This window comes from Athene noctua, chromosome 1, assembly GCF_965140245.1.
Source record: "Athene noctua chromosome 1, bAthNoc1.hap1.1, whole genome shotgun sequence".
Taxonomy (NCBI): domain Eukaryota; kingdom Metazoa; phylum Chordata; class Aves; order Strigiformes; family Strigidae; genus Athene; species Athene noctua.
Window position 1 is genome coordinate 63,130,111 of NC_134037.1, and position 288,358 is coordinate 63,418,468.

At 38.2% G+C, this 288,358-nt stretch overlaps 4 protein-coding genes across 21 annotated transcripts in view; 2 read left to right on the forward strand and 2 right to left on the reverse strand.

The window, feature by feature from the left end:
• The first annotated feature begins 44,672 nt into the window (after positions 1–44,672).
• SMLR1 (small leucine rich protein 1) lies at positions 44,673–48,959 on the forward strand. The gene is made up of 3 exons (XM_074923977.1): positions 44,673–44,805; positions 48,229–48,373; positions 48,870–48,959. Exons 1-2 carry the CDS (start codon positions 44,673–44,675, stop codon positions 48,339–48,341), a joined length of 246 nt encoding a protein of 81 aa, XP_074780078.1. The 3' UTR covers positions 48,342–48,373; positions 48,870–48,959.
• A 5,371-nt stretch (positions 48,960–54,330) lies between these two features.
• EPB41L2 (erythrocyte membrane protein band 4.1 like 2) lies at positions 54,331–183,411 on the reverse strand. Of its 13 annotated transcripts, none has more exons than XM_074896306.1 (25): positions 183,351–183,411; positions 179,367–179,448; positions 135,381–135,865; positions 133,832–134,041; positions 110,035–110,139; positions 103,337–103,379; positions 95,468–95,543; positions 93,772–93,990; positions 92,380–92,467; positions 90,628–90,780; positions 89,339–89,436; positions 83,945–84,117; positions 81,017–81,198; positions 78,843–79,490; positions 76,547–76,609; positions 73,597–73,743; positions 72,128–72,232; positions 69,527–69,676; positions 68,376–68,429; positions 67,606–68,166; positions 65,608–65,730; positions 65,014–65,112; positions 62,799–62,879; positions 59,590–59,728; positions 54,331–55,563 (listed from the first exon to the last, which is right to left on the reverse strand). In XM_074896306.1, exons 3-24 carry the CDS (start codon positions 135,849–135,851, stop codon positions 59,621–59,623), a joined length of 3,957 nt encoding a protein of 1,318 aa, XP_074752407.1. In that variant the 5' UTR covers positions 135,852–135,865; positions 179,367–179,448; positions 183,351–183,411; the 3' UTR covers positions 54,331–55,563; positions 59,590–59,620. The 13 variants fall into 13 exon arrangements, with proteins under 13 accessions (XP_074752407.1, XP_074752411.1, XP_074752406.1 ...); XM_074896310.1 differs by lacking the exon at positions 78,843–79,490 and adding an exon at positions 76,845–76,877 and having other exon boundaries at positions 183,281–183,390; XM_074896305.1 differs by having other exon boundaries at positions 183,281–183,390.
• A 28,194-nt stretch (positions 183,412–211,605) lies between these two features.
• The window catches only part of AKAP7 (A-kinase anchoring protein 7), an 89,326-nt gene continuing 12,573 nt past the window's right edge, over positions 211,606–288,358 (forward strand). For 4 of the 6 annotated variants that reach the window (XR_012632848.1, XM_074896321.1, XM_074896319.1 and 1 more), the window contains exons 1-7: positions 211,606–211,861; positions 214,959–215,108; positions 216,200–216,345; positions 221,090–221,226; positions 226,418–226,578; positions 238,356–238,468; positions 249,711–249,855. Coding sequence is in view for 5 of the 6 variants with exons in the window: in XM_074896321.1 (XP_074752422.1) it covers positions 211,678–211,861; positions 214,959–215,108; positions 216,200–216,345; positions 221,090–221,226; positions 226,418–226,578; positions 238,356–238,468; positions 249,711–249,855 (1,036 nt within the window). In the remaining variant the exon portion in view is untranslated. Of the gene's footprint in view, positions 211,862–214,958; positions 215,109–216,199; positions 216,346–221,089; positions 221,227–226,417; positions 226,579–238,355; positions 238,469–240,949; positions 240,953–249,710; positions 249,856–250,978; positions 251,271–288,358 lie in introns of those variants that run through there. The other 2 variants (XM_074896322.1, XM_074896323.1) reach the window with 2 other exon arrangements.
• MSH5 (mutS homolog 5) lies at positions 242,863–245,298 on the reverse strand. Its single transcript, XM_074923989.1, has one exon. It carries the CDS (start codon positions 245,296–245,298, stop codon positions 242,863–242,865), a length of 2,436 nt encoding a protein of 811 aa, XP_074780090.1.

The following is a 288,358-nucleotide window of genomic DNA, read 5'->3' on the forward strand; positions in this document are numbered from 1 at the left end:
TCTGCCTCTTTTCTTTTCCTAACAATTAATTGGACTGTGTTTGTCCTTTTGGCTACTGCTGTTATGACCTGGTGTTTTCAGAAGCTTCTACAATGACAACAGGATTTCTTTTCTGACTGGTAATAGCTAACAGTCTGTCATCACAAATTCATCATTTCCCTCTACGCATGTAACACTTTATTCTTCATCTGGCATTTTTTACCCAGTCATTCAGTATTGCATGACTTTATTGAGACAATTCACAATCAATTTTAGTTTGGACTACTCTAATTTTTCAATAGTCAAAAATATCACCATGTCTCTCTCTATTCACTCCCTCTTCAAGAGCATTCACAACACAGGTTGCAGCATATACCCACAGTAAACTCTTGAGTTATTTTTCTATGCCCCTGCAAAAATGTATTATTGTTTCATCTAGCGTTTCTAGTATGGAAATCAGACTTAGTGATCTCTACTTCCTTGGATTAGTGACTGTTTTAAAATAGTGCCATAATTGCCACCTTTCATTCCTTTCATACTGAAGCTTCTGGTACCTTGGAACCAGTGGCATTGCAATAGTTTTGGGTATGAGCTGGATCAGGATGCTAAGTTCTTAATTTTTCAACAGTTAATTGGATGTCTGTAGAGCATGATGTGAGGTATAATTAACGTTTGTAAGTTCACAACAATTACCTATAGCATTTGCTGACAGTTGATTTTAGCATTAACCTTTACATGGCTGTCAATTAGATGGAAAAAAATGTATCTTATGTTAATGTGTTTCCTATAGTAATTTTGCCTGGAAACTGCTCTATCATTTCTGGTGGCCCTTATAAAGAAGGGCTGTGCCTGTTCCCACCTCTTGTTTGAAAAACTTCAATGGAGTAAGGGTGACTGTTCTTTGTTTCTGATGATGATACCCTGGTGCTGATACCTGTTGAGGATGATGATGGATTTGGGCTACAGCAGAGTAGATATAATTTTATAGTTTGTCTTGTAATTCTTGAAATTTTTAGGAAGCTGTTTCCATCATCATTAACAAAAAGAAAGAAGGGAGTTTGTACAGCAAGCACCTTTTTTTAGTGGTCTACTTGCTATTTTTGTATGATCACAGAGTGACGTGAACCCCTCCAACATATAGAACTGTCTGTTTTAAACTCTACACAAAGGCAGTTCACACATTTGATTTCCCACGTAAATGAGATGTAAATCAAATGTAAACAAGAAGCAAGTCACTGGAGAGAGTCACAGCCCAAGTATGCAAGATGAAATTTCATGCTCAGTGAACATCAAATGTTAGAAACTTCTAAATTTTTTTTTTTTTTTTTTTTTTTTTCGTGGAAGATACTGCCAAATAACCTTTCCCTTGAATGGCTGTCTGCTTTAAAGACGTATGTGTCGTTTTAATGAGAGCCCTCCTGCTGTTTCACTGTTTTTGACTATTAAAGACAGTTTGTGCTATTAACTTGGTGCTTGGCAAAGTGATTGCCTCAGCTTTTGTTTATGACCAAGTAAACCTGCTACTGCATGAGTGTGGTAGAGGAATACCTGTCAGCAATTTTGCTTTTGCTGAGTGAATAATAATTCTAATGGATATTTTCATGTGGCTTTTGTTTTCAAAGTGTGATTTTTACAATATGTTGGTTACTTTTCATAGTGTCAGCAGTACACAGTAAACTTAAACCCTTAAAGGCTTTTTTTTAAAGGTCATTTTTTCTTAGCTGATGTTTGCTGCTGACAATTATATAGTCTATTGTAGTAAAACTCAAAAAAATTTCTGAGTTGCTGATAATATTTAGGAACCAGACACTGACACACCAGAAATGTACCCAGGAGTCATAACTTCATGTCTGTATTTCAGTTATATGGCTGGCTTTCTGACATGATATTTGTTATCGGGATTGTCAGTTATGGTGGGCTATGTAAAAGTCACAAATGAATAGCATGATTAACTACACTAAATTACCAAAATTGAGGAGCTCTAGCATGAATCCTTTTCACTCAGTTATTGCTTGTTAGAAGAATAACATCGATCTGATTCTTTTTATTTAGCGTCAAATGCCTATACTGTAAAAAATATAATCTGCCATGGGGAAAGTTCCAGTTTGTCAGGTGCTGTGCAAACCAGATGATAATGGCTGTTCCTGCAGAGACTCATTTGGGCCTCTACTCAGAGATTATTTTCATTAGATTTGGATCATCTCTATTTTGAGCTTAAGCAGTTCTGTGCAGATACAGCTTTTCCTAGCCATGCATTTATCCGTCAGGGTGGAAGTTCCCCCAGCTTTCACACTAAGGATGGAAAAAACTGGTTTCTCTGGTTTAATTTCCCATCCATCTTCTCACCCCCTCCTTAACTCTTTTCACTCATCACCATGACATCTGTCTCTGCCCTTCCTTGAGTCTGCCAACTCTAGTCTTATCTCTGGCTCTTCCAATTTCCAAATAGTTTTCCAGGACATCCAAAACACAAAAGTCGGCTTCCTAGCATGGGCTGGGGCACTGCCAGCAGCACTTGCTGTGCATTACGTGGCACCATCCTCCTGGACCAGTTATATTAACTCAGCAAGACACTCACATGATGGTGATAACTTCCAGTCATCACAGATAGGTTTAAATCATTGATGAAGAATAATCTCTGTCAGTAATAAACTCCCAGGCCAGCCTACTTCATTATCCTTACTAACATATTGTGATAGCAGCAATTTACAATTCCACTGCGTCACTCACAGCCCAAGAGGCGCAACAGAGAGATTGGCTCTTGTCACAGAAAACAGAAGCAGTTTTGTTCAGCTCGGGAGGCCACATCTATGGCAAATGTCACAGAGATCTTCACTTGCTGGCCTTCATTGCATGTCAACATGCAGCTGAACAGCACAGAGAGGCAGAGATTGGACTCCTCCCAAAATAAATCTACCTGTGAGGTGTGCTCCAGACACCACGGCTGCTCCTTCTACAGGGCATACCTGAGCCTGAGCTCTCACCCTCTGAAAGGTATGTGGGGTGCACACCGAGTTCTCAGCATCAAGTCCTTTGTTCTATAAATGTGCTCCTATTTGAACATATTACTTAATAGCATAGACATAGCCTTAATTCTAGAAAACAAGGAAATTAAATAAGGACAGTGCTTTTCAGATGCCTGTTCCCTTTTTATTGCAAGAGTCTTTTCCACTCGAAAACATCTCCCTGTTTAAAAGGCTGGGACTAATTATTATAATTGTTGGTTTGTTTGGTTGGTTTTTTTTTTAACGGGAGCTTTAATGGGACTCAAAGACACACTATATGGAGCACAGAGAGAAGAAAAGAAATCAGACAGAAAAATAGCTCCCAATTCATAGAATCATGAAATGGTTTGGGTTAGAAGGGACCTTAAAGATCATCTAGTTCCACCCCCCTGCCACAGGCAGGGACACCTTCCATCTAGACCAGGTTGCTCAAAGCCCCGAACAACCTGGCCTGGAACACTGCCAGGTAGGGGGCAGCCACAGCTTCTCTGGGCAACCTGTCCCAGCGCCTCACCACCCTCATGGTGAAGAAATTTCTTCCTTACATTTAATATAAATCTACCCTCTTTCAGTTTAAAACCATTACTCCTTGTCCTATCACTATGTGCCCTTGTAAAAAGTTCTGAATAAATAACCCCTTGTGCAGGGGAAAAGAGAAAAACAATATTCCAGTTCAGATCTGAAAGAAGAGCTGTACCAGGGAGAGGGAATATAACCACAAATGAAATCAGTTCCTGGGGCACTTGAACTTTACTGGGTATTATCAACCAAGATGTGAAAGAACCTGGGTAAATGCTAGGTCCAGTTCTTTCCTTTTCTGTACTAGCAGTGGTTTGTAAGTTAGTCAAATCATACACACATATACGCACACACCCTGAAGCAAGTTTATTCCCTACATGGCTTTGCCGTGCCTCTTCTAACCAAGCAGGCAATAATATTTACACAGGGGGCTCCCCAGGGAGATTAATGCAAATCTCCTTGTCCGAGAGAAGCTCTCTGGCAGTGCCTGAACTAAGACACTGGAAATGAAGTCTTTGTGACTTCCTCCTCCTCGAGTTCAAGCAAAAACCCTCCTAGGTAGGTACAGCTGTTTCTTAGGTAGCAAATGTAAGAGGAGTACAGCACATCTGCCAGCAGAGCCAAGGGCGAGGGAAGGGTACATACTAACACCTACAACCAGCCAAATGGCTATGGGATTTCTGCTCATTTGGTGTGCTCCTTTCTGAGGGCCACGGGGCTCGGTTATCACCAGCCACGTGGTCATGTTTTACAGCATCGTTTTCAAGGGCAGTTGTGTTATTTCTTAGTGCCACCAAGTGGCAAAATTTAATAGTACCATTTTCATTAGTCACTTCCAACCAGTGAAGAAACCAGAGTAGACATCTCCGGCGCAAGGAGAGCCAAGAAACCCTCAAACAGGCCAATGCACCAAGATGTTGCAAATTAAAATAAGAATGACTGTTTCAAATGCTAAATGATGCACGTAGGGGACAAGTTTACAATAGAGCAAAACTTTAAATGTGTGTAAATCCATAAGTCTCTATTCAGTGTAACAAAGCGCATGCTAAAAACTACTAAAAGGAGAAAGAGGGTTTAAGGATGTTTGATTTTAAGACCATCTGCTTGCAACATTGTGCTCAACAGGTGTGGCTCGGTGAGCTGGAACCAATGATACTGGTAATTAACTCAAGAGAATCAGTGGGTGGAAGCTGAAATTTCCGATGGGTTGATGCTACTTTCAGTTATAATTTAATGGGAGGAAAAATATTCATCTCTTTCTGGTACAATGTAATTATGAAATAGTGCGAGTCTTAAACCATATTAAACCTTGGCTGCAGTTTCATAAGGCACTCAGTTCTCTTCGTAAGCATAGGAACTTTATCAGGCCTCAGAAGGTCACCATGGGAGATACTGAAAAGCAACAGTATGATGCATCCATCTGAAACAAGTGTTTATTTTCCCAGCTTTTTCAGGTTTCTCTTAAATTTGCCTGTAAATAAAGGGAAAGTGGCACAGATCCCAGTGCTATATCAAATATTTTCTGGGCTGATTTTTCTTCTGTTTCTCTCTAGATCTATGAAGAAATAAACAGATATATTTCTGAAACATGAATTTATTTTTGAAGCATTCTCCAGATGGAATTACCTAGAATATAAAACAGTTGCTTGCATTCTTAAAAAAAAATAAAATTGGTAGTGTTTTAGTGCTAATGCACTACATCCATCAAGCCAACTGAAAACGTTGTTAGTATCAGAGAAGGAATCTCCTAGTATAAATATTGCAGTGAGGCCTTTCTCTTTTGCAAGTGCCTAAGCAACCTTTGGGAACAGGATGACTTCTGTACAATCTATTTTGAGAAAGAAAGAGCAATGTGGTTAGGCCATCTGTAGCTGCAGTATGGGTTGGGAATGTGGGTGCCAACAGGTAGCCTGTTCTCAGTGGAAAAAAGGTTTTGCTCATTTCAGAAGGATCTAGACAACAGTTTTATCTCAAAGCCATTCTTTATGTAAAGCATTGGAAAACTGCACACACAGTCCGACTGTTTATTCAAAGAGTTTGGGGGCAGCTCACTCTTTATAAATAGTGATATAAAATGAAACCTAAAAATAGGTTAACTGTCTTCCTGTTTACTAACATGACAATAAAATGTATCACCATATAAAACCGGCACATAAGCACCATTTAAGGATAGGTCACTGCGCTGAGAGCAGGCCGAGCACATGCCTGTAGCTCCTGATGCTAGGCAGCATCTCAGGCTCTGAGTGGGATGCTCATGGCTAACGGGACCAGCAAGAGGGCACAGTCATCGCATCCACTTTGAAAGTCAGCAGCAAATACTTTCCCTGGCTCCCCCTGCCTCTTTAGGTGCTTCTTCTACTCCCATTCCTAGAACACTATGCAAGAGTTGTTTCCAATGGATACCACAGTTGCATCGCCAAGCTAGGGCACTGTGCAAGCATCAGCAATAACAAATTCTTGTGCTAGATATAACCTTTAAACCAGCTGATCATATTGGAGACCAGTGAACAACTGAGACTTCTCAAACTGAAGGTCTGCATAAATGCCACTATTTTTATAAAGCTAGGATTGAAGAGTGTTTAGATACCCACTATTAAAAGACTAAACTATATGGTGGTGTGGTTTAACCCCAGACAGCAACTCAGGACCACACAGTCACTTGTTCACTCACCTGCTGTGGCACAGACATAATCACGGCCACAGACACTTTGGGGTGTCCTGCTCCCACTCGACTTCGGCTGCTTCAACTCGAGTTTGCACTGGAGTTCCTGCCTGTCCAGTACAGCAGCACAGAAGCAGCAGCGGTGCCCTGGCCATCTGCCAGCCCAGGCGCATCACCACTGCTGTTATCAAAATGTTCCCAGGCACAGCAGAGGAAGATGATAAGCAGTACAGCACTACAGCAAGCCGCGAAAGCAAAAAGCCACCACTAATGAGCACTAGACTCCAATATACGGCGAGGCAAGCAAGCCTCATGGCAAGTATAGGAGCCTGTCAATTAATAGCTAAACAGCAATAACAGCTGCAAATTCAGTCCAGCACATTCCAATCAAGCCCTTCAAACCCTATGTTGGGTGACAAAAAGGACTGTTGTGGTTTAACCCCAGCTGACAGCTAAGCACCACACAGCCACTCACACTCCCCCACCATGGGATGAGGGAGACAATCGGAAGGGTAAAAGTGAGAAAACCCATGAGTCAAGATAAAGACCATTTAATAGGGAAAGCAAAAGCCACACACACAAGCAAAGCAAAACTAGGAATTCATTCACCACCTCCCATTAGCCGGCAGCAGCTCAGCCATCCCCAGGAAAGCAGGGCTCCATCATGCATAACAGTTACTTGGAAGACAAATGTCATCACTCCAAATGTGCCCCCCCACTTCCTTCTTTTTCCTCAGCTTTATATGCTGAGCATGCCACCATATGATATGAAATATCCTTTTGGTCAGTTGGGGTCAGCTGTCCCAGCTGTGTCCCCTCCCAACACCTTGGGCACCCCCAGCCTCCTTGCTGGTGGGGTGGGGTGAGGAGCAGAAGAGGCCTTGACTCTGCATAAACACTGCTCAGCAGTAGCAAAAACATCCCTGTGTTATCAACATTGTTTCCAGCAGAAATCCAAAATACAGCCCCATACCAGCTACTGTGAAGAAAATTAACTCTACCCCAGCCAAAACCAGGACAATGGTTATTATGATAACATGTTAAAGACATGTTTGTGGGAAAAAAAAAAAAAAAAAAAAGTTTGAGTTTAATTTAAATAAGGGTATATTAACATTAAGAGCAGTTCATTTTCTTCTTTAGGAATTTAGTCAAGAACTAACACTGTGTTTATATACTCAGTCTAGCATTAGATATTTTTTTAGTAAACTGATGGTAGAAACAAGCCTTCCCAGCTCTGCAGCCATAACAGCAAGACATAACAGATGGAGAATGTATCTTCTTTTGTCTGTTACACCTCTGTTACTTCAGTGATGACACAAGAAACCAACCAACTCCCCTGTCTAGAGTGCAGAAGGCCTAAAGATGAGCTGAAATAAGATGAAAAAGAAACTGTAAAAGCCTCAATAACCTACAGGGAAATCATCTATTTAGTATTTTACCCATTCGAGATTAAAAGATCCATTGTAATTACATAGCAGCCTTACACATTTCCCAAACAGGTATCTTCCTACCCTCTTCCTCATGCATCCATCAAACACCCTCATAAACTGTGCAAACTTATCCTGAGGAAATTTTTCTACTGATGTGCAATCTATCCAGCTAAATCTCTGTTAACCTGACAGCTTCTTCCAATTAGTCCTTCCTACTTAAGCACATGCCCTGTGTGCCACTGCAGGCACATTCAATTAAGAAGAAGAAAAAAGTACAGTAGACAAGCTTGACATTAATATAAATAAATGAGTGTCTTTTCTTCATGCACAAAGATCTCACAGTTCAGTTTTCAATCGAGCTTTCAGTTCAAGGGGATTTAAATATGGATAAACTTGCATCTGTACAATGTCTGTTTGCAGTAAGTAGAAGAAAATTCACATTAATAAAAAAGTAAAAATGTCTTTGAGCATCATGTAGCTTTGGCTGGATTGCTAAGGTGATTTCGGTGTCTTCTAATGACACTGAATTTTTCATACTGACAACACTGTAAAAAGAGACAACCGATTTGATAACAAGAATGGATTGCATTCTTACTTGGAGAAACACAAAGATATAGCGAGCTTGGTCTTCAGCAAGATCAGAGAGATGTAGCCTGCTCTCCTTCCTGCCTGGAGAGCATTGCACACCATCAATCTGGCTCTGTGTAAAACAATAAAATCAGTTTTATACAAAAACTTTATTAGGATAGAATCTTCTGTCATCTACCACGAGCACCTCTACCATTTATTTCTCTCCATGCCAGTCTCTCAGTCTGTTCCATAGTATCCACTAGCTTCTCTTTCAGGTGGTCCAAAAGACAATGTACTCAAGCTGAACCTGCCACAATTTGTCCTCAAATAGTATTTAAACAACCACCAACTCTGTTTCTGATCTGGGAGAGGTCTCTCCCTAGCAGATTTTCTAGTCTTCTATTTTTTGTCTGATGAAATGATACAGCTGGGAAAAAAACCCAAACATTTCTCTCACAAGCTTTACCTGGGATGTCTAAAACATGAGAGACCATACCAATGCACATAGTAATGTTAAAAAACATACTTTGTTACAGAGCAGATTATCTCTAATTTACCTAAACATTGCAATGATTTGTCTGTTTAAAAAGTATGGCTTTTCTCAGCTAAAGTAGTGCTTCCCTGTGTGAAACATTTGCTTCATATCAAAATCCTTAGTTGACTAGCACAGAGTTCAGCTAAGAGGCCAATTCCTGGGGCAACAGTAATTATAACCATTTCCGAGAAGGTTAATTATGGTCCCTGTTAATTAGGATCTAGTAAGTGAAACATGCTCATAGGTGTTCCTCAAGGGTAAGACACATAACATGAAATATTATTCCAATGATAGTAATGGACAACTATTAGACTATTAGGGTGGTTGTTCGGATCTTAGTCAAGAAAACTGTATTTCTACCTTAAGATGGTCAGGAACATTCAGAATATTAGAAGCTGGCCATGAACCATATGTGAACAAGACAGGAAGATACTTGCTGTACACAAGCAAGAAAGAACATCCAACTTTCCTTACATGTTACTGTAACCTAACGTACCAAAACCTAGAAAAAATTGAAGATAAATTTAAGAAGCATTATGAATCTTGTAAACATAGGAGCTAAAAATGGTAAGTTGAAAGTGTCCCAGAAAAGACATTTTAATGGTTTCAGAGCAAATCATGTGTGTTCTGATTTAAATCAAGCATTGACCTGCTTTTTATAAACATACACATCAGTTGTTATGCTTTTTGCCATATGCTTACTTAGCTAATTATATAAAAATCTACTTGCGCATTTATAAGGAAATGGCCTGTGGACTGTTGAGTGTCATGATAACACAAAAAGCAGGAGTTAAATGCTGTTCTGTTTACCTTCACAATAACAAAAACCATCTTGAAAATGGCAAAGCCAGAATAAAATTTAATTGAAGCAAGAAAAATTCCAGATAACCAAGGACACAGAGAGGCTCAAAAGCTATCCATGACTTGAAATACGATAACGTGGGGTTTGGAAGAATTTCTACTACACTGAAAAAGGCAAAAAATATGAGAAACTGCCCTTGGGTGATTGGAGACAGAAAGGGAAGACCTGCATTCATAGCTGCATTTCATGTTTTGAGTAATTTGCCCTGCTCTTAGAAGAAATAGGAATTCAGTCAAGGACATATATTTGATCTCACTGCAAAGCATGCGGATGATCTGATTTTCTCTAGGGTTGTGCCTTAAAAGGTCTCAAACACACGTTGAGCATTGGTAGTGCCTGAAACACCACTCCTTATAAGAACAGTGATGGTCCCTGCAACAACCAGGCCAGGAGATGGATAGCTAGAGCAAAGCATACTTCCCAGCTTTGTAAAGCTTTCATTCTCTGGTACCTTTTTTCATTTTGAGATGCCTCTGAATTTCAAACTTGACCACCTTGAAAGCTGTCTGAAAAAACACACAGTTAAACACCACAACAACCACAACCATCATCCCATCTCCTGACATCTTGGTATAGAATCACAGCATCATAGAATGGTTTGGGTTGGAAGTTAAAGAGTTCTAGTTCCAACCTCCTCAGTTTTCCATCCACTAATGCTCCCAAGTCCTTCCCTCAGGGCTCCTCTCAATCCACTCACTGCCCAGCCTGTATTTGTGCTTGGCATTGCCCTGACCCGTGTGCAGGACCTTGCACTTGGCCTTGTTGAACTTCATGAGGTTTGCATGGGGCCACCTCTCCAGCCTGTCAAGGTCCCTCTGGATGGCACATCCCTTCCCTCCAGCATGCCAACCGCATCACACACTTCGGTGTCCTTGGCAAACTCACTGAGGGTGTGCTCAATCCCACTGTCCATGTCACCAACAAAGATGTTAAACAGCGCTGGTCCCAATCCTGACCCCCGAGGAATGACACTCGTCACAACTCTCCACTTGGACATCAAGCTGTTGACTGCAACTCTTTGAGTGTGACCACCCAGCCAATTCCTTATCCACCGAGTGGTCCATCCATAAAATCCATGTCTCTCCAGTTTAGAGACAAGGATGTTGTGTGGGACAGTGTCAGATGTTTTGCACAAGTCCAGGTAGATGACATCAGTTGCTCTTCCCTTATCTACCAGTGAGTGCTGTAACTCCATTGTAGAAGGCCACCAGATCTGTCAGGCACGATTTGCCCTTAGTGAAGCCATAATGGTTCTCATCAATCAGCTCCTTATTTTCCATGTGCCCTAGCATAGGTTCCAGGAAGATTCACTCCATGATCTTGCTGGGCACAGAGGTGAGACTGACTGGCCTGTAGTTCCCCAGGTCTTCTTTTTTTCCCTTTTTAAAAATGGGGGTTATGTTACCCTTTTGTATCTTTTACTACATACAAGAGTATCTAGTACTCTTGTAGTGTTCAGAAGTTTAATACAGACCAACTATATGTGGACTTCTTCAAATTAGAGGTCATGCTAAAAACCAAGAAAATTTACTACATTTGTCATCTCAAGTTTCTTGCTTTGCTGGCTAGGTAAACATAGACTGGAGTGGGCTAAGGAAGGTGTGATTTAAAGATAGAATTAATACATTAACAATTTAAATGAGGGGGGAGGCGCGGGAGAAAACTGTTGATCATCACTTGGTTTGTGCAATGTTTGTTTTAATTTAAGACATTCAAATCAACACACTGTGAGTGTAATCCACTTCTTCACATTAAAGCCACTGCCTTGGGTGATTTCAGCTAATCCTTTTTACTTCACAGCTGAGGCATACACAGTCTAATATCACAGCTCAGCTGGTATCAGGGAGGAAATTTTAACTCATTTATGACCCTGAGAAAGCACTTTTGCCTCCTGCACTGTCTTAGACACACTGACATCTGGAAAGATGGACTGAAGTTCAATCTGTGCTGCCCAGTCTGTAGAGCTCAGCAAGTCACTTGGGGGCAGAAGGCTGCAGGTCACTGCAGATCTAATTCAAAGCATAATGGAAATATGTGTAAAGCAAAATAGTCAGGCTGTCTTCTTCAACAGCTGCATGAATTCTAGCAGAATTACAGACATTTTAACTACTGTAAATGTCTCCTTGAGGATTTGAGCTTAGGAGGGTTCAGTCCGGGAATATTTACAACCTGGAGTTGGTTTCAAGCATGGATCAGAGCTGAAATTGAGGAGACACATCAGCCTGCCTCACCCCTCATGCAGGATTTTAGCTAGGGTAACAGAGTTAACATTTTTTGCGTGGTTGTGCTTGCTTGAGCTGCCTTCCCACTATGGCCACCATGTTCATTTGTGTATGGACCTGTAACTTGAAGTTGCACTGGGAACATTTTAGGTCGTTTTAAAAGCAGCTTGGAAAATATAAACTCTCTTGTTCGTGTTTTTCCCTGGCTGAGCTCTTGTCCAGACACCTTCTCACACAGAAGTGGCTTAAATTAAATTTTTTCTCATGTCATTTAAATAATTTAGAAATACTGAGAAGAGGGAGGGAATATTAAGTATTTTAGAGGTCTCTCAAGGGTCCCTGAGAGAGAATTACAGGATACTGCTTGCAATCAAAGTGGAGATGACACTTTCCTTTCTCAAAACTCAGAGATGGTAGCTCTAAAGAACAAACATTCCAGTAACAAAATATTTAAAATAACTTCACTCTTACCTGAAAACATTTTTCTTGTTTTCCACAAGTACAGAAAGAAAGACCATGTTTTCTTGGTCTTGTATAATAAAATATTTTTCTGTATTTCTTCATCTATATCATTCACATATAAGACACTCCATGCTGTAGAGGTTTCTATAGCAACAGAATAAAATGTTTTTCAGTAGTAGCTGTTCTTTTCCCAGGTATACTTATCAGCTGGTCATAGTTTAGCCTTTGAAATTAAGATTCTTGTCTTTATGGAGCTGCACATCTAGAATGAGAAACTGTTTTCCACTTAGCTTACATGAGTAAATATTGATGCCTCAACTCCAGTTAACAAATGGAAAAACACATACAGGAACATTAGTGTCAGAGAGAACATTACTGTTCCCGAGCTCTTCAGAACTTTGTAGCATGTATCCGCATCTTCCTTTTCTACACTCAGGAATTTATTACCCTCATGTCACATGAGACAGGGAGAAGGCAGAAGCATGTGGAGAATGAGAGTCTTGCCAGAATTGTGCAAAAGGGCGGTGTCGGCTCTGACTGTGAGATGAAGGTTTACAATTAAGAGGCTTTTGCCCTGTCTGGCATGCCATCTTGTGGAACACCAATGAGATGAAAATGACCATTTCTGTTCAGTTTAATCTCACCTCCAAACTATGCTAAAGTTAAAATGAACTTTGTTTCCTGCTCCTTCATTTGATGGCTCCTTGGTCATTGTTTTGGAGCATCAAGTCTTTCCTTGCATTAATTTTAAAGAATCAGTGTAATCCCATTGTAAACCTCTGCTCTCACCACAGCTCATGTCTGAGTCCCTTCACTCTGTACTTTGTACTTCCTTGGATTCACTTCTTTGCCCAGAACTCTGCAAGAATGACAGTGCTGACCATGCTAAGTGTGCTTAATCTTCATCTTCCAAAGACTTTGTAAGCAGCTAATACGCCTAAGATTTCACTCATCAATAAAGCTTCTTTTTTATTTTTTATCTGAAATGGTTATTTTGTCCCTTTTCACGCAGTATCTCTTCGGGACAAAACATTCATGTGGCATTTGTGAACTGCAGCACACATTTTATGTTACTGGAACAGTAAAAAAACATAAAGGATCCAGGTGTCATCATTCATGTTTGGGGAATGAATGCAAAAAGACAAGTCTCACAATGCCCCCCCCCCCCCCCCAAAAAAAAAAAAAAGTGCCTGTTCTTTGCCCTTCATCAATTTATTCTGAATCCAGGTTATTATTTAAAGTAAAGCTTTTAATCATACAAGAATTTCTGTTGAATCAGTCCTTAGGAGGCAAGAGGCACAACAGGGAAGAAGACCTTCCTCCATAAAGCCATGGCACTACGGTTCTCCCGGTGACTCTCCTAAAGAAGGCACAACTCCGCTAAGACCTATCCAGCCTGGCCCAGAGAATTTAAATCAACATTCTGTTCCAATTTTAACTGGCTTCTCTGTTTAAAAGTACCTTTTCCAAAGATGCTGATGTAGCGCTGAGTGGAGGTGGCTTTAAAGCAACCCACTCTGTGCCATGCAACATATTTGGTCTCTGAGCTGTAAGTCCCCAGGTTAGAGCTTCCCGGCCTCAGTCTGGTAGCTGAGTTGCAGCACTCTTTTGCTTTCCTGAAAACCAGAGCAAAATCAGCCACAGACCCAGGAGAGGCATGATGAATCTGAAAGTATATTGATTTTATTTTATGGGCTATCACAGCAAATACTTTCACATTAACATTTTCACCACAAACATTCACTCTAATTTAACTCAGTTGCTCTTCTGTAATTCAATAGAAGATCAGTCACTTGGCAGAACAAGGCACCGAAGTAGCGAGTAAATAAAGGAGACAGGTTCTGTTGCTGTTGTGTTACTTTTGTTTTGTCATGCTGCATGTGTCACCAGGGAGCAAGGGTTACTTTAATTACCAGCTGCTTTAATGTTGAATAGTTATTATGGAAAATTGTGAATCATGTTCATTTACTTTGGCAGCATGACAATGGGATCACTTTTAGTCCTTGGTGGTGGCTTGGGGAGGCCAGTGGGAAAGGAGGCAGGAATGGAAGGAAAGCACTTCCAGAGATTTCAGTTTCAGAGGGGGTGCTATCATTCAAAAGAAAGTATGTGATAGTTTCAAACTGCTGTTAAGCTGGAAATGAGCTGGATCCCCCAACATAGTCTATCAGAATTTCTACATTGATAATCAGTAGTCCAGTAATGTTCATTATCTTCCATTTGAGTAGTTTATAACTGATGCAGCTGGCAGGAAAGGTTTATTCCTTTGACTTCTGCTTTTCCAAATGCTACTCTGAACTTTAAAAATCTCTGGGTTAAGGTGGAAAGCATACCCTGCCCTAGCCCAGTCACTTGAGAAGACCATGGAGAGGTATAACCAGACACACTTAGAGTCTTTTTGAGATTTCTGAGTTCGATTCCTCTTGGGGACAAGATATTGAGCCTAGATGAGCTGAAAAAGTGTGACTCAGTACTGCAGCACTATGCTGTGTTGCACGTCTCTTTTCCCCTCCACCCCGGTGTCTCTCTTTAAAGGTCAAGGGAAATTCTAAATTCAGGCAGTTTCATGTACCTTCCTGTTGGCTGCAAAACTTCCTGCCTCCTCTCTGCTCCTTGCTGCCCAGAGCTAAACACTAATTGTTCCATCTCCACCATACAGAAAAAAAAAATAAAACTCAGTTTTGACCTTTTTTTTTTTTTTTTTTTTTTTAACTCAGATGATCTCAGCAATCCACTTTCCAGTTCAGTTTCATGAAGAGCTGAATCAGCTCAAGTGAGGAAACTGTGAATAAACGATTGAGGACAAAAACTTCTTAACTGCGTTTCTGTGCCTAAGATAATGTACAGAGCTGCATGATACCCCATAAATTGAAAATTAATATCTCTTGAGATTACAGAGCATTCAGTGCCTTTCTTGATTGGTACAAGTAGCATTTTTCCAGGCTAAAAAAAACCTCAAAGAGGAGAAGTTGCTAATAAGGGCGTTTCTTATCTTTTAGACCTTGAAGAAATAAAGTCCAAATTTCATACCCTATAACTCCTCCAAGTTAATGGTTATTTCCAACTAATTCCAACGTACACTGAAACTGCTGAAGACTGCTCAGCCACCAGAAACACTCTCTAGCTTTCCATTTTATTCCTGACTGGAAATGGGAATACATGAGGGCACATGCTAATAGCTGTTCTGGGACACAGTTGTCATGACTTCCAAGATAAGACCAGGACACTGACCGTCAGGTCACCTTTGCCTGCGGCACCAGAAACACCTTTCTGTTCAACCACGGTTCTGACAAAACCCAAGTGAAGTGCTGGTAGCAGACGGTGTGTATTTCGGTTGTGTGTTCCCAGCTCTTCGTTCAGGAAGAAGAGTGGAATGGTGTGAAATCCCCTGAGGGAAGGGGGTTGATCATCTTCCAAGAGGCAGCTAAGACATGCAGGGGAAGACCTGACAGTGCCAAAAAGAAGGTTTAGGAGGGAGGTTGCTGAGAGGGACAGAGAAAAGATGTCACCTTACCGGTGACAGGAGCAACCTTCCTAGGGCTCACAGAGGACTGCAGCACTTGCTACAATTAGAAATCCACTGAGCTGGCTGAAAAAAAGCAGAAAGCATTAGTTCTGCAGAGAGCAGGGAGAGAGTGACTTATAAATATTGTATTTCTGTTATCCCTTCCCTAGCGACAAGAGTTTTCTCTAAACAAAATATTAACGATCATGACTTGTTTCCTAATAGCATCTGGCTTGTTAAAGCTTGAAACCTTTTTGGTCTTTTGGGGATGCTCACAGCACAGGGAGCCCTCAGCAGTTCCAGTGCAAAGGACTGGCCAGACCCTCCCAGATCTGCTAAAAATCCAACTCCTTCAAATTAATTATACCAACAATATATAGTGAATGCTGTCTTCGCAACACTCAGCAGCTATTTTCACTGAAGTACTTCAGTAAGAAAAAGCTTGTTATTCTCTCAGTCTCCTGTCTCCCTGGGTGGATGCTCCAGGCACTTAACCAGATGGTACCCTGGTAGCAAGTCTGCGTGGCAAAGACTAGGCCGGGGGTACTGCCTTGGGGAGGTCCAGGCCCACTTGTGCTTAGTGTGCTCCTGAAAAGGAGGTGCAGTGCCAGTGTGCAGCTGCTAATCTGGTCCACAGACCCTGTCCCTGTCAGCTGGCCCTGTTTTGGTATGGGAGTTTCCATGGTTTTATGACATGTTTTAAACAAGGTCCATATCTCTTAAAGGCCTCCAAAATTTGCCATTTCTGAAGAGCTACTATGACAATTTCTTCGACTCCACAGTCAGGAAAAGGTTTCCAGGTTGGCTGGTTTGTTTAACAGTTGTAAGGGCAATGATAGTGTTTGTTTTCTGTAGAGTTTTTTGCTTTTCCAAAGGAGAAGTAAAAAATGATCAAAAGTATTTCAGAAATGATAACAAAATGCATTTCAGAAAACATATTTACATTTTAAGGCATCACTTTGCAGAGAAAGTGTTTCCCTGAGATTTTAACACTAGAGGCGATATAAGTTTGATAGTAATAAATGACACAAGTGCAAGCCACAGGTATGCTTAACATTTTCTGTGTTGTTTCTGAGGCAGCTTTGAAGGCTGGCTAGTCTTTTATTTGTATTCCTCAAAATAGCTTCAGGCAGATGTAAATGTAAATTGAACCCTGACTTCCAAAAAAACCTAGTTGGAATCGGTAACTTAAAATATTACTCTTGCTTCAAGCAAAGGTGGAGTGCAAGGAAATGTTGCGCCACATACACTGTCTTCATTCTCTGCATCATTGTCTTCTGAAGATTTTTTGAGATTATATTATCCAGAAATACATCCCTGGAAAGCATTTATCTTTTAATAAGCACTGCAATGTCTGAGCAACGTTTGCTTTCCCTTTCTTTTACTCCCAAGTATCCAGATGCTCTTGTATATAAGAGTCCTAGAAATAATTTAATTTCAAGAATGCCTTTTTATGCTCTGACTGCCAGATACCACAACTGGATTACAAACAGACTAGGCAGCTGTGGATATTTAATCCAAGCACAGCTTTTTTTAGCTATGAGATTTATGCTAATTTAATATATTTTAAAAACTTGTTTAGAAGGCTGACATTTAAGGTTTCTCAAGTAGCTTTTGTTGCACTGTGGTATCTTGAAAATAAGTCTTGAAAAAGAGAAAAGCGGTTTAAGACACAGAGTTGTACCGTGATTATGCCTGACATCATTCCACTCAGAGGAACACGACAGTAAGGGTACGGGGCTGGTCTAATGACAGCAGGCCCCTTAGAATCTTTAATGGCAAAAGGAGCTTCTATACGTCTGCATGTGATTGTGCCTTGATCCAAAGTTAGGGACCATCATTAGTGAATATACATTCAAACTGTGCATTCTGTCCTTCTTGTTAAGTCAACACACAGGACTACAAACACATGCCTGGTCCCAGATGGCTTTGTAACAGAGTCCACTCAGAGAAGCCCTCTGTGGAAATGCTCCCTTCCAGATATCAGTACTATCATCCCCTATCCCCTGATCCAAGAACAGGTTTTGCATTACTTTGGGACTGCATTTGATCACATGTGGTAAATTGCCTGACTCACGCCAGCACTAAGATGTCAATGTACTAATGCTACTCTAAGAATTTATTTAAAGCATAAGAGCAATTATTAAAGATTTCTAAATTGCTCTAGACATTATAACCTGTTTTCCCAGAAGTACTAAAAGAAATTTTGCAATGCAATCATTTCAAGGAAACTATAACAGTAATTAATCCTTTTAGCATTCCCTATACTCCTTAATGTTGAAAAATCACATAACCCCCTGAAGCCACCATATCCAACAGCATGTCTGGAAGACATGTTATGTACATGCATGGCAAAACTTGGCAAGTCAGAGCACAAGCACAGTGGAAATACACCACAGCTTTTTAAAGACAGGGTCCTACATTCTCTGTGGAAAAAGTTATTCTCACCAGTTCAAGTGTCTATTGCTATCTTTGGCACTCACTAGTGACAGAAGCAGAATAAATTCCCCTTCCTCAATTTTCCAAGTACAGTGTGAGACTCATCTCTTCACTAAGACAATATCCTGATGGATTTGCAAGGTCACTCGGACTCCTCTCGGGGTCTGATCCTTCAGAGGACAAGCTTCTGAAAGAGAGCAGAGAGTTATTGCTCACATACTGCTACACACACACACTGGGCCATGCAGAGCCTCTGGTTCATAAAGAGATCACAGAGACTGCAGAGATGAGCTGTCCCATTTTTTGCAGCAGTAAATATGTCAATATATCCTATCCTCACTCATACAGCACAACTATCTGCTGTACAGAAATGTGTCTTAAAAGCTGAGAGCTGCTTCAGGAACTAAAGTGAAACAAATGGGTAAATTAAGAGCAGCTTTTCCTCCAGGCAGTTAAGATGCCAAGAGGAGGAGAGCCAAGGAAGGGGACACGAGGGAATCTCCAGGATCACGGCCGCCACTTAAAGTGGCAGGGGATGCGTTCATATGGCACCATGTTGGATATGTTGACTTTGGTTTCAATTTTCAGCTTGGACCTGGAAACAGCTAAGGAAAACACCATCTCAGAAGTCTCACGGTAAGAGAAACAGGTACGAAATTAAGACAGGGTGAGACAGAAACTGCATTAAGAGCCATGGATTCAGAACAGGGTCAAGTGTGGGTAGTGGAGGACCAAAGCTCGCTTTGCATCTAACTCCCAGGCACTGCTTTCTCAGGCTGAAAATATTTCCCCCAGCATCCCTCAAGGACTAATTTCCCAGACTGTATGCCACACTTCCCCTGTATGCTGTGATATTAAGATGCAGACTGGGTGGGCAGGTGCACAAAGAGGGCACACAAAGCAAGCAAGGCCTTAGGTGCTCCTGGGTAAGGTGGAATTAACACATGGGAAATCATATTTCCTGTGCAACAAAACCTCCTCCCTTCAGTCCTGTAATTCTCAATACATATAGCAGGCTAAGTAAGAACAATCAACATCACTCTGAGTATTGATAGATACCTGAAACACATTCAAAAGATAACATGAACATATTTCATTACTGTGATCTAAATATGAAATTCTGTAGCTTTCATTTCTGAATATGAAATTCATAGCTTATAACTTGTTAAGGAAACTTGTTCCATGACAGTATTTCAGTGGTTCATTAAATTGGAATTGCCTTTCTCATAATTAACCTGCCTTCTTGTCAGCCTTTCTAATACTGATGCAAAACCCCAAAAATTCAAGCTAAAACAACATTTAATAAGAAATTTTTGCTGCAGATATGAATATAATAAACTACTCACTAGCAATAAATATATTTTCAAGGGTTTTATCATACAGTCTTGCCAAGGCATGTGATTTCAAAGACTGGTTTTCCAGGTAGTTCAACTGACAACTCTTTGATCAGAGGACAGAGGAAGGAACTTCCCTCTTGGATAGGGGCAACACATAGCTGTGGGCAGAGCTCCTCTTAGGAAGCTGATACTCTAATTGAAGACTTTTTAGTAGAGCAGATCTCTGCAAGCCTACAATTTATCTAGGGCTGATGAGTTTCAGCTTTCACTAAAGTCATGAAAAAATCAAAGGAATTATTCATCGATCAGGAAGCATCTGTCTAACAGCAATTTATTGAGCAAAATAAATCTCTTTTGCAAGACAAACTCTAGTCCTTCACTACTTAATTGTCTGTGAATAACCTTGCTTGCTCTTCAGGATATATACCAGAAGAATGAGATATGCTAATAGTGTAATGGCTAACACCTGTCTGAGGCAAAGTTAATTAATTAATCACTGAAAATACTATTTTTTTTCTTTACATGTAAAAAAATGGAAAGGTGATAGAGGTGAGAAAGATTTTGTAGCAAGAGGGTTGTATTTCCCCTTGAACAGTCACCTATAAATAATATTTATATAGTGTCAGTGGCATGAATTTTTGATTTTATTAATTTAAATGTACTTGTATTACAGTAACCCATGAGGCCTGGACCACAGATCAAAAGCATTTAATACCCCACAAGTCTGTACTCAGAAATGCAGAAAACTTCTTGCAAGTCTCGATATTGGTCTTAAGGTCAACGCCCGGCATCAATAGTAAAGACAAAGCAACTATTAGAGCACATTTCAGTTGTAGGCTTTGTGGAGCAAAGTTCTTGTTCTGCACATATAGAAACCATACCTGATCAAGGCATTTTCCCTAAGATAGGCCTGCAGACAAAAAAACCCTCAAGATTATCACCCCTATCCAGGAAACCACACAGCTTTCCACTACCTATCACATGACATGATGCAAAACACAAAGAGTGGTTGAAGAGGAATAAATCTATAAAAAGTGTACAAAACCCAGAAGAAGACAGGAAATTTTCAGGACAAATGTCACCCAAAACCCAAAGAGTGATATCCAGATCTTCTTGAAGTTTGGCTGTGAAAGAAGGAATGCAATGCTGTCATGCTCCATGCCTTAGGGAAGTCCTGCCAGGAACAGCTCAGCTGAAAATGTTCAACAGGAATGACAAATGAATGGCTAATATCGGGCAGCAGCCTTTCACAGCAGATGCTGCTCTCAAACATACCAACTCATCTGTACATCTCTCTCATAACTGGCTTTTTCCCTTTATCTTGTCCCTCTGGAAAAGCAGTCTGCCTTGGAATTATGTTCCAGAACTTGCTATGGCACTTCTGATGCCTAAAAAGAGGGGTGAGGGTGTTTGAGATAAGGTAGGAAAGCTGAGCTGAAACCTACCAATGATCTTGGAGCTTTTGCTCTGTCCTGGAACAGTACAAAACAGATTCAGCAAATAATGGTCTCTGCATCTTGCAGCAGGATCTGATTGCTAGCTCACACTGGCCTGAAACTGAGACTTTATCGGGTTGAAATAACCTCTCCTTTCAAATCATCAGGACATCTTGGACAACAGCAGTCAGTACTTCTTGACAAGCAAAGAGGGCAACAGCTCACCAAAAACGTTCTGGATTAGGGGAAGTACTCAAAATTTTTGCTGGGATGTCGTCTCCCTTAGGGTAAAGGATTGGATGAAAGAGTCACACAGCCCACTGTTTAACCATACTTGAGGACTGAAGGGGTTTCAAGAGGCAGAGCAGAGTCTCAATTTCTCTGTGCAGAGTCCTTTTTTTCTGCTTTGCCACTGTTTTGTGGGTACATGCTGGGGAGAACCTGAGCGCACACACTATAAACCACAGAAACTGAGGTTAACTTAAAGGATTTGCCCAGCACTAGGGCAAATTTGCTGGTGCACCAGCCTCTGTAGCACAAAAAATATTTTCCAGATGAACTTGAACTGGTATAAAGTCTTCCTCTAATATATGCATTCCTTTTCTGTGTGTGATGCAAAGATGTAACCTTTGAAGCCCCAAAAGTTCTTGCAGTTATCCAAACTCTTTCATGTCAAAGCTCCAGAAACATTTAAAAGCTTCTAGCTGCTCTGACTTCTGAAGAAGCAAGCCTAATTAAATCTCACTGGGACTCTCGCTCATTCTTCTTATGTCGCCATAACTCCAGCCCTTGGAAGCCAAGGGGGGAGCTGACAGCACAGAAACCCAGAGATGTCTAACACTTCAGTCCTTTCAAAAATATTTAAAAAAATTTTAAAACTATAACATAGAGCAGATTTTCTGCCCCCTTTTCATAAGTCTCTGATACTGCTCTCTGACACTGAATTAATAAATCTAAGTTGTGGACAAATGTCTGTCACCATTTAGTAATCAGCAATCACTAACCACATGGAAGCATCCAAGACCCCAAACAGCTTTTCTTTACAGTATGTAATGATTATGATAAATATTTAGCATCATTTGACAAATAATCTCAACAATATTTTTTATAGAGGCACACTGACCAATTTATTGCCTTAGACAAGTATAATGGTAATTTTCCTTTAGTCGAGTTTATAAGTGCAAGGAAATTTCACTTACAGACTTCCAACAAGAGACTGTTGCAAGTACTAATGAAGCTATAACTATGATCAGACCAACATCTAGTTAAGCTGGACCACACTAGATGTCAGTACCCGACAATAGTCCTATATATACACACACATAATACACACGCACACCTAGAATGTTGTCTAAACTCAAGAGAGAATCTGGATCTGCTGAAATTATGGATTTATGCTCTGCTCAGAATTGCTCCTGAATAAGTCCAGATTTACTCCACCTCAATCCGTGGGACTACTTTGGATTCCCACAAACTTAATTCAAGGACCAAATGGCTGAAATTATTTTACCTGTATTAATTTTCCAGGGGAAGAAAACATTTAAGCTCTATTTTATTACACGAGATAGCAGTTTTGGTTAATGAGAGCAGTATAAGAAACATTTTTTTTTTTTTTTTGAGGGAATGCAGAAAAGAAAGAGAAGCAGACAACTAACTCTAAATTAAAAGCATTGGGAATTAAATTCTTGCCATGGTCTGAATAGTGGATTATTTGCAGCTTTATTAAGAAAATACTGGTAAGAGCCCTTGTGAATCTGATTCCCTAAATCTTGGTCTGACAGTAAAATACTCTGCAAAATTAAAAAAAAAAATGCATTTGAAAAACTTTTTATATCATAAAAATACTGCCTCAAAGTCTGATAGTTTCCCCAGTTAAACTATTAAGGTCCATTTAAATACTGTATGCACTACAAGAAAATAATTTTGTAACATGCTTGAACAGAGTAAAACTATTATTATTAATGTGGAAAGAATGACTGAACTGGTTCACGATAACGGAGAGATGCCAGAAGCTTTGAAAGCACCTCAAAAAGCAGGCTAATTCCCCCCTAAAGTCCATTTGGTTCAGAAATTAGATTGGTCTGCTCAATGGTCTAATTTAGCATTTTATCTCAAATTACATATTTTTTAAAAATTATTTTTCAATTTTTTTTTTCCCCACAAGTTAAACAAATTATATAGGTGTCCTTACCCTCAACTATGATGTAATTTGCATTAATGTGTTACATGCATAGGCTTGGCACATGAACCAACATTGAAGAAATAATGCGTGCATATTGCTTTTGTTTTGAAGTTCTCAAGTACAGCATGTTTGCCCCAAGAGAAATTCTAAGATCAAGAAGTACCTTTACACTGTTTTTACCAAGCTCCGAAAGATTCAGAATTGTAATAATTAAATATTACTATAATTGACACACAGGGATTAATTAAAATTCCATGGACATCTTCATTCTTGCACATTGGATTTTGTAGCTTTTATATTCTATGTATGGGCTGTACTTTCATGTGGGGCAGCTAAATGTTATCCCCAGTTTTAAAAAATTAACTGAATTGTGGAGCTGCAATCTAACTTCCAAGTGGTCATCATGTGGACAGGTTACCATGCACAGAACTCTTTCTGCTACTTGAACTAATGGAGAGTCTAATGAGAATAGACATTTAGCCTCTCAGAGGGATACTAAACCAGGTCATGGCTCAGATAGTTCCATGTGAGACTGACGTCTATGGCCCAAACCATTTCATGTTTATGAAGTTTAAGCAAGTGAGAACAGGGTCCGTGTAATGGGAAGTTCTCAGTGACGTTAGCAATGAATGGTAGCACCAGCCTGTTACAACTCATCATGGAGACAGATTGCAAATACCTGCACTGAATCTCCCTCCAAGCATATCCTGTATAAAATAAATCTTCCCAGAAGCCAGAGTCAAACCAGCCCGAACAAAGCCTCTGTGCTGCTAACCAAAGTGCTGTGTGTTTTCTACTGCAAACCCGATCTCACTACTTATTAAACATTATACGATTTACTATATCTATTATCATAAACATACAATTTTAAATGTTTATATATCACATTCACAAACAAACGCTTTAGTTGCTTCAGAGATTATGGGGACTGGAGCTCTTTGCCAGAAGTTTTTTAAGTACACAGTCCATGCAAAACATCTCCTTTCTGATTGTTTCAATTCTAGTGCACACGGAAATAATTGAATTTGGTTTTTTTCCAATGCAAGAGGAAGTGAAAAAGAGGAACTAGAGTGACTTTCACCAAAACCAGCCAGATCAAATCATATTGGGATTTGAAAGTTAATTTATTCACTTCATGTTATCTTTCATTTTCATCCCTCTTAGTGCTTGCTTCCAGCTGGAATTTAAAATACAGAAACATATTTTTAAAAAGTTCTTGTAAGACATCCATTTTTCAGGCTTAGAGAAGTCAAACAGTTTAAGTTAGGCTGAGATAAGTACTCAGAAGAATGAACGCTTATCTGAACAAAACTTTCCGAGGTTTTTCATGTTACAAACAAGCATATTAGCTGCAATCAGGCATGTAAGAGAGCAGGGCTGGTCTTGGTACTAAGTGCTCCAGCCATCATGCTTCTATTTCTGACTCTAACAAAGTCCATCCATCTGACCTTGAGACAGTCATTTAGCCTCCCTCCACCAGTCCACTGCATGTAAAACGGAGATAGCAATACTTCCTTTTCCTTCAAATATTGGTCTCTGCTGTCTGTCGCTAATGCAGCTGGAATGGGGACAGCAGTTAACTCCTTAATATGGAGAATTCCCTAACTCTGTTGGACTCCAAGATATTGTTGTAACATTAAAAACATAATTAGTGGTGTGGGATATTGCAAATCCATTCCCTTCCTTGGGAATTTCCTTCATTTCCTTCCCAAGTTTGTTTTATGTTTTTTGTTTGTTTAAATGCTTTTTTGTGACAAACTATACTTAATAAAACCGTTCAGCAGAGACTTTAGAAAGTTGGATTTAATTAGAAAGTGTTGGTGGAAAGAAATTGTTGACAATTTCAAGCACTGATGTTTTGCAAAGGAAAACATTGACTATGCTAAATGAAGTGGTACTAGATTCTGAGGTATCTTTTTAATTCTTCTGATCATTTCATATACGCAAGCTCATGTCTCAATCAAAGCGGTGGTTGCCAAACATTTAGAGAAATCCGAAGATTGGCCTTAATGTCTGACCTGTGAGAGCATCAATTAGAAGAGATGTGTGCTGAATTTCCTTCTCTCATTGAATTCCTACCAAGGTTTACTGAATATTTTTTGTTCTAAACATTTTAAGTGCTTTGGAAGACAACACAAAGTAACTAGCAGTTTAGGCTAAATGGAGTTTAACAGCAAGTTTTCACACTGCCTCTTGATTTGACACTTTACAATACTCATTAGGGGAGAGACTGATGTGAAATCCTTTAAGACTGATGTGACAATGACTGGAGTGGTTGCTGTTCCAAAACATGCATTTAAGATTTTGGTGTAGAGATACCATGAAGTAATGAATTTCAGCTCCTATCACCTGTTTTACACTGTATGCAGGTCAACAGTCTGAGACAGGATATGTATCTATTCAAAAATGCATAGCTGGAAAAATTAGTCAATGCAGATCTTCAGAGAGGTGCTTGTTTTAAAGCCAAGACCTTAAAAAAGTAAAATAATCAGGAAAAAAAGAAAAAGGCAGCTCTTGTTACCAATTACATGCATCCATATGAATTTCTGTATTAACTGTGGTGCATTTTCCACCCAGAGGTAGTAAAGTAGGTTGATGCCACTGGGATAAAGGAAAAAATCACGTTGTCAGAGATCTATAATTTACGGCTTCTTTGCATGGTAATGGAAAGTTCTGCTGGCATTTGAAAGCAATATGCACGTCATGGGGAAGCTGACAAAATTACCCAAATAAAAACAAGAAAACAAGAATATAAACAGAAGTTCTTTTTAACATCAGTTTTTGTTTAATTCTCAGTTTTTCATTCCCAAAGCATTTTAAAGAGAGGTTTTCTTTTCACAAACTGGGCAGTTTCAATGTGCAGACAGAGTACTCTGTTGGTACAGCACAGTAGTTGGTGAATTTTTATGGGACAAGTGCAATGATGAATTTACCCCTCTTATTCCAAGGGGGCCCAAAACCCATCTTGTCACTTGACTTCATCCAGAAAACTTTGTACCTTCTGGGGAAAAGCGAGTTTGTAACACAGAAAGCTAGTGCAAACATCGCAGCTTGCTTTGCAGAACAATTTCAATATTGCACATAATTTACATTTTTCAAGATATATTTTCTTTGTGAAACCCTTAGGATTAAGGGTAAAATTTAAAATATCCCAATATGAAATCTCAACTTGTTTATGATTTAACAGTAAAGTGTAAACTTAACATTGGTCTTTCTGGTGATAGTAGTTTAATCCATGAAAGGTTACCGAGACAATTGAAGTCTGCACTTTAAGCCATGAAAATCTAACAAGGCTCTTTGGAGTGTGCATGCGGGACTGGAGTGAGAGGCTTTCATCTCTGTGCATCTGTTTCTGCAACCTCCTCCTCCTTGGCTCACACAGGCACAACTGTGCCCTCTCCCCCATCTCTTCTCATCCATTCGGGGCACACCTGCAAAGAGTCCTTTTCTAGACCATTGATTTGGTACGTCACCTTGCAATCTATCCATTCTGCTTCCTCCATATGCCATAGAACACCCAGTCTTGGCTACTTTTCTCTTTCAAGGTATCCCATATTCTGTCCCACCTCATAGACTTATTCTTCCAAACAATACCAAGAGACTGATAGGCTCATGGTGCCAGTTTGCATCACATGCCCATGGAGTTTCAAGTTACTACACTTTAATGTATGGAAAGTGACCCAGAAGGTAGCACCTTATAAATTTGCCTCCGTAACTGCATTCAGAATATTTCTTAAAAGTTTCCTCGTGACAGCTACCAAAAGTCATGGTTACTGTGCTAAGTCTGTTGCTGATTACACTGACTAATGTGGTCTTTGGTTTCTTTGCCTACACTTACCTGTTGGTTGTTTTGCTGTGTTCTTGGGCTATACAGTCTCTGAGACAAGCTTTTTTATTTAGCTCTATTTAAAGCTTCCAGAATAATGCATGTATACTCCATGATGGGCAGTAGATTAATGCAACACAGCAAAATGTTTTCAACTAACATTGCATGCTGTGTTATAGGTGGTATAAAAAAGCAGCATGACTCATCTATGAAGTTTTTAAAAAGTAAAGTTTTGCTATATTTTTGTAATATTTCTCTTTGTAATACTAGAGAGCAAAACCAAAACACTCCATTTTCCACAGCAGGTTTTTCAAGAAGAGATAAAAATAAGAATTGAGAAGGGAATCATTCCATGCACAGAAAACAACCCAATAAAGAAACTTAAACAATAAAAAATGACTACAATATGGCTGACAATTTTACAAGATGTTGGATACGGTAATGATTCAGCTCACAACTGTCTCACACTTGGTTTTTAGTAGAAGGTGACCATCTATCTATATAGAATTATCTACATGACTTTTATTTACAAGGGAAGGCAGATTTCCACTCCAAGATTCAAATCCACTGAACTTTGCAAGCTACACCATGTAGTTCCATTGTTACACTTTCAGGTTCCATTTTTTATGCCTAGTGTATTAGGAAAAAAGCCTTCCAACTTTCTGATGATGCATTTAAATGACTAAAGGGAGCCATGGGAGATAGCTGGAGGCCTAAAAACTAGAGCACGCTATGCTTTTGTGAATACTTACATTTAATTAAAGAGCACCATATGCCATCAAAAGTATTGTTGGCTGGGTAACGTCCCTTCTAACAGATGTGATTACAGGCAAAGGGTAAATATTATGCAGGAAGACATAATAGTAGCATATCCCATTGGGAAAGGAGAAGCCTAGTTATATGAAAGCTACTCCAAGCAGCAGTGTGCTGTTTGGCAAGAATATTGCCAATATTTCCAGGTTTGCTCTGGAAAATACCTACCTTTCAGCCTTGCATAGAAAAGTTCGTGAGCTATCCAAGCTTTACCCCTTAGACTTATCTTTAAAACACATATTGTTGCCCTCCAAAGCAGAAAAAACACAGTGTGGGCTTTATATTTTACCTCAGAATGAGGTTGGGTAGAACTACAATTGACTTTTAGTGAAAAATGACCAGTACCAGATACTTCCAGTTCACTCACTCGCACTTGCACTCAACCCTGCCCAGCTGGCTCCTGCATCCATCAGCAATGAGAAAGCCCCCGCGAGGAGCCAGAGCCTGCAGCAGGAACAGGCAGAAAAAGTTGCACAAGGCAGTCACCAGCTACTTCAGAGCAGTCCCCACCCCAGCAGTACGTAAAAGAGCATTCGGGCTCTTCCATACTCCGCTGGGTGTAGTATAAAACCTGCTACCTTACTGTCTGGTGAGCCATTCCTCCAGCTCCTGGTACTTCATTCCACTGTGCCAGACTGGGAATGGAAGCCGCCAAACTATTTAACTAAAAAGCAAGAGGATGAGAAAATAGCAGAAGCGAAGTTTAACAAAAAAAAAAAAAAAAAAAAAAAAAAAATTAAAAAGAAAAAGGTGAATGGAAAAATAAATAAGAAAGGAAACATACTGGGAAATTATATAAAAGCTGCCTGAGCTTTAATGTTACATCTTGCCATGCAAACTAGACAGCAAGTGTTGTTGTTGTGTGTATGTGCTAATAGAAAACAGGAAAGGTATGTAAAGATGCTTTAATTCCTTGTTTACTTGTTTTTATTGCTAGAATATCTATAATATATAAAAATATAATTTTGGATGATTTTTATTATTTATGCAGTTTAATATCAAGGCTAAAGTAGCTTCAAAACCACCTTATTTACTGCAAGATAAAATAACTGGTAACGGAATCAATACAGGCCAAACCAGACTTGAGCTACAGCGTTCAGACATTGTCAGCTGTAACTGCCAGGATGCAATATTTGCTAAGTGTAATTATTCTTTCCTGCTGGCATGGAAACATGCTTTCAGCTGCTTTTGGCTGCAGTCAGTCAGGGCCCTGGCCAATTAAGGCAATAGAAAATCCCCCATTAATGTCAATGGGCTAGCTAACATATTCAGGAAATGGTTGTAGTTCAGCTGGTATACATGCTTGACAAGAAATTAAGCTGAAAGAGGACATCAAAACCACATCTGTCCAAAGATATGAGTCAAAAAAACATACTAACTTTTTATCAAGAAAGTTGATGCTCCACCATTTTGACTGATGTCGTTTCAGAGTTTCCAGCCCCAAAAGAAGATTCTTCCTTAACAACACCGGCTGTAAGAAATCTTTTCATCGTTTTCTCTGAAAAAATGACAAGTCTCATGTAGGGGAAGAAACTACACATGCAGTATGTCTTGATGTTAGTAAGCCTTTGATACAGTCCATTTCTGTTCTCAGAAATGAGCTTGAAAGAAAGCTTGTAAGGTAAACGCGCATTAATTTGTTAGCCTACCTGCTTCAAATGAGAAGGTCATTCAAGTCAGGTCACAGTCTATCCCAAGACTAATCTATTTCATATCCTTATCAATGAGTTGGGTGATAGGTTAGCATGCAGGTCATGCCTAGATGTTGACATTCAAAAGGAATTTGAACAACTGGAGGAATAGTCTGAAAATGATAAAGTTCAAAGTACAAAAGACCATGCTAGAAGCAAAACTGAAATGGGGAATAGTCAAGATATGTTTCAGCACTGGGGGGTTTTGTGGCTCAAAAACTGAAAGTGAAGAAATGCTGTAGCAGAAAAGGATCTATGGAAAGTCACCAGCACCACATTTCCTTCTCTCCGTTTTGAGGGTAGTGACAATGTGCTTGACTCTTCTTCCATCCTTTCCCACTTGTTATTTCCTCTCCAACTCATTCTGTAGGGACAACTCTATGAGTTTTCCCCCAGGCAACAATTCTCCAATTGTTTCTCTCCACAGGAACTCTTCTAGAGGAGCTTCTTCTCCAAGGGTTATAAGGAAACACAGACCTACTAATCCCAGCAAGACTTGTTGCAGGATTTTATACAAGTCTGGCTTTCTGTAAGACCCCCACCACTTCCTTATGCTTTCTCCTGCTTGACCTCTTCTTGAAGATACTGTCTTTCCATTTGGTATGGGGTGATCCCAGTTACCCAGACATTCCCCCTTCCTGAGCCTTCAAGATCTCCCTTTCTGAAGACAGAGCCATTCTCTTTTGTTGCTCCATGACTTATTTCCCAGACAGTTTAAGGCCCTCTAGCAGTTCCTTAGTATCCAGGACACTTCCCTCTTCTAGGGTCCCTCTTGATCCCCCTTTGTAGGATCAATCTTCATGTTCTCCTCCTTAGCCAGTTTTCTACTATCAGGCTTGTTCTTTTTGACAGCCAACACTTGCCAGACGTGGCAGGCACACCTAAATGAACAGTTCTGGCCAGGCTAAGGCCTATATGAGCAAAAAACACTGCAAGACAGAGAAAATTACCATACTCTGGAGAGTACTTGAGACCTGCAGTTGGGGAGTTTGAGCAGCTCATTCTCAAAAATGTATAGAAAGGCTGGGCATAATTCAAAGAATACCCACAATTATAAAGTTTCAAAAAATGAGGTATACAAATAGAGCCCCCAGAAACTGGCTTTTTCTAAAACTGAAATGAAAGGATGAATGAAGCAGACTGCAAAGTTATGGAGTGTGTCAAAAGAAGGATAGCAAACAACTGTTGTTGAAAGTTAGAACAATAATTTGCTTAATTTGCAGTAAGGGGCATTCAGGCTAGATAGTAGGGAAGTCTGAGCATACCGCTCATTACATGGTACCCTAGGGAGGCAATACCTCAGGAGATGATTACTGGAACCTTGGTCTCAGAGGGTTTTAAGGATAGGTTATTTTGACATGTTCAAGAAACACAAATGTTCCTGACCCTCTCTCAAAGGAAGAGTATTGGTTAGATAGATTCCTGAAAACTTTTCCAGTGCCTTTTCTGTGATTTCTTAATATAACTCTCAAACACTTGCAACAATTCTTAGGGTGAGAATTATAGCTGTCCAGAGATCATCAAAGCACAAGTGGCAGTGAGTGACAAAAGGCCATAAGGTCTTGGAGTGGAAGAAAGAGGAATTAAAGGAAGAAATGTTTTTAGGCAGAGAAAAGTAATAATTCCCCAAGTAAAAATAGCAGACCTCCAAATGGTTACCAGAGAAACTGAATATCCATCTCAACCTCTCTTTAGGAGTTACCTGCGTAAAATGGTTCATGTAACAGGGGAAGGAGTCCTTCCTCTTCACTTCAGCACAAACGATGAATATATAAACAGAGTATTTCATATTCACTGAGACAACAAGCCAGCAAGAAGGTCATAGTATCACCTTTTAGGAGTGTTTTAAATTAAGCCTAACTTTTCTGAGTAGAATTTTCCTATAAGGCACAGTTCTAGCTTGAGCGCTTCTCAATACAATGTGAACTTTTATAAAGGTACAGCAAATTACTTCAATTAAGTCTTTTTTTAGCCTGACGATGCTAACTTGGTTTCATTAAACACAATCAACAGTGATGGAGGACTTGGTATTTAGGTACATTTCCCTAAACTGTACTTTTCCCTAAATTGTACTGGAATACAACTAATATCTGAGATAGGGTAGTCCACCTGCATTATTTTTAGTATTACTTCTCCCAGTAATGTCAAATATGTCTAGAGCAGTAAACTGAGCACTTAAGATCTGCTTTCACAATTATTTCCTTGTAATTTTGGCTATTAGTGTTTAAACTTAGTTTTCTTACTCCCAGCAAGCAGAGAGTTAGCTTAATAGAAGCAGTATATGTGCTCTTCACCCTCTTTTACCACAGTAAGTTATGGGAGCCATTCTTTTGCACCCTTTCCACTTCAGCTGGTAGTCAACACATCCAACCTACATTACTATTTAGAGTAGTGAAATAGAGAGAAGAGTGTCTATTTTATGTCTGAGAAACAAGACTCTGCTTAGTAAACAAAAAGTAGGAGGACATTTCTTTGCTTTTCCAACTTTTCAGCAGTCAACAGTGCCATTAACAAAATTTCTTTCAGGCCTGAGTCACCAAGACTTCTTCTACTCCATCTCCCTGGATTGTCTTCTCTCTTCCACTTTTGCTTCTTCCTCACTGAGACAGACTTTAATGGTGCATTAAACTACAGCCATTGCCTTCCCTTGTGTTCAGAGTCCAGAGAAAGCCCCTGTTACTTTCTGTCAATGTGCCATCCAAACTTTTCCACACCGATTTGTGACATGGGAGATGTTTCTTAGTTCTTTGGGTATGACCAAATAAAGATACACTAAGTTACTCAGTCACTCTGATTGTGAGTGACATTATCATACCATCTCTGATACAAAGATTCCTCTCTGCCTCCAACCAGCTCCAGGGAAATCTGCCAGCTATAGCTGCCCTGTGAGGTCTCCATCAAGGGAACCTCAATAAATTCTTAGAAGACAAAGAAGCCATTTTCTTACTATAAATTTGCTAAGACAAGGTAAAATACTAGTTTTGTTGCTGTAAAATAGGAATCGCTAATCCCAGCGTTCTCAGGAGGCACTGAAATCCCCAGCACATCTAAGGGAGCGAATCTATCTGTGCTTTGCACAGCTCTTGGGGACCCTCAGATAGAAAGCCCTATTATAACTTTAAATGTTGGTATTACAACTCTCTGCCAAATGCACAAATAAGCACTACAGAGAGATAGGAGAACACATCTCTAATGTCGTTGATTGTAAGCCATTATCTGAGTACTCCTGAGTGCACTGTGCTTCTGCAATCCACTGATTGAAGAAGAGTGCTAGATAATAAATGCTGTTGGAAGCCATTGAAAAATCAGCAGGTTGCTGTCACACAACTAACTATAAGTGAAAACAGACAATGCTACCAAGATAAAAACAGCATGAATGGAAGAAACAGTGTGTGGGATAGAGATCTGTATAGGCAATAGGGGAAGAAAATGAATCAGAAAATTTTAAAATGTGTATTTTTGCTAATTTCTCTCTAGTCTTTAAATCTACCAGAGAAGCAGCATACTGCAACAATAATTATAGATGATTGTAGCTCTGCAGATGCCATGTTGTTTCTGTTTTTGTAAACAATAAAACTGCTCAGACACTCAAGACTGATAAATCATAGTCTTCAGATACATGGATGCATACACACATAAGCAAAAATATGTCACTGGGTAGAGTAGGCTATGAATTCACAGCCACTGTCTGATTACTACCTAGGCATAGGCTCACCAGGAGAGCGATCAGCCACCACATGTTGACAGGGGAGGTAAAAATCTGCCTGAGGGCACATACCCACTAAGAAGTCAGAGTGCTCCTCTGTGTTCATACTCTTCAGTTCATGTAGACCAAACTTTGCTTGATAGCACACTGTGAGTTAAGAGTCCTTGGTGTGTTTAGTACATTAAACATATCCATAGCTCTTCCTCCCATCATTTTTGTTTGATCTTCTTGACATTTGTGACTTCTATTTCTTTGAGGAGCCAAAATACTTAAGGTAATTTTAAAATAAAGATCAGACATCTCTTTGAGGGCAGTCCCCGGACAAGACACTGCAGGGAAGTTAAATGAATTCCTTTTGTAAGTACCCACTCTGGAAGAAACTGGGGGGACTCCCATGCTAGAACTCCTTGGTGGAGAATAAGGGGGCAGCAAATATCTGAAATTTTAAGTGACTGTAGAAGAAGTTGCTGAACAAACTCTGAAAATGAACACTAACACATCCCCATTATTCCTGAGAAGTTCCAAGAAAAATCAAGGATGAAATAGGTGAGGTACCAGCAGTGGTAGTTGGTTAAAACTGCCATGGTATCTCAGGTCTTGATGGTGCAAAAAAACCCACCAAGTTTTAAGAGAGATGGGAACTTCAGGGTAGAAGAACTGGTAAAGCTGGTGTCTGTATTAGGCAAATTAGTAGAATCACTAAGAAAGGAATAAAAGGGTGGGATTACTCAATTCCTGTGTAAACACAACCTGTTCTGGAAGAGCCAGCATGGCTTCTGCAAAGGAACAAACTTCTGAAGTCATGAAACAAACATCATAAAAACAGATTTTGTGATTTCTGCTTGACATGCAAGTCAGGGTCTCTGAGCATTTGTCTTGCCCACAGTAAGAGGTCATGAAGGGAATGAAGAAGGACCAAAATAGGAGTGGACTGAAATTTTTTAGTCAAAATATTATTTTATGGAAAATGTCAATTTACTAAAGCCAATTTCAATTCAATGGAAGGTTTTTACAATAGGTTCTGAAGCCTGTAGATTGACTTTCTGGTTAACCCAAAATGCCTCACCATTTTATCATAAATGGATACTTACATCACCATTAGATTATTGCTTAGCTCTAGTCTAACATTAAAAAGAGAGGGAAAAAAAGCATTTATGAGCTTCAGATTTTACTAGATAAGAAAACTATGTCCTCACCATCCCCTAATCCTGAGTCATTAATCATTTCATTGCAATTTAAAGAAAAGGAGATCTCATTTCCACCACCCTCCCCCCCCCCCCCCCCCCCTTATCCTTCAGGCTATTCAATCAGTATCTTGAGGTACCTGTACAAATCAGCTAAATAGTCTTGCCCCCCATTACAGATATATTTGCTATTATATCGATCAGGTTTTACAGGGCCTAACAGCATTTTCCATATAAATTTAGCCCACAATCTGAAAAATTAGCAGATTGGGGCAATAGATCCTCAAAGCAGCCGTACCTTTTTCAAACAGGAAGCATTTGTCTCAATTATTTCCCCTTTCTATTTTATCATTTTGCAGCTCCTTTTTCCTACTGCCACAGCTCTACCTGGTTTAACATTCATACTAGAGAAACTGCTGCCTATAGGGCAGTTTTCTGGTGAGGACAGAGTATATTTACCTTATCCTTCTAATGAGTAACAGACCTTAGAGTGCATTCCTCATTCAGGAAAAAAAGGCAGATGTTGCTCTCTTACAATACTACATGAAGCATTCACAGTAACTATTTTAAATCATTGAACAATGTAGGTTTAAAAACTTTCCTTGGTCTTACATAGTTGCATGTGTAAATTAGCATTTGTTGATGCCAGAGTCAGGGTTAAGCATAAGGTTTTCTGGATATGTTACAGTAGAAGGAAACACATGAAGGGCTGTCTGCCTTTCTCCTTTCTGGGGAGAAAAAAAAAAAAAAATCATTTCATGCCAGCAGATGGCTACAACTCATTACTGTGTAAATGTACAGCGTGGAAAGTGGAACGACAAATTAATTAGCATTCACCAGGAATATATAACAGAGAATGATATATGCTCATGCCATTTTATTTCATGTCACATTAATTGAGTACTAGATAACTGACAAAATGCATTAAACTAACCATAGCTTTCAATAGCAGTAGCAGATAAGCTGGAAATTTCTCTCACACAGAGATTTTATTTCTTTACGGACATTGTGGCAGAGGAGCATTACTTACTAATTTACCGTACCTTTCATTTCACTGTAGATTATTTTCACCCAAGGTTACACTGGGCTTTAGCCCAATAGGTTTCTGATGAAACCGTAGCTGACCCCTGTTTAACCAGCAGCTTGTCTCCCTGGTGTTTGGCTGCACAGAGGAGCCCTCGTTCTCCGGGGAGGCTGTCCATGCAATGGGGAGAGGGTCATGGTTCGGCTTGCTGTGAGGGAATCTCACAGGGAAAACCTACATTAAATGTCTGCCAGACCTTTAATGAATAACTTTAAAGACTTAGGTTACTGGCAGCAGTGACACAGACACTTTTAATGTGGATCTTGAGTCTTCTACAGCTCTATCAGCTTTATGAAATCCTGGGCTTTTTTTCAAGTATGTCTAATAAGGATCTTGAAACTGAGACACTGAAAAATCCTCAGCCATCTGGAAAAGCAGATGAGGCATCATGGCTCAAGTCACTTTTATGGCACACAAGTAAGCACAAATAAGTTAACATGTCTTAAAAACCACTCTGATTTGGAAGATGCCACTTTTTTTTTACTCCGCAGAGCCGTGACTCAAATCTAATACAGCTACACACCTGTGCACACTTAGTCACTGAATAAAATACAGTTTTGCATTAGTGACACCCAGTGTAGCTTGTTCACAGGGGTTAAGAACAACCTGTGGCACCGAGCGGCCTTCCTCACCATCGGTGCTGTGGCTGCTCCAGCCAGGTGTCACTGCAGCAGCTCAGCTCCATGCTGGACTAGCCAGGGCTGGGGTCAGGCGCAGGAGGTGGCTGGGGCATATCCCATTCAGCCTGTTGAGCTAGCAGGGCACAACTGTAAATCTAGCCCCTGTAGCCTGCTATTAGGTGAAAAATGACCTGTCAGTGAGCAAATGCTAGTACAGCAAACTGCCCTTGTAGCTGGAGACAAGGGTTATGGGTAGGACAGAAAGAACATTGTGCTACCACCTCACTACCATTCCCAGTTCAAACTTGCTCTGCCTTCCTGGGATATCAGAGCATCAGTTTTTCACCACTCACTTATCTGCACCATCTAAATGTGACACTGCTATCCTCTTTGCTAATCAACAAGAAAAAGCACACCGGGAGGCAGCTGTGAGCCATACAAGAGATGGGATGGAAAGAGATTGCGTTTTGCAGTGTTTGTTTAAAAAGATGAAGATACCCTTCCATTTAACACACTGCTGCTTGAAGTCTTATGCACAGAACATTCATCATATGGCTTCTAAAGATCTATGATCTTCTAACAGAAATGGGATTCAGCAGTAGGGAGGGACCTTGTAGGACTGAGTTATGCCAGGCACAGGTGAAATAATCCTGCACTGGGACTCGTGAAGAGCAGCTGTGTACAGAGCAGTCACTGGGAACTGGTCTTATTAGATACAGGTGAACAGTGGGCAATTCTAACAAGAAATTGTGCACACAGACTAAAATGTCTGTTAGAAATTAATTTATCTCCAAAATTTTTAGCAAAATTGCTTGATGGAAAACAATAAATGTTTATTAACCTAATAAAACAGCCAACATAATTAATAAATTTGTATTTAACAGAAATACAAAACCCCCCTCTTTAATAAACATTTGCTCAGGGCCAATGGCTAGGGCCATATTTCCAGTCAAAGACAAGCATGACTGAACAAAATGTCTTATTGGTTAAACAGGAAAGGCAGCAGCTAGAAATAATTTCTCCCCACAAGCAGCAGAAGTAGCAAAGCCTAGTTTTCTATGAGTTTGTACCCTTTGATACTATACCCCTTGCCACTGTAGTAACTCCACTGTCATACCCATGGCCCTTATGATACTGTTATGGACTGAGTGGCTACACGTGATAGTGTGGTGTGGCTGATGGGTACAGGGGCAGCGATTGGTGTCCGGCTCCCAAACTGAACACATGGGAGCTGAGCTCTGCTGTCTTTCCCCTCCATTTGTGCCCTAACCGCAGTTTTTCTTCTGAAACACCAATTTTCACAGTACTCTTAAGTAACTTGCTTTGACTTTTCTGCGCCTTTTAACATTTTTTGAATTTGGCTAAGAGTTATTAGTGAGGACAAACATAGTGATTCCATAACTTATTTTCTTGGGAAAAATGAAAAAAAAATAAAATAAAAGGATTGCCATCAACACATCTGAAGCCATGAATACAGAAAATAGACACTATCACAACCTTTCACCATGGAAAATTCTGTGGTCAAAGGACTAGGAAAAAATGGATTCTTCTTTTCCATTCTTCTAAAATTATCATGGAAGCAAGAGAAATGTTCACAGCATCCCATATCAAGATGCTTTAAATAATAATGTCTCAGAAAAATTACTGCTCAATAAATATTTTGGTTTGTACTCAAAAGAAGGCTCATCCACTGGTACCACTGCCAGATGCTTCTGCACAGGTAAATTAATATTCATCTCTACAGGAGATTAATAAGAAAGCTGAAACTTAAACAACCTGTACTGCCTGTACTGAACAGAAACACTTGGAAAATCAAGAAGACTGAAAGAGGGCTAGAAGTTTGCCAAGCAGGTTTTTGTTTCAGTTATGCTAATTTTTCATAAATCTTAAACATAATATCAGGGAGACTGAACCCCATTATTTTCATGCCAACGCTCAAATGATCTGGCCTAGTTATAGGTGAGAACAATAAATGCATGGCAGGAAGAATGCAAAGATTGTTCAAACAGATAAAGAAATGGAATATAAATAAGCTACTTATGCAAAATAGCTGTTACTTTTTTAATGAGATTACAAGTTTGTTTGATAAAGGCAACCACAGCTTCAATACACTTAGATGTCCTAAGGCACTTGAATTAGTAACACATAATGTGCTCATTAAAAAGTAATCACTTTTCTGTATCAATAAACCACAGAAGTAACGAATTAGGAATTGCTGCAGGGATCTTAAAAGTCATATCCATGGGGGAGTTGCTGCATGTGGTGCTTCTGGTGAGGCACAGTTAGCCATGTGGCAGCAGACCCATTTCCATCTACTGCCTCACTTTGAGGAAGGGGCTCCTTCCTAAATGGCCACTCATCACCACCTCTGTATGAATCACAGAATCACAGAATCGTCTAGGTTAGAAAAGATCTTGAAGATCATCTAGTCCAAACATTAACCTAACACTGACAGTTCCCAACTACACCATATCCCTCAGTGCTATGTCAACTCTACTCTTAAATGCCTCCAGGGATGGGGACTCCACCACCTCCCTGGGCAGCCCATTCCAATGCCTAATAACCCGTTCTGTAAATAAATGCTTCTTAATATCCAGTCTAAACCTTCCCTGGCACAACTTGTGGCCATTCCCTCTTGTCCTATCGCTTGTTACTTGGTTAAAGAGGCTCATCCCCAGCTCTCTGCACCCTCCTTTCAGGTAGCTGTAGAGGGCGATGAGGTCTCCCCTCAGCCTCCTCTTCCCCAGACTAAACACCCCCAGTTCCCTCAGCCGCTCCCCATACGACCTGTGCTCCAGACCCTGCACCAGCTTCGTTGCCCTTCTCTGGACACGCTCGAGTCATTCAATGTCCTTTTTGGAGTGAGGGGCCCAAAAATGTCATCGAGGTGTGGCCTCACCAGTGCCGAGTCCAGGGGTGAGATCCCTTCCCTGTCCCTGCTGGCCACGCTATTGCTGACACAAGCCAGGATGCCATTGGCCTTCTTGGCCCCCTGGGCACACTGCTGGCTCCTGTTCAGCCAGCTGTCAGTCAGCACCCCCAGGTCCCTCTCTGACTGGCAGCTCTCCAACCACTCCTCCCCAAGCCTGTAGCGCTGCTGGGGGTTGTTGTGGCCCAAGGGCAGCCCCCGGCATTTGGCCTTATTGAAACTCCTCCAGTTGGCCTCAGCCCATGGCTCCAGCCTGTCCAGGTCTCTCTGCAGAGCTTCCCTGCCCTCGAGCAGATCAACACTCCCACCCAACTGGGTGTCATCTGCAAACTGACTGAGGGTGCACTTGATCCCCTCGTCTAGATCATCAATAAAGATGTTGAACAGGAGTGGGCCCAAAACCGAGCCCTGGGGGACACCTCTTGTGACCGGCCACAAACCGGATTTAACTCCATTCACCACAACTCTTTGGGCCCGGCCATCCAGCCATTTTTTTACCCAGCAAAGCGTGTGCCCATCCAAGCCATGAGCAGCCAGTTTCACCAGGAGAATGCTGTGGGAAATGGTGTCAAAGGCCTTACTAAAGTCAAGGTAGGCAACATCCACAGACTTTCCCTCATCCACTAAGCAGGTCGTCCTGTCATAGAAGGAGACCAGGTTTGTCAGGCAGGACCTGCCTTTCATAAACTCGTGCTGACTGAGTCTGATTCAATGGTTGTCCATTATATGACTTTTAATGGCACTGGACTTATGACTTCCAGGCTGCTGTATCAGCATCTTCTTGTGGATGCCCACACAATAAACTGAGTCAGAAAACAGATCTAGTTTAAAAATAATCTAGCTAACACCTTCCCCTCAAAGCCCAGAAACAGTTTATGCAGCTTTTCAGTGGGATCAATAGTTGAACCAGGTTACCATGTGAAGACACAAATGCTTGTACAAGAAAAGCAACAGAGCAGAAAATAGTCAAAGTTGGAAAGGAAAAAAAAACAAAACAAAATAGAAACTGATATAAAATCACCACTCCTAAAGAGTGCAGATGATCAAAGGCTTGTTGCTAAGTAATAAGGAGAACACATCACTTAGGCTGTGTGATCTGGATCATTTGTGAGAGACTGGGTTTATTACAAGAAAAAGCATTGCAACATTTCCAAAGCAAAGTTTTACTTCTAGAAACAACATTAACAGGTCATCCCTAAAGACTGTCCTGGGAAACCACAATCCTGAAGAGGACTGAGACCCAGAGCAGGTGTGCAATGCAGCAAGTGCCTCCAAAGGCTCTAGCAGTCATGCTAATAAGCCCTTCTGATGAGTGAACATCAGAGTAGGAAGTGGGAATAAAGACAGAGTTTTACCTTTAGGAGTGTTACAGGTGATCACCTTTGCTATGCTCACGTTTCAAAAGGTATCTTCAAAAATTAGAGGACACACAGAAAACCTTCAAGGACATTTCAAGAATGGACAAAAATTATTCCTACTATAAGGAATTAAAAGACCAGTGTGTGTAGTTTAACAGAAAGATATTGAGAAGTGACATTCCAAGGCATACATACTTTCACAGGGAAAAAATTCCAGATCCCTGAAGCCTCCCCAACCCACCGAGGAAGGGGCAGGCAGAACAAGCAGCTAGAAGCAGAAGCATGGCAAGCTCTAAACCAGACACAAGGCGAGCGTCTTACATCATGAACAGCTAATGGAGAGGGACAGATCATTCTCCATCTCCTCATGTTTTCAAACTAAGGCTAAATGCGTTTTGAGAAAACATGCCTTAAAAAATCAATTTATTGGATTCTACAAAGGACACGGCAGGAAATAAAACTGCCTGTAATAATAAAGATATCAAGCTACCTGATCTAATAGCCTTTATCAAATTTGGGTTGAACAGGAGAAGAAAGGATTTCTTCTAGAAGAACATGCAGAAGAAAGATGAAATCTAAATGCTCACTTGACATTTAAATGTAATAAAATTAATACACTTTTCAGGAAGCCTTTTAACTTGATAGCCCAGGAAACTAAAGCCCTCTTTCCATTCAAAAAATGTCTCCTGAGCAGTGGACCCAGCTTACCAACACCCCTCCTGGGCCAGGGTCCACCTGTGGGAATATCCAGACCTGTGGGGCCAGTTTTGACACTGGCTCAAGGAGAAATGGGAGTCTGCACCCAACCTGCTGGTCTGTACTGGAAGGATCTGTCCTTACTGAGCCTGGACCAAACTACCACCTCCTCTTTCCACCATAATTACAGAAATACTGATTTTTTTAAAAAGTTGCAGTCTCGCGTCAACCTTTTCAGTGTTTTCCCTGAGAGAGAGCAACCTCAGCTTTGCAAGTTTGCTTGTCATGCATGCTGGCAATTTGCATTTACAGAATGTGTGCAACTTGGATACTGCCCAAAAGGTTCTCAAACTCCTGCAATAACTATTTTTTTTTTTTTCTTTATTGTGTTTGAGTCTTCAAGGGCAGATCTTACTCCTTCCCATCAGCTCCAACAGGTATTTCTTTGCCTAGATTCCGTAGTAAAGCCATTTAAAAATTTGAAGTTAAAGTTTTTCTTTGGAAACTGTGTTTGAATCTAAATATTCAACAAGAATGCGTTGCTACCACACACACAAAGCTGACAAGTTAAAGTATTCCTTCCAACAAGGTAGGTGTAATGTTCACCATTTCTAATGTTAGTTGGCAAGCTTTAGAAATAGAAGTAATTTAAAGTTTGAATGAATTAATTTGTGTACATATTTTATGTAAATAATCAAAATGATACAGCTGAAATAAGTGTGTTAAGGGCTCTAAAATTAGTGTTCCTTAAATTGTATTTCACAGGAAATTAAGTTTCTGATTCAAGCCAAAAGTAAAATTTTGAAACGGTTGAATTTCCCATGAGCCAGAAAGGAAGATTTCGGCAGGTCTGCCCTGTACCATAGGGCTGGCAGCACCAGGATGGGGGTGACAGGCAATCATTTGCTTCTTTCCAACTGGTGAGAAGTCAGTGACATTTTTGAAAAGCTCGTGAATCCATCTATTTTCTCAAATAAACCCAAGCTTCACAGATCATCCAAGAAACCATATGTTCCTGTGTTACTAATCCATGCTTGGCCCACATTTCCCAGTTTTCCTTTGGCTTTAGTAGATGTGATCACAGAGCAGAGACATGCAAGGCATTGCCACCGCAGGCCAGGGCTTGCTGGGGCACAGGAGACTCTCTGCCAAATGCCACTGCCCATGCAGCAGCAGAGCCCCCCTCAGCTTTACCCACAACTGCTGCCATCCCAGCCAACCCAGGTAGAAAATTAACTGCTTTCATGATAAAAAACATTTAACCTTGTTTCCACCGGCATTTGTCCTGCTTTGATATGGAAACTTGCTTTACATGTTTGCTGCACTGAACAGCCACCAGCCAAGTTTTGTTTCTCGCGTGACTGCTGGGATCAGAGCTGACACCTGCTGTTTTGCAAGGAGGTTGTACAGTGCAGAAATCTGGGAGTTTTCTTGTTTTTCCTGGTCAGAAACTAACCACTTCCAATCTGTCTGCTCCGTGTCCATCAGCTGTCTGGTCCCACAACAGTCAGGTGTGACAAGAAAGGCAGCTACACACTTCATCATCTCCTCTGACTCGCATTTAACAGAAAGAACTAATATCTCAGGCACACAAGGAAAGCCAATTAAAAAAAATTCAAGTGACTGCTTTGCCCTTGTATGCAGGTATTTAGTTCTCATTAACATCACTGTGAGCCATGGACATGTATCAAAGAGAAATACCCCCCTTGCCTTATCTCGCAATGTCACAGTGCTCGGAATTCAGTCACAGGCTTTGTTCTCATAGACTGAGATCTCTAGTTGCTCAAGATTTATTTTTTTTTTAAGAATACCAGTTAGGAAGGAATTTTTAAAAGGATCCAGAACAGGGTCCATCAAAATATTACCACTGTTTTGCAGACCGGAACACTAACATTCATGATAGCCTAAAAAAATTTTCTGAATTAACTTTTTATGTTAAGGAATTTGTTGATCACAGCTGACAGGTATCTATGCAAGGAAGGAATCATCTGGCAACAGATGGGCCTATAATAATATTAATATCCTCACCACCTGACTTTTAATCCATGCTTTTCATCAGTGGATTATAAAGCACTTTACGAATGAGGTTAAACATCTAGTGGGAAAAGGCAGAGTAAGATACGTAATAGTTAGAAACCGAAGCCAAAGAAATATGAGAAAGAAATAAGCACACTCTATCTGTTCTTTTATCAATCACAACTGCAGGTGATTATCAAAACCAGGAATTTGCCTGCAAACATGATATTCGCCATCACTTGCTGTCACAAAAGGGAGGATCTCAAACATGTTACAGTTCAAAAAAAATTACAATCTGAAAATAATTATTAGGTGAGTTTGCTTGCCTTTTGAATACAGTAGAAGGAGAAAACATGGTGAACACAGAAATACCTCTTTCCCCTGAAAATCTACAAATCTGCTGCATGTCCCATTGGCACCAGTCTACCCAACTAGTCAAGCAAATCTTGTACATTCTTTCTGGATGCCTGGAGAAAACTGGTCTCAACATGGTCGTTTTCACCTTGAGCTCATGGTCTAGTTTCAGATTTGGTAGGTATTAGACAAATAAAATCTTCACCATCTCTCAAATGCACATGAAATGAGCCAGATTTTTTGTCCATGTCATAAACTGCTGGAGCCACAAACCCACAATGCTTAATGTTACCTGATATGTTCATTAGGCACCAGATTTGATAAGCCAAAGATGGAATGTTCAGGTAGACTAACCTGATTTCCAATAACCTGAAGCACATCTCTGCTGGAATTCAAGCACATTGGCAGGTCAAACCGTGAGATTCTGCATTGCCCCCAAGTGTAACCAATGCAACCTGCGTGCAGTAGCACTTCCAAGGTGTCAGGTCTACTGACCAGATGTGTTTAGAAATCTGAAGGTATAGGGAAGGGCTATAAAATGACTAAACTTTTTTAAACCAATCAGTGAATCCTAGACACGGTTCTGCCATAGGCTGGTGACCAGATGGGAAAAACTGAACACACTTAATCCAGTTACTTGAATGTTTAAAAGGTTCTTGAATATTTTTAACTTTGCTAAAAAAGAAACCTTCCTGAATTTCACTGTTCTGCAGCTGCTCTTTGGAAAAAATGCTGTTGGTACAGCATCCACTCAGTCACTTGCTTCTTGCCTCAGTGGTCTGGTCTGAAAACTCTTCAGAGCAGAGACCACATGTATGTCTGTGTGGTATGTACAACAGGGTCTTCACCCTGGGTAAGCTTTTAAGGCCTATTGTAAAATTAATAATATATCTAGAAAGAGGGTGCTTATTATTCAGAATGGCCTGTATTAGCAGATGACAGAACCCATATTGTTCAAAAGGCAGCAGCTTTACATACTGAGCCCTGCCTAGCCCAACATACCAAAAGTTCAAAACCCTACACTACTTCAATACGCACTTTTAAACTTTGTGGTTGAGTAATTTAGCAAGTGAACTCCGGTCCTACGGGGAATCACAGGCCTACACAAACAAACCAAAGTCCAAAAAGAGATAATAGCCTGAGCAAAGAGCAGAATGTGGATACAGGGGGAAAAGGAAGAAGGCAGGATAAATAAGTTTCATACTTGGAGATCTGAAGGATCTTGCTCAGCACGGTGGCCACAGAGGAAAATGAGCGTAAGTTACATACTTTCAGTGTTTGTGAAGGAGCTGCCTGGCTATGTTCTCTTTGCTGGGATCTTCATGCCTGTGACTTTACTCCTGCTGCTGCTAATTGCCTACCTCAGGATCAAACTATTAGAAGGTGAGTCAGGACTTGGGGGCAATGAGTGGGTAGGCAGACAAAACTTCTCATTTAACAGGCTACTGTTAGGCTTGTACTAACTAAACTGAAGAGAATTATGATCATAAACAATTTTATGAAGGTGTACTGCATTTTAGACCATTTTCTATTTGAAAAGTGTTACAGGAATTTGTTTAGAACTTGGACTGAATCCTCAGTTAAAACTCCATAGTTTTACATACCATACGATAGAAGATTTTACTACACCACACTATAGAAGGAGCAACCAAAATGGAGAAAAAGAATAGGGTAGTTAAAGTACAGAACTTTTGTCTTTGTGCAAGTCTTCACTGACAGGTAACAGCAGCTACACTATAAATAGTTGGCTACTGAATATACATCTGTATTCTTTCAAAGATACATATTTGCTTTTATTTTGTACCTAAATGCACATTTGCCATCTTGCCTTTTCTATTTTAAAATCAGGTTATACTCACATCAAAAATCTACCTTCAGAGTAAAACCAAGACAAGAAACACCCCCACCCAAGTAAATGCACAGTGAGTGCAACACACCTGGGTACTGCAAACCAAGGCTGGCCACAGAACCTGACTGGTCCTGCACAGAAAAGACACTAGACTACAGCCATAGCAGTCTGGCAGTTTCTTTTAGAAGGGAAGCCCCTGTACATCAGATGATGCAGTTTTAAGAGGATGATCTTCACACCTTCCAGGTTTGGGTCCCAGCTGCAGCAGCAGATTCACACATGCTGTGCTCTTGTTCTAGGCCTCCAGACGCCAAAACTAGCCCCAGTGCATGTTCAGATCAGAGTCCTCATCCTTTCTTTCCCTCAGCCCTTCCAAAACGTGTTCTTGCAGACACTGAGCTGTCTGTTCCTCGAATTAGTTGCCTCTTGAACCTCTTCTCCATAGAGCTACGTTAATGTCCTAGATTTCCTCTGTAAACTTCAGATGCTTCTTTGTACAGCTTGGTGAGAAACCTGCCTGGGACAATTGTCCACCATGCATGTACTACAGGCTTCAGCTCTAGCAGCTCACCCATGATTGCAAAAGCAGACTTGCCTGGGGCAGGCAGGACAATCCTGACCACAGGTCTCTGCAGATAAGCTGAGGCATTGACACTGAGCTGGCCTGAGGTGCATCAGCCCAACAGGAAAAGGCTAGACTGACCCACCAGTGCAAGGCTCGGGAAGAACTCTTACCCAGATGTCAGATCAAGCACTGTGATTTGTACATTCAAGTTTGCTCTATGCTGCAGTCTTCTGAAATCCAGAAAATTAGGCAATTTAACACAATTATAAAAGGCCACACATACCCAGAAATGTAGAATGAATTCACTTTCTATTTTGTATAAGATCTCCAGGCATTTAGACCTCAGGCTTTAACAGAGAGGAAGGGTGTTTGCATACAAACATACACCACCTTACCTTCAGGCTGCTAAAACTCAAACATTTCCTGTTCAAGACGTGCTTTCAGCTGATGTATTAATGAACTATGGAAGCCTGTTCCACATGCCTAACCCAGCTCTGCTTTTGGTTAGAAATCATCCTTAGAGCAAGGTGCTGACAGTTTTTCACACACTAATAAACAACAACCAGAAAATGGTGTGGTGCCAAAACATCATACAATTCAAGGCTAAGTATTGAGAGCTCTTTCTGGAAAAAGGTTGAAATGGAAGCTAATGAAATGATTGCATTAGGTTTTGGATAAAAGCAGGGATTCTCCCATTCAGCAAATAATCATCTCTGTGTTAGGCATCAGTTGTTATGAAATAATACTGAGATATTCATTCTTACCTGGTGATTCTCTTGCTTTTGTATTCCAGCTAGGATCAAGCGAAACAAGAATAGCATGTGGGTTATAGGTCCCATCAGTTCAGGTTTTTTGTGTAGGCTCAGACAATACTTTCATTAAGCCAAAAGAGCCAGTCTGAAAATACTGACAGCATTCATGCTTGCATGGGCAACTGCTGAAACGAACCAGCCTGCCCTCTTTCACGGTGCCCATAGCCTGCTCAGCTGCACTTTTCTGCAGGTCTGCAAATAATCTGTAGAACCAGATGTTAAATCCTGCCTCTTTTAAAGAACAGAATTTTTAGTTTTGGATTTCTAGTGAGTTTAAGTAGCAATTTCCTAATTTTTCAGAGATTAGCAATCAGGGCTTTAAGAGAGATAGGTGAATGAAGCAGTTGGCAGACTTATTTGCCAGAGGAATATTGCTTCTGTGCTTCTCTCTCTCGTAACTGAGAGGATGAGAGGATGTTTGAAGGGAATCATCCGGCTGTTCAGTGCCTCAGGGAAGGAGAGTCTCAGTTTGCAGATCACAGGTGTTCTGGCTGGGCCTCCAAACCCTTCTTTTGCTTGATCTGAGACTGCCAGAGTCCAGCCTACCACTTAGGCTTCCAGCCAACTCATACAAATCATCCTGAGCAGCTCTCCCTGTACAGGCAAGCCAAGTCAGCTTCAGCTTAAGACCATCAGGTGAGCAAAATGACTAACCACAGATAAGCCTGAGAATGGACTCCTTTAAATGCCAACCCTTCCTCTCTGACAGAACCTCAGAAATTCATCAGACTTTAGGTGCCTATTTCCTTAGATCTCCTTAAAAAACCCCAACAAAATTGCATTACTAAAAGCAAGGCTGCCTTATTTCATTGACAAATAAGCACTTAATTTTTCTCTCTGCAGCAAAAGGCTCCATGTGAATATATCAAAACTCACTTTATTATCATCCCTTCAACATTCCTTAAAAATAAAACCAAAATCAATAAACAAAACAGCACGCATTTCTCCTGAACTAGCAATGACAAGGGAAGCTAATATCCCGTGACAAAGTGTTTTATGATAACTGGGCTTTGTTCTGTGGTTTGTTTGTTTGTTTGTTTGTTTGTTTGTTTTCTTTTCTTTCCTTTCCTCTGCTTCTCCATCCCTTTCCAAATATTCTTCAAGTCTCTGATGACACCATCCTGTTCTGAAGATGCCAGGTTATGGGGACAGAGATTTTTCTGTTCTGTTTGTACCACAGGCAGCATCAGGAGGATCAGGCCAGTTTGAGGTTCTCGTGGCACTGCCGCAGTAAAGCAGAACATGAATCGCTAGCACAAGCTAACTGTGCTCCTTGCTGTTGTTTAAGGATTTTAGTCTGATTGAAAACTGGTGGAGGCAGATGGAAATAGAATATTTTTTTTGATGTCAATAGAGTCTGTGTCAGTGCTTCACTGGGCATAGGCACAGTCCCAATCTCACACTCCCTAGACTTTCTTCTAGGGGCATGAGTAAACTGATACTAAGATGCTACTTAGGCACCTTCAATTTAATAAGATTAGTTCTTACTGACATACGTCAGCTCCTTTTCTTTATAAAAATTCACCATAGGAAATTATCACATTCTTATGGAATTTTGTGTTGTTTCGTTTATTTTTCAGTTAATGAGGAACTGGCCATGGCAGAAGACCCCAGAAATGTCCTCCTGAATTACTACAGCCAGCAGAAAAAACCCAGGAGATCTGGACAAAAAGAGAGAAAGTGCAAGAACTGAAGGACATTTAAGGGAGTCTCACATCTCAGGAAGTAAGGTTAAAACCAGTACTCAGATCTGTGGGTTTAAAAATAACCAGCTGTGGATAAATACCACAGAGGAAAACAAAATGGAGAGAAGAAATTAGGGCTGTGCCATGCAAATGAAACAGCTGCTGCCGTTCAAAAAGGTCTTGTAAGAGTTTTGCTTTCTCACGAGGCCAAGTAAGCAGTACATTATGCAACTCATCAGACACCAGAGACCTCCTGCAACGTACAGTTCCCTTACATGACAGTATTTTGGGTGAGGGAAAGTACTTTGCTCACTAGCCCCTCCCTAGCCTTTATAGAAAGCTATATAACAAGCTCCTGAGAGAGCTGAACTGGCATATACAAGGAAGGCAGTCTTATTAAATTGAAGATACATAAATAGCAAGTTCATATCAAACACTGACATCTATGCAATTGAGAAGGGCGATGAAGGGGAACTGACTTTTTTATTACACTTTGGGAAAGATTGTAGGTTTTGTAATATATATGTTTTCCACAGATTTTGGAAGGAAAATATAAGTGTTGGGGAACAAAAGGACTTCTCTCTGTTGACTGACCATGCCAAATTTTGAAAACATGAAAAGATTCAGCCAGTATTCTGTAAACCAATTATTAATCTAATTTAAGGACAAATGGATGACTTTTCAAATAAAAAAAAAAAAGTGAGTATGGAGTTTTCTTTTTTGCATGTCATTTGTCCCACAAAAAAAATTGTCTTTTTTTCCCCCGTCCTTTAGCTGTAGATCTACAATTTTTAGTGCATCTCAGATTGGCTGTAGCAGAAGGCCCATAAAAACACAACTCAAACTGTTTGAAAGTACTATTGCCTTTTGGCTTCTCTGTTTCTGACCCCAAAATTTAAACCCAAACTTATGAAGAATGAGAAGTGACTGTCATTAATATTCCTGATATTTACTGTCCCTCTCTGCTAGCAATTGCTGTCTGCAATTACCTTTCATTACAGCTGTTTGCCATTACCCACCCTGCAAGAACAGAGCGGATAATGCCCTGTCTGAGATTATATGTGGTTTGCACAATTTTGGTTCTCATAGACTTTTAAGAACTTCTTCGAATCATTTTATAAAACCACTAATGAAACCATGACCACAGATTTAAGAAACACTCTAATTTATCAAAGTCTATGAGAAGAAAACGAGTCAAGCAGCTAGTACCTTTGTTATACATAACAGTCCTCTAGATTTTAATACTATCCTATTTTTAAAAATAATTCATCACACTGGTTTAGATCTATGCAAATAACATAAAATACATGGCATTTGTATAGTAAAATGAAAGGTTAAGATGCTTAAATGCAAGTACCTCTAATTAGATATGGTAGTCTCTATTCAGGTTCCCAAAAGAATTATCTATGTTTGAAAGTGCAGAGTAATTTGTAGTTCCTCTTGAAGTCAGTAGAAGATGCTGGGTGAAAAAAGAGGGCATTTATTCAGAAGTCATGGCATTAAAATGAACAGCAAAAGTTAAATACAAGATAGACATATGGACTTTGACTTCAAAGGAAGCAACCCTGTAAGAGAACCACAGCAAAACCTGGAAGAGCAAAGATCGTAAAACCAAGTTTATCTCAGTCAGCTGGCAGAGGAATCTACAGTTCAGTCGCACTGAATTGCAATTCCCCCCACTTCCAGCTGGGAATTCACTCCAGATGCCCATTAACAGGTTTGCTGTGTGTTTCAAGATGCCCCACCTGCAATAGTGCCATAAGTGCCTTCCCAGAATTTTGCAATCAAAAGGCTGAAGACACATTTCTGATTCTTCTCTTTGTATAAACTTCTTTTCCCCTGTAAGATAAAAGTGTGCAGCCCTTCCCTTCTTAAACTTCACACTAGATATTTCATTTGAATAGCAGCAAACATGATGTGCTTCAGAGAGCAAAAGGAAAGAAGCGCTTCAAAGGCAACTGTCAAATGGGAAATCTCAAGAGCTCCCTATCACCCAGCTCTTGACTGGACCTTACATTCATAGCTATTCGGGACACGGGGAGCACCGGCTCTCTGAGCTCCTCTCATGCCTGGCAGACCTAGTACAACACAGTCCAAAGCAATGAACACTTTCTTTACAAGTAGTACATCCAGACTTGACTGTAAAGGTGGAGTTTTATTCTAATGATGAAAGTTTGATTCTAATGATCCACCTCTGCTTACAGCTGTCTCATCTAGAAAAACCATGGTGCAGAATCAATGAATCTGACCTATTGGGGTATGTTATTTCATTATTTGCTATTTAAGACTCTGACAATTTCCTCAAAAGCAGCTGGTATAGATTCTTGCAACATGCAGGACAGACTGCCAACTGATTCAGTGTCCTGTGCTATGGAACACTTCCTGTTTTCCTACAATAATTCATAGATAACAAATTGTTGCTTGCAAAGTAGACCAGCAGCTTTGAAGTGAAAAAAAGTGCATTCTTCAGCCACCCCAGTGAAACTGTTGTTTACCTGAGTACATGAACGTCTGTGATACTGATATCTTTACAGAAAACCTTTAACTACTCTCTGTAATATATTTTTTCCTCTTCTTTCATTAACTACAATCTACACAATCCTTTGGAAATTGAGACAGCTGCTGCAAATAATTGACTTCTTTTGTTTAAGAAAGATGCTGCTAATAGAAGAGTAGTGATCTTGGATCAGAGGTTAAAAGAAATTGTAACACAGACATCCCCCAATTCCAAACACCCATTCCCCCACCACCCAAGAAAAGATTGGCCTGGACCACATGCAAAGATACAGAACTGAAGCTCAGCAAGCCTTACCACAACATAAAATTGATTTTGTCGATTTCACAACATGATTGAGGATAGAGATATCTAAAATGTTGAAAAGTGATATTACTCTTTAACAGCACTTTACTGTAAAATGGCAGTATGAATACCAAAGAAAACACTATATAGATAAACTGGATGCCTTTGACACAACTACTTATTGAGCTGTAATTGCTAACACGTAGGAAGATCTGACATTCAAGGCTCATTAACATGTCATGAAAATCCTTAGGCCTTGTGTTTTCAGTTCCATTACTGAATAGTGTCAAGAATTACCTGTTTTCATGGTACCAGCATGAAACACATCACGGTATCTTACATAATTCCTTCAAAAAGCAAAAATATATATTTAAATAACACCATAGATCTAAGTCTTTGTCTAGATGAATTATAAAAGCATTCTCCAAATATATACGGAAAAAGTGACTGTGAGAAAATAATGTTTTCAATAATTGTTTCAATATTGTCCTCTGTCTTCCTGTCACTAGCAGTAATGTGAAGCTAGAATTCCACTCCATTTACAACCAGTAAACATGTTTAAAACCTTCTTGCCTATCTGTTACTGCTTCCTCTTCACTTCTCAGAACAGAATGTAAAGTCTCTACTTAAGTAGAAAAGGTACAGAGAAAGGCAGTAAGAATGATAGAGAATTGTGGAATAGCTTTTGGCTGGGGAATGACTGCAGAGAGAATGACTGTTGGCTGTCTCTTCTAGTATCTGCAGTGGTGCTATCAAATGAAGTTAGCAGAGGCAGATTCAAAAGAAATGAAAGGTGTTGTTTTTTTTTCTTAAGACACATGAAATGGTAAAAATTCCTGCCAGAGGAATTTTTTTAAAAGCAATTAGCCAAAAATCCAGAGAGGCAGATAAATATGGAAGACCGATAGACCAGCAAGTCTTTGAAATTTGCTGGAATATTTGGGAAAGTATAACTTTCTAGTACAGTACTTATTCTTACACATACCCCTAGGTAGCTACCAGTAGCCTCAGAGACAGGAATCTGGGCGTGTTAGTTATTTAGCCTGGCCCAGTCAAGTCATTCATATATACTTACCTCCAAAAACTCTTGCAGGATTTGCTTCACGCCAAACAGACTAATGTAACACTGCTGGTATTAGCAGCGTTTACCATGCTTGTGATTTGTGCTAACGTTACTAATCCAAGTATCTTTTTTCAAGTGCAGTATAAAAACCCCAAACAACTGAGCAGACTGAAAATCAAAAGTTTCAAACCTTCCAGAGGTGTAGACAGGTCAACAGTGCAGGATACCAGCTGCTCCAAGAAGCTCACTTCCATAGTTAACATGACTAAAAGGTGAGAAGCTCCCCCTGCATCCTGGCCAAAGGTACAGTTAGTTGTCATTCTGATCGTGATCAAATCTCACAAAATCTGACCTCTCTCATGGTATTTATTTTATTCCATCTATTTGATTTCTTCTGTGGCCAAACTAAAAGTTGCCATTCAGCTTGAGTTGTCAAATAGAAGAATACTTCAAGAAACACTTTGTATTGTAGTTGCTCATCGCTTTGAGCAATAAATCTTTTTTTTTTTTTTTTTAAAACAGTCTATCACCAGAGATGCTTGTTTCCTTTATGAAACCTTAATCTAGGAAACAATCTGTAGAACAATTCCAACATTTATTATGAACCCTTATGCGATCATGATTAAAGACATATTAAGTACTTTTGTGTAGGACCCACATGACTCACTTTTCTAAGTATTTAAGCAGAATTAATTACTGAACTATCTTCTCATTAAATGAGCCTGTAATTGTATTTGAAATTGCTTATGTATTATAAAGACAGCTTGAGAAGTGCCTGGAGAACAATTTATTTTGTTGCATGTTGCAGTTTTTGCTATAGATATATTATATTAAAAAAAGTAACAAGGAAAACTCATCAGAATTGCACAATATTCCAGAACATTTGAATTACATACAAGCAGAATCTGTAAAACTTGACTGTTATTAGGACTGATCACACTTGGGGCTTATGTTTCTCTGCATGACAACGGTTGTTTAATTAGTACATGTTTAATCAATGGAAGTGATAGCTAAGCACAAGCTATGCTGACCTGAAAGCACTATTAATTTTTCCCTGACAAAAGGTTCTGATCAGTATTTGAAAAAATACAGCTCTCGGTGAAAGTAATATTGTTTTCAAGAATATTATATTTGCAGTTTTAAGGATTAAATACAGTTGCAATAAAACCCAATATTGATCTAGTGTCTAACAAATCAGAAGGATCCAAATCAATAAAGAATTAAAGTAATATGCTTTCTTCCCACCAAACGAGTTCTGCAACTAATACTACATTATATCAAAAATACCTGAAAGATTTTATAGAAAGATTTTATAGAGCTTCTTCTTACATACTTTTGTATGAAAAGTCCATTAAGACATCCCCTTAAATGCATGTATCTCCATTTTGATCTCCACTTATACATATCCCAGAATTACCACTTCCTTGACAACCTCCCTACTCATGCAGACTGTTGTGGCAGTGTGTTCTTATGTTATTAGGCTGCATGGGGTTCTCTTCCCCTTTTTGATAGGCAGAATATCTCTGTTTTGAAGAAAAGCAGGTAAGATTGTTATCTGCTATTCTTCCATGTAATGTAGGAGTGAGAATACCTATATGCATATAGAAATCAACTTCTTGGTTACTGTTGTCTTACGTTACCCAAGTTATATGAAGCCAAAACTAACAGGAATTTCTGTTAAGCAAGCATTCTGACAGATGGAAGCAATCTCAACAGAATAGAACCAAAAATACATTGCTCAGAAGTGAAAAAGAATGTAGTGAGAAGTATTATGATTTGGTTTGTTACTTGAAGATCACAGTACATCCTAAATCAATGAACTCAGTAGAACCACCTGGAGACTGAGGAGCATTTTAACTTGCACTGTGCTGTCCAAACCTCATCCATTTTGGCATCTGGAGATTTCTCTGAACCACAGAAACCAGGATGCTTATAGGAAAATGGCTAAAAACCACTGATACTTTCTATCAGTATCAGGAGCCAGTCAGTTGTGCCATCCTTCTGAAAACTCAGGAGACTACTTGTACTAATCCCTACACTTTTCAAGGTTCTGTGGCCTCTAGAATTGCAGTTATCATAACTGACTTGTTCACTTTAAATATCTTCCAAGTTTATGTCTGAGTTCCAAAAGTCATACAGAGAATAAACAACTTTATTTTATAACAGAATTACAGAAAGCAAAATAACACTTAATACAACTTCAAGCTGCTATAAATCTAATTTGGCATTTTAACTATACACAGAGTCAACAGCAAAAAAAACCCCAAACAACCAACCCCCCGCAAGAACAAAATAAAATCCAAATTAACAGGTTTTCTCAACGGCAGTCTCAAATGAAGGTACTGTCTTATTACTTTATGAATGGAGTCCATCGTACACTTTCACTCAGTATCCTAAAAACCTGCATTAACCATTAGGCAAAGCATGTGAAACTTATACCTTCTCAATAACAGAAATGTCAGTTCTAACATGGAGACAGTGAGGTTTAATAGAAAGCGAGCATTCTACACATGTACTCAAATAATGGAAGTGTTGAAGTTTGGACACAGTAAGAAAAAAAGCACTAAGGTTTTAAGCTGCCTAGATCATCTCTTGTTGGAAGAAGAGAAAGATTATTTTGTTCTTCCTTCTTTCCTTATCTGGAATGCTGCAGACAGCAAAACGTCTGCAAGAAGTTGAGCATTGGCACCAAAGTGCAAAAAGAACACAGTGCTCAGTCAGAAGAAATGTGTCTGCAACTCCTTCTCCTCTATAGACTGCCACACCATCTCTGCTCCACAGAGAGGAGAACCTTAGAACAGAAAGAGTTACAGAGATATCAGTATAAAATTTATCCAAAGAAATATATTTTTTCAAATTTTAGGAAATGTTGTATTCTTATAAAAATCTTTGTTATGTGATACCATATATTTACCTGAATAATCTGAAAAAAAAAAATCTGTAAATTACTCCAGTAAGAGATTTCACTTGAAATATCTGGAAAAAACTATATCTAAATTAGTAAAGATCCCTCTTCCTGCACAATTACCACCTGCTCCAGTGAACAATGCCCTCCAGACTTCTTTTTTGTTCACTTTCATACAATTATGAATCAGCATCAAAAATACAAGTACTTGTGCAAAAGAAGATCATACCCTCTAAAACTTCATTTTAAAAAAAATCTAATATTGTTAAGAAGTGGTTATAAAAAATAAACAAGAAAGATTGTAAGGGAATATAGACCAAAGATGTTAAAATGGAGTTTGGTATTGGCATTTAAGTCTTCAACATCTGGTCATCATTGCTAGGCTTGGTGAAATCGGTAGTGATAACTTGGAATGATTACAGTTCTTCATGGTCATGATCACAGTCAGTATCATTTTTACTTCTAGAAGAAAAAAGAGGGGGAAGATTATATAAGCATTCATAACAGATACCATGTGAATGTCACATCATCAGTCTAAAGGTCAGTTTTTCCATATAGGTTATTTTGGGGGAATTTCCATAAAGAGATGTTGCATTAACTAAAGCCCCCTTCAATAATGAGGTGAACAGTAATTCAGTTTCTATCAACGCTTTTCTTGCTTTACAGTATTTTTCCCTCCCTAAAATCTCATGGTATTTTAATAGTCACCTCTTGCACAGTTTACTGAAAATTTTGATCCACAATCTAGCACATAAATAAGAAAGAGAAGGTATTTGTTCAGTTAATAATTCTTCAGAATCAGAGTGTAATATCTCTCACTTTTATTAAGAGAAAACAAGTCTACAAAACTAATACTGCCATAGTAATTGGGGCAGAGCTTTCATCACCTTAAAAACAAACAATCAAATTTTGTGGCATGACTCCCTTGTCTAAACACAATGGTCTAGAGCTGTTTCTGCAGTCCCACCTGCCATTCAGTTGCTGCTACAGGAGGGCATAGGACTTTTGATGGTCCAAGGTGCAGACAGATATTCAAGGCACTTCAGGTGGCCTGTGTTTAGACAACTAAATTTTTTCCTTATTGTTTAACTGAAAGGCATCATCAGTCAAACAAATCACCAGATCTCAAATACAAGAGTAGCATGGCAAATGTCTTCATATTAGTCCTCTTTTACACTCCCACAAGCATTTCAGACTAAGACCTGTAAAGCAATTGGCATCTGACACTCTCCAATACATTGCAAGCACCATTCCACAATGTATATATTTCGCAAAAAAGCAAAAAACCACCCTCAGCAGATGGAAGGAATTCTTTGAATGCTTTTTCCAAATCAAATTTTTACAAAGTAGTTAAATATTTGATGAAGGAGCGGAATAAACTTTGCAGTTGGTCAGTAATGTAGAAATGTGGTGCAAACCTGCCAAGATTGCTTCTTCCTCCCATGACACAGTCGCTTCAAGAAAGATACTGTAATTACTTACATGGGATAGATTATGTTGAACACTTATTTGAAATATACTTCTCTGGATTAAGGTAGCATGAAGAAACTGGCATATTCTGCACAAATATAACAGAAGAGGCAAACCCTGCTCCCAAGACCTTTAAATTCACACTAATTAATGAAAAATGTGATGGTAGCACATATTATAATAGTAAATCCTTGCAAAACAAAAATGATTTGTGCTGCTGTCTCAGTGTAACTTTCCATCTTAGATCCTCCTTTGTAAATGCTGAAAATACGAGGATGGTTTAAGCATGCATGTTTAATGTTGCCGTGTACCAAGGCACCAGTGAAATTACCTAAACCACAGGCACTCTCCTTGCTACAAAATAACAGTGCTCTCAAAAGTGCTGTGGATTTTTCCAAGCCCTTCTGGAGCATGTATGTGATGTGAGGACTCATCCATACACCCTACCTCACAGTTCAGTACAGTTCCACATCCTCTCCTGTGCTTTCAAAACAAAGCTGGAGCATACATGCCATGCCCATTTTCAGTGTCACTAAGCAACAAAGCTACAAAACAAATCCAATTGAACACTGAAATAAAGGTACAGTGAAAACACATACAGAGATTTTTGCAGAGTTCCTAATTGTTGGTGACTTTTCTCCAATCTTCCCTCACAAGCAAGTCCTGCTTTGTTATTTCCACAGTTTATAACATTATGTAATGTTATAATAATTTAAAAAATATTAATGTTATAAGATCAATAGCCAGGTTAGTGTTAACTTAGCACTTCCAAACTTGATCCATGTTGACTTCCTGGTTTGTACAGTTATGAGCAAAAATTATTCATTCCTTTTTCAAACACATAATAATCTGACAAAAACTGAAAACATGTTCAGGGGGCAGCTCAAACTTAGCTCCACTGTGATGGAAAATCACCAGCTTCTCAGCAAGCTCAGAGGAAAACTGACCAAAAGGCAGTTTCTAAACTCACATAATCAAAACCAATATTGTAGTTCTAGCACAATCTGTATGAGGCTAGGAAAGGCAACTGAAACCACTTTGATGGAGAAGGTGTATAAACTTTCTGTCTGCAGGCAGAGGGCAGGCATCCTACTCTTACCCTCGTGGACTTCTCCATGGCATTCAACACCCTTGCTCCATGCAGTGCTGCAGGTAGCAGACATTCAGAATAAACTCCCAGAAGAGCTGATTTATGCAGTGATGGGAACCAACAATTCTGCCAACAGGTGAGAAAAACTCCCCAGTAGCTCACAACATGCAGCCTCTAACTGATCATATACATGCCAACAGTTGGCAACGTATATTAGCTCTCCCTCTCCTCAGCCACATAGGCCCTTCCACTCCTATCCAGATGTTAAAGAAAAGCAAGACACTCGTGGGTAGATGAAATAAACTAAGGCTTCAGCCTATGTCTTTCAGCTGAAAATATACATCTGTGATCACTGACTAGTTCAAGAAGACTCAGATTCCTTGATAATGGTCATCTTTCATAGAGTAGCATTCAGTAAGTGTACTTCAGATCCTCTCCAACATCTTTTCTCCTCTGGATCACTGAAGTGATGCCCAATAGTGAAATCTTCAGCTCTTAGAAAACTTGTGCACAGGAATAAAACTGATCTTCTCAATGTGAGAAATTAACAGGATTATGTGAAATATATCCTCCTCTCTTTATAGTAGCTTACATCAAATTTGGAATCAAGTCAGTCTCATTTTTCATATCTTGTTGGCACTTCATGAATAGTGCTCATGATATCTAGAAGTCTCCTGAAGCTGCAGGATGAAGTTTATGACAGATAGTTTCCTTCAGTAAAAACTTCATTTGATACTAAGGGAATGCATGCCTGTACAGGACCTAGAACTCTCTTTTCCATGGGCCACAACCACCATTGTATAAATTACTGAACTGAGGAGATAAGAATCACAACAACTCTCATTTATTTAAAAAAATATAAAATGTATTTCTTTTACATTGCCTCCCCCTATATTAATATTGATCAAAACACACATTAAAAACTTAAAATTGTACTAAACCAGTTTTCTTCTTAAAATGTTCTAATAACACCTCTGCTCTTCTAGCTAAATACGGACTCATCATTAGAAACTAAGATGTCTCCCAACAAAGGCTTAAAACATTACTTTAAAAACTTTATTTATTTTAAAATCTCTCCCATTATTTAACCATTCCAAATGAAACCTTTTCCTTGATTCTGAATCTACAATTAAAACCATCAAGCCAGAACAATCTGAAGCTTCAGTTTCATGACATCAACCCGTGTGACAAAGGAAATACGAAGCTTTATACACACAAATGGTTACTGAGCTTTAAGACATTAGCCTATAACCAGTGCAACAGCAGATTTATTCATTGTTGATTCTTTCTCATCTTTCTATTGAATACATCAAGTGGAGCAAGTGGAATTTTTTTCTTTTTTTTATTCCTCGAAATGAGGGTCTAATAAACTGACATTACTTCTGATATGTCTTTCAACTAATAAGAGACTTTAAAATTTGACTTTGCAATGTATTTATCTCCCTGCCTGGGAAAATGATAAAGGTTAAATATTTCAGTGTGCTAAGGATTAAGAGTTAGCTGACTAAATTAAAATGTCCAAGTGTGCCTTTTCACTGGGAACTCCACATAGTCTTCCCACTAAAGAAGCAAGATGTAAGGCAAGGACTGTAATTGTACAGGTAAACAGAAAAATGTGACACGTTCTTCAAGTTTTGCAGAAATAGCCCAAACTCACTTCAATAGAAACTACCAGACTTGACCAAACATTGTAGGAAATGCCATGAGTGTACTATGACAAAACTGGGAAACAGGAAAATACGTAATTAAAATTAATAATGTCAGACTGGACTTAAGACAAAAAACTTCTTACACCAGTGCCAGTTTCAACTCACCATTTTGTGAGAGCATATATCAAATATGCCCCATATTTTTCAAACCTTTTATTACAGAGTGCAACAGAAAACTGATGCTACATTTTCCTATGTTAATTATATATATGAGCTTACCTGAAGTATTTGCTTCAGGGCATTTTTGATTTTACTCTTCATCTTCCTCAGCAAGTTCAGTTTCTTTGTGCACCACTACTCTTGTGACAGACATATCAGGGTGCTGTTCTTTGGCTTCTTTGATTGCCTGTGCCAGGGCCTGCAAAGGTATTCACAATATGTACCTCAACAACAAAAGAATATTCATGTGTGGGCAGAGAATGAGGGAGTAGCGCCAGAAAATTTGGTTATAATTGTTCAAACTTCTAAATTCCTGAACTTGAGAGGGCTCGAGGTAACACCACCCCCACCCCCCCACCCCCAAACCTAAATACTAAAACAGAAAACCAACCAACCCCTGAATGTCAGGGAAGGCAGCTGGTCTGCCAACAAACTGATTGAAGAGGAGTTTGACCTTGACAAGATTCTGGTGTACCCTTGAGAAAGGGAAGCTTTGATTCAAGCAAATAACTTTCAAGGAGCTCCAGACTACACAGCAGGATGAAGTAAGCAGGGAAGAAACTGATAATGGTTATCCAATGAGAATGTTAAAAACAACTTTTTGACCAATTATATTGTGACACTCTGACACCTGAAATATATAAAAATGCATGCTTTTAGTAATAAAAAACCCTAGCCACTTATTCACACATGTGAGTGTGTGTGTGTGTGTGTTCGTCTGACACCTGGAACACAAAACCCAACCAAAAAAACCCCGCCGCTATGTTAAAAATTTACCAAAATTTCCAGGAAGTAACAAATAACCATAAAGTTACCCTGTAGCTTTTCTAGCTTGTTCCAGGAGACAAAAAGTATTCTTATACCCCAGAAGTTTTTAAACTTCTGCAACAAATTGAGCAAATAGACTCAAAAGAATGTACACAGTACAGAAAAATAAGAGTGCCCTTCGGCTTTCTGAACAAACTGGAAAGATACTTTGGTATATGTCCTAAGTATGTTACTGAAACACTGAAAGACATCATAACAGAAATTTCTTTCTCAGCTCAAAAATGTCTTTTTTCTCCTTGTATGAGTTTAAAAGAACTTTCTCTAGCTTAACTCAGGGAAGTGTAAATGTAAGTATTACTCAGTTTCTTATAATCCCTTCTCCACATTCTAAGAAATTTTATCTTCTTAAGAGATGTACCAATATACACAGCTGGTACTTGGACAAGATGATTGTTGTAGGTCCCTTCCAACTCTAATATTCTATTCTATTCTATACAAGGCTTTACAGTCAACCACATAAGAGCACCCTCTGAGGCAGAACAGGCGAAAGAGCACCTGGGACCTTCTATCCCTTCCACTGATCTAAATTTTATTTCAGCGAACTGGATTACTGTTGGAATCCAACACAAGAAAGAAAAGAAGAAACTAGAAGGCATTCTGAGGTGACAGTAATCTCACTATTCACCTTAGTATCAACCACAACTAAAAAGCCCCGAAATATACTAGAAGGAACAAGAAAAATATAATGCAACAAACAGGTTTATCTTATTTTAGAAAAGTGACAATTTCCTAAACCATAGGTGGTAAGTGGGAGAAGAAATAACTAACTCTGAAGAGAGATTCGAAACACTATCATTAGCCACCTTAACTATTATATAATAATGAATTTGAAGTCCTATTAGGAAAATATGTACAGAACAAAACAAAGTGTGCACTGGTACAGTACTGATGCTTGCTGATGTATTAATCCTAACCATTTTTTATTAGTTCATGATTTACAGTATGCCAAGTGTAATCTCTGTAGTATAAATAAGGATTTAAGAGTGGGTGTTGAGATGTAAGAATCAGTGTTTACACCAAAACCAATAAAAAACCGTTAGGTCTCTAATTGTTGAATTACAAGAAATACAAGCATTTGTATTCTGAAACTCCAAATTAAAATATTATTTTCCTACTGAAAATGTTTTAGTGATGTAGGGAGCTAAACCACAAAAGAATAAACATCCAGTAGTTTGTGCATTTAAAGAGCTCCATATCCACTGAAGAAAACGTGGTAGAGATTTCTTAATCTCTTAAAAGTTGCTCACTGCTGATTTAAACTTAAGTGATTAAAATAATATTTTGTACTTCCTTTTTTATAATTTCATATTTTACTTCATTATGCACTTATCTCAAAACAAAGAAGGGCTTAGAGAGTTGTCTCATATACTAAAGGTATTGTGTGACCTTTCCAGACATCCAAAGTGCGCTGAACGTGTGTCAAGGTAAACAAGAGCCTTGCCTGATGCTGAACAGACCTGTCATTTCATTACAAATTTCAAGAAGAGATTCAACTTGTCAAGAGCCACTTTCTGGAGGCAAATCAAAATGTGAAATCGAATTCCCCAGGTGCTCTCAGTATATTACAATTAAGAAGTTAAATTAAATCCTGTTATGTTGATTTGTGTAGCTTTCATAAAGTTAGAACTGGATTCAGTGCAACTTTATGCTTTATGTAGAAGGTAGGCTTTTCCATTTGTATTATCCAGTGACTGTTGATTGACCTTGTTACTACAGTTTCTTAGCTGAAAAATAATACAAATTGTGTAATCATCACTACAAAGAATAGATAATTGCACTTTCTCAATTATTTTCCTGTGTAAATTCAGCCTTCTTAATTGGGCAGGTAGAAGCGATTTTTTTAACCTTAATTTCTAAGACATTGTAAAATAATACTCTGGTGCTGAATGAGATGAAAGGTACTTATGTAAGATTCCAGCAGATCAACAATTACTTTTGTTATATAGAACTCTATAAATACAAGCCAAACCCTATTTTTAAAATTCAAGCGGTTTATGCTTTAATGTATTTCAAAGCTTTCAGTCAGAGTGCTGCATTCAGATGTTGCTGACACAACGCAGTAGACACTCCCATCTCTCCAGATTAATATATCAAAATAAGATTATTTTAGTAATGCTTTTCCTCCCAAATGGCAAAAGCTGCACTAACCAAATCTGAGTCTTTTCCAAAAAAGCAATCCCTTTAAAAATAGTAAGAAATCTATTCACATGGTCTATGATGCAGTTACAAATGCTGTTTTTCTTTCAGTTATATTCTAAAGGCTACTTATTCAGAAAACATAATTGCTTAACAACTTTGACACAACTAACAGTCTCAGGGTCTTTCTATGTCCTCTTATTCAACTCCTCTACTGTTCTCTTTTTTCAGGTTTCTGAAATACCATCTAGATCTCACTGGTCTACAAAAATCACATTGTAAGTGTTAACAGCTTACATACTCACCTCATCATGGTCAATATCCGCATCTCCAGTAATGACAATGCGCTTCTCAATTCTTGTTTCTGATACCCCACCTTTTACCATCTATAGATGGCACAGAAAAAGAAAACATCTTTGTAATCATTCCATATTGCCCCAAAGCACTCCTTTATGTTGTACCAAACAAATACATTTCTGTGACTCAGCTGCAATTAGTAGTAAATATTCTCAGTGCTAAATCATGCTTTTCTTTTTCAGTTAAGCAGTTAGTCACATTTTAGCAATTGCTAAACTTGATTAAAACCAAGAAAAAGAGAATTCCTTCTGTTACTGGAGCCCAAGTTTGGACAGATCTAGATATGCATACAAACTGGTATTCCAGCTTCTTCCACTATATAAATCTGGCAACAAGTAAATTCCAGGAGTCTTTTCTTTGATTTCAACCCATCTATCATGGCCTCTTCTCAGTCTCTGAAGAATCCTATGCCATTAAATACAAAGATGACTCGGTTTTTAGTTCTGCTATTCATGGACCTTAGTGAGGTATTTTCAGCATATTTCACACTGCTGATGAAAATAATTTTGTGCTTTGTTTCTTCGTTTCTTACTTTAAAACATTTTAGTTTATAGAAAAAATCTCACAGAAATAACATTATATGCTTTTTTTTTTTTTTTTTTTTTTTTTTAAATCAGCCTGTATAAGAGAAAAGAATAAACTACTAAAGATACACTGATCATATTAGAAAAGATCCAAGATGATTCTGTTGAGGACACCATCGGAATATTAAAACTATTTTGACAGATGCCTTTATCAATAATGAACAGTTTGTGATGTAAAACATAAAGTTAGTTTAGAAAATTCAACAAGCTTTTGAACTGATGATAAGCAGTTGGTAAGAAAAGATAAGGATCTGCTGCACTATGGTAATCCCAGTAATTTTTTAGTAGAAGACAATATTGAAACCATTTTCTTTAATGGTTCCTTTCAAAAAGCATCATCACCTGACATTGAACTTGACAAGTAAATGTATACTGTTTTTCTCCCCCCTCTAGCTGTGGTAGCACAATTTATTGAATTAAGACTTTTGCCTACAATGGTGGTGGCATAATGATTCCATAAGGGAGCATGAAACTGAAAATGACCCGTTGACTAGTCTGTATAACAAAACATACACACTTTAAATTCTAAGCTTTATTTCATGTGACTTTTATCTGGCAGCTTTCCAACAACATCCTTCCCACTGTCATTCTGTGAATACAACTTTCAGTCTTAAGAATATTTCAATCTTTAGAATATATATCCAGTGAGCAGTGAATTACTGTTCCATTCTGCAATGACATGAAACTTCTTTTCTTGGGGAAAAAATCCCAAACTCACACTTTACGTTTCCCTCTTCCCTTTTCTTTACCCTAGAGATAGTTTTCCAAGAAAATTACAGAAAGCAATGTTAAGCATTCAAAGACAAAACTGCAAAACTTTGTTTTGGGGACCAGCCTAAAATTTTATAAATATTTACAGAAATTAGTAACAACAATAATAATCACCATCATCACACTTCGGTAGTTCTAACATACTCTGGCATGAAATATTAGATGAGACTGAAACAGATATGATGTCCTGTTAACACTGAGTTTTCCTTTCCTTTACAAGCATGGAATACAGAGCGTATCATTTAGCACCAAAATATGCTTGCAAAGTAATCAAGTGGTATGATCTGTTTTTAAATACACTCTAAACCTAGAAGTCCAAGGATCATCCACATAAAGGCTGAGAAAACCTCATTTTTTTCAGTTCATCCTTGTAACTGACGCTACTGGCAGGGTTCCTGTGGACCTCAGAAAAATCAGTTACATTAACAAAGGTTCTGTAAGATATCAGTAAGGACCAAAACTGTAAAAATTTAGGTACATACTCATTTAAAAAAACACAGAAATAAGACCTATATGAAGTAAAAAAACCCCTAATCATATTTCTCCCTTTCTCTATCCTGTTCCCAGATATTTCTGCTTATTCATTAGGGCTTCTCTATGCAAAATCTGTGTGCAGAAAGATTAAGTCTCACACATGCCTGGAATGAATCCAATTCATTTCAAGTCAGTTTTCTTCAATAAATTAGCAGATAAATGAGAAATTTCATGTAAGACTTTATTTTGAGGGCTTGTTGGTTTTGGTTTTTCTTTTTTGTCTTTTTTTTTTTTTTTTTTTTTTTTAGTTCAGAGAGATATTATTATATTCTACCTTTGTGATGTGTGTAGTTGTAGTCGTGGAAATTGACTCTGATGTAATTGTTTGTGCACTCAGCAGCACACCAGCATTACCACCAGCACTGCCATCAAACTGTAAGGAAAAAAAAACAAACCCAGAAGATATTTTTGTATTTTGGCATTTAAAAGGTCTGTTTTCACAGGAGAAAAGGCTGGTTTTCTTACTAAACATATTATTTAGTTCAGTTAGAACAGAAATCTAAATAAAAGCCATACAAGTTTACTGAGTCATGTAAGACTGCTGTTATGGTTCATTCTTGTGAAAAATTTATGATCAAGGTTTCATGTTCCTTTCAGGAGCAATGAGATATTTTAATCAAGTTTTCATAACTAAGAATGAGTTATATGTTTGCAGACAGCAACTAAGTCCTTACATAAAAAACTTCAGAAGTAATACCGTTTTGTCTACAAACATTTCACTTAACCAGTTCACAGCCAAAGTATAATCTTAGCTGCTAGAAAAAAGTATAGGTTTTTGAAAAGCATTTTGTTTACATTATCTATTTTGATCTACAAGTAACTGGAATAAAACCAGCTTGCAAACAGTAAAATAACCCAGCTACCATACCTGTGGAGATTCATATGTGATAGTTTTCGTTTCTGTTTGAACAATTGGAACTTCTTTAGTGGAGATTTCAGTTCTCTGTGTGGCATCTGAAATGGTTACCATCTCTGTTTTCACTACTGGAGGCTGTGGTGCAAGAAATAAACAATCAGTTCAAAAGACAGAAGAAGGTTTGTAAAGTGGACCAAGAAAGCACAACTAAAAACTCAAGAAAATTATTACAGTAAGGCATTTGATTGTCTTCCCAATGAAAAGCATGCAATAAATAAGCAAAGTGAAATGAAGACTAATACAACAGCCCTCTAGTATCTATCTACATAACACGGTAGGAAAACATAATCTCCTAATAACTTGCCAAAGTTCTGTGTTTCAGCCAACAGTACACATCAGAGAAGGCAACTGCTAAAACCAAGCTGCAACACAGGTATTGAAAACATGTAAATGAGCACCACTAAGAAAAACAAAATCTGAGTTTGCATAAAGAAGCTGATAGGTAGCTCAGGCAGATAAGCTTCATATTAGACTTAGTCTGGGAAAATACCTATCATTGCTCAAGCAAACTGCAAATATGGACTAGAAATTCCAAGAAAATTACATAAAAGTTTAACTTTTTAATATTTACTACTTCTGGAACACAAAACCAACTTTGACAATTGGATTTTAAGGAGTCAGTGTAAAAATTCTGGAAATCAATGTCTTCTTTTGACAACAATCCTAAAGTCATTTTAACCATTTAGAGTTAAATGTGTTCTTGTGGTGTTCTCTGCAATATCAGAAAGAAAGCAATTAACCAGGAGTCTGTAAACCAGTGAACTTGTGACTTATCTTATTGAAGCAGATTTTCAATATATTTAAGAACTTTAAAAAAAATCTAGTAAAGCCTTTTGATATTTTTCTGGATGCATCAGTGGCTATCTCCCACTGACCTGGGATGCACGTGGGGGGAAATCCCAGGGGGAAAAAAAAAAAATGTATTTCCCTCACACACACTTGCACACAGAGCAGCTCCTCTCCCCTTCCTCCAAACTAGCTATATTTTTAAGTGTGGGTGCCTGCAACTTCCAAAGATCTTATAAACCAATTTTTTCACACCATTAATCAGAACACCTGTGTAGGCAAAAGACAACAAAAGAAAGAAGGTAGGTTGTTTGGATTTAATTGCAAAGAAAAAAAAATTTGCCACCATTACAAGGACAAGCAGATAGGTAACTAGGAAAAAACCTGCCTAATTGTTGAAAAACTCAGCAGATCATGCCAGCTTTACAAAGAGATGCATCCCTGTGCTTAATTTTTCCCCCCTGTGCTTTATAAAGTTTGCCCAGTAATGAACCCTTCAACTTAGTCTCGCTTAAAACAACTGATTGTGACTGGAACCCATGCATGCTTCCCTAAATATCTACTGCAACTACAAGACTTCATAGTAAGATTGTGATATATGCCTCATCCCTTCACAATGCAGTGCTCTCACCTATGCAATTTCTAGCCATACTTACTCTAGTCTATAAATCTGTAATGTTTTTAAAAGGAAAAAAAAAGGCAAGAAAAGCAGTGAGTAATAGGGGGGAAAAAATGGAACAAAAATTTGTGATGGGTGTTTTCTAATTTCAATTGCCAATGGCTTTCCAACCACAATTACGTGTCATGGACGTGTCAAAAACAATTGACAAATAGACAAGACAAGACTTAAAACATTGGAAACATGTAAATAATAAATATACATTATGTATGTGCATATAAAGTAAGGGGGAGATAAAAAGGAGATGTCAGTCTTCGGAAGGTTTGCCTTACTGGTGATTCTCACTCAGTTCTAGCAAAAAGTCAGAAACCATAACTGAAGGAGACAGAATTTCACTGCTCATCAATGGTTTCCCCTTCCAAATGATCTGAATCTTGCTGGATGCCTGAAGAGCTGGAGGAATAGGAGAAGAAGAAAGGCAGGTATATGTTCACCCCAAGAAATACTTCCGCTTAATCTAGTTGTCAAACTGTTCTACCATTTACCTCAGAACAACAAATTATTTGTGGTGCAACATCAATGTCAACATGAGACACATCTCCATTGAGTTTGAGCTGTTCTTCCTCTTCTTCACCTAAATCTTGCTTGATTTCCTCTGACAAATTCTTCTTTTCTGTAGCTATGGTAACTGCATTTTCCTGGACCAAATCTTCAGCTGTAACTTGTGTGTGCTCAACTGGTACATTTAGTTTACTGCATTCTGGTGAGGATTCCACATGCTGTATTTTTTCTTCATGTTCTTTCCTTTTCACATCTTCCTCCTCTTCCTGTTCTTCCCTGATGACTTCCTCAATTGCCCTATGATGAGGCTGGTATTCTCCCACCTCTTCATCCTCACTCTCACTACTACTGCTGCTGCTGCTGCTACTATCTGATGGCAATGATGAAGAGTCCTTTTTTGACAGATGCTCCACCTTACATGTTTCCCCAGCATCAGTGGCAACTTGCATTTTCCCTTTGTTGGTTTCATCTACGACTAGTGTTTCTTCTATCCCAACCTCTGCCTGCTTCTTCTCCTCCACTATGTCCAGAGTCTCATGTGAACTCTGCACAAAAAACATGCATGAGGAAAAACAAAAGTAGAGTATATGAATAAATTAAAATGATGGAAACAAGATTAGCTGATGTCTGGTTCATGTCATGTAGAAAACAAAAGATGGTTGTGATGGTTAACTGAAAAAGGAAGGAAAGAAAGAATGAGGATGAATTGGAAGAGTTAAGAGCCAAATTAAACTATGGAAAAAATCAGTAGAACCTTATCAGCACCGCTGACTCCAGTACAAGGCCCTTCTGCTCTGGAAGCATGTCTCTGTGAAATAAAAAGCAATCAGAGGACAAAAATCAATGCATACCCCTTTTCAACAGTGCAACATCCTCCAAGCAAGCTTTTAACACATGATACTAGACAGACACTGTGTATTCACTACAAGATTCACATAAAACTATGCTCATTTCCTTCCACTTCACTGAAATATTCCATTCAAGACTAGGCAAGAATTATGGACATCATTAACTGGGATAAGAATTTAATTATGAAAGATTGAAAATACAAGTGTGAATGCACTGGCCAGTGATGCTACTGAGGCAGTTATTTCTCTCAGTTAAATCTGGAATTAAGAATAAATAATATTAAGTGAAAGTAAAAAAACCCACACCCTAGTAAGCATTCTACTATCAGTTTATCAACATACAAAATAAAAAAAAAAAGACTTTATTGTAAGATTTTATTAGTTGTTCACCTTTGGTTTGTTACTTTATGAAACTTAACAAGAGAGAGGCTGTTTAGGGTGGTACGTTGCCAGAATAGCAATACATGATTACCAGGATGATCCTGTTAGGATTGAGTTTGGAGTCAAAATGATGAGATTAAAGCAGCTATATTAGTATTTGTTCCGCAGCAAAATGATCTGTGATGGATATCCCAGAAAGCCCACATCATAAACTATGTATTAGGTAGGTTTTTTTGATCTAATATATTTTTAGTGAACAGTTTGCAGCAAAATTTGAGTTCAAAGGATAAGAATACAAAAATCAACACATCATCTGTGACTTAATCCTAGGTTTTATTGCTGTTTACCAAGTAAAGCACCTACAGAGCGTAAGACAGCGTTGCCGGTGAAGCTTAAACAAGCACCAGATAATATTTCTGGAGTGTTGCAAACAGAGTTAAGCTCTCTAGCTGGACCTCTCTCTCTCTCTCATACAAGCAGCCCGCTTCCCGGCTCTGACACACGAGAAGCAAGCTGCAGGCCACCTTTCTGGCATTTTTAAGGCTTTGGGGGTCAGTGACGAATGTTAATCGGGGGACGTGCTGCCCCCCACAAGCAGGCGAGCTGCTGAGCCCACGGGCGGGCGCGGGGCTCTTGGGGGACCGGGGGGAAGGGGTTCGGGGGTTCGGGGAAGCACCTGGGGCGGCGGCGCGGCCGAGGCGGCGGCGGTCTCTTCCCCCGCAGCGCCCTCTGCTGGCCCCACGCTGGCGGCGGCGAAGGGCCCTCGCGTGCCCGCGCCAAAGCCCTCCTTACTAAATAAAATGGACGTTATCTCCTCTTCTAGGCTCTAGACGAGTTAGAAAAGGGAAAGGAAAGAATTAAACAGTGACGGACGGAGCGGCAGCGACCTACAAAGGAAAGGTTTGGCACGAGAGAAACGTGACACAGGAGGACGCGGCTGGGAGAGGGGCTGCAGGAGCACGGGGGCACGGCCCCCCAGGCCTGAGGTGACAGGAGAACAGACGGACACAACACTCCTGTCACAACACGCAGTCGTACTCTAGTACTGCATCTCTCCACCATGCACAGCACACTACAAAAATTATAAAACGTTAACATTTCCATGGGTTTTCCAAACAGAACAGTTTACTTAGGCATTATATCTGTATTTACCTTTGGGATTTTTCCCATTTAAAAATCCATTTTTAACGCCTAACTGGCTCAGAGCTTCAGGGCAGTCAGATACATTTGCTTTGAACGATACACACCCACAACGCTGAAACGAGGTTTTCTTTAGAATATATGTTATACATATGTTTTTCAAATGCTTAAATAACATAAGCAAATTAATTTCTATTAATCTGTTTTCAAAAAGCCTTTCCCATTCTACTGGGAAAACTTGTTTTACTCAAACATATGTAAAAGGGTACATTGCTTTAAAGCATGAATTATGTTCATAGTCAGGTCTATTTTCTGTAATACTGTAATTCTGTATGGAAAAACTTAAAATTCATGTGGGTACAAGCCTCCGAAAACACTAAAATTTTTTATTCCAGTTTTCCTTCCATGAGTGCTTGTATTAAGTTAGACGTAAAACCAGTTAAAATAAAAAACGAATAACGAATACCTAACATGGACGTAACACACATTTTGACAACATTCAATAAGATAGCCTTAGATATACTGCCTTAGGAAATGATACTACAGAGAATCACAGTAGAAGCACATGCCAGAGGAAAGCCAAGGTGCCATGCAGACATCTGCAGTCCGTGGGGATTCACCATGTGAGTAGCAACACAGAATCTGAACTGATGTAAGTCACACCATGCTACTATGCATATACTACAACACATATGGCATGCAGAAGAACAGAGAAAGAAAGGAAAAAGAACGCCTATATTTTTTCCCTACAATAAAATGTAAGGTATATTCCAAAGGTGGCTAGGAAAATTTTATGTGAATACAAGTTATTAAAGCTGCCCTCATACAACATTCAGTATCCATCAGATCCTCACCCCTACTTTTTTCCCCTCATTTACTGCACTCAGTGGATGTCCGTCTATTAATAGATTGCATCAAAAGGCAAAAATGTTCATGATACTCCTTCTACTGTACTGTGGTACTGCATGTTTTCTAACCACTCAAAGCCGTAAAAAAAAGGCAGGAAAAGAAAACCTTTATGCAGTATGTGGTCAGACTGTGTGCATCTCTCCCCACATATGTGTATAATTAAAGACAGGCACATACCACCCATCTTTTTTCATTTAACCACCTTCGAATTTCTAGGTCTTCTAATCTTTTAAAAGGAAACCCCCAATCACACAATTTGTTTAATAATGTAACCTGTGTTCTCTGAGGAGGTGTTTAGTACAAATAATTAAATGTATAGATAAAATTGGCACTTCTCATCAACTTACTGTTGTTACAATAATGTATCAGACTGTGAAGATGTTTAAATTCCTGGCAAATTCCTTCTGGTACATAGTCATATATGCTAACATGAAATTCTGTTTATAAGCAGCAGGGCTGGGGGAGAATGGAATTAACAAAAAATATTGTGGGTATCCATAACATCACAACATTTCACATATTTATTTGTGACATACATATCAATTGCCACAATTTCTATTATAATTAAGTCACAGATGCTGTGCATTTGTGGGAGGATGGTGATACAGAAGCATAGTTGCACAAATGAAATGTACCCAAAATAACATTTCTCGTACACAGAAAATTACTTATTTGCAAGTATTTTCACTGAAGCAAAAGAAGGAAGAAGAGAAAGAATATTAGCAGTGGTATCCCTGCTTTATTCTCATCTATTGTCCAACTATTCTAAAAGACAGGCAAGGAAACATAAAGTCCAGGAATAGGACTGAGTACTAATAGCAAGTTTATAAATTGTGGATAACAAAACACTTGAACACAAACTTTTCTACATCCATCAACAAATAATTCAGGATGGAAATACACTGCTTCCCAAATCTCATATTTATATATGTTACTGAAATAGGACTGACAGCTTTACATTAACCTACTTTTGTCCCAGTTCCTAGGTGGTGGGAAATAGTCCAAAAGTGATGTAAAAAAACAACATCACAGTTGCTACCCATCATCACTATGACACTGCTAGTAGTCCCTGGTTATGTGGTGTTTTTCACTGCATAGATGTTAAGTCTCTCAGTACTGGCTTAAAAAAGTTAACTCCATCAGGGAAAAAAAAAAAGAAAAAGAAAGAAGTGCCCAAGCTAGCCCACAGCAGATACAGCAAAAAGGCAGTAGGTTTCAGGGCAGCCACCTTATCGGTTTCCTCTGGTTTTGCTCCAGCAATCCATGGCATTGCAGTCCATTGCTTCTCCTTCCCAGGCAGTGTTTTCACTTGGAAAATGTGGTCTCCTTTTTTCTATTTGATTTTCATTTTATAAAACCAGTGTAAAACAACAAATAATGAGACAGACACACACTTTTACATAAACATAAACCAAACCACCTGAAAGTGACAGAACGTACTAGATGAGAAAAAAAAAATACAGAGATAAAGAACTTGGAGGGGCCTCAGCTTCAATACAAAGAAATCAACACAGAAAATACACACAACCACATAACAAAAAAAAGTTACACTTCTACATAAATGTCTATTTTAACCCAAAATATATTTATAGCTATTAACCAATGTGTCATTGACATCTGAAAATTTGAGCAGCATTTGTACCTATGCATATACCACTACGCATAGAAATATTCAGGTACTACTCAGAAATTTGATGAATAATTTCTTGGCAGTACCCATAAATTAACGAAACAGTCATTAAAGAAGTGATCCATACAGTCAGTGACTGTATTGTTCATATGCACATACAGTTCAGATAGCTTATCTTATTGAAATAATGTCTTATTAACAAAAGTCATTTGGTAGAATCAAGCAAGCTTACTTGAAAGTTCACTTGCAAGTGGGGACTGAAGAGAATACTTAAGAATTTAACGGGATAGGACAACAATACATTTAGGAGGGAAGGGTAGGAACAATGGTGAAAGAAAAGGGTAACAACAGAAGATAAACTGATTGCTTTCAAAGACTGATTTGCTCCTCTACTCTGTGAAAGAAGCAGCAAATAAGTCCCCATAAAACTAAAAGTTTCACAACAGCAAAAGAAATGTATTTGGGTAGTTTTCTTGCTACAAGCATTCACAATGATATTTCTAGAAAATCATTTTCCAAACTGCTGGTTTAAGGTTCAGTTGGGAAGGAGATACAGAGAAAAAGTAGATAAATACATTTTGGAGATTAAGGTGAGTAGATTTTAACTACATTCAACATGTCCTGAAGAAGTCAACACTGTAAATTAACTGATCATATAAGGTCCTTCTGAAACAACACGCAGGCTGTGTGTGTGTTTATGCACAAGATGTCTATGAAGAGTTAAAGAGAAAGAAAAGGAGGGAAAAGTTCTGCTGCAGCTGTAAAGGCATCTCCATCAATCTGTGTAAATCAAAGTGAAATTTAAGTTGTCCTTAACAAACAGGAAAATACTGCCATCACCTCCATTTTTTTCTAGTGATTCTAATTCGGTTGTTCTTCTAGAAGAATAAAATTCCACACATTTAAAGTCAGGTACAAAGGTAAGTGGTAAAAAGTTAATGTATACTTAGTATAAACAAATATGATATTAAGCCAAAGAGTGTTAATCTAAAGGACAAACTGCATTTACTGTATTATATTCAGGGCTGTATGGAAATGCATGCAGACAAGTGTCTGCCATGACATACCCCTTGTGTCTGTAGGGACAGAGGTGTGATACGCCGCTTTTCCCACTCATTTGGGCGTGGTTCAGGTGTGGATTCCATGAAATTGCGCTTGAGCTCACTAATGCTAGCCTGGTGTTTCAGTAAGTCGTCCTGGGTCTTATCCAGGTCCTAGCAACCCGCAACGTGAAACAAAGTAGGACAAAACACGACAACAAAAGCAAACTTAACTGGAAAACAAAACAAAACAAAGAAAAAAAGAAAAAAAAAGAAACCAACCAAGGAAAGTGCCTTGTGTCTGAAGAGCTATACTTCTTTGGAATGTCTTCAAATAAGGGAAGCAAGATTTTTTTTTTTTTTCTGTAGTAAAGGGCCACTCATACACTGTTTCCTTCATATTTTAAGGCAAAGGAAAAAAAAAACCTGTTCATGGTTATTTGACAAAAGGCTATTTTCATCCAAAACATGAAACCACTAGCCCTTTGAAACAATAATAGTTTCCAGTAGTTGTTGGCTTTCATCTAAAATTTTGTAAGCACAGAAGCAAACATTTTGGGATATTGCACAATTGACATTACTGAAGGTAGCTGTAAGAGAGAACAGTCTAACCCATAAAGCATTATAAAAATGCATCTTTCTTGATATTACAAGCTCCATGAAAAATATTTATGTGAAGACAATACTATGGGGCCAAATATGCAAGCAACTAATACCTGCTTAACTTCAGAGGGACTACTCATTGTGCCTGTCATGTAGGCTTAAATTTACTGGAAGAATCATATTTAAAGACTCAAAGCCTGATATCTGCCAGTTCTACATTTAAGAACCTGACAGCAGACACAGCACTCGTGTTACTACATATACAAATAGTTTTTGTGCACGCCAATACCAAAGAGGTGTACTTTCAAACTGCACCTACACAGGCAAGTGCCAAAGGGGACACCACATCATGAATATCAGATTAGATTTTCTGATAAGGCTAAACCGCACTTTGGATGAAATAACTACAAGCTACAGATACAGAAACAGACATAAGGATCAGGAGCTATGCAGAAACATAACTGTTCTGGTAAGTAGGCAAAACTCTATCTGCTTAGGTCTCTTGGAAATTCATTATCCTTTAAATACAATGCTAGGCTTTGGTGAGGAGAGCAGGTTTCATAATCCATCCTCCTTCCATCATGCCAGGGCTTGAGAAAAGCCTCTGTTGGTTACACACACTCTAACACAAGAATATTTTTTTTCAGTATTTTGTGGTGAAATTCAAGTTTAAGCCTCAGATCCATTTCTAGTACAGAATTAAAAGACTGAAGATTAAAATGGAATAATACCAATGTAGACATAATTTTTACTGATTTATCAAAAGAATGTAATCAGATACAATAATTTAGCTAAAGCATCTTGTTTTTGTACAAAGATTTTATATAGTCTGTAACAGAACATTTTAAAATTTTACTTTTAATATTTTGGTTAGGATTTATATAGTCATTGCTCACAATGCAAATATCCCTTGTCTTAAGTCATGAAGAATCCTAACCCAGTACTAAAGTTTATAATTTCTTTCATTAGTTTCTAATTTCTTTTCACTTGCATGTTCAGCCCCAGTAAGAGTTTGGTGCTGCACCTCTATTTCCTAATTCTGCAAGTACACACACATGCACTTTGAACGCTAAGCCTCTCCCCTTCTGGCAACTCAGTAGGTTCATACTGTTACAGGAGCAGTGCTTCACTTTTAATCTAGGACTAACAAACAAGACATTAAATATGACCCCCTAAGTATGTATTTTCTGAGTGAAATAAAGCCTTATGCCAAAGGCATTCTGTTACACAACTGAAGCTCGTAACAATCATGTCATTATTTTAAAACCTGTCTTGGCTTGACACAAGGCACGTTTCTTGGACTTGATCAAAGCACAGTTATGCAATGCACGCTTTCAGTGCTTTAGTAAGTTATACACAAGTAAAGTTTCAATAATGATCAAAAGCTGCAAAAAGCCAAAAACATATTAGTTGGGTTACTGCGATTCATACATCTTATTATTGAACAAAAGTAATGACTTTCAAAAAGACAGTTTTTGTGACAAAGGGAATTATTTATAGCCCCATCTGGATGAATAAAGACAGAATTAAGATTTTGTAAAATTTCTTCAGTTGCTAGCTTGTTATCAACCACAAGCAAAATGATATCGATTGCAACTACAGGTAGTCTTTGCTAAAATAATCCAGATTAACAGACTATATGGAAATTCTTATAATAAAAATCTCTACTTCAGTGATAAAGCACTATGCATTAACATACTGTTCAAAGCTCTTTGCTGTTTGCTCATCTTCAGTGAAAAACAACCTTTAGGAAGTAAGAATTAATTTCCTTTGAAAAATTAAAAAAATAAAGATTTCAGAAACATATCTAAACATTCCCTTTAAAAATCTGATCCTCATGTATATTTCTCAAAGCTTCTAAAATCAGTGAGCATCAGAACCAGAATTAGTTTTTCCATACTTCTACCACTGCTTGTGCCTTACTTATTCCATTTATTCAGGTACTGTATTTGATAAAGGTTCATTAAGATGGCAAAAATTAGAAACCCTGATCAATAGAAGATGCACGCTTTGAAGAGCAATATATAAAAATCCCATTTAGGATTATGAATTGGACTTATGTGTTTGCTTTATCTAAATAGGGCTATTATTCCCAGTTGCCACCTTGAAAACACCTAGCAAAAATAAACAAAATGTACAATCAACATTCAAGCTGAGGGTTTTTTTGTTTGTTTGGATTTTTTTTTGTTGAGTTTGGCTTTTTAAAAATTATATTTAAACTCAGAAACTAGAATGATAACATGCAACATTTCCAAGCTCTTTTCCCCCCATGCACTTCATGCACTGTGTCCGTAACAGCCTGCAGGTGACCTCCCATCCCATGCAGCCTGGCAGCCCGTGAGAAGGGAAAGTGTTTCTTATATTATATACAAACCTCCAACATTAAATTGCTATGTCTGACATAAATATTTTCCCCGTCTACTCTCAAGGAATTGCTCTGTGAAATCAAGCCACACACACACACAAAAAAAAAAAAATTAAAAAAAATCAAAATGAATATAAGACGTACAAGCAAGTAAATAAAAAAAGATCCATAGAACCAGACAGTTAAATAAAGGAAATAAAATGGTAAGGTGAAAAGGCACTATTCAGTCTAAATCCACAGAAAGTTTAGGGTTCTAACAAGGCAGGCAGCTACAGCCAGATTTAATTGTAAAAAAACAGCCATGCACCTTCTGCTGTGCTTCCTCCTCTTCAGATTCCACCTATGTGAGCACGTGGCAAATTTTCAAGAAAAGAAACGGTTAACATATGCTTACAGTCTAACAAAGAGGCTTCATCTGTTTGTAAATGCTGCAAAGCGTGCTATATTTACAGACCTTTACTGTTTCGGCCCCAGATGTTGAAATTACTAAGCGACTTTGGTCTTCTTTCACCTACATTGTTGTAGAATGGCTGAAATAATATTTGGCAAAAGTAGCATGAAAAATGGAAGTTTCACACTGTGTCCCCTTCTTGTTGTACTGTTCAGTGTTTTCCCAGATGGAAATTTAAGAATGAGTAAAGAAAAGAAAAGATATGCATAACTTCTATGGTAAGTGCCTTAAACTCTGCAACAAGCTGATGGGAACATGGAGTCTAATGCAGGAGTTCCTTTGGTAAGAGAGTTTAGGATTCGAGTCAAACACCTAAATATTTACGAAATGTATTAATTATTTTAGGAATGTTGCTGTCTTGTGATGACTTATTTGCACTCAAGCCCCTTTTTTAGGTGAATATATTCTTCATCAAACTGCAGTGCACTCTGTTGGAAATGATAGCTACTCTTCCTATCTTACCTCTCAGTATTCTGAACGCCTTAAGGAACAGCGTTCTTTAAAAAGCAAACCACCTCCTAGTCTTTCCACAGGTACAAATATGAACTTCTAATCTTAGGAAAAGATGCATTTAGAAGTCAACACTGTGCAAGTACATAAATTTGAAGAGGGGTTTACTTACTGCACATACTGTTGCATTTGGATTGTGTGAATGCACACATAAAGAAAATGATGCATTTTTATTAATTTCTCACTTATCTGGGGTTCTATTTTCTGCAACTTTATGTTACAAATGATGGATTGAATTAGGTTACAGAAAAACTGAGCAAGTTTTTAAAGTAATGATTTTAATGATTTTAAACTTAGATTCAGGTTTTTGTAACATCATGTCGGATTTAGCATGTTTTTTAATGTGTATATTTGTATTGATTTAATCAGTCTAACAAACTTTGTTAAATGTAACACTGAGTAGGCCCTCCCCTTTTTTGATTCTTTAATATTTGATTTCATATTTCCTTTGAAGATCAAAATAAAACACCTTTTTCTAGTGGTATTGCTGTAACATCTGCAGCAAATAAGGAAAGGAGGCATTTTGTCAACCACTCCAGATGATCAGAGCAACATATCAGTGTGACTGAGGCTTCTGTACAGCAATTTTAACTGTGTATTTCAAAGAATGTTCAGACTCCAGTGATTAAAGTCTGACACAACCTACAATCCCAGCTAATGAACAAAATCAGCCTCCACCTTAACTGCTGCTAGAGATTAATCAAAGCACCTTAAAAAAAAAAAAAAAAGTGCCTTGGACAGACTCAACTTTGCACACACCCTTGTAGAGCAGAAACGTCTGAAATCTGGAATAACAAAAAAGCTGATTTTAAAGCATTCACAACTTTCAGGAATTCAACTTTTAGGAATTTCACTTTTCAGATCTAAAAAGAACTTTGGAGATGTGCATTCCAGTCAATGCACACAGGAGACATGCATTTTAACACAAATTGACAGTGCAAGTAGCACAACTTGAAAATAGTATCAAGTAATGATATATCTGTTATTAGACAGCACTTTCAGTATTCAGATTTATGTGCTCATCAACTTTTTGAACTACAAAGCAACTCTACCTGCAGCTCAGTGTCTGTGGAATCTAATGAAATTATGCATGCTGTAAGAATTCAGGCAGAAAAACCACCAGCTATCTATTGACTAAAAATCCTGCAATGGCAATTTTTCACAAATGAGAAAAGTTAGAAAGATACAGATATACATGTGTGTGTGTGTGTGTGTGTGTATTTATATATATGTACAATGGCATATCGCTATCCTAGGAAGTGTGCAAAACTGAGCAGGCCTCTGGGAGAACAAGCATAAAAGCTATGTGCAAGTGCCAACATTTTAAGCAACAAAATTACACACCTCCTCTTCCTCTGCTTTGTCATTCAGGTCATTGTCATTAGAGGCACTAAAGGAAGTCACCTTAGGCTCCAGGTAGCAGAGGGACAGAGCAAGAGGAAGGGAAAATGTGAGTGAAAAAGGAACAGACTGGAAAGCAGACAGAAGCAGAACAAAGATAAGGAGAAAAGAGGGGATGAAGGAAGGAGAGGTAATAGGAATATAGTGCTGAAGGCCAGGTGGGAGGAAAGAGATGCAAACATCAGGAAGGCTAGGAAAAGTAATATAACCATCCTCATCAAGCAGCGAATGGAAACTAAAAGAAAAGCATCTAATAAAGCTGCATGAGACACACAACTTAGTGCTTTTGTAGTCATTTGTGTGGATTTTTCCCTCCATGGTGGGGGATCCTTGACTAGCTAAGGGTCTCATAGATTCAAAGATATTATTTGGTAAAGCTATTTCATTTTTATTATGATCTGGTGTTTCTTTCATAGAATTGCACTCTGAGATGTCTGGGATGGTAAGGAGGGGCTCCTCAAAGGGATCTTCCTCTGAAATATCTGAAAGCATGTCCAACTCAGGGACTGGTGACAGGTTGGTGAGATAGGATGACACAGAATGGATGGGTAGTGGTGATGGGTGTATGTGAGTGAGCTGAAGAAAAAAATTCTGTGCACAGTGGAAAATGGAAGCACAACAAAATGCAAGTTTGAAGGCACAAGAAAAGGGGGAAAAAAAAGAAATTATTAGTGAAAATTTTTACTTAGAAACAGGGATAAGTCTACTAATGCAATAGAAGTGACAACTAAAATAAAAATCCCTTTGTGTTTTACAAGGAGACAACTTGTTTACTTCAGTGGATTATGAAAGCAACCCATTACAAATGTTTTGTTCTCAGACTGTAAAGAACTGTGCACTTTTGAACTGTAGTAGTCACTTACAACAGATGTAAGCAGACAGACATTCAGAGCTTTGGCAGAAAGGTCAGGGGACAGTGCAATACACGAAAGACAAGCTGGCACTTTGATTCTTAGGTTTATAACCATTTCCTCTAAGACTTAAAGAGAGCCAGAAAGGAAAAGAAGTATCTGTGCTAGGGGGGAAAGAAAGCTGGCCACAGAATTGGCATGTGTAACAAAAACTTAATGAACAGCTTCCTGGAACAGCTTCTCAAAATACCGCGCTTTTTTCCCTTCTTTTGGTTAAAATATTGAAAGATACTGCCACTTTGAAAACAAGGGATTATCACCATTTTATCAAACCCAAAGTTGTAGTAATTTATTTTACCATTTTTCTCCCATAAAGAAAGTTTCTGTGTGCCTTTTTCCTAGGCTAGTTCAAAATTATTACAACTTGCCAGTAAACAAAAAAAAAATGCAACTGTGGCTATTTGTTCCCTTTCTACACTTGAATGCAGTGGGAACATGTGAACCACATGGAGAAACTCAGCGGCCCCCCTAGGAATAAAATGGGTAGCTAACTTGCAAAATGTTTCAAAACAAACTTACTCTAATTATGAAAGAAAGTTCTGAAGAGCTGCCCCAAAAAGAAATGATCTCCAAGAGAGAATAGCAGCAGATTTTAGCTGACATTTTTAAAGGAAATTTTTACATCAAATCATACAAGGTCTACATTTAATTTTTTGACCTATTCGCCCAGTAGCTCAAACAAACAAGACAAGTCAATGGTTGTTTGCAACAGGAACAGACCAATGTACTCGACTTTTCACAGAAATTTACACTTCAGTCAACATACAAGTTTCTAAAGGATGGAGTAATTCTGCAATGGCTACTAAAATGATACTGTTACCTATGGTAATCAAACACAAGTCAACTTTGTAGAATGTACACAACTGTGGATATACTAACAATTTTTTTTTTAAGCCTGAATAAACTAAGGAAATTAATAAAACATTATTTACCCTTTGAAACATTTTTCCAAGAACTCATGCAAGTTTACTGAGAATTCAGATTAAATTTATAGAAATAAAAGAAACCCTAGGTGAATGCTATTCAGAAGTCTGTATTCTCTTTTGCTTACATACACTTACATTAAGTTAAACCTACAGAAAGCACTTGACAGTTTTGATTTTAATATGGTGTTCTGTATGATGCTCAGAAGTGATAGGCACTATATTATCACACATGGACACACACCACATGAACAAGTAATTTTGTTGTGAAAGTCAGCCATACCTTTCCATCCTGAGTCAATTCTAATTGTGGAGTTTTGATTGGGCTTCCATCTTCTTCTCTGTCACCTTCTTTTAACTTGGCTTGACCAGCAGCTTCAATGTCAATGATTTTATCTCCAGCAGCCTGCCCTCCAGCAGCAGGGAAGTCTCTTAGCAGACTTTGGTCTGAGATACCCATGGGAGCTATTAGAGAACAAAATCATTTTGGTTAATTGGGATAAATTGGAACATTTTGGTTTTAAGACTTCTTAACAAAATGATTTTATAGTTATGTCAGCAATGAGCAGTATGAGCTAGAGAGTGATAAATTATTTTTCAGTTTCTTGGTTTTGCAAAAAGTCTATGGTTCTCATTGCACTGATATGAACAGCAATGTACCCTTGTCATATAATATGCACTTACTATGCAAGGGAAAAAACTTCCCAGTATCAGGCGGGCATTTAATTATCAACTTTCTCATCAGTCTTGGAAAAGAAAATGAAGGTACTGTGGGATTTGGGATGTTAGGCTTTCAGGGCCTTTCTAAGTAGTAAGTTCTGCAACTTAAGCTTCTGATCCATCCTTGGGTGGCAAACAGAGTATTTCTTGGGCATATGTCCGTCAAGTTCCACAAGTAACTTTTGACAAATCACAGAATAATTTAGGTTGGAAGGAACATCTGAAGGCCAGCTAGTCCAACCCCCTGCTCAGAGAAGGTCCAGTCAGACCAGGTTGCTCAGGGACTTGTCCAGTTGAGTTTTGAGCATATCCAAGGTCTTTTTAAACAAAACAAAAAAATTTTCTTATTTCTAACTGTGTCTCAACTTGCAGGCACTCCCCACTGCCTCATCACTGTTGCATCTCTGAGAAAAGCGTGGCTTTGTCTTTTCTATACCTTTCCGGTAGATAGCTGTGGATAGAAGTATCTCACTACAGCCTTCTCTTCTTAAAGCTGAAGGACCACAGCTCCCTCAGCCTCTCTTCATACAGGTCTGCAGCCATCTGGCCAGCTTGGTGGCCCTTACTGGGCTCACTGCAATATGTCAATGCCCATTTAATACTGGGGATCCCAAAGATGGACACAGTACTCCGGATATGGTCTTCACAAAGTGCTGAATAGAGAGGAGTAATAATTTCTTCTAATGTGCTGTCTATGCTCTTGCTAGTACAGCCCAAGATACAGCTGTCCTTTGCTGTAGGGGCACACTGTTGACTCATGTTCAACTTCTGCAGCAGGAGTTCCCAGATCCTTTTCTGCAAAGCTGCTTTCAGTGCAGCTGGTCCCCCAGCATGTACTGGTGCATGGTGTTACTCCTCCTCAGATGCAGGACTTTGCATTAATTTTTGTTGATTTTCATAAGGTTCCTTTCAGCCCATTCCTCCAGCATGCTGCAGTCCATCTAGTGAGGGCAAGGTGGGAATGGAGCAAGAGTAACCCTTACAAGGGTGAGTATGCAACTCTAGGTGTTTGGGATGAACAACGGCACTGGACATGCTGCTCACAAAGGAGAAGAAGACTGCAAGCACACCCTCTGCAGAATTTCTTGTTTCGAGTGTACACTCATGGTATGAACCTACATCTGGCCTACTGCCTGAAGAAAGAACAATATTTAAGGTTGACTTTGAATGAACACAGTTTAAAATTATTACAGCCTGCAGATGGCAACATCAGCAAGATGCCTTAAATGCTGGCCAGGAATAGCTGGTTTCCTTTGAAGATGATTAAGGGGAAAAAAGGAAAACCAAGAGCAACATTTCATCATGCCCAAATCTTAACTGTGATACTTCTCTAGGAGTGAAAGTTTGGGCCTGAACACACATGAATACACCCTTGTATTCTGCAGAGCATGCACAAAGGATCCCAGAAAGCCTTGATGATACAATCTCCAAGAGTTGGGAAGAATTCTAATTGTTTCTAAAACAAAAGTACAAGAACTACACCAGACTCAGACAGTAACACTGATGTGGTGATGAGTCTTTTGGTTGCCACAAGGACTCATCACATGCTACCAGTGCAAGCACTTTTGCCTCTTATTTTTGTTTTGGTTCTCAGAAGGTTTTCCAAGCAAGCATCACAGTTTGCTCATTTGTCCCAGTATAGAAGAATTAGTTTTTGCATAATTAAGTGTCTTCTAAGTAAAATATTTTTTGGAGAAAATAAGGTAAAGTTAACAGCTGAATTGCAGCTAAACTCACATCATTGTCACAGTTCACTTTTGTTCTAGTGAAGTTGTGTATGCCTGAATCTAAGTCAAGCTTCACATCATTTTTCTGAAGAATTTTTCTACTTTATATTATTTCAGAAGTGATTTAGAGTAAAACACGTGCTTCTAAATCTCTCACATACCGCTGCTATACCTGCCTTTGGAAAGCATGCCTGTTTCCAATATAGGAAATTAGAAGGTGTTTCTGCTCAAAGAGACCAAACACCAGTAATGACAAAAAAATTGTAGCTATTCAAACAACCCCAACATAAAAATTGTTATCTAAACAGAGAAGTAATGAATAACAATATACTGAACAAAATGATACAAAACTAGAAGAAACAACCTGGTTTGCCTTTTATGTTTGGTGAAGGGGCACTCAGGCCAACCCAGAGCCCAAAAGATGACACTGACCAAACAATTCCAATCAACAGTATATAGTACATGCCTATCCCGTAAAACAGATATGAGTAGTGAACACAGATGCTACATGTTGAACATAGAATCCTCTATATATTCACAGCAGTGCCATACAATTTAGGCAGTGACTCAACTTACTTTTTAGGTCACCTAAAATTGAGAAGTAACCAAAATGGCTATTCCTCACATTACCCATCAGAAACCAAAATTAATAACCAGTTGACATACTGGCCATCCAAAATGTCAACATGTTTGAATACTGGTCAGATCAGAGTGACAACACATAATGTAATCGTTACACTGGAGAAATAAGTCAAATTCCATACCTCCATCAAGGCTTCTAGAAACACGTTTGCTTGAAGTGCGTTCAAAGTATGGAGCTGGTCTGTCTATGAGGTTGCTAGCCTGTCGTGTCTGTGCTTGTGTACGTCCACTGTAGCGGAACTTTGAACCCAAGGTTAGAAACTTTGCTTTTGGAGGCTGTTCTGGTGATACAAGTCTAAAAAGTAAATATGAGGAAAGTCAGTTAAAAAGGCTTTATTTTATGCATTTAATGAGGTACTTTAAAGCTACTTACTGTATTTCAACTTCAGTTTTCCATGCATGATTTGTGAACTCTAAGAAAGGATTCTACTATAAGCTCTGAGAAGAACTTCTAAAACAATGTATGTTATTTATTATTTGCAGTTGAAGTGGTGCTGATAACCATCACATTTTCCACAGTGTGACTAAGTATGTGGGATCCTTATATTTTGGTGCTATCTTGGTTAAATTGTATTTTTTGTAGAAAGATGAGGCCATTATAGGTCCATAAAGAATAACTCTCAGATCTCTCTCCTTAGAATGCTACTTATAGTAGAAACTATACATCCCACTTCCACTGTCTTTCCTATATTCTGGGGTACCAATATAGCAGCTGCTATTCCTCGAAGTTGGGGAATGGCATCTCAAAGTTGCATAGAAGGCTGTATCAAGTGAAAAAAAGATTGAGATGGCTGAAGAGTCGTGACCCAACAGTAACAAGTTTAACAAGCTAGATTCAAACTTTATTTTCTTTACAATGTCATTTATAGACTTATGCAAGTTGATGCCTGCTGGGTATAAGGAGGGGAAGAAAAGCATATTGTGAAAAATAGTATTCACTTATGAATACTATTAATGCTGGGTTCTGTGCTGGGTATGGATGTTTGTACCTAAGTGTCAGTGTCAGAAAGTCCAAGTATCAATGTGGCAGAATTTGCTGTGAGGGATTCTGCTTTGTTCCACCAGTATTTGATACCATATGAGTTTGAAGAGACAGGTCCTTTATACCTCCCTGAATATCCTTCAGTATGAGGACTTCAAGATCTCATTCATCTAACCCTCACTGTTTGTACTTTGTTTTTGAAATCTGAGACATCAGCTTCAACACCAAGGGTACTGTTTGTTCCAGTGCCATCCTTGCTGATAAAATAAACAGTCATCACTGCAGGAACTCTTCTCAATCTCTGCTTCTCTAGAAACGTCTTTGATGTTTCTTCCTGAATCAATGTAGTGCTGCAAATACATGCTTACCCAGCATGGCAGTCTTCATGGCCTATTCTTTCTCTGTAAAAAATCATCAGACTATTCCAGATAGAGCTTTTTGATTTGAGGATCTGCAAAGAATTAGCAGCTCACTGAACATCAGCTTCTTTCAAGCAGAATCAGCAACTGCTATGCCCTTTGTACTTAGGATGTCACAGATGGGCAGGCAAGACTTTAAAGTATTCTGACTTTGTTCTCCTCTTTTGAAGCATTTGCACAGGGAATATCTGTGTCAGTGGAATCCAGTCCAACATATGTTAAGACAGTATCCAGTGGTTGGTTCTGAAAACTGACAGTCATTCTAAAGATAGTTCAGCAACACTGAAGAATTTTGAGATACTTAGCAAAAAGAATGGTGAGATAGTGTGGTGGGTTGAAGCTACTCTGTCATTCCCCTTCCTCAGCTGGACAGGGGAAAGAAAAAAATATAATGAAAAGCCTATGGGTCAAGATAAGGACATGGAGAAATTACTCACCAATTACTGTCACAGGCAAATCAGACTCAACTTGGGGAAAAAATGAATTTATTACCAATCAAATCAGAACAGAATAATAAGAAATAAAACCAAATCTTAAAAACACCTTTCCCGACCCTTCCCTTCTTCTGAGGCTTAACTTTACTGCTGACTTTCTCTACCTCCTCCCCCTAAGCAGTGCAGGGGGACAGGGCCTGGGGGTTGTGATCAATTCATCACACATTGTGTTTGATGCTCCTTCCTCCTCAGGGGGAGGACTCTTCACACTCTTCCTCTGCTTCAGTGTGGGTCCCTCCCATGGGGTTCAGTCCCTTCAGGAACAGACTGCTCCAGCGTGGGTCCCCCACGGGGTCACAAGTCCTGACAGCAAACCTGCCCCAGTGTGGGCTCCTCCATCCATGTGCCCACAGGCCCTGCCAGGATCCTGCTCCAGCGTGGGCTTCCCACGGGGTCACAGGCTCCTCCGGGCACATCCACCTGCTCCAGCGTGGGGCCCTCCCCGGGCTGCAGGCGGAGATCTGCCCCACTGCCAACCCCCAGGGGCTGCAGGGCACAGCTGCCTCACCATGGGCTGCACCACGGGCTGCAGGGGAACCTCTGCTCTGCCTGGAGCACCTCCCTCCCCTCCTTCTGCACTGACCTTGGGGTGTGCAGAGTTGTTTCTCTCACATATTCATCTCTCTCTCCACTGCTAATTGTTCCTCCCAATTTGTTGGGGTTTTTTTTGCTTTTTTTTTCCTTCTTCTTAAATACATTATCACAGAGGTGCTCCCACTGTCACTAATGGGCTCAGCCTTGGCGAGCAGCGGGTCTGTCTTCGAGCCAGCTGGCATTGGCTTTATCAGACGTAGGGGAAGCTTCTGGTAGCTTCTCACAGAAGCCACCTCTATAGCCCCCCTGCTACCAAAACCTTGCCACACAAATCCGAAACAGCTAGGTAGAAGGTTACCATTTTCACTAAGAGAGGATGTTTATGGCTTAGTCAGAGTGCTAGCCAGAAGGATCCAGTCCTGCATGCCTTAGATGCATATGCATGTACCTGAATCCTAACATGTTCCAACACATTTTAAAAGAAACCAGAATTCAAGACAGGCCCTTCTGCACTAAGGCCACTTATGTAATAAAATTACAAGTATCTGGAACTTCACTTTCATTGCTACTATAAAACAGCCTTATGCAATCTTTGTGACAATTTATTTCTCCACATTATTTCCAAGAGAGAGTGCATTATGCATTAAGAGGAAGAAGGCTAAGAGGGTTTTTCCAAGGTTCTTTATTTTCCAGTCTTGGCAAGGCTACAGCATTAACTGCTGGTTTTATCTTCCACCCTGCTGAGATAAACTTTTAATCTTTTAATGTGGAAAAAACAAGAGAACTAATTACTTCCTGATTAAGGGTATTTGAATGGATTTTTTGTATTACAAGCTTAATTACATAAAATAACTGAAGACTATGCTTTTGCCATTTTAAGACATTCTGAGGAGACACTGAAACAATAATGAAAATGTCAAACAAAACATCATAAAGCAGAATTATAAGCACGTTTCTGTAGCCATTGGTTAAGATCCAGAGTTGTAGACTAAGCTTACTTCAAAAGATTAATGTAGATATATAGTCTGACTGTATTTCTTAGACTGTTGCTTTCTGAAAATGGTACTGGAATCCTATAAGGTAGAGCTGATACAAGTGAATCCAATGCATTTTGATTGTCATTTTCAATATAATTTATTACAAATTTTTATAAATAACTTCACATGCTGTCTGAATTTCCCATACATTATAAAAAGATGGATCTTAATGTAAGTATTTGAGAAAAAATGAAACATTGCAAAAAACAACACAAGGAATCTTATGATGTTATATAGGGCAAGCTAAGAGATCTGGAAGCTAAAAATGTACATCTAGGTTGAATACAGTTTATTGTGGTATTGTACACAAACTTTACACATGCTGTGAAAGAGCTACAGTCTCTTGGACTGTTGTAGCAATGGTGTTCTGCTTTTTATCTTGGGAGAAAAGTAGAACTGGATTTATTTTACTGTTTTTAAATCAGGATGAGAGGTTCTGAGGATTTTCTGTCAGATGACATCAGTGGAGTATATGGATTTTACAGAATGGTTCAAGTATTTGTTACATAATGCTCGTTATAATGTCATTCACAGTTATGAAAATCCACTTCTGATTGGAATAAAATCCAAATATTTTTATTATGTCAAAATTTCTGTAGTAAGGTTATCCAATATGTATTAACACTCCTGAAAACTTTTATATTTGCAAATGGTACTTCTCAGTTTCAGATTTTTGACTTTCATAAGATTTGCTTTTTTCCTATTCAGGTCTATTTTATTACTATAAAATTAAGAAATACAGTTTCCCAGCAAATCAAATCACTGTATGAGTTATGTGAAGAGTGTTGATACACTTTTCATTGCAGACACAACTGCATACTATTTGTGCTAACGGATCTCACCAGTCAAAGTAGACTTCAAATTTTAAAGAATAGAATGGTGGAATATGTATCATAGTAAGTTTAATTAATTAATTCTATCAACATGAAAAAAAATATCTTTGATCAGGATTTAAAAAAGAAGTTCTAAATGGAGTGTTCTAAGAGGGATTGCCAATCTAATCACCAATTCTAACATTGCACTCAGGAATATTCTATGTTCAGTGAAAATCTGAATACTGAAAACCATCCAATGTGACAATGTCAGTAATGAACTGCTTAGGTCTTATGGTCCCAAGTTCTCTGAAGGTCTCAGTCTAGCAAGTTTATTCAGCTTACACTAGTATTCAATCAACAGGATTGCCTCTACCTTAAAACACAACTGCTTTTTTAAAATAAAAAACAGGCTACTGAAGGAGAAAGCTTACTTTCTACACATTCTAGTTACTGTGCTCATCTGAAGCAAGAAAGTCAGATTCAGTGCCTATTCAATGCATGAGAGATTCAACCTAAATCGGTGACTCCTAGGCTGCATGGGGCACATGCACTCCCTCATGGAGTTCGTGCTATTATAAAAATCAAATGAAGATTTTTCAAATTCTTTTTCAATGAAGGAAATAGAGAAACAACTCTGTGGCATATTGTTAAGTGCTCATTTACAAATAGAACACAGTTTCAATGGCCAATTCAGAATTTTATGTTTATCAGTTACTGAGGAAAAAATGCAGAGAAAGTTATGGATTATTACATAAACAACACTAGTCTGTTTCTAAAGTGATTCTCTGTTCTTTAAAGAATGACTGTGAACTCAGTCCAGTTTATAAATAAGGGACAATTCAGCTTTAAGTATTTACACTGAGCAGAATATTCTGAAAAGTGAAGAGAATGAAGATTGCTGTCAAGTTCTAAGAGCTTCCTGCGAAGGTATAGAGTGACTTTCTAGATGGCCACTCTGAAGAGTCAATCTCTCAGGAAGTCTTACGTATTATCACTAGTTTAGTTCCATCCAGTTAGCAGTCTGAAAATGTAAATAAAGCAGTTAATTGTACTTGAGACTTTCAGAATTGGTAATTTGGGGTCAGTGATTGTTAGGGTGTCTTCTTCTAAGAGGTATTACTGAGCTGAGAGATTATGGGCAAAGAGGGGAAATCTTCTATACTTTCCTCATATCCTTTAAAAGAAAGATATAAGCATACCTGGAAAAGTGGGGGAAACAGAGAATTATCATTTACCTGAAGAAAGTATGGTGCTCCACACAAACCTTCCATAACCTTTTAGCAGCCCGATGGTTTGGCAGTTTGAACCCGATAGTGCTCTCAAACTGTTCCAGCTAGAAAGAATCCACAAATAAATTAACCCATTTTCTTAAGCTGGTTATTAACTATCAGGCAGAGTTCTGATAGTTCCATTACTGTAACAAGCTGTAATTCTCTTGTCATAAGACTTCATAAGATTTAAAAAAAAAAACCCACACCAGAATTTCCAGCCTTTTAATAAAATTATACTTGGGGGGCTAGTCATGATGGGTAGTAATCACATTATCACTTCCCATCTGTACTAATGACTCTTTTGAGAAACCCAACAATACTTTAGTGTTCCTTGCTGATTTTCTGACTAGCTGCCCAATGTATTTATTTTTAAACTGCATGAAGTAATTGTACTGCAGGTTGTGCTGCACACTTTCCTTGGATTTAATAAGTCTGAAATCCATACTGCAGTGTTAAAACTACCTGATTCATTCACTATATAAAAGTTTCTTAGCAAAAATATTACATTTATGCACCATCAGAAAGTGCAAGAACAATATATCTGTTCCAAAACTTACAAAACTACAATGTGAGTATTGTACTGTTGCTATTTTGACTTCTCTTTTGTTTTAATTACACAGTAAAAGCTACCCTAAATATTTTAGAGTATAATCGGAAAAAAAAAAAATAGTGTGTTTGACATTTTGGTTTTTGTTGAATTTCTTTACAGTGTGTTCAAAATGTAACACCCACACCCCCCCACACACCCACCCTCACCCTCCTTCAGCAACTCCCGCAAACTTTTAACAGTATCTGAAAAGAAAGTTGAATCCACTATTTCCACAGCAGCTAATAGAAAGATGTTAATGTCCTACAGGACAACTCAAGCCTTCAGTTACCCATAAACTACATGCATTGACATTTAGTGAACAATTATACCCAAAGAGGAAGAGAAGCTGGCTCTCTCCCAGGACTGAAAGTTTGCATAGACAGAACATGGCCAGTGTAAGGAGCTTTCCCTGTAAAAACCACTAAAATTACAAGATGGCATCTATTAACAAAAGAAAATAGATTTTCTTCTTGGTCTGCATTTACTAATCAAGGCAAATGTTTAACACAATCAGTAAAATCTGAAGGGGAAAACAAAACGCTCTTAAATTCTGCTCAAATCTAACATAAGCCTGTGAGGACATCTGGGAAAAAATGAGGATGTTTTCTTGTTACTGGATAGAAATGATCTCACAAAAGAAACAAAACAGAAAGGTCCTACTTACTTCTGCTGGCCTGACTTTGATGTAGAAATTACTTCGCTTATAGGAAATCTTCAGAATTTTTGGCCAAGCGAAGCGGTTGATCCGGAGTCTATCTTTGTAAATGAGCAGCCCGTTAGCACATACACCCAGCATGATATCCACACCTTCAGAATCCTATCACGTATGAGACAATTTCATAAAAATCAGTTTAATAACATTCCACACAAGTAATCATCACTGGCATACCTTGAGGGAATAATGCAACTGGGACTTGTTTCATATTCAAACCTGAAAGACCCTGACAATGAGATTTATAAAGTAGAAATAGCCAAGTATATGAATATTATAGGAAAGGCCTTGGACTCTAAGTAATAGCTTTGGCGCTCATATGTCATTGCACATGCCACAGTTCTGGGAAATTTGTCAATATTCTGGCAATAGGGACTAAGTCAACAACTTACAAGCAAGGAAAGGTATGGTGGGTGTGCTACCAATAATTTCAACAAATATTAAAATAAGAAAAATTAAAACCAGGTCTTTCCAACTTAAAACAGTCAGTAAAAGTCTGAACAAGTTGGTAATCATGGTCATCTTTTACAGTCACTTACTATTCCAGTAAAGATACAGGCAGTAATGGATAGTTGGCTGAAAACGTCAACATAATGATTTCAAAGTCCTGGTGGGCTGGCTTTCTGAGCGTTCTGTTCCACTGACAGCCAAGTTTTACAGGCTACAAAACTAATAATTTACTGATAAGGCTTCAATACACTGTACCACTACACAATAGAGCAGAATGTCATGTCCTCCCCAACAACAAATCAACTACATCAAATGCCAACACTCTTATAAAAAATTGGTTCACTGGCATAACTAAGAACTTTAACATATCTGGGCAAACAGCAGTTCAAATACTTGCAGTTAGTTCACTATGGGAAAAGAAAGCTCCAATAATACTCTAAAAATTTATGTTCCTTAAAACACTACAGACCAAGTGAACTGCCGTGCTGCACTTGTATTACAAAAAGAATGTTACAGACATAATTAATGTATGTGAATAAAAATTTAAGTATATTTCTTTCAAGTGTTTCTAACAAAACATGGGAAAAAGTCCATGGAAAACTGCAAAAACAAGTGCACATTGTTTCCATGTGAAACAGAATTAAACAATGTTTCTCCAGTATTTAAAAGTCTTGATTGTCTTTTTTAAGTATAGGACTGATAGGCTTACAATGCATTCATTTTCCTAATGATTTGAGACTCTGGATTTGTGTGAGGGAGTGGGAGGGGGTTGCTTAGTTGGTTTACTGGGTTTTTAACTAAAAAAATCCCACTAGAAATGCAAATTTGATTTGACCTACCCAGAGGAGTGGAAAAAGCACCAAAAAACGCCCTCAGCCAAGACCTCCCCACCACCCTCTGTTTTCAACTCTCATGATACTACAAAAACAATTATGTGTTCTTTTAGGCTTCACTTTGTGACCCCACGTCTCCTTGGCATCAAAAATCTGACATTTTAAATGTATTTAGCTGCTATTATGAATATAATATTATTTCCAAGCAGCACATCTACGGATTAAATAAACTTAGATTTAAAGGAAATTCTAAGGATGTTAGTAGAGCTGTAAAATGAGCAATTACTTTGACCAAGAGATACAAGGCTAACAGCTAAGAACCAAGGGTATGAAATTTTTTAAATAATCTATATATACTATGTTCTTTAATACTAAGCATGTCTATCCTAAAGCAAAACAAAACCAAACCAATCCCCAATACCTTGGCATGATGTAAATCCACTCCATACATGGAGAGTCTCTTAGCATTTTCTAGGAACTGGGAATCCGCCTGTGCTGGAGTCAAGCCCCTAAAACCATTGAATAAGCCTTGAGTTTATTGACAAAAGAACTGAGAATCAACACTGAGTGGAATCCTGGAATTCAGACACGTAGAAAAACCTCAGTTTGTAAGGTATCAGTAGTATTTTTGCCCTAAAGGGAAAGTGTTCTTTCAAAGCATATTATATTCCTTTAGCAGAAATTTCCACCATCACTCCTTCAAAATATTCTAGCTGTATGTTGCTTAAAATAATTCATATGCTCAGATAAAAATATTTTCTCTAAAAGTTCTCTTCTGAGACCTTAGTGAAGCTACTATTTTCAAACTAAGATTTTTAAATACATGAAAGGAGGAGGCTCTACAGAGAGACTTGGATAGATTGGATCGGTGGGCCAATGTTAGTGGGACGAGCTTCAACAAGGCCAAGTGCCAGGTCCTGCACTTGGGCCACAACAACCCCCTGCATGGCTACAGGCTTGGGGAGGTGTGGCTGGAGAGCTGCCAGTCAGAGAGGGACCTGGGGGTGCTGATTGACAGCCGGCTGAACAGGAGCCAGCAGTGTGCCCAGGTGGCCAAGAAAGCCAACGGCATCCTGGCTTGTGTTAGAAATAGTGTGACAGCAGAAGTAGGGAGGTGATAGTCCCCCTGTACTCTGCACTGGTGAGGCCTCACCTGGAGTATTGTGTCCAGTTTTGGGCACCTCAATATGAGAGAGATATTGAGGTGCTGGAGCGAGTGCAGAGGAGGGCAACGAAGCTGGTGAAGGGCCTGGAGAACAAATCCTGTGAGGAGAGATTGAAGAAGCTGGGACTGTTCAGTTTGAGGAGGAGAAGGCTGAGGGGAGACCTTATCACTCTACAACTACCTGAAAGGACATTGTAGAGAGGTTGGTGCTGGTCTTTTCTCTCAGGTAATTAGTGATAGAACAAGAGGGAATGGCTTTAAACTCCAATTGGGGAGGTTTAGACAGGACAGTAGGAAAAAAATTTTCACAGACAGAGTGGTCAGACAGTGAAACAGGCTGCCCAGAGAGGTGGTGGAGTCACCATCCCTGGATGTGTTTAAGGGTCATTTGGATGAGATGTTGGGGGATATGGTGTAGGGGAGAACTTTGTAGAGTAGGGCTGATGGTTGGGCTCGATGATCCCAAGGGTCTTTTCCAACCTGAATGATTCTATGATTCCGTGAAAGTAGGAGGCTCTAGTTACATAGCAAAAGATTTTCAAAGTAACAGTAACTTCAGCTTAGCAGTTTTACACATACTCTTAAGAGAATTGACATAAATGTGGCAAAGCATGATGATTTTATTTAAACCCACTGTATCTGACACACCTGTGTGTTTTGTGTAGCTCAGCTACTTTCTCTTCCATTTCTTGAGTTTGATTGGGTGCAAATTGGAATTCACTGATATAGTCACTGCGGTGCTCCTCGGGATCATGATCACCCAGCTCAGCCTGCAGGGTGTATGAACCAAGGAGGGTGTGAGTCACAAAAGAACATGGCAGCCGACCAGAAGCAATATCCTGACGAAGCTGTAGGCACAAGAAATATCTGCAAGACAAAGGAAAGGGGAAAAACCCAAACAAACAAAAACAAGAACAGAGAAAGTGTTACCAATGACAAGTTTATGAGTGATAGGCAGAATTTATCGAGATGAATGTAATCATATAAGCATATTTTAAAATGAATCAAAGTATTAATAATTTGTTACACCTTACATTATTTGAGCATTATTGCCACACAGTAAATTTCACGTCCATTTTTAAGAGTTAATATTACTTTCATAAATAATGTGAAGAGAAGGAAAAATTCTCATTTCCAATATCAATGAATAAAAAACTATCTAGTTTGTAACAAGATTTGACTTAGTAACCCCTTCATTTCAAATTGTAGCCTGCAGGTATGTAAGGTTTACAAATAAAAACCCATGCATTTCCTTTGATATTTCCATTTGGCTTTAAAATTCTAACTTTTATATCCCTTGTAGTTCACAAGCTAATCAAGTCATGTCATACACAAAAGAAATCCAGTTCAGTACTGAACTCATAATTGCCTTCCTTAAACCATGTATGTATTAGAATTTAGTATTTCAGGTACTGCATACAGCCTTCTATCAAATTTAACAAGTCAATAATCAGTAAACATTCTGCCTTAGCACAGATTTTGAACATAAATAGAGATTTACAAGTGAAGCTTAAATTTAAAGAAATTTAGCTCTAAGCTATAACCATAAAAATGTTTTTATCAGCTGAACATGCAACTGAAAAGCCAACCAACTCACTGAAAATTTTCAAACAGACAGCTTCTTTTAAATACACTGAGTAAATGTCTTAGACTATTTGTAGTAATATATCAGCTACATATTTGTGAAGCTATCTTGTTTTGTGCAGAAGATGCATCCTACATGATGTAAAATATATTCTGCCTCAGCAGTCATCTAACTCCAAACCAAAACTGTGTGTTTAGGGTTTTCATAACTCCTGAAAAAATGATTGTTGATTCCCTGCACTCTACTCATTGGTTATGTTAGACTTGCAGTGATAGTTTTTAGGTGTCTAGTATCCACTGCAATCTAAGTATTTTCTATCTAAGCACTTTGGAAGAGAACTATTTTCAGATTTTATTACGTTTTATGCGTTTATTTAATGCATATGTATAAAATTATGTTATCACCAACCTAGCCTAGATTATTACTGAATTAGCTTGGATGCCTTGAGCTTCCTTTTTAATATCAATAGCCCCACACCCTCCTTTGCTGTATAATAAAATAGCAGCCTGACAATAAACCACTGGCTTCTTTCAGATATGATCATTTGCATCTTACCTCCCACCCAAATAACATCCCCACATCATTAAATCTTTCTCAGGTTCCTTCCTGAAGTTTTCACTTTGCCTTTTCAACCTTGTTCCAAAAAGCAATTGATGTAAGAATATCTATAGTGTTCTATAGTAATAGCCAAACCTGTTATGGCATCCAGAAACTGAAGAAGAAATTTTATATGGCCTTAAAATTAGGAACTGTGCATACCTAGTGATGTCTTCAGTCAACTGTGAAGGATCAGGGGGATAAAACTTCACATTAAAGGTGAATATCCAAGGTAAACCTAAACATGGGAAATGTTAGATTGTTAATCACAAACAAGTTGAAGGAAGCAAAGAAAGAACCTTACTGAAAAATGTTAAGCAGTCATTTAAATCTTAGATTACTGAAAACTTGAAGAAAGTTTTTTCCCTCTTTTTACAGTATATTAATAAGAAGTATAGATTATTTTCATTATCAGGTAACTCATACACATACAGTGAAAGATTAGCATGTTAAAAATTATTTTTAAAGAATGTTTTACATTAAGTTATGTAAATATCAGAAGACATTTTTAATTTGAAAACTACCATAATATATTGACACTTTTCAGATATTCTGTGTTTAAAGACACTTGCACTGAATTTGTGTTTATTTCCAACTCCTCCAAGGCTAACAGTCTCCTCCTGTTTAAACTGACTTAATGTGAGAGACTGTACAATAACTATGAACATGAGATGTCAAAATGAGGTCTGCATTGTATACAACAGAAAGATAATAAGTAAATTATTCATATTCATACAGAATGCATGGAAGACAAAAAATATTAGCCATTCCTCCTTTAAAATATTTTTTGAGAAACAATATCTTTAGCAACTATAATAGTGATGTTTTAAGTTTAAATTCTTATGTGCTACAACTGTTAACACCATGTGCATTTCTTAAGCAAAAGCATGCTTAAAACTAGATTAATAATACAATGTTGCCTTTAGTCACAGCTCTAGTTTTAAATATGCTTTTAAGACTTGAAAGCTAAAGTCACTCAACAACAATTAAAATACAGTCTCTACCAGTATTGTAACACTATATAGAAGAGGAATACATTCATTGGAAAGTACTAATAACTTGACAAAATGTAGAACTTTCCTAATTCAAACTGATTTTATTAAGTACAATGCAGACATACATATGTAATAAAAAATCCCAAAATAGGAATCTAGGAAAAGAATGTAATAGTTTGGTTTTGCATGCTGCTTGAAAGCAAATGCAGTTGAGCTTTATTATATCTTGCTAAACATAAAGAATGTAACACTACAATGTAGATCTGCTAAAAAATGATGAAGAATGATAAGAAATCAAAATATTATTGAAACAGTTAAATAACCGTTTCTGTCTTTCTCTTGCCCCTTTTCTCTAATGCAAATAATATTTTGGTGAAAGACCTAGCAAAAATACTTTTTGGTGGAAAGAGGTTATCATTTTATAAAGCTTGTTAATGTTGAATTTTGGACAGCAAACAATTTTAAAAATCTGTCCTACACAGATAGATCATGCTTTGAAAAATGTGTATTTTAACAACAACAAAAAAGAAATGTCATTTGCAACAATGCTACAAAAGAGTGCTGACATTTTTGTTTAAGGTTGTTTACTTTAAAAAATCCTGTTTTAAAGTTTCACAGCTGTTGAAGGTGAAGAGTTGCCTTGTAGCAATATTTCTAATGTCTTTCAACATATTAAAAATTATTTCAGTTTTTCAGACATGACTATTCTTTGGAGAACTTCAACTTCTGCTTAAGTGTGAACCTCATTCTCCACCTGGTTGCTAAGTCACTTATTCTCTTTTGAGAGGTCACAGTTTTAGGATATCTTAATGTTCCCAGCTATCAGTTATTTGTTAGAATGATGATAACCTTACAAAATAAGGCAGGATTCCTTAAATGAGAAAGCCTAATTTATCGGATGTAGATATAGTACTGAATTAGGTAAAATGCCTCATTGTGTCATCTACTACAATCCAGTGCAAGACAGAATTAAGACAAAAATACCTTTAAAAAATACCTAACACTAGTTAATACATATAGCATGACAAACTGGAATAATTAGCCCACTTCCATCATTTATCTTCCAGGGAATTAGCATCATTTAATGAAAAGTTGTTGATACTGAATGAGCCAAACTGATGAAGAGGAGCAAGTGGGCCAAAATATCTATGCAAAAAGTGTTCAGGAAATGTTGTCATATTAGAAGGGCTGTGGGATGGGGAGAGATGGATGAAGGATGTGTCCTTCCACAGAGGTATTAAACCAGTCTTTTCCTGGAATGAAGCAATGTTTCCTGGTATGAAGCAATTTTTCCTGGTCTAAAATTGCAGTTAAACTAGTCACAGATGAATTCCTGCTTAACCTATTCCCTTTCTTGTCAGCATTTCTACAGTTAGCTTTCTGAAAGCACTGTAGCCAGGAGACCTAGACACCATTTTTAAGAAAAAAAAAAAAAAAAAATTAAAAACGTATATTCTCTGTAAAAAGCTGAAAAGAGCATAAATCCTCTGAATGCATAGACTATGTGAAAAATTTCAGATGTCTACTCATACTAACTCCATAGCTAATCCATTGAAAAAATGTAATTGACTTTGTACTAAATATTTTCTGGACAGTTGGTGACCTTATATTTTGCCCAATTACTGAAAGCACATTTATCCCCTGAATATAGAATAGCAAGTATATTACAATGTGCACAGTCTGTATTTATACTTCTCACTACAGCATACTGTTTATAGACACATAACCGAGGCATACAAACGTAACTGTCTCCCTACAATAGTGCACACTATTACTGGCACTTTGAATTGGTGGCCAAGACAAAAACAAACAAAAAAAAAATCTGATATTTAAAATGATATTTAGCATTCTGTCCCTGATAAAGCCCTCTGTTTTGATGTTTAATAATATGGGTTATAGAAATGTCAGAAATTTTTCTAGCCAGCTTGTTACCTCAAAAATGCTTCTGTGGCAATTTTAGGCTCATTCTTAGAGAAAGAATGCAATATAACCAACCAGCTAGCAGCATACAATTAACATGATTCATCCCATTTAAACTAGGAAATCAGTGAGGGTTTTTTTCCAGTAAAGGTTTTTTCTGACTTTTACTCGTGATATCTCTTGTGTCTCAGCTAAGATTTTTAGGTTACTGTGTGACTAGGACAGATACACTACTGACAGGCAGATGTAAAAATACCCCATAAAATTAAGACAATTAATTCTATATTTTTTCTTATAATACCGCCAAGAAAATCAAAGAAATGAGGAAGTTTCTTTCCAGTCTACATTTTCAAAAATGTGTAAAAAGCAGAGTACAACAGACAGTCCTGGTTGGACCGACAAGATTCAGTTCACAAACTCAAGACATCTCCAAACTGCAAAATAATTTTTTATAATTTGTAGATATACAGAAGCACTTCTGCAAGACAGCTCTTCCCTTGGCACAGGTACTTAGTTCTCTTCACCAACTATAAGCTAGAGGCTAAGTGTGATTGGATCAAAATTAGCCACAACTTTTACAGATATATCATTGTTTACATAAAAATAACGGATATAAAATAAAGTGACCCTGCATAAAGTGATCCCCATATTTTGATGCCTGAGCATAACTATACGTTTTGTTAGCATTAAAATCAGTTGGAGCTGTACATTTAAAAGGCAAGTCTTTTCCTTAATTAATTTTAACTTCCCTTGGCACTTTAAATACAAACATTAGATTTCTTTATATTTTAGAATGCTGTGCTGCAAAATTCTAATCTCATGTTACATTACACTCACAGAATTGTATTTATTAATCACCATTTGGTCTACTGCGTTATTTGAAAATATACCTATTTAACCATATAATTATTCTTCTACATCATTCTCTTTCTTGAGCAGTTGTTTAGGTTGTGCTGCAAATATACCAAGAATGTAAAAAAATCCATTTCAACTCCATGTCATTCCCAGAACTACGTTAATTGTTGGCTAAGTATGTCTTAAAGACTAGGCCAGTATTGCATTGGGCTGTTTTTAAGTTTCCCAATCTGAATGACTGGATGCCCATTAACAAAAGGATGTTGAGAACACTCTAACAGTCTTCAGTACAAATAAAGAGAAAGGTTTAAGTTTATAGCCTAAGATTTGTCATCAGCTGCCTTATTGTACTATTGCATCTGTTCTAATCCACTTACATAAAATTACAGAGGAGTTCCCTCACCCCCCTCAATACTTAACTGAATCAAATAACATGCAAATTAAGTTTACTATCTTCAGTCCTTTGGTTAATCACTCCTTCTTAAAAAGAAAACTCTCCTATCACCATAACCATTACCTCTTTTGATGCTAGTGGACATAGCTTCTTTCAGCCCTAGACTGCTGAAATGTAATTATATACATAAGACACCACTGCCTCTCTTCATAGGCAATGGAAAAAAAGGGGCATTTGGTTTGGCTCCCCTCTCAGGCACTTCACAGAATCACAGAATGCATCTACGCACTTCCTGAAAGTGTTTCTTCAAAAAACAAGTGCATTTACCTTAAGTGGACAGAGTTAACCTAAATTAGATCAGATTAGTCATATCCTAGGTACAGTGATGAGTTTCTAGAATCTTTCTGGCTAAATATGTATTCTCTTGGCAAAAGACAGTAAGACAATTTTACAGTTAACTTCAAGAGCAAATCCAGTTAAATGTGTCCATCAGGTGTCAATGCACAAAAACCCACCCCTATACCAGTCTATTTTGCCTTCAGAACATCCAAATCCTTTCCATTTCTTATGGTGCAATATGAAAGTATTCTTTGCAATAAAAATACTAATCGTGCTGCACACTAGAAATAGATTTAATTGACATAACTTTACCTTGGATTTAAACTATTCTGCACAGCATACAAATCTCATTTCTGTTTAGAACAGAATGAACTACATTGACACTAAAAACAGGATATATTCCCAAAATAGCTTCAAAATTTGTGTAAAGAGAATGATAATCAGGTCTATAACTCAGTTTCGTACGCTTCAATTACACAAACAATAAAAACAACTAATTATGCTTCCCAAAACAGTTTACATGTTCACATCTAATTAGTAACTGTGAACATTGCAGACAAAAGATTGATCTTCAATTGCAATAAACACTATGATGAAACAAGGCTTATGGAGTTTACTCATTCACTTCTTTTAGTCTGAGAATGAGAGTTATGAAAAATATCTATAGACAAAACAGCTGAGTATCATGTGTTCTATACTAACTGCATGTACAACAACTCACACTGGTAAGTTCTCAAATTAAATTTTATATAAGGGTGAACCACCACACTCTCTGTGAAGTCTGGGATTTTACTATTTCAAGGTCAGTTGCTACTGCCTGTACCATCACAATATTTGAGCTGAAGTTCTCAATTTTGCAAAAGCCTGAATCCGCTTTAGATGTATCAATTTTGAAGAAGATAGTGACAGAAATGTAATTACTACACCTGTCTCTGATTGAATTAACTAGGGGTTTTAATCCATGCCAGTGGATATCCTATTACATGAGTTAGAAAAAAGTAAAGAATTAATTTTCCTAAAGAGGTCAAACTGGCTGAAAACAAACAAGGTTTTTGCCACCTTCATAGCTCAGAGAACAGAGAAAGTTATCTGTGGATCACATTCATTAGCTGAAGTAACATCAGTAATTGCTGAGATCCAACATAACCGCCCAGCCAAAGGCCAACCTGAACTAATAAGAGATCACACAGAAGGCCTAAGGACCCTGAATTAGCAAGAGACAGCCTGATGCAGAACATGACTTGGGGGAGACTACAGGATTCTTAATTCCTCTTCCCCAGTCACAGGTGGTACATACATGCCCAATGTGCAGAGTATAAGCATGTACACACATAAGAAAGAGACAAAGACTGTTATAAATAGTAAGTTGCAAACTGACATGCTGAACTCCATTTCCAAATTTGTGTGTTCAGATCAATGCAACTCTCCAGATACACTTATCTAGCAAACTAGTGCTTTAGTTTGTGCTCTAAAAGAGAAAAAGAAAAGAGTTTCTTAATTTCAAACATTCAAATGGACTTGTAGGTTTTACAGGTACCTTAAATTTATTATAATCGAGTATTTTTGTATGTAAGATTTCCATTCTTGACCCAAAGACAACTATATTCAGAACTAAGTCTGAAACAAAGAAAAGCCTCATTACTTGGTACTCATGTAGCTAGGGGATAAAAATTGTCTTTGTCATGCATTACAGTATCTGGAAACTTTAGTTATGAGGAACACAGTTGACAGGATGCTGATTACTTGTAAAATGGTGTTCTTACTTGATTGTTTGCCTGATACACTGTGCCTATCAACTCTGAAGTGCTAAAGAGCAGCAAAAAAATTCCAAAAAATCACAATGCCTGATTCAAGAAACTGGACTTGACCTCCATAAAATGCATGTCCTCATGCTGTATGAAAAAATCAAATCTCCTTCAAATATATATTTTTAGTATATATTATAAAGTATTAAAAAAATGTTCTATAGTGCATCCAAAAAATTTTCAGGTCAGTTCTTAGACTTTAGATTCATGATACATACTTGTAGGCTTTATAGAATGCAGATCACTCCAGAAGACAATAACAAAAAGTATCAATGTCATCAATACTTTGTCAAATATTAAACCCAAACAAAACAAGTCTTCAGCCTACATGTATTTGCATAACTAATAGGTTATTAATGAAGACCTGTAGAATAAGAAGTTATAATACTTGAATCTAACTTAATTAAAAGGATTGCCCCTAACTTGCATAAGTGTATATTAGTACATTCACTGCTTTAATAGGTCTAATTTGCTTATACAAGAGCATGTTAGATCAAAACCCATCATTTCTAAGGAAGCTTCTGTAACTTTAATTTCTTTACTTAAAATATAAACTGCAGATTCCTAGTAAGGGATTTCACTGATTGGGAAAGGTCTAAAGAAAGCAGAATTAACACCGCTATGATTTCTGGAAAAATTTGAGTGTTGCCTTGAAATAAGAAGTTAACAATAGTAAAGAAACCATCTTTTTGTCATTGTAAATAACACACTGCTGTCTTAATTACAAGCGCTCACAATGGATCACATTCCCAAAAAAAGTTCAGTTTCTTAAATATCTAACTTAAATTCTTGTGTTGGAAATATAGACATGTAAATCTTACTATCATCACCATCTCCTGCCCACTTACATTTCCTATCAGGCACTACCAAAAGAACATTTTCATCAAAACCACAACAAAAAAACCCTGCATTGGCCACAAATGGGTAAAGCAATAAAAAGAATTTCAGTAAGGGCAAGGGCTGTCTAGCACTTCTTAGCTGGCTATTTTGCAACATGCAGACTCAGAATATCTCCTAAATTTACTCTCCATTCACTTCCCTATCTACTACGAAACCCACCAGGCTAGTGAAGAGTTTTGACAGAGTTTTATGCAAACACAGTAAAATAAATTACCCATTGTGTATTCAGCATAGGAAGTAGAAAAGCTTCTCGCATGGATTCAGTCTGAAAAGCATGGTAGCGAGATTATGCTCCCTATTCCATTTCCATTCTGGAAATGATCGACACATCAAAAAAGCCAATGCTGGACTGATCAGTACTGAAGAATATGCGTTTTCTGTAAGACATACTGAATTTCTTTTTATAGTTTCATATTATTCTGGTGGGTGTTGGAAGTTAGAAAGTCCTATAGCAACGACCATGACCATCTTTACAAGATTACATTCTCCATCCTATATAATCCAAATATGAGCGCAAAGTTGAAAAACATCTACTGTTTCAGGATGCAGAAAGACCAATTATTAGTCATATACAACAGAAAATTTGAGGCAGCAGCCAGTATAATAATTAACTTCTACAGCAGAAGGCTGAATGATTCACTCCTTCTTGGATAGTGGACAGAAATGGAAGCTTTGCTTTCTGTTCTAAGGCTGAATACATCATTATCAGATTACTTTAGTGCTGTAAGTATAAAATTTAGTCAACATTCAGGCTACTAAGTTTATGAAGAATATTTCTGTGAGGAAATAAAAGGAGCATAACACCTGAATACAAAGTACTTACTTCGAATTTGCCTCTTAATTTCCTTCGAAGAATCTAGCCAGTTCTGAAAAACAAACCAAACACAACCAGAATTTAAAATCACTTCAGAAGATGGTGAAGTAATTTCATACAGTGCAGTTAGTTTGTATTGTTCAGACATCTGTTCTATTTTAAAATAACCCATAGAATTCTAAAATTGAACTCGTGATTTGCTAGCAAGTGTCCCCACCCATGTACATAAATTAAACTGTGTAATGCCACTCCCTTCACGGTTGTCTTATTGCTTTAGTCCATTTATGCCATATCATTTTTAAAAGTCTTACAGTGGAGGTGGTCTAGCAAATTACAATTAACAAATGCAATTTTCTCTCACCTCTTTTATTGATATAAGCAGACTTTTCAGGAAAGGCTATGTAATCTCTACATGTCTGTGTTTACACACTCATACAAAGTTACTTAAGACGATATTTCTCTTGAACTCCAGAGAGTTATTATTACTATCATTTGTGTTAAAACATATACATTTCAGTTCTGATAACATTCAAAAGAGCTTGGAAAAACCTAATCAAATTTCATTATTTTTTTTCTGACCCCCCCCAAAGCAAAATTATCTTTGAACATGTATTATGTTAATATTGATATACTGGCAAAGTTTGAATCTAGATACTCATCTCTATTTTAGGCAATCCAAATAAAGTAATTTTTTCCATATTTAGAAGTCTCACTGCTAAATGTGTTCTAGCCTCAATACCAAAAATATTTTAATATATTCTGTGCAACCTATTAAATAGCTCATGGCATTTCTGTTCTCACTGATATGTGCAAAGAGACTTTTTTGTGACTGATCATCCAAAAATACAACTTTGAGAAGGGAGACTAAGAAATCAGTAATGTATATTCATGAGTAACTCAGACAATCCTGTTTACTAATTTTACCCATAGATGTTAGAAAATACATTGAGACACTAGAAACAAGCCTTTTAACAGCAGGTAATGAGAATTTCCTTTATACAGTGTTTGAACCTTTATTTCCCATGCTCAGACACATATACACAAGCATACACAGGCACACAACCAGCCTGTGAGAAGTACTTAGCACATTTCAAAGACAGAGATGTGCAAAGTAGGGAAGAATTGGCAACTGACTTGTAAGGTCAAGGACAACATTTACATTTCCACAAACCACTGCATATATTAGCAGCTTTATGGTCAGAGGGAACCACAGTGCCAGCACAGATGTTGCTAAAGGGATATCCCCACCAATGTTTCCTGCCTAACCTAGCCAAGCCACAGATGCTGGGTATAATGTGATTCACCTTTCAGTCTATGGTGCCAAACTCCAGATGCAACAATTGTTTTCCAATACCATATCTCTTGGTCTTTATTACAGGCTTTCCCACCCAAAGTAAAATTTATTTCAAAGAAACAAAACGCTTGACCCCAGTTTTATGGGTCTGTATGGATTAGGAGAATGTGGAACTATGTATGTTTTTGCACTACTGCAAATCCTTAATGTAGATTACCTCTGCTGATAAAGGATGTGGCTTCTATGAATATGACCTGAAATACGAAGTTCCCTGTTGTAAATGACCTTGGTCCAAGTTGATTGATCACATATGCATCATGTATATATTAGACAAATACTGTTTACAAATTAAATGCAAAAAACCTTTTAATCATTTTAATATATGTAATTAAAAGAAAGAATAATTTCACATTCCTTGCTTTAAGAAGTTTGTGACCTCTATGTTTCGTAACTACTATAATTTTTCTGAGATGCACAGTCCATAACTTCGTTACAAAGGAAGATATATAAAATACTCCTCAAAAAAATCTGGATACCATTTATTCTGCTTAAGTCAGAAAAATTACTGTCTGTTGGAAGAGCCTTGACTTCCAGTGCCTTTCCATGTCAACAGAAGTCTTCAAATTTAGCTGAGACTCACATCAGCTACAGTCATCATCCTAGGTTTTGGCATGAATTCCATTCCAAAATGATACCCAGCCATATTCTTCCAATTACAAAGATAACTAGAAGTAGCTTAAACTCTTCAATTTTAGATAAAGTATAGTATAAAGTAAATAAAGTAAATAAGTATAGAGTATAGCATGGCATAACTACAGTCTAGGATTCCTGACTATGTTCCTTTCAGTGCTTTATCTTTTATCACTACGAAACAGGAAAAAAGAACATACAATACAGAACATACTGCAAGATGATAAGAATAATCCTTCCTTTACAGGAGCTATAAGTTCATTTTCTAATTTTCAAACCTGGACTAAGCTTACTGGAAGCAGACTTTGCCACCATTTTTCATTACTGTTCCATCAAATTAAAGCAGATGCTTATATTCCATTTATATGCATAATTATGGGGCTGTTGTTTTTTTACATTTGTGCCTTTTATTATGGATAAATTAAACACTATTGAAAGAATCTACCCTGAAATAGACCTCTTAATGCAGAATAGACAGGTCTGTCTTTCAAAACAAAAGAAAAACTGTGAACACACTACTTTGCTCCAGTAGGCAAAAACTATTTGTTTAATTTGTGAATGTTAAGGTTATAGATGAGACAAAACAGTGAATTGTCAAACAACAAAATGTTCTCTACCAGTACAAAAGTATTTTGTATAAATCCAGAAAAGCAGCATTTCCAGCTGGTGCCCAGAACATAAGAGCAGAAGCTTTCTAATGCTTCTGCAGACCTATGAGTGTGAATAGAGCATTCATGAACTTTTGAGGGTGTAGAGCAATGAAATCACTCACAAAACTTTAGACCGATAAATTTAACATTTGCAAAACAACAAAAGAAATCATTAATGAGTAATTTGACCTAAATAGTTTTAAAATGTGTATTAAAGCGAACAAAAATCAGTCTGATTTGAAGACATAGCATGTCTCCCAGCTGCACAGAACACCCATAGAGAAGAGTTAATGGGACTCCTCCTCCAATGGTACCCCGATGGCGCATTAGGGAGCAGCTCTAATTCAAAAGAGTGCCTGGCATTCAGTTTCCACACCCCACAGCTGCCATTAAGTTCAACAGCTGAGTCATAAATGGGTGGCTGTGATGAGTGCACAAGAATGAAAAAAATACATCATTCAGCATTTAGTACTGACTGGCCTGGAGGTCAGAGATTTGTGTCATTTTAATCTGAAGAGGCAACAGTCATAAGAGGAGAAAAAAATGCATCAGAAAGAACTGGTACTGAGTTGAAAAAAGAGTGCAAACTTACTACAGAGGTGAACAAAAGAGAAAGCCCTAAAACAAACAGAAGTTCCAGGTCCCCAAGCTTTCTTTTGCAGCTATTGCTGAACACAACTGATCAGCCCTCCACATTTCCATCTATTACTTAAATCAGAACATTAAATGTTGAATGCTTTTTTCTTTTTTAGAAAAGAATGAAAAAAGTTGAGAAACTTAAAAGTCTTAAGATGGAAGCATTAAAAACATACTACAAATATTTAACATACTGAAAAAAATTTAAATGGTCTTCATCCACGTATTAAAGAAATCCCTTCAATAATAAAAATGAGTGCTACAATCTTAGTACATTCTGTGTAGCTATACAATTTCAAACTTACCAGCATGAAAGAAATGGCAGTTGAGGAAGGGGAACTTCCTTAGCACATGACCAGTAATTTTGCCATATTAAGACACTGCAGTAGCTACCCTTCACATTATCAGGGTATGCTTATACCATAACTGGTGTAAGAACTTCCAAACACATTGTTGTACAAAAGTGGTAGCTTTGAATAAGAACTTGAATGACAACAGCAGTAAAAGTAAGCTTGCCTATATAAATGTGCACATTACAATACAGACCATCCAACCCATAAAAGACTGTATGTATTTAGCCACATGACTAGTCCATGCCAAAGCCCACATTTTCAAATTCTTCTTTGAAAACCTGGGTATTCCCACTTAACTGGTAATCACAATTTTGAGCTGCAACAGAGGCATAGTACCATCCTCATAATGGCACGTCAGGTTCAATCTAGAGCATATGGGCTATCCAGACAGGAAATATCTAAAATAAACCCCTCCTTCACTGTTACTCACTGACATTCAAAATCATGTAGTTCTTGCAGCTGATCATAAATTAAGCTTAATCCTGTAGTAGAAAACAGGAGGTGGGAAATGCAAATCTGCTAGAGAAGACTCCTTTTTAAATTTCTCCAGATAACACTAAGAACTTACTTGTGTGAAGAAGACAAAATTCAGCTATGCTTTTTTAGTCTTGATAACAAACTGGACCAGATTTCTCCATTAGTTTTTAAATAAAAGCCTGCTCCTATCCAGCAGGATCCCAGGTCTGTTATTAGACCTCTTCTCTCTTGCCAGAGATCAGACTATTTTGCTGTGTGTGTACAGTATAGATTTTCAGTTTTAAGTAGCAAAAATAAAGGGGCAACATGTGATAACAACAAATAATAATCAAGATTCAGAAGATCTACTGAGATACTCTTCATTGTTACACCAGAGAAGTTCTCACTTCTATAAATGGTTTACAGATCAATAACAAAAATAAAATATCCAAATAAAAATTCATCAAGCCCATGTTATATATGGGGATCATTTATACAGAGGAATTGAGTATTTTGCTCAGTGCTTCACGGAAAGTCTCGCTGCAAAGCAAATAACTCTAGAAAACAACTGTACTTGAATGGAAGTTGTCAGAAATTCAGAAACCACTAGATTAGACTTCATTTCAAACACAATACTGTCATGAGAAAGATGACAGAAAAAACCCCAAAGCTTCTAGACTAAGTATAGTTCTCATCTAATGGTGTTTCCTGCTACAAATACATCTTTATTGATGATCTAGATGAGGGGATCGAGTGCACCCTCAGTCAGTTTGCAGATGACACCCAGTTGGGTGGGAGTGTTGATCTGCTCGAGGGCAGGGAGGCTCTGCAGAGAGACCTGGACAGGCTGGAGCCATGGGCTGAGGCCAACTGGGGGAGTTTCAATAAGGCCAAATGCCGGGGGCTGCCCTTGGGCCACAACAACCCCCAGCAGCGCTACAGGCTTGGGGAGGAGTGGCTGGAGAGCTGCCAGTCAGAGAGGGACCTGGGGGTGTTGACTGACAGCCGGCTGAACAGGAGCCAGCAGTGTGCCCAGGGGGCCAAGAAGGCCAATGGCATCCTGGCTTGTGTCAGCAATAGCGTGGCCAGCAGGGACAGGGAAGGGATCTCACCCCTGGACTCGGCACTGGTGAGGCCACCCCTCGATTCCTGTGTTCAGTTTTGGGCCCCTCACTACAAAAAGGACATTGAATGACTCGAGCGTGTCCAGAGAAGGGCAACGAAGCTGGTGCAGGGTCTGGAGCACAGGTCGTACGAGGAGTGGCTGAGGGAACTGGGAGTGTTTAGTCTGGAGAAGAGGAGGCTGAGGGGAGACCTCATCGCCCTCTACAGCTACCTGAAAGGAGGTTGCAGAGAGCTGGGCATGAGCCTCTTTAACCAAGTAACAAGTGATAAGACAAGAGGTAATGGCCTCAAGTTGTGCCAGGGAAGGTTTAGACTAGATATTAGGAAGTATTTCTTTACAGAACGGGTTGTTAGGCGTTGGAATGGGCTGCCTAGGGAGGTGGTGGAGTTCCCATCCCTGGAGGTGTTTAGAGTCGGGTCAACATAGTGCTTAGGGATATGGTGTAGCTGGGAACTGTCAGTGCTATGTTAAACGGATGGACTAGGTGATCTTCAAGGTCCTTTCCAACCTAGTTGATTCTGTGAAATACAGATATTAAAAAGAAATACAATTTTTCCACTTCAATTTGTAATCATTGGTCTGTTTTCTTTATGAAAGAAAAGATGACTGCAGGTGTATCATGCTCATGGACAAAGCAACATCTGGCCCATAACTAACTGTAAATGTTCAGATACTGGGAAAAACTAAATTGGCTTTTGGTAATTAGTGGAATGCATGCCACAGACTGATTTTAATATTTTTCTCAGATCAGCAATCTAGATGTGCTCGAGCATCCAACATCTAAGCAAGTACAAAGGACGACGAAAATAAGTTATCAAATGCTATTTAAGAGATCCTTTTGAATGTAGTCATATCAAAACACCATTCATTTGTAAAATTAGCATCCAGTACTGGTGATGGGCTAGCTCCAGTCTCATCTTTACAAAGGAATTCAAAGGTCTAATAGTTACAGACTTAGGGGCAAGATTTCCTTTGTGTTCCTCTTCAAAGGAACATACTGAGATTGAACATACATTATTGAACATACTGAGAAAAGGCAGAAAAAATATTGGAAAGTCAGGCAGAAGATTAATTTGTTTTTATTATTTATCATTCAAAGGGTTTTTTGATTGTTTTTAAATAAAATGTAAATAATTATAAAATTTCTGGAAATTTGGGGAGTTTTTAAGGCAAAGACAGTTAAAATTTCTTATCTTCACTTGCAGGGATGGCATACTGTTCTACTACACTATTTCACTATTTTACTATACAGCCTAGCAATTACTCGATTAGTTTTCTCAAAAATGCAGATATTCTAAATATTCTCCTACTCTAAATAATAAATGGGCACTTTGTTAAGCATCAACATACACATCAGTATCTAGCACATATTGCAAGTTTATGGCAGACTAGAATTGATATTTTGCAACAGGTTACTCAAATGTTTGGATATAACTCACTGAACTATTGAAGTCAGGAGCAATGCAGAAAAAGAAACAAACAAAACCTTCATACAGGCTTACCTTCTGTTCTGAATTCTCATAAAACAACAGCCCAAAATAGTCTTTTTCCAGTAAATTAAGATGTTCACACACTTTGTCAAACAGCACTTGGCCTTTTGCTCTTTTCTGAAAAAATAAAGAAAAAAGAAGAAAAAAAGAGAAAAGTATTATCAGTAAACCAGTAAAATCCTTAATTACAGGTATTGTTATTCAATTGTATCAGTCAAGAAAATTTAAAATATCAATAAATTTGATTACAAAGCTGTAGCTTTCTTATGATACACTGTTCACCATATTTTGAAAGCTATACATGTCACTGAGAAAAATAAAGACATTTCATTTTTTTCAGTTCATCAAAAAATTGACTTGAATGCACAAGAAAAATTCAGTACCTAAATTAATTTAAATATTTTGAACCACTGTGTGTCACTAACTAGTTCTTAGTTTTTCTGGATCTTTATTTTTAAAATAATGGAAGACTTCTTCATAAGAGCCAACTTTTTCTATATTATTACCTTCTAAAAATTAATATACGTTCTAGAGTGTTAATTTCTGTTAACTTATCTATTTCTAGCATTTTGGCATACATCTCAATGACTTTTATGAATCATGTGATATGAACTCCCAAGAAAAATCAAATCATCATCTTCAAGAGACCAGAAGAACAGATTACTAGAAGTCAGTGATCAGACCAGTAGAAGTAGCATGCAAGTGTAAGCAGAATATTAGCAACATGTCTAGTTGTCTATACTGCACAAGTTTTGAGGGGCAGAAAATAATGAGAGGGCTGCCTTCTATCTGTAGATTTATGAACTCTCTCAGCACTCAACAAATCCATTAGTTGCTCAAAATTAAAACCAGTCTTAAAGAAGTTTATTTTTCCTAAAACTAGTATTTGAGGAAGTCAGTAACAAAGAAAAAAAAAAAAGATCACATTTTTATTTGAGGTTAATTTCAATATTGTAGTCTGCTACTCTATAATAGTAATTGAAGACAGATCATCATTCTAACACACTCTTAAAAAGGCTGCTTGCTGTAGCTCAGTATTATAATGGCTTAAGCAAATGGCAATTAGTCCTGAAGTTTTATCTGTTCTTCTTGTACCTGGAACTGGGAACGTAAATGTATCTCCCTAGAGCTGGCAATGAAAAGTGGGCCCAGGCCCTGCTTCTGTGTGTCAGGTTTTAAGGAAAAGATTTGTTGTAGTAGAGATGGCAGCTGACAGGAGACAATTTAAAAGCAGAGAGCTCACAACACATACTCAGTGGTGGGGAAGATGAGAACTTCTTTCCACAGTTATAATATGAACATGGACAGCATTCAGTCTCCTTGTTTCAACCAACTCCTTCATGACAGTTTTGCTATTTGTGGCATTTATCAATGAAGCCACACCATGGCATTTTCAGAGGCCTGGCAGCTTAAAGGAATTTTTGCATTTGCTTATCCTACAGATTTCAGTAGATGCCACACAACACTGCAATTCCACAGAAACGCCATCAACTGCCCCTGTGTAGGCCCTGGTGACACTGCAGCCATTGTCCCCTGCAGACAGTGGCAGAGCGCTCACAATATGCCCCAGCTTGGCACTTGCCTGCAGCTCAGCTCTACAGCACAAAACATTAAGGCTGGGAGGAGAGGGAGGGAGGAGAAAAGAAGGTATGCACTGAGCAAATAGTGAAAGCATTGTTTTTTTATTCCCCAAGAATCCAAAGCTTTATTTATTCAAGATCGCACTGTTCAGCAGACACCACAGTCACGAAGATTAGAAAATTTGCAAAGAAACAAACTTATAAAATGAGCACATAGCACAAGCATCACAACCAGGCAGTAGAACTTAGAAGTCAGAGTCACTTTTGAAATCGAAAACTGGAAATCTTGTCTGTTTGGTACTTTAAAAAATTTTACTTTTCAGAAAGACAGATGACTATTTCCCCTAAGAGTCTAAAGTAATCATTTAATTTTCTTGGCAACCTTACATTCAGCCTAATAAAAATATCAGCAATGTAGAGAAGAGATTGAAAGACAGAGAGCTAAATCGAAAGCGGGAAAAGCATAACCAAGAACCTTAGCCTTAATCTGAAGAATCTTAGTCTGCTTAGATGCGTATAAGAGATACCATCTTTCTCCCTAAATCATTGTGCATATCAGTGATCACATCTTGCAAAGGCAAATTTCAGGCGTACATATTTCAGTAAAGGAAATCTACAGATTAGTGAAGAAGTAATATATGCTATCATTCAGTCCATATCTGGAATCAGTTGCTAATTATGTAGCTTTTATAAAGCTCATAAACTAAAACCCACAATTAATATCAAGTCTTTGACATATTGAATCAAATTTACAGGAAATATGTTGCAAGTGTAACAGTAAAACACTGCACAATTTCTTCTTAGGAAGTTATAGTCAATACAAAACTTGGATACACTGACAGCATCCACTGTATCTTTAAAGATCTTCTTGTAAATTTATTGCTCTTCCAAATAAGGAAAACCACCACCATGCCGTGAAGGCCAAGTTATGTTAATCTACATTCTAGACAGCAGCACGATACAAAGAAGTTTTAGCATCAGAAAGTGGTATTTATAGAGCTCTGTTGTGGATTCAAAAGATTAAGCAGCCTCTCAGTATTAGCAACGGTTCGCATTATAAAATCCTACTTGTAAAATTTACTCCTTCCCTTAATAATTTTTTTATATATTGCGATTTAACAATCTGCAAAACTATTTAATTTGCAAAACCAAACTTGTCAAGTGCAATTTCTTTGTAATCCCTTTGGGGACAAGCATTACTACACAATTTAAATTATACGATAACTTGATTTTTCTGGAAAACCCCATGCTCCTAGGAAAATGCTCTAAACACGAACTGAAGTGACAGAGAGAAGACAGCTGTTGTGATCCAGTCATTTCAGAAGTCAGAAACTTTTTAATAGAAGAGCAGGGGACTCCAAGAAGGCAGCATCATGGTTTACTCAGTTTAATGTTACACTTTAAATTGGATTCTATTTCTTTTTCACCAAATCACAGAATCAAGGTTGGAAAAGACCAACCCTTAACCTAGCACTGACAGTTCCCAACTACACCAGATCCCTCAGCGCTATGTTGACCTGACTCTTAAACACCTCCAGGGATGGGGACTCCATCACCTCCCTGGGCAGCCCATTCCAACGCCTAACAACCCCTTCTGTAAAGAAATGCTTCCTAATATCCAGTCTAAAGCTTCCCTGGTGCAACCTGAGGCCATTCCCTCTTGTCCTATCACTTGTTAGTTTGTTGAAGAGGCTCATCCCCAGCTCTCTACAGCGTCCTTTCAGGTAGCTGTAGAGGGCGATGAGGTCTCCCCTCAGCCTCCTCTTCTCCAGACTAAACACCCCCAGTTCCCTCAGCCGCTCCTCGTACAACCTGTGCTCCAGACCCTGCACCAGCTTCGTTGCCCTTCTCTGGACACGCTCGAGTCATTCAATGTCCTTTTTGTAGTGAGGGGCCCAAAACTGAACACAGGAATCGAGGGGCGGCCTCACCAGTGCCGAGTCCAGGGCTCAGATCCCTTCCCTGTCCCTGCTGGCCACGCTATTGCTGACACAAGCCAGGATGCCATTGGCCTTCTTGGCCCCCTGGGCACACTGCTGGCTCCTGTTCAGCCGGCTGTCAGTCAACACCCCCAGGTCCCTCTCTGACTGGCAGCTCTCCAGCCACTCCTCCCCAAGCCTGTAGCGCTGCTGGGGGTTGTTGTGGCCCAAGGGCAGCCCCCGGCATTTGGCCTTATGGAAACTCCTCCAGTTGGCCTCAGCCCATGGCTCCAGCCTGTCCAGGTCTCTCTGCAGAGCCTCCCTGCCCTCAAGCAGATCAACACTCCCACCCAACTGGGTGTCATCTGCAAACTGACTGAGGGTGCACTTGATCCCCTCATCTAGATCATCAATAAAGATGTTAAACAGGAGTGGCCCCAAAACCGAGCCCTGGGGGACACCACTCGTGATCGGCTGCCAGCTGGATTTAACTCCATTCACCACAACTCTCTGGGCCAGGCCATCCAGTTTTTTACCCAGTGAAGTGTGTGACCATCCAAGCCATGAGCAGCCAGTATTGCCAGGAGAATGCTGTGGGAAATGGTGCTAAAGGCCTTACTGAAGTCAAGGTAGACAACTTCTACAGCCTTTCCCTTATCCAATAAGCAGGTCACCCTGTTGTAGAAGGATATTAGGTCTCACAAGCAGGAGGCCTATAATTTCCCGGACCATCCTTCTGACCTTTCTTATATATGGGTGTCACACTGGCCAATTTCCAATCTGTCCAGACCTCCCCAGTCAGCCAGGACTGCTGGTAAATGATGGAAAGCGTCTTGGCGAGAACCCCAGCCAGCTCCTTCACCACCCTCGGGCGTATCGCGTCTGGTCCCATAGACTATGTGATGCAGTAGGTCAATGACTACCTGCTCCTGGATCGTGGGGGGATTGTTGTCCTGGTCTCTGTCTTCTGGTTGAAAAGGCTGGATTCCATCAGTACAACTAGTCTTGTTATTAAAGACTCAGGCAATGAAGGCATTAAACACCTCAGCCTTTTCCTCATCACTCATTGCCATGTTTCCTTCTGCCTAACAGGGGATGGAGGATCTTCTTGGTCTTTCTTTTGCTGTTGATATACTTATAAAAACATTTCTTGTTATCTTGACTGCTAAATCCAGATTAGTTTATAGGTGGGCTTTAGACCTCCTGATTTCTGCTCTGCGCAGCCTCACGGCATCTTTGTAGTCATTGTAAGTGGCTAGCCTCTTCTTCCAAGGGCTCTATACTCTCCTTTTCTCCCTGAGTTGCAGCCAAAGCTCCCTGTTTAGCTAGGGTGGCCTTCTCTGGTGGCGGCTTCTCTTACAGCACCTGAGGACCGCCTGGTCCTGTGCCATTAAGACTTTCTTCCTAAAGAGTGTCCAGCCTTTCTAGACTCCTATACTCTTCAGGATCATCTCCCAAGGGATCCTGTCAAGTAGGTGCCCAAACAAGATAAAATCAGCTCTTTGGAAGTCCAGGATGTCAGTTCTGCTGCCCCCTCTCCTGGCCTCTCTAAGAATAGAGAACTCTATTATTTCATGATCGCTGTGCCCTAGTCGGCCTCCAACCACCACATCATCCACAAGGCCCTTCTCTGTTCACAAAGAGGAGGTCCGGCAGGGCACCTTCTCTTGCTGGTTCACTCACCAGCTGTGTCAGGAAGTTGTCTCCCACACATTCCAGGAATCTCCGGGACTGGTCCCACTCTGCTGTGTTGTATTTCCAGCAGATGTCTGGGAAGTTAAAGTCTCCCACAAGAACAAGGGCAAAAAATCACGAGATTTATCCTAAGTGCCTACAGAATATTTCATCCACCTCTCTGTCCTGGTTGGGTGGCCTATAGTAGACTCCTACTACAACATCTGCCCTGTTGGCCTTTCCCCCGATTCTAACGCAAAGACACTCCACCCTGTCTTCACTACACTTGTGCTCAAAGCAATCATAACAGTCCCTAACATACAGCGCCACTCCACCGCCTCTCCTTCCTTGTCTGTCCCTCCTAAAGAGCTTGTAGCCATCAATTGGCACACTCCAGTCATGGGAGCCATCCCACCATGTTTCTGTAATAGCCACTACATCATAATTTTCCTGTTTCATCATGGCTTCTATCAGTTGGTTGAGGTGTCAAGTCAGAGTCACAACCAATGTGTAAAATAATAATTGATAACCTTATATATGTACATATAGATACGCATCTATGTATAGGTATATACACACACATAGGTATGTGTATATAGCATAGCAAACAGCACTGAAAACAAGGAAATCTCCTTATATCACATTCTAATGCTGAAATGGCAGTAAAAGCATAAGTCCATACTCAGCTCCCACAAGAAGGGGAGCATATTCAGCCTAGCTATACAAAGAGGCTGAGAAATGAGGACAGGCTCACAGAGCCAGTAGTTTAAAACACAACAGTACTCAGAACAGCAATATTCTGTATTGCCCCGAAGTTATGCATTTTTTAAAGTGAGAATATAGGAAGAATGTATGTAACCAAGGTTATTCCAGTAACAATTTCAAGTCTGCATTTAAACATCACAGATGCCACCTTGCAATACAACCGCTTCATAAAACCAGGGGTAATAAGGTTTCTGTCTGTTACCTCCTTCTCACAAGACCACCAAACCAGAGCAAAGCAATTGCAGCAGACATACGGAATAGAAATTTCTGTGCAGTTGGGAATTATAATAGGACATTATGGATCTGTCTGACTTTTTTCGAGTTGCCAGCTACAGATGCAATATAAACACTACTAATATTCCTCATCGCTACCATTTCTGTTCAATATTTTGATCAATTATCTGGATTCAGGAGTTGAATGCACCATTAGCAAGTTTGCAGATGACACCAAACTGGGAAGTGCTGTTGACTCTCCGAAAGGGACAAGAGGCCTTGCAGAGACCTAGATAGATTGGAGCATCAGGCAATCATCAATGGCATGAAATTTAACAAGTCCAAGTGCCAGACCCTGCACTTGGGCTGGAGTAATGCTAGGCACAAGTATAAATTGAGAGAGGAGCAGCTGGAGAGCAGCCCTGCACAAAGGGATCTGGCAGTGCTGGTTGACAGCCAGCTCAAAGTGAGTCAGCAGTGAGTCCTGGCAGCCAAGAGGGCAAACCTCTGCATCCTGGGATGCATTCAACACAGCATAAGCAGCTGGTCAAAAGAGGTGATTATCCCACTGTATTCAGTGTTGGTACGGCCTCACCTTGTGTGCAGTTCTGGGCCCCACAGTTTAAGAAGGATGTGGAGGTCCTTGAATGCATCCAGAGGAGGGCAACAAAGCTGGTGAAAGGGCTGGAAGGAATGTCCTGTGAGGAGAGGCTGAGGACTCTGGGCTTGTCTAGTTGCAGAGAAGGATGCTGAGGGGTTACCTCATTGCTCGCTACAGCTTCCTGAGGAGGGGATGTGGAGAGGAAGATGCTGAATCTCTTCTCCCTGCTATGCAGTGATAGGATGTGCAGGAATAGTCCAAAGCCGTGCATGGGGACATTTAGAGTGGACACTGGGAAGCATTTTTTTACTGAGAGGGTGGTCAAACACTGGAACAGAATTCCTAGAGAGATGGTTGATGCCCTGAGCCTGTCAGTGTTTAAGAGGCATGTAGACAATACCGTTAACAACAGGCTTTAATTTGGTCAGCCCTGAATTGGTCAGGCAGTTGGACTAGATGATCATTGTAGGTCTCTTTCAACTGAAATATATTCTATTCTTCTTCCTACCTCCTCCTTTCCCTACCAGTACATGCTGAGGAAATCTCTGATATTTCTTCCCATTTCTAGACCTGCACTAGCAGAAGGGATTGAATGGGTAATTATGTTCCAACCTAGGTACTGTCTCTGTCTCTCTGGGGGGAGGAGGCATGTGCCTTCTAATGTGGGTGAGAGCTGTGGATCATCTTGAGACAATTGAAACATCTGAACAAATTTGAAAAAAAATACATGCGAAGCACAGTTTTTGAAAGTCTTCTGTGTTCATTCAGTTTAACTGGGTTTTCACAGGATGGCAAAACCTTACATCTCTCACACTAGTGAGGCTCAAAGATCAAGCCCTTGGTCTGAAGCAGGATGTGCTCCTGAACTAAATGGTTACAAGCCTTTTTGAGGTGAGCAATACCTGTTGTTTCCCTGTGGATTTTTTTCCTCCTTGTATTCATTTTTAGAAATGCCTGAGCTGTTTCCCTTGGAAAAACATAATAAAACAAAAGAGCCAAAGAACAAAAGTACTCCATTAGAACAAAGGTCCATCTAGCCCCGTACTCAGTATCCAACTGCAAATATCTAAAGGAGAGCACAGGAGCAGCACAAGTCTGCTTCTGCCAGATTCCTTGAGGTGCTCATAGGCCTCAATGGCTGAGAGCCATCTCCTCTGTGACGCACACCCACATCGTCTCCTGCTAAGGGCCCAGGGGACATGTCTCAGCTCAGCCTGGGACATACAGTCCATGCCCAAACAATGTTGTAGGTGTACCTGTCTCTGACACTGCCTCCTGGGACCTGCATTGCAGAGAGCTGCTTTGCTGGGTGGACCCCCCAGATGTAGGTCAGAGCTTGTCATGCATAAACCTATATGCATAACATAGCATAATTCATGGTGAGCATAGGGAACAGAATAGTTGAATAATGATGAGAGACAGAGGTTTTTCAGCTCCAAAACCACTGTCAAGAACACATATCACAAAGGTTGCAAGTAGAAACTAGATTTGATTTTATTTATTTTATTTTATTTTTCTGAATCTGTTTAAGAGCCTATGCTCACCAGCATCCACAAAACGCACATGTGTAGCCAGGAGCAGGGTGATGTATTCTTCAGTTTAGCTTGGAAAAAAACATCTCTTGCAATCTGGCAAAGGCAAGCCACAAAAAGTAGAAGCAGGAATACAGGCCAAGCAGTCCCTGCTTCCTGAAGAATAAGAACTTGAAGAATGAGAATCAGTACTGATCATACACAAAAGAAGAGGAGCTGTATGGTACCCTGGGGTATTTTCAAACCTATGACACATGGCTCCAGGTTGAGAGATAACTCACGTGCTTCCAAGAGTAGCAAAATGTCCCTGGCCTGATTGACCTTGGGAGCAAGAATCTTTCCCACACATGGAAGGACACCAGTGTGTGGTCCAAAGCACTGGGATCCCTTACAACATTTATGTATCCCATTTCTTAGAGCTGCTGCTCCTGGCTCTGCAGGGGATGAGGACAGCAAAGCTCTGCAATGTTCCTCAAGAAACATTCTCTTAGTCTTGCCACTGCTATCCAGCTGAAAAGGCCTGATAGTACCTCTATGTGTTGGTGGTTCTCATCTCCTGAGGAGCTGACGTCTGTTCCCCAAAGGCTGAGGCAGGATTTCAGTCCATCAAATGAGCTCTGAACATGGCCATGCCAGGAGCTAGCCTTGCAGAGGAGAACCTCCAGCAGCCTTGTCCCACCTCCAAGTCTTCCTCCCCCAGCTGCATCCTCCAAGTAGTTCCACCAGGTCCTCAGGCAGCAGGACATGGGAGGATGCCCCCTTTATACTGCCCGGGGGCACTGCAACTGCTGCACTGCTGGATGGTGGCACTGTGATGTGGGGGTGATGGGGCCCCCACCTAGCATCCTTTGGAGGGAGGCCTTTGGGGTGTTGGCCCCAAGGCACTCCCTGTGCCCAGGAGGTGCAGGGGGCTATCCCTTGCCACGGTGGCCATGAACTGGGCAGAACTGCTGGGCATCCCCAATGCAGCCTCTGCCACTCAGGTCCCAAGGACAAACCTAGTATTGTTACTCTTCTGTCAGGCCATCACAGAAATCAACCATGCAGCCCAGAGACGACCCGTATTAGCCATCCCTTTTTCTGCACTAGAGTTTACATCCATCACTGCCACGCAGCAAGGAGTACCAGACACTAGATCTTGCTGGACATAAACCCTTTTCTGCAGGTGTAAGGGGCGTGAGTTTTGCAACCACAGCCTGGAGGAAAGCCAACATGTAACCAGAGCCACAGGTTGGGATGGACAGTGCCAATAGAGCACCATATTAACAGAGGCTTTAAAAAACAAGTGAGCAGAAGTTATTGTGGTGGAAAGGTTGGCCATTTTCAGACTTAGAACTTTTGGATCTGTACCCAAAGCACAGTGAGGCAAACAATGACTCTTCCAAACTGTAAAAACAGCCCATTGCTGTTATCACCAAGGCATCCCCTTTTCCCACTGAAACCAAGCTGTGCAGCTGGCAGTGTTTATACAGGATATAAAACTCACTTCAGCCATGGGGTAAAACTTTCAGAGCTCATTCATGACTTTAACCTTTCTGAGGGTTATTTGCCTATTTTGATTTGTGGGAAGATGTTCAGATCTTATCTAAAACCCTGGCAAATCTCCTTTTCTTTCAGGATTCAGTATTTTGAGTACTGAGAGAGTAAGAACGGTACTATTCTTGTCATTTTGTATCTTGTGCCAAGATTGGTATGAACATTCAGACTATGTAAATAAAGGCATTTATACCATATACATTCATTTGGTTGTGGTGATGCCAGAGATGAAAGGGGTTTGGGTTTCCTCTGCATGAACTTTGCAGAGATGTAGAGAGCACCTTTTGGCTTTGAGATGACTTCATGCATAAACATCACCTTCAGTACCGTCTGTTGAATCTGAACCAATATTTTAAAAATGTGTCAAACTTAACGTCATCCCTATTTTTCTTTTTCTAGATAAAAGATGTTATACTTTAAACAGACCACTTAGATTTATTCAAACACTAGTCTACACGTCTGAGCAGTCAGGGTATAAAGATTTGCATATCAAAACTCAACTGCAATTAAACATCTGTTCTGTATCAAGTTCATTCAAACTTTTCTTAACTCAGGGTTAAAAACTGATTTTAATTGTACATTAAGCAAACTTATTTTTACTTTGTGTTAGCAAATTGTAAGTAACCATACAACCTATGTCAACTCTAATATATTTCACTTGTTCATACGTGCATAAAATATGGTCAATGCTGGCATCCTTTAAATGCCTTTTGTATAAATATTTAATTAGACCACTGACTGAATGCAGTAAACAAACCCAACAGGGTCTTCATTTGTTTCTAACCAGTAATCATTATGCAGTTAGCACTTCTTTTTACTTGTTTAAACTGTGTTATCCTCTACTAAAACCCACATTATATTTAAATCATAAAATCTGAACAAGTCTTTATTGCAAATCCCAAATTTAATGATGAAATTTCCTCTCAATTATCTAAGAAACCACAGAACAAGAGGAAAAAGGAATTAAGTTGATTTTTCCCTCTTCATGAAAGCAAGAGGCACATGTAGATCACTCCAAAAGATTAATAACTTACATCTGCTCCCACATGTCAATTATCAGAAAAGGAGTAGGTCAAAATTAAGTTATTTGCACTGTGCTAAAAAAAAAAGTTAAAATTACTTCTAGAAATTAAATCTCAAATATTCCAACAGTCTGCTCACTCAAGCTATTAAAACTGCCATTACATCTCAAAAATACTACACTGTTGAGTCATGAACCTAAGTTATTTTATTATTTTAATATGGTTCTGTCATTTCAAGTAATCAATTTTACAAGTAATCAAGTTTACAATTTTGGGGAAATACCCTCAATATCTTTCATCCTCACATACTTTGACAAGTCTCTCTGATACACTTATATGTTATTATCCCTGTAAGTGAACTGAACTCTCTTTAAAGAAAGTAATACAAGGTAACTGAAAGTTCCTAACAGTTCACAGCCTGTGAAAGTTGTTTTAAGTCATGCTCCTCCAGAACTATTCAAACAATGGTTTCTTACTCTTTCCTCCTCTCCAGGCATTCACGCTTACTCTGAAGAGTCTGAGGCTACATGAATGTTATCTCTAACGTTAAAACTATTCTAACTCTTAAATAAATTAATTGCTCATGATTGATGTATGCACATATTGTGTACTCATAACTCATCTTCTTTAGTATAATACTTTCTTACAATATTATTTCATGACATATTTCAGAAGTTTCCTAAAGAATTTTGAACATTTTTACTTTAAACATACAGAACATCAATCTTTTTTGTTAATACAGAACCTGTGGACTTAAGAAACTTTAAGTCTAAAATGTATAAAGGGCTTAAATATAATGTTTCAATTGAGGTTATTTTGCTTCCTTATGAAACTTTCCAGGTTCCCAGAAAACAAAATAAAGCAAGTTTTAAGACTGGTTGGTATCAAAGTTCATAACACTACTGCCACTTCAAGTTTTTAATTCCTCAGAGCAAGTAGCCAAAATACAGAGTAATTGTTTACAGATACAGAGACATACTTTATCAGCTGTCCAAGATACCAGTGCAGATAAGCTGATGATAGAATTGGCTGCAGTTCATTTCTGGGAAAAATCAAAGACCGTGAAACACCACAGTAAGAATTTCAAATTACAATGAACTGAGGAATAGGTTTCACCTAGTAGAAGGCTTAGCTTCATTATGCTGATGAGTCATGGACTTTTCTGGGCAATAATGAGGTGCCTTAAATATTGTATCTACACCAACATTCAGACAAGCGTATTTGGAGAAGCTATACTCAAGAAGACTATAAACCAGATCCTTCAAATTTGCATCGACGAAAGCAAAATAATAAAAGTACAAAGATACATGTGAAAAAATCTGACAGAAATAATCACAAAAGCAGTTGAAGTATCTGTTTAAACAGTTCTGTAGAAAAAGAATTATTGACTTAAGTTCAAACTGGCAAGTTGACACCAGTCAGAAGACCTATTAAGGCAAAATAAAGAGTTCTAAGGGAAAAAGAACAAACAGATTACTCTCACAGGTGATAAATTAATTTACAAAGTAATCCCCAGAAAAGAAAAATATCTGAGATGTGCTTTATATGTGGGAAGCCAAACATCAACAATGTCAGGCATGCCCTGGGCAATGGGAAAGACATGCAAAAAGAATCAGAAGAAATAATTCCATTGTCAAACAACATTAGGTGGCTGCAAAAAAGAACTTAAAGTAATTATCAATATACAAAACATACAAGTGGCAAACAAACAAGGGTACAAATGTACCTGTAATCCTACAGCAATATTTGATGACAAATCCTGAACTATGAAAGAACAGCATCAAATTATAGTCATTTGCAAAGACATCTCTATATCACAGTAAAAACATGCTGATTCACCATGAGTGAACTGATTTTTCTTTCCCCCACAAACTATTTCATACATAAACTTGCTATCTCAATATGTTAAAGCTATTTTTTCAAACTGAGCATCTATCAATTTTTATTCTGTGGAATTTGCCAACAAATGACACAACATATCAGAGAGAAGACACACAGAGGAATTAGCTTTCAGAAACATTTTTGTCACAGAAACTGTTTTCTGTTTACTCTGAAATATCTCAGTGCATTCTGCATGTCACATATAGATATACCTTTTTTCCCCAAAATGTGCTTTGACTCAAAGATTCTGAGAAAATGTCTTGTTATGCAGTTACATCAATTTAATGTTAACTAGACTTTAAATTGTAATAAATCCCATTTTTATGAATATAATACAAGCTAAGTTTTCATATGTACCAAATCCATTTTTTAAAAAAAAGTCCAATTAGAACAGAGTGCACATTCATTCAAATTTTGTACTGATAACTACAGGGGTTTTTTTTTGTTTTTTTTTAGGGGGTGGGGGGTTTTTTGATAGTACATAGATTCAGACTTCCTTGTAAATATTTGCTCCCAAAATTCAACTGCTTCTGAAGATTTCAGAAGGTGTAGCAGAGGGGGAAGTAGAATGACATGATATACGATTCCTTTACGTAAAACCTACTTCTACCCCTGTCCTTTTCAGCTGATGACAATGTAGCATTAACCCTTGCTCACAGGGGATAGGGATAAGAGGTCCTAGAACACTCCCATTTCCCCTGTATAAACAGGGAAAAATTTTACATTGGTATTTCACAGTGCCACCTGTGAAATTCCATGATCAAACCAAATCCCATCTCTTCACAACTGTTGCTGCACTACAAAAGCAAAACAAACAAACAAATAAATCAAAGACCAGAAGAGCTAGAAAGACATCACAATCTCTTACTGTCCCTGTCTACTGGTTACTGTTAAAGACATACTGCATTTTCACCTCAGCAAATTGTATGCCTCTTATTCCAGTCCTTGAAAGTCAACCTGACTAATTGTGCTGGGGTGGGGGAGGAAGATGCTTGGGGAAAAAAAATTCATGCGAATCATCTGCAGATAAACCTGTATTTTCTTGTCAAGTTTAATGCTACTGTGTGTTAAAAGATGGTTTTGTCTTTTATTATTTAAGTGCAGAACTCTTACCCTAAAGCAGCTAAATCATGCCATTCAAAAAAGAGCCATTCTTAATCTGTGGATAGACTAGCAGCCAGCTTTTTCTTTAGTAACAAATGTCAGCTTCTGAGAAACAATTACCTATGATGCCATGTGCAAGCAGTGGCAACTGCATGGAAATACCATTTCTGCGCATAAACCAAATTAAGTAGTCCTCAGAGAAAAATAACTTAGATGCGTGTCGTTCTCAGCCACTCAGAATGTCTAATACTTCAACATCAAACATCATCTCTAAAGGAAAACTTTTGCAATTCACCATTATTTATAGGTAATAATCAAGAAAGCTGGAATAAGCAACAGCAGCCACTTGAAGTGTGTGTTACCAGAAGCATAAGGAAGGCTCACATAGCACGCAACACAGTTGATCATAACAGACAACAGTCTGAAGACCGAACTTCCAAAGAGTTCCTGGACTTCTTCATTACTCTCTCCAAGTAATGATATCAATAAACTGTGTAACAGAAATCTTCAAAAAGGATGCGGAATGTATTCAGACAACTTCTGAGTCTCTAGTGCCACACAAAAAAAAAAAAAAAAAGGCTTGGAATAGTTTTGTGTAAACTGGACCTGAAGTTGGCAGGAAATTTATTTTCCATCCTTCCCCATTTGTCACATTATGTGCACACTCTTCAGAGTCCTATTACCTCCTCTTCCACACTCACCAGGTGCATAGAGAAGGAATGAACTCAGGCACACGTATGAAATAACAGAAGTAAGAAGGCTGTGTAGCAATCAGATAGAGCCACAGACCTTGTGAAATGCATAAACTTTGATCTAGGAAGTATATTTCCTCAAACAAGATGAGTGATTACTACTGTTTGTCTCAGAGGAAAAGGAAGAAAAAAAAGGTAAGGTTCAGACTTTTATTTCCTTCAAAGAAAACAAAATCTAAAATACAACTTCCCCCCCGTCCCCACCAGAGGATGATAGGACAAGCAATGCCCATCCTTAAGCTGAGAACATACCTTTTCCACAATCTCTGGGAAAAACTCCTCTCTCACTCTTCTCATGGTTCAAAAATATATAGCACTTGTAAAGAGAAACTATAATGTTCTCCATTCAAATATAGCAGAAAAATGCATGAACATACAAGCTATTCAGTGGGATGATAGGGCTTTAAAAAATGTACTTAATTCCCAGTGCAAAACAAACTTAAAATGTTACTGATTCTTTTTTCCCCAAGGACTCTCATGTTGACATCTTTTGTAAAAAAGAAAAATCAAGAAAGGAGAGCAAAACTTTTTCAGCTGGATTAAATAGTCACTGGCTGCACTAAAAAAAATTACAAAGAAACAGACAGTTTAAGAGATCAAAATATTTATTTAGCATTTGAAGTACCAAATTTGAAAGGCCAATCTTAATTAAACAGATCAAGAACATGAAGCGAGTGGGACCTTGCAGCAACTTGTGTCTGCTTAAAAGCCTCACATTTAGCTACACTGCAACTTCTGGAAAACAATAAAAAAAAAGTGTTGAGAAGGCTATTCTTGAAGAAACTTAACTCTTTGAGCTGAACTGTGTTGATAATACACATTTAAATATAATTTTTGATGTTTTTGAACACAGATGCTACAGAACACTTAGACTGAGAGGCACTGAAGGATAAAATGGTAACATTTGAGTTTGGTCATGCAAATATATCAAGGATCATGTATTAGTACCTTTCACTCAAAACAGTAAGCTTGTTTCATGTAACCAACAAACATTTGCTAAACATTATCATTTTCTCAGTCTTGCCTTGAAATTTTTTTTCCCTTCACTCCCTCAGTTAAAAACAAAGTTACTGCCACACATGTCATCACACCACTCTTAATTGCCAAGATAAGAAGATTCTTGAGCAATATCAAGATTATTATTACAAAAACAAATCTGTGGTATCTAGGACAAAAAATCAGATACCTCAATATACACAATCAGCTTCAGTCATATAATTACAGGACTTAATCTATTCACCTAAATTATTCCCTCTACCTATCTCATCTTTGTAATATGGAATTGAAGCATTTAGGAATACAGCTGAAGTCAATTTTCAGCAAGTTAGGATATCCAATTGCCACTCGAGAAGTATTAAATTTCTAAAAATGTTTACGGAGGCATGGAGAGCCTGGTCCAGACTAACCTCTATAAAGCTTTTGCTGCTTAGACCAAATCTCAGAGGTAATACACTTTAAAAACTAATTCTAGATTAACTTCTTTTGTTAAACACCAACATTAACCAAAAACTGTAACTTCTTTTCCAAAGATTTTGTGTATTCTATGAAAGCTCACTAGCATCTTATTGAAATATCAATTTTTTTAATGTTTGAAAAAATTCTTCCTATATCCATCCAGTTAACTGTTTGATAAATTAATCTAATTTCATTTGTACCAAACATGTAACTTTGCAAAATAAAGTAAAAAAAAACAGCTTCAATGGTTGGGGTGGAAAAAAGGGCACTTTTTTGTATAGGGTATGAAACAAGGTTTAATTCTTTCAATAGCCAAAATTCAAAATCCATGTATAAAAAAATAAGTATATTCAAGTGTTTTAAAGCACCAGAGCTCAAGAGATATAACCAAAAATATGTCTAGAACTAAATTAAGCTCACAAAGCAAAAGAGAATATAAGTGGGATAGAAATCTAACTATCACGTGGATAGCAGCTTAGAGAGCAGTTTCTGGTCTACTGATACTGCATTTCTTCCTAAACACACAGACTATTGTGAGTGGATATTCTGTTCTTTCAGGAAAAAAGAAAAACAAGATGGACAGAAAAAAGAATGGTATTTAAAGTAAAAAAACCCAAACTGTCAGAACTGAGACATAGGAAGACAGCTAGCATCTGAATCTATAGTAAGATTACTTTTTAAAACAAAGGAAAATAGAAGGAAATAAAAAGATAGGTGTTAGACTGAACAACTGGCATGGAATTCAGTGAGCAGTAACAAAAGAGAGGTGCTATTTTAGAAGCTGCTTTTATAGGGACTGCTAGAGATACTATGCATGAACTCATCTGTATTCCCAGACAGCATAAAGTCTCAAAGTGCGGTCTTCCAACTGTAGAAGTGTGGAACAAGCCTAAGAAAGTTGTTCACTATTTAGAGGTTTATTGTCTTACTTCAGAAGGCTAGAGAAAAACAGGCACTTGGAAAACAGTGATAAACAGATCAGATTTTATGGAATTGCTTTTTCCTAAAAGTGAAAAAAGTGAGAAGTGAACATCTTGCTAAAAGGACCACATACAAAACTGTTAATTTTGAGAACCAAAGAAGACCTAAAAAAAGAGAGAAAAAATAGTTTCCCTTCATACTCTAACTTAAAAATATGAAAAATCTTTTATACTGAATTCTGTTGTTTCTCCATTTGCACTTTTCCAGCAATAGCACCTTTTCAGTAAACTCCAAATTATTTCAAAGGTGTCTTTTTAAAGATAAAATTGTAGAGCACAGCTATGTATTTCTGGCATGAGGATTAATATTTCAAAGTCAGAATCATCATTTCACCCCTATGCTACCCCACAACAGGTAGTAGGTGCTAACCCTCCAACATAACAGAACTTCAATTCACCAAGATGAGGTATGGGAAGAAGGGTTACTATGCTAGCACATTAGATAGCTCCTTGCAAAATGTCAAGATGGTAGTGTCAACCAGGGATCAGTGCAATGTTCTGGGGGACAGTTTGCATACAGGCACTGCGATTGTTACATTATTAGTCAACTTCATGAATTTGCAGCTATGCCATTGGTTTTATTTCTTTAATAATAATTGTATGTTAATACCATTCATGCTATCATCAGTTTTTAATTGACAGAGTATGTGTAATGTGCATTACATAGTCTAAATTAAATTACTAAGACAGCTAAAATGTTTAGAGTAATTCCTGAATTATACCCCTACAATGATGAAATATAGCTGCAATTAAGGTTTGAAGGGACATCAGAAGGTCACCTTTCCTACCACATACCTTTGCTCACAACAGGTTGGTCAAGGCCTTGTCTAGTCAGATTCTGAGTATTTCAAAGGGTGGTGACTCCACAACCTATCTAGGCAATTTGTTCTGGTGTTGAATCACTATCAATTGATATACCCTACATTCATGTTTCAGTGAAATTCCCTGTATTTCATTTTTTCTCATTCTCATTGGACACCCCTGAGAAGAGCCTGTCTCCATCTTCTCTGTTCATCCCCCATCCAGGTGTTTGTACACAGTGCTAAGGCCTCCTTGAGCCTCCTCCTTTCCAGGCTGAACAGTTCTACCTCTGTCAGTCCCTCCTTGTATGATGCTTAAACACTCTAATCAGTTTTGCAGTCCTTTGCTGGACTCTCTCCAGTATGCCAAAGTCTCTCTTGTACTGGGTAGCCGAGAACAGGACTCTGCACTCCAGGTACTAAGCAGAAGAACCATCTCCCCTGACCTGCTGCCAACATTCTTCCTATTGCGGGTCAGGAAGCTGTTGGCCTTCTTTGCTGCAAGTGCCCATTGCTGGCCCATGGTCACCTTGTCCATTAGGACACACACACCCCACCCTACTCCAGTTCCTTCTCTGCAAAGCTGCTTTCCAGCCAGTCAACCCAGCCTGTACATGGGGTTGTTCCTCCCCAGGTGCAGGACTTTGTATTTCTCTTTGTGGAACTTCTCAAGATTCCCGTCTGCCCATTTCTCCAGCTTGTCCAGGTCCCTCTGATATATCAGCCACTCTTCCCAGTTTTATCATTATCTACAAACTTGCTAACAATGCACCTTTTGCTATTATCCAGGTCATTAATTGTCTTGGTATCAATGCCTTCAGTACAACATTAGTGACCAGTCTCCAGGTGGACTTTGGGCTGCTAATCACAACCTTTTGAACCCAGCTGTTGAGCCAGTTTCAGGTCCAACTCACTGTCCACTTATCTAGCCCACATGTCATTTATTTGTCTAGTACAATCATGGGAAAGCGTCAAAAGCCTTGCTAAAGCTGAGATTATATACACAGTGCCGTTCACCACATTGCAGAAGTTACGATTTCCTCTTTGTAAATCCATGATGACCACTCCCCAACACCTTGTCCTCAAAAAGTCTGGAAAGGATTATTTGCACAATAACCTTCCCAAGGATTGAGGTGAGGCTCATCAGCCTGACATTTCCCACATCTTCCTTCTTGAAAATAGGAATGACATTTTTTTCCCCCAAAACCCGAGGAACCTCCCCCTGACTGCTGGAACCTTTCAAAGATGATCAAGAATTGCTTTGCAATAACACCAGCCAGCTCACTCAGCACTCATGGGTGCACCCCATAAGGTCCCACAAGACTCTATCTAGTTTAAATGATCCCTAACCTGATGCTCCCTTTTCCCATTAATTTCCTAATTGCATCTTCAGACTTTTGTCATTAACTATTTACTAGTAAGATGATGATCAAGCTGGAAAAGTAGTTTTTCTGACTAAAAGAACATATGGACTAAGAATAGTGCATGAGTCTTTAAGAAACAAAACAAAACAAGGCATTACTATCCCCTTCAAGATTATCTATTAAGATTCTAGTGAATCTAAAGTATTTAATATCTGAACTCAAATATCAAGTCCTTCTACATTATGATTACACTGAAAGTTTCAGTAATTAGTTACTGCTGAGAATCGTATCAGTATTGATCTACATGTTGATACTGCATCATGGCTTTATCTCCTTTTATGCCCTTTCCCAGATATTGTCTTAAAGACATGGAATAAGAATGAACAATGACAAAATTGAACAAAGATTAAGTTGCTGGGTTATATTTTGTTTTCTTTCACAGTTCTTTTAAGTTATGTGAATACAAATTGGTGCAGTTCTACAAGAAAAAAGGTATCTGATTAACTCAAACAGAAAAGACTCCAATAAATAGTATATTAGCTCAAATTTTATTACTGAGTTTAAGATGGCACTTAGAAAAAGACAGGGTTCTACCAAAAGCTATCTAAAATAACGGTAGCAAAACCAAGGTATTTCTCAGTTTTTTTTCCTTATTATCAAATATATATATTTAAAGAAGTGCCTCTAATGTAAATAAAATATAATGAAGTTGATGTACAGTGTATAGTAAAAACTGGAAGAGTCATCAGGAATGTCTCAACCATGGAATTTGCTCCAAACTAAAACCTGATTTACTAGAAAGTCAAACAAGGCAAACTGGGCTTTGCACTTCGTACTTAGACTGGAATTTTTGTTTATTTGGTTTCAAAATCTTATATAATTTCTGTTACTTTGTAAAGCAGAAATAAACCAATGTTTACCCAAACACTAAATATTAAAGGAAGACTAAAGAAAAGATCAGTACCAGACGTTCATCTACTAGGATCCACTGCAGAAAACACAAACTAAAAATTTCAGCTATCAGTTGAAGCAGCTTTCTGCGACTTTTAATATTTTGGTACAGTAGTAGATCATAAAAAGCTCAACATGTATTTGAAACATAAATTATAAAACTACGGTCAGCACTGCTCATGTCCTCTAAATTATTCAAATGAACATGTCAGACGGATTGTTTCCATTCCACTTTGTCCCCTTCCTTAATTTTTCCTTCTTTTCTTACAGCAAACGCATTTATTACAAATAATCAGAAAACATATTTCTTGTCAACAAACTTAATTCAATCATGATAGACTTAAAATACTGCAGAATAGAATTTTTCCATTGGAAATGCAAAACGGTATCTTTTGTAATCTGTGGTAAGCCACAACTTCATTTAACTCCTTTTTACATAGGGAAAAGGCTCAGGAAGATACAATTTGTAGAGCCTTCAATTAATAAAGAGATATCACTCAAATTTAAACATCCTGATTAACATGAAAAATAAACTCCAGGGTTACTACAACACCTATGTCAAGTTTTGTTCAATATATAATATTTTTCCCCATATATATTTATAAGAATATATAAATAAAAATACTTTTCAAGAACTTTTAGATGACAAAATTCCTGCAACTTTAGACCAAAATTATGCTCAGCCCTATGCAATGTGTTCTGGAGACCAGTTATTCTGTAGTATATTTTTCATGTTCATGCTTTGTTCTGATAAAAAATTCTTCCGTAAACACAGCATAAAAAATAAGTAGACAACTATCATTAATGAAGGCTTCACTATTGCTTTTTACAGATGACTTAATTTACAGTGAAGTGGTCTGACATTTGACACTGTCAGGGAAAGATCCCTGTAGGTCTAAAATAGTGTACTTTAAGACACATACGCTGAAATGGTTCAGTTTTAACATTAAGAGTAGAAATTATTTAACAAATGGAGGCTTCAGAAAGTTTGAATTACTGACAATTACAAAACACAAACTTTAAAAATTCCAACAAACTGCAGCAAAACATTTCCAAGGAGTATTTTATACTGATAAATAACAAATAAGAATTTCTTAGCTGATAGGAAGAGTTTTATTAGAGAACAGGTTTGAAGCAAGCTGTACTAATGCATGAAATAAGACTTAAGTTGTGATGAAACTTCTGAAAGTTTTAAAAACTGGTAGCTTTTTTTAGTTTTCTCTAACTATTAGTTTCACAAGATCCTGAAGGACAGGTAAGCAGTATCTATCCAGTATTATATTACAGTACACAAGAGGGTTTGTACACAATAAGTAATCAAACTACTAGGAAGCCTAATGAAACCCACTAACAGTGTAGGGACTGACTGATGGACACTGGAAAGTGAAACAGCACAAGAGAAGACAAAACAGCTTCAAGCAGAAGCCTGCTCTACTGCCAGACTTGTAACTCATGTACTACGTCAAAACTCAAACAATTTACATTAGACAAAAGTGGGAATATTTTCAAGGAATCAGCTGGGTCTAGGAAACGCCATAACATCACCACTGTTTTGTCCTTAGATCAATCTAAAAGATGTATCTGCACGTCTTGTTTTAGAAACCTTAGCCAGTCTTCATAACTCAGGTACTCAGTCTTGGCACCACAGCTAATGTGTTAGTTACAATGTCATGCAAAATGTACCAACTACGTTCACAAGTGTAGTCCCGAACAACTGTTCTTCCTCATTCCAAAGAGATGGATCCTCTAGTGCAAAGCATGCAAAATGTAAAGGAGGAGTTGACTTTAGTGAGGAAACTATCACTTTCTATAACAAATACTAATTCTCCACATAACTACCAATGCATTGTGGTTCTAATACACAATTAAAAGTCTACTTGCTGTGGGTTTTTTATTAGGCATCCCTTTGCAGAACATGACAAATCGTATCATGTTACTTGTTCACATCTTTAGCTTACTTAACCCATAAATGAAAATTACTGTGTTCTCAATTAGCAGCTCATATGGCCATAGAAATGTCTCATCACCTTACAGCCATCTGCATAACTAGAACAAACAGCAATGAGACATATTTCACAAAGAGAAATTATTACAATTGGAAGCAATAAATAGAAGAGAAGCATCAGAAAGCTAAACAGACTTCACCGGCTGTTTAGTTCACTCGATTCCTCTTCTTCCTAGAAGTTTGCAAATAATTAAACCCAAGAAGAGATTAGAGCTCCTGTCCTGTGAAAGCCACTGCTGAAGAGCAGAGGGCTTTTTAGGATTGGGATACAGCTGTGCAAGGGAACCAAGCATCCTTATTAGAATCTGCTTTCACTGCTACTAGCTAGAAGAGCTTTCAAAAATACTGCCTACACAACCTTTGAGATAGAAAACTAAAGTCTTCAGGTACTATGAACACGGTTTTCAAGTGTTTGCAAAGTTTATTGGAACTACAAATATAACTAAGCAAATTTTAATGTGTCTTACAACTGACTGACTGAAAGTATGGTTTCCAAATATAAACTGTCCTATGAGGAACACCATCTTCCTTCCAAGGGGGCACCATATCCCAGTAATAAATAAATGAGCTTATTTCTGGGGTATCCATCAATCCAGCATGAAATAGGGAGTTTCTAGTTAAAGCAACACCCAAACCTTTAGAAAGTGTGCCTGAAGTAGTCGTGCAGTGTATAATAGCGTTGCATCTTCTACTGGTAAAAGTGATTATGACTGAATTTTCTAATAGAGAACAGCCTCTCACACCTTTGTACTGAAGCGACTGGCACCTTTCGAGAGACAGAACTAGCCTGACGTAATCTGCTGGTAAGATCTACTTACTACCTTACTCATCTAAAAATTCTCATAATAAATCAAACCAAAGGTTATTTCACTAAAATAAGATAAGGAATGCAACTTTTTTCCTCCTTTCATGTAATTACATATTTTGTAATTTAATCTTGATCTGAAATATTAAACAACTACTGTCTGAACACTATGGTCAGACTGAAAGAGAGAGTGTGGGGGGGGGTGTATATATATATATTATATATCTTTAAAACTTTAAAGCTATAAAACACAAGAAGCTATCTTCCATTTAGCTCACATTCCCTATTTCTGTTAGTGATCTTAAGCCAGATTTAACAGACAAAAATATATACAGTATCTAACGCAGAGATTTACAGTTGTAAACAAGCAATCTATGCAGCCATGAAAATCTGAAACTAGAACATAACTCTAAATACAAATATGTATTATATACCTGTAACAGAATTTTTCTTTGAAGCAAAACTTTTTTTAAACTTTAGATCTCCAGCTGAGATAACTTTAAAAAAAATAATAAACTCAAGACAACTGTATTAGTACATGTGACACTACATTCAGGAAAACCTTAATCTTTTGTAAAAAAGGAAAAAAAAATCAGGTTTGAGTTGTCAAATGATCACCATTGAAAATATTTGTAAATTGCATTTTATCTTATTTGCTAGTGTACCTCAGAGCGCATTTTTAAGGATAAACTGATAAGATCTTAAAGAAGGAGTTTCAAAATGAAATGTTAACTGGCTCCTAATAATAACAATGTGAATGTAAAACTAATGAGCTCATATATAAAAAAATGTATTTGTTAAGCTCTCAGTGCTGTGAAAGCAAATTTTCTCTATAGAAAAAGAGCTCTCTATATAGACTTGATGCCTTACCTCTAGGTCACAGCTGTATTCTGTGCCATCCAGAAGCATCACTTTACACTGCACAGTCTTAATTTTCTTGGGAGACTTCTGAGGAATGTTTTCAGTTTTAATTTCAGCTGTCTGAACTTCTTTTGTCTCCCTTTTTTCTTTGTCTTGTTTTTCTTCCTTTTCCTCTGCAACTTTCTCTACTTCCACTTCTTTACCATCTTCTTTAGCAGGCTATATAAAATACAGTTAAACAATGACTGAAACTCAGAACACTTGATATTTTTAACATGTTCATTTGTTTTATAAGCTACTAATAAATAAGACATCAAGCTTTCATTAAAATTGTGCACATACTGGAATCACCAGTATAAGCATTAAGGTCCTTCTTTGGGGACCAGATATTCTTGCTCTCACACTGCAGAAGGTGCTTTTTTTTTTCCATTTCCTTGAAATGAGAAATTTTTTTTTAGTGTTTTATTGACTTCTTTTTTTTTTTTTTTTTTCCCACTAGCAGTGACAAATTGACCAAGAAGCTCTGGGAATTATACAAAACTGAAAAACAGTGTTTATGAAAGTCAAGTTATACACAATCACAAAATGGTTGAGGTTGGAAGGGACCTTCTTGAGATCATCTAGTCCAATGCACATAGGGCCCCTCTAGGGCCATATAAAGCAGCTTGCCCAGGATCATATCATGTTGAATTTTTAATACTTTCACAGATTAAGACTCGACCACCTCCCTGGGCAACCTGTTCCAGTGCTTGACCTAGCATCACAGTAAAAAATAAAGATTTTTGGGGAGGATTTGAGATGGTATTTCATGTTTTTAATTTGTGCCCATTGCCTTTTGTCATTTAACTGCATACCACTGAGAAGAGTCTGGCTCCTTTTCATTCCCTCCCTTCAGGTATTTTATACACATTGATAAGATTCTCCCCTGACCCTTCCCTCAGCCTTTCGTCATATGGAAGATTCTCTATGCACTTAATCATTTTCACCAGGTTTGGGTGTTAAAAACTTGACATGCAACTTTTCAATATTCTGGAGCATTGCAAAGGTGACACTTGGCTTGGAACTCAGCACCAACCTCCCAGAATGAATAAGGACAGTGACCACAATCATGGTTTCTAGGTAAAGGATAGCAAATATTGAGATTATAAGGGCTCAGACATATGTTTGTTATTTGTTGTGGTTAAGTCACTAAGGAGGTATTCATGCGATTCAATGGCTTCAGAGTCAAAGCTGGTTTGAGAAGCTTCTCCTCTTATCCCTGCTCATTTCTACCACAATGATACAGTTCAATGTTCCTGTGAACTATGCCAAAGTGTGAGGTTACACCAAAATTAAACATCTAGAACAACAGGAGTAAAAAATAGTCTGGCACAGAGCATGAACCTTTAAAACCAGCTGTGCTACTCATAACTGTATCAACCCTACTGCACGAAAGGCCAGAAAGTAGCTATCATTTTGTCCCCAAAATGATCCTAACAAAGCTTTAGGGTGTACTACATGAATCAAACAGATCTCATTAAAATTACTACAAAGCATTTATTAGTCTTCCCACACATACCTGTGTTTCAGCACTACTAACAGAGTGTTTTTCTTCCTTGTCATCTGCTTTAGCATTACGCCGATTTTCAGCTGCTGCTTCTTCTAGGCTCTTTTTTGGCTGAGCCACCCCCTCTGGTGTCTGGCATTCACTTTCTTCAACTACTTGTTCTTCCCCTGTGATCCTTTTCTTGATCTCATCTTTGGGTTCTGCCAAGGTGTATGATTTTTGTTTCTTAAGCCATGGGGGAAAGAAACGAGAAATACCCTTGCTTTCAGGTGCAGCTTTTTCCTTCTTCTGGCTACTTGGACTACTTTGGCTAGTTGGTGCTGGGACAGAGGAAGAATCTTGAGCTTCTTCAGAGGATGTTTCCCTGGACTTTGGATTTTCTGGAGTCTCTGATGCTTCTTCAGGCTTGTCCTTGGCTTTGTCTGGTCCCAGCTGCCCAGAATCTTTCTTTACTTCAGTTTCTGAACCAACTTCAGTTGTCATTGTCACAACTTACACTAAAAGAAGAAACAATAAATAGTTTTGTTATGTAGCATAACTTTTTACTGACTTTTACATTATTTGCAATAATTTGTAGTAATATCTAATAGAGTTTCTAAATTAAGCCTGTTAGGGTTAATGAAGTACTTTTCAAATTCTCAGCCACAAGCAAAACCAGTAAGCTAAAACTTAATGCTCGGAAGATAAAGATTTTTAAAAATACTACTCTAGAGAGATAGATCTACCAATAGTTTCCTTCTCCTTGATAAAAATTCAAGTGTGCTCACTGAAATGCATCTTTTTTTATTGTAAGATACTCCTGATGTTATTGTCCAAGATTATTTAATGATTAACTTCAGTTCTCTTTCTATAAGGCTCCTTGGTTGACCCAGATGCTCAAATTTCAGAAGAGTATCTGCCTTCTCTAGTTAGACTGATAGATACAAGCTCCTTACTATCCAGTGATACCTATCAATATAACACAAATTTTTACACAGAAAATATTTTTAAATCAAGAAAGAGTGCATGCTTCTAGTTGCTCCTTTTTACATTAAGAAAAGCCATTCTTGCCTTAAAAGAGACTTGGCTAATAACCATACCTTTTCAGCAAAGAAGCAATCAGTAGATTTACAGTTGGCAGTACCAGAAGAATATATTGACTTTAGATGGAAGGTCACAACTTCAGTTTATAGTTTACTTTTAGTTTATAGACAAATCTGTTGCATTTAAAAAAAAAAAAAAAAAGAGAAAAAAGGAAGACGCTAATAGATGCCTAAATATATGAGATAAGCCCTTCTGGCAAAAGATATGGACAGTATTGAGCCAGAGGAAACAAACTTGACAGTTATCTCAGTATGAAGCTTAGACACAGGAGCCTTGAACTATCTACAGGCAAATTCATATTAAGCAAGCATTTCAAGACCAAAAGTAGCTACACATTGTGGGTGTTTCTCTGTTACTTTAAATGTCACTATCTAAAACAAAACATTCACCAATGGGGAAATTAAAGGAAAAGCTGGTATCTTTACTGCTATACTAGAGACTTCTGAATACATTTCAAGCTTAAATATCACAGTTATGTAGCAATTTTTTTTGTTTTTTATAAAGGCCTTCAAGTTTTAATACTATTAATAAAGCTTGTTGTGATAGAGTATTAATATTAATGTATCTCAGAGGCAATAGGCCTCTGAAAGGCAAGTTTCCATTTGACTAACTGTTGAGATTAAAGAATTTGCTATTTAAAGCCACATATAGCATATGTGTGCTACATATAGTATGCTAGTTTTAAAGCTGCTACTAGTCAAATTACATTTTGCTATAACCTTCGTATCTTACACAGAATCGCTGCTGTTCTTTCCTAATGGTAGGTATCAGTCTTAATAATTATTATTTTAAAGTTTGTTATCAAAAATAAACAATATATAGAAAACCAAAGTCAGCTTTCCCTGAGAGAAAAATCCAAACTTCTGCCTATCAGAGAAGGGTGATCCACTCTGTTTAAAGTCAAAATGGAGATTTCATTATTAAGAGATGATGGTGATTTTTTTCTCATGCATCTCTAAGAATGAACCAATTTTTTCTCAAAAAGTAGCTAAAAAAAAATTTAGAGAACATGATAAACAAATGTTCAGAGAAGCTACAGGGAAAAGAAAATAGTTGTTTCCTGTATGGTTTTTTTTACTTCTCAAAATATGCAGAAATGCATTAAATAAATGCACACAGTAATAAAAATTCATTATACACCACTCCAAAAAATTAAGCTCGTATTTTTCCTATACAGTCAAATAGAAGACATCTCCAGAAAATTCCTTAGAACTAAGCAAAATAAATCACCGTGTAAACATGTTCTTATGACACTGTTCTAACAATAAACGGAACTGAGGATACCTAGTTACACATCTTAACTGATGAAATTTAGACAGGATAGCAGTGGGTGGTACAAACTTGCTCAGTGTGAAGCAGGAAACGTTCTGCATCTCCAAGTGTCCAGGTTTTCATAACTGACGTTAACAGTTAAAAGGAGAACTTGACTTTATACTGCAGAAGCAAGGGAAAACTTGTTTACAGCCCCTGCCTGAATAGGTCTGTCCACATTCATTTAATGTCTTCATTTGATGCCCACAGCAGGAGGTGATTTCTTTCATGAGTTCAATTTCCTATAAGCTTGTAACTTCAGTAGTTTCTAGGGAAGATGAGGAATAGAGAGGAAAAACCTACAAAACAAAACATACCTCTTTGCTAAGCCTGTAGATGTCTTTATACTCCAGGTAGTCTCTGAATGAGCTGTTAAGAGATTGATGAATTTCCTGAACAATGGCAAGTGTAAGGAGGGATAGTCCTCCCAAAGTATCTACCTTCTTTACCACATGAGCTTGAATTTAATTTTGGCACAAGAATTAGGTATTGCTTAAAAAAACCCAAAAATCAGGTCTACCTGCCTTTCCTTGCACTCCTTTCCTTTGTCCTCAATGCCCTGGCAGATCCTCCAATTTTGTAGTGCACAGGAAAACCAGAGGTGGGGGGGACAAAACATTGGAGTTCTACAATCAACCTGCAGGTTGTAAAGTCTCTGATGTTACATTCACTACAGTCAAGCAGATCAAGTAACCAGGTTATCTGGAAATGGCTTTTTCCTGATCCCTTCCTGCACTGACAGGGAAGGCCTTGAAAGTTCCCACACAGCCCTATGTCTTAACAACAGCGCGTCAGAAAGAAAATGGAAATAAGAAGCAGACAACATTTGTCTCATAAATGACATTCGGAAGAAATAAACCAAATTAGGTTGAAAATTTACTGTTCTAAACTTTAACAGCAACTTCTCTTCCTGTCTCCAAGTAAACTCTCATTTGCTCTTACTATGTAGCATACGCATGCTATGTACTTTTTCCTGTCTAATTTTTTTAAGCTCTGTAACAGCTACAGTAGGATAGGGTTCTCCTTATCTCACTTCCTCTGTATTGCAAGGTATGATTAAAGCCATATTTTCTTTTGAAATGAGAAAGGAGAATGAGTGTAAGAATCTTGCAGCAAGAGTGGACAACAGAAAGAGCCTTAAGGAGATGCTCAAATGGAGGGATTACAAAGGTCTGAGCAACAACAACAAAATCTTGCCACTGGCATTAAACCCATGCACATTAAACTATTAGTGATAATATCTATATCCTTTGCAATCCTCCTGAAGACTTGCCTCATGCAGACTGAATTTCTAACCCCAACTACAAGGACTAAGGTGGGGATGGGAGGGGAAAAAAGTTTTGGAAACAACCACACAATTTCTGAAGAGGAACTCTGTTAAAACAGGTCCCACTTCTATGGGGAACAGGTATCCTACCCTAATCATAACTCTACCAATTTCCCCAAGCAAGGGTGCTGGCCAGGAAGCAACTGAGGACAAGAGGTATTCTCTCCCCTCTCCATATCCCTTTTTATTCCACTGAGAAGGAACTAATGCTGGCCAGAATTCACACCTGAAAGCAGAGCAGAATACTATATTCTTTCCTTATCACTCTCTTTCCTCTCAAATATACAAACTTGTCAGTTGGTTGATACCTTTCAGTTCCTAGCAGAAATTCTTGAAATGTAGTTGCCTGACCAGAAGAATTCCTGCCAACATAGTTAAACTAGAAACAGAAGACATATTGAGTATAACACAAAGTTTATTAAAAAAAAAAAAAAAAAAAGTGGCTCAAAGATCACAAACATTAAACTAAAACCACAGAAAGCTTCTTTCTGCTGCAGTTGATAATCTGTATCTTAATTCACTGTTTCCATTATGGCATTTCTTATTCATCAGCACAGACAAACAAGTCCAAATTATTTTTCCATATATTTCTGGATCTTGTTTTACTCATTTTCTGAGTATATTAAAGAAGGAAAAGACAATCCTAAACTTGCTTTTTCTTTCTCAGTTTGTCACTTAGATTCATAACAAACTGAAGAAATCAAAAGCGCTGTGATAGTTATATCTCCATCAATCTGCTAGGATTCACAGAGAAACCATCATGTCACAGAAGAAGAAATAAATTATAACTCAGTGCCAACATGGGTGCCTGCACAAGTCGTGCAGGTTTTCTGGATCGCCTTATTATTAATAACTCCTTTAAAAAATCATTGTCTTCATAGACGTTAACTAATTGCACACTTGAAATTCCAAATATTAAACCTCACATGGGGTACACATAAAAGAATAAAAATAAGAGAATAAAGAAAATTTCTAACATCTGAAAAATATACATGAAAACCTAAAACAAGGTCATGTGTACTTCAACTACTTATTTGGGAGTTTTTTTCTTTTGTTTTAAAGCAGTTTATTTCTTGCTGTATTATTGAAGCACAGCATAAAGCCTGCTTGGCATATCACACCTGGTTAGGATAGGTCATTTATGAACAACATGCCTGCTGGTTTCAACACAAAATTTGTTGACATAAAAGCCATAAAGAAGTAAAATCCTAGCTGGAACAGTCATTCAAATTTTACAGAGTGTAAAAGGTTTGGTTTAACCAGTAAGTAATACCTGAGGAACTTGCTACTACACCCAAAAGATTTTTTCAAAAGCTTAAATCAGTTTTCTGTAGAATATAATAATTTATACTCCAAATTGGGATGAATGTACAAACTAAGAAAACCTTTCTTCTCCATTTTAAAGCTTGCATTTTATGATCAGTATGTAAATAAGAAAACTCATGGCATCACACGGTTCTATCAGCATACCACTACGCAGCATCATGTTGCTGAAGACACCAAATATAACCTGCACACATTTTATTAGCAGACAAAGCAAAAAGTAAATCCAATTTCACCTTTTAGTAATTATTTAGGTGGATTACTACAATTGTGAACACATGGAGCTCTCTGAATGCAAAGGAATAAATTAACAACAAAAGAATACAGGTTTCAACTTTGAGATCCTTAAGAAAACCAAAACTTCCCTAAAATTGGCTTAGTTATATCAATCTGCAACATTTACATTGTGTGTCTTCTCATAAAAAACTGATCTGCAGTCAAACATCAACTCAAAAGCACCCCAGTTGTTCCATAGAAGCTTGCATCCTTCTCTGTATTTATACATACACAGGACTGTATATACATACAGACATACTTTGACTACTGAAACTAATAATTAGGATTAAGTTCATTTTTAAGCACATTTATGAAAAAAATAGATGAGACTAAAGTAAAAGATCAACAGTTTAGCAAACTACTGAACATGTTTAAAAAAGTTACAACAGAGAACTGACTGGAAAACAAGTTTTGCATGTACAAAATCTAATCACGTATTTTCAAACAATTAAGATGATCTGTAGCAACTGAACCTAAGTTATTTACATACAATGTGACAAGGACTGTTTCAGTTTGCTCCTTCCCTGATGAACACCATGCACAAAAATCAAGGTTAACTGCAGAAGCTGAAGAGACAGACTGCAGACTCTGCTTTTTTACAAGTCTCAGCAGTAGCCACAGGGCAGAAGCCTGTCAGAGTCCATCGGTTTCCCATGCTGTGATGAGACCACCAGAGCTGCGGCCTTAACTGATCTCATGCTGTCACAGCTCTTTGTAGGCTTAGAAGGTAATGCATTGATAAACAGACCACCAAGAACAATCCTATGCCACATATAGCCAAAAAACCCTCAAAACTATTTCTTTTAAAGCTTCACAGTTCATGAAGGAGCCTTATGCAATAATCCAGGTGACAAGACAACTAAAGTCATGATTCAGACTTTTGCAATTTTAACAATATCTCCTGCTAAAAATATTTACCCTAAACATAAGCCAACTAAAAATCACCCTTTCTCCTTATGGCTCTGCTCCAATTGCATCCTAAACTGGAAGCTTATTTGCAAGGAGGTAGCCAGGTGAGCAAACTGTCATTGCCAGTCTGTACATTGGTCAGCAGATGGTGCCATAATAGTTCTAAAAAATCAGGAGCACATTTCAAAGGTCAAACTTTAAATAGCAACCAATTTCAAGTGTAATTCCCCCAAATATGATGAGGAATTGAATACTTTCATAGAAGTATTAACAGAACATTTTAATAAATATAACTTCAGAGCCAGACAGTGGATTACTACTCCATGACAATAAAAATTAGTTACATGTGTACACAAAGATGTGTGTCTAAGTATATACACATATTCACATAGCATCTAAGTTTATGTCCAGGAGTAGACATGGCACAAAATGGTGTCTTCCCAAAGGATCATATGTCTATCAAATCCAGTTTTCAAAGAATTCCGGGCACATCATGGTGGCAAGCAGTCCCCGAGTTAATGGCAACTATATTCATAAGCATCCTTTTATCTAGGTAGCAAGGCCACTATTCAAAAGAAGAGGTTTTTCGTTAGCCTTCGTGTTTACATCTCTGCTATCATACAGCTTAATATTTGCAAGCATACAATGTTTCCCTCCCAAATACAGTAGCCTACCCACATTCATAGGAAAACATTTTTTGTCCTTATACAAGTATTGTAATATCAAGTCTCTAGAATTATTTTTTTGTAGTGTTAGAAAATTATTGTAGATGTATTATCATTCCTTGCAATACACAGAATACACAGGACTCACCAGGAAAACACTGACATGTCCCTACATAGGATGGCATAAAATTAAAAAATACTTCCGAAACAACAATATAAGACAAGTACTATAGATTCTGAAGATCACTGTGAAGACAAAAATTTTAAAAATTCAAGGGTATAGACAGCAGATTGAGACAGAGAAAGCTTTTTCTGTCTAAAATTGCAAAGCGACCATCTGCAGTCTAGATAGCCCTATTAGAATAGAAAATTTTCTATTATGCCGACAAATTTCTGTAAAGCAACCTTAAGGAAGTTACCTCAACTCTTTGTAAAGTCAAAATAGAATCCAGGAACATTACTATTTATCAAAATCTTTTTCCCATTAAAGCAGCACAACACATATCTATTCACTCTCTCAGTCAAGTGCTCCCAACTTTTCATAAAACACCTGCTGCAGGCCATCTGGTGAATAACTTAATTACTGCGATCCATATACAACTTAAAAGGATTAGTTTTAAAGGATAATTCAGTTGAAGGGATACAACTCTTCATGAAAACAAGTGAGAACTCTTTAAACAGTATTTTGCTAAAATGTCTCCTGCTAGGTAGCAGCCTAAATATGTATAATAAAACATAGAAAATAATATTAGAAAGTGCTGTTTCCCAAACTAAATGAAATGCATTAAGAACTTAATCACCTGTGTAACAGCACCCATATAACATGTAAAACTCAAAATAAAAATCCACCCCAAAACTTTCAACAAAATCAGAACATAAATACCTTTCAAGTGCTACATGTAGCCAAGTTGTGATGCCTACATTGAAATTTCTTTGAGATTACATATAAGCAAATATACATCCTGCAGTTCTCTCAGTGCTCTCTATACTATATCCAGAGATAACATGAATCTGTTCCTTCTGTGTTTTCAATCTACAAATACTCTGATATATCGAGGAAAAAAAAATAATCTCAAAGAGCGACTTAATTCAAATCAAGAAATCTCTCTCTGACAGAATACATATGAACATATATAATCTGTTTATCAAACTAGTTTTGTGCTGTTCCCCAGCACTGAAAAAATGTTGTAAGCTGATGAGAATCAGTCTTTTGAAAAGCTGTATTGAACAAGCGTGACCCCACCCAAGCCCTGACACTGCTAGAGAAGGGCATGCTCAGTGGAAAACTGGGATTTAGTTCCAAATTCATTCCAGCAGCCAGAAAATGGACATGGGTCAAGAGACAGCTCTGTTTTCCTGTTATCTGTCCAACAAACTAACAATAGTTTGAGAAAAATCTCTGCCCTATCTTTAAAATCAACAATGCAAGTTTACAGTGGGTTTTGACTGTCCACATTAAACCCTCATGATAACCACAATTTGAGAGATTAAAACCAGCAGTAAGCATTCATTTGTTCTGAGCAATGTTGCCCCTGCAATCTCTATTCCCTTCCTTCCACTCCATCTCACCTCACCAAATGGTTGTTTCTATAACACTGCCACAATTCCACTGAAGCACGGGCAAACATTTAATTTTTTTCCAATTCTTATTAAAGAAATTGGAGGGAATCTATTTGGGTTCTGTAAATTATTTAGCTTGTTCCGATTTGGAGGTGATGGGTTTCTAGATGCTACGACAAATTTTTCATTTTCAACTTTCATTTTTTGTATTAATTAGCAGGATTAAAAACAGTTTATACTTACAACATTAAGATTACTGTTGCATAAAGTATGCTTCCAAGGCATTTTACAATAACATGGTTAATCAAAGCACTTTCCAACTCAGATTGAAAAAATAACATATTAGTATCTGAGATTTTTTTTTACTACAAACTGAGAGGCCCCAGTGTAGTAAAGCTCTGGGATGCTGGAATCCCAGACACGCATCATTGTTTTGACAAGTATCCATTTCCTCTTCAGTGGAAGTCATATAGAGAATTATTAACATCTCGCATGTTTAGGAAATGTACAACAGCATGCACAAGAGGGAAATAACTGAAACACCAGGATTTAAGGTCAGGAAAAAGAAATCAGTGACTAAGCTGTGCTTTTGGTAGAACACTACTGACAGACCCCTACAAGCAGGACACATTTGCAAGTAATTTTCATCAGTAAATATAACCATTAACTTTATTTCACCAGTATATCAAGGCTGAGTGTCATACAGATGCAGACAAGACACTATTGAGATCACATTCAGAATGCCTGTTAGCTTTTTATTTCAGATAATCCAGCTTCAGAACAATGGCCAGAAACCAACTGACAAATGCATTAAGACAGTTTGCTCTGTCATGTACAAGAATAGAGTTCAATAGATAAATGTTGTTTACAAAGCTTCGGGGTGTAAACACAGCCACAGAAGTGCCTTTTTTGTCAGCAACATCAGTTCTGTATTTCAACTTTAAAGCACACTTCATCATTTTTGCTATTGTCAAATATAAGCACTACAGAGAGAACAGTTCTCTTTGGCAAGCCAGTTTAACAATACTGATTGATGTTTGCATATTATTGAGGGAAACAAAAACTTGGAAAAAGTGACATTAAAATTATAAATTATTTCATACAGGTGATAGATGTAGAATCTTCTGCTACTTTTTTAAATGTCAATTTTCCTGAATCGGGATGAAAATTTAAATACAAAAAATGATACTGCCCCCACTTCCTACCGATAATGAAGTCAGTTTAAAGTATTTGGTTAAATGTCATCTGTGGCAATCTTCAACAAGCTTAATCCAAATTCCAAATAAGTGCAGTTTCCACATATATAGTTAAGCATTTCTGGAGGTAAGTTGCAGTTGTCTCTTTGTTGCTTACCAGTATGTAATCCACTGTTGAAGGACCTGCAGACATCTTGACACACATGCAACTAAACAAACCCAGGCTATTAATTATTTAGCATATTTTATTAAAAAAAACCCACATGAAAAATAGAGTAATTAAAACCATAGTTATTCACAACTACTGCTACAATGAATAAATGCTATTCTATATTTCCTGTCAGCTGTCCCACATTCCCCAAACCTCAGGGGTTAGCCACCCGAGATGTCTTGTGTTGGCATTTTAATTTTTATGTTTGCAGCTAGCACCAGCTAGCTGAGTCTTTCATGTGCTACTGGAACAGAAGTATTGTCTTGAAAGAGCAGAACTAATTTGTTCAGTGTCATACCCCTGTCCCATATCCCGCCCCCCCCCCCCCTTGAATAATTATAATGCACCTAAAATGATATATGTAAACATTTTCCTGCATACTTATGTTTACCAGAATATATAATGAAGTATTGAAACTATAGATAATACCAGTCTTCAAGAAAGTATGCATCTACAGCTCCTGTGGGAGCCTAACATTGCCAACCCCAAGCAACAAAAAGCAGTGAAGGAGAGATGCCTCTTTGCTGAGCAAATAAAATTGGCAGCCAAGACTTCATCACTCCCATAGGCTCTTCTAAATGCTGGTATTGGATCCGAAGAGTGAAAATACCAGCAGTTTTCTACAAGCTTCCTGCTTTTCACGGCAATGGCTTGACCACTAACAACATTTCAACCACTGCAAATATCTCTAAGCTAGACAAAGTGAAATGATGCCCTAGAGGTCAGAAACAGGTCCAATACTACTAACAGGGGGAAAAAAAAAAAAAAAAGCAAAAGTGAATTTTATGCTAATAATGCTGGTTTTGTGCCTGGACTTCAGCACTTAACATGTTTGTTAGTCATCTAAGTACTTAAGCTGTTCCGTGCTTTTTGGAAGGACATTCCCAGCATGAAAGATTGTAATATAAAACAGATAACAGGATATGCATACAAGTCCCAAGGGAGTAACTATTTAAACAAAGTTTTCTTTGGACAGTTAGGGAAAGATGACAGATAAGAAAGATTTAAAAGAATAATTCATTTGTGAACACCAAGGACAAGGTAGGGAGGAGTATTTAGAACTATCCTGTAGACAAGAAAAAGACAGATGGTGACTTGCCAAACCATGACTGCAATGACATTCCCGTATAAATATACATCACAAACTGCAGTTTACCAAAGTAGCCTCACCCATTGCAGAAAAGCCTTTTAATGACCACATCCAAATGGGAATGGTATGTTATTACAGTAAGCTTTCAGGCCAAATTAAGTAGAGGCTTTTTTCTGCCTTCTTGGGACACATTTTCAGTTCTCGTTCTATATATGCAGAAAAGTTTCAAAGCTTTGAAACAGTCCTAGGCAAACACAAATCCAAGTTGACAATTTATCATCTAACAGTTTTATTATACAAACAAATACAGCACCTTATAAACTCCATCCCCAAAAGACTTATTTGTTTGAATTAAACCCCCAATCTGCATTGATTTAGGGGTTTCTTTGCCTCCTTTTGGCCTCACCAGTTTACGTGCTGACTGAACAAATGCTTGAAAGCATATTTGCCCTGCTGTTCTCTATGGTTACACATCTCTTGTATTTAATCTTAGATCCAAGGCTGTGTTTGAGTTCCCTGTCATGGATTTCCCCCAATCCATCTAAATTTTCCTTAACTCTGAAGTACTTTGAAATATAAAGCAATGAGAAAGGGAAAATTCATATAAGCATATAAACAGACCAAACTAATTTCAAGTTTTTCTTGACCATAATATAGCGATTAACTATTCTTTTTTTGCAAGAGCATATTCCTGTATGGAAGAAATAGGAAGCATATACTAACAAAAAGAACAAGGGACTCAGACTCTTGTTTAAAATTACATCATGTTCTCTCAGAAATAAGATCACTTGAACAATAGTTCTCAAAGTGAGATGTCAGAGACCAAGAACTGGAGCTTTCGTCTGGATGAAGTCTGCCTCAACATATGAGTCTCGACAAAGAGAAGACTGAAAATTTCTACCACTGAGAAAATGTGCATGTCTATGTTAAGATGGGAGAAATACATCCATATGATAGACTTCAGTTTTGGGAAACAGTATGAACAACATGTAAATTAATGTTCAATAAATTCAGTAACAAGTGTGGATACAGAAACACAGTAAAAGGGAAGGACTGATGTTACAGCTCTCAGTTGTCTCTTCCTTTTATTATGAACTGAAAACTTGGGAAAAACAACCTAACAGTGAAAGAAAGTAAAGATACCACTGGAGAGAAAGTCAGGAATAAAAAATGGGGTGGGGGAGGGAAGGAGAAAACAGGAAACAGACGCTAAAGACAAAACAGGAAAAAAAGGTCATGATTTGTGTAATAGCCAAAAAACTGCAGTGAGGCCACGAAGGGGGGCAGGGTGGGAAGACACCAGAATCCTGGCATGGGCTGAGTTACATTGTAGAGGCTACTGGACAGACCACAAGCTCTTCAAGGGTTGGTCTTTCAAGTGCTCGGCCACAGGAGATCCAACAACTGTCATTTCACCCTCACACATAAAATCCTGCTTAGTAAAGTTGTTTAACCACAAATGAATTTGTGCAGGAAAGGGCAAACACACACCTCTAGGACTGAGAAAAGCAAACCACTTAAATCTGCTGCCCTTATGCTGTATTGTTTCCACAGAAGAATTTCTTTTCAACAAGCTAAAAACACTTTTATGCAATCAAATGTCTCACAAGAGGCAATACTTTTAAGACTTTTCCACTAGCTTCTTCATTTATGTATGTGGATTTCATGACAAGTTTCAAGACCTGTTCCTCTATTGTAAGATTTAAACAGAAAGCTCGTTCCTTTGCACTTGTAATTATTTACGTTTAAGCAGCAAATGCTTGCTTTGGATTGTCTAATGGATTATGTGAAAAGTTGTAATGACTGGAAAAGCTGTGTTACTATATCCCCAAATTACTGAAATTACAGATTCCGATTAGTTCACTTTTATTTTTCAGGCATACAAACATGTCCGTAAGTGTTTCGGTTTCGTGCAATACCAAGATTTGAGGCACAATATTTCAACAATTTATATCTTTGGCTCATCAGTTCCTACATAGTAAGCTTCTTTTTGGTTTTAAAACACATCATTAAAACGCATATTCCATGTACTTTTTGTTGAAAAGCTCAAAGATCAAACACCTGTCTAAAATCTCTATCTGAAGACATAAGCTAAGCATTTTGTGGTAGTTATAAAATTGGCTAATATATAAAAATATTTCTGATTTTAGCAAAAAATAATTTTACAGATAGAGAAACTTGGGCACTATGGGGAGAAAGTGACTTGCAAGACACACTCACTAGGAGAGTAGTAGAACCAAAACAAAAAATAGCTCTCAAGGCCTCCTCTCTTACATACCAACATCAAATACTTCTAGATGTCTCATATAATATCACAGTCTTTCATTTATTTTCAATTGAAAACCAGAGGTCACTTCTCTCCAAAAATATAAGGGTGACAGTCCACAGGACAAGTTTAGTTTTTCCTAGACAATAACAATACTTCCAGATTTTGTACAGAAAAGATAAAGTGGAGACAAGTCTTTTTAATCTGTTTACATTATTAGATCCTCTAGAGGGGCACAAAAATTGTATTACATGTACGGAGTGTCAGTATTAGGTTATGTGGGAGTTATGAAACCTAAAAAAAGTTACAAAATGAGCTTTTTTGATTTTGAAATTATAACCCAGAATAAAAGTATTTCCAGCTCAATTTCCACTGAAAAAACTATTATACAAGCTAAGTTTGCTCTTGCCAAGTGATACACCATTTTCCTGTTGAAAAATCCAAGCTAATTCATGCTTGTATGACATCACTAGAAATCTGAGGTCATATTCAAGTCTGGAGGAGACATAGACCACTAACTATACATTCCAATTCAAAAGACTTATTATTCACCAGTTATACACAAATGAACCAAATTTTCATCCACATCAGGTAAAGAATTTTGTGTTAGCAGATTCCTTTTATGAGGTACTGCTGTCACCAAGTGATTCCCTGAAACTTCATTAATCATCATGACCATATTTACACAATCAATTTGAAACTTGAAACAAAATGAATATGCAGTCTTTTTTATGCAAAGAAAAATTGCAGTCTTCCTCATGCATTTCTTATGCCATTTAAAACAATGTTTCATTGTCTTCTTTAACAAAGGAGAATGGATTTTAGAGTGCACATATCGACAAAATATACTGCAACACTAGAGATAAAAATTTTAAAGATTAAAGTAAGCTTCCTGGAAAAGGGAAACAGAGAAATAAAACTGACAACATTCCGTTTAAGATATACAGACAAGTAATAAAGCATGCTTGGAATGACTTCCAAATAAGAGTTTCAAACTGTTGAAAAGACAAAATAATTTTTCATCCCACAAAGGTTATATGAGCCAAAATATCATACCATACTTCACATAAAATCTAAGTGTGCTAAGCTATCCAAAAAGATTTCAAAAACCTTAAGAAGTTATTTACATAATTATTCTGAAAATGTATTACCAGTTTGTGTCACCCCATGCTAAGATGCACAGATAAGCCTTTTAAATATATATATATATCTCCATAGAATAAAGAGACATTTAGATGGAAATGGTGAAAAAATAATTATGTTGGAGCACAATGTTTCATAATACTACAATGGAAAACAGATTCCCTAAAATTTCTAAGACATAGCAACAAGGCTGTTTTAAACTGTGGTGTGTGCGTGCCACCATTAGCAACAGAGATACCCTTCTCACTTCATATTAGTTTCATGTATAAACATCTCTTTCATCCTCTTTTCCTCTCCCTCACCTCTTGTACCTTCACTTAATCTTATTTACTTTTTTTAGAATCTTCCTGATCATCAGTTAAATCCTATGCCTTCCACTCTTAATTCCATTACCATTGCTAGAAAGCCAGGGTGCCAAACCGTGTCAAAAGCCTGACTTACATCCAATTTATCATCTCATCTGAACAAAAAGAACATAAGCTATTCAATATGCAAGCTGGACTTCTCGTTCAAATCATATCCACATGAGAACAAGAAAAATAAGCTGTTCAAAAAATTATGTGAATGCCTTTATTTGCCAACTGATCTAAAACAAACAAAAAAAAATCAAATGTAGTACTTAAAAGCTGTTTAACTAATCACAATTTATGCTACAGGCAAATATATGATAAGAATGAAACAGCTTCAGAAATAGATAATTAATTTCTGCAGCTACTTTTTAAATGAGAATTATACTACTCTCTAGGATTCGGGATTTGTTACTGTCCAAAGCAACTAGAAACTAGTATAACAAATATATCACAAAGATGTCCTGGGAGGCTGAAACAAAGGGAATTAAGTTCTTCCTTTTCTGTGTATCACAACATATGTCCCAGTTTGTGTTCCCAACATCCCCAATAATTGGAGAAAAGACAGAAATCCTTTTAAAACTAAGAGATAATCAAATCTGAGAATAGTAGAAATCACCAGACTTTTCTGCTCTAATCTCATTAAGTATCTTGTTCTGAAAAACTTGGATTATGTTCTTGATCCATAGTCTACGAAGACCTCTGCATTCCCTAACTGAAGGGATTACAGGCATCAAAAACCAACACTGGAGCTCCTTTCATAAGGATATCTTCCAGAACAGCCTCTGATTAATGGAGATGAAAGTGGTAGGCCTAAATACTTCTGAAAGAATCTGCCTGACAAAAAAACCAAGGTAAAGCCTATCTAGAAGAAAAGGATCATACGCTCTGTTGACGTTGTGAGTGACCTCCTTTAAACTGTCATGGCTGGGATGAATAACCTAAATCACCAATTCATTTTCTGACTGCTCAATTTAAACAGCATGCTGAGTTGCACAGGCTATGTTAATCTGTCTACAAGTTAAAATACATGGAGAGCTGCAATCTGCTCATGCCCAGCAGATAAAGAATATCCCTCATCTTCACTCTAATCAAGGACTGCATTTCTTTAAGGAATAAATTTTCCAGTTCAAAGAATGAATAAAAAAGTTACAGGAAAAATATATATCCTGCATTACTCAGAGCAGGTTTTACTGTTTGCAAACCTCATGCAGAGGTGGTAGAAATATCACATTCTTTTCCTTCGCAATTTTGACCATGACACTATCTTAAGAATTGGCTCTAACTAATCCTTAGTATATCCTTTAGTAAATGAAAATAAACCCAGCAGGAACAAAAATCAATTATCAAAAGAAAAACTGTAAGAGGGAGAGATGCCATTTGTCTTCTCACTAATTCCTAGCGTTACAGGTCTGCAGAAAAAGAAAGAATACTGAAGTCTCTTGGAAGCTGTGCAATATTTCTTCTACTTAGTATTTAATCCCTTCAGGAAACACAGCAAGAATAAGAGGAATGCAAACAAATTTTAAGAAGCTGTGTTGGAGCAAGTTTTTCTTCTTCTAGTTCTGAGCACTTTTGTTGATAGTCATCCAAGAAAAGCCCTTAGCATTTAAAGTTGATGGATAAAAGTTAATATTTATAAATTCTGTTTAGGAAAAAAAGAGGGGTTTTTTTTTAAGAAATAGTTCTGTTTGTATTGCTGTGTTTTTAAAATTCTTTTAGCTTGCTTTAGTCACAGGTGGTCAAACAGATCTGACAGCTAGTTTTAAAACATTAAAATCTCCAAGTTCATTAATGAAGTGACCATAAGACTGTAAAGCCACTTTCTAAAAATGTTCAAAGTTGTCATTTGAGACATCTGTGAAACCCTTCTAAAGTATTCAGTCTAATCTTTAAGGAATAAAATGTTTTTTTTTCTGAAAAGAATAACCAGGAAACATAAAGTTTTGTGCATGTCAAAGTAACAAAAAACCTCAAGGTTAGAAGCCAACTTTGAGATATGTTCTAAACAGAGCTGGAACTGACTATTTGATGGACTGAAACAGAATTTATTGTCATATTTCTTAACTTAAACTACTAGAATAAGTATCCCAGTGTATTATACATCCTACTTTTAAATCAATTGTCATGTAACCAGTATTCATTGATCAAGTTAATCAATAAGGGGATGAAAAACTTATCTCTAAGGTCAGCACAGCCTGTGGAAGGACATTACTTCTCATGATTGACTAAACACACAGGTTGTACTAATTTGAAAAGAAAACCATCTTAAAATAACATGTCCCCTGATTTCAACTGGTCAGTAGTAATGCTCTGTCAAACTGTGCATATGCTTGCACATAGATTTTTTCATTATTTTTCTCAAGAAACAACCTTTTATTTTTGTTCAGTAGTTGTTAAAATGAATTTATTCAGCAGAATGCAGTACTATTACGTTTGATATTGCTCTTGTGATAATCGGTTACTCACACGTTCAAGTTATTTACCTTAATATATACTTAATTTTTATTTTTAACTTCACTTTATGATGTTGAATGATTTTTTAAATTTGTGATTAATACATCATACTGTTTAGAATGTAGTTGAAATTTATTTTCAAAACATAGCATAGAACACTAAAACTACATCAGTGAGATAAAATTTTTGCAAATATACCAGGTTTGATCTGAGAATTTGTGTGTAGAGAATGCACTGCTATCCTCAAATCTGATTTCAAAACTAATCATGCCTGCTAAGAAATAGTGACCAGCTTTTTAATTTGTTTCAGGCCCAGCTTCTAGCCAGACTCTGAAGACAACATTCCTTTTCAGGAATTAGGCAGCCCATAAGGTTCTCACTGTCCTTCCCCTGTTAATATACTTCTATACTAAATTATCTCACCTCAATCTCTTACTGGTAAACTAGTTCTGATAAACTCAACAGGTCAAAATCCTTAAAAACTATTACGTAATAGATTTAAAGTTAGTTTTCATCTCTCTGCTTTTCAGCATGCTTTTAAAAATTGTCAACACTGAAAGTGCTAATAGTGGTTTAATATACAGTCATCTACACTATACAAGGCAGCAAGGTCTTTTCCCCACTCCTCTTTCCTAGTCTCTTGCACACCTATCAGATAATTGGCCCTTTACAGCTCTGGCACTGCACTAACAGTCTGTCACTCTATTTTGAAGGGTAAGCAGAGGCATTATAGATTTTACCAGGCTTGGTAGAAACTTGACATAGGTTAGTTTATTAGTACAGATGTATCAACAGATGCTTGAACTATCCCTCTTCTGAATTTAAGTTTTGTGCCCAAATACGTATATTCATGCCAATACTTTACAGGCAGCATTTAGTTCCCAAAAAACCCTACACACAGCTCAAGAGTGAATATTAATTCACAGTGCTATTCTGAACACATACATCAGCAGATGAACTTGGTCTTGGATTGGTACCTAGTGAACAGCATCATATTTGACATACTTTGTTGATCTAACCATATCTCAAAAAATGGTACTGCTGAAAAAAAGTTAAACACATTGATTTCTTATCCAAAATTTCCATTTTTAAAAATCACGTTTCTCTAGAAAATGTATGTTCTCATAGCTGCCTTTCTCCAGTATCTCAAAGCACCAAGTATGGGCCTGTATACACCCAAACTACTTCAGAAACTGACAATGTTTATGAAGGATGAACTGTAAAACTCAGACACAACTGTTAGAGCTTGGGGCAGGTAGCCTGAGTTGCAGCATTTTTGGTATTTCAGTTAATTCACTAAGCTACATCGATAGCAACTGCAGTCACATTTTTGACTCTACAATAAACACATTCTAAAAACATCCAAAAATAGTGTAGACTTGGACAATGGAAAGAAGCTCTGTCAAACTTCTTTCCCCTTACACAACTATATTCCTTAACCTTGCGAATCAACAACCTAGCTGTTCTAGGGCTCTGCACAGTGCAGAAGACCACACAGATTAGTCCCTATTTACTAGCAATACAATTTAAATCTTTCCCAATGGTTTTATCAAAATATTTCAAAACCACCAGATCTATCAATAATATTAAACATTTTAGACAAAAGAGTTACTTAAGGTGAGTGTTTCTTTCTCCTTACTGTACTCTCCTCCTCCATTCACATCACCTCAGTACTTTGAAATACTGACTCCAGCACAACCCTCCACAAGGCTGGCAGCCTCCCTCCACACAGCAGAGTTCTGCTCCAGCACTCACTGGTGTGCCACCGCCCCCTCTGACCTAGCAGGCTCACCCCAAGCAGCAACCATCACTCTTGTTTAGTATTGTGTACTTTCATGACCCACATCATTTGGTTAAGTCTGACCTGAACACACACCCATAAATTGGAACAGTCACTTTAAGAGGGACATCTTATGTCAGTCTGTGCAAGAATCCAGTACATGAAAAAAGCAATATACAAAGTTCACTAAACACATTAAGCCTGACACTTAAACAGCATCTACAAAATAGCAGATGAAGACCTGTTAGAAAGCAAGTTGTATTCCCCATGAAAAGTCCTTTTCTTGCTTTAGTCAATACCTGCATCATTTTTGCACGGAAATGTATGCAAGCACTGTTGTTTCTCCCCATCTTCTAGCTTAAAAATATGGACATGGTAGTAGAAGAAAAGGATTTACAAATGCTTACTGAGAAGACAAACTAAGTCACATCTGTGTCAGTCATATTATTCTAGAAACACTGTATCAACCAACTTAGATGTCTACTCCCTAGCTCATGTACTACTCTGTACTAACAGACTACGGTGTTTGCTCACTTTGTGCAAAACTCCATTTGCCCTGTTCCCGTAAATTTCATGCGAAAAGAGAATAAAAACCTATACATAAAGGATGAATGATAACTGTCATGCCATTTTTCCTCTAGTCACCACAACAGCCATCAGTATTAGCAGATAATATATTGTAGTACCCAAAATAAAACACAAATTCTATTTGTGCAAAGAGAAAAAATATCAATAGTTCAAGTAGTTTAAGGTGATTAATGTTAATTCTTAATTAAGTCTCTAAATATGTTTGACGTGATGTGATACAGATATTCTGTATCACATTAGTTCTGATTGAGTGATACTACCATTTAAAAAAGCATAAAAGCATGTTATGAACACATACCTTATGTTCATTTGTTTGTTGTAATGCAAAAGCTACAACAGCTTTCAGAGTTCCCCTGCCACTGGAGGAGGAAACAAACTATACAGTAACACTACAGTGGAAAGAAACTGTAAGCAATTTAATTGAGAAATTCTGATATAAAAATGAATGGGTATACATTTCTGGACTAATATATTTGATATGTTAAGTTTTTTTCATACAACAAATAAATGAGATTTTGGGGCCACTTAAAGGTAGTAAAATGAACAAACCAAACCAACCTTTCAATGGCACTTGCAAAGGTCTTGAAACAGGTAATATGTTTACTTTCAATTCTTGATGACCTAGGGGACCTATTTCAAGCCTTTAATAGCTAATAATTTAAACATCCTAACACTCACCAAAACTGAAACTAGGACTTTGTCAACTTACATTGCTGTCATAGTGCTCATCATCTCCTTTATGCAGCATTTTACTCTTTCATGCACCACTTTAATCTTTCAGAATAGGAACACAGAAACGCAATGTACTTTCTCTCCTGCTTTGAACAGACAACTCTCTTTGTAGCTACTCAAAGAATGTGCTCTGCAATCTCTCATAATTTAATCACTGTCAGTCAAAACAGCCCATTGTAAAAAATAATCCACTCATTTATTTTATCATCAGTGCACTCAAGCATGGTCAATTTACAAGCAACAGAGTCACATGTATCAGCCACGAGAGATCTATTACAGAGCTGCTGGAAAGTTTGTGAACAAACAAGTTGCTTTCCTCTGATTATCCATAGGCTAAATCTAGAAGCCCCACTGTCTTTCATTCTGTTTTCACAGGAGAAACAAAGAAAAGCCTTCAAGCAGTACTTCTAGTGTTTACTTCAACACATGCTCACACAGACAGTAGGCTAATTACAACTTCAAATTTTAATATTAAATTACAGTAATAAGATCTCATTCCAATCAGGTGCTCACAGAAGAAAATGTCATCTTAATATCATAGTATCTCACAGGATATCTGATATAAGCAGCATAGCTGTTCGTGCTGAGATACCAAAAGTATAGGTGTCACTGGAAGCGTAGGAGTAGTTTGGAGCTGCAGAAGGGACACTAAGGCTTGGACACTAGCAGGCTGTGAAACAATCAGGAGTTGAAAAATAGCAGTCAGATCAATACACCTGCACGCATTTAACAAGCCCTACTCATGCAGTCAGGTTAATGAAGTCATGAAAATAGTATCACTAATAGCTATGAGATAATGCTAAGAGATCCAGACATTGCTAATCCAAGAATTGTCCTTATGTAGTAGACTCAGGAGTCCCACAGAAGCTACAAACACAAGAAACATATGCACACACACTTTTTTTTTCCATGCTTGTGCACACATGTATGTATACCCTAGTCTTACCTCTCTCAACCAGCCAAGGATTCCTCAGTAAATATCCTCCTACATGAGATGTCATACAAATTTTCTATTATAATAAAGATTGGTCAGAAAAATCAGATTATTATAAATCCTAAAGCTTTATAAGACTTTTCAACTGGTAACAGTTGAAATTGAATGTTGAAAAAAATACAGTTTCACACAGAGTAACTCACTGAATCCTGCCTTTTTTAGTGCCATATAGAGAACACCAACACAATACCCTGCTCCTTAAAGTTATCTCATTTCTTCCATTTTAAAAAGAGGATAGAATTAAAAACATAACAGTTAAAAAAAAAAAATGCCCAAATTTCCAGTGTTAACATTAGAATATTCAGATAAATCTACAAGTGGTCTACCACGCAGTTTAAAACGAATCCCACCTAAAGCAGCATCACTGTGAGCACTGTCATTGACAGTCCTTGGCAAACTACAGAAGCCTCACCCACCCATCCTTTTGGCAGCAGTATGATGCTACAGGTTAACCTCTGTGAGAGACATGGCAGACATCACTGTACATTCTGCCAAAGCCCCACATATTTCTTTGGAGAAAAACTGCAGAACTGCAGATGCTCACAATTTGTAACACCCTCTGGTTTGTCTTACACTGTGTTCCTCAACGCACCTGACCAAAACAGCAATGCAGTTCTCACAATGTACTGAGATGAGGTATTTCTCTAACTCTGACAGAAAAGATTCCAAGACAAATCAGAGAAATTTTCTTGTTTATTGCAATAAGATTTGACTATGAGTCAGAATATAATTAATCCTCCACACAGACATTCAATCACTTAATACAAAGCACTCCAGTTAATTGGAGCTGATGTATTAGGCAGCTGCTTAGGTATTTCTTCTCTTGAAGAGAATTTTTGGCTGCCAGAAGAAAACCTGCTTTGAACACAACTGCTTTCACAATGAAAGTTAATAAGTGAGTTCCATAAGAAATCCATGGTCTATCAGAGATGTCTAAGACTGTATATAGACACCAAAATTAGTATCAAGAGATCATGCCTATTCCCCCATTTAAAAAGATTTAATTGAACCTCTAGAAGTGGTTTGTATCCTGAAATACTACTTTTTCCAGTTAACTGGAAACTATATACTTTGAGTTACTTCTTTGTAATAATAATAATAATAATTTTAAAAAAGACTAATACAGCAAAAAATCCTGCTTACTTTCTCACTAAGCTACAAATCACCACACCACTCAACTTTTAGGTGTCAAAACTGTAAAGCAACAGAGCAGCACCACAACTACCTGAAGGAATTGAAGTAACTTTAATACAAACCAATACTTCACAGGAAACCTTTTCAGGCTCAAAAGGTTATTGTTGCTGAATTTTCCAAAGGAGTCAATGAGAAGCAATTTTTCATGTAGCGTTCAGTTTTAAAGTCTGCCTAGCACTCAGAAAAAGGCTGAGAACAAAAGCTGGAATTTACTACCCAATTAGGTCAGACACAGTAGTTCCTCAATAAGCCACACACTAGCAAATACATCAAGTCTTTGCCATGGTTAGAATCTCTAATTCAGAAGCACTCATGTTTGAGACTCATGCATTGAAAATGTAATTCTGCCACTTATCAATTAATAGATACAAATTCTGAACAAGACATAGCAACACAAAAATCCACCCCAGCAATCTCATCCACAAAATTAGGCTATCAGGTTTCTCTTCAAAATAAGGTGAGTTTTAGCTGGTTGGTTGCTAACTTTTTAACTTTGTGGCTGTGCTACCTCCCTGATCTACAAGTTACCTCCTATCAGAAAGCACTGAATCAGACAGACTGTGTAACTCCTATATACACTTTATAGAGATACTTAATATAGATTATCTATGAACTCCCAGTTGTCACTTCTACAGAAGTCCTGAATTTCAGAATTAGATCTGAAACATAATGTTTTCCAGAAATGTCTCTGTGGACTTAAGCATAAGGCAAACATATTTATATAAGACATATAAAAGCCTAACTAATTAACTCCACTTTACCACTTGAGCAACAGCATGGTCCCAGCCAGTCCACAACTACAACAGATGTAGCTTTTGGTAGCCTAGAAGTGGCATCTCCTCTGAGTCAATTATCAGTATCAGGCTATCAGAGACAAACACGTCATGTGAATTCCCCCCCTAGTCATAAGGACATCACAGCATCAACCTGAGACTCAGCAGTTGCACAATGGGTCCATGTGGATACATTGCACTCAACACTCCCACCCATTAACTACCGCTGATGCTTTCATCTCCTCCTGGGAAAGGATGTGTGTCTCTTGGATTCTCAGCCAGACAAAAATTTTGGTGTGAACTCACAGGGCACAGGCTGCTTCAACACTGGTTCTACTTTAGAATGGCCCCAGACAACTATGAACAACTCCATAAACTAGATCTGTTTCAATGTCTGTTTAAAATTATGGGTATTTCTGAAATTTTCAAAATAATTAAAAGGAGTATTTACTATAAGGGAAAAAAGAAAGTGACTGGACTCACATTGAAAAGAAAATAGATTCTCCTAATTTCAAAATTCTAAGACTAACACAATGCAACTGTTTGCAGACTCCACAGTACAATGACAAAATTACTCCACAGAAGTAAAATTTTCAAGGAAAATTTATTTTATCCTGGAACACAAAGCACCTTAATTTGCAATTACTGACTTTTCATTATCTCTAACCTGAGGCTACTTTTGGAATTGTAAGTACATAATCAGTTCCAGTTTGAGGTATGCTGTATTGCTGAAATACAGAAATATCTTTCTATGGCACTACATGCATTAAAAGTTATAGTGGATCCATTTGATCATTTCAGAACTCATTGTCAGGGCAACCCCAAGACTGACATCCAAGCAGTATATCACACACAACAGATATTAATGATAAATTCTCCTAAAATGGTTGTACTATAGAACAAGTAGAAAGCTGTTTTAAAGGCGAACACTTAGTACCTCCAGAAATACTAGGAAGAAGCAAATTTGACAGGTGAAATTTTTAGTAGTAAAAAGTTTTCTATAGCTATGACACAACAATCTTTATTTCCAGTATTAAACTAGTAATGTTGCATTTAGTTTTTTCAAGAAACGAAAGACTTTCATTCTAATTAACATATTTGATTTATAAAAGTGTTTACTGAAGGAGGTCTTTCTCCAGAATACTGTTTGGTACACAGTGGATTTACTGGTTTGGCTAGTTCAGCTGATTCCAACAGTATCATAGGTCAAGTACCACATTTCTCAAATTACCTTAGCTTTAAGTTTTATACATGTTATTGAAATACTAAAGCTTTGCAAGATTCCTTCAATCATTTATCCTTTTTCTAACATCTTGCTAAGCCAAAGAATAAAAAGGAAACATTTTAAAGAAAAGCAAAGCTATCAGAGGTGCATGATATCACTTATGAATGCATTTTTAAAAGCAAATCACAAGGACATGTTTAAACATAACTGATACTTAGTTTTTCAAGATTTGTCTGTTCTGTTAAAAGGCATCAGTCACATGATTAAGATCATTAACCATTTAATTAATTTTAAAGTTTAGGGACAGAGCAGCACAAATTCAAGGCTTCTCAGCAGTGCTGACTAGACTTTCTCCAGTCCAATTCATTTTTGCTGCAGCAGCAGCACTAGCTCCTACTTCCATCCTTCCTCTCATAGTTTAGGACCCCAGTGACCTCCCCAGCCTCACTGCACAGTGACTCTACACCCATTACCCTCTTACTGTGCTCTGGTTCCTCTGTCTGAATTGGTAACCTTTGACAGCTTCCAAGAAATCTGCTCAGTTTCAACTAAGAGAACAGAAACAGAGCTAAGGATACTGCAAGAACCAAAATTTATTCTAGATTGTCTGCTTCTCACAAAAGAGAGCTACTGCAAAGACATACTGTTATCTTTCTTACCTTTGTTACCATAACAAATGCCAGTACAGGATGGAGCAAGATGCACAGGCAGAGGAGTGGGTTGCAGACCTTACTCAGTGTCAGCACCCGGAGCCATTCAAGCAGCCCTTGTACCAAAGCAAGAAAAGCACAGAGCCTCCACCCAGAGAATCTCATCCTTTGGTTTTAGGCTGAGGTTTTGCTGCCCTTACCAGCCCCTCACCCTACATATCAATTCTCTGACAAAAGACAGTTAAGCAAAGCATATAACAAAGGCAATCTTGGTCTATACCTTCTCCTCCCCAAAACATTAAAACTATTACTTTGCCCCCAACATTAACTTTTGGTTAAAAAAAATAAAAATTAACTGTTTGGCAAACTTTTGTATAATCATTCCTGTCAGCTCTCACAGGGGTTTACTTAAAGTATTTTAGCTGATTTTAATTTTTCAGGGGGTGAGGGTGGGTAAAGGAGGAAATCGGGCTAATACTACTACTGAAAAAAAAAAACCAAACCCCAAACAAAAAAATTTGTTTCCAGCTACAGCTAAATTCACTGTGAATTATTTCACTTGAACCTCCTGAAGCGCCTTAGGACACATTCTTCTGTATTAAGCTTGCAATTACTCTACAAAGCTATACTATAAATTCTTCATCCCTTTACAGCTGTCCCTCTGTTTACAGCTACACTCAACTGAACTGCTGCCATCAGCTACCTGCATTTTACACAGACTCAGGCTATATTTTAAAAACTGTTGTACAACATCTGCATTTTCCCTTCAATACCACTCTTGATACCTGCAGCTTGCCAGCACTTCTCAGCCAGAAGCTCATTCTTAAGTGTTCAAAAACCATTCTCCACAATCTGTCAGTCATTAAGAGCTTTGCAGTTAAGTCAGAATTATGCCATAGGCATAAAGTATTTTAAATAGTAGTTTCAGAAAGTTATTTTTGTGTCTTAAAGAAGCATTATTACTTTCATTCAGGAATACCCAACAGGTGGATGATTGCACTGGTAGGTAAGACAGCATCTTTTTTTAAACTATGATAATAGTTAAATATTGCACCATCTGATACTCTGAAGAAAAAACAAAGAAAGATCTACAATGATCTTTCATTTAACTTTTCATTGCAGTGTTTATCAAGTGTGCTGGTTCCCAAACTAACTAAATTTTAAAAAACTGAACAGCAATTTCATACCTGAAAGAAGGATGTGGGGTACCATTTAGTATGACTACAAGTACTCATTACAATTTTGTTTTAAGATGCATCTCCCCAGCTGATGTCCAAAATTAACAATTTCACACACCTTGTTTAGGGAGAAGCCACCTAAATAGTTAACTAAAATAAACAAGGGACAGTGTCTCTTTCTTCCTAGGACGTGAGGAGGAAGCTGGAGCAGCAGTGTCTTATGTGGCAAAGGAAAGAGGGGATACAGGGAAAGCATGTACAGTGTCAGAGGTTTCATAAATGAGAACTGATGACAAAGGAATTATAACAAGTGATCAAACCTTTCTGTTTGTTTTTAAGTCTCTATTGTCTTATATAGCATAATCTGCAAAAATCAACAACAGACCTTTTCTATTAATTAATACAAACTTAATGAATAAACTATATGCTAGAGTTAAGGCAAGTAGTAATAGTAACATATTCTTTGTGTTGCCTATGGCTGCAATCTCTTGTGAAATACCAAGCCCTCAGAAATGAAATTCAGGATCCTTGACTCAAGAGAGATATCTAGAGGTAAAGATCAAGCTTTACAAGCTGTGCTACTGGCTTTAGGAATCCACTTTCTGAATCTCTGTACAGAGGAATCTATTCTTGTGGATATCTTCAGGAAGCAGCATAGACATGTTAGTGGTGCTATGAATTCAATGTTCAGATTTCACACTAGAAAAAAACCAACCCTCTATCTTCATGACTAAGTTGCATTCAATACCTTGATTCTAATAAGATACAAACACTTTGTATGTGGCAGATATAATCGAAACTATAGAAGACTGCAGTTACTTCAACAGTGCCTATATATTGCCAGCACTTCAGTGCTCCCTTAAAAAAAAACCAAACACACACGTTGCTGTGTTAATCCAGTTCCTCTGAAATATGAAAAGTAGCTTCTATATGCACAGTAACCAAAGTTTTCACTCTTTGTAGCTTCAGCTTTCCTTGTTGCAGACTTAAAAAGTTACATTTGAGATCAAACCACAGACTAACATATATGTGTATGAGCAACAACAATTATCAGACATTTCACAAAACCAAATATGTAGATAGGAAATTTACATGCCACAAAAAATATACCACAATACATAGTTTATATGAAGTTAAAAAAAAAATGTCAGTAGATAAGTTTCCATTTTATGCTAAGATGCTACTCAAAACCTAAATACCTTCTTAGTATTTGAGAAAACTGACCAACTTTAAAAATCTTTCTCAAAAAACACAAACCAAAAAAACTCACCATATTTTAACCAAACCCAGAATGATCCATAAAAGCAGTCTGCAGTCAAACAAGATATTAAAAAATATTCCTTATACATTTGTCTCCAGCCCCCTAAATAATTAATTTTAACAGTAAAAGGAATATCCTAGATTTTAAAATGTAAACTTTACACACCTCAAAGTAAGTTTTAAATACAATAAAATTTGCTTGAAGACATAAGTTGGAAGGACATATGCGATTCCATGATTTGGTACTCTTCATATTCATTCCACAGAATGATGATAAAATTTATTTGTAGATGGAATGTTCCCATAAAATTTCGGAACTGTATTCTACTCAAATGATTTAGAAGAACAACAACTTTCCATAAAATACTCTAAATGTGTTAACATAACACTTTAGCTACCCTATTAAGCCTTATTAGCATATTTATATTAACAATTTGGAGTTTCTAAAAAAACCCCATGCATTAATAAAGGTACTAAACTCTCTTGAGAACCAAAGGATACTGGACATCCAGTCTTTCCCGTACAAGTGCATCTACTCTCTTCATTTGTCCCTCTTCACACTTCAGAAGTTTTACTTCACTTAAAGTACCTAAGCTACTTTAATAGCATGGTCATCACTATCGCACAAAGTCTTAACAGAAAACATAACTATGCTCAGCTATTTTTGCCCTTGTTCCTGTGCAAATGGGGAAGCCACTGTCACATCAAATGGCACAGTTATTGATACAGATCTCATCACTGACTGAGGACTAAGCTCACGACACTGTTTGGTCCCAGAGGAACTTTCCAAAAGATTTATCCATACAGTTAAACTGGAAATAATGATCAACTTTGCACTTGATAAGCAAGAAAAGACTGTGTACAAGATTTCTGAAATGCCTGCGTGGGCAATGCCATTTGTAATTCTGGGGGCTGGTGCACTCAAACAATGGTTTACAGAAGATCTTTCAGAAACAATTAGATTGCAGACCATTGGTTCCATCACAACAAGACTGGAACGTCCTCAAATTTAGGCAATATTCACAAGGTATTTAACCAAGATGCAAAGAGGGTTACCACCAACATGACCAACTTCTTGCATTCTCCAGCTATCCCTTACCCTCTTTCCCCAGCACACTAGGGAAAGAAAAGGAACCAAGGACACCCGTCCCCATGGGGCTTTCTCCCCTGCTCCAGGCAATGGGATTTATAATCAAAACTGTCTGGGACACAGACTGCTGCTAGTGTTGCCTGCAATGCTGGCAAGCTGTTAAAGTTACAAAGAAAGAAGTATGTGCCAAAATATGTATTCTTGCTTGCCAAGTATATAATCCTGATGCATACTTCCTGATAGGAAAAGGATTTCATAAATATGAGACAATTTCCTTTTCTCTTTGCTTAGAAACTATCTTCTTTCCCACGTGCTTAAGGTCAGAAAAAGAAATGGCACAGCTTCCATATTTAAAAGAAGCTCAGTTAATTCTCTGCCTGGAATACTCAGCTTCATTTAATCAAGCATATTCTGTATTTTCTTAACAACTCAGATGACAACTACCAGGACAAGTTTTGGAATCCAACACGGAGTCTCTGTCTCCCATTACTCATTAAACGCTTCAGAACATGTTGGAGGGTTAGATTTATTTGGTGAGTATGGCCCCAGTTGTTGATGGGCACACTCTAATGTGTGGTCTACTACTAGGTTCTGTCCTGGTCTGAAACAGTAATGGAATACCCATGAAGGACCGTGAGTTTTGCACTTGAGTCATGGCGTGACCTTGGTTAAAATCAGAAGGAAAGTTTGCTACAAAGTTTCTATTGCCAGAGATTTTAATTTAAAAAACAGATACATATAGGTTGATGTATAGCTTCTGATGCTTAAAAAAGGCAACAGAAAGATATTAAATAGAAAGCAAAACACACAGGTGTGGGCATCAAATAACAGACACAACAAATAACATTATAACTAATGCTAGTGTTCCGTTTGCCTGATTACTATAGGATGGCAATGTTCTAGTAACTAATTTTGTATAATGCTATATGAGTGGTACTAGTAAAATACTAGACAAACCAAGGCTAGGATTTCAAAAAAGTCCTAGTTAAGGATATCTAAGGGTATCTAACAATAAATTCAAAAGATCTTGCTGAAGAACAAATGTGAATGAGGTATTAATAACTATGTTAAAACCCTGCATCAAAAATAATGTTAATGCGTTTAAGAAAATTCTTACTTTCATAATAAGGCTTCCAAAGAGGAAGAATCAGTTGTCATTTAGGTCCAACAGAGAAGACTTTTCCATGTACTGAAAGATGCCCAGCAAGTGACTAGTGTTACTAAGGTAACAATCATGACTATTTTCCCTAACTTGCAACATCCTTCTGCTAGTTAACATCTTTTCCTATTTGCAAAAAAGGAGGAAATAAGACCTTTTACTCACAGCAAGCTGTCAAGAGATTTCAGTTGCTAAGTAAGATATATTCAGCTGAGTGAACTTAGAGAGGATATGGCAAAACAGTTGACAAGGTTTTTCGAGCAAAAGTCAACACACAGAGTGAGTTTGTCCAGCAGCAAGATTTGCCTGACAGCAAAAGGCAGTCTACAAATACTCAGTTTTACCAGAATTATTAACCATTCCTGAATCAAAAAGTAAGCAAAAGGGTAAAATATTTCAGAGCAGAAAAAGCCTGCTTAAGTAAATCAGAATTCTCAACTGAAATTGGAAACATTAACATCTGTCTTCCATTCATAAGTTTTCCATAACTGCCATAAGTCTAACCATTGTGTTTCACATACAGAGTTTAAGCCCCATCTGACATCTCCTCAAGACATATCTGTACAAATAAATAATGATCAAAATGAAACAAATCAGAATAAATATCTTGCCTTTGCTTTATAAGATAAAGTAATTTAATTTTTTCAACCATTAGTTACAAATCACAAGCTAGGCAAACTTTTTATGTACATAATGCAACTTCTCTAGGCAACCCATACCTGGACATGTGCAAAGCATTTCACACTGTCCTGCACAACAGCTTTGTCTCTAAATTGGAGACTCATGGATTTACAGATGGACCTCTCAGCAGATAAGGAATTGGCTGGATGGTCACAGTCAAAGACTTTGGTCAACAGCCCTATGTCCATGTGGAAATCAGTGACGAGTGCCTTTCTTCAGGGGTCAGTATTGGGACCGGAGTTGTTAAACAACTTTGTTGGTGACATGGACAGTGGACTGAGTGCACCCTCAGCAGGGTTGCCAATGACACCAAGCTGTGTGGTGCAGTCAACACACTTGAGGGGAGGGATGTGCCATCCAGAGGGACCTTGACAGGCTTGAGAGGTGGGCCTGTGCAAACCTCAAGAAATTCAATAAGGCCAAGTGCATTGCTGGGCAATCAGTGGATTGAGAGTAGCCCTGTGAAGAAGGACCTGGGAGTAGTACTGGATGGAAAACTTACTACGAGCCAGCAATGTGCACTCACCGACCAAAAAGCCAACTGTATCCTGGGCAGTTTCAAGAGTACTGTAGCCAGCAGGTCGAGGAAGGTGATTCTTCTCCCACTTCTCCACTCTCGTGGGGTGCTACCTGGAATCCTGTGCCCAGCTCTGGGATCCCCAACTTAAGAAGGACATGGAGCTGCTCAAGTGGGCCCAGAGGAGAACTGTGAAGATGATCAGTGGGCTGGAGCATCTCCCTTATGAGGACAGGCTAAGAGTTGGGGTTGTTCAGCCTGGAGAAGAAAAAGCTCTAGGGAGACTTTATAGCAGCCTCCCAGTACTTAAAGTGAGCCAGCAAGAAAGATGGGGAGGGACTCTATCAGGGAGTGTAGTGATAGGACAAGGGGTAACAATTTTGAACTGAAAGAGGGTAGATTTAGATTACATATTAGGAAGAAATTATTTCCTGTGAGGATGGTGAGACACTGGGATGGATTTCCCAGAAATGCTGTGCCTACCCCCTCCCTGGCAGTGTTGAAGGCCAGGTTGGACGGGGCTTTGAGCAACCTGGTCTAGTGGAAGGTGTCCCTGCCCATGGCAGGGGGGTTGGTTGGAACTAGATGATTTTTAAGGTTCCTTCCAACCCAACCATTCTGTAATTCTACACATACATAATTAAAAGTAAAACCCATTCTCTGTATTGATGCTCTTTTGACTAATCCTACCCTATTACTACCTGCTGAAATACATTATACAGCCTGGGAACTGGTCTTAAGAACCAAACATGAACTCTGTGTTCTTATGAGGTGTGCCAAGGTAACCACTGACAAAAAGTACACAGACCATACATGACAGAGCATTACAAGACAAACTAGTAGGACCCTCTCCCATATCTAAGAGATGCCCATGGATTCATGGTAGAGTGTCGTCTGGCACCATTATGGTTTGCAGGTTCTCATCCAGTTTTAGGCTCCCAAGTACAAGACAGCTGAGGACATGCTGGAGCAAGTCCAGCAAAGCTTGCAGCATCTGCTGTACGAGGAGAGACTGAGAAAGCTGGGATTGTTTAGGCTGGGAAAGAAAGGGCCTGGGGTCAGGGTATGACAGTGTATAAATACCTGTTGGAATAACAAAGAAAACAGAGCCAGGCTCTACACAGCAAAATCAATACACAGGAAATTCTACTTAAACATAAGGGTGAGGGAATAATATCTTTTTTTATTCTGAGGGTCATCAAACACGGGAACAGGTTGCCCAAAGAAGTTGTGGAATCTCCATCCTCAGAAATATTCAAACCTGATTGGACAAGGTTCTGTGACCCTGCATTGAGTACGAGGGGAACTGGGGGATCTCCAGAGGTCCCTTCCAACCCGAATAATTTTATAACTCCTGGCACAAATAAAATGACTAATCATGCTCTCCAAGGGAAGCTGGTGGGGAGGGTGTGGGAAGTCAAGTTAAGAGAAGAATGCTTTTATGTTCTCCTACAACAGATTCCAAGTCCTTCACAAAAATAAAACTAGAATCCCCACCTCAAACCAGCTAATAATCTGAGACCAAGAGATACCAAGCATCATCAGATGTGTTAGGAATAGGATGACAAAGACTATTTTGAACTGCAACAAGAATATTTTGAAACATTACAGTTGTTGGCCTGGTTTCCTACAGAAATAAGACCTATGAAATCATACTGCCTGTTCATCTGTTATTCTTCTCTAGTCATGTTTAAGTTCAGTGGTCAATTTTAACCAATTTTAGCAATGGTCCAGAGGTCTCAATAATACTTAATTTCTACAGGGACTCACAGAACTAGTTTGGCAGGAAATAAATCCAAATTAGTAAAGCGTGTCTACTATGAACCTATTCTATTTGGCTTACTAGCTTTACAGTCGGCCAGACAAAATACTTACCCGGTGATATGTGGATGGTTCTGCATCAAGTATATTTAGGGGATAATAGAAGAAAACAAAGGAAAGAGGTACCGACAGCACAGAAACATTTACTAGTGACAGGAAGAAATCTGACATTTTGTTATCAAGGAGAGCAAGACAAAGTCATAGAAAACCATGCTTTATGAGTTCTTCCATTAGAACTTAGTTTTAAATATTCAAAGCCTTGATGCTTTCAGGTAAACTTGAAATGTATTCTGAGAAGAATTACAAGAAGGTCAACAACGTATTTGTCACCACTAGCGATGACAGGCTAGTATTTAAGTATTCCCATATTACTACTTCCGACTATTACTGAATATTTTATAGGGGAGCAGAGCATGAAGGGAGGAAAAAGGAGAAAGAACATGAGTGGAGCAGTATTTCAAATATATGAAAACTGATTATTACCAAAAAATTCTACTGCTCATGTGCTGCTTTTACCACAGAGCTACTACAATCATTAGACAGTTTTTGAAAGAAGTTAGCAGAAACAAATCTAGCAATATAAGCCAATTTCAGCTGATACTAGATAAACGGGATCTCTAAATCAAATTTATTCAGCTTGAAGGACTCCCATCATGAGTTTTGCATTATGAGTTTCTTCTCTCTCCTCTCCATCCACCACCATTACACTCAGAATGCAGACTAATTTGTGCCTTTAATGCAAAGAATCTGCACTCAGACCTGCAAAGCTTTGCCTGCTGCAGGTATTTCAACTGATAACGCAGAGAGGATGATTTAAGTAAAAAAATAAATCTGTCCCCTGAATTGCTAGTTTTAAAATTTTGGTCAAATATTCATGAAGGTTTTGCAAGTATTCAAACTGAGTTAGTTCACACTGATTACGAACATAGCTCAATGGTTGCAGTTGACAAATCTAAGAAAACAAAAAACTTTATAGACAGTCATCCTGAAATTTTGGCAGCAGCAATTCCTCAGACTACAAATAACTCATGGCACCATTTCTGTACCTCTGTCACAAGGGCACAGAATTTGTTGCTGATAACTGAGCATAGTGACCTCTTAGACTGGAAGTAGAGAGCACAACCACTGTGTATGGAAACAGAAGTGTCATGTCCCAAATCAATGGGTTACTTTTACTCACAGCTAGGTATTCCATCTACTTCCAACCTGAGCACTAATGGACAGTTTCAAAACTGCAATGATAGTTTAGAGACAGACACATCTTCACCTATAGACAATACATAAAGCACTTTGGTCTCACCCAGGGAACTGACTATATCAACTTCTATGTCTTTTTCTTTCTAAGAACATAGCAAATTCAGTAGGCTATGTTAGAGGTATCCATCATAAAATACATCAGAGAAGTTAATCTGCAGCCTGTATAGAGCTTAAGCTGCTTAGTTAAGTTTCTTGACTTGGAAGAAGAGAAAACAAAAATAAAATCAAGTTACAATACTCTCGAGACTCTATGAAGAGGAGAAAAGAAGTGAAGGGTCTTTGGCATCTTATTACAAGAACTCAGCAGATCTGATTTAGAGCTGTCATAACGGCATCTCAACCTTTTCTGAAAGGTCAGGAGATACCTCATATTTAATAGCACTTAAGTTTCCTAATGCTTATATAAGCTACAAAACAACATAGATACAATAGTCATAAGACCACCAAAAATAAAATCATTGAAAACATTCAGAAATCTCTTGATGCATCTCTCTTTAAATTTTTGGGGTAAAAGAATCATAAGTTTCACTACAGTAAATCCCTCCTAAAGAGGTATTTTCTGCCTGCCTATCAGGGGCTATATTTCAACACCCTCTCTCGTGCAAACTGCTGGTAGTGATTTTAGAAAGTCACTATGACTAACCATTTTGATGCAAGAACTTTTTTCACTGAAAAGTCACACAGCTTAAAAATATGACATTACTGTAGGCAGTGATGGTCTCTCATAATCAGGAGACATTAGTTTTGCTAATTAATACTCTGGTATTTCTAATACATTGTCAACAGCAACAAAAGTCAGTGAAGTTGTTTTAGAAATATTTTAGCTTTATAGATTCAGTTTAAGCCAAAATTCCCTACATAAGAGGAAATAAAACCATCCACAGGAAACAAAGCAGCATCTTACTGATCATACATTGCTATGCTGACTCAAATGTCTTGTGAGCATAAAACCACAATAATGCAGAGGCATTGCATTACATCAGACTGCAAGTCTCTCTACTCAGTTTTTCTACTTCATGCTATTCAAGAATTAGCTGCTAGTCAGACCTTTGAATATCACCATTCACACTGTGATGCTAGGCAAACAGACACAAAGTCCACTACCTGTAAGAAAAAGTCAAGCAGCATTTACCTATGAGATTAAATAAATACAGCTTATCCTAACAAGGTAAAAAAGGCTGCAGCACAAAAACCATAGGTGACTTTTGAACAAAAACACCCCAACAAAACAAAACAGAAAAAAATACAAAAATCACACAAATTCAAAATCCTAATTTTTTCTTACTTTCCACCCCAAAAGTTATGCCCTTTTTAAAAAGCACAGCAATCAAAAATGGAAAGCTAGTGGAAGTCAAAGCCCAGGAGTTTGTACCTATGCATACCACATGCATTACTGACTTTTTTCTTGCTATTACTTCTCCATGGGCATCAGCAAGCTAAGAATTTAAAGAAGAGTTTGATCTTTCTGCTTTGTTCCTCAAAACTTCTACACTAAAATTTGCAAGTGCATTTTGAAGAAGATCATCAAAACAAGAGAGCATACAAATGATTCAATGGACCAAACTGGAAAACTGAATATAACACACACGCTCTCTTGGCTGAAAAGCACTGAATTGCTGGCAAAACTCTTGCAGAATATTTTAGTCCTTTGCAGAATTACCAGCCCTTCAGGGTATCAGCATCAAAGACAGTTTTGTCATGTGAATGACTGCATACTCTTGAAAAGTAAGTGTCGCCTATGGCAGTGCTTTTCAAGCACAGAGACAGGTCAGTAAATTAAAAGGGTTTTCATGCAAAGGAAGATATACCTCAGAAATTAATGAGGCATCTCCCTTAGTCTAGCAGGGTGAAAGCAGCAACAACTGTTTTCAAAACAAAAGGTAAGAAGCACTGCATGGGAGCATATTCAGCTTAGTTTGATTTTGCAGAAGCCTTTATATTCCAATCATGTTGATGTAAGGTCATCTTACATCACAGCTTATCTCATTTGCAGTAATAGTTATGTTGCCTATTTTAAAACAAATAATTCTGAGGCAGCTGCTTCAATTACAGCTAAAGCTCTGAATGTTATTACCTTCATATAAAGGCAACAAGAAGCCTTCCATATTAAAGTAATTTAAAGTAGTAAGTTAAAAATCCCAGCTGTGGATCAGGTAACATTCTACTGCTCACAGCAGAGACAAAGTTTTGCATACCTTTGCAGCGTATCACCATCAGACTCTCAACTCATTACAAATGTTTCTTTAGAGATGACTAGCAGAGCAAAAGCTGTCTTCAATTCTTCTATAGTACAGGACTTTGTAAACAACAGTAGTGTTTACTTTAGAGTTAATTCAATAGGAGACCAAAAAAGACAAGAGAACAGAAGAAAATGAAGTGGGGAGGAGAGGTTACAAAGGGCTTGCTTGGAGCTGAAAGGATGAAAGGGAAAGAAAATATGGGAACCATGCCTTTAGAGAATAAACTGAAAGGGAATGGAGGGAAATAAATCACACACAAAATAGTACATCTACTGCTGAAAATGCAAGCCCAACTTCGGTTGCTTAATATTACCTCCATACAGACTACAGATACTCAGCCTCCTATTTTAAAGGCATCTCTGTAAGTACATTGTTCTAAAGGTCCCATGACAGTAGCTATAGTGCAAAAGTACTGTCCTTGAATGATCCACAGAGTTGCCCACTGACATCACTGCTTTAATAAGCTCAAATTTAGTATTAAAGAAAAAAATTACAGTATAGTTAGCGGCCAAATTTGCTGTTCAAATGTTTGCACATACAGGATGCAATAGGCACAAAAGTCATACTCTACTCTCTAAGCTCACCAAACCAAAGAAATAATGAATCATAGTCAGATATGTCTCAAGTATCTCCAGTTCCAATTCACTCCTACACAGTGGTACATTTTCTCTTCATGCCATCATGGTTTATATACCATTTCAGACTAATAATGCTCTGCAAAAATATGTTTAAAGAAAACAAATTTCTGTAATTTTACTTTATGCTACTGAAAAGTAAAAATAATTACAATTTTAAGTTTGCAAAACTAATGGTAGAATACAGTTTGTCCTCTCTAAAAAGGATAACCACTAATACCCTAACAATAGCAAACAAACAACTAGAATAATGGTCCAGGTGGAATTCCCATTATGGCAGAATATTGCTGTTCTAATAAGAACATCTAATACTTATGAAGCTTTGTTTTGACAGATGTCAAAATGCTATTGACAGCTAAATGATCAGTTTACCAAGATGTTATTTTATCCCTTTGTTTCTCTTTCTTTTTATAAAAGTATACACTGCAAAACTTTCCAATTTTTTTCAGTATAGAAATCAAAATAACATTGTTCTGTCATGTAAGAAAGCTATGCAAGCCTCTACACCCAGAAAGTTCAGTAAGAGAATTTCCACACAACTGTTCAAGTATTGAATTATTCAGGTATGTTCTTGAATTATGAGAGAATAATAGGACACCTGAATGCATCTGGGAAAAAAGACTTAACTGCACAAAATCAGACTTTTCTGCATCTGTATAATAAAAGTAGACCAATCCAAGTCATATTTGTCATGAAACACCATTGCTTTGTGTAATTATATAGGAACCCTATTATTTAGGAACCCTTTTCCTCAAATCAGGAGATACTTTGAAGAATTAAAGTGCCATCTGGCAGCAGACCAATGCCATCACGACACAGCACTGCCTGCAGACTCCCCCACACCCATACAGCAGCAAAGGACTTGGAGGCAAGTGACTGGCTCCAACACATTGGTGGGAGGCAGAACCTGAAACCAGTCAGCAGAAACTGCTCTCCTCAAAGAAATTAACAACTCCATACCCAGGAAAAAAAACCCCAACTTTGTTTCCCCAGAAAAGAGGGATCGTCTTTATTCCATTTTATACTAAGAAAATGAGGGTGATGGAATAACAAGCAAAATTTGACAAGCTACAGAAACCATGAGCAATACATAAGTACTACCTAACACAGTGTAATCCAAAAAAGATGGTAAAGCAGGATATTCTTCTTCTAGAAGCTCGTGCCTGCTACACTACTAAGTTTCAGTTCAACTAATTACATATTAAAAATCATCTAACTTCACTAAAATTAAAAAAACAACTACCTTTTCCACTAAAAAGTTACCTCAAAGAGGAAAACTGCAATTGAATCCAAAAATGGATTCAAATTCAAGAACATCATTCAATAAAAAATTGAAGGTAGACCAAAAGAAAATAGCACTCAAGGAAAATACAATTAATTACTAATAAAAAAAAGACGTATGTCTTTACTAAGGTTAGAAGCAACTAAAAAAAACCCGATAACGTCAATGTATTTCATAATACTGTCTTGCACTAGTTCCTGATGCTTAAAACTTTAAGCACTTTCCCCTTTACGCAAACTAGGATAACTTCTTTATATACTATGTAGTACAAATTCTGACATGCAAATCCAAGTACTTGAGTCCTGCTTTGATTTTTATCATTGCTGAAAATACAGAAATTTCAACTCTGATCAAAAGCATAGTCCAATATCAGAGGAGTATGGTCAAAGCAAAGAATTTGACTCCAACGTGAACATGTGAAGTAAAAAAAGTCCAAAACTTTGTATTTCATGTATCTCCTGTAAGAAGTTTTTATCAACACCATTTTCATGTCAACCAGCTTACCTTAAAGTTCTTAAAAGTATTAGTTAACCATCTCTCCTAATGATGACCTATGAAATAGACCATACAAAAGATTTACAATACCTTAACCAGCTTATTTTTGTTAGGTTCCTGTTCACTCTGAGCTGCAGAAAAGTTGTTTGTGTCACACCTAATCGACAATTTTTTCCTCTACAATTTTTCTGAACCACCAACAACTTCCTGACACCTCAAAATTTAAAAGCATTCCTCAAGAACAATATCTCCTAGAAACCTATAGCCAGGAAAGCACTAACCATCACTTAACTCTACTGTGCTAACTTATCCATAGCCCTGGATGAAAGTAGTTTGGGTTTGGTTTTGTTTAGCAACAAATAAAGTTACACTGAATAGGATCTCTGAGAACATTAACTTTATTTTCCCTTTAATCTGAGTTGCTACCTACATGATCAGTTTACCAAGACCCACCTATGGACACACAGTCGAGTTATCTGAAACAAAGCTTCAGTCATCAAGGAAGAAAAAAAAAAAAAATCACCACCAAAAAGCCAAAAATCATCAGCCAGAAGAAAACTAACACTTGCAGAAAAATCTCTTCAATGCAGTTACTTAACTGGAGTCTTAAAACATTTAACGAAGAGTCAAAGAAAAACTGACTTGTTTTTAAAATGAGTAAAACAAAACCCTTGTGAGCTTTTGACCCACAACTATTAGTGGGCATCCTTTGCAAGCAAGCACAGATCAACAAGTAGGAATAGAAGCAGGTTGCCTTTAACTTCAATAAGCTTAACATCTAAACTGCAACACACTAGCTTTTTTGCCCCTGTTTTAGAAAAAAAAACCAAACCACAAACAACAAACACTTCACCAGGCCATTTAATTTTCCCACATCATTCAACAGCTTATGGAAGGAATACAACATGTTTCAAGCCAGAAAATTAGGGCTCATGACAATGACTAAACAGTTCATCCAATAAACTGCTTTCAGGTCTGAAAAATACAAAGAAGCTGTATTTTTATAAAAGAAAAAATGGCTGAAGCAAATCTGCTCCTAACATATTGGGAGCATGTTTTGCATTTTTCACATTAGCTTTTAAAAATTCATTTGCAGGCAGTAAATAAAACACTTTTCATTCTCAGCTCAGTACTTGAAGTCTCATGATTTCTCACGATATAGAATTAAATTATTTAGACTTTTGAACAAATCAGCAAAATATATTTCAGCTAATGTATTGGTATTTTTATAAAGCTCCATTGTGTTTTCTGAAATACAAGAAACAGAAGTCCATAATATATAACAAAGATAAGAAACAATGCAGCTTCTAGCATCATCCTTTCATATCAGAGCTAAAACTGCACAACCTTTTCCTCCAGAAAGAACTGTCTCACATTTAATACCTGCTCTCTAGTTAAGACTGAGAATATTCTGTCAGGATTATTGATCTTGTAACAGTCTAAGGATGAAAGTAAAATGTAAAGTTATGTATCTTCTGCTGAATTTCCTAAAACAAGTGTGTATGGGAGGCAGTGGTAAAAAAGATTTTCAGTCTCTTCAGATCTTCACAAAGCAGGAATATCTAGTTAGATTTCTTATATACAGTTTCTTAAAACTTGATTATTTGAATATATTACATGCTGTCACTCTCCCCAAATCAGAACACTGCTGTTCACTACTGTGTTCTGTAGTAAGATCTCATTTTGGTTCTGGATGAGGTTTTTAAACATAGACCTCTCTTGCAGTTTAAGGCATTTTACAGAGCATTTTTATGGAGAAGGCACCTTTTCTCCAACCATTTTCTCACCTATAATACAAGACTGAAGTATTCCCAAATCCACTTACATATAGCTTCATTTCTGGTACAGTACAAGAACAATATGCTGGAAATGTGTAAACTCCACCCCCCCCCCCCAATACCTCAAGTATTCGGTCACTACTCTTAAGTCGTTATTTTATTCTGCAGTTATTCCATGAAAGTTAAATAACAGTTATTCCATGAAAGTTAAATAACATCTTTACTTTTTGAAATGACACTGGGACTAAATTCAACTGTGACAAAAAAATTGTAATGTTTTAATACTCTATGTGTTTCACCTTTTTACTGAATGGAATTAAGAGGTAAAGACTGAATATGGTTTTCAGTCTTAGCCCTCCGAACGAAAATATTTTGACGTATTCAGAAAAAAAGTTGCAATGGTCTCATGTTGTAAGCAATTATCATACTCCCTTAAGGGCCCACAGGGGAATAAATAAATCTGTAAGCGCACAGATCTCACTACCACTAACTGCTTTCTGTAAGACACATCCTCAAGCCCAGAGAGTAGGGAAAGCACACTGTGAAAGTGAGCCCAAATATCCAACAGCTTAAGTTAATTAACATGAGATTATTAGAGGTCCAAAACAGGTTTAACACTAAAATCACTTGCATTGGGATTTGTAAAGAAGTAGGGGCACTGATATGTAGCAATCCCAGCTGATCCAATCAGCTGCCTCTGACCACTGTTGTAGATAACCTCTTGTGTTGACGGCAGAGGGGACAAAGCAGCCTTAAGACCAAACATGGACTTAAGCATGAAGCTTATGCTACAACATTCTTTGCGTATCAGTTGTGAGTTTCCCACCGCCTCCTCTTTTCCTCTAGACACTGGATTTGCTTCAGAATCATGGCACAATAATGCAACATCCTACCAGGAAAGGTACCCAAAAAGACATACAAGAAAAAGAATCCAGTCCTCTAAGAGAAGATCAATGATATACAGACTTGCTATTTTGCATCATTTCTTTAATTGATTGATGATGGAACAAGAGCAGTTACAGTATTATTTAAATACAGCATTTAAGTAAACTTCAAAAGGACTAAGCCAAACGGGACAAAACGACTTCTTCCAGCTGAGGAAACAGCAAATAGTTCATTTACAAATAGTATCTACAAAGTACAAAACACCATATTTTGAGATTGAAGAAGAACTTTCAGATCCAAAACTGAAATGTTCAAATTCAGATGAGTTCACAGGACATACTCAGTATATTCTAAAATATTTTATTAATGAATCCTTATTTCTGTGAGTAACTGGAAGCAATAAAATTTTTCAAACACAAAACCCAAATGTGTATTCGTATCATCAGATATTCATTTTGGCTGGATTTTCAGAAGAAGTAGGATATATGCTGAGTCAATCAGAATTTAAAGGTCTGCCTAGTAAGAATTCAAAAGCTTGCAATAAGAATATATATTTTTAATCCCATATACAGGATAACTGAGTATTTCAGATTAGAAAAAGCTGTTCTAATTTTCCATTGTGGTAAGAGAGCACACCATGTATTTTAAATACATACTGAAGAATGTTATTAAAGATACAAAAACTTTGTTCTTAAAAAGTTGTAGTCAAATTCTTATCCAGGCCACTAAAAAGAATACCACAGTTACAGTCTATACTTCTCAAGCCACAGTAATGGGATAGCAGTAATTTACAGTAAAATCTGGTGTTACATTTAGCTGTACAACACTAGTAATTACAGAGTAATTTCAACAATAAATATTTGGTTAAACTCTGCTTTGTCATCAGTGCAAGCAATTTAAGATGAAACTGAACTTTCAGAGAGTCCACACTTCTTTTTTAGAGTCTATTTTTACTTTCTGGTAACTGAACATCTTTTCCTACAGAACATTTCTCCAGAACTACTGCTTTGCAAACAGAAAACCACATAGACAATGTTAGAAGCAAAGGAAAGATTCAAACCTAGAGCAGCAAGGCAACCCATAGTTCCCTTTAAACTGACCTTAGCTAACCCTATTTTACTACTCAATGTCAGAGTCTTCAAACAATGACCTTATAGAGCACACAGGCTGCATCACTTCATAACAGCAAGGTAAGTTAAAAGACAGGCCATATCACACCCTTCAGAAAGAATGCAGGGAGGAGAACCAAGACACAGACAATATGAGCACCATAGTAGATATAATATCAAGTAAAACACCCAGTTAACCCCCTAGACATTGAGAAAGAAGTCTCCAGACAAGATCCTCCTGCAATGCAAGGTCTCTGAAGAGCCAAGCTACTATTAATAAAAGCACTACATAGATGAACAGCAGTAGTATCTTATCTCCATTAGAAAAAAAACCAAAACAACAAAACCCTCGAAAACCACTACTACCTGCTTCTGAGAATATTCAGAGTCAGCCAATCTGTTTTTATACAAGAAGAGAACTTAACTGAAGTCAGGCTTTCAAGCATCTCATACTTGAGTCCAGTCATGAGACATCATGCCATCATCAAAGGAAGTTACGATGTGCAGACCAAAGGGTAGGCATCTGAAATTGTCCTTATGAGACCCCATAAACATTTCCTATAATTGAGTCCTCTACTCTAGTAAGAATGAAAAAAGATCCAGCCCCAGCTTTACTCCAGAACTAGGAAAAAACCCAGGATACAGGAGTGTAGAAGGCAAGGATGTGAAGAGAATTATTTGAGAAGGGAAACAGGATTTGAGTTTTGGTTTATTGTGGTTTGAAGTTTTACATATCCAGTCCATAGATTTCTTCTGACTGTTTCTATTTTCAAGGTACTATGTCAGATGTAAGGAACTACATAAAGAATATAAAATGGAGAAACCAAGCCATGAGATGTAAACTGAAATTAGAGAGTGTTATTCAGCATTATTGTCAGAAATGCCTATACAGCTTTGAATAATGCCTTACACAAACAGCACATGCATGGTTGCTGTAACACAGTGTTTGCAGAGTGCCACTAAAACATCAGACACTACTGCCATGAAAACAAACTTTTTTTTCCCCCAAGTCTGTTCAAATGAACAAGCCTGTATTCTTGCTGAGCTGTCCCACTTGCATTACATGCAAGTCTATAATCTCATACCATACACAGAACATATTTTCTTATTTCATTAGCCAAATAGAACAGCTATTTTTGGATTACCCAATAGCAATTAATTAATAATCTGTTGATATGGCCTTCACTTAGTCTGTAAATCTTTACAAAGCACTCAAAGACAAGGTGAAGTCTATGGAGGAAATAAATTACTAGTAAAATTACCCCCACGGAAGAGTTTATACCACAAACTTTTAAATTAAGAATTTAAGACTCGCTAAAAGTCAAAATATTTTCTGTATCATTAATATGTTCGTTCCTGTATAATATTACAAAACTGACAACTTAAACTATGTAAATTTATCACATCAACAGCAAAAATATTTAAGAAGTTTAAACAGAACACAGAACTTCGTATCTTTAGTAAACTCCTATAGTGAATTTTCTGATATTAAAAAAAAAATCACAAATTACCTTTCACTCCAATAGAAGTCTTTAAGATTAGTAGAGTGCAATCAACTATGACAACTGGATAACAGCACAGTATCTTCTTTACCTGTAAGGGACAGTTAAATTTAGAGTTAGATTACATCAAAAATTAGCCCACCAATCAAGTGAATTAGAAAACCAGGTAAGCGAAAGTCAACTGTACTTAAATAGAAAATATCTTTTTAAAATGTGAGTACCCGTCCAAATAGGAAGAGAAAAAACACACCATCATTTAACCCGTACTTTGATTTTTTTCTCTTGTAAAAAAAAAAATTGAAGTGTGGCAGATTATAATAAAGTCTAACACTCTTAAAACCAAGCGGAGTCTTTTCTTTCAATTTAGAAGTCCAGAAATAACCCCTTACAATGCAGTTTGACTTCTCATATAACCCAGGCTATAACACAATCACATGCTCCTACATCCCCTTTTCTTGCTCCCATCCCCTTTCTTGTATCCAACTACCGTGTGAGTATACAATGAGCAGTTCTTGGGTTAATTTTGCCTGCAATGAGGAAGAAAGCCCACCTTCCCTCTTCTCACTCCCCCCCAACTTAAGATCAGTTCCAGAATGAAACTGCCATTTGAATTAGAACATCCTTCTCAAACAAGCACTCAATCTGGCTTTAAAAATACCTAATGGCAAATACGCTGTACGCTACAAACCTTGGTAAAATAATTTTTACCCTACTGAAATTTACACGTGGTAAATTAAATGTAGAAAACTTGTCCTTTTTCAATAATTAGAGTACTGCTGTATACTACAGGCATAGCTATTAAAAATGTAAATCGTTTAGATCCTTTTCCTGCCACTGAATCCTTTCATAGCCACTATTGTCTGCTCTCGTCCACGTTACAGGTACATCTGTCACCATTTATTTTGTTCCCTCCCTTTTTAATCTTTAAATAGATCAATCTTTTGTACTGAAACATGCTTCACAGTTCTTGTAACTTGAAATTCTTTCAGGTTATTACTAGCAACTTTCTAAAGTTTACTGCTAAAAATGAACACAGAATTCAAAAAGGAATTCAAAAAGGAATCCCATAAGCACAAGCTAAATGAAGATTTTATTACCTTGTCATGTACTTTATATGTTGTTTATACACCTAGTTTGATTTTTTGAACAATGACTTAAAAAGAACTTATGTTCCAATTGTTATTAATCACAACCCACAAAACCTCCTGTAACAGTCCCTACTTCCCAGAACACTTTCCCATTCTCCACCTATGACCCACATTCGTGTCACATTGCTATCCAAATGTATGACTCGGGAGTTGGCTACATGAAAACCACATATTTTGCCTACATCCATGCTCACTAAGAGATTCAGATCATACTGAATACAATAAGTAATAGAATGATTCTTCAGGTTACCCTCTCTAATGAGAGCTGTTCAGCCTACAGCTTTGTCACTGAAACCCCATTAATAGACATCAAGAAGTCTGACTGGCTTCAGAGACCTGCCTTTATTTGCTCCTACTTCTAAAGTTATATCAAGAAGTGTAATAAAATTAGAAATTTCTTATGAATTGACTGCAATTGCTGGAGATTTATCAAACTAGAAGTGGAACAAAAGGTGTATTTCTAAAGGAATGAAGCTGGGAAGCATATTCCACATGGCCCTGGCTGTTAGTAAATTTGAACTCTCCCTCTTCTACACTTTCAGCATATGTGCATGCAGAATATACATATTTTTGAAAGTCTTGGCTCGACCCCTCTAAATGGCGTTGTTACAACACAAGCCCATCTACCACAGGTACAGACTGTTGATAAAAACGTTGAGATCCATAACCTCTGAAAACATGGAAGGAACGCTGCCATTTAAACATGAGAAAGCAGCTCAACTCCCCACCATAGAGGTTAACACCTGATAGAAAACAGCATGGAAAGCAGGAATGGAAACTGGTTGGAAGGGAGGACTGTAGCAGCTGAAGCAGAAGGCTTCAGCTGAATACCCTTTCAGGGACACTCCTGTGTAACCCAGGATACCACAAAACTGGTTCTGAACTGGGTCTGTTCTATAACCTGTTGGCTTTGTAGCTTAGGGACTGAATTTATCTGCTGTTTGAAACTTAAAAAAAATATCACACCAAAGGATGCAGCTTTATTTTTTATATAGTTTTATTAAAGAAGCACCTTTTCATTTCAAACTCTCCAGGTTTGGAAAAATGCAAGTTTATAAGAATTTGCTGAAGACTAAGTTTTGCAGAACTATGTGCTTGTTGCATCTCACCAGCACTCTGGAAGCACCCATACTAGCAGACAGGAAAATGAGGCAGTAAAGCTAAGCAAAGCACTATATATCAGTGAAAAAGCTATAAATTACATGGTTTTAATTAAAAATGGGTCTTGGGCAGCTTTACAAGAAGAAAAAACATCCTAATTTAACTACTTGCTAGTCATTACTGGTATCAAAGTACTTGAACTTAAGTTTATTCCCTAGCTGGCTATTACTTGTTCGCTGGCAGTGATTTCTTTCAGAAGTTGTTTTGGGAAATCATAATCATTAGGCTGACAAACCCTCAAACCAACTCCCTTTATGTCAATCAGTGATCATTCGTACAGTAACCTCCTTTAACTCTGTTGTAGCCATACACATGCCTGCACAATACTATTAACATCAAAAGGGATTAAGTTCAACTCAGCGGGATCTTCACCTGTGGAAAAATGCCACGCTAAAAATGTTACCACGGTGTTAACAGCTCTTTTGAGAGCATTCAGACTTCACAGCACTGTAATCAAAGCCTTACAAAAGAACTTTAGACTTAATTTTATAAATAACAATTTTTTTTTAAAGACTTGAAAGTTCACTCAGAGGCCAGGTCATCACATCTTGAAAGGAAGACTTTTTTTAAAAATAGCAGGTAAAGAACCTACACTGATTCTACACTGACTTTTATTTTAATCATAAAGAGAAATTAGGAATGTACAGTCTTCCTCAATTTCATCCCCTAATTACTGATAAGCAGCTTCAGTGCAGGGTCCTGTTTAGCTCATTTTGCTGCAGTTGCTCACTTCCAGCTGAAAGACAGAAACAGACCAAGCTGCAAACAGACGAAGTTATCAGACTGCGGAGTGGTTCTTCAGGAGGAAAAAAATTTTTAAATCCCCTCTCCTCGCCCAGTGTTCGCGCGAAGGGTGCGGCAGAGTAACCGACAGAAATCGGGACAGATTTTGGGGGGAAAACACCCCTCTCCTTCTTGCCTCAGGCCAGGAATCGGGGACCCAGAAGAGCAGCAGACGAGAATCCAGCCCCGGCCCCAGCTCCGGCCGGGGAGCCCCGCCGTGCCGCCCCGCGGCGGGCCGGGCTGGAGGGGCGGCGGCGGGCGGGCGGCCGGAGGCTGCGGGCGCTGCCAGCGGCGGCGGCCCCGCGAGGGAGATTTGAAACCGAGCGGCTCGGAGTGGCTCGCCACGGCTCGCCCCGCCGAAACCAGCGCCCAAACCCCCGGGGAAAGGCGGGAGGAAAGGAGCGAGAGAGAAGCCAGCCCTCCTCGGAGGCTCCTGCCCGCCCGAGGAGAGGGGAAGAGGCCCCACGGCGCTGAGGGGCTGCGGCAGGGAGGGGATCTCCCCCGCCGCCGCTCCGGACACGCTTCCTCGGGGCCGCTGCCGCCCCCTGCCGTCCTCGCTCCCCGCCGCCGGCCAGCCCCGGCTCTGACAGCCCCCCACCGCCCGCCCAGCCGCCGCTCGGGGCCGGCAGGGAGGGGGCAGCTCTGACCGTCGGGCGAGCGCACGGCCCGGCCCCGCCCGAGGCGAAAACGCCAGCGGATCCGGGGCAAAGCGGCTACTCGGCGCACGGCCGCCCCCACCTCGTCGTCCCCCCCGCCCCCGCAGCGCTGCGGCTGCCCGGCGGCGTTCTCCTCCTCACCGCCACCCCCTCCCCTGCCAGCGGGAGACCTCACCCCAGGACCGGTGCTAGCGCTCCCGCCGCTCCCCGCCGCCCAAACGGCCGCTGCCGCCGCCCGCACTCACACGCCAAATTGAAGTTCCCCGACCGCAGCCGTCAGCCCAGCCCGGGAGAAACCCCCCGCCGGCCCCGCCCGCCGGCCAATCCGCGCCCTGCCCGCCCCCGCGTCCCGCCCTCGGCCCGGCCTCCCCCCGGCGCCGGCCCGCCGGCTGCCCGCACCGCCCCCGCCCGCGCCGCCCACCCATTGGCTGGGGCGCCCGTCAATCGGCGGAGCGGGAGCTTCGCCCCCGCTCCTCCTCCTGGGCTGCCTCCAGCCCGTCAGGGCTGCGGAGGCTCCGGCCCGGCCGGCAGCTGTGGCCGGGCTGTGCTGTGCGCCCCGGCCGCCTCTGCGCTGCGGCTGCTGTGGCAGCGCGGCCGCCCGCATGGCGGGGACGACTGCCCGGGAGCGCCGCTGGCGGGCTAGGGTGCCGGGTGAAGGGGCACGGCGTGCCGCAGGCGTCGCCTCGCCTCTCCCCGGCCGGCCGGCCGGGCGCGGCGCCGGCCGTGCGGGCGGTGAGGTGCCGCCGTCCCCGCAGCGGCTGTCGCAGCGGTGTCTCCACGCGGCTCGTAGCCCGCTGGCGTTGGGCGGAACGAGCTCCTGCCGCGCCACGGGCCGGGCGGGCGGGGAGCGCGGCGGCTGCCGGCGGAGGGAAGCCGTTGCCCCTCTCGGCCTAGCGCTCCCCAGGCCCCGCGTTGACGCTGCCTCCAGCCTGGCCCCCCCGCGGGGGAGAGAGACGTGGATTGACTGGGGGAGCTCCGCGGGGTCCCCGGGGAGGAGCACCCCTCCCGTGCGGGGAGGCCGAGGGACGGGGCTGGCTCAGCCCGGGGAAGAGATGGCGCTGGGGGCTAACGGCAGCCCCCCAGCACCCGTGGGGCCTTCACTGTGCCGCACGGTGGGAGGCTGAGGGACAACGGCCGTGAGGTGAATCGAGAGGTTCAGGCTGGCTGTAAGGAGAGCTTTTTCATGCTGAGGCAGTCGGGCAGCAGAGTGGGTTCCTCGGGCATTTTCCACACCGGAGTGGACACGGACCTGAACAACTTGGTCTGACAGCACAGCTGGCCCTGCTGTGAGCAGGTTGGACTAGAGACCTCCTTACCACCTGAATTTTCTAATGATGTACAGCCTTGATGGGGTTTGTCCTCCACTTAGCTAAATATCTTTCGGATGCTGACTAAGGCCTAGGTGTGAAAAACCCAGTGGAGTGTTAAGGGCAGCTGCAGTGCTGTACGGCCTGCAGGCCCTGGGCACAGCCCTTGGCACCATCTTCGCCTCAGGGCAAGTCTTACTCTAGCCCTTTGGGCTCTCCTTTAAACCACGTGTGTCAAATCCTGGACCAAGAGGTGATGCTCTGGCCTGCAATTTGTGCATGTCTGCACAAGAAGAAAAGGAAAAGCTAGGAGAGAAATGTAGTACTAACAGGTGTAAAAAAAAAAAAAAAAAAACCAAAAAACAACGCAACAACTGTTTCTTGAAAGCAAGGCCTCTTTTAGCTTTGATCTTTTTTGTTTCTCATTAAGAAAATTATTTACATTACATGCAGTCATACTGAATTTGTGGAATCCAGCACACAGTATATGTTGCCTGTATAATTTCATCCCTTTTACGCATTATAACCTAAAGTTAACTACAGACTTCCCACCTCACCCTCATATGCGCACTGAGCCGTGTCAGTTTTTAGTGCATGGAATAGTTTTTTCTACTTTGGAGTGGAGTTGTGCAGTAAAATGATCTATTTTCTGTGTAATCTCTGGGTCATTTCTAGGAAAATTAGAAGGGGGGAGGGAAGAACAGGATCATGACTGAAGCTGCTGAGTAGTCTTTACAGAATGCTAAAGAAATTGTAAGATATTTTCTTTATGAATTTCTGTGTGATGTCATATGCCACATAACTTGAGTCGGATTTTGTGAAGGGGTTGCGGGATGGGTTTTCGCAGTGCTGATCTTAAGATGCTGGGGTCTCATTTAGAGTAGCTTGCTACTGAAGTCAACAGGCAATATACCATAAATACTCTGGGTATTTCATAGCACGTAAGGAAGTCCTGTTAGACACTGATTAATATATTTTCTTTAATCTTGTGTTTTGGAAGTAAAAGCAACCCTGTAGCTCATGCGAGTGCTGTTAAAGGAAATTAAGCACACAGAGAAGCGATGAGTCTTAGTGAATAGAGAGCAAGCAGTATTAGATATCTGCTTAATTCAGTATTGTTCATTCTGCATCCAGTGAAAGAGGTTAGGGACCAATAATTAAAGAAGGAATCATAATGCATGTGCACAAGCAGTTTTAATTCTTACTATTGACGTTGTAATCTTCATGTTTTATTTATTATAGTGTATAAATAAAGCTAATCAAGTATTTTCAGTATCTCTTGCTCCATGTTCAAAAACAGCATTAAAAAAGCCTTCAAGTCTTTCAAAGAAGAGATGGAGTATAATTTTTCAAGAAATCCAGTCACTGTGGTTCTTTGATATAGCAGATGCTACAATTACCACAACACCAACTGGGTTAGGATTTTACCTAGGTAATTTTTATATGCAGAACAGATTCTAAAACTCTGTGATCTTCCCTGTTTTATTCCTCAGTTGCTTTAATATTTCTAAGCATGAAGGAATGACAGCAGAATATGCTACAGTTTCTCAATAAAATAATACAGCAGTTTCACATGCATTCCTGAAAACAGTTAACTACTTTTAAAGGCTTAATTTACAGACGTAATGGGAGACACTTGGTCTCTGCAGCTTTCAGAGGCTACCTGAGTTTGCATCATCCAAACTGCTTTTTGTTACTGCTAGCACTTGTGTGGCTGCCAGTATTTAATACCATTGGCCTGAGCAAGTTTAATTGGCACAGTACTAAAACCAGCTGCGCCTGCAACAATCTTGTCTTCAATAAGGTTCCCAGTGTTGCTAAAACCAGTGGAAATGCCTGTAGTGAAATTCTCCTATATGAGAAAATTCAGGAAGATTTTAAAAGAAGCTGCTTCAGACTTGCCTCTTTCTGTTCTTTTTCCTTAGAGATTCAGACACCTCTGCTGAGAACCCCAGTTAGCAGTGCCCCGCTGAGATGTCTATTTGCACTGATGTTTCTTCTCGTGCTGGATTTAGGCTATTTGGTTTTGGAAATATCTGCTGCCTTACGACAAGCTTTTCATCTCTGATGCACAATTTTGGAAAAGTAAACAGTCTAGCAGCTTCATTGGTTTAAAAGGCTATGTTTTAGAAAATATAAAATGTAATACAATTTCTGGTGTACGTTTTTTTCCTTTGCTCTTTAATTGTGGGATGTGCTCGGCCTAAGGAGTAGAAGGATATAGACAGTTTCATAAGCAGAGTAATGAAACACCTGAGTAGCCAAATGAAGTCTATGTCATTCTGTCTACAGCATGTCGGGTGGTGATTTTAATAATCTGCTAATTTTTAGGAGATGTATTGCTGCTGCACTAGCACTAGAGAAATGCCATTAATTCAGTTTTAAATATTCTCCTCCACCCTCTCTCCACTTTTCTGAGTTTATATCTGAATTTTGTGTAGGTGCCACGGTGACAAGAACTGTTACCAATCTGTGTTTTCACGCAATATGCAAAATTTCTTCAAAGTGCTGATCCAACCAAAGCACTCTTTAACAGAAATAAAGATTGCAGAAATGCCATCGAATGTAAACACAGCAGATTTTGAACCTCATATTGGAGCTGTCTGTACAGATTATAAATCTGTAGTCAAAATGGCTGTTTGCTCAACCCTTGCACCAGCTGGCTTCTTTGTTTTACCTAAATGACACTCATGTAACTCCTCCTTCGTAATGTCCATCCTGCGGTACTAACCTGGCAGCACAGCCTTCAGTGGTGTCTGTTAGAAATGAGGGGGGAAAAAAGGCACCATTTCCAATTATAAACTATTTGATGTTAAAAGAAAACAAGGCATAAAGAAATATACTCCTGCTGCCTTTTTGTATGTAAGGATTTCTCCATTTTACAGATTTCGAAAAAGAAACAAATTTTTAAATTTCCTAGAAATGGCTGAAGTAAACAGTAAAACTGCATAATCTATTCATTGTACAATAATATAACTACTGTTAAACTTTATTTTTAGTTAATTTTAGTTTAACTTTATTTATATAGCACCAGCACTGTGGTTTTTAATGAGTAAATCCTGAGTGGTCCAGAAACTGGTCCTGAAAGAGTTTATCTCTCATTCTTCCATAAAGTTTTCTTATAGATGATAATAAGCTTCTAGAAGACTGCTTTCTGGAAAGGAGATGTATCTGCTTTTTCGTCCAGAGGTCCATCTGCTGGCATGTATGCTGGCATTCAGCAAAGTTCCAAGGTACTAAAAAAGTGAGTGCAAATATCTTCCATAATTAATAGAAAATGTGCTACAGCATGAAAATGTACACTTGGAAAAGAAGATCATTGTACATGAAATTTTACTGTCATAAAACTTCATTATCGATCAAGACAGTCTTCACAGACAGTATTTTCAATCTATTGGCACACGAGGCTTCAAGTGCCCAGTAATATGATTTGTATGCAGTGTTTTGGGGTGACACGACTTACGCACATGCATGAAGTCATGTGAAAGGTACCCTTTGGCATCACAGTAGTGGATGTTGCTACTACGTTTGATTGCTGGTCAAGGAATGCCCCTTCCAATTGGGTACTTTTTAATGTGTGATTCTGCTTTGAATTTCTGGCAGTAGAACACTGTGGTGGATTCCCTCTGGCCTCGGGTTTTGACACATCAGATACAGCCCAAAACAAGAGACAAATTTCATTGCTGCAGTGTGAAGGCATGAGTTTTCTCACACTCCAGCTGTGGTGCTGACAGGGGGGACAAATGCAGCAATCCCACTCTGACAGCTCTTGTATGGTGATTATAAGCTGATAAATGTACTTGTGGGGTTTTGAAATTACTAAAATTCCAATCTTGCAGACAGGACTCCTGGTTAAAGTACTCTTTCTTGTGAGTGCACCTTCCAAATTGCTAAGATTTTTCCTGGTTACTGCTATACTGACTTGAGGATTGTCCTCAAGTTAGGACATGTCGCCTCTGTAGAAGGAGATGTTGATTGTCAGACTATACCATTAAAGAAGCAAAGCTTGCTTTTATCTCTGGAAGAAAAGGCACACCTTAAAGGCCTTTGTGCCTTTTATAGCAATAGAAGTTGTAGAGTTAGGAGTGTTAAAGGCAAAACACAAAATAACAAAAAATCCAGAAGATGAGCAGCATGTGATGTAAGGTAAAGACAATGAATTTAAACTCTTTATTCAACTGGAGATAAGAGGTGGGGTAGAGAATTGCATCGGAAATATACCATGCTGGTCACAAAATTGATACCCATAGGTGACATTTGTCTTTTATCTTTAGATTCCTCATTTGTTTGATTCTGTAGTGTTGTTAAGTGTCAAAATCAATGCCACAACATAAATTCCCCTGAACAGCAAAAAACAACTAGTAGTTCAAAGTGACTGCTGATGTGAAAAGCCTGTGTTCTCTTGATGTCACTGCTTGGCATTGCTACTGACTGGGTAGTGAAGCGGATAACAAATATTGGCATGGGTAAGTGGCAAGTGTTGCTGAAGACCTAGATTTTGTTTGTAGAGCAAACATCCACAACAGACGGAAAGATCCACCCTGGCAGGCCAACCAGGCCTCAAAATCAGTTATACCAGAAGAAATGTAGTTGAAAAATTATTGTGTGGTAATAAAGAATGAAAGTGAGTAAGAATCTGGGATTTCAATTGCAAAGCTGATAATTCTCAATTCATATACAATCTCTGTTAACATCTCCCTAGAATGTTTATGATTCTAACTTATTTAAGTACTCACAAAAGCTTCTGGACTCTGGTTGGAAAGAGCTTGTCTTCATCAAGTCAGAAGCTGTGATGGATAAATTTGGCACACATGCACTAGCTACAAACTTTTAGGTGTAAGGCCATAAAGTGAAAAGCATTTGGGATGAGAGAATGCACACCTTGTAAAGAGGCCAAACCAGCTGGCTCAGTTGTACAGTGTAGAAGAAAGAAGCTGAATATAAAAGAAAGGACTGGAAGAAAATGCTGTGTGGAAAGGATTAGATAAAATGGATACATGTGCATTAATAATAATAATTAATAATAACCTAACTTGCAGAGCCTACATCCTACAGCTATCCCATTAAGATAATTCAAAAAGTAGCCTACATGTTGTAGGGTTTGTGCAGGGATGTGCACAGGTGCTATTGCCCCATCAGGAGATTTCTGTATGCCTGCATAAACTCTGATCTCTACTCCTGCTTGAAGAATTGTTGCTACAAAAGGCCTGTGGACCACGCTGATGATGCTAATCTGTTTTCCTCCTGAGGGTAAAGATTTTCTTGTTTTGACTTTGTTTGCAATTTCAGAGTGAGAGGATGGGGTTGTGTGAGAGAGGGCTCTCACTTAGCTGACAAAAGCTATGGATAATCATCACATTTGAAAGGCATTTTTATGGGGCTGATAAATAGAAATGGAAAAAATGTAGGCTGGGAGGGATGTTTTTTATTTATATTAGAGTCCCATGAGAGCTGTGCCATTAAATAGGCTAAGGTCCACCCTGGTCCCATTATCCTCAACGGTAGAATGGATATTTATGTCACCGGTGTACTATCTACCATACATATTCCTAGAATCATTCAGCTAAAGAACCTGAGACCAAGACGTTGGCAACCTTACAACTTCTCAAATTTCAGAGAAACTGAGGCTGATTATAACTCCATATAAACCACTTAACACCTCTTAGGAACAGACTCAGCAAAATTCTTTAAAGATGTATGACAGTGTCCTATGGTAGGAAGAGAAACCATTCACTAAGAATGCTTTGGAAAGAGCATATCACATTGTGACATCACACAATGAGAGAAGATGACATTGGTTAATTAGATGAGTTACATGTTAACCCCACAACTCCGTGTGGGAGTCAGTCTTATTACTCCAACAAAGACAAATCAGAATATGTATCAGAATAAAGTCAAATTCCTTCTAGAGTTTTGAACAGAATATTTCTTTACATTCCCTATTGCTTTCTAAAATCTTTTAAATTTCTACCACTCATTGACTTTATTTTTCTGCTAAGTTTGAAACCTTCCGATGGCAAAAAGTTAAAGAGAAATACACAACATAGGCACAAAATCGAATAAGCAACCCACCAACTTAAAAAACACCACCAAATAACCCAGGTATCAATGGTAATTTTCCATTTCTTCTCCTCACAATCTTAGTAAAGAGGGAAAACCACAAATTCGATACTATATCCACAACTTACCTGTTTCGCAAAAAGGAAAACTTTTTCAAAATAAAAAAAACATATCCGGCATCCATTCTGCTTCTCTTCTTCGAGATATGTGCTGAGGATCCTCTAAAGCAAGCTTCCACAGGCTGTGTGAGGACCACAGAATATTGGTGGTGTGGGTCACCTTCTGTTTCATTTGTGGAATGAATAGGGACAGTCATAGCAACTGCTCCAATGAAAAAGTAGTTAAGAAAATAACTCTTCCAGCTGTGGTTCTGGCCTTCACTTTCTCTGCAAGGACAGTGCATACACGAGACAGCTAAGATCCTTATTTCTGTCCTGTTCCAAGTGCTTAAATCCTGACTTTTCTTTTCCTGACTACTCCTCCAAGTATCTGTAAGCAAGAAAGCAGCACTATGCATCCTATCAGTTATCTACAGACCATTAGAAAATTGCCTGCTGATCCTATCTTGGAGATTGCTACTATGGAAAAGACAAAGGAATTGTGTGTCTGTAACTGTAAGAGTAAATCTGCTTCACTTGATCATGACATAAAACTTCTCCAATGGTTCAAGCTTATTGATAGCTCACTCCACTGCTACTCCAGATATTTACAGAAATCTTTTTCTCATACTAGTAGTTGTGTGATAACCCAACTCCTCCTCATGATGTGACTGTGTTCCCACATTTGTGTAAGCTTTTCACAGAGCAAAGAAAATATAAATAATAGAGAATGCATTTGTAGCAGCTGAATAAGGGAATATTCATGTTGGTGTATATAAAAATTATTTAAAGTTTCCTGATTAGCAAGGGATTTATTCATAAAAATGTGTCACTGGAAGTGTAGGATATTATGTGTGTTTCGTGACATTTCATTACAACTAAGAGATAATTTTCCAAATCACTTCTTTTTTTTTTCCCCTCAGTCCCAATGTTCCTCTTTTAGTTTATCCACATGTTTTTCTACAATTATGTGTGTTTTGTAAGCACACATTTCCCAGTATCTCTGAACTTGCTTCCCAGGGTATGACCCAATCATTAAGACTGAACTAGACAAGTGATTTAACATAGAAGGATTTCAGGTAGGGTGTAACTGGAGGAGGGAATGCAGCCCACCCAAGTCTGAGCCTCCGAATGCCAAGTTTAAGTAAATTTACTGGCAGGCTTTTTCCCTTTAACCCCCCCCAACAAAACATATCATCAAAAGGTGAAGAGTTCAGTTATGGAACAAACAGGACTTCTTTAAAAATATGTAGCTGGCCGTAGCCAAAGACAAACTATGATGTAATTGGGTGGGAACTTCCCCTCACTGTATGCGAGCAGCACTGGAGTGATGTGATGCAAGATGCGAATAAAATCACAGGAGTGGTATATTCTGTGGTTTAGCTGTTACAACTAATCTGCAATATCAGTGATTTTCTGTTTTATACCTTTGACTGTTGTTCATCTGCCATAAACTGGGGCCCATGCAATTTTTCCAACCCTAGCCATGCTACTCTCATATGCAGACTGAAAGCTAATCTGATTTGCAAAGTTGTCAATCACAGCATCGATTAGGTGGTAGATAATGGTGTTAATGCAATCATTAAATGGCAAGCAGCTTTTGCAATGTTTTCTTTGAAAAGCTTGTGGGCCCCCATCTATTTTACAACCATGTCTGATCTAGGGAACCTGGCAAGTTACCCTATAACTGGGTTTTAACATTTGTATTGATTGGCCCAAGGTTGCTAAGACCTCCGTCCTGCAGACCTTTAGGTACATAGTTCATATTTTTTGTCTGTTTGCAAGACTAGAAACTAGTTTTGCCCACAAAAGATTTCCCGTGCAGCCAGTTAGGCTTAAATACCTTTATAGCATATTCCTTGAGAAAAGACCACGTGTGCTGCTGTCAGAAAATATGCCAGAAAAATACACTTTAAAGAAAAATTGGTACTTATGTCAATGTCTCTAATTCTAATCAGGACTAACTATTAGAAGTTTTCTTGGTCTGTGATGAGTTACATCAGTATATACGTCTGAGAGAGATTCAGATAAAACATCCACCTCTTTTACATTTTGCTTTTCCCAGGAAGAATTAAATGAATATTTCATTTTTAATCAATTTGAGTTTACAATTTCACTTACATGATTTTTTTTTTTTAATTAATCACACTCAAGATAAAACAGTGGAAAACAAACAGCTTTGCAATTGGCATTGATTTTCAAAGAAATCTGTTACTAGTTTTCAAGTACTATATTCACAAAGGTCAATAAACTCAAAATGCACAGACTCATTGTTTGAACCTACAGAGTGGTAAGGGGAAAATGTGCATCGTGAAGAGTTAATCTCTTTAAAATCATCTGTCTCAAGTGTTTGCCTCAGGTCATTTTTTAGCATTAAAAAAGCATACCATGTATAGCCATGACCTTGCCAAGACATCTGTGATGTCTACTATAAAAAATAATTAATATCCTGATTTTTAGATAATTTAAAATTTGCTTGACCCAAAGCCAAAAGCTTCCCTCTCTTCTTTTTTCAATATGGATTTTTTTTTTTCTTGAAAGGAAGAAATGACAACAAATACAAATATTGGGCCCATTTATTCAATTTAATTCTTTTAATAATGCATGTTTAATCAAAATGGCCATTGTATTGATATTTTATCATGATACTGACTTTGATTATTATCCATAGGACATTTAGCAGTATTTCAGTTTTACACAAGTAAAACCATCCTTCACTGTTAAAAATTTATGTGGCTAATTGTATTATTAATGGAAACATTGTTATCCTGTATGTAATTTTAGATTCATGTGAATTAGGCAGCACTGTTGTCATTTGGGTTAATGGAAGTAGCCATTAAATATATAAAATCAAAGACTAATAGTCATGAAACATACTTGTTTATGTCACTACTCTTTTGCCCAGAAAGTCTCAGAAACTAACTTTTTAATTCAAGGTCTGACATGCACATCACAGAATAACATATAACACACGCAAGTTGTGATCAGAGCAGGTTAGAGTTTCTTGCCAATTCCATACGCACAAAGAAATCTCAGTCTAAACTGATTTAATGTGTCTGCACAGCAGGTGTGTGCTAAGTGTTTAAACTGATTCAAGGGAGACCAGGAGTGCAATTCTGTGTTTGGAGTAGGCCTGCTACAGCTTTTGAAAAAGAAGCGAGAGCAGCATCAGCGTTGCTTGGAATGTCCTTTGGAGGAGCAGAACAGCGGTGACCCTCACAGCTCCTCCCACTGACTTGCCGTGCTACTGAGAGGAAAGGGGAGTCTGGAGAGAGACACTGCTGGCTTCCCCTCAAATGCCCTCCTAGACCATAATCCACAAACCCCACTAATCTGCACTGGGGCTTCCCTGCATTATTGTGGATTAGTGACGTTCTGCGGTATCATATAGCGTATTTATGCACTGTTTGCAGATCCTATGCAATTTAACTCATAGCAAGCATTGGTCTGTAATCTCACGTACTGTCAACCTTACAGGTATAAAAAAAAAAAAAGAAGTATAAAAATAGGTATAAATAATGTTATGCTTACTTTACAGTAGAGTTTTATACAGCATACTGCTTGTATATTTTGTAGCCAAACAGTTTTTCACAGCCTCGCAAAGGGAGGTTAAATATCTCTTGGCACATTCAGCCATTCCCTTGCACAATGGCAGCCTCTCACAAATCTGTCAGGAGGTGGTGGTGTTCAGGGACTTCGCCTGGATTCCCCTTTACTCCACAACCCTTTTCTAGTGGCTTGGCTTCCAGCCTAGCAGCATTACTTATTCTCCCTCTCTCAAATAAAATCAGTAAGCCTCTATCCTACAGGAAGCCTTACAGTCTTAGCCTCCCTGCTCCTGCAGGCTTCAGTCACCCTATTTCTGTAAGGTCTACCGGTAGTCTTTTGGCAAGCATGGCTCTGTTGAAAAGTGGTCCTGACTAATTCGAAAGGAGGAGCAATTTACAGGACCCACAGAGTTCCTTTAATCTCACCATTTGTTGGCTCTCTTCCTTGCCCATCACCATCATATTGTCTCTTTTCCTCTACTTTTCTGTGGTGAGCCAGAGGGCAAGTTCTTGTAGGCAAGATCAGGAGAACTGGGAGAGTCTTTTGCCAGGCTCCTAGAGCTTCTTCTGGTCTTACTGTGCAAGCTGCCTGGCACCCAGCAGGGTGGCAGCCCCTCTCTTTCCGCTTCCACTCCATCAGCCCACAGCCTCACTGTGCATAGCTGCCACAGGAAGCCGCCATCACGAATGCGAAAACATACATGCAGGCCCTACAGCAGAATGACAGCACTTAACTCTTTTCTCTAGTTCAGTAAGAAGGGCTGGAGCCAAGCAGTGGGGTGTGAAGTGCAAGAGCCAGAGAGGAGCAATGGGTTGCTGCAGAAGGACGGGGAAGTGACAGTGTAGGGGGAAAGGGTAACCAAATACCTTCCTGAGTCTGCTAACAGCACGTGGAGACTCACACAAACAGTTCTGCATACCTCACAAACACTTACATTACAAATCCTCTTAAGTTCTCCTTCTTTAAGAGGAGAAAATACTATAGCTAAAGTTGCTGGGGAAAGTAATTTCTGTCCACTCCTTCAGGACCCAGCCAGGGCCACAAGAAACACTTTTCCTTTTAAAACTTGCACCACACTCAGCATCACCTATCCCATCTGCAGACTATTCCCTCTCTTCCTTTCTCTGTCTGACTTGCTGCAGGACCCTATATTCAATCCCCACTCTCTGTTAAAGCTTCAGCAGAGTGATATGTGTGCTAGGTGGCAAGGACGATTCTGGAGAAGATTCTGACACTGGTAAGAAGGGGCAAGCCTGAGTCGCGTGGAAGAGTAAATTCTGTGACAATGAACTGCTGATTATAGTTGTACAGTCTTCAGATCTAACACTAGTATCACTGTGGACAAATTGCTGCTATTCCAACATAACATATTTTGTCCTTCTCTAGGTACTCTGGTGACTTGCCGTAATTTATGTACAATGTTTTATAAACAGACTTCAAACAGAACCAGAAAAATTATGTCTTTCTTCTCTCCTAATGTGGGTGAAATTCTAAGTTTCCTCTTTAGTCCATTTAATTTTTTTACTAGGATTGTAACTGCTGTGAAGGCAGGAAAGTTAAGTCACATGAGTTTCGTGGTCTGTGAATCTCTGGACTACTTCCATCAGAGTGTCTACAGATTTTACCTCTCTCTTCTCCCCTCCCCATTCCATCAATTGGTTGTTTTATGGTGCACAACTGTCATGGGAAGCTGACCTCACAAATAAAAAAATATATCCAGGACCACCTGCATACAGTAATGACAGCAGCGAACTGTATTCTATACTTTCTGAAAAATGTAAAGGTTTAATATGGGGATGCTGTATTTGTGGAAGCAAAACCAGTAACACCTATTGAAGTTGTTATCCTTATTGAAGCAGTTTTTTCTGTTGACTTGAAGCAATCTTGGAGAGGCTTCTTTAACCATCATCTCTGATGAATTTTGTATCAGACACAGCACTTACCAGCATTCTGAGGAAATTTCTAGGCAAACAGAACTGTAAATTATCTGTATCCATGATTGTGGCATACTCTATGAAAATCACATACTTCTTCAGAGAAACAGCAGGAACACTCTTCACACAACAGGCACAGAATGTCTTATGATTTAAATGTGAACAGACTATGTATCTTTGCCATGTTAGCTCAATAATCCAAATTTCCCCCGGGCTACTTGCCTGTGTGTCTAAACAGCACACATCTGTTCTTTTCCACCACTTGTTTACATGTTCTTCCTCCCATGCACCATCCTCCTTTTAGACATTCCTTAATGCTTTTTTAACTTCTCACATATATTTCACAACTACATGCTGCAACAGTAGTATGTGTTGAGTGCTGGTTTTATACAATTTATGACTGTTTGTTTTTTAATATATTAGCGTGTATTAAATAACTCCATTAAGTCATTCAAGGTTAAAATCAGGCTTTCTGGCTTCAGGCTGACTGGGCAGCTTCACGAAATACCACATTTCATGGTAATGTAACTGATGAATCTACAATGATACATACTATGATACAGAGTAAGGGATTTAGGATAGGAGGAAAAAAATCTAATTAAAATTAACAATGTAATAGTGGCATTCAAAACATTAATATATTTTTACTAAGCATAATAAGAGGGAAAATACACATTGAGTTAAGAAGACACATTATTTTTTAAATAACGACTTTAGTCTTCTGTTCTCAGGTGTTAAACAGCCTGATTTTCAGAAATGCCAAGAAAATATTTGTTTAATAGTGCTGAAAAAATGATGCTGAATAGGTAGATTCTATGAAGTCCACCATCTTTGCAACATTTGTACAATGCTGTACAAATATTAGGACAATGAAGATGCTCATTTTACCCTAAGGATGGAGTAAAACATTGCTGCTGTTTGAAAATTGTTGCTAGAGCAGCCCAGTTCTGAGAAGTAGCTTACAAGCCTTTTTGCTTAACATTATTTTGTGTTTTCTCTTTACTATTTAAAGTGTCTACAACTAATAAGCCAGATAGGCTGAAGTGCGTTGTTTGTTCCTCTACTGAAATGACAATCAGTACTACCAAAACAAAGTACTCAGCACAGGACTTGTTTACATGTTTAGTCTTCTTGCTTATCATATTTGAGTGCTGATTAGTGCTGTCTGTCTCTTTTTCCAGAGCCTCAGGTTGCCAGTCTGGAGTGGAACATGCAGTGTGTTTTTTTGTAAAAGGCTTAACAATAAAGGTAAAATTCACAGAGAAATATTTTCCCTTTTGATGTAGAAATCACATCATATTAAAAAAAAAAAAAAAAAAAAAGACATTAGGAATGGGTACATTTGACATTTAATTCCTATAAAATGTGCCCAGAGATTAACAATGCATCACTCAGAAAGGAAACCAAGTATTTTCAAGGTATAAACACAAAGCATAAAAAGTATTCCTCTACATAAATGGATATTCTGTAGGAAAAAAGGTTTCTGCTGATTAATCTGTTGGAGTTATAAAATCTTAGAATTGGCAGAACAGAAGATTGGTGTGGAATTAAAAATCAACCCCCAAGGAACTCATTGAGATAATTATTCTGCTTCTTAAGTGTTTTTTTTTGGGTTTTTTTGCTTTGTAAAGTAACTTAGCAATGTACATCTCTCTCCTATCTGTGATGACTATAAAGCAGCAAAAATATTTTTTTTGATGTTTATAAATACTGTTGCATAATGCCACATTGATCTCTGATCATTGTAAAAGCAATTATTTCCTTTGGACAAAACCCTCTGTTCACTAGCACTGAATGGTATTTATCAGTCTTTTTCCTGTTTAGATAATTTGTTCAGTGTTGATATATTTAAAAACATTCAATTGGTTGGAATAGTATCTGCGGCTTCCCATCAAAAGACTGATGGCAGTAGCTGTGAGTCTAAATCTCAAAGCATCACTCTGTAGACTTCCTAAGTGATTAGTACGAGTATTATCACCCTCCACCATCTGGCTATCTAATATGGAAACGATATTAAAGGAATCAGAAGACCTATACAGGCTTCGACACTTCGGACATACAGTGTTTCACAGCAAAAAAAGTGGAGGCTGTGTTTAAAACAACAAGACATATGCTTAAACATAAAAGAATTATTTCTATTTGCAGAGAAGATACACGTCTATCCTCCCTCATTTTAATTACTTGCAAGTATATAAAGCCATACATATGTATACTGCGATAATACAGCTTAGCACATATACGCAGGCTGCATGTTTAGCATGCTATGAGTGAAATCTGTTTAAAATTAAGAGTCTCATTCTGGTTTTGATGTCACCACAATTAGTTGATGTGTTGGATGGATTCTGAGGCTTTGATGCATCTGTGCTTTAAAGGTTTTGAAGTTAAATGCTTTGGATAAGGCAGAATTAAAGAATCATCAGAAATTTCTGTGTTAAAGCCTCACAATCCAATACATAAAAACTCTTGTAATTCAGTGTACTGTATATCTTTGTGTATAAAAATATCCCTTTATAAGGAAGAACAAAAGATACGCTTCTCCACTCCAGGAACATTACATGGAATAAAGAGCCTCTGAAAACCTCCAAAGCACAGAATGCAAGCTTGTGCTGCCAGACAAAAGTGAAAGCCTATCCTGTTTTCTCTCTCCCTGATGTAGTTGCTGTGTCAGATGAGGGCATCAGGGCAGATTCAAAAGTCAGAATGAAGAAAAGAGAAACAGTGCAGAGAGAAGTGTGGTGAATTCAGTCCTTAAAACACCTAGGTTTTCCCTGTGAGAGCCCAGCTTTAGGCTTTTTAATTTGTTTGTTTGTTTGTTTTTGCAGAAGTGCAGATAAAGGCGGTAATTAAAAATGGGCTATCAGATTCCACTCATTCATAGGTGTTATTCTCCAGGGTATTGGGAGCCCTGTATCCGGTAAAGAGGAAAAGCAGAAAAAAGGGAGGTCTTTTCTCCTGTTTCCTCCAAGCTGTTTAGGAAGTTATTTCTTTACTTCTTTCTAAATGGTTTTATTTTTACCTCATAATGAAAATCAAACAGTTTCTTTGCATTGCCAGAGAATCCTGAGCTAGTGGGCTTTCAACGGCGCTCATGTCAGAAAAGTTCAGAAGCCATTAATGAGGAAACAACAAATGTTTTTCTGAGCAGCACAGCTAATAGAATCTGGTTTGGTAAAGATCTGTGAGTTTTCGTCCTGAAATCTCCTCCCCCCCTGCAGTTGTCTCAGGTCCTCCTTTGTGTTCTGTGGTACCTGCTCTAGAAAAAAGAGAGCGTGGACTGCAGCTGACCTGGAGAAAGGACAGTAACAGAGCTGAGCCTACCTTTTCCTCTGCTAAAGAATTATTTTCCTTTCTCTTTTAGCCAACGGTGGGGTTTTTTTTACAAAGCTTATAAGACGTTAATTGTCTTTAAGATCACTATCCTCTTGCACATATGGCTGAAATAATTGGTCACTGACTTCAAAAGCTAAAAGGCAAGGGCTGACAGCACAGTCACATGCACCTTAGGAAACTAGGCTATCAAATTGCTTCTGATATTCTTTTTATATTTTATATTCTCAGTACTTTTGACCACAGTTCTCTGATCATTGGTTATGTTGTTCGTGAGTGTAATAAGTAAAATAATAAGCAGTGTAATAAGTACAAACCCAACAAGGACCATCTTCTTACCCAAAATTTCGGCTTTGCTTTTTTTTCCCATATCTCATGAAAAGAACAAGGCATCTTCTCCCATTGTGTACAGATTACTTTACACACGAAGGCTGCGGATCTGTGTAGCACTGCTTCTGGCAGCAAAGCCAGCTCAAGTCAAGTTGATAGGCTCTGTTCTACTGCTCCGAATCTGATGAAAATCTGCACTGTGCTTTGCATCCACATCAGTTGTGTGAACAGAGCTGTCTGTGGACCCCAGGATAAGGTGGCTCACTAAAATGACCGGGACTAATGAAACCTCCAAATTAAATTTTTTAGGGTATTGTTAATCCAAGTTTTCCCAACATTGTCATTCTCATCTTTTCCACTTCAGTGGTGCAGGGGCAAATGTGCACAGCTACAGTGGGGAAAGAAGCTAGGAGTGGATCTGCTACCAAATGGGAATTAATTTTGAGTCACCCCTGAAGTGTGAAATTCTGACCTGACTGAAGATACTAGAAAGTTTGTCCTTTACTGCAGAGAGGATAGAATTTCATCTTGTGCAGCCACAGCACAAGGGCAAGAATCCAGGCCCTACCGACATCAGGAGTAAAATATCCCATGAATTCAACATCTTGGCACTGAATAAACTCCAATAGTTGTGACTCTGTGCTAGGATAGCAGTAAAATCTGTGAAACATTATCTGTGGGAAGATTCTCCCCTGCCATTACAAATTCCAATCATAATTATGGAAAAATAATTATTAAAGGACCAAAAGATAACTGGATACCACTCCAGACTTAAATGTCCTGATCTTTTCAGAAATTAGTTAGGATACAAAAAACTTTTCATTCTACTGTACCTACATTTACATTCATAGTTTAGGCAAATATTTTATGTAAGTATTTAAACTTTCCTGGTGCGATTTTTAAAAACCAGCATCGATTAATACAAATTGTAATCCATTTTCCATAAAATTGGCATTAACGGTGCTGCCAGAGATATGAACATCAGAAATGTAAACAGTTTGGCAGCGTTAAAAATATGATTTTCCCATATGTAAGAAAAAAATCAGGTGCTGGCGGGATATACAAAGAGAGAGAAGAATTGTCAGCCTCTGTGCATAGTGTTGTCAGTTCCTAATGACCTTCCATGTGCTGGTTCATAAAATACAGGACCTGCTCATGAAGTCCCAATTCTGGCAAAAATTCCTTTTCCCCAAGTAAAGAGAGTAGAGCAACCCTCACAGTGAACACTCAGAAACAAGGCATGTAAAAAATAGCACAAGATAGTTTTGGTAAGAAAAAACACATTAAATACATTTTCCAAACAACTTATTTACATACCTTATCTTCTGGTTTACACACAGATATTTCAATATAGTCAAGAAACTGTAATAAGCTAACTCATTTAAGTGTATCTGTGCTCAGCTTTTACTCATTGTTAGGCATGTACAGTCTATGACTGGAAAGCAAGAACACAACAGCAACAGTGTTTTTTTCTGATCATAAGGGGACAGTATTTTTGGCACAAATTTCCCTGGTATTCCAAAAACTACTGTCTCCTTTCAGTGTGCGAGTAGTCTCATAGTAACTATTCAGCAAGAAGCAGGGGGATTTAACCACTCTTTTCCAGCAAGAGAAGAATCACACACAAAAAAATCTGTGTCCAGCATAATCACAGTAAGCATATACTCCTTTTGTCTGCACAGGACTTATTAAATATTCTCGTGTTCTCATTGTAGAGAGGCAATATATACATTTCCTTTTTTATGGTGTAAATCAGGGAAAGAATATAAAAATGCCACTTTCAAAAAAGCAGATTTAAATAAAATATAAAGGACTTTATCATTCTTTAGATAATTCCTTCTAGTACAGATTTTATTACAGCTTTACATCCTGGATTTTCACCAATATAGATGTCATCTCATGTAATTACACTGGATCCTTTTCAACACTGTTGGATGCAATGAGTCACTCAGAAGTCAACATTAGGAAATATACTTGGAGGAAAGTAAACTTTTCAAGTAATACTATTTTAAAAGATTCAGGAATAGGTATATGCAGGAAAATGTGTCTTTTATGACGTACAATTTACTGGAATTCTTAGGGGTTCTTTTTGAAGTGATCTACTAGTAATTTAAAATGAGATTTTAAAATAAAGGTTTACAATGGGTTATCAGCTCTTTTGTCAAGGCATGAACTGATGGTACTTATCACACAAACAAGAAGTTTTCTTGTCCAGTTTTTGTTAGACAGATTTTTGGTTAGTTCTTTAGTTTTAAATCAGACATGCTCCATCTGAGATAGATAGTCTGGCATATATACAAGGGAGCCGTAAGACAAGCGTTAAACGGCTTAGAAGATTGTCTTAGTGCATTACTAGCTCAGCAGTTGTAAGGATTATTGTTGTTGTTTGGGATTTTTCTCCTGGCAATCTCATAGCAAATAACAGTTTAAAGGAGAACAACAAAGTAGTTTTGCTGGTGCTAGCAGCAATTCTTTTCCAAACAGAAGAAGCAGCATAGGAAGAAACATGGATTCTGTGTCTGCACAGTACTATTGTAATGATGTGCACAGATATTTGAGCTGCTTCTGAATGACTTAACATGGCACTGTAAGCAGAACAAATTCATTAGTGCAGTATTCTCTTTCGGCTGTTCACCCAGCTAAGAAGCACAATATATTCATCCAGATGTACAGCCACAGTAACACAGCCGTCCAGTTTCCAGTACTCAAGACCAGTTGATAAAATCTTGACTAGGTTTCTCTTGGGCTATGCAGACACAACTGATAGCTCCTGTTTAGACATTAAGTTACAAATCCTTCAGAAATAGAAATCAACCTTCTCAGTATTAAACAAAAGATAATTAAGGCAGGCATGCATCAACCATAAAGAATGAAAGTCATGACACCTAAATTGCTTGTTAAAATACAGAAGATGTGGAGGAATTTAAAGATAGGTGACATTGCCAAAGTTGAAATTCTAGAAAAATTACTTCTCCAAAGACTTTCTAAATTACTGCATAGGAGAATTAAATCGTGTTTGTCAAGGCCACAAAAAAGGATGTTCAGTACTTGAGACGTAAGGTGAAGATCTGGACAAGAATTTCAGTAGTAAGGATTATAGGTTATTTTGGCAAGACTGTGTCTTAAATAAAAAGTTCTGCATAACACATCTTACGACAGATTGAGAGAAAAGCTTTGAGGTTTGAGACAAACATAATGCCTATGTGATAGGTACTAACTGACAGGCAGGAGGCTGTGGCTCCTGGTGACTGCAGGAGTATGGAGAGAGAGGACGAACTGTGTTTAATGATGTTGCATGTGGGCTGAAAGCCAGACATCCACAGGCAGACTGACAGTCAAAGACAGGCTGAGATCTTAATTTGAAAAGAAGGAAACACATATGAAGGAGAGAAAGCCCTGGGAGTGATTTTGATAAAGATGGTAACTTGTGCTTTAGATGAAAGAGCCTAAGAAGTGAAGAGTATACAGAAAGGCATCAAGGAGTAAGACAAATCCTCCAAAGGTAATGTTGAAAAATGGGAAAATCATGAGTCAATATTGTCATAATAAAGCAAGAGAGACAAGATTTCAGTGAGAGAAATCCATATGATTTGAAAGATGTCAACTAGCCACTAAGAATAATGATGGAGTCTTGTTTCTGGGACTTGGATCATTTGAGACTTGGGTGAAAACAGTTTCAGCTGTAAGACAGAATCTGGACTGTGGAACATTCAATTTTAGGAAAATTTAGACAGCGAATGGAAACGGCATATGGGTAAGACATGTAACATCTAGAAAAGCAAATACATACAGGCTTATTATCAAAGGGACAAAGGCCCCTTAGGTTGCCAGTTCTCATGGGAAGTCAGTGGGCCCTATCTAATCACTCTCTTGCTCTGAAATCTCCCTAATAATCATTCTAATGACATGGATATGACAAATCAACTGTCATTAGTGGTACTTCCCATGAGTCTCTGGAGTCTTCCAAATACAGTACATAATTGGTAACATCTGCTGTAGGTTCACACAGATTTGACAAAAGTGCAGCTCAACATTTCTTTTGGTAATTCAGTTTGCTTTTATTCCCCCTTGTTCTTCTGCTGGTCCTGCTTCTCTTCAATTAAGGGAACAGGTCCTGGCCATATTACACCACTGCAGGAAAACATGACTTCTTTCACTGAATGCCCCTCAGGTGAGGGATCCTATTACTGCTTACTAACTGTCCCAAAAGCATAAAGCCACCTTTTTCTGGGTATGATTTCACCTTTTTTGAAAGTCTCTGTGCAGCTTACCTGTATCAACCAGCTACGCTGCGAGGAAGGCTATTCTTAGGATTGTAGATACCATTGTGGCAAGACACATCAGAGAGACAACCACACATCCCATAGTATTACTTGTCTGGTATTTTCAATTTGCCTATTATTTGCAATTTTGATGCTTATATGTTTTGCTCAAAATAATAATGATAAAGTTTTTAGGACCCAGTGCAAATTAGAAAGAAAGAGAGCAGTCTTGTCACAATGCTATGTCACATGGAAAGTTATCATACCATTTGGCCAAAACTGAACACAAGCATATCTGATACTGAAATATTTTGAACTCAGTATATGTCAGAAAAAATTCATTGATTCTCTGGCTGCCCACCAGAAGTAGGGTTCTCAACAGAGTGCATTTTACTGTATGGCTGAGCTTCCTCCTTTCAGTGTTTCAAAACATGTAAGAAACTTTCATGACTTCTAAGCTGTAGATTGATTTTCTTACATAGAAGCAAGTTTGGCAAATTCTACTCTTAAAATGAAAATCACCTAGAAACTGATTAAAAATAAGACCTTTTTTTTTCTCTCTTACATGAGTACATGTTCTTGTGGTAGGACCAAATAGCTATTGTGATCAGATCAAATGAGCTACAGTTCTGGAGCCCTGGGGAGATGCTCTTCCCCACCGTCTCCTCGGTTTATACTAACTGTATTTAAACAGCTGTTAGTCCACTTTCACAGATAGATGGTAATGGGCACATGCTGGCTTATAGAGACAGACTGGATGCCTGACAAAATGACCCAAATCTGGTCCTTTCAATAGGGGTGCTGAAAACACTGTTCTAACCAGGACTGAAAGTCAGATTTACCAGTGGAAATATAAATGGATTCCTCCCTTTCAGTTACTGCAGCACATTTAGTGCTACTACATGAGTGAATGTGAATTGAATGTGGCTCTGCAAAAGCCTGCAGGATTGAAGAAGAACTGTAAGAGATTGCCTATCAAAGACATAGCAATGTGCTAAGCTGGAGAATTAAAACCTGTCTCTTTCCCCATTAACCGGAATGTGTTTAGGTGTTTTTGTTTAACTGTATTTGTTTCCTTTATCATGCTCTGTCAAACTACTAGAATGTGGACACACGTCTTTCACTTAATGTAAGTTAAAATAATGATTGTAAATAAGGGAGCTTTAAATTGGTTTGTCCTTGCGACTCAATACATTAAAACCTTGAGCCTCAAGAAGAGGATCAGGAAACTTCACTGTCAGCAAAAAGATGGCGAACACCCTCAGAGCAATACACAGACTGATCCAATAACTGTAAAAGACTTCAGTGACAGAAACTGGATGCCAGATCACATTGCTCCAGGTGTGAGAGGCGGCTAAAACAACGTTAGAACAGAGATCTCTCATTTCTGTTTAGGTCAGGGACCCTTTTCTACTTCAAACAATAAGTTACTGTTTCCCTGAATAGCTCGTAGGAAAGGTATTTTGAACATCACTGTTTTTTTGTTTTATATTTCTGGTTAAATATAAACAGACACCTTAAGAGACTGCTGATGTGAAAGCACTGGGTGAGTTTTTCTGTGTAGTTAGGCCCAGCAACACCAGGGGTAAATAAATTTCAAAATTCATGTGAAACATAAAACAACACAGCTTAATTATTTCTTCCTGGCTAGGCTCTAACTTGGCAGAGTCCCAAAACCCACACTGCGTGAATTTGAGCTTTGCAGCATTAGCCATGGCCATCATCAGGTTCTTCCAACTGGTTGAGGGTTAGTATAATATTTGAGAAAGGCTGTTTTGACACAAGTGTTTCCACTTAGGGAGTAGATGTTGAGTTTAATTATCTGGGCTCCAAAAGGCTTTGCCAGAGCCTGAAATACTGGGCCAGAGCACAAAGCTTTTTTCCTAATTCTGAACCAGGCAATCACAAAATTCAGGCCTTGATCCATTTCACCCAGCTGGAGCCTTCTAACCAACATGCCTAAGCAGGACACAAACCTAGTTGTTCTTGCCATCTCTGTTGTCCATGGAGAGAGAAGAGTATCTCTAGAACAACTCTTACTTATTACGTGAATTACAGTTTCCCTCTGCAGAAGCCTCTGTTTTTATTGACTGGTGAAGAGGCCCAGTACATTCACATCTTAGGCTAAATGAGAAACTGGTTGAAGCTCTGGTAGCACTTGTGAACTAATGTCTCAGCTGCTCTTATGAAGAAAGGCAAGCACACACCAGAAATACAAGCAGAGGCAAGAGTGATCATCTGAACTTCACTCTGTTCTGGCAATAAGAAGCTTAGATTTGTTTCTTTTTGATTGGACTTTGTGCTCTGTAAGAGTACATGAAAGATACTGCCCCATTCCACAGACATCCTAACTTTACAAAAAGTCCATAGATAAAAGCACGTGTTTGAGCAGTATCTGGAGCTTGGGAAGGTAAGGAAGCCAGAGCTAAAACAGAAGCTTGCTGCTGAAGGGACAGACAGAAGAGCAGGAGGGGAGAGGAGAGCAAGAAACCCAGCAGATAGGCAGCTAAGAATCAAGATTTTTCAGTTTAGTCAGTAAATACGTATTTCCCCCACCCACATCTGGAATAATATGAATTTTGGATTCAGAACTACATTCTTTGCTTGCCTAAAACTCCCAGTAAAGTGTCTTTCACTCAAGGAATGCAGGATCTAGTGTCTCAGCTGTATGACTTCCGCATGTAGTTGGCAATATTCATTGCATTCAAAATGAAACTGTTTTTTAATTGCAGGCAATGTCTACTTTTAAAATAAAGCACTTTCCCTCCACATAATTTTTAAAAATCTCTATTTCAGTCATAAAATAAGAACAGCTACAGGAAGCTGAAGATTCCAGATCAAACCTAACTGAACCTCTGGAGCTAAAAAGTCCAGTGGGTTTAGTAAAGTTCCCAAAAGAGAAATGTGCTTTTATTTCAGTGCACAGTCTCTCAGATTGCAGATCTGTGAAGGTTTCCTATCAAGCCGAATGGTGTCTTCACTGTGCAGAATGCCATTCTTAATGCTCTCCAGAATGTAAAATTTTTTGTTTAAATCCATATTATACATATTATGAATAAGAGAAACAAGATTGTAGTCATTAAAATAACTTAAAAGTTATTTTCTATTTTATAGTTTTGTGTGTATATAAATATTTAGTAAAAAGAAAGCTATCTACTCACATCACAAAATATGAAGTAGAAGTATTCCGTATTATTTGTATTCTAGTTACCCTATACTGTGGAAAGTTATGTATATCACATTGTTTGATGGAATTTGTGCTTCTGAGACAAAGGTAAGGAAATTAATAGCTTCTTTTAACCTGATGGCAGAGCAACATAGGGAAGACTTGGTTTCTTGACTATAGAAGGATGATGTAACTCTGCTGAAGAATGAAGATTTACCTATATGACTTCTGGTGGATTTTCTGTGCTGACGAGCGAAAGGAAAAATTAGATCAGGAAAGCATATTCTACCCCTGCTGCTTCAAGTATTTAAGAGGAAATATTAAAACTAGCCAATGAGATACATTTTGCAGTACAAATGGGTAAAAGAACTAGCTGTAATAATTGCCTTTTTCAGGGAGCAAGAGCTGTAGGAGTTCAAACTAGAGATTACATCCTAATAATAACGCCCAGTTCAGAGTCCAAGTTAGTAAAACGTGTCATGGACTGTAAGTTAGTGCAGATGTGCATCCATAGGCTTTTGCCAAAACCCATCTGTCCTAGATGCAAGATTTTACATTTGTCTTTGTTGAATTTCATACAGCAAGCGATGCTCCACTTCTCCAGGCTGTTGAGGTCCCCCTAAATCCTAGTCTGTGTGCAGGAACGTGGGATGGGTCCCCAAGGACGCTGCTTGCTCAGAGAGGGACAGCTTCTGCCATCAGGCTATCCTGCATCTGCCCTCCTATTATCTACCACTACAGCTCTGTCAGCACCTCTTCCAGATCTCTTCCATCTTAGGTTCTAATGGGACTGCCTCTCCATCCTTTGGTAACCTAATTTAAAGCCCTCTTTATGAGGCTGGCAAGCCCACTGGCAAAAACATCCATGCCAAACTTTTTTAGGTGAAGACTCTCTCTACCCAACAGTCATCATTCCTCAAAAAGTCTGGAGGAACCTGGAGGTGTCTGAAACAATACCTTGACATTAATAGCATTTGACTGTCTATACTGATCTTTAGCCAGTGTCCCTCACAACAGATCACTATCCAGAGGGTAGCAAGTGAAGAATTGCTGCTCTGGGTAATCAGCTAATTTTTCAGCTGATTCCTACTGTTCTTTTCCCTCCTCCTGCAATTTAAATGAACTGCCTGCGATCAACAGACCATAAAAATATCCATCTACATTATTCCTTTTCACATTAATCTTCATACTCACATTAGATGTCAATCAAATGTAGTTTCTATTCATTAAATACAACTGATAGCATCTTTATGCACTTCTTCCTTTTAGACCAGTTATTGTAGAAACTCTAGCCTATTTGATCTTTGCATTAAATTACTTTATCCCAGGCACTCCCCTACCTCTAATTTTCCATTATCTGTAGTTCTGCAACTCACACTTTTTGTTTCTCTAGCAAATCTCTTAGTGCTACCAGATCATGGTCTATTCTTCACTTATCAGAAAACAAGTTGCTGTGTCAGCAGTGTCAGTAACGAAGTCTTGGTTTGTATCAGTTATGTCCTCCCTTCTTATCACAGTAACCCAAGCTTCCCCTACAGTCTCCATGCTCTCCCATTACAATACCTTCAACTCCCTCCCATGTCCTACACAATATCTCGATATCCCCTTCTGATATTTAGGCCTCCCTGTAACACATCCCGTTCCTGCCCCTTTATTTCCTAACCTCCCACAGTGAGTCATATCCCAAATACTCATAGCTCCCCCATATCTCTTGCTTGACTAAGATAAGACGTAGTATGTATTGATAATATGTACTGTGACCTATCGTGTAATGAGCTGACCAGTAGTCATGGCCAGCACTGTTTCATGGAAAAACATACTCACAGCATTGTTTCTTCTTTCCCTCATTTGGTAGCTAAATGAGTCTCTCTCTTCTCCCAAACCACTCCTTTTGGGAAATGTGTGGGAATGTCATACCTCTGAATCCTCTTACATTCTACTGAATTTGACTGAAGTTAGAGGATGGATTAAGAGACGGTAAAGTGGGTGAGAAGCTAGTAGGCATGGGTAGTATGGTTGTGTAAGCAAAGAAATCTGTAGAGCTGACTCTGCTTCCTCTTTCTGTTAGTGTCACACAGTTGTCATTTTGTGATTGTTTTTTCCTCAAAGGGACAACTGTACTGCTGGGAGGTTAATCAGAAACTATTTATTAAAGGCAAGGCCACAGAAAATTGATAAAGTGCTGGCTTTAGCCCAAACCTAAGCAGGAGTAAAAACCAGTTTCTGCCAGGTACCAGGTCAGTGACTTCTACAAAACTTGCGCAGTATTTGGGCAGGCAGAAAGTTCACAACCTTTTACTTCAGCTTTCTAGTCCTCAGTTGAAGGTTTCCCTCCAACACCACTTTTATGACTCATAGGCATAATTCATGGTAGCTGTTACCAGCTCCAGCTGGTTCCTCACTTCCCCTCATCCTGGAGATAGTATATTCAGTCAGGCTTGTCATGAACCCGAAGAATGCATCTACATATTAGTGCTAGGCTAGGGAATATTTGTTAGACACAATTTTAGCTTCTCTAAAAATGCATTGTGTTTTCAATTGTTAAGAGGACTACTAAACGCTAACTTTATCTAAACATTGCATTGGACTCCCCTGTCAACTGTACAGACAGAAGTGTTTTTTTCTAGAGATTTCTCACTGAAGATTTCTGAGAAATACCTGTTGATTTGGAGCAGTTCCAGATCCAAAACCGTTTAAATTCATATATTTAAAAATATACTTAATACCAAAAGACTTTCTCCCAGTATTTGATCCATAGCTCTATGGAATCAAATTTTTATGGAAGCATTGTACTTGCCAATGCTAACAGGCTAGGAATCATAGAATCATAGAATGGCTTGGGTTGGAAGGGACCTTAAAGATCATCTATTTCCAAACCCCCTGCCATGGGCAGGGACACCTTCCACTAGACCAGGCTGCTTAAAGCCCTGAACAACCAACCTGGCCTTGAACACTGCCAGGGAAGGGGCAGTTTCTCTGGGCAACCTGTGCCAGTGTCTCACCACTCTCACAGGAAAGAATTTCTTCTTTACATCTAATCTAAATCTAAACTCTTTCAGTTTAAAACCTCGTCCTATCCCTACACTCCCTGATGAAGAGTCCCTCCCCATCTTTCCTGTAGCCCCCTTTAAGTACTGGAAGGCCACTATAAGGTCTCCCTGGAGCCTTCTCCAGGCTGAACAACCCCAACTCTCTCAGCCTGTCCTCATAAGGGAGGTGCTCCAGCCCCCTGATCATCTTCATGGCCTCCTCTGGACACCCTTGAGCAGGTCCATGTCCTTCTTATGTTGGGGGGACACAGAGCTGAGCACAGTACTCGAGGAAGGGGTGACCACTTAGGTATTTAGTCTCTTAACAATAGCTGATACTCAGATGAAATGTGTATAGCAAGAAAAACTGCCCGCAGCCTCATCCTAAGGCTTCTCTTGGATCCCACAGAATTTGGACTACTCCGTCACATCCAGCCTTTGGTCTGATATCCACAGGTCTATGCAGATGTAAATACTGTGTGAAAGGCAGTGAAGGCAGATACAGCATGAAATGGGTCAAAACAGTGGTAAAATATTTCCAAGCAGATTTTATCTCTCAGAAAGGGAAGGCACAGAGGAGCCAAATACGTGAAGTGGCCTCATTTTTCGCTCATCTCTCAGCTTCTTACAGCAGCCACGCAGCTTCCTCCCCATCATGGCCACTCTATTGTATTTATCTGCATTTGCCATCCCTACTCTCTTTAAAAATGCAACTAGGAGTCTTCATCTACATATAAGCAATTGTCTCCCTCAGATCTGATCTATAAGCACAGACCGATGTGCAAAAAGCACCAGGTGACATTTGGCTTGGCTTCTCCCACAGAACGCAGCGACAGGATTCGGCTTCCATGAGGCACCCAGTCTCTCCCTAAGCGGAAAAGCCCGCCTCTGCCTCCCATTCCTCGCCTCGGAGAAGCAGCCTCTCCCGTACAGCCGAGGCCGATGCCCAACAGGCGACTGCACGGCCACAGCAGAGGCGTTAGTGGCAGCAGTCGGAGGGGCCTGGGCCTGCGCGGGGGGACTGCGTCAAGCTTAGAGCAAATTTAGAGCCCGACTATCTATTCTCCCCCAGACCGCAGCCCAAGATGTTAATTACTGCTCTGCGGCCCGAAGCTACAACCGGTTATTTTGGGGAGACACCAGCCCAAACCACCCCCGCCGGCTGCAGCCCTTTTGTGGGACGAGGGCTGGGGCAGTGGCGTCTCGTTAAAGCCCCGAGCGGCGGCAAGTCATGCGGGCGCGGCTCTGACGGCTCGGGACACGCTCTCTACGCGCCTCCACGGCGACCGGCAGCGCCGCCCGCCCGCTGCCATGACAGACCGAGGGAGGCGGCGGGTGGCGCCGCGCCGCGGCGGGGCCCGCCTCCCGCCGTGCCCGGCGCGGCGCACGCTGGGAGCTGTAGTTCCCCCTCCGCCCCGCGCTCCCGCCGGCCCCAGGGGCTCGGCGGCGCCGCTACCTCCCCTCCGGCCCGCGGCTTCCCGGCGGGCAGCTCCGCCCGCCCTAACCGGGCATGCAGCGGCTGCTGCGGCGGCGGCTGCTCCCCGCGCTGTGCTCGGCGCGGCCGGCGGCGGCCTGCGCCCTGCTCGCCCGGCCGGCTGTGCCCGCGCTCCCGCGCCTCATGGCGCTGCGGCCGGCGGCGGGGGACGGTGGCGGCGGGGATCCCTCCCGCGTAGCCGGCGCGACCCCGGAGCACGGTGAGGAGGCGGCGGGGCGGCGTTGCGCGGGGTAGGGGCGGCGGGAAGAGGGCAGGGGCCTGCGAGGCCCCGCGGCCGCCTCCCCCGCCAGCTCCTCAGGCGCCCGCGGGGCCTCGCAGGCGCCTCAGCGCGGTGCGGACGCCCTCCGCTACCGCGGGGCCTCCGCTGCCGCCGGGCGGCGTGTGGGTCGTGCTGCGAGGAGGAGGAGGGACGGAGGGAGGGGGTTGGAGTGGGGGGGGTGCGACGACGTTGCTGGCGTCTGTTAGGCATTAAACGGTCACGTTGGGCAGGGCGGCTGTACAGGCTACGGCTTGTGCACACCTACTCAGGTACCGAAGGGAAAGAGGCGGATTTCGCAGCAGGGGTTGTGGAGATCGTACGGGAGAGCGATTCAACCTCATTGTGGGCTGTTGCTAAAAAGTCCAAAAAGTTTGTTCCTTTCCGCCACGCGCAGTCCCCAGGTGTCAGTGTAAGCATCAGACCTGGCTGTGAATACTAAACCTTCCTTTTTTTTTTTTTTTTTTTTTTTTTTCCCAAATTTTCTGGGTTTTGTAAGCTTTTTCAGTTCTCTGGCTATATAAACATGAGTGCCAGTACCAGAGGTTCACAATGCCTCGACAGTAAGACCATCGATCTCTATAGCAGCTTTCCGTTAAATTGTCTCCGAAGGATTCATTTGTTATTACACGTATGAACATAAACATAGTAAACAGGGAGCAGTGCCTGGAGGCCTAATCTCACTGTGATCTGTAGTGTGTAGGTGTCAAATAATAGAAGATTACTCTATCTGAAACTAATCTGAGTATGGAAAAGAGAGCTGGGAACGAGTGCAATCAAGTATGTTTTATTGCACCTTATTTTTGTATTCTTTATATGCTAGGTGTATCATGACTTTTTTTTTTTTTTTCTGCTGGAACAGATGACTTAAATACTGGTGAAGATCAGCAGCCACTTAAGCAAATACAAATATGGGAATAAACTATATGTCTGTTCATATATGAAATTCAGGCTAATATAGTTAAGCATGCAATGAAGAAGAAAGAGTTTATCCTATAATAACTTGATGGTCAAGGAGTTCCCATGGAAGCTGATTTTGTTAGTTTTCAGTTTACCAACAGTATGTCAGGAATTTTGAAGAATCATGTTTTTGCATTGGTTTAGTGATTACAGCACAATTCTTGAGTTTTGTTTCTGATTTCTTTAATACCTACTTCAGAAAAGGTGAGGAATGGAGATTTTTGCTTGGGGCACAACCTGTGGAATTTAGAAGCAGTGCCTGTTCAGTTCAGCTAATTGATTTGAGAACGGACACTGTTAATCACTAGCTGTGACTTTGCGATGCCAATCTGCTACTGTGAGCAGACAGATTTCTTCAAAGTGGCACAAGTTTACTGCTTTTTGAGCAGACAGAGCAAAGGAAACACATAATCTGCAATATACGCCCCTCGGATTTATTTGAGTCTTTGTTCTGCAGCTGATTCTATCTTAACAAATACCCTTTGCTTCCAGCTGGTTATGATTCTGCATTTCTGAATCTTGTTGATAACTTTTCTGCCCCAGACTGGCCTACCTGTTTATCATTTTCATGGATTTCTGTCTTGGCCTTCACTTTGAGACCTCTTTGAAGGAAGGATTGTTATTTTCTGTATGCTTGTGGATCACCAGCAACAATCTGTTTTGTGTGAGCTTTACTTTAATCTAAATGTTAAGTAATAATTTTATCATTACTTTAACATCTGTTTGTTGTGCATGGTCCTTTAATGTCTGCAGGAGGAAGAAGCAGCAAATCTAAATACTTTGTTTCTTTTTAATAGCCTCTGGGATAAAGTTATGTGTGAGACCACAACCACAGAGTGATTAATGCCTCCCTACTTTATACTGGAGTGAATTAGCATTTAAACAGGTTGTTCTTGTCTTCCCTAGCATAAAGTGATATATGCAAGAAACACTTCACAGAGTGATAATCCAGATTGGGTCTATAGTACTGAATTTTTACATGTAGTGTAGTTTTGCATGCCACAAGTACATAATATGACTTTTGCTGCCAAGTTTTCCCCTTGGGCCAGATTTGGGCTATCTGCACTGGTCACAAGAGGAGCTTTGAAAGTGTGTTGTCTGTAGTAATGAGCTGTCCTGGGATAAACTGCAATTCTGACATAAGGCTTCTTCCACTACAGTAGTCCCATTGTGGAGTTGTCCCAAAAGAATATTGCTGGATGCCTGGTTATGTGCACATTTTTTGCTGCTAGAGAAGATTTTACTTTTAATTTTTTAAGGTACAACTGTCAGTATTAGACTTTACTGATGCAGAAACATGAAGCAGACATAAAGAAATGGCTCATACTCAGTACTCTTGGGGAAAAAGATTTTTTAAAAGCTTATTAGTGGAGATTATTCTGTCATTGTAGTATTAATCTGAGATAGAACTTCATGTTTATCTTTATACATACAAGATGAGTTTTGATTTATATTGGTTCCTCTTTAGCTGAAATACTAGAAGTCAGTTTTTAGATCAAGAAGTTTAGATCATTGCTGTCTATAACATACTGTACTGTGTGGGAGATGCAGGAATAGAATAATCATCTAATTCCTGAATGATATAGTCAGCTGAGAACTCTTTGTTACATGTGGAATGGTAGGATTCCCTTCCTGCTCCTTTGTGCCTCATTTTCAGTGTGTTTATGTTGGAATTCATTTGACAGTGTTTGTCTGCACTGAATTTCATATGCCGTTACTGTTATCTGAAGTAAACTTTACGTGATGTCCCAAGACTTTATCTTTTTTGTGTTCGGCTCTAAATATCTCTTCTTTTGCACAGAATTGCATTTGCTTAGAACTGAACAAGACCATAAGTTACTAAATAAAGAGAGGCTGAACTCCTTTTTTTTTTTTTTTTCTCTTCACCATGAAGTGTGGAAGTATTTTTGCTGATAAGTTGACAAGGAAGAAGAGCAGAATTCTTAAGGGGGTTATATGTCAATATTCATTTGCTGATAATTAGAGAAATGTATACTTGGTATATTGCTTGTGTATAATGTCTCAGCTGTTTATATAAAAAACCTAAAACTCAGTGTGTTATTTTAAATATTTATTACAGATGGGCTGGAAAATGTACAGCAAAAGAAAATCTTTAAAGAGAATAATAAAAGGACACAACAGAGTAAAGAGTCATGTCCTGCTGATTTGGTAGAATCGCTGATGGCAGAAATGCCGTTTGTCGACACAGATATTGAAGATGAATTTGTTAGTAAGTATATTAAACAGAAGTAGTGTGGAAGCATAGACACATCACACACCCACTTCTTGGTCCTGCCTGTTGGCATGCACAAGTGGTCTGTGTGCATGGAACAGAGTCTCTGGGCAAACAGGATCTGGTCCAGGGCCTCTCTTACTAGTACTCACTCCTGCAAATACTCGAGCATGTTAAAAAATTTACTGTTTTGTGATCCATTGCAGCAGTGAGTCACAGAGTAAAGATGTCTCGTATGTCAATTCACAGTATTGTATATGAGCTTCTCATGTGGTGGCTTTTATGAGCTGTCTTCCAATATGTGTATTCCTAGAGTGGGGCTGGAAGTGCTCCTCTAATTGGACAGTGGATATCTGAAGCTGGTCAGGTATGGGTATGTGTCAGACCACGTGGTGGGAGAGGGTCTGCAAAGTATTGAGGAAATAAGTTGAGAGAAAAATAGTTTATGGTGCAAAGGAAGAAGTGAGAGCACACACTTTCCTTTCACTGTGTTGAAAGGTGTCTTTGGGTATGGAGGAGGTAGAGAGTAGATATGGCTTGGATTAAATTTTCTTCTGAGCTACATTCTGTCCTTGAACTATAGGTTGTCCAGTCCTAGTTTAATACAACCTTTTCCTTTAATAATCCTATGCATTATATATGTGTGTTTTATTATATTATATATATATATATATATGGTTTGTATTTCAATATGCAGCATGTGTGGGATTTTTGAAACTTAATATTGGCCCTTTTGCTCTGAAGTCACGTCTGTGTTCAAGTGTAATCAATTTGCAGGCCTATTATGCTACAGTGTGAGTTGGCTGAGTAAAACATGGTAGTTTGGAATCTGTGTGTCTGTGTTAGCAGTTTATAAGCCCTGCTTAGAGGTGTAGGCTGTTAGCTCAAGTATGATACTCCACTTATAAGACTACATTAATTCAGGTTGGAGTAGGATCCCAGTCAGACAGTCTAGAGTGTGGGCAGATCAGATGACTGGGAAGACATACCCTAGTTGGTTAACTGAAGTCCAGCTTCTCCTGTTGGCATGATAATGTATTTTTATTTAGATTTATCTGTATGCTGAAAGTAATTTTTTTTTTCTTCAGTACATGCAACCTCTGAAAAAAATTCAAAAAATAAAAGAAAGAGAACTGCTGGGAAGGAAATTGAAGACAGCAGTGAGAGAAAGAAGAAAAAGAAAAACCAGTATCGGCCTAATTATTTCATTTCTCTTCCAATTACTAATCCAGAGGTGATATTCTTTATTATACTAATACTTCAACAGTTGCATGTGTTTATAAGAGCAAAATAATTTTTTTCAGGCATTTTTAAAGGATCATTAGCAGCCTATTCAAAGAGTAACTTTATATAACATTTTTGTGAATAAAATTGCTTATCTGTAAAAGACTAGAGGAAAAATATTTATCTTTTTATTCAGTTTGTTGGTCTTAATGGATTTCATGTTAGTTTCCCCTCTGTGCTGTTCTAGTATATTGCTTATTTTGTCATTCACTTAGAATAAGGAAGAGAGACATTCCTATTTAATTTAGTAAGAAAATCCCTAGCAATATTTTTAGCTCTCTTTCTAGACAGGAATTTAAATTTGTATCTGTTGCTGTTTTAATTAGGCAGTTTATAGTTTAACATTTTCCAGTAAAACTGATTATCTTATTTAAAATTCAAACAACCTATTGTTTTAGTGAGATGTGTTTAGTGTTCAAATGAATTCAAGAAGTGCCGAGAGCGCTTTAAGAAAATACATCTTCTTGTAGTTACCAGTGTTGTCTCCTTTATCCAGTGAATGAGAAAGATTTCTTACATGCTGTGCGATGTCTCTGGTACAGCTTTGAAAACTTTTGTGTCTGCAAACAAGGACAGTAGGTGCATTATATTTAAAAAGTTAAACCCAACAGTTTACCACAATTTCCAAACTTATTTTTAATACCAAGAGCTCTTTCCAGGTGAATTTTAACTCGTCCTACATCTGTACTGTCTGTTCTCTGAGAAAGTCAAAGATTAAGAGAATCTGAAGTGAAAATAAACCAAAGTAGATTTGAGAATTACAGTGCAGTCTTTTGATTCTTCAAAACATACTATGTGAAGAAAAGGTTGTAGATGCTGTTTTATAAGATCCAGGGTAGCCTGACATGAATATTGTGGGGGATCTTTTGTGCCATTTTACTCTGAAATATATTTTCTTCCCATCTGTTCCATGATTTACCAAGTGCAAGAATAATGTAGGGTTTATATAATCTGATAACTGAGAATTCCTGTTCACAATTATTATGTTGAATGGCTGGTTGAGTGGAAAAGTCCTAACTACGCATGCTTTTTTGTGTCATGTATTTAGTCTTACATAATTTAGAGGTAAAGGAACAACTACATTAAATCTCAGAGCATTTGAGAATTCTAGGACTTTGCTAGAAAGTTTTGTTTATACTTTCCTTAGATGTAGAGTTGTTCTGAAAGTAGAAAATACACATTGGAATTTGTATAGGCAACATTAGCCCAAATTTAGACTTAAACCACCTGGTTTCTTGATAGCCAGAGGGAATCTGGTAATTACTGGTAGTATTTCAGTTAGTAGCGAGAGTCCTTTCTTTTTTTGAGGATCTGATTTTATTCCAGTGAAGTGTTTTAGGCGTTAGTAGTCTTGCTTCGTATTTTATGTAGTATTTTAAGCTTTACACAGAGAAACATTTTGTAATGAGGGATATTTCTGGAACATTTAATGAACTGTTCCTCTTGAAAATTAAACAGTTTCCCTGTTTTCATTTTGAGTATGTTTTGAATCTTCAGAAATAAAATTCAATGTTTCATTGGTTTTAAATTTATATTAAACTTTGCATTATTGTGTAAAAATGGCTAAATGGATGATTATCATTTTATCCTTCCCTGGTAATTTTTTTAAAAGTTACGTTTCATCTAATGTGTTACCAGTTGGTAGGTTAGCCTTTCAGGTCCTCCAGTCTTGATTATAATTATATTTAATCTGTTAAATTTGTAAAGCTTACAGTCTTTATATTCACTTCCTAGTAGTATTCTTGCAATAAGCAAAACTAAACTGTTTTATTACTCTTCAGAATAACATATTCCAAGTAATGGGAGAGGGGACAGTGAAATCAGGCCTTATTTTGGAGCACTTTTAAAAATAATCTGGGGGGAGGTAATTGTTGAGTGTAATGTGCCTTCAGACATTTCTTTTAATTAAGTTAGGAAATCTCAAGTTAAAAGAAATAGTCAACATGATAACAGTTGACTGTAGCATGAAACTTTGTAAGGTAAATAGCAGGTTAAATAGCAATTTAAAGTTTTTATTTATGCAGTGGTTCATAACGTTGTACAGAGAAGCAGAAAGAGCCCTAGTTTGCTTAATTAACATTCAGCATGCTCAGCTGTTAATTGCAATTTAGATTTGTTGAAGAAAACAGAATGAACCTGAAGTTATATTATACATTGTGATGGCACAACTATGCTACAGCTATTGTGTTACATTCTGATCACATAACTTCTGGGAAAGCATGAGGAAAGTAAATTCCCTAAATTCACAAAAATGTACTTGAAAACTTCGTTTTTTCTTTCCCAATAGTATAGATTGTATAGAATGTTGTTACCTAGCCAGAGAGAGGGAATATGCTCGGTCTTTCTTCTATTTTGCCTTTATCAAAAAGGCAGCTTATTTCATACTTTCCTGGTGTGTTCAGCAGTATCTTGTCTCTGGAACTGCTAACTGGCCATCTTTGGAATTAATCCTGTCCCAAAGGTATGTTATTTGTTAGGTTTTTGGCTTCGTTTCCTAATGGAGTTTATACAGGTGTGAGCCTGCCTACCTGTTTGCCTTGTTATAACCCCATTATGTTTTTGTGGGTTGTGAACCTGCTGTGGATCTTCAGCCTGTTGTCCAAACTTTGATAAAAGAATTGGCATCTTGGAGGTACTAGTTTCCACAATTTCATTGGAATTACGTGAAAGAGAGAGCCTTGAAAGAACATGATTGTATTGAAGGCTGTAGTGTGAGTGTGGTGATTATCTATTCTTGTAGACCAGCCAGCTGATGAATGAGTATCTGCATGTTTGTTAGCCAGTCAAACCCTTATAGCTGAAAATCAGTCATGAAGTGTGTTGCTTCTTGCCCAAGCCAGCAATGAACTGGAGCTGGAGGTATTTTAGGACATGAGTAGGAAGGGGCGCAGAAGTACTGCTGGAGGAAACTATATGGGTAAAGGGATCTGGGATATTGGCTGCTTACCTGAATGCTGAATAACATTGATCTTTTTCAGAGCTAGGATGGTCTTACCACTGTGATAACACAGTTCCAAACCCATCTGTATTTTGAAGGGCTCGTACGCTTACATTTATATTTTTTTCTTTGCCAGCTCACAAGTGCAAATTAAATTTAGAAGCAGTAGTTGATAATAGAATGAAATTGTAATTCATATGATAGCTGATTTCATTTTTAAGATCTGGATTTTTTTATTTATGGGGATAACTGCATTTGCTCTGGTTTATAAACTTAAGTAATTCTGCAGTCAATACACTATAATTATCAGGGATTACATTTACCATTTCTTTTTGCTTAAATGTGGGTTAAATTTCTCCTATATCTGAGATAGTAACAGTGTTCTTTATCCAGGATAAGATCAGTTCTGACATATGAAGGAAGATGGTCTTATTATAATGTGATTTATGATTAAAATATTGGTGCAATTTTCTTCATACCTTACCTAAGACACTTGTGGGTTTGGCCATATCGCTTTTTTCTGGCAAGTGGCTTTTACCATCCTTCCTCCTTCCCACCCTCCTAGAGTTGGTTCCTTTCAGTTATAATTTGGTTTTGTTTATATCTATGGCACGTTAGGTAAACCTCCTGAATGGCAAAACTCCTCTTAAGAAATTATATAAAAGAAAAATACTGACCACTCCCATTAGATTCTGTTTTTTTTTCAGGAAATCTGTGTTTATTGTGATTAACAGAGCTACCAAAATATATTGAGGCTTTTTTTTTTTTAACCTAAGAGCTACTTGTGCTTATGTTATAAAAGCCAATATCTACAGAATATTTGTGAAGCATTCATCACAGAGTTTCAAATAGAAAACTTCAATCTGATTTTATTTTACATGCTTCTTTTAGATTTTATACACCAAAGCTGCTTTGTCTGTAATGTCTTTGCTTACCATGCTTTAAGAAATAACTCATTTTGTCAGATGGTCAAGGTTATTGGATTTGATTTATTTTCCACTAACATAATCAAGAATTGTTGCAGGTTTTTTGTGGTGGGGCGCTTTTTTGTGTTTATTTTTTTACATCACTACAAGTATCATAATGGCAAGCTCAGTAAACATTTTGGATATAATTTACAAAGCACGCATAACCATACAGGTAATTTTCAATGAAGAAAATATAATTCAAATAATTTAAAAGAAAAGACTGATGAAGTTAGAACTATATACATGTTGTGTGGGAATTCATTAAAATTTTTGAAGCGAGTGTATAAATTATATGTCTATTGGACAGTATAATCAGAATTGTAAATCAGTTATCTCTACAAATTATTTACTGAATATTCCTGTTTTGTATGTGCCCAATCCTGCAAAGATCTCTTTTTCCAGACACTTGGAAATAGCAATGTACATAGCAATGTACAAGTTTAGTAAAGCGGGCAGAGAAAGTCCTTGAAGAAGCCTTTTATTTGGATTACTGGCAGTGTGAAACGGGATGATCTTAATCTGCTCCAGGAATTTATCATACTTATAGAAGCAAACTCCTGTTAAGATGTGATGGGGAGTGTCCAGTGGTTTATTAATCACTCCATTCGTACCCACTTTGGGTTTACTCGGGTCAATTAGCACAGCTTTGTCAGAAGATAAAACTTTCTTCTGCTACAGTGGTTTTTACATAAACGTTTGAGTTCAGTTTGTGTGCTTTCTTGTTCACTTGCATGATGGGATACAGTAATTGTAATGGCTAACTGTTGTTTCTGTGTCTGTCTTCCCAGATTACTAGCAGTATTCAGGCTGTCCAAGATGCAATAATACAAAAGGATCAAAGGCTTTCCAAAGCAATGGTTCGCTCTGGCTCATTGCATGTCACCATGTTAGTGATGCATTTATCCAATGAAGAAGAAATTAGCATGTAGGTATTTGGTGTTAAATTATATAAGTGTTTTTGCTGGAGGAGTTAATAAAAAGACAAGAAGGGGTAACTGATGGTTATTTTTTGCAATACACAGCCCTACATTACTAGAGTTACTGAATATATAATTCATGTTGTTCTTAAAATGCTAATCTTAATAGTAACTTATGGTATGTCATGAGCTCTGAACAAAATAGGCTTTTTTTTCCCTTGCATGTGTCTTACTGTGTGCTGAACTTGCATGCACAAATCTCATGTTTTGCTAAAATAGTTATTTTAAAGCATTGTTTTGATATAGGGGATGCTGGACAGGTTAACAGGGTAATTTTCAGAATTTCGTAGTTTAGCAGATGTTATAAGGCAAATCATTAATCGTCCCTGAAAGACTTTAATGAAATAAACCTTAGCTCCAAGCTAATGCCTATGCAGTTATAGTTTGGGTTTTTTATGTCCCTAAATGAATTTATTATGCTCGAAATTCAAGCACACTTAAAGAGAGGTGTCTGTTAGGTGTTATCAAAAGTATAATTTTTATATTGCTTCAGTGATATAGCTGATTTTTTTGATCATATAAAAGATAGAAAAAATGTGGAAAGACGTATATATTATATAATGATGTCATGTATCTGTTAGATGTGACTATTTGCTTTATAAAAATGCAGTTCTTTGGTGTTTTTTTACTGTTTATCATATGCTGTGCTGTCATCTGACAAGCCTACTCTAACGTACAAGTTCAATGGCTAATACGAAGATGTTCAGACTTTAAAGTCTGTACAGCTCTAATTTATGAATGTTCAGAATAATTCTGCATCTAGCTGTAATTTTGACTTGAAATGAAAACATATATTGTATTTTATAGTCCTCCTTTACACAGACTGACGGTTTCTATTTAGATGTGGTGCGTGATGACCTGCATATGTGATGTCTCTATATTTGCACATTATAATTGCAGAATTGAGATTGCAAACACTTTGGTAACTGTAACAGAGCATTATGTAAAATGCTGATAAACAGTCTACTGGCATTATAGTGAACATCTGGGAATCCTCCATTGCTTGTGTGTCAATTTTGTAGTGGATTGCTAATGCATCAAAATTCATGAGATCCTTACAGTTCTGTGAAGGAGAAGCCTCATGGTTTCATCTCCCCTTGATGAGTTCTTTCAGGGGCCTTCTGTCATACGTATATATCTATATCTATCTTACTGGTTTTCTCTGCATTGTTAGCAGGCATGTGGTACATGTACTTATTTATCTAGATCAAATAATGAGTAAGTGCAGTGAGACGTTGCTTTGGTTATGGTAATACAGTTACAAAATAATGTGTCTAATAAGTGTGTGTTGAATATTTTTTTCCCCCAGAAGGTTTGTCTGTTAAAGTGCAAATTGCTCATAAGAAAGCGAGAATCCAAGATAGAATGTAGGAACCATTTGGTAGTCAAGGGCATGCTTCTAGTAAGTAGAAGTATTTTGACTAAAAATATTTAACACACCTAAAAATAATGAGATACCAGTATATCTAAATCAATTGCCCTGCATGTTTTTCACACTTGTTTCCTTGGATGCTATATTCTTGAGGCCTCTACACTCTCACCTCTCCTGTGAGGAGAGAAACAGATAGCCAGGAACAGAATAGAAAGGAAAGCAAAGGATACTAGATCTGCTGGACTCCCTCTCCTTTCCACATACCTTTTGTCTCCTGTAGCAGGCACACCAGCTTTGTCCTGCTCTGGTTGATGAGCAAACTGGTAGCACCTGAAAACTGGTGAGAACAACCACCAACTGTGTATGCAGTATCTTTTTAAAAAGGGTTTGAAGTATGAACTTTTTAAAAAGGGGATGTGAGAACTCAAAGCCAAGTATGCCACCTCATGAATATTTTTTAGAGTCCTAAACTGTATATCAAAACAGATATTCTCAAATTCAGTATCTTCTGCTACTCATTGAGCTCCTCAGCTGTCACTGTCCGACTGCCACCCAAACACTTACTTATGGAGTTCTTCTCTGCCTCTCCCAGCAGAACTCCACAGTCCAGGCACCCAGGAGCTGTCCTCTAGTCAGCAGCAGCTTCCCCAGTGATTCACCCTTTCCCTGGCCAGATGCCTCCTACAGGTATCTAGCTCAGCTATCCTCAGGTATTCTAGATTACATTTTCTATTATATGGGATTTTTTTTTTTTTTCATAATGGATGTTTTTTGTTTAATCTTTTGGGAGAACTTGAAGAGTGAGAAGTTGAATTTTCCTTTCTTTGCTTCACCGACTTTTGATAACAAGTTAATAGAAAGAAACCAAAATCCAGGCTGGCAAAAGAACTTGTATGTAACATAGGATGAGAGTAATCCCTCAAAGTGCAGCTAGTCAACTGGGCATCTTAGAGTTCACAGATCCTTAGGTTTGGTTCCATTAAGTTACTTAGATATCTACAGTTTTTCTACTGTGTTTGCACAATAGTGCCTCTGTCTATACAGAAATGAAATGTGTTGAACGCTATTTGAAGTCAAAACGCGTGATAAGAATGTGCTAAACATAACATTCAATTCAGCACAAAGCCCTTTGTGTGGTATTTTAGTACATACAGCTTTCACCCTGAAAATGGAAGATCTGTATTCTAGGCCACTCTTTTTAAGGGAATCCAGACCTGCAATTCCCATGCAAGTTTCCTAACTGATTGGCTGTGGTCTAGCCTTCATGAATGCACTTCACATCCCTTTTTGTAGGACTAGATGAAATCAAGAATGTGAGATTTAAAAAAACATAAAGGCAAGCAAGCAAGAGCCATGACAGCACTCCCTTCCAGCAAAGGACTTCTAGTCCATGTTAACTGTATGCATAGTCATGGGATCAGGTGTTAGAAATCAGGATGCCTGCCTTCACACCTTCATTACCAGACTGTAGTGTCAAGTTCTTCTTGCTTGTTATATGTCAAAGGTTCTGTGAATCTAACCTTTTCATTATAAATATGAGAGCTGAAAGCATTGTTTGGCTTTGGCTTTTTTTGCAAGTTTGCTTTTTCTAACAAGGAATCAAAATTAACAAGTAAGAAATTTCTAAAAAGAAACTACATCAGTTTTAAATGCTATAATATTTACATTACAACAACACAGAGAAAAACAGGCACTGCTTCTATAATCCTAGTTTGTATTCACTAGAATATGCTGCTTAATTCTTTTTTACTTCCTTTCTCCACTTTGGAGTAAAATACTTGTAAACTTTTTTTATCCCTGTGGGTTAATTGCACTGAGTGTAACTGCATTTGGCATCGTAAATACTATTTGGTATGGAATAACAAGAAAATACCACTGTTCTGTTTTTTGCTATTGACTTCAGCGGAAATGTTTGTCCTTGTGCATTATTCTTACAAAGCAATGTTAGATGTTATAAAGTGAATGATTGAATACAGAAATACAAATATGCTAGAGTGAGATGACAGCTATATTTCTAAATATTTTAGTGTTTATAAGATTGTATATAAAAGAAAAAGTGGAACTAAATCTTCACTAAGTGATAAACTGAAAACATACCGCACTGTTTGAATTGACCTTTCATAGACTTTATAAACTCATCAGGTAGTGTTGAGCTGGTGAGTGAGTTCTGCAGCGTACTCTACAGTATGGAAATAGAAATCTTTTTTCAGCTGGGGAACAGAGCTTTCCATGACTCTTTGTGTGCCACTTCTCAGATGAAAAAAATACAGAGATGGGGTTTAGGTATGTGTGTAATTTACCACTTGAAAGCTCACTGCAATCTTTGACACTCTATTTGAAATATCTGTACTTGTTTTGGAACAATTTTTAGGTTCATGTCTGTAAATAAATCTAGACATGATTACCTGTGAAGTAATATGACAGATATAATGAGTATTAGATGGCCTTTTGGAAAGCTCTTGAAGTATAGCACATACAAAGACACAGCAACAGGTTTGTCTAATGGTGATAGAAGGGTAGGTTAGTGGCAGAGACTGTGTTCAAAGAAAAATATCTTTGCCAAGGAACAAGTAATGGCATTGTTGTTTAAAGTGGTTATATAGTAGCTAAAGTACTTCGAGGCTGTAGGTTAAAGCCTTATAGAAAAAACACAGGAGGACTGTGTCAGTCAAAAATATATTGTCATGTAATCAACTCTAACATCTATCTTAACCTGGCATAGGTTTCAATTAAATGCATAAGTTCTCATCAAGAGGCCATCTTGCTAAACACGGTGGAAACATGTGTAAAGTTGTTTGTAATTTTACAGGTTTAAAGAATATAATTTAGCCTACTTTAGAAATCATGGTAATGGCTTGCATCCAGCTAGGACAGAAAAAGTACAATAAACTCTCTTGAGAGTTTTTAACCTGTTACTGCCATCTAGCGTTTGTGAAGTCAACATCGGTTTAGTGAAAAGTTCAAATTCAGTTTTGCTGAATAGAGTTAAAAACTGTGAGCAGGTGAGAGATCTTTTAGAAGACACTAAGAATGTTTATATAATTTTTGTTTAGCACGTGAATCACTTCAAGTGCAGGTCAACACAAATACTTCATGTAATCGTACATACACTTAAAGTGGCTAATTAAGATGATTATTGAAAGGTTGTCAGGCTTGCTCCTGTTTCTTACATATAGTGTGTGTGTGCTACTTATCTCTTAAAGAAAGTACTAATCAGTTTAGATAGTATTTCTTTTAATAACAGTTCTTAATGAGCTTAATAGTAATTTCCTTGTAATTTTATAATTTTTAAAAAATATATAATGTCACTAACCTATGTTTATAATATTAATTAACACTCTGTAGCAACTTTGAATGAAGTAGAATTTTAGAGTGTTCAGTTGAGCTATCAGGAGATGAAAAAAATTAAGAATCAAAACCCAAATACTTCTGAATAAGCATCTTATTAAATGGGATGCAGAGAATAATAGAGACCCTATGATCTTAATATCTAGTCACCTTGAGGACTGAGATAAGCTCTTTTGAGGAATTACACCTGCTTCTAGGTCTGCCTAATTATTTCTGTGGTTTTACAGCAGGGTGTATGAACCAGTTTACCTTTATAAATTACTGACTCGACTGATAGGAAGTAGTGCAAAAGTACCTGAGTAGATAATAAATTGATAGTAATAAAACTTAGTGAGATTTTTGGATATAGTGATTTATAGCAATGTAAACAGTATTAATATATTTGACTTTCACATAGATATTTTCTTTCTTCTTGGCAGAGCAGTTGGTGCTCTTGCAGATACCAAGGATTTTGTAGAAGATCTCCTGAAAGGAAAAAAAGTGGATTTGTCTTTTCAAGGAATTGATCACTTCAGAAATGAAGTTGGATTTGTGAAGTTGCCAGAAAACGATCATACAACAAAACTTACGGAAATAGCAGGTATCACTTGTCAATCTAGTTTAAGTGCTTTAAAAATTTTTTGACAACCTGGATGAGAATGGAGCACAAAGATAAGTTGTTTCTAATTTAGTCAACATTAATATAACTTTAACAACTGCAAAGGGTACATAATGAATTTCCCAGCATAGTTCAAAAGGATATTAATGATTTACCGACAGTACTGTTCTCTGATATCTTTTTATTTAGTAGATGTAAAAAATGTAGCGCAGATTTGCAGACAGATACAAAGACCCTGTTCTACCTTGCTTTGGTTCAAGTACTGTCTGCTGTTTCTTAGCTGATATTTATACCCCTTTCAATTTGTAATTTCATACTTAGTGACTTTAAGAAGTGTATCTTTGATGCATCTTCCTTGACTTGCGAAGTTACATAGTCTTCTCCTTTGTGTTTATGCTGAGTAGAGCACTGAGAGACAGTGACATTCTTTCCTCTTCCATGGTCTGGGGAGTCTTAAGTTTTGTGTTTCCTGTAGTACATTATCATTCTTAAATCTCAGTGAACTAACTGTAATTTACCACTCCCACATGTATAAGTGTATATATACACACACGCATATATATGTATAGGTATGTATATGTACTTTATATGTAGGTTTCTATATATGTATAAAGGAAAATCTGGACTTTCTCTGCACCTCTGGAGGATAAGGGGAATTTGAGAGAAGGACATGTCTCGTCTGTCAGAGTAATGGTGTTGAATACCATGCTGCTTTAGCCTGAGATTTGGTTTTTGGAGCAGCTGTGGAACCAATCTGTGGGTTGTTCAAAGTTAATTGCCTTCCTTTAGCAATTAGAAAGTTACTGAAAGATGTGGCAGGTACATGCTACTTTGTGTGTGCCCCCACATCTTCACTTCAAGAGCAAAACTCTCAGTTGTGTCTTAACAGTGGAGCTAAGGCCACTGTCTTTGCCAGTCAGATAAAATGCATCCAAAGATACAGTTCAAGTCAGTAGGAATATATAAATTAAAAGGAGTGTAAATATCAGCTGAGAAACAGTAGTCAGTACCTACACCAAAACAAGGTAGAGTGGAATTTTTTATCTATGAGTCTATACTTAAACTATGTTGTTTACAGATATTAAATAAAAATTCTCAGAGAACAGTACTGTCTGTAATTCACTGGTGTCCTTTAAAACTATCCCAGCAATTCCAACTATTCCTTGGAAAGACACTTTAAAAGAGTTTTTCAGTATTGATGAATTATCTTTTGTGCTCTGAGGAATGCGAGGTCGCACCATTTTTTAATAGTGCAATAACCCATATAGGACATTTTGCAGAGTGGCAAAGACTGCTGCTATCACGCTACCTCTTTGCAATCCCATACAGAGAAAAAATGGAAAGTCTTTCTGAAGTGCCTTTAGAAAATGTTTAGTACGTATTATCTGACGTTTTCAAGAAAGATTGAATAGAAGACTGTGAGCTTTTCAGTTTACCAAATTGCTATGCTGTTATTGGGCCATGCTGTATTATTTTAAGTGGCATCTGATAAAGAAGTATTTCTAATATTCAGTGTGGTAGAAATTGAACAGTTCTTAGAGTTCCAGAGATGCTTCAGTTGTTGAATGATCCCATAATTATATCAGAGATTGAATCTACCAATTTCTTAAGTCCTTTGGACAATATTCTTCCTCATCCTTGTCTTTGAGTTTGTCTTTAGATTTCTTTTAAAGGTGACAGAATATGTATGCTTTTTTATAAACAGTGAGATAATCCATAAACCCTTTCAATACCTCTTGTGAAAGGAGATGGTTTCTGTTAGTGACAGTAACTTTTGATTTTGAGACTATAGTTAAGAACTCCAAAATAATTGAAGTTGCTAGACATGGAGAGCCAAATATTTTTTAACTACAGGAAGAAAAGGAGTATGAGTGATTTTTCTACACAGTTTAGATTAGTGAATCAGATTTTAATCAGAATTAGACAAGTAAAGATGTAATTAGATTTCGACCTTTGTTTTTCAGTTTGACAGTCCTTCCTAGTAGACAAACTCATAGTGCAGTCAGATTTAGCAAACAAGCAAATCTCTGTTTTCTTTGTAAAGCATAACTGCTGAGCATTCTTTGCTTACATTAGAAGTCCAGCTGTATATTATTAATTTCACCTAACACTGCTGTTTAGTAAAAATGTTTCTTATTTAAGTGCTTACTTTTGCCAACCCAATGGATTGTTTCTTTGCCTTAGGCCTGTTGTTCAGTCTCTAGACTTACAGAGTGATGTTTGTTTCATCTGGATTTAGTTCTGAAACAGGGTAGGAAGCTGAACATTACCAGAAGAAAATGGTAAAATGATTGAAAATGGTTAATGGGTATGACTTCAGGATATGCTATCTTAACATTTCTTAGTGACTGTCATAATCATAACTTCTGAACTGCTGCTGATTTCAGAGCATCTTTTTCTGCCTTCATGGAAAAGCTAATATTATTTCATAACAGGTAACCTGTAATTCAGGAAAGCAAACTGTTTGTGTTGGTGCTTGTGCCAGAAAAAAAGATTTTAGGTCTGTAATTATATAACACTAAGATTATACAAGTGTGTTTCAAACAGTGTCTTAGTTACATATTAAATTAGTGGAGCGGCCAGATATGAGTAGGAAGAAAATAAATATGCTGTATAGTTTCTACATATGTCTTTATTATATTTAATTACAAGTAATCTAAGTAACCTGATAAAAATAGATAATTTTTTATTATATAGATGTCCTTCAGGGCAGTGCAGTTTGCAGTATGAAATAATATTAAACAAAAGAATCCATGTGAACACTTCAAAACTGATGAGGTAGGAGTTGTTAGGATTCCCCCCCCTCCCCCAAGTGTATCACATATATAATTCCTTTAACGTAAGAGTACACTTATAGAGTTAATTCTAACACAGTTTAATTTGCATGCAATTTTTATAAAACATTAGCAGTCACTCAGCTAAGGGCCAAAACTCCTACTGAAGGTGTTGCATTCTGGGAAGAAGACCATGTAGTACTTTCTGGGCTGTGCTTGACACAATAAATGTACCTTCTAATCATTATATGATTGGCATCATATTAGGAGAAATGTGACGTTATTTTCTGTGATACATTTCATATATTAATTCCAAACAGGCTGTATGTCAGAATTATGCATAGTATTCCTGCTCTGTGGATAGTATCCTGAATACACAATTTGAGAGAGAAAGCTGCAAGAGAAAATATTGGAAACTCTTTTCTGCTGGGCTGCTATTGTGAGGATCTGTGTGAAGATTGCTGTCAGATCTTCATATATACTGCTGTGAGGTTATATATGTTTGACAAAAATTAATTGTCACAAGTTTATGCTGGCTCCTAGTGCAGCTTGCCTGTTTCCCTTGTGTCCCTAGAAAACTTAGATTTTAAAACTGAAGCTGGCAGAAAGAAGAAAAATATGCAGCATTGCCTGCAGGATGTTAATCATTTTGTTGTTGTCCATGCAATAGTAAAGAGAGATCACTTCTGTAGCTGGTTTGATTTTTTGCAAGACCTAAGTTTAGTTTATCACAGAATTATTCTGCTTCAAGATTATGTTCATTTTCTGCTATGCTCTGAGGTAAATTTTGACTTCATGTGTTACTTTGTGTTCTACATGAACGTTGAAGGAGAAATATTGTAACATAGCAATAGAAAATATATGAGGTTAAAATAGGTTCTTGTAAAAGTCCATAAATTATATGGAAATTTGTTTGATATCAGTAATATCTGAATGTGGTACAGGATTATAATGGTAAGTGAGTATCTGCTAATGTAAATGAAAGTTTGCAGAGACAATTTCAGGAAAGCAGAGCTAACAGGGATCTTCTGTTTATTGTGGTTTGCTTGTTATTTCCCAATAATCCATTGAAAGATATTAGCATCATATAATTATCTTCCAGGAATAGTACTAAACTGTTAGGACAGAAGTTTGAGGAGTATTTTAATCCCTCTTTCTCCAAGTCATCTTAGAAATTCCTGAGCTAAAAGTGACATATACACTCATGGTGAGTTTTAAAAAGCTCTTCATTTCTTGTGCTTTGCTACACTACAGAATATTTGAAGTACTAAGTGAATTTGGAAAAGGTAATAAATTGTTTGGCTTTGGTTTTCATTTTGATAATTATATTCTAAATTCTGCTAGAAACTGATAAAACTGAGTAAATGAATCCTGTTTTTTACCCACAGGACTTGCAGATTTTGGTTTTGTGGATGAATGATGCATTATGGTCTGACCATGAGGGGGAGCTTGTATTTCATGAACAAAAAACTTACTCTTCTATTTCTGCAGATAGCTATTTCATTTGCTTTTGGTCCTTTGTTTTTAAGAAATGTTCATTTGTTGGGTTAAATATTTGAGTGCAGTTAGGACTAGACAGACATGTACACCTAAGTAGTAATTTCCTTTAGTTTTATATAAATGACATTTAGTCTAATATCACTAAATTGATTTTCCTAACAGTCCATACTAGAGAGGGAGAAATGGAGAGTAAGTCATACTTACCCATCTTCTTTTCTAGGTACATTTACAGTGTTACTCAAGCATAAGCTGGCATTGCCACCATACCAAAGCACTCTGGCCCCTTTTGTTGTGCTGGAGATTTATGCAACCACATGGTAAACTGTGGTTAAATTAACGTTGTGATTAAATTAACATAAATTAAAGGTTTTTACCTTTGCCAGATAATTTTTAACCTATACAGTTTGCTAGTGCAGTTTACTGTATAGTTACATGACTGTTGGCACAAAAGATAGGAGCGGTGGCAGGCATGGGGCTGGAGAGGAGGAACAGTCTGTTTTGGCGAGGATGGTGGTTTATGAGCTTCTTGAAAGATTATGAAACCACACATTTAGCATCTATTTTAGGGTGAGTTACATTGCCCTGACTTCAGAGGGCCTAGGGAAATAATTCAGTTAATTTAGTTCCCTTTAGTTCCAGATGGCTGAAGCTAACATAAATTAATTTTGCCTCTTGTCAGTTATTCTTAAGTCATTTCACATGATGGAAGAATTAAGAACTCAAAACTGTTGTACAGATCGGTTGTTTTAATGGAAAATTACAAAATGAACAAAAAGCTGCTAGTCCAAATCCATAACAGTTGCATTGAAAACGTACTGCTGTGACATGTTTGATTTTCTTCTAGTCCATGCAGTAGTTATAGTTCCTGCTAATGCATGTAGCAGAACTTTACTGGTCTGTCTAGAAACCTGGTTCATCCACAGCAAGAAGAGAAGGATGCTCTGAAGTTGATAGTGGCAATATTCTTCTGTCTCAAAAATATAATTATCTATGTCAGCAAATATATCTCTGCTGTATCATGTGATGAATATAACCAGCAGAAAAAAAACCCCAACGATTCTTTTGTTGATTTCATTACAAGAGACAAGACTTCTACCTGCTGATAGTACTTAAATGAAAGGCTGGTTCCAGTAGACATGAGCATTGTTCATGCCTTTTGATATTTCAAAGTTTTCTGCATGCAGCCTTTTCTAATTCAACTTTGTGCTACATGATGGTTTTTTTTCGTGTAGGGCCCCCTTGACCAGACAAATGCTGACAACAGGGGCAGACATTTTAGTGAAAATGAACAGTCACTATGATGGCCTAGTGTAACAACAGTTAGTTTTATGAGTTTGTGCTTCCAGCAGGTAATAGTTACTAAATAACAGTTTCCTCTGGGTTTCAACATTTTATTAGTTGCATGGGAATACTAAATGCTGTGCTATTGACAAATCTCTTAGTTGACCTTTTTGGTGTGTCACGTGACATGTAGAAGAAGCTTCTAGGCTTTGGAGCATTGTGTTGCAGTGCCTGTCTTGCCCATTGACTCTACTACACTTCATGCAGGATCTTAAAATTTTGATCAACTGTGTGGAAGGAGTCAGAAAGAATCTTTTCAATTTGCTGAAAAAACTGTGATTCAGCTGTAAAATGGCACAGAGAGGGCAGATACAAGGGGAAGAATAAGGATTTAATAGAAAGGAGGTCAGGGTAGCAGGAAAAAGTAGAGGATCTGTTTGTAAGGCAAGGAGAAAATCTTACGAGAGGATTCTGGCATTTACAGACAAGGTAATCTCTAATTTTCTGCTGTGTAGTCAGGTGGAACTGGAAGCAAAGTGTTAAATTGTTGAAAGGACAGTTAGTAGGGAGACTGAAACATCTTCAGTTTGTCATAGTATTTTATCTTTGAAGCTTGGTGTTTTATTATGGTTTTTATTCTCACTGTGGCTTGGCTTATGTGAAATACATAAGCCAGACTAACCCATGTGCTTGCCTGGCTTTGAATCTGTCGTTTAATTTCTCCTTGATTGTTTAATATGAGATGCTTTTGTTAATGCCCCTCTGTACAGGACATATACAGTGATCTGGTTAAAGGACACTGAACACTGCTGTATTATTTAATGAAACTCGGTGTGCTGTTCACTATGTTCATGGCCTTTGTTCCTCTAAAACACCCATTAGTGATCTCCACATTTGTTCCTTAATGCTAAAAATGTATAGTTCTCTGAAAGCAAGGACAGCAAATGCTTTTGGATTTTCATTTGCATTCTTCTTAATATTGTGCTGTCAGACACTGAATAACAATAACTCTGATAAATACTCTATTAAAATGAAGCTATAAGATATGGGTTTTGTGGTTTAAAAGAAGGTACTCTTACCCACTTTTTGTGATTGTGACAAACTTTTAGGAAGTATTGGAGTGGATTAAAGCTAGTAAAAGAGCTGAGTTTCTTCAAGAAGTCTGACACTTTGAGCCTTCAAATTATAATTGTTTGTCTTGTAAGACTTACCTTACATATATTGGTATTTGTGCACAAAGTGGGGATTGCTTGGTCCAGCTGCTCCTTGGATCCTGTTTTATGAACGAGCACATCTTTCTTCTATTTACGTGTATGGTGATGGAGAGAATCAGAGCGACCTGCATATACTGCTGATACGTGCTTGAAATAACCATCTAGCTCGCTGATACACCATAGGGGTATGGTACAGTCCAACTTTCTGTAGAAAAGCCTAAGTAATATATAACCACGTAGCAGTGTAAGAACCATTGGGAAATTGGCTCGACCCTGGTTTACATTTTGGCATAGTTCAAAGCTGATTATTTACAGAGAAATGCTAACACTGATGGGGAGAAAAAATAGACTCTCCATATGGAGAGATGAGAAGCAAGACCTTTCCTTTTCTTACATCCCAGAGATGAAAATCACAAGCACATGAGGTAGTGACTGACCCTGGTTTAGCCAGGAAAGAAGTTTTTATTTTTTTCATCAGAGCTTGGGCATTGCTGAGGTGTTCAGGATTCAGTAGTTTTTGTCAGGTAGCAGCTAGGGACTCTCCTCAGGCTGATACTATCCTTCATAATGATCTTAACAGTAGGATGGTAGAGAGTTTGGTGCTTGATGAAGCTTTCATTATATATTCCAAGCATAACATAATATGTAAAATATTTATTTTTTTTTAATTCGTAGTGCTCACCTATGGTGACATATAGTTGAAGTCATGATAAATATTAGCATCTGAAATAGATGGGTTTGAGTTCTTAATTGACTTGGAAATTAGGTCTTGTAAGGCTTTGCATGTGCATTATTCTCAGTGCTATTAGGAAAGGAGGGATGACCAGAAGAGCTTATTTGTGAACCCCAAACTTCTGCTAACTGATAGCCAACAGAATGTTCTTAAAAAACAACTAAGAACTTAAAAATTTTAACATGGCTTAACATGAAATTTATAATTGTAAGTTATTTATGCTTAGCTTTTCTTCAGCTCCAAGTGTAAAGTAAAAAAGATTGTCAATAAAGAGACAGAATACTGTTTCTAAATTCTAAACCTTTTAATTGAGGGAACATGTTTTAGAGACAAGCAGAAATTAATAGACTGGAAGAAAATGTACATATGTAGCAGTTTTCCATATCTAATGAAATCTTGGGAAAGAAGATTGCCATTTGTATTATAGAATATGTCTCGATGTGCAATTTTTCTGTGAATCATTCTGTATTGATTTAGCTGTTGAATTTTTGAGCCTTTCCAGTATATACTGGTTCTGAGTATGTTTCACATATCACATTTCAAATCTAATTAAGGGGAAACAGTTTTCTAATGGATTCACCCGCATCCAATGCAAAAGAGGTAGATGACATTCAGTAATTTTGACATTATAAAAATAGGGTATGAAATGGTATTGCAGAGTACTTCAAATTGCATTAAAGATGGTCTGAAAGCTGTCCAGAAATTTGTTCCAGGAAGTCATTGAGCTTGTAAAAAAAGCCTTAACTTTTCTAGGGTATACTTTGAAGCTGCAGACATTGCTCAGCCTGAGACTAATATGGGAAAACACAGGTCTTGTTTGGTTTTTTTAGTCTAGCTAGTGATGTTCATGTCGGGGAGAAAGATGGCAGGTCCTCATTTTTTAAGACCCATGGGTATTGTTGCTCTGCTATTCTTGTCACTGGCCTCAAATTTCTTTCAGTTCAGGCAATCCCTTCATAAACTTTAACCTTCATGTATTTGCTCAGTCTTCAAATCCCCTTTCATGCTGTCCCATAAGCCTGGAACTTTCTCTTGCCCACAGCATCCATGCTTCCTTCCACATTTCTTTTAAAACCCTTCTTGTGGTCACTTCTTCAAAGAGGTGCGTGGATATTAATAGCATTACATTATCTTTTAACCTTCCTGTGCTCTCAGGAAACCGTTTCCCTTTGTTTCTTTTTTTTTTTACTCTCCATCTACTCAGTTTCTGTTTATCTTTGAAGAAGGAAACATTGTACTATTTATGTTTATAAGTTCACCTTAACCAGTAAAATGTCACATTTTCCTTAAGTATCAAATACTGCAAAACTGGGGCTATCTGTAGTACCAGCAAGTGTGGCCAATCTCTTAAGCCTGTGATGTTTAATAAGTCTGTGCTGTGACAAAGCTGTGTGAGAAGTCTCATCACCATGAGAACATGTGTGGACACACACACACACACATAAATCAATTAAATTTAAAACTTCACACTCTCTGAAATTATGCTTTCGTTCCTCTGAGCCAGTTTTTCATTATGGTTTTTCTTGATTCGAATTGCCAGGTATGAAAAAAAGATTAGTTTAGGGAGAGAAATAGCGGATATTGAACAAAGGTATGTAGCACAAAATGAAGACACACAATCCATGTGGTTGGTGTGTCACTGTGTTCAGCAGTGTAAAGTATAGGTGCCCTACCGTCCCACTATAACAGGCATTTATAGTGCTATATGATCAGTCTACTCTGTTGAAAATGCTGGGTTTAAAATCCTGTGATCAGATGCACATTGGCAAACCATTGCTCTGACACTAAGCACTTACTGGAGTTAGGGGGACACCCTTAGAGGTGCAAATCTTCACCAGCACAGATCTTAACTGCAGAGTGGGAAATAAGACACTGCTTGGCATAAAATATGATACCAGAAAGAATTTGAGCTTTTAGGGGACAAAAAAAGGACTACAATCCACAAGACTGACTCAGAATATCACAGGGTAGCATAAACCTGGTTTTGATAAGACTAATCTTTTGCTGGATCATTGAGTCAGTGAATCCGCACATGATGCAGTTCAGAGAACCAAACAAAGGAACCAGAAAATGGCTTTGTTACAGATAATTTCAGTTTTAAATAAATGTAACATTTTATTAGCTTATGAGCATCAGAAAATAAGCAGGCCAGTGGATGCATGGAAATACATGCACACTATAACTAAATGACTTAATTCAAACTTCCATATCTCAGTATGAAGGAGCAGCAAACATTTATTTGTAGTCTTCTGTTTTGATATGTTAATCTGTTGTTCAGCAGCATTTGTGTGCACAGCTGCACAATAGCTTAGTGGGGATTCAGTGTAAATTTAGAAATGTTTCCTGCAGACACAATTTAAAATAATGCAAGTAGGTAAGCTGTACTTGCATATAGATGCATAGCTATAGCTACATATCTACAGTAAGTCTATAGATGTAGATACACAGCTGTATAGATTTAGATACATAGATCTATAGGTCTATATAGCGGTTATGCTTGTATATACATATACACATACATGGGGTGAGGGGGAGGGAGAGAGAGCACGGGTATAAGCTGAAGCATGGCAGGTTCCCTCTGAACATCAAGAAACCCTTTTTTCACTGTGAGAGTGACCACAGACTGGTACAGGTTGCTCAGGCAGATCGTGGAGTCTCCATCCTTTGAGATAAGCAAAACCCATCCGGACATGGTCCTGGGCAACTGGGCCTAGATGGCCCCACTTGAGCAGGGGCGTTGCACCACATGAGCTCCAAAGGTCCTTTCCAACCTCAACCATTGTGGTAGGTTATTTTCAGCATCTGCCATAGTAATATGACCCATAATACTATTGTAAAAGCTTTACAAGTTTTAATCTGGTTGTCCTTTCAGTATCCTGTGAGTTAGAATTAAAGGTTGGGCTAATTATTTTTTGTAAAATGCATCAGCCATCTTATAAGTGGGGAATGAATGTTGAAAGAGAATTTAAGTGGGCCTGTTTAAGAGATGGCATTAGGGTCTTTGATTTCTTTGGCTTTTTTCAAAATCCCAGCTTCTGCATAGACTGTGGAGCCTAATCATATGCAGCAAAGAAAGAGAAGTGAATTTTGATCTCCAGGTCCCAAGTGAATACTCAGCCCATCTTCCTCTTCCTTGGGCCTTCCCTATTTTTCTTCAGCCAGCTGTGCTGGTTGCTTTCCAGTGTAATGCATTTTCTTTTAGGTGGGAGAATAAAGCACTGGATCTTTCTGTTACAATTGAACTGTCAAGCCAAAATTAATACAACGCAAATACATTGTGATGGTAAGGGTTGACTGAATTCATGTGATAGGATTGGGGTTTTTTTTCCTTATTTTGATTTTAGTTCAAGGATAGTATGAGTCAGCTAGACCTACAGCTAGTGAAAAATTGGAAGTTGCATTTACAAAGGTAAAAAAAAAAGATTTTGCAGTTTTTCTGGTTTCCAGTAATAGAAATATTCTAGTTACTGGCACTTTTTGCCACAGGTTTTATCAATTTTATCTAAACTTTTTTCAAAATTATAACAATTTTTTAATGTATTTCAGCTAAAAGAAATATGGAACATAATTCAAAAGTTATACAGAAATTTATTTCTGAGAAACGAAACATTACATTGGGCAGGTGAGTTGGGAAATGGTAAACTAGGTCAGCGTAGTAGCTTGGCCTGGATTGTAGGTAGATAAAAGTGCACACTAAAAATAGGAAATCAGCTTGGAAGGCAACAGTGAAGCTTAAAAAACCAAACAAATATCATTAATATACCTGGTATGTTCTATAATTCTGCCATGTAAATCCAGAACCAGAATTTAGAGCTTTCAGTTTCAGATTTCCTTTGGTCTGAGTGGGAGATTACCCAAATATAGATAATAGAACTCACCATGGAATAGTGCTTTTGAAGAGAGACAGTTCTGTTACATACTCGAAGTTTTCCTGAAGTTTCCAAACTTCTAGTGTAATAACTCCAGAACAGTTCTAATGTCAAGTTTTTTGACAGCAAAAGCAGATAGCATGGACAGCTTTCTAATTGCCATTATTTTAGTAAAGCCAAATTCATGACCCATACTAACTGCAAATATAAGACTATTTTTACATGAAATAATATATACCTTTGAAGTTAACTAGAAACCTCTCTGCCTTATCGTACTCGTCATCATGTTTCTTCCATGTGGAGCAGCTGTGACTCATAGTTGAAAGCGCATTTTTAAGCATTCTGTCATGTAATATCTTTGTACCTCTACATTTTTCTCCCCCCTCAGAGACTATGAAGAAGATATTTCAAGAAAAAGGCATCTTGACAGGAGAAGGAAGAGCTTTTAAACCACATCTGACCTTCATGAAGTTGTCAAAATCAACACAGCTACGTAAGCAGGTGAGCTCACATTTCACACAGCTCAGCAGCAATCTAGAAAGTTTAATCTGGAGACAAAGGAGTTGCTTATGATACAGCATCATGCTTTCTACTTTGTAACCAGCTGAAGAGGTAAGACTTCAAAATACTGATTTTTTAAAGAAAAATTAGTGCATCTAACATACAAACAGTAGTCCTGTACTGTATTTTACCATTCTTGATATTCTCACTACAGTAATATCATGGTCTGTTTTCTTTTGTGAAACTAGGCAAGACCAAAAGATGAAAATACTTGTTCAAAATTGCAGAGTTGTTATTGTAGATTATATGCATGCAGTTTGTTTGGATAATTTTGTTACTGTATAGGAGAAAATAAGCAAGTAAACAATGGAATTTATATTTGGATTATGCATAATAAGCAGACTGTCAGTTCCCCCTATTGAATATGCTTTGGTGAATTTCAGCGTAACAATGAAACACATCTTCTGTATTCTCTCTTGCAGGTGGTTATTTCTTGCTATTTATTAGCTTTTTTGACAAAATACACAAATACTTAACAGTAGGTTATAACTGTGATGATAAATAGAATCAATACTTGTGTATCTAGTTTTTTATTTCATACTAATTTAACAATAATATTGTATTATTTAACCTAAGATATATCTTCATACTTTTTTGCTGACATTGTATGGAATGTTTTATGTGATCCTTTAAGATTGACCAGGAAAATTTTCAGGAAAAAAAAAAAAAAAAGTAAATAAGAATTAAAGTACATAATATAAATATTTTAAGTTGATTTTTTCCCTAATAGTAAGCATTAAAGAAAAATACTTTAAAGTTTCATTAGAAATAACAAAAAAATGCTGAAGGTGCATGTTTTAATTAGGTAGTGTTGTGAAATTAGTTGGAAGAAGGCAGTGAGACGAGATACATCAGGAAACTTCAAGGGCACACATACTTGCTGTGAAACAGAAATAAGGACGTGTCCACAGATTGTCACCTACAACGTGTGTATTATGGCTATTAAATTTGTAAGTTCACATAAGCTGTTGCTTGTATTAACAGTTGTTTTTTAAAACACTCATTTTAAAAATCCACAGCTTTTCTAGAATATCAGCTGTTCAGTAATTTAACTCTTTGGTTAAAACATCTGAGACTATCAGGGTCAGGTTTTTGCCATTCTGTTTTTTGGTTGTTTTTCTTCTGGTTGATTTTTTTGTTTACATTTCTCTACCTTGCATGAACCCTTAGCCAGGATGCATAATTTCTGTGTTCTGATACTCACTGCCGCTGACAGAACCAGGTCAATGTCATTCCAAATCATCTTCCTTAGTTCTCTATAATGCTGGATAATGCATATGGTATTCTAAAGAAACACTGTATAAAAAGATACTATGTATTAAAAATCTGTAAAAATTTTTCTCTGTCAATCTACTGTTAGGCATAAACATCAGTCTTTACTATCATTTGTTGTTTCATTGTGCTCGTGCTTTTAGTGAGATAGTTTCACACATTTACTGAAAACAATAAATAAAACCATGAAACATAAAAAGAATAACTATTTTGTAGTACATTTTAATACGTCTAATTGCATTTTCAGATCATACAACAGTATGAGAAATAGGAAGGGGGAGTGTATGAAGTTTACATGAGAAAGGATGTAAAAGAGCAAATAGAACTAAAGTGGTTGAGTATAGTTCACAGCTATAGCTTTATAACTATATATTTTTTTTAAATGTAAGTTTCCTTATTTGATGCAATATTCTGTTAAGCCATTCTCCTCATAGGGATATCTAAATTCCACCAAAGTTATCTTTTGGGAGAAAGAACAACCTGTTTTTGAAACCTTAATATAGCTACAGGCATTTTTGAAATGCATATAGTCTTTAAAGATTTTAACTTTGCCAAATTGTTGCTGATAATTACAAAGCAAAGAGTTTGAGAATTCAAAATTAATAAAGATCTCAAGAAATCAGCTTTCTACTTTGAAGGCACAGCATTAAGCTAAAAATGGTAAATCTAAAAATCGTGGAAACAGACATTAATAAAGGATCAAAATGTGAGATAAAGTGGGTTAGAAAAGAGCTATCTGGGTCACTGTACCCCCTTCAGCATCTCAGGTTAAAGAGAAGCTGAATGAGTGGGATCAACTCATTCTTCATGCTTAGTTGGACAATTCTGAGATCAAATGGGCCACTGAAAACTTCCCCAAAATAAGGAGGTACAGTGTGCCTCTAGGTGTCCTTGTGGAAGGAGATAAAGGGATATAATTTAATTGCACATGTTTAGCTATTTCCACAGTTCTTTAAATGATAAGAAGCTTAGGTTAGTATCATTATCTTCTATACAAAGAACCTAATGAAACACAATGAAAGAAGAAACTGGAGTTTTGCACTTGAAGACACCATTTCTATTGTTGCTTCCCTCACTAGCCTGCTATGTTGCCACACATCAGTCACAACCCCTCTGTTTTTCATTCATCCAGGCTGCTGTTTATTTCAGGGCGTGTTGTGAGGCACACTTGATAAATGCCATATGACATTTGGAGATCCTTTGATACCTAGTGCTGACAGAACTGCAAGTACTGTGAAATGGATTTCACAAGTAGAAGATGACTGACAGCTAAATTGCTCTGATGGCATCTGCTTAATTAGTAAGGAGTATATCCTTAGCCTAGACAGTGGTTGACAAGAATATATGCCCAAAATATAGTTTAGAAATATTTAAGATATTATATTCTTCTGTACAGTGTATCTTTAGAATGCTGTATGTATAATTAGTAAAAGAATATATTAGTGAGAAAAATCAATTTGTATTTACAGCACTTGCAAGTGTTGTACAAGGCCTGATTCACTGTTACCATTCAGCTTCAATGGTAACATTGTCAAGATGCTAGATACTATTTTGCAGATGGTATTATTATGACTCCACTGGAAATAGAAGTTACTGCATGATTCAGTAATTTATTCTTGTAATTTTTAATGTAAATTATGTTAAACTTTTGCTACTATCCTGGTTTCATATAGAGATAACATAAGGTACTTACTTTGTAATAATAATTCCTTTGGCATAAAGGAGGAAATTCCACACTAAATCAAACCCAAACCAGAGTCTCCAAATTCAGATCTTTTTGATGTGCACTCACATACATCTTTTTGCTATATTCAGGTAGACATACCAGATAAGATGTTTAATACTGATAATTAAGGTAATTACCTTTCTTCTCATGTAAATTTTCTCTCAATTTATGTGACGAGTATTTTTGGCTTTGTGAAATCAAATATAGCTCAAGAAACCTGTAGTGTGTCTGCTGATGTCTTTTGTAGCCTTACTGTAAGTAGTTACATCAAGTTTTGGCAGCCAGACAATAAGTGATCTAATGTCTTTTCTGTCTTATTTAGATAAGGAATCTCCAGCACTTACCACCGGAAAGGTTATTACTTCTTTAGTACTTAGATATCGTGTCTCTTGCTTCATTAATTTGTTAATGAATTTCTGTTGCATGTGTATGCATCAAATACTTCAGTAAAGATCCTCTGCATGACAAGAGAAGTGAAAGGGAATCTTCCCTTTCTGGTACTATTCCTTTAAGTTTTTTACAATACTTGAAAATAGAATATAAAATGTGAATTTCTGCCTTATACCCCTGGCATAGTTTTCAGTTTCCTACATTTCTAATTTTGCTTTTATTCATACCCATATGGCATAGATACATAGCCATGCTATGTAGGACCTTATGAGAAAGAGTGATTCTCAGCAAAACCCAAGCTATTCTGTCAATCAGTCCTCGCTGATTCTGACCTCCAGCATTCTTTTTATAACTCCAGGGATCTCTGGCATTTTGTACAGAAAAGCTGGTATAAGAAAAGCCACAGAACTCGTTAAATCCCTCTGTATTTCCATTTATTAGCCTCTACATCAGTGGTTTGTATTGTGACAACTGTTACTTGCCGATATGGGACTCTGAGGCATGTACTTATTTGGAGTCCTTGATGCCTATCCTAAAATGGCTGAAATGATCACTTTGGCACAATACAAAACAATAAACACTTTCTTTCACAGTCTTAGAGACCAACAGAAATGTTTTGTAATTTTTATATGGTATTTTTTTAATCTGAAGATCTAACATCAGGGGCAAAAAATGCACAAACGGGGTGACCTCACAGCTGGAAGAGGGTCTTAAATTCTCTTCTTTCAGTCTTCCTGCTTCCATACCATACACCATTTTGCAGAGATACATAGCTACAGTACTTGTTTTAAAGAACAAGAAGAAAAGACATAACTATAGACAGTTTGTTACAAGCTAAATGTAGTGTGAGGTGTTAGTCGTAGTGACTAACTTTCCTTTAAATTACAAAATTCTCGTACTGAACATGGTAGATACAATGTAATCTATGCTTTTACACATACTCCTGTTATAAGACTGAGGCTTCAGAAGGCAGCACCTCTTCACGCATGAACTCTTCTAAGTCCACATGGGGATCATCAAGGTCTAGGCGAAGAAACTTTTCCACAACAGACTTGCATTTTTCCATCCGATCTCCTTTTGAAGGATGATCAATACGTTTGATAGCTTTTCCACTGCGAATCAGTTCTGACACTTCCATTCCTCTTTCAATAATGTTGGCTGGCATTCCTGCTAATGCAGCAATGTTGGCAGCATGACTAACAGTGGACATGCCCTGTTTGATCTGATAGAAAAATATCAACTCATCTCCATCTTGGTGGGTCTCCATGGTCAGGTACTCCAGCAGAGGTGTGTTAGGCAGGAGTTCTAGTTGCATTAAACTGTGAAAATTAGTGGAGACAAAGACCTGCGGACACCGCGTTCCTTGACTTATCCAGTACCTCAGGACAGCGGCCAGAAGGGACAGGCCATTCAGTGTGTTGGTCCCTTTACCAAACTCATCAATAAGTACCAAGGACCTCTCTGTGGCATTGTTTACTGCCTTGGCAACCTGGTTAAGATCAATCATGAAAGTGGAGAGCCCTACAGAAACTGATTCCCTACTGTGAATTCTTGTGTAAATCCCATCAATTACTCCAATCTCTGCCTCTGTTGCAGGGACATAACTGCCAATTAGAGCCATGAAGACTATAAGACCTACTTGCTTTAAGTAGACACTCTTTCCAGATGAGTTGGGCCCTGTGATGATCTTTATTCGTCTGGTAGCCTCGCCACTGTTCACAGGATTGGCCACAAAAGTCTTTGCACATAGTTCCATGAGTGGATGTCTTCCCTCCTTGATGTGGAAGCCATGGTGGTGAGTAAAGCGTGGCCGGCAGTAGGCATTCTCCCGGGCCATCACTGCCAAAGCTAGTAGCACATCTAGGTGTGCAGTATACTCAATCACACTGTTGAGCACTTGAGACTTCTCCAAGATCTTTGTCTGCAGCTGGTGCATAATGAGTGTTTCCTGGTCTCTGATCTCACAGTGCAAGTCACCCAGCAGGCTGTCTAGCTCCTTAGTCCTAGCACTTCTGTAGTGCAGTTTATCCTCTGACAAGAACATGAAATCCAAGCCTTTGATTTCAAAGTCACTCTTATCCACCATAGTTGGTAGCCGTGGAATGGAGAGAAGGAACCCAATCAAAGGAATGTAGATCACACAACAGGAGGGAATATGATTGTCCAAGTTCTCCAGTTCTTTTCGTGCCACTTCTGTAAGGAACTCTGACAGTCCCATCAGCTTTCGTTTCTTCTCATCAATGGTAGGGTCCACATTGGGTCTAACAGTGAAGCGGTTCTCTGAGATGCTGCCTTCAAAGTCCACCACTCTGCTGATTAGATTAGCAATGTAGTGCAGATCATCAGTGAAAACACGCGAGATAGTCTGAAAGAGTTCAATAGTGTGGGGCAGAGAACGACATGTGTCTCTAATGCACACTGCACTGTACGCTGTCTTATAGAGCGCTTGCCAGTCACTAACTTTAGTGTGGGAGAGAGTCATTCTTTTCAGAATAAGAGGCACATTTTTAATATTCTTGAGGCAACCTTGAAGAGTGAGAACTGTTTCATGGTTCTGAGCCAGCAGGAAGAAGTGGATAACGTCTAGCCGTTTGTTCAGTTCTGTCAAGTTCTGAGTAGGTCGTGTGAGCCACAGCCTCAACAGCTTTTCTCCCCATTTGCACCTGCAGCGGTTTAAAATTCCATATAAACTGAATCCTTCTTTTAATCCACTGGACAGCTTGTACACAGAAGGATGGATATCACTTTTAAATATCTGCAGGACACTGTAAGTGTCTTGGTCCATATTCACAATATCTGACAGCACAAACTTTTTAAAGGCCAAAATAGGAACTGCAATAGTGCTTTCTTCGAGCTCAACTCCAACCCTTCTCCTGTCTAGGAACTTAAGGAGTCCCCCTAGGGCTCGTATCATGAGTGGGCTCTCAAAAGGGATGATTGAAGACAAGTAGAGGACTTTCTCTGTTGCAGTCATATGAGATGGGATAAATGGAAGTTGCCTAGATAGGATCCGTTGCTTGCTAACTTCTAGGCCAAAATCTGTGTTAGGAAACAAGACAATTTCTGGTTTTCTTATATCTTTGTCACCAGCAGTAGCTGTTAGGTTGGTCAGGAATTTGGCAATGTTTTGGTCCTGTTTTGCACTGGTCACTATGCATTGAGGATTAACTTCCCCAATCACTCTATGCAGTAGCTTGAGGTCTTCATTATCAGGTATGTCAGGCATGAAGTACACTGAGCAATCTTCTGTATCATAGTAAGTAATTGCAAGCTGCCCTGCATACCACAAAACAGACATGTGTGTCTCGGAGCACTCTTTGTCCTCTTGTTCAGGTCCAAGTGGTGATGGCAAGGCACAACTCGTGGCTGATATGGCACTCATTCTTTTGAATAAAGATACTTTTATTCACAACTCATCCAAAAAATTCCGAGAAGTAACTGTAATTGACAACAGCAAGTTAACATTCATTCTTCCAACCCTGGAGAAAATAAGATGCTACCAGGAATTAAAGACCCATGTTACCTGTTCCAGTGAGAAGATGCAGCTAATAACTACAGCCGCCATCTTGCTTCCAAGCAAGGTGTATCTGAGCTAACTACCCCCAATGTTGGAATAGTTTTACAGTTTTAATTTGTATCCTTTATTTTAGTAAGTATGTATGTATGCCCAAATACCCACAAATACAGTAGTGTACATGCACATGTATATACACATACAAAATCGTCCTCCCTCAGAGGCACGGGGACACTCATGTGCACTGACCACAGATCCTCACAACACTGCAGCCACATAAACTAGTCATTGTTTCAGGGTCCTCCCGCAGTATTTATGCAGCACCATCACACGGTACCTGTTTCAATACAAGTACATAACGTGCTGCTGCAGGGATCAACCATGCCAAACAGCTTCTCCTACAGAGTCCGCAGTGGCCGTCCGCAACCCACTTCCAGCCGTCTCCCACTTCTTCCCCCTTCTGCTCACCCTCCTCACCGCAGACGGGCATCTCGTCTCGGCTGCTGTGTCTCCTTACAGCCCAAAAGTTTCATCTTGACCCCCTCCCCTCCCTCTCCGGGCAGGTGCTTGCCGCTCCCTGCCCTCAGGCATCCCCGCCGCCGGTTCCTGTCAGGAAGGCGCCGCGCTGTGGCGCTGAGCCCGGCTGCGCGGCCAGGCCGCGGCCACCGCCCCGCCGCGCCCCGCCCCTGCCGCGCTGCCGTTAACCGCCGGTCGCCCCGGGCCGCCGCAGGGGCCGGCAGCGGGGTCCTGCTGTCACGCCGGGATGGGACCCTCGTCTTCCCCTGCGACTCCCGGCTGACCGGGAGCGCCCCTCGCCTCGGGGCCCGAGCTCCTCCCGCCAGCCCCTGCCCCGTCCCGGGGAGCGGCTCGCTGCCTCCCTCCCCGGCCTCCTCGGAGCCCGGCGCTGAGGGGGAGGGAGAGGAGGCGGTTGGAAGAAGCCCCCTGAGCAGCTCAGCCCGCCGGCCGGCAAGGGCTGCCATGCCTCCGCTCCCACGTTGCACCTCCGTGACCTGCCTCTGCACGGCCTGGCAGTGCTCCTGCGGGACCCATGGCTGCCCCTACCCGCTGCCAGGCTCCCCACTGCTCCCCTCTTTCACCCATTCCGGCCTCTGCAGTTAACTTAGAGCAGCTGTAAATGAATCCTCATATGCAGCCGCCGCCACTGGAGAGCTGGATGTGTGGTGCTGGGAGTTGGGCGTTTTGGTTGTGGGGTGTGGTACACGGAAGCTGAAGCTGCTTGCGGGGGGCGTTGGGTGCCTGGCTTTGCAGCTGTGCTAAGGCCTGTCACCACTTCAGCCTTCCTGCCTCTGGTCCCGCGAAGGGACAAACACCGCCTGACTGCCTGCTGGCAGCAGCCACAGGGACTTCATGCACCTGGAGGGCTTAACTGCAGGCTGGGGACAGCAGGCTGCACCTTCCCTGCCTGCACACAGAGGAGGCGCAGACAGAGAGTTAACAGATGTAACAGGGCTATGTCTCCTCGGTGCCCTGCCAGTCGTGCAAGAGCCCCACATGCAACGCCTCTCCAGGCCCACGTTACACAGCCATGTCCCTTTGCAGGCATCCATTCATTACAGTGCTTCCTCAAGAGGCAGGTGTCTTGCTTCCTTTCCAGCACCGAGTACTTCAAAATGGCCTCTCAACTACTCTTGTTTCTCACCATCCCCCGATTATAGCATAGCTCTGTAATGAGCATCTTTAACTTTCCCATGTGGTAACAACTCCTTTCTTTCATCTCTGCTGCTCCAGACACTTTCAATTAAGAAATGAACTGTGTCCTTCCCATACACCTGCGTTGTTTCATCCTTTCACATCTCATTAGAAACAGCTCTCCAAGTTACTAAAAATACCATAGTTTTCCCATGGCTTTTTTAAGCAGTGCATCACAAGCATAACTCAGTTCCTGAGCGTTCAACATTTGATTCACACCTTACCAATCAGTTTTTGACAAGCGACATCCCAATCTCTTGTAAGTGGTATTTTTTTAATTGAAGCATGAAGTGGTGATTTTGATCTTTTCCTCATTTTGTTCCACGACTACTCAAGGCTTCACATTTTGACAAGTGTTCTCCTGGCTGAAAAGGTCTTTTTTTATTAGTGATTGATGTCTAAATGTATTTCAAAGAACTGTCAGCCAAAAAGCAAAGAATGGTGATTTAATTTTAAAATAACCTTAGTACATAAGGACTAATTTAGCCATAGAATATCAAATTTTAAATAATGTCAGTGAGAATGGAATAAATGTAGACTTCAAAGATTGTGTACACGAAATGAGAAGCATCCACCACTAGATGTCATCGTTTCAGAGATTAAGGAAATGGAAGGACATTGCTGACCTTCATTAAATTACCAAGTGTGCAGGTACTTACTCAAGTAAAGTGCTGCTGAAGTCAGTAATTTTGTAAAAACTCAGGAGACATACCAACACTGACCCCATCTTGCATATGAATAATTGAAAATGAAACACCACAAGAAATGCGGGTGATGCTCAGATGAACAGATACTGTGTAAGAGAGTGAGGAAGGAGACAGCATCTGTCCCCTTTAAGGTGTCTGGTGAGGGACATTTTCAGTGCAGAAGGGGGTAATAAGAAAAGGAGGAGGCCCTAAACAACACAGAGACACAAACCTGACCAACATACAACAAGGGAGGCAGTAACAGGAGCCAAAGCTGGTCAGCCACATGGTGTCGGGATGTTTATTTCAGTAGGACTGTCTGGTTGAGGACCTCATCAAATGGGATGTTATGGAGAAGGGGAAGCCATAATCAAAATATACAGAGATACAAACCTGACAACACACAAAACCAAGAAATAAACCTCATCAGTCACACTAATTGATGGACTGTCTAGAAACCGCAGGCAAACCGGGACTTTGCATCTCGGGGATGTAAAGCTGAGGGTTCAGAGTGTTGAAGGGTGTTGATGGAACTGTGCAAACGAATGGGGGATGTGCAGGAAAAAGGGATGGGGAGGAACAAAGAAGGAGTGGACGGAATGGACCGTAAAAGGGACTGGTGGGTGCTCTTGTCTGACTGAGGCGGTGTGCTGGTTGCTGGGGGCAGATGTCTGTATCTTACCCAAACGGTGTGTGTGCGAGGGGTGCAGGTGTTCACTACCAAACCTCAAGCTGGACCAGTTGGCAAGTGGGGGGGACCTGTAAGGTGTGTAAGAGGGCCTGGGATCTGGACAGGGGTGCTGGGTAGATAGAGGGGCTGTGCCAGCGCTTGGGGGATGCACAGATGTGGGTATGCTTGCAAACCTGGAGTTATGTGCATGACTGCACTAGTGATGACTTGTCTCTGCTTGGGGGCTGTCCACACGTGTCTCATGTGAGCCATGTTTGTGGATGCTGTCGAAGACAGCACCTTCTCTGTGGCAGCCTTTGTAGCTGTCTGTGTCCATGTCCTCTGAGCAGGTGTAGGTGTCTCTGGGACATGAAAGGAGCAGGTACCTCCATCAGAGACCCTGGGTCCCCCAGGCATGGGGGCTGGACTCCAGCAGCCCGGCAGCAGGGAGCTGTGGCCTGGAGCTGCAGGAGGCAGCCATTGCTCTTAACACCCCTTACCATATAATAACAGTTTTTAAGAAAAAAACAGCATTATTCTGAGGTAAACTGAAGAAGAAAATACTGAATTTCTACAGAGATCATCTATGTTATGGAAAATATGATGGCATGAGGAGCCCTAAACTCTTAAAATAACTACTGAAATGAGGTTTTCTTAAAACAGCCTAATAGAATATTTATTATGTTCTACTTTGTATATACATAATGATACTGATATTATAAATCACTGTAATTTCTTAGATTTACTGAGATAAAAAGTCTAGTGCTAGTTAAATACAACCACATTTTCCTGTTTGATGATTTTAAAGACTCAGAAAACTTCCCTTGACAAATATTTGAGATTCTTCCTTGTAGTAGCATCCCCAGTGATGATAGCAAGAATAATTTCCAGTTACATGTTCCATGAAGACTGTTGCAAACACTTGGAAGTTAAAGCAGTTGTAGCATTGTGTATGTTGTTTCCTACAAGACTGAAGAAGGGGGGGAGAAAGGAGGTGTAATGACACTTTTATTTTCTTATTTAAGTTCTGCAGCAGACTGTGTTTAACTGCAACAGAAGATTTGGCACATTATTGTCTCAGTATTCTTTTTGCATCTTGAAGTAGTTTTCCATCCTAGCTATACCTCTGGTTAAATTGAAAACTGTAGGAATTAAATATGAAAATTCAGTCTTCTAGTAGAATGCCTAAATGAATTTCATGTTGCTATTTAAAGGTGAAAAAAATTGACTCAAGCCTGTATGAAGATTTTAAAAGACATTATTTTGGACATGAAATCCTGCACCGCCTAGATCTTTGCTCCATGTTGAAAAAAAAGCAACCAAATGGTTACTACTACTGTGAGTCCTCTATTGTTTTTGGTAAGTACATCTTCATATTTTTCTTATATCAATTGTGACTACAAGTTATATGCCTGAAAAGCCATTTTTTCTGGAGTGTATGTTAGGCAATTCTTGTAACAGTATCCGTGGAGTCTGACAGAAGTCTGTCTATCATCCCTGGCTTTTCAGGAACTCTGTAGTGCTTCTTGGTGACAGCTAAAATTTATGCTCAACTATCCGTCCACAGAATCCAGTTCCATTTCTCATCCTAAAATGAGTGTTTAAGATAAGTGAGATGTATCACTCCAGAGCTGCTCATCTCTCTGTTGACTCTGAAGACAGCCTGTGTGTCGTAAGTTAGATTAGATGTGGTAATTATAGATGATTAAAACTAAGTGAAATGTCCCTGGCTTGGCAGAGATGTGACCTTACTTGGACTATGTTTATAGAGAGAATTTCAGTGGTACAACAGATTTCATAATAACTTGAGAATACCATCAAGACTTTAAACACTGTACAGACACCTTGCCTAAATCATTACAATACTAGAAATCACAGTTGTGTCCTCGTGTTTTATCTGAACAGAAGCTTCAGATCCCTATGATTAGTATTCTAGGCTCATCTTCTCATTTCTGCAACAAGTTGTGAATAGCTGGGACTTCAGGTGGTATACATGGAAGATCTATGGACTGAGAGACTAAGAAATAATGGTTTGTACAATAAACTTCTCTGTGATGGTTAGTTCCCGGTAGCTGATAGTAGATCTTGGAACTGCTATTAGTCATACTAAGAACATGAGAACACCCTGAGTGGAATAGCTAGAGAATGTTGAGGATTTTTTCTTAAATTCAGTCACCCCGTTAAATCTGGGAATGTATTCTGTGATGTGTTTGGAATAGCCTTAAAAATACCATTCCTGCACCTGCTGATCTTTAAGAAATCAGATTATATAAGATGGTCAAGTAGTAATACAGCAAAATGCAAAGTTTTTTATATTAATTGCTTTTTTCACCTGTCCTAGTTAGGCTGATTCTTTATATATGTCATGTTAGAAGTGAGTCTCAAAAGTCAGGTTTAAAGCAGGGAACGGTTTATATTTTTTCTTCTTTGTACAGGTACAGCTTGGTTTATGTTTTGGGGATTTTTTTTTTTTTTTCTACAGTCATCTCAAAGGTTGAATGTAGTGGTGTTAGAAGACATGGGATACTGAAATTCATACCATTCATGAAGTTCATGTGAAGACTTAACTTTGTCTTTCTTATTTAGACACAGAAATTCAGAAATAGAGCAAAACTCTGTGGCATGTTGTCAGTGAGCAATAGTTCCATCTCAGCAAGAATATAGACAGTCTTAATAAATCTTAATAAAAGAAAATATTAACTTTGACCTACTTAAGGAAAAGAGAACATCTGCTCTTGTATGGATCCTCTGATAATAGGAAAGAAATGTGAAAAATCTTTTACAAGGAGCCTCAACAATAAAATGCTTACTTAAAGACTATAGTAAATTTGTTCCCATATACCTTGCAACATTTTCCAGATTTCTGGCAATAAGCAGAAGTATAAAATAAAAAACTTTGACCAGAAATCATTCCAACCAGCAAATTATTCAGTGTATCTAATGTTTCCCACTCCAAAGCATACTAACATTAGTAATGTAGTAATGAAAATATTCATGACCAAGGAATGATCCTATCATCAGAAAGAAAGAACAAAACGTGCAACATGGGGGAAATCTTCCAAGACCGTTCCTATCCCAACTTGCTGAATAGAAACGTCTTCACTGGAATCTTTTTTCATGTGGACAGTTTTAAAGGAAAGCCCTGTCTTCATGCTTAAGTAATAAGGAATCTCTAAAAGATGAAAACTGGTATTTTTTATGAAGATACATCCTTAAGGGCTAAGAAATCTCAAAAAGATGAAGACTTCTGTTTGTTACAAAGATACATTGTTAAGGACTAAGAAATCTCAAGAATATGAAGACTTTATGAAGGTACAATGTCCATCCCCAAATTCTACAAAACCTTCTGAACAAAAAGGAAAACTTCTGATCCAGGCACCTCTTCTAGTTGAGCTAATTTTGATGGAAAGATCCAACTTTCAAAGGTTTATAATTGACAGAAATACATGTGAATAATGCATTATACTCCATTTTTCCTAAGCACATATTGTTTGTTTCATAATCATAAAAACTGTACCTGGTTAATGGGCAGGTTATACCTGGTGCCTCATCTGCTGTTTTTCAGCCATTTTTCAAGATCTGAATTGTTTCATTCTTAATGCTATAAAGCTAACACTATGTTGCAGACAAAGGGTGTTTATGAACAGTTAGTACTACTTCTAAATTCCTGTTGTTTGGACTAGCTTTACATAAATACCAATATTAAAATTTAGTGCTGGTTCCAGGACTCAATGTAGGGCTTTGGTGACGACTTGGTTTCTGCCTTCTGGTAACTTACTGCCCTATGCTTCAGCATTACTGGTGAAAGTGCTCACTGGTCTTGAGGACTGTTTTGAGGATTTTTGATTGAATACTTATACAACACTTTAAACATGTCAGGCACTTTGCAAATGCTAATTGCTGTTAATGTTTTTGTTTGCATTTAGGACCACCTTTATTTAGCTTAGGGTAGACTGTTACAAAACAGAACAAAAGCAGTACAGAGGGAAAAAAGTGAAGGATGTCTATTTAAATTAGTGACAACACTATTGCAAAATCCAGACCAGTCAAAATCAAAGTGAGATGTATTTATACATATCTGTCTGTCTGTCTATCTATCTATCTATCCATCTATCTAAATATTACCATATTTATTACCTTGCATTAGTGCATGTCTCATAGTTCTGTTTATATCTGTATATAACTATATATCATCTTCTGTACATGTTTGTACATTCAAATATTATTTATGTGCATCCAAATGCCTAGAGAAAGAGAAATTGCAAGATTATTTAACATGGTATAAAATTTTTCATTTGGATGAAATCAAAGCTCCACTATTCACAAATATACTTCAGCATATTTTGGAATATGTATCTGTTTAAAGAATTTGGTAAATAACTCATTACAAATAAAAGCTGCTTAATAGTATATGTGGTAGATATTGGCAATGTTTTTTCAAACCATTTGTTTAAATTTATTTTCTTGAACTAGTCTTGTTACTGACATCTCAGAATGCTAAAATGAGACATTCAGTCTTTCAGCTGTCTTTTGAATATGTGTCCTATTAAATGGTTTATAACAGCAGTCAATCAACTAGTATTCAAAGCAAGAATCAGATGCTTGTTTGGCTTTAACTCAATCCTGGTGTCACCATGCGTAAAGAATTTATGGGAAGTGTCATATTGGAAAAGAATTCTCCTCTGAATTATTTTTACATGAGTACTACATCTGGCTTTCTCTAGCCATAGTATTTGAATGCATGTTCTTCACTGATACCACATTAAGATAGTATTATCCCCAGTTTTCTCAGTCCTATATGAACATAGATGCATCTTGCCCGAATATATACATTTAATTTTTCCAGTTTTGTACTGGTTAATATATATTTATTTAAAGCCAATAGGAGAAGGAGAACAACTATATTGGAACAGAGTTTAAATGACTTATTCTTAAATTTCAGAGAAGAAACTATATTTTAATGAATTTTGAAAAACTCATTTTAAAATGTTTTAAAATGTGATTTGAATATGGTTTTTACTGACTATAGGTAGCTAGGACATTAAAATAAACACAGGAGGAAGTTAATGCAGTTCTATTAATATATCAGAAATAGTGAAATTTGAAAATAATTTAATACAGGTAGAACACTGTACTCAGCTCTCATTCTTTCTACATGTACGTGTACTCAAGCAGTTATCTTCTTTCCTTACAGTACACAGAAAATACAAAAACAGTATTTACTTTTTGTTACATAGTTTGGGCCAACTTAAGTGTTATGCATCTAATACAAAAAGATCTAAAAAGGTATCAGAACTAATGTTAGAAACAGAAATGCATACACAACAAAGAATGTCACACTACCATGGCCAATAAATGTTACAACACATATCAGCTTGGTAGCTGCATGTGTTAAGAGCATGTTTAAAAATATGGGTAGCATAAAAGATTGATATGAATAAAGGCAGAGGTGAAAAACCTGCTGAGCTGCAGCAATATGCATAGGAGGTAAACAGGCTTTATGACAATATGTTACAGAGCAGCATCCACCATCTTCAGCAGAGCCTGTAGATGTCTGAACCAGAAGATTTCTCTGCATCTACATGCCAGCCCCACAGGGTATGTATTCAGGAGTTAAAATTTGACATGACAGTGACAATAATGTTGAAGCTTCATCCTCAACATACAGTTCAGTTTACTCTTTAAAGCAAACAAAACATCAAGCCAACAAAGTGTCCTTCTTCAGACCACCCACCGCATGGTAGTTGTTGTATGTCACCTCAGATCCCAAAGATGACCAGTGAATACAGGAATGAGTTGAGCTTCTCAATATGTACTCCTTCACCTGAATGATTGATTCGGTTCTTTGTATCACGGTGAAGATATTCACTAGCCTCTCTGACCATCAAAGGGAACATTATGTAAATCTTCTTATGATAAATGTGCCTTTAGCATTAAGCATCTCACTTAAATATTTTCAGAATCCATTCATAAAGATTTTTGTAGACATGTTTCAAAGAAAATTTGTTGATAGTAATATAATGTCAAATGAGATTATATACACATTAAAGAAAGTTATCACACACCAAGCTGTATTCAGCCTGTAAGCTGTGCTAAGGTTCTCCTGAGTGGCTAGTAAGGAGAAATTTATGTATCAGACTTCCCCTGTGCTATCTCAGAGGTAGAAAAACTTCAGGAAGCCTGTTCCTTGGTGGAAACCACCCAGCAGATTACTCTTAACTTTCTGCACAGACAGAATTCACATACCTGGAATATGTGCCAAGTTGGAGGTTACTATTATAGTTCTCCTTTAACTCTTGCAATCTAGCAGTAGCAATATGGAAATCGAAATATCAGACTACAAACATCATTTTATCTGGATAAAAGCATAACAGTATGGTAGAAGGTAATGCTCCTTGCTGCTCAAATAATACCTCAAACAGATGCCTTTTTAAGTAGCAGAACATTAGTGGGTAAATTTACGTTTCAGTGGAACTATATACAAGTTCAGTGTCTGACCTTGTAATCAAGGTACTTTCTGCAGTCTGTGAAATGAGGGACACCTACAGAAAGTCATTCATCCCATACGAAAATTTGTGTGTAAGACAGTCAAGATCTAAGAGGTGTCTAAGATAGGCAAGATGGGAGTCTAAGATACACAACTTTAACAGGTGTAAATATTTGTTAATTAGCTTGCTTGCTAATTATATATATATATATATATATAAAATTTTTCAACTAAATGACCAAAATATTCTATTCTATTCTATTCTATTCTATTCTATTCTATTCTATTCTATTCTATTCTATTCTATTCTATTCTATTCTATTCTATTCTATTCTATTCTTAGCAAGCTTCATGTTTCTGAGGGAGATCAATAACATAATAAACAGAATATGTTACAAACAAAACTTATACTTTCAGATTGCTGCTGTTAGGGTATTTGAATCATTTAAATAACTTTTTAGTTGCTTAAACTTTAATAACCTTGAGTTAGGATTTAGTGGTGCAGTTTATGCTTTCACATTATATTTTATGATGTTAGCCAGGCAGCTGCTCAACACCCATGTCTCAAAGAACAAGATACTCCTAGTGGTACCTTGTATAAAAGCTCTTTAGACTAAAGAGAAGTTTGTCGGTAGTAGGTTTGGGGAATACCCACAAAGAAGAAAGAATTACAGAAGAATGGAGAAAAGAAGAAAAGACTCGGTACCTCAAACAGAAAATAGATATGATAACGAGACTGTATGAACTCAGAGTAATACTGAGAAGAATTAGAAGACTAAAAATAAAATAATTGGAAACCAATTGATAGTTGGATAGATTGTCAACATCTCTTAGCTTGCTCTTTTTAAAAAATGCACTTAACAGTGTCAAGCAAAAAATACAGTAATACTTCACCTTCATCAAGGAAGAAGAGGGTTCAAATACAGTCTGCAATATGAAGACTGTATTTTTTTTTAAGTGGCCCTGGCTTAAACGAAGACGAAACCTGGCATTTGTCTTCTCTGGATACTCTCCTGCTTCTCTATCTACAGATGGTTTCACCTAAATGTGATTGATTTTACTTGTACGGCAATTAGACGTTTTCTCACATTGGGAACAGCAATGGTAACCAAGTAAATGCTGTTTTAATTGACCAGATTCTACATCCCACAGAATTACACGTATCGTGTGTTGGTTTCTTCTACTCTCCTTCTTACTTGCATGACAGTGAATCACTTCTTCTAAAATAATTAATCATTCTTTGATTTTATCTGTTATCTATCCTTATTTATTATTTTTCTATAATTTAAAAATACTTGTAGGTTCGTTTCTTCCACTTCTTAATTTTTCTTTCCTTGATAGTCTGTTTGTAGGCTAGCTTTTACATTCTCCACTCTTTTAGGTCGTAACTGCTCTTGAGTTTCTTGTGTATCTATGGCACTTCTCCCAAACTTTAATTAATAATAAGGCAGTCATACTTCTTTTGGATAAAAATGTCTTGGGCAGCTTCCCAGGGGCTATTTCTTAACATTCAAAATTAGTAATTAGTTCACTGTTTGTGTTGAGTTTATCCACAGCTGCTGCAAATTTGTGCATGCAGGCAGCATGCTTAATAACTCTTGGCCTACATAAAAAGCAACAGGTATTGTGTGCTAATCAATAAAATCTTTCCCTAAAGCAGAGTCATGTGGTAGAATACTGACTTATAAAAATTATTCTTTTAAACACGTCAGAGAAACATAGAGAAACACTCACATTTAGTTATTAACCTAGAAGCCAGGCTCCTTATGGACAGTGACTAGAAAGTGGTGATCCAGTGGTTTCTTACGCACATCAAATATTTTCCATTCACTACTGAGAACAGAGTAGTCCCCTGTTGATTCCTTGTCATCTTATGTTAAAACCTTATGAATGTTCTCTTTAGCTCTAGTGATATATATCATCTTGTATCACTACACTGAGCAGTTTCTTCTGTATTTATTAATTTTCTGCTATTGAAAAACTGACCATTAGTATATATTTTTTCATAATGAGATAGAATTTTTATATTAATTTTGTAATACCTGTTATAACTTAAAAGCTATAGTGAATACGTTCTCAGTGTGGTTGAGGAGAACAAGCTAACTGAGAGGGCAATAGCCAATGTAAATATGGTTTGAAAGTAGAAATTTTCATTTCAGAATAACTTTTCATTGTTTTGAGGGCAAATTCTAATGTCCCTGACTTTGAGATTTAATGTTAGGAAATGTGTAACAAACCTTTCATTTAGAAAGTGACAGGGAGTTTTAAAGACAGGAACAGGATATTTAGAATTCAGCATTTGTCTCCTAATACTGAAAGTAGGTAAAACCTTCTCATCACCTTCTGTAATTCTGTGATTCATGGTTCTGTGATTATGAGGTATGTAGTATTTGCTTTGTTGTAAAGGGTAATTTTTGCAATTTTCTTTAAAAAATACCATAATGTAATTCTATTCAAAAGGCTGTTGTCCTTTTATTTTTCAACAAAAAGGTGTTTGAAGTAGTGATGTGTTTTCATACCAGAACTGTTATCAGTAGTTAAAAATAAGTGAAAATAAGACTTTCCACAAATGACTTTCAAAAATAGATTCAGACAGTGGGATAAAACTGATGAAGTAAATCTGACAGGAAAGCACAAAATCATATTCGACATCAGTGAGAATCTGATTCATGACTGAAAATCTGGTTGAGTATATAAAAAAGACAGAATTGATTTTTCACAACATAACGTAGTATGTTATAAAATACAATTTAATAACATCCGGCAACTTTTTTGTATCTTAAGTATTTCTGCTTTAAAGACATTTTTCCTCAAGCAGACTTTAGTGTCCAAACAACTAATTTATTCCTAAATTTCATATACTAAAAATACACAGAAAATATGTAAAACATTAATTTCAAGATGTGTTAATTGCAAAAAGGAAACAGACTGCCTAGGAGGTAAAGAACAAATTAAATATGTAATATTCTTTCATTTAATAGATCAGTATTTTTCTTAAAATATTCCTAGTTAGGATATTGCTTTTGTTGATACCTATTTATTGTATAGTCTTAACATCAAACAGAAGGTATGTTGGTTTATCATAATAGAATTAAGCTCTTCTGCAGTTCCTGTGAGGAGTGTTTTTCAGTAGTTTGAAGGACATGGAGTGAAAGGAAAACCAGTTTTCCATTGTTCAAATGTCACCATTTTTCAATTGTTGATGATTAGTGTAGATCTGAAGAGCTTATCCAGTGTGCTGCATGGTTACACAGGGAGAATCTACTGAGCTTCCTACCTAATCCCTGTGACGTATTCTAAAATAAGACATGGTTGCAGATCAGTAGAGATCTGTACTTCAGGGGTATTACAAACACTGACATAAAAATGTAGTTGTTGAGGAAAGGGCTTGTTTTGCTTAATACCACAGCTTATATTTCTCTTTCAGAACAGTACTCACCAAGTAATAGAAACAGGTGATAATTTAATTTCCAGTAATTTTCATATTCTAGACTATCTATAAAGTATTTCTGAAGCCTCTAGTATTTGTAAAGGTAGTTTCTTCTCAGTGGAAATAATTTCAAGATAAAATGTAACAGATTTTAGAGAAGTATTATTTATGTGGCATATAGTGAGTGTCATTTCTTGTTTCCTAGAAAGCAGCAATGAGCTGTTTTTTATGGAAGCAGTAGAATGTAAGAACAAGATTACATCAACCACAGGCTAAGACATGACATTGTTGTCTTAATGGCAGCCTGCCAAATTACTTGAAGTTTCAATCTGTTCTTAAACACATCAGAAAGGGCCATCACAGTACCTGGTGAATACATAGTATGCTATCTTCTGTTTTTCAAATGAAAATCAAACATTTAAGATCTGAATTAATATTTAATGACAGGACAGAAATCTGAACCACCCTTCTGTTTATAGGACAGTTACACAGATTTTTTAGGTACAGACGGCTGGAGGGTGTCACTCATGCAATATAGAGAACTTTCTGGGAGGGTGCAACATACAATTCATAAACATGTCGTGTTATTACATAGGCAAAGAGTTGTCATTTCTTCTTAGTGAAGTATGTCTGTGTCTGCATATGTGGACCCTTATTTGTCATCCATCCACCTGGGGCCAACCCAGCATTAAAAAGGCCCCACAGCCTGAAAATTCACCAGAGGATGTGGGTTAGAATAGAACCACTGTAGGGAGAACAGTGCCAAACCTTGGCATTTACAGCCAGTAATAAATGGCTAAGCAATACATAAGAAATAACTTTTTTACGCTGCCTTTCATGCTGTGTGAACATTCCTCATCTGTTCCATTGCAAGATTAAATGTGTTAACCACTCATGACATAAGCTGTCTGATACGACTTTAGTTGTTAAGGTACCCCACTTGCTTGTGCTGTGGAACTGACAAGGAGGACTTGAGATCAGGTGGAGATGACAATGCTTAATGAAGTTGTCCTTCCTGCTTCTCAGGTGTTGGCTGCCCTCTCTAGGCTGATGCTGTAGTGTTTATCTATGTATTAATTTCTACACAAGCATCAGTAGGTACGGAGACTTATATGGTACCAGGTCAAACATACATACGTACTCATTAGACATACTTACAGACACATGAAGTTAGGCTTCCAATTTTTAAAGTGTCTAAACATGTCTACGTTGTATTTTCTGAGTCAGCGTGGATTTGCGTCGCTTACATTCTGATCAGGTATATGGGTGTATGTGGTTGGCACCGTGCTGAAATTGACAGTTTGAGTTGACATCACAGATTCTGTTCACCTGGATTTGGGTCAGCTATGAGTATGGGAAGAGTGAGCTCCTCTTGTCCTCTCTAGACTGCATAGTTTTACTTTAGGTAAATAGCTTGATTTCTGAAGTGCTGAGACACTACTGTTGACACTTTGGCACAAACTTTTAAAAACATCTGCTGTGACTTTGCGTTTTGCAAAGAGATTTATTTTAATGAATTCTGAGTAACCATCCACAGCCTACGGATTACAGTAGAAAGTAATTGCTGAATGCAGAATGTTTAAAAAACGTTTTACCTTTGAAATCACTTATTTAGGGAAACACTGAAAATGCCACAGTTGCATTTTAATACTTAGGCACTGTTTCCATAGCTTATTTTTAAAAAATGTTTAAGGTGTTTTGAATCAGAAACCCTGGATACTGAACTTTATTGCTTTAATGAAGAGAACAAACAAAAGGCTTTCTTACACATAAAACTGTTCCTAATTAAATACACTTGGAAAGTGGGTCAAGCTGAACAGGAACAAAGCACTGTTATTCCAAAATAGGAGCATTCACATATGGAATTATTCAGAAACAGCTCTTAGTACTTCAAAATTCTCAGTCACTGTTAATCTGTTCTATCTTTTGAATGCAGGCAAACCCGATAGTTTTCCCTCCCCATTCCCATCTATTGTACTGAAAACACAAAACACATTGGATGTCAAAAATTTACATCACTTGATTAGAATGTTATACAACCTTTGGCAGAAGAGGAGACTTGTTTGTGTATCTTTAATATTAGAAATGTTACTTTCACATGAAAGCAAGTAAAAGCAATCATTATTTTATGTGGCAAATATACCTACTGTACTCTTTTAGAAGCATATGTTGAATTTTTTGTGATCTTTATTATTGACAAATTCCATTTTATTGGACTTTCCAGACATTGTAATTTCCTTTCCTGACATATTACCCAAGGTGTAGAGATGATAATCTCCAAATATATCAAAAACCATCCATAATACAGATTAGCTGTTACCTCAGTCATTTACATCTTCCAGTTGTCTTGCAGTTACCTAGTTGTCTAGTCAGAGCTTCTCATATATATTTTTTCTTTTCAGAAATATACAGAACATCTGATTCATCTTTCTTCATAATTCATGACCCCGACTGGTTTGCAAGTACTTAGTGGTTATTTATATTCTTGGGGATAGCTTTTCTTAATCTTGAAGAACACAAATCAGCTGAAGGCATAAACTCCAAATGGAGTTTAAAATATTAGAGTACAATTCTTTCTATAGCATACACGTATTTCAAAGTAAACCTAAATCTGTAATTTGAAATACAGATGCGTAAATCGTAATGCCTTAGTTGTTTTTAAACTATTGTATATAAATTCCTGTATCACTTGCATTTTTACTGCTTCTCTGTATCATGGGGCCTTTTTTGGCTTATATTACCATTTTTCACCATGATACTGTAATTATCCAGGTTGCTTATGAGGAACAAAGGGTTAAAACGTTCTAAAAATTGAGTTCTTTCTGATTGTTTATCTGCTCTTTAAACTCTCTGATCACTTCCAATCCTTTTCTTCACTTTCTCAGTTTGGGACTTTAGTCGTACAGAGCGAGTAGTGGTGAGGCTTACACAGTGAAATTCTAAGGAAAAGAACATTATTTTGGGAGAATGGTGCTCTGTAGTAGGGTAGATTTAAAGGTAAGAACTATATAGTAGAGAGCAATAGTTGAGTACAAAATATTTTTGAATATTTGAATATTTTTGAGCTTCTATTTAGCATCACTCTTGTCTAGACTCTAGATGAGTTGCAGTGCTCAAACTCATGGAATTAGTCAGCTACATACATTTAATAAGTTTGTCTTTTGTAGCAGTAGCTACTCTGACTACTGCATTTTTATTTGAACACCTGTCTTCTGGTTTATTTAATGGAAATAATCTGTAAGGGATTGTATTCTGGAACATGTGTACATTTTTTCAGTATAAAGTTACATTTGTGCAAATTCAAATGTAATGGTCCATTTGAATGGACAATTATGTTAATAACTTTGTGCTATTGGTGCAATTATAGTAAGAATTCTCTCTACAGACTCTCTTAAGGGCTGTTTTCCAAGCAAATTTTGGTCCACAGTCCTAGTCCACAGTCTTTTGCACCATGAAATATAACACATGGACTAAATGTATGTTATCTACCTGACTGCAAAGTGAATTCAATAGGTATATTATATTGGCAAGTCCTGCTGTTTTGTATTAAAGGGGGGGGTTGTTTTATGTCTTCATGTAGAAACAAAATTTACCAGTCAAAGGAAGGTTTTAGGTGAATATCTTTTACAGGAATTTGACCCCAGAATGAGATGCCTCCATTTCCAATTGTGTGCAGGGTCCAGTATCTCAGAGCAGAGTCAAGAAACTGCAGGCTGAACTGAGTGCTGCATTGAGTAAGCCAGTGGGAAATGCTCAACAAAGTACTGTCAACACCTCTCTGTCTTTCTTCGATATAATATTTCTTGGAGTCTTATGGAGATCACAGGCACTGTGTTAAAATGCCCTCTGGACTCTTAATCTTATGGCCGATTTAGGAAAGGGAGTGTCCAGTTTTTGGATCCTAAGCAGGTGGACCCCAGGCTGTTCAAAATGAGCCAGTTCTGAACATGACTACTTCTACTGCTGGGCAGTAGTAGAATATGTGGGTTTTACTCAGTTTTTGAATGCAGGCACATCACTCCTGTTTAAATGCTCTGTTCAGTGCTTGTCTTTTTTTGGTATTCATTAGAGGCAAATTATCAGTATATAGGGTTGATATATATGTGTGTGTTTGCATGTTTGTGTATATGCACATGCATGCATGTCTACATAGCATAACTCCTGATATTTACTGTGAGATAATGTAAAAAGTTCCTTTTAAGCATCTCTTTTCTTGCTGGAAACCTTTTAATCAATTTAGGCATAGAAGTGGGTGGTGTTCACATGGAGGAGGTTAAGAAAAAGCTCACCAGAAAAGCATTGAATAAATATGGGTTTGGACAGTCTTTGGCTATGGGACTTGTATGGTACCTTGACGTGTATCAAAGTTGCTTCCTACCAGTTGCACAATGGACTCCCCATGATAGGCTTTGGACTGAGTACAGCCCAGATGTTAATTTTCTCATGTATTGTTAGTACATGATTCATTGAAATGTTCCTTTTCTGTGGAAACAGTTTGAGAGTCTCATACGCAGACATGTTTACATATGTCCATTTAAAGGAACATCTTTTTTGATTGTTGCATGTTGTTATCTGTTGTATGTGAGCTTATTTTTCAATCTGTGCTATCTTTTTCATTCTTACATAAAAGCTTCATTAGCACTCAAATAAAAAGTTCATGTTTAACGTTGTAATTAAAATAGATAAATCCTATTTTATCAATTAGTATAAAACAGCAATTTAAAAATCAGAGCAGATGCTGAAGCTGATAGGTGATAGGTGATTTCTCCTATCTCCAAAACACATTTATCACTGCTAAGGATGAAAACGTTTCTTTCTTCTCTAGGAGGAAAACACGGTTGTAGTTTGTACAGTACAGAGAAATTTTATGGAAATAAACAGATTCCAGAGTAAACAAAGGAAACCATTTTACTTCTTTTAAATCCTGTTTATACGTGACTATATTTTGTAACGAAATGTTCTTCAATACATTGAGGAAGGCAGAAAGAATCTGTTATTTCACTTAGTAGATATTGTATCTTCTCCTTGTTCTGACAGCAAATGCAGAATCACATTCCCTTTTTTTTTTTTTTTGACCTTTATAAATATCAGTGTCCTTGAAGTAAAGAAATATGTAGGAATGCCCACTCAGTTACTTATGTTGTACTCGCTTAATATAGACATCTCAGTCAAAACTCCAAATTCTTGAATTTCTTTTTAAGAATGAAAATATGTTTCTGAAAATTACCTAATTTTTGTACAAATAGAATAAATTCCAGAACACACTTTCCTCATAGTTATAAAACTTAAAAACTGAGATTGAAAGACAATAAACATGTTTCTAGATGAAGACACAAGAAAGTCTTCTAGGTGTAGTGCTAGCTGGCTTTTTTTTAAGAATCTTCTAGTAAATCACTCCTACCTGTTAGGTTCACTTTTGACTCCATAGATTTCTAGAAGGACTTTCAGATTAAGCAGGTATCACTTCTACATCTTTTTATAGAGATGTAATAGAAAATCAATGCACAGGCTTTGCTTCACTTGTTCTTACTTTACTTTTTACTTCTTCCAGGTATAGGTAACATTCAGATCAATTGTCAATACTCTTATACATAATGTCTTATGAAATAACTCACTGATTTGAGTTTATGTGAAATGTGTGTATTTCAGTTTTAAATCTGTAAGTATGTTCTGTTAATGTTTGAGTCTCTTGGGTAAGTAGTATAATTAGGTTTACATTATTTTAATGAACTCCATCTCATCCATAATTGGACACCAATGGAAAACTGGCAAAACTATTTGTTTAAATCAATACTAAAATTAGGAGGCTGTTGGTCTGTAGCAAAAGAATGGCTGGGTTCCTGCAGAAGTTTCTGTTACCTTTGGGGCAGGACATGATTTTTGTGTTACTTGAGTTTTTCTGAGAAGAATGTATGAAGGGGAATAACAGAAATCTCTCTACGACTAACCAAAAAGAGTTTAGTTCACAGTCATCTGAGAAAGCAAAAGCTGGCTGGCATTCCCAGTTCTCCTTTCATCTTCATTTAGAACGAGTTTTCTGCTTTGGTCTCATGAAAACCTTGGAGCAGATTACCATAAGAAATGAGTCAGTGTTACTGCCTGTCCTGATCTTTTAGTAGAGACTATCTGGCACTTCAGGATGATGAATCTGATAGATTCACACACAGGCAGCCGTGGCAGTGTAATACCTATTAGTTAAAATTACACCAACAGTTACCCAACTTTCAATCCTTTGGTAATGTGTTTATGATGTGTTGATAAACCATACACTAAGGGGTCACCTGGAAGTGATAAATACAGATTATTCAGTATACTTGCTGCCAAGGTTCATTGATAATGAACTCATTTTTTATCCTTGTTTGTGAGAATGAACACTTCAAATTCATTCCATGCTGTTTTCCCCTTCCATTTCATAGTGTAAATTAAAACAGCAAGAAAAAAATTGTAAAAGGAAAGAAACAGCTTTTTAAAATTACAGTCAATGAGTGGTTGCTAGACTAAATGTTTACAGTCTTTTAGAATATGTGGGCTAGATCCTGAAATATTTTCCATTTGCCCTGTTTCTGTGTTTTAGGAAAGACTGAGAACAAAGTTATTCCTGAAATAAGTTTGTTTTAACTGGTATACTCAGAGCAGAGCTTAACAGTTTAGCTCATTTACTGTCTGCAAAAGATTGTACTCAGTTTATCAGTTTTAGCTGGTGTAGATACGGGCTTAACCTTGTACATACAGCTTAAAATTACATTGTGCATCTCAGATGAAAGCCATGGTACTGTACATAAATCAGATAAAACATTTCAAACAGGAGGGCAGCCTGAAGGGTCTATACTTGATTGCTGTTTGAAACTCAAGGTGGAGACTGTTGAATTTCTGAAAAACAGCTGTAGAAGCTTGTTGAAGTATAAAGCCAGAGATGGTTCCATAGTGCAGCCTGATGTCTGCTGTTAGCCCACTTGGCTCTTTGCTGAGCTGAATGGTTTTAGGTAGGCTGAAAAGGTGATGTTCCTATGGAGTCTCACAGGTGTGTGGTACGGGTGTGGGACAAAGGACATTTTGCCTGCTGCCAGCAGAGAATTAACTGCTTGGAAGACTTGAGCTGCTTTCTCATCTCACTGACACGGAGGAAGCCAGAATTTCTCTGGGCATCAATCTTGGTCATCGATCTGACTTCCTGCATGTTTCGTAAGTATGCGCCAGTCAGGCACTTAAATTTGAAGATTCTCTGTACAGAACCTGGTCACTGGTCAGAGCATCCTTCTTTCTTCCTGATCCATTCACAGACCTTCTTCCCACTGTGGCCGATCATTTCAAAGGACTGTTGGCTGTGAAAGAAAAGGGCATATTTAAGAATATATTCAAATCTAAAGATTATTCTTCTGGAAGGCTTTGAGGTGAAATGTGTTATTTCAAAGGAACAGGAGACAAGGGTTAATCCTTCCAGATTATTTTTTTTTTTAATAATCTGAACAAACAGATTGGTTAGGGTGTGTTCCTTGGTTAGCTATACAGTTTACTAAAGCAAATGGCAGCACACAGGCAGATTTCAGCGAACCGTATTAAGATCCAGCAATCTAGCAATTGCTGTGAGCTGACAGCATCAAAACCTTCTTAATTGCAGGTTTTTAAATACAAGTTTTACATGGTTCTTTTGCTGACTTCATGCTACTTTCCCTTTTTCCTCCCATGAATCATGAAAAATCTTTGATACAATCTTAAAAACAGCTGTAAATGCACAGTAACTAGCATTGGTCCCTTCATTTCTGTTCTTTAATGCTAAGTATTTATTTGCACATCACCAAATACCACATTTTCACTGGCATACCAGAATAAGACTGTATTTTCTTCAGACTGTAAAAATACATATTTAAGGAGCCTTCTGCTGTTGTATTGTCAAGTACCTTTTAAATAAATGAGAATTTTATGGAAAAGACTACCTTAAATCTCAACTCTGTCCTGACTTGCATTCTTACCAGTGTCTTTAACAAGCAGGAGAAAAGGAACTCTGTAATATTCTCAGAAAGTTAGAAAAATCTGGGCTCTGGACTCCAAATGTAGGAGATTGAGGAAAAGTTGCAATACTGAGAAGTGTTGCAACAGGAATGGAAAGGGACTGTAATCAGGGCCTGCCTGTGCAACATTACACCAGCTAAATTTTAGGCACATTCAGTGAGCCTATTTCTATAAGTGTTCCAAACCACAGAAGAACTCTAGTATTGAACTATGAAGAGAGCAATAGATCAGCAATAAAGTACTGACCGGGGCCAGTGGCATTAGCAGATCTGACACACAAAATTGTGTTACAGTGGCAGTGCATTTCACTGTCTTTCTTGATAAACGTTGAAGGGAAAGAATATTAGTAGTCACCATTTATTTAATTTGTTTTTTCCTTTTTAAAAAGTTTATTCAATTTACTTGTTCTAGTGGAAAATTAATTTTGATTTTTTTTAACAAGAATTGTTCTTCTAGGCTATGTACAACACTCAGTGTTCCAGAAAGCAAGTTTTAATATAATGTGACTGATAATGTATGTACATGGCAAAAAAAATATTCTCACTGTTCTGTGTTCATATTGCACATTATTTTTAAATGTAAAAATTGGTCATGTTTGAATGGAGAACAAGGGAAGGAAGTTCTAGAACAGACCTCTATCTTCTTTTTCTTGGTAGCTAGGTTTTCCAATTTTTCAAAATAAGCATTTAAAAATGCTAAATGTAATCAGGAAAGTAAAGAAAACATTCATAACATTTTGGCAAAAAATGTACATCCTCTTAAAAAAAGGCAAACAGCGCAGTGATAATTTTTGGAAATATAGGTATCAGAACAAAGTCATTACAGCCTTGCCACTGCCACATCTTTCTCATTTATTTTTGATACACATAAGAAAAAAAAAATTCATTATTTTACTATAGTAAATAAGTTGAAAGCAACTTATATTCTCCTTAAAACTTTTTTGGTGTCCTCACAGTCAGGTTAACTCTCAGTAAATCATCATTGGACAATGATAGCTGTCTCTAGCTACTTACTGCTTGGCACAATCATTGAGAGACTGCCAGGCTATGAACACAATTCTTTTCAAACCTCATTATCTCAAGTGTTCAGTTCCCCTTGCAATTTTAGAAGGAAAAAGTGTATAAGTACCAAAATTTTTGCCTTTCAGTCAAATTGCACTATTTTTCACACATGGCATTTAATAATTTCTATTAAACTATGAGATTCAATTTCTTTTTGTGATTTTGGAGGGGTTTTCCCCCACAATAGCTAATGTATCCTTCAGTTTCTGGTCCTCCTGCTTTTATACATTCCTTAATCTTTCTTTTCCACAGCAGCAGGAACTAGCTGAATATTGAATTAAATGAATGCTTGATAGGTGTCAGAGGCATAGTCCTGTAAGGTGAGCCTTGGAAAGACCCTGAAGTGTGAGCTATACCTTGCCCCAGCTCTTCCCATTGTCATTGTCTTGGGGCTTATCTACAGGTCTCATATGCCAAGGGAGACACATTCTTGCATGCTGTCATCCATTATGAAGTCCATCTTACACACCCGCTTTCAGTCAGGCAAAATCACTGCAGGAATAGATGGGATACCTCAGGACGTACATATCACAGACAGACGTGCCCACTCTGCAAGGAAGGGTTCCGTGAGTATGCTGCAGAGCTCAAATATATTTGGGGTTTTCAGCCAGAGGTGCTGTAGGGCTTATTCTAAACACAGCTCTGAATGCATTCCTGAGGGTAAACAATCTGGACAGTTGGCAGACTTGGTCTTGAGCCTCACCCTGAGGTTGCACTTAAAATAGAAAGCAGGCATATGAGTGGCTGGTGTCCCAGCCTTTGCTGAAAAGGTACAATGCATTCAGCAAATGTAACTTGCAGAAAGAGTGATTTACAGTGAATAGGAGCAAGATTCTCTCTCTAGAAGGCAGTGTTGTAAAACACATATTAGTGGTGAGATTTTCCTGGAAGTATTTTAACGTGGTTTTAAAGAGCAGAGCTAAAATAGTCACTTCTGTTTTAGAATGCAAATGCCAACTCAGTATAATTTTTCCTTTATAGTACATGTTTCCAGAAATATTCTTAAGCCATTGAAGAATAAGAAAAACAAATACTTTAAAATTAATTTAGTCTAGTTGTTTAAGGTTTTCCTCCAGAAAAATTTAATTGCAAGTGTTTTCAGAAGGACACAAAAATTTGATAGGATTACACATTGCATTACAAACCAAGTAGCAGAAAGAAATGGGAACATAGTCTGCAGTGTCAAACAGAGTAGGAAAATGTTTTCATTTTGGGAAATCCAACAGATGATTTGTTTATCCTTGGTTTTCTTCTAGGTAGGGATTGTAATTCTGGTTTGGTAGGTGCTCCCAAAACAACACTTAACAGTGATACACCACCGTCTTCTGTGTGCTCTGTGTGTGTGTGTGTGTGTGTGTGTGTGTGTGTGTGTTTATATACACTGGCTTGGGAACAGCTTAGGTTCTGAGTGCAGAAATACTTTTAAGTTGAAATGTAGATCAGCTTTTCTTCCTCACCCACTTTTTACATAATTTGCACCACAAGCATCATCTAAAAAAAGCTTTACTAGGTTCCTTCTGGATCAGCTGAACAGTATTCAGGAGCAATAGGAAGGCTGAAATTGCCTCTGCTTAGAATGAATACCTTCTTGTTTCTTTATCTGCTCTGAAGAGGGACACTTTCCAAGATTTGAAATTGTAATTTCTGCTTGGTGGAGGCCAGTAGTTCTGCTGGCTTTGCAGTTTGTCTTGGCTAGTCTAGGCAACCATCCTTGATAAAGGATGGCACCTTGCCATTCCTTCCCTGAAAAAATTCCACCCCTCAGTTTCAGTCCCAATGTGTCTTCCAGCTTCCCTGCCTCACAGCAAAATACTTATCAGTGTCTTTTGGGGCTTCTTAATTTTTAATGATACTTGGCTGTTTAGGCCTCATATGACTAGAGTTAGTATAATTCTATATCCAGTCACACTTGTGTGCCTTAAACAGTTGAAAGCTTTCCTGCTGTGCTGTAACTTCTGTCAAAATGTACTTTGTATATCTCACCAAAATTTCAAGTTGTCAAAACAGAACAAACTGCAGGCCTTGAGCTAGCAAAGCACCGAAAATGTGATCAGGCCCGCTTTTGTTACTGAATATATGCCCAAATACTTAAGATGGACCATATCTAGCTCTTCGGTTCATGGTCCCTATCCTCGTCTTGCAAGTTAGAGCATGTACACTGATCTGGCCAGTGCTAAAAGGCAAGAGCCCTCCTTGAATCCTCTGTTTCTTCTCTGCATCCACGTTTGTGCTTATGTACTTTGTTAGTTTTGGATAAAAGATGACTTGCAGATGGGCGGAAGAGGTCTGTTGCTGGTTGTGACTATTCCAGAATTGCGTAAGAGGGTATTGTCAGCCTGACATCCATGGATTGATTGCCAGCACTACGTGGGAAGCGATCAGTAAGAACTATGGTTATTGCATGTTTTAGCAGAAGGATGCTTCATTTTAAGAGGACTCTGTGCTTCGTATGCTGCTTTCTTAAACATGATTGTCAAAAAATGACAGCACTGGGAGTTTTGTATTCATTTAGGTACTACATAGATGTGATCTGTCAGTATAGAAGGAGATTATGCCTACATAAAACTGAAAAATATGTTATTGTTTGGTGTATTACTTGAACATTCCTGATTTTTTTTTTTAACTTTTCCTGGTGGAGAATAATTGTTTTCTTGCCTAAAATGTTGCCTGTGATCTTGTTTTGATCCTGAGCAGAATGGAAAATACTGCTCACTCCTAGAAATAGTCTCTCTATGCTTTGATGATTGGCTTCACTTATGCCTTGTAGTATTCATGTTTAATTCACGTTGTAGAATATGGGTCATGTTCTTTCCTTTTTGCTCTCGGTTAGGCTAATAGCATCTCCTCAAGTGAAGCAACTGCAGAGGTGAAATGGATTTCTATGAATATAGAACTTAATAACTGTTACAGTTATTTTAAAAACTTGTATACTATCCTGATATTTTTTTGTTTCTGCTACTGGAAGATAATAATTCTTAAAATAGTAGATTATTTAATTATTGTTAATAACAGAGTAGTGATGGAAGAGAATAAAGAATATTACAGCCTGGCAACCTTATTTTAATGCATATTAGTTTTGGAATAGTACTTAGCTTAAAGACAATTCTGTTTTCATAAGGAACCATGCCTTACAAACATGTTAAATATATTATACTTGTTCTTCTCAGATAAGCTGATTTGTCTCTCTAAGAAATATGAAATATTTATAGGGTTCCCCAGTCTTAGATCCTTACATTTCAGAAAACAAACATATAATTTCATGAATCAAATAGCAGTTTGAATAGGAAGGACTAGACATTTTTGTTGAGAATTTCTGCCACCGATTAAATTGTTGGTTTTCTAGAAGGCGTGTCATATGAACTAGAACACGTAAAAAGTGCAGGTTAATAGTAGCAGAATTCATACCCTCATTTTGTGGCAAAGGGATTCTCTTTTCATCTGTAAATATTAGACTTGAAGATATTAACAAGAATATAAGCCTTATCATTTATTTTATCAATGCGATAAACAATTGCATGCTTTATCCATCCTTCATCTTAATATTAAATGTTAAGAACTATTGCTATCACAGGCTGTCTGTTATTCAGTGGGTGCTCAAAATGTGTCAGTGACTGCAGGTATTACCAGAGAAGGTGTGCAAGATTAGGTCTTTTAATGGAAAGTATTGGTGGATTTGATTTCTTCTGAATTTTTGTTTACATTGTGAATGCAAAAAAATCACTTTCAAAACCAAAGTGATTGCAGTGGTGAAAGGTGCACCGTTTGCCAGTGCAGACAGATGAACATTCAGTGAAACACTGTGGTTTTCCTGGATATACTAGACAGGAAATTGTGTGCAGACTTTCTAGACTGTAATCTCACAATTTATATGTATACCTGCATGCCTTCATTATTAGCCTAATGACAGAAAGCTTGTGGGGTGATGGTTTTCGTATGTTTATGTGCGTTACAACAATAACTTTAAAAGTTGTTGATAAATTTCTGGTAAATTAAACAAATGTAGAAGTCTCAAAATATTAAATATCTACATGTTAGCAGAAACACACATCCAGACAGAAGAGAGAGATTTTATTAATTCCCACAGTGAAGGAGAAATTGCGGTATGAGCTCGACTTTTAAGAGCTATGGGGCATCCAGGGACTGTTGTCATTATGAGTGGCTTACCAAGGGTCAGTCTTCAGTAGGAGATCCTCGGACACCAAAGAGCTACTTCTCAGCCACATATCTCATGTACATTCTTTGTTGTCGAACAGAACAGAACAGTCTGTGATAACACCTATTTGCCGCAAAAGCTGGGATATTCACAATATACTTAACCTGCAAGGATACTTTGATAGGTAACAGCATGTGAGCACTGCAGTAGGAACTGTCTAATTCCTTTAAAACTTCAGTGAACCACAAGACGAAATAGGTAGGAAGCCAGGCGCCTTTGGTTCTGGTGAACCAAAGAATACTTAGACAGAGTATATGCCTTTATCTTTGGGTTTATTTACATACTTCGAATGAATAGACTCAGTTTGCCAAAGCCATACAGGCTGTGCTCATTTACTATCCTGTCTCACTGCATGTACTAAGGTGTTTCATTCCTTATTTACGTTCAGGTAAGTAATGACTCTGTCGAGTAATGTTGGGAATAGTACTAATCCCTGTAGGACTGCCTTTGATTATTTTTCATCTTTAATCACTAATTTACTCTTTACTGATGTTGCATCTCACTGGGTTTTTATTACCTTAGAAAAGTGTACGCTGGTTACATCCACCAGGTGACCTTCCTCACGCACACTTGTGATACATTCCCTGTTGAGAAGGAGGGCTGGTAACCCGCAGTGAAGATGACCCGCTCTGTTCCCACTGAAGTCGGGGGCCAACCCCGAGTGCAGGGCTGGCAGTAACCCCAGGCTGTTTGTCAGCATCTCTTGCTAGGGCTGCCGCTCCTCCGGCACCTCCAACAGCTTTTTTCCTTGCTCGGTCTTTTAACCTCATTTTTGCTTCTGGGGAAAGAAGGAAAGCCCATTTATTAAGTAAAAATACTTAATATATAGATTTAGTGTATACTTAACCGTATTTTCTCTCCTTTCTGAGCACGCTTTCGTGAGGCGGAGGGGAGGTGTGGTGGCAGAGGGCACACAGCCACACTTACACTTTTTAAACCCACCGGCGCCTTATTCAAGGTGGCCAAACGGTGCCTGGTTTTTTAAGTAACCTAAGTCCGAGAAAGGGAAAAGCGGGCAGCTGTCTTCAAGACAGATTGCATGGCAAGGGCAAGGCGCAGGCTGCGAGCGGGGCCGGGCCGGGCCGGGCTGGGCCGGGCCGGGGGGCGGGCCGGGGGGCGGGCCGGGGGCGGGGCCTGCCCTGCCGCTCACTCCCGCTCTCCCGCTCGCTCCCAGAGCAGAATAAGCAATTTCTTCACGGACTGCAGCCCGATCTGCAGCTTTTGATTGAGGTGCACGCAGAGAGGACGAGGAGGAAAAGAAAGCGGTCGATGCCATGGGCCAGCTCTGCTGCTTTCCTTTCTCCAGAGGGGAGGAAAAAATCAGTAAGTGGGCAGTAGTGTGCGGCGCTGCCTGCCGCCGCCTCGGGGAGGGGAGCGCTGCGGGGAGCTGACGGGCACTCCTTGGGTTTGGGGGTTTTCCTTGTGGAAAATCAACTGATTGCTTTTTAGAGAAAGGATGGGCATAGGTGGAGGCAAACTGAGCACTATTTCCACTAAATAGATAAAGATTTCTTTGTAATAGAGGTAAGTGATTATATCAGATTTTGTTTATGAGCATTCTAGCAGCCCATTTCTCTATGCAAATGTAGCCAAAGTGAGTTATTTTAATTTTCCTTTTTAGCAAGTGTCATTCAGAGTAGGAGATGAAAAAGGACGAAAAGCAAGTGCAATTTTAACAAGTGCAATTTAGACTAATAAGATGAGGTTTTGATGTTGTTACCATACACATGTTGAAGGTTAATGCTCATTAGCAGCAGATATAAAGAATGGAGATTTTGTTGATGGCAATGTTGATAGATGATGAAGAAAATCATCAGTTCGTTTCCCATTTGGGTGTTGGCTGGATGTGTAGTTTTTAGCTGACTGAGGGAATAGTTGCACTTTATGTATTCATCTGGTAGTGTCTGAAGTGACTATCAAGTATATATCTCTGGTTTTGCTTTTAGTTGAGTAAATATTAGTTGAATTAGAGGAAGCAGTTCTGATTGCCTTTGGTGCACTGAGTCAAGCTAGCTAATTTGACTGGAATGTTGTTTCTGTTAAATTATGTGCTGAAAATGGTATTTGACCTAAGTTTGGTTACACAATAAAATATTTACTCTTGACTTCTTGCTCAGTGAAATATTTTCAACCTTTCTTCTAGAAAATGCAGCCAAATTTCTGTCACGTTGTGTCTGAAATCAGTTTTAACTAAATTCACATAATTCATTAGCTCTAGCCTAGAAAATCCAGTTATCTGATCTGGTTTATATTTCATTCTTGTTACTCAGGAAGCTGTCTAGGTATAAATAAAATCAGAGTTTATACCATCAATTTAAAAAAAAAAAAAGTGTCCCTTAGTGCAAGAAATCTAGAAGACAGCCTCAAGAAAATGAGTTGGCTGTTTTTAAATGTTTGTCATTCACAGGTCATGGTATGAGGGTAAATGTTGTAAATTTTGCACAGTGGAACATGGCTAGAAATATTTTGCTTTTCAAAACTTTTTTATCATATAGCCAGTACAGAATGTCTTTATGTGAAAATCAAGTACCTAGTGCATCTCAGTTTTAATATATAGAATAGGTGAAGACAGACAGCAGATACAAATTGTTTTTAAGATTGTTCTGTCGAGACAGATCAAAAGAGCGATAGATTCTTCTGTGTCCTGCTTCTCTTGGTCCCCTCACTTCACTCCTTTTTGACGTTTCTTCTGGCATTACCTGTCATGCACCAGCTTTCTTTGTATGTGCTCCTGTGAGTGAATGGAACATACACAAAATGTAACATTTAGCATAGCATGACCTCAAACTGCTTGTAGTCGAAAAAATCATTCAGGAGATGTCGTTGTGTGCAAAGTCACAAAGGCTTTTGAAAGAGGTGGGCTTTTGGCATGTAGCAACTGAAAGGTGCGGCACAAACCCCTGGGAATGAGGAAGGGACAAAAAGGATAGTTATAGGATGATGGGAATCTGAAGCAAGGAGGTCTGGCTATGGATGAGGTAAGAGGGCAGTGTCTGAAATGAGGAGGAAAAAATAGATGTGGCACTGTTTTACCAGTGTTTGTGGGGGAGTAAAATAGACTGAGACATCTTAAAAAGGGAGAGACCGAGCAAGTATGTGACGAGCATGGTGGGTATGATTTGCTTTCCCTGCAGTCCAGCACAGTCTGGAGAAAAAAGAAGAGAAAGTGGCTTTTCTTTCAACTGGTCCCTTGGCCTCCCTCCCTCTCTTCTGCTATGCCTGGTCCTCCCTCCGGGCACTGGGAGGAAACACTGCCATGCGTGGCCGTGTATCTAGCCTGGCCCTGCCCCAGCTAGATGGACAATTTGAAGCTGGGCATACAAAGAGGCAGAAGGGATTTACTTTTGCATCCATTTTTCATCTTCCTATGACACTATCATGATGGCCTTTAAACTAATTGTGTTGGGAAGGTAACCTGGGCTTTTTATTGCCACTAAATTATCTTGGTTAGCAAACATGCAGGTGCAAATCACAATCATGTGATTGTTGTATATGAGATTAAAAAAAAAAAAAAGTACATTAAATAAAGGCAAGCATTTGCAGTAAACAGCAGCTCACTGTACTGCTTGACTGGGTTCAGTCACAATGACGATGAAAATGGCCAAACTTCATTATGGTCTTCCTGTAAGCTTTGTTTCAGCTGAAGTGCCTCAAGTTAAACACAGCTGACAGATGCCAGTTACTGAATGGCTGAGAGTTCCTTACTTAACTCAGTGAGGAAATTTTTCCATTTCATGTATGGTATAGTTTCAAAAGGTGGTGTAGATTTTATTATCTGGTACTGTTACTTAGTATATATTTGTGTTGAGTGAGGTGAAACCTCACTGCTTTCATGGCATGCTTTTTAAAATAAAGAGTTTAGATCTATTTCACATCAAGGCTGAACTGAATTTATCTTCAACTCATTGCCTAATCCACATTGTTTAAAAAAAAAAAAAAAAAGATAAATTTAACCGTAGAAATTAAAAGATGGCTATGACTGAAATGCACCAAAGTACTGACAAGTGGAATCTGAGTTGTATTATTAAGTTTGAACAGCAACTTGCTCACATCTTGTATCCACACACAGTATGTATTTCACATCCCTCTTTATTCTCTTCAAATACAGGTATAACCTTGGAAAACATTTAGCCAAGATTTACAGTTTTGGTAAGATCATAAGAATGGTTGTTCTGAACCCAATTTAAGATCCCTCTCCCTAGCATCGTAGGCACAGGGTGCCCAATAGAACCATTAGAAAGGAGCAGATGTAAGAAGGCGTTTCCTCAAAATACAGCTCCAGTGCTGTAGCGCTTCACAGCTTGTGAACTTTGTGAAGTGGGGTGGTATTCTTTATAATTCAAAGAATTAAAAATAAATTTTTCTTCCAATAAATTTTCCAGTCACCTCTTAAATCCATGTAAACTTTGAGTATCTGTACTGTCTTCTGGCACAGAGCTTTACAGCTTAAATATGCTTTTTGTGAGGAACCTTATTAGCCATGCCAACAAATACAATTCAGTTTACTAAGTACTACTATCTAAATAAACAGTTTTTCTGCCACACTTCATAGAAATCAATTCCCAAAATGTACTCTGGGGAGCAAAGAGCTAGTGTATTCTGCAGAGAAGGGAAGCAGAGAAGTATCAGTCCTCACTACTGGTTGTGGGACAGAGATACAAGTAAAGCATGAAGAGAAGCTGTTACAACTTAGGCATTTAGGACCTTCACAACCTATTCTTTCAGTTGTCTCAGTGAACAATCATGAACCACTCTAAGGCTGAGGAGCTTTCTACAAGGATGCAGACACCTGATTCAGCATCTCCCAATGCTGCCTTTATGTATATTCATGAATGTATCCTGTGTTGAGTCCTTTACCAGAAGAACCTTTTTAAATAACCAGTGGCTTAAGTACTTTTTTTCTTTGTTTTTAGGTAAGTAAAATGAAACCATATTGATAGTCATCCTGATTTTGCACAAGAGATCCCTCAGGTTCCTATAAATTTGAAGGAAGTTATTCTTGTGAATAGAAATAATAGTTTTAGAGGTTACATAAATTTTGATAAATTTTTGGAGACTTTTATTAAAAGTCATAGATTAGAAATCTATTTTTTAAAAAGCCAAACACAAAGCAAAAAATAAACAACTTTTATTTCTTCTCCTGTTCAACAGTGTTGGTGAGGGTTTCAAAATTTGACTTGCTCTGTTCAAGGAGTGGCTTTTGAAATGTCTGTTTCAAAACAGGCTAGTGTATAGTCTAACATTTCTTCATGTTCTAAGATTATGAAGGAATTCCCTGTATAATAGCCCTGATGTTAAGCCGCATATTGATTTGCTCATGTCAATGCTAATAAGTGCTTTTTCATTTTGGAATGATCTTTAATTGCTTTTTGAACTAATCTAATTGGAAGCTTTTTTCCAGTCTAAAGTTGTTTATTTATTTTCACTTCATAGCATGACACTTTTTAATGTGGCATAAAAGAATGCATTGTCCAAAATAAGCATTGTTACACTTCATTTTAGCTCTATATGTGTTAGCCCATTTGCTACCTGATAGGAAATGAAAGATTAGTCTGACCAGAAATTGTTTAAAAAGGCTGTTAAATATTGAATGCATACAAAATTCCTGTGTCAGGGAATTACTGAAATAAGGCTGGTCACTTCAAAACAGAAGATAAAACTTATTTGCATTGTAAAAGATGTGATTCACAACTTTAGAGGGCAGAGCATAGCGATGCAAGAACTTCCACGTGTTTTGATTTAATGAGATTAAGCACTTAATTTGTTCTTTGGTAGCTATTATACACTATTACTTATGGTGCATATTGAATGTAACACTCACAGACAGTTGTGGAAATAAGTAAATGAACATAGGGCCTGAATCTACGTACCCTGTGCATAGGAACCAGGCAATCAGGCAAGCTCCAACACACAGCTAGGCCAGCAACATTCAGCCCAGACCTTGCTCTTTTGGGCCTGACCAAAAATTGTTCAACTGTATCAAGCTAGGAGTTGGGTTTTGAGGGTAAAGAAAGTTCAGTGAATGAAATGCAACTATTTTATTTAGGTCTTAAGCTGATTTTGAAAATCCCGACAGTTACATTTACAAAACAATGACTTGGCCAAATTTGCGGTTCTTTCTATCACAAGTTATTTTGCGTTTATGTGGCTATAGCACAAAAGATGCATTGTCTGTCTTTCTGTCAGGAGAGACGGGACAGGTTTGCCTATCACAAGTAGTAAGTGAATCCCTGTTAAACATCCCTTGTATGTTTGCAAGGCTAACTAATTTTCAGTAGTGCTAGCTCTCTGTCCCACAGGTTGTGTGTCCTTTTCACTTCTGTTTTGTGAGGTTTTAACTCTCAATTGCTCAAAGGAATACCTGTTCTGATACTGTAAAGATGCTATCCTTTTCCCTACTTCTTCCCTAAATGTGAAAACGCACTCATCAGCTGATCTTGGCAAGTCCTATATACACTCCATTCTCCAGTGCTTATATTCTTTCCTGTTTTGAGAATCTCTCTGTGTAATGTTGTTTCTTCATTCCTATGCATATGTTCACTCATACACACATGATATATACAGGCAAAGAGGTGCATGATGTGGATGAAAAAACCAAATAGTTTGAAGGAAAGGTGCATTCTTTAAAATGACATTTTGAATAACAACTAGGTGCTATTTGTGTTTTTCCCTCATAGAAATTCAGCGTACCTCTGATTAGGTTGCTAAGATTGCTTCCCATTCTATATTATAAGAAAAGAAAGAAAATTTAGTGATCCCAACCAAAACTAAATGTTTAATACTTACCATGTCAAAGCTGAAAGTTACGCAAGTTTTTATCCTCTTGCAACTGACAGTGTTAATTTTGATGACCAAGACAATAAGCCTAACCAAGGGCTGATGACAGCCAAGACTGTCATTACTGTTTGTGAATCATGAGTATCTCTACTTGTATGTCCATTCTTGGGACTGATGTTGACAGTCAAAAATAATCCTTCAGTCATGAAGCAAGACTATGCACCAGTGAAGACAAAGAGAAGGACATTTAAGAAAAATCTGGGAGAGAAAATATAGTGTAGAAGAACTCTGAAGTTCAACTTCATTGCAGGGTATCCAGGAGGAGATGATAGTCTAGATAGAATAGTCTTTTTAATAGGAGGAAGGAGTTTTAAAAAGCCTTCAGCAGTGAATGCCTATTTGTGACCTCAAAAAATGGAGAATATATTCATCTTGAAATAAAGAGAATAAAAATAATGGTGAAATTAGGGAGTTTTTAAAATTATGTTAGATGTATCCATATGCCTTAGGCAATCCTCCTTGAAACTAAAATGTCTTTAAGTTTTGGGGTTGTTCGGTTGTTTTTTTTAATTAAAAAGTGCTTTTAGAAAATAATCCAACATGGTATGAACACATATTGCTGAATTTCTTCCAATTTCTTTCAGTCTCTGATCTATAGTCATTTCAGGTGGTATTTGACTTTTAATTGAAAAAGTGATATTCAAATTTTTTTCCCCTTTATGTTTAATACAAGTAAGTCCAAATTTAAATCCTATCAGCACATATGGCCTGTGGAAAGAAATTAGCTTATTGAATTTAATTTTTGTACCAGTTTTTATTTGGGTATAAGGAATTTTGAAGCACAGAATTGTATAATTTTTAAAACAAGGCTTCATTTTACTGTTTCATAAGTATGCAACAGACTGTCCTGTTCTATAATCTATTAGATTGCAGATGTTAGGCTACCTTCCACTTTCCTGGCAGGATGTTTTGTGTAAAATGAATTGCAACTAGACATTCTGGAGATTAATCAAGTCAAATGGGATTGCCTTGCTATTAAGTTATGTTACTGATGGAAGGGAAAAAGCAGCAGTGTTTATGCTATAATTTATTTAGAGACATGGCAGAAATGCTTTTTTCCTGAAAGGAAACATGATCAGAGACAGTGAGTTCTTTGGTTCATAATCAAAAAATGTCCAAGTTAATTTGTAACTTTTCTAAAATAGTGAAAACTGTAAATTCAGTTAAAAGTCTAATTTTCATGTAGCATTCACTTACACGTATGAAATTAAGACATACGTGGGGATGAAGGCCTTATTTGGGAGTACTTTGGACCACAGTGATCCATAACTACTGTACACTGAGAAACTTGAGCAAAGCCCTTAACCAAACCTATTTATATTAAAGGACTTGAAGAATTACACATGAGAAGTTAGGAAAAGATTTCATTTCAGGTCAGTTGTAGCAAACAGAAGACAGGACTAGCTAATTGGTATAGGTGACTAGTTTCATGATGGGATGGGTACCAACACTTCCTGATCGCACTAAGAGAAGATGAGAAAGAAAAAGAATTTAAAAGTTCAGAAGACCCTGATGAGAAACTTTGAAATGAAGATGAGGTTGCTAAAATTGACTCCATGTTGATGGAGTTGGAACTTTAATGAACTTAATGATCACTTTCTAAAAAGTGTGTCAGAAGAGAATCAGCTTCCAGTGATTGGTGACTGTGTAGCAAGATGAGAACTGCCCGGTTCCAGAGTGCAGCCTGCTGTTACTGCAATATATTGGTTGTTTTCTGTCTTCCACTGATGCCACAGGGAGCCAGTTGCAGAAAACATTTGCGCTGATGATTAAGACCCTCTTAAAACTTCCCTCCTGGATATTCCTGTGGGAAGTTTGTTCCTGTGTGACCGTCTTATGGTCAGTGTAATTGCCAAACTAACACTTTACATAGGTGGAAATGTATCAGATGCTACATAATATTTGGCAGAAGTATTTGCATGGATTCTTCCTATATTGTTGAAATGGCATTTATTTTCCATATTGAGGCCAAATACGCCATCTTCTATTCGTGTGCTACTATTACTTTACTGTCAGTACCTCTGTAACTGTATTGGGTCCCAAACATGTTGGAAGAGAGACAATTACATATACATTTTATATTCATTTAAATGACTGGCAGAGGGGGCATAAGATAATTCTTTGTCTTTTGCTTTCACCTTCACTGTGATCACAGTCCTCTTTACCTGCTATGTGGGAGTTGTGTGAGCTTTGGCACACAATAACCCTGCCTGTACTTTGTGGTGGATTACTACAAGCTACCATCTTTCATAGTGAGTTCTAGCAAGAAACACATAATCATACACAGTACTAATTAACCTCATTTGTTACAGGTAAATGTTGATAGAGAAAAAGTTACTGTGCTGCAGTTGTTAGATAAGCAAAACAATAATGGCTCTATGGCCATAAAACCCCTTCCTCTTCTAGATTCAAAAGTGCTGACAGAAGAGGTTGCTGGTCGCACGTAGTCATTGCTGCCACCATCCCTGGTCCCGTACACTGTGCACTGGTGATGTACGCTGTGTGCACGATCCATTGCAAAGCGGGTTATGTGAGCACTCCTTTAAGGCAAAGTCACCCCAGTGAGGTTAAACATTTCTTCACCATTGGCTGACTTTTACTTGAAGTGAATTAAAGAATCCTCAAAATCCCTGGGGCAAATGATGGTAAGCATCATCTAGCCACAACAATTTTTTCCACTGTATGACTAGATCTAGTAAAGAATATCTGTTGTTTCAGAAATACACAGGCTCAGTCTTGTAAAGTGCTGAGCAGCCTCAGTACCTTGTGAACATATGCACACGTGGTGTTGCTGGCTTCCTGCTGCTGGCAGAGGATGCTGGGGTAACAAGGAGCCTGAAGCTTTCCTTGCATGTGGGAAGGATTAGCAGTGAGGAGGGTGGAGACATTGACCAAAATAGGTTGTTCATGGTGTCTTTTCCAACAGACTCTATTAGTAACATTTATACTGAGGTAAAGTAAAACTGTACTACTTCCCTGATGTAGTGAAAGTGATTTTACTGTATCTGAGGTAATAAACTCTGTTTCTGCCCAGATTGGTCCACTGACACTTGTGGATCAAACATCAGATCATGTAGACATCAGATGAGTCAGCCTTCCTGCTAAATTCAGTGTTCTCAGAACAGTGAAATGGTGTTTCTGTACCTACCCTGAACTCAGATGGACAGAACAAGGAGTACCTTCTTGGTTGTAGTCTAATGCTTTTCATGAACAACAGGAACAGTAGTTGGAAGGCCATCCCCCCCAGTTGTATTGCCTCATATGACTGCTGCCCCACAGGATAAAGTGCTGTACTACTTGTTGGTTGGCTAACTTGCCAGGTGCTGTACCATTCATTGTGATTATATTTCACAAGAAGGCTATCTTCATATTTGAATGCTTCCCCATACTCTTCTGATCTGCAGAACCATAATTCTCTGAGAATTTCAGAAATTAGTTTATTCCTCATGGTGGGGGGTTGGAACTGGATGATCTTTAAGGTCCCTTCCAATGCAAACCATTCTATGATTCTATGACAAAGAGGTGATAGTTAATGCCAGTCTGAGAATGTTAAAAGCCATGGAAAAAATGGAACAACTGATGCAAGTTTATGCCTCCTTTCTGCTGTGAAGGGCATTGTATGAGCCATTTATGGATTTTTTTTTTTTTTTTTTTTTTTTAGGTAAAATAATATATTAAATTATACCAGAGCAGATTCTTCAGTTTAGTCATGTTAGTACTGCAGTGGATAACTCCGTTATGGGATTTTTTTGTTGAGCAAAGATGAGAGATAACATTAAAATTGTTTTGTTTACATCTGAAGGCTTCTTTGCAGATTATGGGAACCGAGCCTGTGATCTCAGTGAGCCCATACAAAGGTCACCACTGCTGGAACTAGTCAGCATGCTTGTCAGACTAACAGAGGCTGCTGGTTGGGGGTTGTGAGAAATGCACTATTAGTTATAGGTTATGCAATTCTTTCTGGGTGGAAATAAAACATAGTAAGGCATGATGATCAGTACCATGCAGTATTGATGCTATTATATGTATAGCACTGTAAAAGAAAAAAAAAATCCTCTGTCAAGGAGAGGGATCTTCTTAAAATATTTGTTTTACTGCACATTGATGCACTGAAATTTCCATCGTTTGTTTTCTTGCTTTTGCTTCCTATTTTAAAATTTATGGCCAAATAACTTTTTAGTATGCTTTGCTACAAGGTCAGGCAGCCCAGGTGGAAAAGTAATGCACTGTAAACTTGCTTATGTGGAGAAGTTTCTAACTATGACATTAGCCAGGCGTTTTATTCATTGTTTCCGGAAGGTATTTCATTCAAATAACCACATGAATAAAAGAACAGATTCCAAAGGAAAAGCAGTATTTTCCTGATCTTACTGAACACGCTGATGCTTCTTTGGTTAAAATGATAAGCAAATGTTTGGGGAGACAGGAAGCTCAGTAGATACAGAACTGAGCCCTGTATTTCTTATGTTATATAGATATCAGTTTAAATTCCATCCACCATAGGTCATTCCCTTGCCCTGTTGGTGGGGGGGGAGGCCCAAGAATATATCTAAAACACTCCATATGCCAGTCTAGGAAAAAGAAGGCTTTATGATGATTTGGAATGTAAGTGAGTTCTGCTGTGATAGCATTCAGATAGCCCTGGGCATTTCTGTGGGCCACCAGCTGCAGTGGCAGATTACAGCTGAAAATTGCATTTAATATTCCAAATTGTGCGGCTTCTGGGTTCAGAAAACCAAACAGCAGTATAGACCAAAGAATGGTGAATACCATTTCTCATGGGGACAGATCTTCCAAATGAAACCAGTTTGTTTTGTAAATCTCCAGCATAAAATTAGAACAAAAACTTGAACAGAGTGAAGAACTCTTTTTAAATATACTGCAATGGGTAATAACTTCTCATCTTTTGTAAAGGGGAAATAATTAACAGTTAACTATTGTCTATCAAATTGTAACATAACATAAACAAGAATACATGTTGCTTTGGTCCATGAATTTATTTCTGTATAATAAAAATTATACCTTTCTGGTAGTGATAAAATCTCTGAAAGGTTTCTATTGTACAGTAACTGAACTGACAATTCTAATAATGGTTATATTTATTAAAAACAATATTTTCAATAATAATATACCATTTAGTACTGCAGTGCTTGGAAGCTGTCTAAAAGGATACTTCAGTTGGAATATTCTATTAGAAGCCAGCTAATAGTGTTTAAGGATTTTTGCTAAACGTGCAAATAAAACCATGAAAGTGAGACAGATTATCTGGGGCATGAATCAAGCGGTAGTGAAAATGTCAAGTGCAACTCTTAGCAGCAGTAAGCAAGCATAGTTCTGATTTATACCAACTGAGGACCCAGCCTGCCAAGTGTCATGGCTGTGACAGTCCGCTGGCAGTTCCCAGAGTCAAGGGCTGTAGCGAGATGGATGAGACTATCAGCTAGCCCATTTAAAAGCAGACCTTCTATAAATAATATCGGAGAGATTGGTTCAGACAGCAAGCCAACAAATTGCCAACTCCATCTGGAATCCTCTTTGTAAGTATGTACATAGCAAGGGAAGGAGCCTGGGTAAAATACTGTTCTTGCATCCCTGGGCATTAAAAATCAGGCTGGTAGTCTGCTCCCATGGCTCTTGCAGGAGACTTCCAACGTGATTTCTTAAAGCAAGAGCAAACCCAGAAGGAAAATATGATCACTTTTAAATTTTCTTCATTTACACTCGTTTGCTAGAGATAAGGGCAAAAGACAAACATACATAAATATGTCTTGGGTGAACTGAAGAGAATAACTTCACTGATTGTCCTGTATGCAGATGTTGATCTTAAGAAAGTGTTGTATTAGATTTCTCATACTTTTATAAGTATGCAGGCTAAACATTATTGCTCATTAGTGAAAAATATGTTTTGTATTCACCTCATACACACCTAGACATGAGATATGCTGTCTTTTAAGATGTTAAGATGATTTAAAGATTATCTTAGTAACACCATTGCCACAGCAAAAGGAAGACTGGGTTCTCAGAGGAACTCTGTTTGCTTTACCCTAGCATATTATTGAATAAAGCAAAGACTACATTATGTTTTTATTGATTTCAGAAGGGTAAATTACAGGCCATTGCTATCAGATAATATTAAAAGCTGCCCTATATTCCCAGTGAACAACATCAAAATATCTTATTCTGTATAATGGAAATCCCCTTTGTACTGTTTTTCATATTCATTACTATATACTCCTTTCTCAGTTTACCGAGTTTTATGTATACTCTGGCACAGTGCCTCTCAACTCACTATATAAATTGTGCCACATGTTACTTGCCAAAAGTAGAAGGAGCAGTGTGGTTTTCCAAAGTGCTGTAAGACCCACCCTGAAAAGTAGAAAGCATCAGAAAGTCTAAATATTTAGAGTTATGAATTTTACCTTTTCATTTCCTTACTTCTGGAGATTAAATCAACATTACAGCAGTAGGATTTCTTTGTAGTGGAATTGGAAATGGAAACTGTGGTGTTCCTACAGGAAGTAGGAGTCACAAGCCAAATTCTGTCCTCTGGCACACACATTACTCTCGCTACTACTGCATTACTCTCTGAAACTGTTCTTAGTTCATATCTCTGTGTTCATTGGTGCTGGACTGCTTTGGAGTTATGAGTCAAAACCTCTGCCAGTAGAAATCCACTGTTTCATGAATGCAGAATTCAGCTCAGTGACTTCTCAGCTTTGCTACCTACAAACACACCCCAGCTCTGCAGACCAGTCTGTGTGTCTTGAACACCTGTGTGACTCATGGCAGGGTGTCTGGGGATGTACCTGGGCGCTGGGACTGCCTTGCCCATCCTATGACCCTGGCAGAGTTCTGGCCCTGGCAAAAGGGCACCTTCTGCAGCAGCTTCTGGGCACTGGTGAGGAGTTATCACCAACACAAGTCTGTTCCCAGCAGACAGTTCAGAAGCTAGTAGAGCTGTATAGGATGGACCTAAGCTGCTCTGTGCTAATTAGCCTTATAACCAAAGAACAAGTACTGGCATTGTGGACCTCACCTGTGTAAACATAGCCAGGTACCTCTGAATGAAACACGGGGTTTCAGAGATGTTTTTCATGTTACTGTGAGGAGAGGCATTGTCTACTGTCAACACAGAACCTAAACTGAATTTTCCTCCTCTGCTCAAAAGTGATGCACGAGCAAATCCATATTACAGCCCAGTAAGAAGTGAAGTGTGACATGCTAAACATGAAATACTGTTCTCTGTTACTATACATGAACAGCTACCCTACTTTAGATACTCATTTGAAGTATTGTATTGCTGTATGACAAGTCCTACAGTAACCTAATCCCTGTGAGCTTAGAGTAGAGCCACTCTCAGTGTAGAAATTGTAACATATGGAAAAATCATCTATTACAGAAATAGAATAGCCACATTGCAGAGTGGGAAAGTGTTATACAACCAGAATGTAGCAGTTGTCTGCTCCTTCCTAACCTGATGTTTTAAATGTGCTTTTTTTTCTCTTATACTGTCTTATTTGTGGTGCTTAATGCTAGCTAATCGAGTGCTTTGTTTTCTGATGGAGAGTGGTATTCCTGGAAGCAGGCATTCATATTTTAACCTTTATTCCAGAAACCATTAAAATATTAAAATGTTTAAAAATTATAAAATTAGTCTGCACAGCCCCTCTTAAAGATATCATATAATTAAGAAAGAGAAAATAAGTTATTTTAGTTTCTTTCATTAAAGATCTGTAGAAACCAAAATGTGGACAAATAATCAGATTCACAAATTCAGCTTTTCTATACTGACCTGGAACGATCAGGAGGCTATACTCAGTCCTCTCTGAAAAAGGGGGAAAATAGGTTTCATCTATGGGAAAGGTTCACCTCCGGAAAGGAAAAAAACCCACAAACACTTTTCTCTTTTTCTGCTCCAGCAAGATCATGTGCTACCAGACCTACAACCTTTTAGCAGAAATGGCATGCATGCAGTGCTAGCTAAATCTGCACTGGAAAGATCAGTGTAACTTTTATCCTAGAAGCTCAAGAGGCACAATCATGGAGCGGAGGAAGGGTTACATTTTCAAAAGAAAATGCTCCAAACACAAAGTAGGAGCCCAGGCTGCACTTCCAGAAAATGCCTGGGGAACTGCGGAGCTCCATCCTGGGAGCAACCCATGTGCTCTGAGAGTAGGAACTAGCTAGTGTTGGAAAAAAACCCTGCAAAACCAGAAGGCAGGAGGAGGAACTGGTTAACATGATTAAGCAACTGTTAAGATAGCATGGGATTACTTCTATTGCATCATGCAACATAAGAACAAGAGAGAACATTTTGTATATATTTCAGGGAAAGCTTCCTGTCAGTGACAGATGCTGGACTGCAGAGAGTCTCTACATTTTGCAATGTTGTGACCAAGATTTTCAGATTAATGCAGACAAACAAAGCAAGCAAGGCAAATTAAGGTCCTTAGTCCAGTGAGGAGTTGTTCTTTAGATGACACTAGTCTGTTACTATTTGTGGAATTATTATAGGCAAAGTAAAATAAGATAACTTGAAAAGTATCTTTGGCACCTCATTCAGCAGCTGATTATTTCTGGCTTAGTAAAGTTGCATACCTAATTATTTTTACCACTCCTAAAATTTGAGTGATTCTGTTTCCATAAGCTTTAACTGTAGAATTGACAAAAGAGGCTGGGATTTAGAGGAATTTGAGGCACAGGTTTGTATATGCTATAGAAATTAGCATGGAGAACGGCCTAGGAAATTTTCCTGCCTTAACAAAAGGAAAATGGGCTGGATGTCACAAACATTGTTCAAAATTTAGATCACGTAATGGTTTGTGTTGGAAGGGACCTTAAAGATCATCTAGTTCCACCCCCCTGCCATGGGCAGGGACACCTTCCACTAGCCCAGGCTGCTCAAAGCTCCGAACAACCTGGCCTGGAACACTGCCAGGGAGGGGGCAGCCACAGCGTCTCTGGGCAACCTGTTCCAGTGTCTCGCCACCCTCACAGGAAAGAATTTCTTCCTTATACCTAATCTAAATCTACCCTCTTTCAGTTTAAAACCATTACCCCTTATCCTATCCCTACACTCCCTGATGAAGAGTCCCTCCCCATCTTTCCTGTAGACCCCTTTAGGTACTGGAAGGCCACTATAAGGTCTCCCTGGAGCCTTCTCTTCTCCAGGCTGAACAACTCTCTCAGCCTGTCTTCACAGGGGAGGTGCTCCAGCCCCTGATCATCTTCATGGCCTCCTCTGGACCCACTTGATCAGGTCTGTGTCCTCCTTATACTGGGGACTCCAGAGCTGAACACAGGACTCCAGGTGGGGTCTCACGAGATACCTTCAACTGATAAGCATTTGACTACAGACTAAATCCTTCGATCTTAAGTAACTAAAAGTACACTATACCAGTGACAGATTTGACACTGCCAAACTTTTACAATAGTCGGTGCTTTCAGACATGTAATTCTGATGTTAGCATACACAGCTGAACTTTTGTCAGGCTCTTGACCCTGCCTGTAACTCTCATGAACCTTAGAAGTTGCTGTCCTAAACCGGTATAGAGAAAATTCACGCCTTATTAGACATCTCCTCTGGATCCCAGTCCCCAAAATCTCAAAATCCACCATTAACTTCATCTTTTCTGATAATGACTTAATCCCTTTGAGTATCTGCCAGTCTCAGGTGAACTTCATTTTGGCACTTGCTGAGTTTCCTGTGAGTTAAAAATCCTCAGGCATAGATAGTTCATTTTCTCTTACTTGAGAACTTGTATCCTTTTGCTACGAGGAGAAATGTCTTATGCCATGGTCTGTTACCGTGTTACTCATTCAGT

Coding starts and splice junctions, on each gene's coding strand:
- SMLR1 (XM_074923977.1), top strand. CDS start 44,673: ATGAGCGTAAGTTACATACTTTCAGTGTTTGTGAAGGAGCTGCCTGGC. Junction 44,806..48,228: donor CAGGATCAAACTATTAGAAG/GTGAGTCAGGAC, acceptor TTTATTTTTCAG/TTAATGAGGAACTGGCCATG.
- MSH5 (XM_074923989.1), bottom strand. CDS start 245,298: ATGAGTGCCATATCAGCCACGAGTTGTGCCTTGCCATCACCACTTGGA.
- EPB41L2 (XM_074896306.1), bottom strand. CDS start 135,851: ATGACAACTGAAGTTGGTTCAGAAACTGAAGTAAAGAAAGATTCTGGG. Junction 92,468..93,771: donor GAGCTACACAAAACACACAG/GTGTGTCAGATA, acceptor CAATGGTTTTAG/GGGCTTGACTCCAGCACAGG. Junction 89,437..90,627: donor TCAAAGTCAGGCCAGCAGAA/GTAAGTAGGACC, acceptor GATTCTTTCTAG/CTGGAACAGTTTGAGAGCAC.